This window comes from Cnephaeus nilssonii, assembly GCF_951640355.1.
Source record: "Cnephaeus nilssonii genome assembly, chromosome: 15".
Lineage (NCBI taxonomy): Eukaryota > Metazoa > Chordata > Mammalia > Chiroptera > Vespertilionidae > Cnephaeus > Cnephaeus nilssonii.
The window spans coordinates 35,473,405-35,761,762 of record NC_137086.1 but is presented as its reverse complement, the minus strand read 5'-3'; the positions used below and the strand labels follow the sequence as shown (position 1 = coordinate 35,761,762).

The 288,358-nt window shown below is 41.6% G+C and overlaps 5 protein-coding genes and 1 pseudogene across 9 annotated transcripts; 3 read left to right on the top strand and 3 right to left on the bottom strand.

Moving 5' to 3' along the window:
• Positions 1–12,283: 12,283 nt before the first annotated feature.
• B3GNT2 (UDP-GlcNAc:betaGal beta-1,3-N-acetylglucosaminyltransferase 2) lies at positions 12,284–41,367 on the bottom strand. Its single transcript, XM_079792185.1, has 2 exons — positions 41,120–41,367; positions 12,284–14,835 (listed from the first exon to the last, which is right to left on the bottom strand). The coding sequence occupies exon 2, from the start codon at positions 14,824–14,826 to the stop codon at positions 13,633–13,635; it is 1,194 nt and encodes a 397-aa protein (XP_079648311.1). The 5' UTR covers positions 14,827–14,835; positions 41,120–41,367; the 3' UTR covers positions 12,284–13,632.
• Positions 41,368–56,848: 15,481 nt separating this feature from the next.
• LOC307111634 (serine/threonine-protein kinase MARK1-like) lies at positions 56,849–58,073 on the bottom strand (the record flags this gene model as incomplete). Its single annotated transcript, XM_079791627.1, has 3 exons — positions 56,849–56,872; positions 56,917–57,511; positions 57,670–58,073. The coding sequence occupies 3 exons, from the start codon at positions 58,071–58,073 to the stop codon at positions 56,849–56,851; spliced, it is 1,023 nt and encodes a 340-aa protein (XP_079647753.1).
• COMMD1 (copper metabolism domain containing 1) lies at positions 56,859–190,726 on the bottom strand. Of its 2 annotated transcripts, XM_079792189.1 has the most exons (4): positions 190,541–190,726; positions 168,288–168,569; positions 106,760–106,893; positions 56,859–57,511 (listed from the first exon to the last, which is right to left on the bottom strand). In XM_079792189.1, the coding sequence occupies exons 1-3, from the start codon at positions 190,721–190,723 to the stop codon at positions 106,786–106,788; spliced, it is 573 nt and encodes a 190-aa protein (XP_079648315.1). In that variant the 5' UTR covers positions 190,724–190,726; the 3' UTR covers positions 56,859–57,511; positions 106,760–106,785. The 2 variants fall into 2 exon arrangements, with proteins under 2 accessions (XP_079648315.1, XP_079648314.1); XM_079792188.1 differs by lacking the exon at positions 56,859–57,511 and having other exon boundaries at positions 105,358–106,893.
• An 8,955-nt stretch (positions 190,727–199,681) lies between these two features.
• Positions 199,682–215,286, top strand: CCT4 (chaperonin containing TCP1 subunit 4). The gene is made up of 14 exons (XM_079792184.1): positions 199,682–199,952; positions 203,220–203,272; positions 205,381–205,470; positions 206,466–206,574; positions 207,546–207,688; positions 208,722–208,843; positions 209,198–209,330; positions 210,119–210,258; positions 211,193–211,289; positions 211,371–211,481; positions 211,577–211,707; positions 211,845–212,079; positions 214,732–214,845; positions 215,077–215,286. The coding sequence occupies exons 1-14, from the start codon at positions 199,826–199,828 to the stop codon at positions 215,089–215,091; spliced, it is 1,620 nt and encodes a 539-aa protein (XP_079648310.1). The 5' UTR covers positions 199,682–199,825; the 3' UTR covers positions 215,092–215,286.
• Positions 215,287–222,775: 7,489 nt separating this feature from the next.
• Positions 222,776–246,623, top strand: FAM161A (FAM161 centrosomal protein A). 3 transcript variants are annotated; one of them, XM_079791821.1, is made up of 7 exons: positions 222,776–222,996; positions 231,103–231,338; positions 233,281–234,429; positions 234,787–234,954; positions 237,087–237,186; positions 244,677–244,831; positions 245,299–246,623. In XM_079791821.1, the coding sequence occupies exons 1-7, from the start codon at positions 222,799–222,801 to the stop codon at positions 245,432–245,434; spliced, it is 2,142 nt and encodes a 713-aa protein (XP_079647947.1). In that variant the 5' UTR covers positions 222,776–222,798; the 3' UTR covers positions 245,435–246,623. The 3 variants fall into 3 exon arrangements, with proteins under 3 accessions (XP_079647947.1, XP_079647946.1, XP_079647948.1); XM_079791820.1 differs by having other exon boundaries at positions 231,100–231,338; XM_079791822.1 differs by lacking the exon at positions 234,787–234,954 and having other exon boundaries at positions 231,100–231,338.
• A 37,735-nt stretch (positions 246,624–284,358) lies between these two features.
• On the top strand, positions 284,359–285,367 carry LOC307112146 (selenide, water dikinase 1-like; annotated as a pseudogene). Its single transcript has one exon. The product of its transcript is annotated as a selenide, water dikinase 1-like (transcript).
• The last annotated feature ends 2,991 nt before the right edge of the window (positions 285,368–288,358 follow it).

Here is a 288,358-nt window from a genome sequence, read left to right as displayed (position 1 = left end):
ATGGCAGCTGCCTCGGCCCTTGCAGCCCCAGCTTCATCTGGAAGGTCATCCGGAAGGACATCTGGAAGGTCGTTCAGCTGTCCAGTCTAATTAGCCTATGACACTTTTATTATTATAGACTAGAGCCCCGGTGCACAAAATTCATGCATGGGGGCTGGGGGGTGTCCCTCAGCCCGGCCTGCACCCTCTCCAATCTGGGACCCCTCAGGGGATGTCCGACTGACAGCAGGGATCGGGCCGAAACCAGCAGTCAGACATCCCTCTTGCAATCTGGGACCACTGGCTCCTAACCACTCACCTGCCTGCCTGCCTGATCGCTCCTAACTGCCTCTGCCTGCCTGCCTGATGCCCTCAACTGCTCCCCTGCCGGACTGATCTCCCTAACTGCCTAACTGCTCTCCCCTGCTGGCCTGATCCCCCTAACTGCCTAAGTGCTCTCCCTGCCAGCCTGATCGCCCTAACTGCTCTCCCCTGCTGGCCTGATCCCCCTAACTGCTCTCTCTTGCCAGCCTGATTGCACCTAACCACCTCTGCCTCAGCACCACCACCATGGCTTTGTCCTGAAGGACGTCCAGAAGATGTCCAGTCTAATTAGCATATTATCCTTTTATTAGTATAGATTTCTGGAAATATCTGTAGAATCTATAGTAATATCACCTTCCTTTCCTGATTGGCAATTTTCTGTTTCATTGATGTCTGCTTTATTTTCATTATTTCCTTTCTTCTGCGTACTTTAATTTTATTTGGTCTCTCTCTCTCTCTCTCTCTCTCTCTCTCTCTCTCTCTCTCTCTCTCGTTTCTTAAGGTAAAAGTTAAGGTCATTTATTTGAGACCTCTCTTTTTTTCTAATACAGGAACTTAGTGCTACAAATGTCACCCTAAACACTGCTGTCACAACATCTCACAAATTCTGTGTTGTGTTTTTATTTTCATTCAGTTCAAAGACTTTCTAATGTCTCTTTTGATTTCTTCTGTTATCCATGCCATAGTTAGAAGTGTGTTGTTTCATTTATAAGTATTTGGAGATTTTTCCAGAGGTCTGTTATCAATTTCCAATTTAATTCATTATGGCCACAGAAAATACTTAGCATGACTTTAATCTTATAAAATTTACTGAGACTTGTTTTATGGACTAAAATGTGGGCTATCTTGGTAAATCTCTCATGCACTTGAAAATGTTTTGCTCTTGTGGAATAGAGTATTTGGGGTCAAGCTGGCTGATAATGTTCAAATCTTCTATATTCTTAAGGTGTTGGTGGTATATTGGTGAGCATAGCTGCCTTCCAAATCTTCTATATCCTTAATGATATTCTGCCTTCATGCCTATCAATTATTAAAGAAACTTGGGGCCTGGTGCACAGATTCATGCATTGGTGGGGTCCCTTGGCCTGGCCTGCACCCTCTTGCAATCCAGGACCCCCCAGGGGACATCGGACTGCAGGTTTCAGCCCAATCTCCACAGGCCAGGCCAAGAGACCCCACCAATGCACGAATCCATGCACCAGACCTCTAGTATGCATATAAGATCTTTGGTTAATCTCTTTCCGCCCCCCATTCCCTCTGAGATTTATCAGTCTGTTCCATGTTTCCATGCCTGTGCATTGAGCATTTGCCCCCTGGTGGCCAGTGCATGTCATAGCTACCGGTGGAACAGTCAAACGGTCACTTAGGCTTTTATATATATTGATGCTATTGAAATCTCCAGCCATAATTGTGGATTTATTTCTCCTTGATATTCTATTAGTTTTTGCTTTATATGTTCAGAAAATCTGTTAAGTACATAAACATTTAGGATTTTTATATCTTCTTAATTAATTGACCTTATTCTCACTATGAAATGACTTTCTTTATCTCTATGAAATCAACCTTGTCTATTAATATAGTCACCCTATCTTTCTTTTGACTAGTGTTGGCATGTATATCTTTTCCATCCTTTTACTTTTACTCTATATAGCTTTATATTTATGTGTGTTTCATATAGGCAGCATATTGTTCAGTCTTGTTTTTGATAAACCTATCTGACATTCTTTATGGTTTGATTGAAGGTATTTAGATCATTTTCATGTAATATAATTATTGTCATAAATTGGGTTTTAAGTATATCATATTATTTGTTTTCTAGTGGTTCTATATGTCCTTTCTTGCCTTTTTCTTCTTTTTCTGCCTACTTATAGATTAATTGACCATACTATATGATTCTATTTTATCTTTTTTATTGGCTTATTAGCTATAACTCTATTTCTTTACTTTAACAGTTGCTTTAGGTTACATAATATAGGGTGTCACCAAAAAATGTATACAAATTTTCCAGCTGATGTTTCTTTCATTTCAGATTTAACCCATTGGAATTAATAATTATTCAAAGTGTGTCTACATTTTTTGGGACACCCTGTATATATCTCTAACTTATCACAATCTACTTTCAAGTGATATAATACCATTTTACATATCATATAAGAACTTTACAATAGTATACTTCCATTTCTCCCCTCCTAGCCTTTATGCTATTATTTTCATGCATTTTACTTTTACATGTATTATAAACTCCACAATACATTATTATTTTTGTTTAAACCATCAATTATCTTTTGAGATGTTAAGGAATGCAGGCTTGTATTCTTGGCCCTGCTAGGAGAGGCTTTATCAGCCTGTGATCTGCAATCTAAGTTGAGACTGAGTCAGAAAATGACTGAGGCCCCAAGCCTTTCTCAAGAGCTTCTTATTAATATTTCTCAGCCAGCACAAGCAGCATGGCAGCCAGCATAATGATAAAGATCGGGTTCAGGAAACTGCCTTCCTCTTGAAGCCTGATGGCCTCAAGTAGCTGCCCTTATGTTAAGAAAGAGAGAACTGCTGAGCAGAGCAACTAGCAAACTGAGATTTCAGAACGTTGAGCTATGTTTAAATGAGATATCTGGCTGTCATTACTCACTCATATAGCTGACAAGAGGCAAATAGCTGGAAAGTCTCTTAAGCGCGAGCAGGACTTGTACTGCCAACAAGACCACAAGTCAGGCTTGTAAGCTGGTCTTAAACCAGGGGGATTCCATCTGGTTCCCCCAGAGTCTAGCATTTGACTTTGCTTCCTTCAGCACTATTCCCTTCTCTAGGCTGGCCTTCTGTTTTGCCTGGAGCCCATATCTGTCACACTGACCTGCTCAGTATTTCTCCATAGTTCCCCCACCAGATTCCTGTTCCAAAGCTCCAAATACCCATCTATTACTCCTAACAAGGTCTGCATACCACCGTGCATGGGCCCAGGGTATGCCTGCCGAGCTAGGCTTACACCAGGGTCTGCCTCCAGGCTCACCCTTTCCCCTAATTGTAAGTCCAATCTACAGGTACCAGCCCCTCTGGTCAGGCCTGAAATGCTACCCTCAGCATCCAAGTGTTGCAAGAGAGAGGAGACTTCAGATGCCATGTAATCTACTTGCTTGTCCAGGCAGGGTCCTTAATGGATGGTCAGCTATTAAAAAGGTTATCTTTCTCAATTAACTGAAGCATCTCTGAATATAACTTCTACCCAAGGTGCTGATTCTGTCATCTTATTAGTTTACACAAGATTTCCCTACTTCCCATTCCACCCGACCACCTTACAGACAGAGACACCTTTGGACAAGTGTGTAGAGAGCACCTTGGAAAGGCCCCTGAGCTGATTGTCATCTGAATCCAGTGGTGCCAGGCCCTGGAAACATACCTTGCCAGAGGCAGGTGTATTGTTAGCCTGGACCTTCAGCTCAGGCGCCAGGGGTTTCATTATCTAAATCCAGCCAAGCACCAGGAACAAACATGATTATCCTGGCCCACCCAGAAATGACGATTACAAAGAAGCCACAAGAATGCACATAATCTCCTTTGTCTTGGGCTTTAGTAAAACTTCCTGGTATTTTGCTGTATAAAATAAACGTGCTGATTCGGCTCTGGGTCACTGTCCCTCCATCAGAGGACAGCTGTCCCACCTGGCCCCAGCTTTTTCCTTCTATCTCTGTATCTGTCTCTTTTTTCATTTTCTCAATCCCCAGCTGCCCCTACTCAGGAACCAGACCGCTCTCTAGCTGTGCTGGATGCGGAAATGAGAGAAATATACAAGTGTTCCTTTTGTTTCCTCTCCTCAAAACCTAAGCACTTTCAGTTTAATTCAATTTTTTAAAATAATCATTATTGAGCCTGGCCGGTGTGGCTCAATGGTTGAGCATTGACCTGTGAACCAGGAGGTCATGGTTTGATTCCCAGTTAGGGCATATGCCCGGGTTGTGGGCTCGATCCCCCGTGTGGGGCGTGCAGGAGGCAGCTGATCAATGATTCTATCTCACCATTAACATTTCTATCTCTATCTCTCTCCCTTCCTCTCTGAAATCAATAAAAATATTTTTTTTAAATTATTATTATTATTATTATTATTATTATTATTATTGAGCCCTTCTAAGGCTATGTAAGATGCAGCTGGACTTTGAGGTAGAAAAGTAGAAAGAAGGAATCTCAGTCAAGGAATATTCTCTCCTGCTTGATGGAAACTGCAGTAGATCCCAGCTTTGGACCGGGAAGCTTATGCAATATAGTGGCCCTCTTTTGAGAGGGGGAAGCATCAAAAGGACTCTCCTAGTGGGCAGTAAACCACGTAGAGCCTAATGTGAAGGTCCTGTATGTTACTAGCATCAAGGGAACAGTGTGAATCGATTGATTTTGTCTGTTTTGTGCAAGACTTAGAGCCCTGCCTTACCTTTTCTTTTTTCTTAGATTTCAGTGAAATTTTATTTGTCATAGCAACTTTATTAAGATATAACTCACATATCATATAATTCACTAATTTAAAGTGTACAATTCAATGGTTTTTAGTATGTTCAGAGTTGTTCAGCCATCACCACAATGAGTTTTAGAGCATTTTTATCATCACAAAACAAAACTGTTTAACCCCTTAATAGTCCCTCCCCATTTCCCTCCACCATCATCTCCAAGCCCTAGGCCAGTGGTCGGCAAACTGCGGCTCGCGAGCCGCATCCACGGTTTACTGCTCTGTTGACTAATGAGTTTGCCGACCACTGACCTAGACTCTCGATTCCAATAATTACAGGCTGTTGTTGTTCCTTGTGATTAAGCCCCTATCCCAGTGGTCGGCAAACTCATTAGTCAACAGAGCAGCAAAACTTGGCTCGGGAGCCGAGCCACATGTGGCTCTTGAGACGCAGTTTGCCGACCACTGCCCTAGGCAATTACTAACAATGACTATTTCAAATTCAAAGGTCACATCCTCCATGAGCCTCAGTTTTCTCACCTAATAACATATCTTCTCAGTGGCCACAACCTTCATTAATAAACACTGAGACAGGCTGGAGTACACCTCCAGGCTTTGCACAGTGACAAAGCCTGAGATGACAAAGCCTGAGTAAGGCAGCTGATGGAGCCAACGTTTTCTAGACCGCTGGATCAAAGGCCGAAGGACAAGTGCAAATTCATGGCTGTGGACTTCGGCCGAGATGACCCAGCACTGGCACTTCCTTGAACCATGATGACCTTTCAAGGACCTCCTCTGGACGGCCCAAGGAGACAGTCCCTCGCCAGGGGAAAGCCTTAGGGCTTTGGAGTCAGAGGCCTCAAGAATAAATCCTGGCTCCCCACTTGCTCATTCTGTGGACTCAGTCGATGTACCTTTGGAAGCCTCACTTTCCTCCTCCGTAAACTGAAGGAGGAAACCACGACTGGCTGGGCTGGTGGATCACAGGCACACTGACCGTTCCCCCCGGGGCCAGAGTGCCTGCCACATACATGGCCAGCCCCTTGACATTCCCCCAGTGGGGGCAGGGGTCCTGTCTCCCCATGTCTACCGACACCCACCAAGCACGTTTTCAGGAATGACCACCACGCTGATTATGAAAGCAGGGCATCGTCAGCTGGCTCTTCCCCGCTCAGCAGCTGTGTGCCGCCGGGGCCTAGCTTGCTCTGGCCCAGGAGGATTCTGCGCGGCGTGGAGCACAGAACGTTCTTTTGAGCAGACACCCTCCTTCCCCCTCACAGCTGGGCCAGGCTGTTCATACACCACTGTAGCCGCCAGAGCTACACCAGGCTCTCCCTCCCCTGACCACGCACCCACACAGCGCTGAAGCTGCTCTTCGGGTGCTGATTTTAAACTATTTATTAAGACACACAAGACTCAGAAAGAACATTTGACACTCCCCCCTTTTCAGAGGAACCTGCTTCAGGGAGGAGAGTTTAAGGTGTCACCCTAGCCCCGTGGTCAGCAAACCGCGGCTCGCGAGCCACATGCGGCTCTTTGGCCCCTTGAGTGTGGCTCTTCCACAAAATACCACGGTCTGGGCGAGTCTATTTTGAAGAAGTGGCGTTAGAAGAAGTTTAAGTTTAAAAAATTTGGCTCTCAAAAGAAATTTCAATCATTGTACTGTTGATATTTGGCTGTGTTGACTAATGAGTTTGCCGACCACTGCCCTAGCCCAGTTTGAATGAAGTATGGTAAACAGGAGGGCTTCAGGTAGAGACCTGTCAGCTAGACAGCACTATGCCCCATTGTCTGCCACATATGCTCCTCTCTTCCTCAACTATCTGTAAATCGCCCTTTCTCACTTCTGCAATCGAATACCCGTTCCCCACTTTCTCCTTGGTCTGAAGTGTCACATATGCCCAACGTGGCCTCATTGTCTTTGAAACTTTCATGCCTAGGTGAATTCCCATGCGCATGTTTTAAAACTTTGACTTTCTCCTGAAAGCATCCTAAGCGGGCAAAAGTAGTAACTTAACAGTCCTCTACGTGCAGCTATTTTCAAACATGGGAAACTTCTCATCTCTGAGTAAAAATAGAGCCGAAATGCTCAACAGTAGGGCAAGAGTCTGGGAGGCTGAGAAAACTGCCAAGAACAGCCGTTCCGTAAATAAAGCTCTGTGTGCTAGAGTAGGACAAGGAATCTCCCGGAAAGCAACTCCCAGCAGGCTGCTCTTGAGCACATTGGCATCTCTGCTCTCATAGAGCGGGAACCAAGGTTGCTTTAACTTGGGCATCCTTGCCCAGCGTAGGGGCGGCTCTATCACATCAAACCTCGATGCTTCCCCCAGCCCTGACCTGACTCCTTTTCTGCTGTGACTCCTGAAGGTTGCTCAGTACAGCAAGCCCACCCCTTTGTTGGAAAGAACTCAACCTTCCACAGGAGGAGGTCCACCTCTAGCTCAGGCCTGCTTCAAGGCCTCCGCCAGGTGGCCTTTTTCCCAACCTGTCCCTCCAGGTCCAAGAGGAGAGTGACTATGGGTCCTTGGGTTCTGGTCCAGATTCTACCATGAGTTACATGAGCCAGCTGGGCCCCCATCACCTCTGAAGCAAACACATCCTGCAAAGACAGAGGTACCCTTGCTCCTGTGAGCATGGCTGTGCCCTAACCCTGGAGTTTACAGCAGGCTCTTGCCCACCCCAACCCCCACATGCTGAGAGGCATTCAGCTCTTCTGGGCCCTCCTTAAGGCCACAGATATTTCGAATGAGAGCACTAACCTCAATGTGAGAAAGTGACCCGTCAGGAGTGGGTCAGCATGGGATGCAGAGAATAATGAAGGAACAGGACAAGCAATCAACACCAGAGAAGGAAAAGCAGGGACAGAACTAAGGCGGGGCAGCAATAACAGTGATGAAAAAAGCCATGGCTACCATTCATTGAGCTCTGACTACACGCCAGGCTCTGAGCACTTTCCATGCAGTAAATCATTTAATCATGATACAGTTTAAATGTACAAATGCCCCCCACGACGTTTCTTAACTACAAAGAGAAAGACAACGCCTTACAGTGAAGCCCAGTGAACAAGGTGTCACGTGACAGGAATGGGACATAGTGACATCATGAAGCCCTGACAAGCTGCACTGAGGCCACAGCATCACGTCTGTGGCATTCTTGCCAAACATACACAACCTCGTTCTAATTGTGAGGACGACATCAGACAAGCCCACCACTCGTCCAAAGTATTAAAGTCAAGAGAGGCAAGGGAAGGTTGAAAAACTGCAACAGATTGGAGGAGACCAAGGAAAAAATAACTAAATGCTACGTGGGACCTTGTACAGGATCCTGAAACAGAAAATAGACCTTAGTGATGGTAAAGTTCAAATAGGACCTTAGTGTAGGTAATAGAACTATAGCAACGTTGATTTCCTATTGTTTGTTGGTCCAATGTTTATTTTGAACATTGTAATATGGTTCTGTAAAATGCTGGCATTAGGGAAAGTTAGGTGGAGGTATACAGGTACTCTCTGTCTTAGATTTTTTCTGCAAGTCGAAAATTTAAATTTTAAAATTTCAAATTATTTTAAAATTTATTTTCTAAGTGCAAGATTCTCCAAACAAACCAAGCCCATCTCAGAAGAGTCACTTATTGGGTTGGTCTTCCAGCAATGAGACATGTCCAGATTTTGGATAAAGCAGAAAATAGTTTCAACTGCCGGCCATATTGTCAAAGGTCTGTCACAGCTGGGGCTTCTATTGCTAACACTGCCCTTGCTTTGAGCAGGTCCTCAGTCGCAGGGAGGGTGCTAGCACTCATTTCAATAAGCAGCGCTGCCATGTCTGGAGGTGTGACTGACAAGACAGGCTCCCTCCTAGGATGTCATGTTCCTCCCCAGCCTCCGGGTTCTCTGGGATTATTCTGCATCTTCTGTTTGTTTTATTCTTCAATCCAGGAGGACCTGATGACGGAGATAGTTCTCTAATTTTCATGACAATGTGTCACCGCTCCTCCTTCTACATTCCTTCCATGGTGACTCACGTTGGGAGGCTTTTGCAACCAAATAAAGGCATTTCCCACCAACTTGAAGCCCTTCAACTTTAGCCCTCAATGTCCACCACTCATTTCTCATATCCCACAAGAGGAAAAAAATAATTGCTATTTTGCCCACATTTGATTATTTTGTTTTTTCTCTCTGTGTGCTTCTGAGTTTCTCCCATCTTACCAGCCAGGAGGGCAGCAGCAGACGAGAGGGTACAGAATCTGCAGCCCTGGCCTCCTGGTTGACGGCAGCACCCACCACCGGGAGGACGTATGTTCCTCTTCAAATGTTCCAACAAGCAAAACAGGCAGGACATGTGCCTTGTTAGTGTGCAGGGCCTTGGCACCTGTCATCTGATTCCTGGGTGTCTGCGTGGTTAGGTTTCCTGCTACCCCACAGCTGTCTCTGTCCTGTTCCAACAAAGTTCTGTTTTCATTTTCTTCTCTCCACCCCACACACTGGAAACTAAATTATCCAGTGATTAGCTAACACCTCATGACTGCACATTTTGCAATGAAGTAAGACAAGAGGGAAAAAGCCATTCTAAGCCCAGTGCTTGGGACCCTTAAACAAGAGGATGGAGAGCCCAGAAGGCCATTGATTCAAAGGTGTGAGTTGGTCTTTTCTCTGATGTGTAGGGAGATCTTGGGTAGGGCCAGACGGAGGCTGGGAGTGCCTGGCCACTCCCCTCCCACCCCCACCCAGGAATATTTTGGCAGCTGCAGGGGTGCTGCCTGGGCAGGGTTGGGTGTCTGTAAATGAGCCCCACAGCCCCAAGGACCACCTCCCTGGCTACTGAGCTCTGCACAGTGGGCAGCGTGGAGGACAGGTGATGAACAGGAAAGGAATGTTAGTTGAAGACAAGCTAGGAAAGTACTAGTCAGAGGATGGTAGGTTTCCAGGGCAATGAGTGAGCCCTTGCTAACACTTAGGATGTAAATTCATGTGGGTTACTGCTTGAGAATGAAAGCACATCCCCCTGATGCTGGGCAGTGGTCAGGAAGCTGCGAGCACCTTTGTTCGATCACCGGGCCTTGACTTATTGGTGTATTTTTGTGTCTATATACACACTAATGCTGTATCTCAGTTATTCTAAGATATAACCTTTCACATTTTAATATCTCTGCAATTGAGGCACACCATACAATTGATATAAATCATACTGAATTGGCAGTTTTTTAGTGGTATATAAAAAGTATCGCATCTTAAAATTAAATATGATAATTCACATGCAATATGACAAAATTTTTTGGGCTCCCTAGAGACAAAAGTGCCTCATTCATGGCCTCTATCTTTCAAGATATGATATCATGGCCAGAAAAAAAACCAATATTTCTAATATTTTATTTCGAGACCTGAATCAATCAGGATACTAGTTTAATTTTTCAGATTTATTGTTAATCCTAATAAAGTTCATCAAAATTATCTGGCAGATGTTCCTAGCATTTAGAGAATAAAATCAATATAGAATAAACATTAAAGAAAAACTTAACTTATCCAATAATCTTAACAGCCCAGCACATGAAGTATTTGTTTTCTCATTCTAAATAAGAATTTTTACTTCACTTGACATTTTTCATAAGAAGGTAAATCACAGAGAAGTTAACTTTTGGCCTAAGTAAAAGCTTCATTCTTTTCGGCTTTCCTGGAAATGAAAATAAGCCATCCTTTGCTTTAAAAAATGAATTCTCACTTTCTGCATGAGGGGGCCATGACCACCTAGAACATCAAAGATTCCAGACCTTTATCAATCAGGGGTATTAAAGTAGGAAATGGTCACACTTTGAGTGCCTTTAATTCTGGATTCAATTTTCAAGTCTGACTCCAAGTATTCAAACAGAGATGGGTATAAGCAGAGTCAGGGATGGAAATGAGCCATTTGGGTCTCTTTCATCTTTTTCTCTTAAGGCCTGGTTGGGTTTATGAAAAGTCCAAACCCTGTCAATGTTTATTCAGCCTTTTGACTTTCAAACTCAAAATCAAAATGATGTGGGAGTAGCCACACAAAAAAAAATCCAAATGCCAGTTTCACTGTTGAGGCCACAGTAGTGAGCAGTTCTGAGAGAATGAATTAACGGTTGAGGCCACAGTATTGAGCAGTTCTGAGAGAATGAATTAACTATGATGCTTACATTCATGAGATGGAGGCTCAGGGGAGAATCCATCTCAGGAGCACCAAGAGAAGGCTTCATTGATTTAAGAATCAATCACTACCTTGGCTGAGCCCAAGCATGCGCAGAGCTCTAAAACCTAAGTATCCCTTTGCTGAAAAGCCCATGAGACTGATGACCAGTGTTGTGGGCTCAGGTATCCACTACACGAGAACTTCTGCCAAATAAAGAAGAGCCAGAGATCAACTCACCCATCAAACATCACCAACACCAAGGACTTATGTTCAAACAATGGCACATGTCAACTGGAGGCTCACAAAAGACCCTCAGGAGCCCTCTAAACCTATTTCTAAAGCTGCCTCATCTCTTCTTTTTCTGCAGACTTGAAATATCAGCGAAGGAAAATTCCCTACAAGAAAAATTACAGAAATTCCCCTCAGAAGAAAAAGGCATTACTTGAAAATATGTGTTCAAGTTATACAGGCACATGCAAATCATGGACCAAGGACCAGTGAATGTTTTGAGAGCTTGATTCCTCTTCTCTAAACTAATGTGGCAATGCTGCACTCTAGGAGGTGTGGTAGCAACCACTGCCGTAGAAAAGTCAGATGCAGTCCCATGAAACCCTTAGAAGGACCAAGCTCACAAATAGTCTTCAAACCCACATTAAGTATCTGCGCCCTCGTAACTGCTCACATATGGCCTCAACGTTCCCAGTCGGAGAAGACAGTCTGCTAAATGTCCTCACGACACTGATCCCTTCTGTTCTCTGAGCTTCATCAAATGTCTACTTCTTCTTCTTCTTCTTTTTTTAATCCTCACCCCAGGATACTTTTCCATTGATTTTTAGAGAGAATGGAAGACAGAGGGAAATACCGATGTGAGAGAAACATCGATTGGTTGCCTCTGCACAAGCCCCAACCAGGGCCCAGGCCAGGGAGGATCCTGCAACCGAGGTACATGCCCTTGAGCAGAATCGAACCCGGTACCCTTCAGTCAGCAGGCTGACGCTCTATCCCCTGAGCCAAACCGGCTAGGGCTCTATTGTTCTTAATTGACCATTAGCAATTTCTTCTCAACCTGAGTCTAGTACGAAACCTAAGTGGTAAAAGCTGCCTCTAGATTGCATCACTGTGGATACAAACCCCAAAGTGAACACGGTTTTAGGGCAATACATTGTTTTTTTTAATGTTGCTCCATCTCCTAATTCTTTATACTTACTGAAAATAGAAGCATAAATAAATATTCATATTCCTCTTTACAGAATCAATTGGGAAAGCAGTTTTAAATGTGAAGATAGATCACCCATTGATACAGAGAAAAGGTTATCGTTCAATATCACTATAATATAGTTTCTGAAGAGAACAATGGCCTCTTTAGGGAAAATGTAACCAAATATGGAAAACAAAAAACATCATAGATTATTACACATGACAATTAAAAATACAATGACTTTATTTCTATCTTCTTACAGTTCCAAGTATCACATCTGGTAAGAAGCCTCATCTCTATAAACACAAAAAAAATTTTTTTTCAAGAAAGCATTGTTACAAGATGGTATATATAAGCAACAGTTTGGCAGAATTTTGTCAACTCTAGCATTCAGCTCTCTCAAAAAAAATGAACTTTAAAATTCAAAAATAACAGCTTTATTTTACATATGTTACACCTTACATTTAAAATATCATGCTCTAGTTAAATATTTCATCAACAACACTGTATACAAATAAAATATTACACAAAATATATTTAAGAAAATTTTTGGTCATTGATCTGAACAATAAATAAAAACACAGGCACTTCTACACTGAGACAGGGAAGCAGTCACTCACTAAGAATAATTTTGCCTAAGCAACATGTGAAAATATGGCAAGAATAGAATCCTGGAGTTTTAAACTGACAAACCAGTCGTGAAAAGGTCTGCAACTTCAATCTTTTCCCTTGAAGTTCAAAAGTTACATATGCTTTCCTGGTCCACATCAAAAAAATCATAAACATAATATTTCTGCCGGGGTCAATTCAATCTTTAGTTGGTCATTATGGAATCGTACTCATTATTTTCAAATACTAATAATAGTGAACTATTATGCTACCCAGCAAATCAAATGCAAGAACAGTTATTATGTTCCTATGTCATAATCTCCTTATGACCATAAGACCATAGCAAGATAAACTGGATCACACAAATGATCTTTGTTTTGCAAAATTAACTGATTATATCAACGCAAGAAAATACTGTTGGGATGGCAGGAAATTTCAACAGATATCAATTTTTTTTAGATAATTTTTCGAAATTCATCCAAATTCCATGAAAATAAATGTAATTTAAGTATCATCACAAAAATCATTGAATCATATATCACAAATCATTTGTAGCCAATAGGTTTTAAACACCTAAATTGCAGACAATTCACTCATTATAACAAAAAGTTGGAATATTAGGTCAAAACAAAAATAATTTAAAATATAGTCAAATTCCAAAAACATGATTTCAGACAAGAGGGGTGGTGGGGAGAAATTTAGAAAATAATGAGCACTAGCCAGTAGGAAGAATCAGAACCAATCGTCCTGCTGTAGCTTCCTTTAAAAATTATGATCTTCTGCTTTTCTTCTTCAGAAAGTACATCAAAGGGCTTAGAGGTCCTCAAATAGATACTACTTATGAAGGCAATTTTGATGGTTTAACACAGAAATTACCCCTAATGAGAGAACCCAACTGGAAACTATCCAAGATATGTCTTTCTATGCAAAACTTAAGTTTGTATACACTTTAGCAATTTAAATGAGCATTTTGCAATCGAGACCAAATATCAATCATCTCTTGAGGTTTTCTGCTATGTACTAACATCAAATCTAGATAGGAACAAATGTTGTTTCTCTTTTTCTCTTCTATATCAAATGTCTTGAAGCCTTTGTGTTTCTCTGGAACGAGGCCAAGCTTCTGAAGGCACATTCCAGTATAAACATCATCAATGGGGTACAGAAGGACCTGGTCGGTCACATTGTACAGCCTCAGAGCCAGGTGGCCGGAGTACAGGAACCCACCTCCCCCGGCGTAAGGCGGGTAGACACCAGTGTAAACAACTTCTGGGATGTAGTACTTCAGTTTCTTATCCCGATGAGGTCCAGCGTTGTGGATCACATCCCCTATAAACAAATCTTTGGCTTTGTTCTTGGATAAGCTATTCAAGTAATTCAGGATATGATGGGTATTCACAAAAACATCGTCATCGCCCTTGAACACGAACTCGGCATTCGGGCAGGAAGTGCTCACCCACCGGAGAAAGAGCACTTCTTTCAGGGACAAGTTGAAGAAAGTGTCTCTGTAGTTCCACATAAGAATGTCTTGGTGCTTCTCGCTCTCAAATTTCAGCATATCTGACAGATCGGGATGGTTGTCCTCCGGGGGCGTCTGGCCCAGTAAGAAGACTCGCACCACTGTCTGGTTCCCCGCACTGGTTTCTCGGCCCCAAGATTCCCGAATCGCTTGCCTTCTGGCGAAATGTGGAGTGAGGGACTTAATCGCCAGGAGTAAGAAGGGTTTCTTTGCACACTTATCCCGTTGATCTATAAGCAGCGAATAATTTCGACATCTCAAATACAGCAGAAAGTCTTTAAACCTGTCCGGCAAATTGTTGAAACCTGAGACTACAGATGTGACCTTCAGGTCAGGTTCGCAATAATTCAGATGGCTTATGTTGGAAAACCCGGATGCATCCCCGGTCTGGTTTGCCAGCATGCTCAAGATGGGATTGTACCTCCTGTTCAGCTTTTCTTGTTCTCGGTTCCAATATGCCACGGGAGGGGTAGATATCTTCCAGAACTTTTCTTTGGGTATTATTACTTCCCCCTTCCCATTTTTTTCTTGGTTACTGCTTTTGGAGACTTCCACAATCAAATAAATGAAGACATTTACCATCATCAGGATACCCAACAACTTTATTCTTCGACGTCCAACACTCATTTCTCATATCTGGAACAAAAGGGAGGAGCATTGTATTAATTGAATAATTATTCATCTGCGTTTGCTCACATATGTCACTTGCCTCTCGGACTTGACCTCCCCCCGGAAGAGTGGTTTAGAGCACAGACTCGAGATGTGGACGGCCTCGGGCCAAATCGTGGCCCTACTGTTCTAGCTATGTGACCCCGGGCCAGTGGCAGAACTGATGTCTCAGCTGCTCTACCTATAAAGTGGAGATAATGCTCTACCTCATAGGATGGGTGTGAGCGCTACATGACTTTATAGGTAAAGCTTTTAAAACAGTGGCTGGCCCACTGTTTTAAAACAGCAAGCAGTATATAAGTGGCTGTTAACACTATGGCTGTTTTAGACACCGGAGGGCAGAAATATGCATTTACTAACCTCACAGGTGTTTAACTTCCTTGCTTACAAGGACACATACAAATCAATGTGCTACCAATTGATTTGCCCACAATTCATAACATCAATACATGTTATATTGTGATCCAGTATACATATGTGCACACACATGTATATAATTGTATGTATTTATAGGTGTTGCAATGTGTATAGTTTCATGGAATTCACAAGATTTTATTTTCTTTTTTTTTATGGTGGTCCCAACCCTGAATTGCTTCCCAACCCACCATTTCATGGATTAGAAAACAAAGGCAGAGAGATTAAGACGCTTGCCCAGAGTTGAAGGGCTAGGAGGTGAAGGAGTCACTAACCACACTGAGTGCTCAGAGAAATCAAATGACAAGAGTCATACCAGCTTTATCCTAATTTCTAAAAACTGAAAACAACCCATATACCATCAACAGAAAAATAGATTTTCAAATTTCAGCATGTTCATACCATGGAATCACCCTCAGCAATAAAAAGGAAAATATTGCTACTAGTAACAAGAGTACCATAGGAGTGAAAGACAGACCTCAAATTCCATTTATGTTAGGTTCAAGAAGGCAAAATTAACCCAGGTCCTAGATGTCTGAAAGTGACAGGGGTAGAGGTTTTGTCTGGAGAGGGGCAGGAAGGAATGTTCTAGAGTACAGAAATGAGCCCTGGCCAGTGCTGCTCAGTGGTTGGAGCTTCGATTCGAGCACCAAAGGTTGTGGATTCGATCCCAGCCCCAGTCAGGGTGCATGCAGGAGGCAGCCAATCGATATGTCTCTCTTCTTCCTCTCTGTAAAAAAAAAAATCAATAAAATATTTTTTTTAAAAGAAAAAGAAATTTACTATGTATGTCTTGATTGGAATGAGAATTTCATGCTGTTTATAACAAAAAAGGAAAAGAGAAATGAAAATGACATCTTAATGAAATATCAAAGGCCACAGATTTCAGTCTATGGGCAACAGAAGAACAAAGAGTAATGGCGTGGTTTGCTGGGGATGTAACTCCAGAGTTCTAACACTATTGAGATGGATGACCTACTCCAGAACGACCACTTAGATAAGCTTGACATTGAAAGACAACCCACAAAAGTGGAATGGCAATACACTGTAAAAATTTTTCTTTTCAGATTAATTCTATGACTGGGACTTTATCCTTAAAAAAGAATCCCAAAGTAGTATTGCATCCCAAGCACTGTGCGTTGTCTTACTTGATACAGTGAGCCTACGAAGCCGGTATTGTTACTTTTATTTACATTTTGTACCCGAGGAAACAGATTTAAAGAGGTAACTGTGTTAAGGGCAGAGCTGGAATTCCAGCCAAAGCAATGAGGTATGTCAAATGGTAATCACTCTTCTCCAACCTCTATAACAAAGTTGTGTGGCTACTCTTTAATCAAGGGTAGTGCTTACTCTTTTAATGTAAGAGGATTTTTAAGTTCACTGGGTTCTAACAAGTGGTTCCAAGGTAGAAGTATTTGTCTTGTTGAGAACGCTGTGAAGTTATTACACGTTGTATAGCCCAGATTAATCAATCTGAATTCCCAAGCTATCTTGTGTTTCTTAAGCTACCAAGAAAGGTTGCCTTCTTAAACTTCCTTCACAGAAGGTAGTCAAGAACCGCAAGACATTTCTTACTCCTTAATTACGGTTTTAAAGGATCCAAGTCACACACAACCCGATTAATTCAAAGTGTCCACACCTACGTTGAGGGTTCACACCCTCGTTAGGTCAGTTCCTTTCAAATGAGCTTCTGGACAAACCTCACGATCAAACTGAGGTCCAAGTCCGGTCCACCTTTGGCAACTTAAACCACTTTGCTACCGGTCTCACTCGCAAGGACAAGAGAGCTCAAGCGGATGCTTAGAATGTATCTGCATGAGTATTTCTTATAGTTAAAAGCATTCGTCATTTCTTGAGAAAATGACTCATTGCTAGTTTTAAGCCTTTTTTTTATTTTTGGCTTCCAGATTTGAGACGAAACACTTTTCAAAAATAAACAATTCTCTCTAAATTGGAATACATCTCCTCAAGCTAAAGTAGCACTTAACCCAGCATCTCCAATCTCTAGGTCTTCGGCCCTTCGTGTGAACAGGCTGAAAGAATGGCCACAAGGAAAGGTATGTCTTGATCGGGATGAGAATTTCATGGGTTTATACATTTGTCAAAACCCTAAGTGTATACTTAAGGTCTCTCCTTGGGTGAGGATTAACAAAAAAAATTGCCTATAGACTGAAATCTGTTTGTGGCCTTTGATATTTCACTAAAATATCATTTTCATTTCTCTTTTCCTTTTTTCTACAAGGCACGTCCAGATCAGCAGTGACATCTCAAAGGCTGGCTCAAGACTGAAAATACCCAAGGCACAGGGTCATGGTCCATCTGATGTTACCAAGACTCTCCAGAGAAAGGGAAATGGGACGGTCTAGACTCTAGAAGCTCCCAGCTCCCCTTCTGAGAATGGGCCAGCCTTCCTTGTCCCAGTTTCCAAGCGTGCAGCTGGGGCTAACTCTTACCACTACTTGCTAAATGGCACTTTCCCCCAACCAGCTTGAGAAGGAAGGGTGGGAAAACCGAGATTCTCCGTTGTACTTATCCAACAAGCTTAAATGTCATCTTTCATTTGTGAACTGGGCACAGTCCCTTGCATGAGAGCTCTGCAACAAACCGAAGTTCATGGAAAGGAGGATACAGCAGTGACCTCCCATAAAAACATCTGTGGGAAAAAGCTCTATGAATAGCTGACTAAATATTCCCATTGCAAACATAAAACCAATTCCGTGTCCTTTTTTGAGCAGGAAGTTACATTGCTTAAGAAGAATCTGAGTAAGAAAACTTACCCCAACACTGGGGAAGACATTATACAACCCTCACTGCAAAACATGGACTTTTCACTGTAACAAATAGGAGAAAGCCCCGTGTACAAACGAAGAACAACCTTAGCTTTTCACCTTGTGCTTCGGCATAAAGTCTCCCAACAAGGACCCAACAGTTTTGAAATTTCTAAAACACATCAGTTGATTTGATTTGTTTAGTGAAAAACAACTTCCTCCTTTATTTTGTAATGAAAATATTTAGAAAGACAAAGTAGAGGCAGAAAAACATATTTGTTATAGCTTCAAGTGGATTACAAAATAGTACAGACTATGTGAAAATCCAGATAAAACACCACACAAAAACAAGACCGGTTTAATCAGGAAGCTGGGATTACAGGCTACTTTAACATTCTTTACTGCCGCCACACCACCCCTCTCCTTGAACAGCCTCCAGACTGCCTGGAATGGGTGTGGAGCACATCACACAAAATTCCCAACACGGGTTCTCATTTCTGCAGCCCACGTCACTAGCCTGTGTCATGGCCTCACAGTGCCACAGACACTCCATCACTGTATGGACCCTATACTCCTGTCCTTGGGCCTGTGCTATCTGCCTGAAACCCTCACTCAGAAAGGGTTCCTAAACGTACCGTACTTCCCAGCGTATAAGACGACTGGGCATATAAGATTTTCCTGGGTTAAAAAGTCATTTTATACGCCGGAAAATACGGTATATTGGACTATATTGATGGGATTAGATATAATGGATTAGATATATTGGACTACCGTATTTTCCGGCATATGAGACTTTTTTTTTTAATATACTTTATTGATTTTTTTACAGAGAGTATGGTAGAGGGATAGAGAGCTAGAAACATTGAGGAGAGAGAAACATCGATCAGCTGCCTCCTGCACACCCCCCACTGGGGACGTGCCCGCAACCAAGGTACATGCCCTTGACCCGAATCGAACCTGGGACCTTTCAGTCTGCAGGCCCGACGCTCTATCCACTGAGCCAAACCAGTTTTGGCCATATGAGACTTTTTAACCCAGGAAAATCTTATACGCCTAGTTGTCTTATACGCCGGAAAATACGGTAATAGTAAAATATGAACATCTGTTTTATTTTAATAAATATTCAGGTACCTGCCTGGACCTAGCAATCCTATGAGGCAGATGGTCACAGAAGGGATTTCACTTGCCCAAGGTCACACATCTGGTAAATGGCAGAGCCAGGATTCAAACCCAAGCAGCTGGGCTACAGAATCCAAGTTTTAAACCGTGATGCAAGTGAAGGCTGACTAAAGGAACTGAAGGGATGCAAGTCTTATTTTCGATGGCTGATCTTTAAGAGTATTGCATGTTTTAAAGCTTTGTACATTTTAACTGACAAAAAGTACCATGAGTCAAAATTAGATATGGGAGGCAGAGTGGTATCATAAGGAGCATTTACTGAATGATTACTCTAAGGCCAAGTTCTGGGCAAAACACCTCACATACCTCATTTTGTTTCCCAATATGCAGTTCAAACCATCCCAATGTTTTATTATGGACACTACTACACTGGGAAGCACTGAAGAGGATGACCCCAAAAGGTCCCCTCCATTTCCGAAAGCCCTATAATCACTGAAGCAACGTGCTGGTCAGAAGACGCTTTAACGTGACCATAGACAGCCACAAGGACTCATTCTCACAAAATTCTGAGTCAGTGATTGAGACCCATCCCCCAAGGGGCTCCAGTAAGTGAGGTTGGTGGCCACCAATAGCTAGTCAGGGGCAGAGCCAGCAACCACACCCAGGCCCTCAAGTACCAAGATTAAGGATAAGAGAAAGGCAGGACCAGGACCTTCTTGCAACCATGCAATAAAAGGACCACCCATCTCCCATCCAATCAGGCTGAGACAAGAAGACTTGAAATCCAAGCCAATTCGACCACAGGAGACTGAGCTAGTAGCATCCATGTCCACGGGATTCTGCTTCGGGATAACTCCCTTGCACAAACCTGACATACAAATCCTCAGAGAGAGAAACGTGTTTCCTCTTTGGAGAACGTGTCCATCATTCTGCCTGCCCCCTGCCCTCCCCACCCTCCAGGAGCCTGGCCAGAGTGGCTTTCCTAAATCCTCTCCTCCCAGGCCGCCCCCATCTGTTGCCTGGCTCTTGCCAGCCCTTTCTAGGTTCTGCCCAGATGAAGAGACAGGAACAGCTTGTAGCTGAGTGGCTCTGGGGGAGAAAACAGCTTCTAGCACACAAGGAACCTTATGATTAAGGTTCGAATGAAGCAACTCAGTTGGACCGGAGAGCTGGGCCATACCTAGAAAGCTTGTTTCTTAATAGGAACAAGAAGCCTGGCCTTGGTTCTTGCCAGGCCTGGGGCAAGGGAGCCTCAGGACTGCCTTCACACCCTCACCCAGAGACTGGCCTGAAGCAAGAACATGTGTCTGACTCTGCTTTCTGGTCAGTAAGTCTTGGAACTAGCTGAATTCAAAGAATTTGGTTCCTAGTCATTACTAGTATCCTTCATGTTCAAATTTAAGAGGGAAAAGTACATACAATCAATCTCTTCACCTACACATCCCCACAGGCAACGTTATACATCAAAGTGTCTGGCAGGACACATTCTGGTGCCCATTGATTAAATTCCCCCAAAGCCCAGCATGGCTGATTTTCCTCAAATGATATTCATCATTTAAAATAAAATTGATCACTAAGTGCATATAGGACTTTCAGAGAAGGGGAAGAAGAAAATTTAGCTAACAACAGAGAATTAACCCTACCAGAGGCCATCTTGCCCCCGCCTTTAGTAAAACTAGCAAGAGTTTTAGATCTTCGGTGTAAAAAGATTACAACCCCAGATCCATTTTTACTTTGGAAAGTCAGCCTGGCATCTGGTGTTCGACAGCCCAAAGTTAAGTTCTGGTTCTGCTACCCACGTAGCTATGTGACCTTAGGCAAATTGTTTGACCTCTCTGAGCCTCGGTTTCCTCCTTTGTAAAATGGGATGATATCAGCTACCACACCAATTTGTTGTCTGCCACGCAATGGGCATTCAATAGTTGTCCTTCAGAACTTTGACTTCTCCACCAAATACTCAATGAAAGTACATTTCTAAAGTTTTGTCGTTCACTGCCTCTTTTATAAATTTACTCTTTGTAAATGAAAGAAAAAAATCTTTTTAAATTTATTCTTCGTAGAAACCCATATATCCACTGCCTTAAATATCACCTCCGAAAGGAGGCTTATAAGTCGATCCAGCTAACTCTAGATATTAGCTTCTAAATGCTTTGGGGAGACCCTCTTCCCAGACCCCTATTTGCAATGAATCAACTTACCAAGCACCTGGGTGCACACCCCAGCATGACCTTGATCTGCTTCTTCCCCCTGCTCTCCACATCCAGCCAGGAACCAAGTTTTGCGCTCCCACCTCCATAAGGCCACTTGCACCCCCTCCTCACCTCTCCTCTATTCCATTCAGGCTCTGCTGCTGACTACTGCAGAAGCCTAATGCCTCATTTCCTACCATGCTCCCAAATATGCCCTCCTCCCCAACCACTCCGTCTTCAGTCCCCTGTATGTACAGTCCCTGCTCACACTGCTCCCCCGGTTTGGTCAGACCACCACAACACGCTATGCTCCCTCCACACGCTATTCTTATCTGGAAGTGAGTGTCGTCTTCTAGAGCTCCTCTCTTCTTTTCCACTCCTAGAGCTCGAGCTTAGAGCTTCACCCTTCTTCCCCTCTAAGAGATCTCCTGCCCAAGGATATGTCCCAGCCTGAGTACCAGCCTTATTCCTCCAATTATCTCAACTCATATGCCCATCTGGTCCCAGCCAGGACCCTGCATGAGGATCTGTGCTTCCCTTCACATCACCTCCTGCCAACGCCTCCCATCTCCACAAGACACACTTTAGACTCTAACCAGAGCAGACATGTTTCCGTTCCAGAAAATCCCAGCTTCCCTCCGCCTTCTTCTGTGCCTTCTTGGAGAGCTGCTACTCCTTCCAAATGAGCTTGTGTCACCTCCTGGCTGAAGCACCCACCTCCCAGGAGTTAGGGCATCCACTCCTGGGCTTCTTCCACAAGCAAGGTCTCCACATTGTACCACCATTACCCCAGCACACAGCCCTGAGACCCATTCAGCATTTGCTGAACCAACATTTTGGTCATCTGGTCAAGTTCACTGAATACAGTGAGGTGCTCCGTAGAAACTGGATTAATTAAATATACACACCTTTCTCCAAAGAGATGACACTGCGAAAGCACTTATATGTGTGTTGGTGAATGATACACATATATTTATAACAATCGGTCTCGCCTTCTTTGAGTACTAAAGTACAAATGGAAAAAAATTTAAAGAATTTTCTCGAGTTAAGGGAGGTAAGAGTTTCACAAGTAGGGAGTCCTTATTCAATGAAGAGGGTGGGGGCACGATGTGAAGAGGTAAACTGGGGTGGGAAGTACAGCCCAGTCCCTCATCTCCCACAGTCAGCCTCAGACCCACCAAAGGCAACACACATGCGGATAGGTTGACTGCGCAGACCCTGTGTGTGGGAATGGAGGTGCGAGGGATTCAGCGGTGCTCCATCATGCTCCAGCGGCAGATCCAAGCCAACCCCTCCTCCACCCTCTCCCCAAAATAGGGGCCTCCAGATCCCCTTTCTGGAGAAGGGAGGACCTCCAGTAATTGTTACTCCCACCAAGGCCATGACAGTTCCCGGGCAGGGTGAACCTGCCTAAAGGAAGGAAGGCCCCTAATTCAGATGTAAAACTTGGGGACATCTACTCACCTACGGTGGGAAATCATTGTAAGAAAGAAATGCTGCACTACAGGTTGTCACTTCTGGCTATGGCTTGGTAAGTGTTTCTACTACAAGCGCCAGGACGGATGTATCAACAAGTGTCGTCTGTCAGGCGCTTGATGAGCCCTCAGAGAAATCCCTACAACAGCAATTTTCAATCTTTTTCATCTCATGGCACACATCAACAGATTACTAAAATTCCATGGCACATCAGAAAATATATTAATTTTTTGCCGATTTGACAAGAAAATTAGGTATAATTTTGATTCATTCACACCAGATGGCTACTGTTGTGTTGGCTATTGTCATTTTTTTTTATTTGACAATGTAAGGGAAAAGAAGTCAGTGCCCTGACTAAATACCGTATTTTCCGGCGTGTAAGACGACTGGGCATATAAGATTTTCCTGGGTTAAAAAGTCATCTTATACGCCGGAAAATACGGTAGTCCAATATATCTAATCCCATCAATATAGTCCAATATACTGTATTTTCCGGCGTATAAAACGACTTTTTAACCCAGGAAAATCTTACACGCCCAGTCGTCTTATATGCCAGAAAGTACGGTAGTCAGCTATTGCATGTTTTTAAAATTCTTGCAGCACACGAGTTGAAAATCGCTGCCATAAAAGATTTCTGATTCATTCTTCTGTTTGCTCAGTTGGTTCCTATGGGATGTATTTCAATTTGGGTCCAACCAGGAAGCAAAAAAAAAAAACAAAAAAAAAAAAAAAACAACAGTAATTTAAGCAGGGGAAGTTTAGTATAAGGCAGTGGTCGGCAAACTGCGGCTCGCGAGCCACATGCGGCTCTTTGGCCCCTTGAGTGTGGCTCTTCCACAAAATACCACGTACCCTAATTAAGTTAATAACAATGTACCTACCTATATTGTTTAAGTTTAAAAAATTTGGCTCTCAAAAGAAATTTCAATCGTTGTACTGCTGGTATTTGGCTCTGTTGACTAATGAGTTTGCCGACCACTGCTCTAGGCCTACAGATGAAAAGTACACGAAGAAGACAAACGTGGAAGGGGCATTCAGAGCTTGCTGAAGTAGGTATGGGTGGCATAAAGTCCCTGGCACAGGCCAGAGATGGTCCACTCACTGGGAAAGCATCCCTCTGGGATGCAGGCACAAAGCCTGGAACACAGCATCCCATCGGAGGGCTACAGGAAACAAACCTTGGGGATGCCGGTGAGCCTAGACTGCTGTGTGGGGGTGCAGAGAGAAGGAGGGTGCAGAGGGGATCATGCACACCGAGATAGTCAAGGTGCTGCTGGAACTGGAACTGGAGGGGCCTCTCTCTGCAGGAGCTCAGCACACCAACGCATGGCTTGGCCAGGAGCAGCTCAGGGCCGCTGCTCAGGACCAATATTGGGTGGCCAGCTCACTAGATGGCTGGGACCATGGGGTCTACAAGGTGCACACACATGGGGCTAGGAGAGGGTGCAGAGAAGCAGTGGCCTGGGCTGGGTGCAGGCTCCCCTGCCACTGCTGCTGCCAGAGCTGGCGCAAGCACAGAGCAGCCAAATGCCAGAAAAAGCTGTGCCCGGCAGGTCCCTTGGAGTGCAGGAAAGGCAGCAGGCTCTCCGGGAGCCTAAAGACACACACTCAATACACCAGGAACCAGGAGGGGAAATCCCTTCTTCCTGCAGCTCCCTCTCCAGAGCCCTCAACTTACAGACGGCAAAGGACCTGAAGGGCTCCTATCCCTTTTCCCAGGCCAGGCCACAAGGGTGGGCTTGGAGCCGAGAGGCACAGGTCGGAAACTGGCACGAGCTGTAAATCTCTGTACCACCGACTCGAAGTCGTCTCCAACCACACACATTTTTATCTGAGTCTGAAACTAGGAGGAAAGGCCTAAAACGCGGGTCGTGTACACTGAATTGGCAGAGAGTCAATAAACACATGACAGTTTATTGTCTGACAACAGGGGACGCGGCAGGACCTGAGTGGGACTGGAAACGGTAGGTTTTATAAATGTGGGAGAAACCGGGCAGGCAAGGGATGGGGCAAGGGCACAGGGTGTGAGCAGGCAGAGACTGACACAGCTAGTGTGTGGGCAGGTGGGTTCTGATGTCACACTGGAAGAGGAGGTCAGTGCTGGCGGGCCCAGGGCCTCTCCGCCTCACCAATAAATGCTGCCCCTGGGGCACTGCAGGGATGTGTTTTCTCCCACAGCCCCTCAAGAAAGAAACAAGGGAAAAATGAAAAACTCCAAATTGGATGTCCATGTGGATTGCAAATGGCTTTTGTGCCCATTGAGATTTAATTTCTGTAAAGCAGATTCAGTTCACAGCGGGGCAGGAACAAGGTCATCTATCATCCGCTCTCTCATGCACCTCTAAGGGAATACAGGTATTTGGTCTGGTTTACCAATCACTAACCCATGAATTGTTTCCGATGTTCCCTGTAATTAAAAAACAAAACAAAACAATGAACAACCTCACGTGTGTCTTTTTCCTGCCTTATGTTTCCTTTGGAAAAAATTACAAAGAGAACACAATTTTTTAAGTCATTTAGAATATAATCAACTAACTCCCCTCCCTTCCCCTTCCATCCCCCAAGCCAAAAAGAAAGGCCAGGCTGGTTTGTCCTCACACTGAACACCCACGAGCACGGAGCTATCTACACTGACGGTGGACACTGTCCTTTATAATCTTGACGAGAAAGGCACCTCCTGCTTTAATTTACACCCTCTCTTTATATGCTTCCTTCCTGATTTTCCGAATCCCCATGCCCTTTGCCCATTTTTCTACGTTGGGACGTTTTCATCTCATTTAATCTTCACAAGCTTCAAAATGTGAAGCAACCAGTCAGGGGTCACAGAGCTAATCCTGGTGGAGCCAGCACTTCGACCTTGGGCCCTGACCCCAAGACTAAGCACTTGCTCTTTCTTCCACACAATGTCACTCAAAGAGGATTTCAAGAAGTTGCGCTTGAAAACATAATTTAGGAGCTAAAATCATTACATTTGTGGACACCCAGAAGACGTAGACAATTCTGAAGCTTAATCAGCACGCGAAGGGAATAATGTAGATAAAATTGCAGGTTGAGAACTGTTCCCTGCTTTCAGGCGCCCAGAGGTCCTGGTCTGGCAATGCAGTCCCTTCCTTACGCCGTCCCTGCAGAGGTGTTAGGTATTTATCCACACTCAAGAATGACAGATTGGCAGGGGCTCAAACTGGCTAATCACAAACAAGTCCAGGCAAACTCTTTGGCAGCGCTGTTTTCACAGAGAAAATGCTGCCTTTTCATTCCCCTCCCTTCCAGCACCACAGCCTGATGTGAAGGGCACCCAGCACAGCCCCACGGCCTGCTGCAGGTTAGCGCAGAGGTGGTCTGGAGCCCAGCTCTCCTGCCTCGGAGAGGAAAGGTTGCCACTTGTGCAAAAAACGTGATGGGCCCTAACCGGTTTGGCTCAGTGGATAGAGCGTCGGCCTGCGGACTCAAGGGTTCCAGGTTTGATTCCGGTCAAGGGCATGTACCTTGGTTGCGGGCACATCCCCAGTAGGAGGTGTGCAGGAGGCAGCTGATCGATGTTTCTCTCTCATCGGTGTTTCTAACTCTATCCCTCTCTCTTCCTCTCTGTAAAAAATCAATAATATATATATATATATATATATATTTTTTTTAAAGGTGATGGAAGAATACGTGTTGGCCACAAACTGAGCCATCTCACCCTGTTTTCTCTGTAACATGCACACAACAATCCACACTCAGAGCGTAATCCAGTTTCATTACCAGAAAGAAGCTACAAGAATATCTTTACCAGTAGATGAGCTTCTTTTACGTATAAGCTCCTCTACTCCAACCACCTCATTTACAGAAGAGGAAACCAAGGCTCGCCCATAGGGAGGATAACCGGGGTGGTGAGAATTATTAGTGACAACGTCTGTTTTGTCACTGTCTACAGATTCCATTCTAAGCCTCCTAACATAAAAAAACAAAGAGGTCAATTGCCCAGCATCACCTCTTATGGTATCTTCCTGGATCTCTCCCACCAGGTGGGTGTGTTTTTATTACATCCCCTCAGCTGTCCCACCTGACTTATCACACCTTGTTGTTAACAAGTCTGACACACCAACAGGAAGTGTGGGCCTCCAGGAGCGGGGCTGGGCCGTGTTCATTTCTATATCTCTGGTGTCTGCCTCTCAGACAATCTATCAGGCAATAAACTTGAGGACTAATAGTACATAAAAGGGGTGGAGCAGTAAAGAAAGGAATATTAACTTTTATTCTTTGATCTTTTTGATACACTGCTCTAGACAAATCATTGCTGAATAATTTCACTCACAGGCCCTACATTTCCAGCCCACCCCCCCCCCAGATCCCTGGCTGTCTAGTTGCCGATCCCTCATTCCCCCCAACCCCTCCTCGGTCCCCGCCACCCCTCATCATAAGGGTCATCAGCCTTTTCCAATTCCGTACTTTCCCCTCAATGCCTCATCCCTCACCCACTGGGACAGCAGTACCTGGGGTCACATCGCAAGAAACAGTCTCATACAATTAAATCTGTAAATAAACTTAGGCCCAAGGAGTGGGGGAGGGGAGGAAACAGGCAATTAAAAATTAATAAAAAATTAAAAAATAAAAACCCATGAGCATAAATTACAGGGCTGGACTAGAAACAAAGTTCCATTATATAAACCCACAGTTATCAAAGTGACCTTGAATAAATGCTTCTGGAAATAAGTAGGCCATCAGCCATGGTTTGCAATCTTGATGCGGGGAAGTGGGGGGAGAAGGTAATCTGGTGCCTGCTGTGTGGGCACTTGTGTCTGTAGACACGTAGAGAGAAAAGCTGGTGAAAATCGATTAAGAAAGAATATTTTCAAATAGGTATTGGAAAAGAGATTAGTATCATTTTACATAGTAAATACATGCAAATTTCAATTAAAGACTAATTGAGCCTGGTCGGTGTGACTCTGGTTCATCGTGGACCCTTGAACCAGGGAGTCACGGTTCGATTCCTCGTCAGGGCATGCAGGAGGCAGCTGATTGATGATTCTTGCTCATAATTGATGTTTCTCTCTCTCTCTTCCTTCCTCTCTCTGAAAGCAATAAAAATAAATTGATAAAGTCAACTATATAAAAATTAAAAACTTAAAAAAGACTAATTAAACTAAATTCAAAGTTGACTTCCTCAAAGTTTTAAAATTGGCTTTAAAAAATTACATCATTCCCCACCACTTAATTCCCTAGCTTGTGATGAATGACCACAAATAGAAGTCGAAACTTCAGATTTTAAACAATCACCAAATGTTCAGCCCTTGAGCAGCCAAATTCAAGCTGCCATTTCCCCTGGCACAGAGATTCATTTATGTCATTTCCACCAGGTATCCTACACACTCTCAAATCAGCCACCGAACAGCCAAAGACCAGCCAAATTCTATTAAATTACATTTGGCAATTCTTGTCCCCATCCAATGTAGAGTTGGAGAGCATCTTCATCAAATAAATAAAAGTACATATTTGTCTTCCAAAATATAACCTCCCCAAATCAAGAAAACATGCTGCAAGTGAGGACTGCATATAGCATATTAAAGTTAGCCTTCTTTTATAACTTCAACAAATACTTAAATTACTACCAATGATATTCATTGTGTTTATTTTACATCTACACTAATAAAAGAGAAAGATGCAAATTGACTGTACCTTCGTGACGCCCAACAGCCCATCAGGAGTGAGTATGCAAATTAACCCAATGAAGGTGGCAGGTTAATTTGCATATGCAGCCGCCAAGCAACTGGGGCAGCCACTCAGGGCCTCTGGGCAGCGAGGGAAGGCAGGGCCTGAGCAGAAAGAGGCGGCTCCGGGGCCAGAGCAGAAAGGCGGTGCTGGCAGCCAGGGAAAGGAAGGCGGCCCATTCTTGCACGAATCTTCATGCATCAGGCTTCTAGTAATTTAATAATTGCTTTGGGAAGTCTCAATTTCTTGACTGTTAGAATGAAGGCTTCCAGTAACGTGTTTTCTTAGAGATCATTTGCCTTTGGTTACAATGAAGGGGACACCAAGGAGCAACAGGCACCACGCACGCACCTCAGGCTCCAGGACTCCCGAGTGGAGTCCCTTAGAGAAGCAGCCCTGAGATTACTGCCTGACTCTAACACCATGCACGAAAACCACAGAACACTGTGCAGAACTTGCATGTGCAGAGATTTAAATAATGTTGTATTAAACTAAAAGGAATCAACAGGTCTAATGCCTTGGGGGAGAAAGAAAAAAGACAAGGAATGAAGAAATGGGATGGAACTATCCGGGGCACTTTCTGTAACAAGACAAATTAACAACGGCACACCAGGCCCCACCATCCACAGAGGGCTTGTCCGTGTGCCAGAAAGCACGTTGAGGATCCCGCTGGATACACAGTTCTGTGAAGTGGTTACTGAGGCATCTTCATTGTACAGATAAGTGAACTGTTCCCAAAAACTTGTCCGAGGTTCCCAAGACAGAGTGGACGGAGGGGGCAGGCACTGGGGCCCAGATGGGCCGCTCCATCCAGCAAGTCCATCCCAGCTGCTGTCAAACCTGAAGCCAGGCATGGACTGAATGACTGGCACAGCCAGGGTGGAGGGGAGGTCAGCATCTGCATCTCCACTAAGCATTCTCACAAAGACCTGATCCTAGATCCAGGTGAGCCACCTTCAAGTCCCCTTCCCGAGGCCTCAGCCCCCCCAAGAACTGCTGTCCTCCCCACCCACACCTTTGCTCATGTAGCTTCTCCCAGCCTAAAATGTCCATTTTCTTGCTTCTCAATCCCATCCCCATTCTTGAAGGTCCAGTTTAAAATCCCACTGCCTCCTCCTCAATTCCCTCAGTGCATTATATTTCATCCTCCCTCTTGGCACTCAGATTCCCCCCAAACTGAAGCCTCTCAAAAGGAATACCAAGAGCCCATTACCTAGAACTAACCCCCAACCCCATCAGTGCTTCCCAGCCCAGCTGGTTCCAGGTGAGCCAACCAAGATCCACTCTCCCCAACGCTGAGGGATGCAGGACCGAGGCGCCCCACCCTCCACGTGCTGTAACCATGAAATGAGCACCAGGCACTGCTCCCTACACACACTGAGTACCCAATTAAATTGGGCTCCCCCGCCCAGCCGGCATGGCTCAGTGATTGACCTATGAACCAGGAAGTCAAGGTTCTATTCCCGGTTAGGGCACATGCCCAGCTTGTGGGCGCCATCCCCAGTGTGGGGTGTGCAGGAGGCAGCCGATCAATGATTTTCTCGTGCCATTGACGTTTCTATCTCCCTCCCCCTCTTCGTTCCTCTCTGAAATCAATAAAAACATATTTAAAAATAACACTAATTAATTAATTAATTAATTAATTAATTAATTGGGCTCCCTTGGGAAGCCACCCCTGCTCCAGAGTCAGGGACCACCCTCCTCCCAGGAGACACCCTTTCTAGTGGCAAGCGGCCCTGGGGTGGCAGCTTCAGAATGGGGTACCAAGCAAGCAAAACGGTGTCCCCTCTTCCCAGATTCCGTTCCTGACCCTTTTCCCTTTCTCACGTGTTGTTCAATTTCAACAAGTTACTGGTAGGTGCTTGCTTTTTTAAAATATCCAAGTAAGTCATATGGATTAAAAATACATATCCTCAGAACAGTGACATTTTGGCCTCTCATCCAAATGTCCTATGGGTGGGGGGCGGGGGGGGGGGGGTCTGTTCAACCAAGACTTCCGACGACATATTTAAAGGAGAGAGGAAATAGCAACATCGCTCTCTGTGGTCACCTGCCAAGAAAAATTTACTTGCCAAAATAAAAGGACACATGTTGTTTGCTTAATATATGAACACACCACTGAGCAGCTTAGAAATGGGGCCTCTTACCAGGTTTAAGTGCAGTTTAAGTCACCTAGTTTTAAGTATGTCTGTGAATGTCACCTTCACATATCACAGGGGCAACAATCCTGGCGTTTCCACTTCTGCCCACTTCCCCCTGGGGGTCCATGCACTCCCATAGCTTCTACTGTCTCTACATTGATGACTCCCACACCTGGAGTCCAGCGTGGACCTGCTCGCCCGCTCTGGCTGGCGCTTACACAACCTCCTAGTCATGTGTGGGGGAGGGACAAAAAAGAGGCCATCATGCTGAAACCAGTGACAGCCACCTAAGGCCTCATTAGATCACTCTCTGTGTCTGTACTTGTTTGAAACTTTTCATTATTAAGATTTTTTTTAAAAAAGAGAATCCATCAGAACGCTGAAGGAAAAAAATCAGAAGAGAAACATTCAGTTAAAAATAGGAGTATTCATGAGAGGTATTTTAAGTTCATTTGAAGAAAATAATTCCTTATGCGGTGGAGGAAGAAGAACATTTAAATGGCTGCATCTCATTTACTTCAAGAACAAAAGTGACATAAATTCCTTATAAAGCATTGTCAAATTCAACCATAAAAATAAGACATAAAACACATATATCATTTGTTCCAAATGTTAAATATTTAGAAAATATGGTAGTTATAACAACCCCACTTTGACCCTTTCAATTCTAAACAAATATATTTGATTCTGAGACATCACAGGCTTCCCAATGAACAATCTGAGCCAGACTTGAAGGGCTTTGTTTTGTTTTGTTTTTTTAAAAAAAAACAAAAACACAATTGTGTTATAGCCTGATCAGAGAAGCAGGTGGATGTTAAGAGCTTTTTAAAGAAAATAAACAACAGAATTCTGAAGCACAAATTTTAAGTCACAGCAAACTCATGGTCCATAGAGGTTATATAACCTTACTGGAGCGCTAATACTTTCATATTCACGCCTGCACTGGATTCAAACAATCAGTATGTGCGGTTGGCAATGCAGGCCTGTTTTTCAGGGGTGGGGTGTAGGGCGGGAACAGAAGCTACTAAGTGGTTGCCATCGTTACAAAGCTATTGGAGGTCAGCTCTGGGACCAAAACCTACGTAAGTTCTCCACATGGACCAGTCGTCACCCTTTCAGTAAGTCACAGCCCCAACAGACGACCATCTCTTGCTGCTCCCTGGGGTCCTGCTTCAGTGGCCATCTCCACTGTCTCCAGCTCCAGCTCTGCCTCCCCAGGGGCTCAGGCACAGGCTCCTCAGGATTTCCCTCTCTGCCAACCTCCTGAAAGCGTCCCGGCCTTTGTGGTGCCATGACTTTCCCAACCCCCTTCACCCTCTAGAACCTTTACAGTCCTTGGCCTCTCCTGACTGTCCAGGATACCTAACACTTCTGGCCTCCACCTCTACTCCCGCCTCAAGTTCAAGACCACCCCAATCCTGATTCTCCTCTTCCTTATTCTCTTGCACCTTTGCCCCTGGCCTCATCACCCCAAATGGGAGCTCTCCACAGTTCTGGGAGCTCTCCACAGTTCTGGGCTCAGGCCTATCCCTACCCCCATACTCCTGTCCCTGGTATCTTAGATACCACTGCAGCCTTCAATGTCCTAAATGTTAAACAATGCCCTGTATCTGTAGCTTGCCTCTTCCACACCTCCTTGAATTTGGATTCCAAATCCCATCCCACCCACCATGAGAGTCTTTCTATGTCTCACCCCCCTTCAATTCAATCTCTCTCTCTCTCTCTCTCTCTCTCTCTCTCTCTCTCTCTCTCTCTCTCACACACACACACACACACACACACACACACACACACACACACTGGAGCTCACTTTAATTCTGTACCATCTCTGTATCCCTGACTGGGTTTGAGCCCTCCATTTTTCCCCCAGCAAGACTGATAAAGTGACTTAATTCAATGATTATCAAACACCTAACTAAATGCAGCAGTGTTTAAAACAGACAATGAAGAATAAAGTTATGTGGTCAATTTTTATGAAGTTGACAAGTGCTTAGACAAAATATAAAGCAGAGAACAGGGGATGAGGATAAGGATGGTCAGAGAAAGCCTCTCTTCCCATAGAGGTGGGGGGGGGGGGAGGAAGCAATTGCGGGGCGCTCCAAGTACAGGCTTTCCTTCTCAGCCACTGCAATCTGGAGGCCAGGGGTCCCTCTGAGGGACTGCGGCCCAGCACTCCTGACAATGGTCCGGCCACCAGTAGGAGCCAGGGCGAGGACAGACTTGAACCTTCAGGGCCTCCTGCCCTCTCTGCCAGGTCTCTCCACACAGGGCCACACAATCTGTTTTCAATTTGTGTCAAGTGGTGGCAATGTGTTTTTCCTAAGCTCATTTAAGAAGTGTACAGATGCAGCCCTAGCTGGTTTGGCTCGGTGTATACATCGTGGCCTGTGGACTGAAGGGCCCAGGATTCAATTCCGGCCAAGGGCACATGCCCGGGTAGTGGGTTCAATCCCCAGTAGGGGGCGTACAGGAGGTAGCTGATCAATGATTCTCTTTCATCATTGATGTTTCTCACTCTCTCCTTCTCTCTTCCTCTCTGAAGTTAAAATTTATATATGTTTTTTTTAAAAAGATACTAGTACACTATGATCAAGTGGGATTTATTCTGGGGATGCAAGGTTGGTACATTATCCGCAAGTCAATAGATGTGATACACCACATAAAAAAAAAAGAAGAATAAAAAACACATGATCATATCCATAGATGCGGGAAAAGCATCTGTTAAAATCTAGGACTCATTTATATTAAATATTCTCAGCAAAGTGAAAATAGAGGGAACATACCTCAATGTAATAAAATGTATGATAAACTCACAGACAACATCATACTCAATGGGCAAAAACTAGAAGCATTTCCCTTAAGATCAGGAACAAACAGGGATGTCTGCTTTCACCACTGATTCAACATGTATGGGAAGTTCTAAGCACAGCAATCAAACAGAAGAAGAAATAAAAGGCATCCAAATTGGAAAGGAAGAAGTAAAACTGTCATTATTTGCAGATGACGTGATACTGTATATAGAGAACCCTAAAGATTCCACTGATAAATGTATTCAGTAAAGTAGTAGGATACAAAATAAATATCCAGAAATCAGTTGCATTTTTATACATCAATAATGAACTACCAGAAAGGGAAACTAAGAAAACCATCCCATGTACAATTGCATTTAAACATTTAAAATACTAAAAGACCTGTACTTGAAAAATTATAAACACTGAAGAAAGAAAATGAAGAAATATAAATAAGTGAAAACGCATACCGTGTTCATGGATAGGAAAAGTCAACACTATTAAAATGTCAATGCTACCCAAAGCAATTTATAGATTGAATGCAATTCGTATCATGATGCCAATGGCATATTTCATAGAACTAGAACAAATATTCCAAAAATGTATATGGAACCACACAAAACCCCGAACCACCACCGCAATCTTGAGAAAGAAGAACAAGATTGAAGGAATCACGCTACCTGATATAAAACTATACAACAAGGACATCAAAACAGCATGGTACTGGCATAAAAACAGACATATTGATCAATGAAACAAAATAAAGAGCCCAGAAATAAATCCACGCTTTTATGGTCAATTAATGTTCAACAAAAGAGACAAGAACATGTGGGATAAAGATAGTCTATTCAATAAATGATGTTGGGACAATGGAACAGATATTTGCAAAAAAAATGACATTTGACCACCTTCTTACACCATAGAGAATAAACTCAAAGTGGATTAAAGACTTAAATGTAAGAATCAAAACTATAAAAATCCTAGAGGAAAATCAGGCAAGGAAATCTTGGACATTTCTCAGAGCAGTATTTTTTTCTGACATGTCTCCTCAGGCAAGAGAACCAAACAAAAAAATAAATAGACAAAAGGGACTACATCAAACTAAAAAGTTTTTGCACAGCAAAGGAAACCATCTACAAAATGAAAAGACAATCCACTGAATAAGAGAACATATTCGCCAATGATAAATTTGAAAGGGGTTAATATCCAAAATTTATAAAGAACTTTATACAACTGGAAAAAAAAAAAAAGGCAGCCCAATTTAAAAATGGACAAAGGACCTGAACAGACATTTCTCCAAAGAAGACATACAGATGGCCAATAGACATATGAAAAGATGCTCAATGTCAGTAATCATCAGAGAAATGCAAATTAAAACCAACCACAATAAGATAGCACTTCATATCTGTCAGAATGGTTATCGTTAATAAATCAACAAATAATAAGTGTTGGTGAGGATGTGGAGAAAAGGGAACCCTTGTGCACTGTTGGTGGGAATGCAGACTGGTGCAGCTACTATGGAAAACAGTATGGAGTTTCCCCAAACATTTAAAAATGGAACCGCCATATGACCCAGAGATTCTACTTCTGGGAATATATCCGAAGAAACCCGAAACACTGATCTAAAAGAATACTATATGCATCCCTATGTTCATTGCAGCATTATTTACAATAACCAAGATTTGGAAGCAATGCAAGTGCCTATCAGTAGATGAGTGGATAAAAAAACTGTGGTACATTTACACAACGGAATACTACTTGGCCGTAAAAAAAAAAAAAAAAAAGAAGGAAATCTTACCATTTGCAACAGCAGGGATGGACATGGAGAAGTGTTATGCTAAGTGAAATAAGCCAGTCAGAGAAAGACAAATACCATATGATTTTACTTACATGTGGAACCTAATGAACAAAATACTAAACAATAACATACTCAATATGGAAACAGAATGACAGCTGTTGGAAGAGAGGGGGATTGAGAGGCTGGGCGAAATAGGTGAAGGAATTAAGCAGAAAAAAAAAAGATACTCATAGACACAAAAAACAGTATGGTGATTACCAGAGAAAATGGGGAGGAGGAGTGGAGGTAGAAGAGGGGATAATTGATGACAGAAAGAGACTTGATTTTGGGTGGTGAACACACAATACAATATACAGATGATGTATTATAGAATTGTACACCTGAAACCTATATAATTTTATTAATCAATGTCACCCCAATAAATTCAATTAAAAATTTGTAAAATGACTCCCAAAAAAGTATCCAATAAAACCACCAAAACTCTGGGGACATGAGCCCACTGAATATACTAGTATACCCCATATAGAGTAAGATTATAAAAGTTGAAAACGTTTTTAGTGGCTTTTCTGAAGCACTCATTAACAGCTGGCCCTGTGCTTTCACTTCTGAAATAATTATTTCACAAAACATAAAGCTGTAAGTTTTTTTTTTTAAATATATTTTATTGATTTTTCACAGAGAGGAAGAGAGAGGGATAGAGAGTTAGAAACATCGATGAGAGAGGAACATCGATCAGCTGCCTCTTGCACACCCCCTACTGGGGATGTGCCCACAACCAAGGTACATGCCCTTGACCGGAATCGAACCTGGGACCCTTCAGTCCGCAGGCCGACGCTCTATCCACTGAGCCAAACCGGTTTCGGCAAGCTGTAAGTTTTGTTCTGGGCATCCTGGGCACTTACCAATGCCTCTTACTGAAACTAAACTCTTCTGTGGGCCTTTCAATAGAGTGTAAACTAGCTGTCATCTCTGCACCCTCCTGCACACCCGGTCACATCACACAGGTGACCCACCAGCTCTGAATGGGACATTTCAATGACTGTCATCTCATGACTTACAGAGGAAATGTCAATCAAAAATAATAAGGGATCAACTACTAAGAAATAATATGTCTTATTTAAGCTAATATCAAATGCTAGATCAACAAAGTGCTGAATCAAGATTTGGCCTCTAAGTTTCAATGAGAAACCTTTATAAGTTTACTAGCGGCCCGATGCATGAAATTGGTGCAAGGGGCTCAGCCCTCGCAGCCCCAACTTCGTCCGGAAGGTTGTCCGGCTGTCCGGTCTAATTAGCATATTACGCTTTTATTATTATAGATAATGAAACAGCATATCAAAACCTATATTGTATAGTTGCTTTAGTTACCACCTTCTTAAAGAAATGAAAGGGGAATGAGGAAACTGCATGTCAGGTACCGTGCTAGGTATTTTAGATGTTTCATCACGTTAATATTCTTAGCTAATTTACAACAGGGCTTTAATTCTCCATTTCACAAATGAGAAACTGAGATTCGGAGAGGTTAAGTAACTTAGTCACACCGTAACCACAGTCACACAGTAAGTTGCAAAATGGAACTCAAATCCAGGTTTGACTACAGACTACACATTGTATGATTCTGTAATTCCACTTATTTGAAGTTCAAGAACAGACAAAACCAATCTGTGATGACGTGAGTCTCAGCTAAGATGATATAAGTCAGAATATCAGTTCCCTTTGTGAATGAATACTGACCAGAAGGAGCACAAGCACATTCTGGGCTACTGAAAACATTTACTTCGTGATGGGTGGTGGACACACATCCATCAGTTGCACACTTAATATTAGTGCACTTCACACACTTTACTGTTTGCTATACCTCAAGCTAAAAAAAAATCCTCATTTGATTGACTCCAAAGTTCATGCTCTTAACCACTAAATCACCACATAGCCACACTGACAAGAACACAGCCACAATCTAAAATTGATTCTCTTAGAAAATAAGTTTTTAAAAACATTCTGGTAAGCAACATACATCCTAACCACACCAGAGTGAAGAAATTAGAATAATAAATGTATTTTTAAATGCCACAGGATGAAAAGTAGATAGTATCAATTTCCTGGCTACTGGGAATTTCCCCTGTAGCCACATCAGAATAAAAACAAACAATTTTTTATTGATTTTATTTTATTTTTAATATGTTTTTTATTGATTTCAGAGAGGAAGGGAGAGGGAGAGAAAGAGAGAAATATCGATGAGAGAGAATCATTCATTGATCAGCTGCCTCCTGTACGCCCCCTTCTGGGGATCGAGGCAGAAACCCAGGCACATGCCCTGACCTGGAATCCAATGGTGATCTGGTTCAAAGGCCTACGCTCAACCACTGAACCAACAGCAGCCAGGCTGAATAAAAACAATTGTAAACCCTGCTCCAAGGGAATGTTCATAGATGCACAGAAAATAATTTGTAACAGTATTCGTAGAGCTATCTATGTAAATACCTAAACCTAAAATTACAGCAACTATTTCAAGACACATGTTATAACTTTATCAACAATGCTAACTCTCAAAAGAAGCTTGATTTTTTTTTGTTACGAGAATTAAAACAAGACTAGAAGACAAAGCTAATGGGCAAGGAGGATAAAACTCACAGTAGGGGCAACACACAGTGAGTGCAAAATCTCAACTAAGAGTTGTAACAAATAGAAAACTCATACAAGTAACTTTCGCAGCAGTAAAGTAATTGTGACACATATGCTCTAGTAACAAATTCTTCATCAAGTAACAAGTTCTTCCCACAGAAGTTTTGTTCAGACTAGCAAAGCCTCATCACCAGCCTTTGATGATGAAATCATTACATCAATTCTCTCAAAGCTTTATCCCACACATACGCACACCTCTTAATCCAAACAGTAATTGCCTCCCCAGAGAGAGGAATTTATTCTTCCTACAATGTGGAGACACATTTGGCAAGCACCTAGTAACAGTTATCACACCTTGGGGGGTAGGGAGAAGGCAGCTGGATCCACACCTGTTGGGTTTATGTGCTGTGGTCTTTACTAGGTGCTTTCCGGAAACCCAACTTTCAAATTGTCAGAGCCCAATTTAATTCACATTTTAGCCTTCTGTGCACACTAGAAATGGCAGGCAATTGACTGAAATGATTTTTGTTGCCCTTGGGCATCTGCATATATAAGATCAAAAGGCCTTTTATGGAAAATTTTCAGTACTGGTAATTTATACCCCACCATTGATGTGTTGTAATAGATTACATAACCAAATGTTATCCCAGATGCAAGAATCTCAATGTTTATAAAAGTAACTGTCTGCATTTATTAATTTTTAGTCTTTCATAAAATGTCCAATAAAACGGTCCAAAAAAAACCTGAGAAGAGTCAAATAGTGTAGCTATTAAGCAAATTAGAAAGAATTAAAAGCACTGACCCAGTATGTTAAGAACAGAAAGTGCTTCAGGCACTTTCACAGCTCTGGGTCAGCATCCCCACATTATGTTTCTTTGTGTTGTTTTTTTAAACCAGCATTACCAAAAAACTAAAACTTAAAAGTTTCAAAGTTTCTTTGTGAAACTAAAGAGTCACCACCTTTTCTCTTATCCCTGAATCAGTTGGAAAAAGACCCACATATTTCTATCAAGAATATCTTAGCTTTGTACCAACAATGTGTCATGTAAAGAAAAATGATTAAGAATATTTGGACACATTAATTTCCTAATGTAACTCTTTTTTTTTAAAGCCATCCATTTAAACAAAATGTACAGGGGGAAAATCAACCATAAATTATCAGTTTCACTTTACTATTTTTAGCAACTTTAGTATCTTTCAGTCAGACAAATCCAAACGGTTTCCATACCCGTTACTGTTTTTCGTTCAAGGGGAAGTTGGTGCATGGAGGAACTTCTATACTGATGACACAATGTCCACCACTCATTAAGCACTTCTTAACTGCCAGGATGCAAAGTTAGGCAAACTATTTGCCCTCAGAAACTACCTGGTAGAGCAGACATTACCATCCACAAAGCCAGATATGGAAAATGAGGCAGGGATGCTAAACTTGCCCAGGGTCACTGAACAGTACGGGGTAGAATCAAGATTAGTGAACAGTGAGGGTGGAAACTTTGAACTTTCGTGGAGAATTAGACCTTTCACCATACACCTGCGCCATCTGCACAAAATCTCAATGGACAGCAGTGACCGCCTGCTGTAGGGAGATTCCTAAGGGGGAAAGCTGTATTCCAAACAGGAAAAAAAAAAAAAGTCATTTCAAAAAGATCTAAAGATAAAGACATTTGATAAGGCTGGGCAGCAGGGAAAGGTTTACTCAACCTGGTCTTAAAATCTAATCTGATTTACGAGTACAGAGACTCTGTGTAAAACTCTCCCAAATTCCACCAGGCTTAACAACCTCTATTCAAAAGAAACAGAAGTGAAAACTAGGACAGTGGGAAGTGGCCGCCCAGACCTTGGGTCAGTTGTCAGGATCTGCATGGGTGCGACCACGAAGCGGCTAAGAGAGCCCTGGGCCTGCGATCACCTCTCCCCGCCTTTCTAGTCCCAGTCCCGGCTCAGCTGGCCTCATCGTGAACCACCCCATCACCTTCCGAGGCACAATTACACCAAATTTTATTATAACAAGTAGGAGCCCGTGTCCAACAACTGGCTCCGCCATCTGAAATCTAAAGCAAACCTCCAAACAGGGAGGGGCGGGAGAATATAACTGTTGTAAACTATCGTTCTGCGAAGATGCGGGGGGTGGGTAGGGGAGGGGGGGGTCAGGAGGCCATGGGTGGTGGGGGAGCAAAGACCAGCATAGCACCCCCACGTTTCCGGCAGGAACGAGAGAGCCTCCTGGACAACCAGGGATTAAAATGGGCACGTTCTTTTCACAGATGAGCTTTCACGTGGGGCAACTTGTGGGGAGTTCATGGGGCGGGGGGGGGAGCGGGGCCCCCCAGCTCAGAGTGCCAAGTGCCGTGGCCTGGAAATGAAGGTAACTCCGTCTTCTTGCCTCCAGAAGGGGCCGCCTGCCGTCCCCGGGCCGCCGCCAGGACCGGCGCCCACGGCCCCGCGGAGGGCACCCCCGGCGCCTCCTCCCGGGAGGTGTTCTGCAGAGGCCGGCTGGCCGGCTCCCCGCACCCCCACCGCCCGCCCCAGGTCTGAGCCTGGTTACTCATTCACGCGGGCCCTGGGAGTATTTTTTTAGAGGTCAAAGCGAAAGGTTCTCCCTAAGTTTCGCAGGCACCGGTCTGCGGGGACCCGGAGGGGGCCGCGGCAGGCGGGGGAGGTGGGGAGAGGCCGTGGCGGCCCTGGGCTTACGAAACACCTGATCTCCCCCTGCGGCACGGGAGACCGGCGCGGCGCCGGTGCGGAGTGCGAGGGTGCGGAGCGGATTCACGCACGGCCCTGCTCCCCAACACGCCGGAGCAACCCCGAGGAGGACGCCCGGCGCCACACGCCCCTTCACAGTGCCCGCAGCACCCAGGCGCGGGCTCCCCCGGAAGTTGGGGTGCAGCGGGGCGGGGGAGGGGGATGTCCCGGATCCCCGGGCCCTTGGGATGGGGCCACAAGCTCCACAGACACGCTGCCGCGGGCTCTCCCGATCCCCTTCCAGTCCGAGGTGCGGAAGGCGGCGCACAGCGGGGTGGGGGTGGGGGTGCGGGGGGGGGGGACGCTAAATGCGGCAGGAGCCACCTGGGGCTGTCTCCTCCGCGGAGACGCCGGCACGGAGAGCGGGGTGAGGGCTGGAGAGGCGGGAGGCCAGTGGCGGGGGTGCGGTGGGGGGGCTCCAGGGAGCAGTTTGCGGGGAGCGGAGCTGGCCTGGGGAAGTCGGGGGGAGAGGGAAGCGGCGGGGTGCCCACCCGCTCGGCCCTACCTTGTCCCGCAGCAGCTTCTGCTCCGCGGGGCGGGGGCGGGATAGCGCGGCCACATCCACGTCCGGGCCGCTCGGCGCGGCTCAGCCCGGCGACCGCCGCCGCTCACGCTCCATGCGTTGCGCCCGCGACTGGCGGCCCGTCGGTGTCGGCGACGGGAACAGCGCCGGCTCGGCTGGGGCTCCCGCACTTGTTGCCGCCGCGGCAGCTGCGCCTCACTCGGGACCCAGCTCCCCGCCCAGTCGCCGCCCTGGGCTCCCGGGCGCGCCCCGCCCTCGCCCCCGCCCCGCCCCGCCCGCCCGGCCAATCAGGCCCGGCACCACCCCGCACGTCACCTCCCGGCCCCGCCCGCCGCCCGCCGCCCCCGGTTGGGGAAAGGCCCAGCTGCGGGCTGTCAGCGGGTCGGCGCCCCGGACCCGCCCCGGCCGGCGCCCCTCCCGGCGGCCCGGGACCGCACCTGGAAGCAAAAAGGTTGCGCTGGAGGGAAGCGACCCCAAAAGCAGACCCTCCGGGGGAAGGGGGCCCCTAGAAGTTCAGAAGAACTAGGGCCCGTTTCCTGTCCGACCCAAACCCCTGCGCGGCAGGCCGCCCTCTGGCAGTAGGTCTGATGTTGGGGGGCTAAGCACGTGGCCTCGTTTGGGCTGCAGTCACCTTTTCGGGCCACAGCCGGCTTGTGACCGGACCTGCGCCGGACCCGGCCAAACCTCCGGTGCCTGGACGGCTGCGTCCCCGCAAAACGCGAGGTTCCACCGGGGGAGGTGGGGGGAGGGGGACTCGGGGCCAAAGCGGGACCCGACCAACGCTTTCTGCCCACCATTCTTGGGTGCCCAAAGGATGCCCTAGATTCCAAGGCCTGCGGGTGGTGCCCTATTTGCCACTGCCACCCTGTCTTCAGATTGGTGAAGCTGCTTAGGGACATGGCGAGGGGGCAGTTTTAGTTCCCCTTGCGGTGTCCTTGCAGGTTTCCTCGAGGATCCACGGGTGTCTCCGGAAATGGAAACGCAAAGTTCCCAGAGGCTGGGCCTCGAACCCGTGCCGCGGCCCAAGGGGCAGGGCGTATACCTCGGTGCAACCTAAATGGCTGAACTCTAACACACACACACACACACACACACACACACACACACACACACACACACACACACACACACAACACACACCCCCACCCCCCACCCCCGGCTCCCCGGGGATGGTGGGGGCTTGGCGCCAAAGACACTCGCCGGCCAGAACTCTGGGGACCGCCAGCGCCCCTGCGGGCTCGCCAGAGCACTGCATTCTAAGCTGAGCTGTGGACACAACCTTGGGGACCCCAGGTAACCAGGGGCGGTTGCCCTGGCTTGAAAGGCCCGGAGCAGCCAGCTTGTCCAGAGTGCGCTCCGCTGGAAGGCAAGCCCGGCCCCAGGCGTATTGGAAAGCCGCCTCACCTGCTTTGGTCCTTATCTCTCCGGGAAAAGAGCAGCGTTCCCCTTCTAGATAACGAGACTGAGGAATTAAGGACACTCCGCCCTCGACTATTTGCTTTTTTTTTTTTTTTTTTTAGAAGCCTTTCAGAGGCGGAATTAGCCCAAAATGGTTTCTGTAGGAATCTCAGGCACCTGTGAGCTCAGCCCACTCCGTTTTAAACTAGCGCGGAAGAAGAGCGCGTTGCCGGATGCGCTGAGCCCTGCGGTTCCACTGGAAACAGGAATTCTCAGTCAGAGCTAGGGAAGTTTTTATTTGCAGCCTCCAGGCCTTTTTGCTTTTATGTGGATCACATGATTCTCCTAAGAGTACGGCATAATGTCCAAGGAACACGTTGGATTTTTTTGCGTATTCATAGAAAAACATCTGGAAGGGTGCACACTGACTGGTGACCCTCGTTACCCCAAGTGCGGGATAGGGGTGTTGGAGGAGGAGAAATGAATTTTATACCTTCACGGACCTTAAATTTTGTACTTTTCCAGTATATTAACTTTCATAATTTAGAAAGCTGATAAACATTTTAGAGAATTTAGAATATCTTTAAGAACTCTACAGGAAGTATTAATTAACAAACAAATGAAGTCTAGATCTTTCATTTTGTGTCAAAATAATTAATTCTGAGTCCATGTGCCTTGGTTTAAATAAACTATCTTTAAGCCGTTCTTTAATTGCTAGGATTGAACCCTAACATCTGAAGATTTTTCTGTGCCATCGGATTGGTAACATTGTTTCTATGCATATGTGTCTTCCCTTTAACTGCACTCCCACTAGCCACAGACAGACTTTCAGGAACTGCTAGCCAAGGAGTTTTTCGTTAAGGAACTGCTACACTGTCAGCTGGCAGCCAACAAGGAAATTAGCTTGTATCCTTTGCAGCTGCCAAAAGCCGTGCAGGCCCTGAAATTTAAAAAAATAAGGGCATTCTCTCCATTGAGCTATTAATTAATGCGGCTGAAAGTGTTATCTGTAACAGTTACACTGTCTCTGGGGACTAAATTCCGCACCCACTTGGCTGTAGTCTGTACTCTTGAGTTGGGGCTTAAGTCCACCATCATTAGGTAAAGATGTGTTATTTAGTTATTTAAATTAAATATTCACATATTTAACAAATATGTGTTGACCATCTACTAGGTACACAGCACAGGGCTAGGCACTGGAGTGGTGAACATGGCAGGCAAACTCTTCCTTCTTGGCATTCACAGTCCAGCTGGAGAGAGAAGGGCTTAACATTTAAGTGCACTATCAATTACATAATTACAGCTGTGATATGAGCCAAAGGGAGTTTAGGGTCCCATTTGTCTGAGAAATCCAAGAGGAGGTGACATTTGAGCTGAGTTCTGAAGGGTAGCATCAGCAGCACAGATCCCCAAATCTCATATCCTAGTATGCTATGGACTTAGGTTGCTCCAGAAGGATAGCAGTGTTGTGTTAGTCTATTAACCAGTCCCAGGTGAGGCCATGAAAACTACAGGAAAAAACAGCCACCTTTGTCAACGGTTAAAATATTAATTACTAATGGAAAGATGGAATTATTCTTAGAATTTCAGTCCAAATCCTTTGGAACTTGCAAATGAGAAAAAGAAGGCCCCCAGATTAGCTTTCTAGAGGCCAAACACCTGATACTAGAGATAATATCGTGAATGTTGAACAATTGAGTTACAGGCTAAAAATTATCTGGCTCCTAAAGCAAACCCTTCCCCCGCCCCCCCCCCCCCCCCCCCCCCGCCGCCAAGATTACTTTGACTTTACAACAACAGAGAAACATAAAACCTTACTATCAGATGAAGATACCAGAAACCAATATCATGATTCCAAGGGATTTGCTCCATATCCCATGGAGTCTTGATGCTAGAAAAATTCAGAATTCCCAGGTTAGTAAAGTCCAGCTTGTATATGACATATAAGGTCAGCAATTTGAAGGGAACAGTCATCTCTATCAGGATCATCATGTTATTTTGGTGAATGGAACTTTCATTAAGGAGAAATGCAAAATCATACTCCTAATTGTTATCAAACTGCAAAATTGCATGCTAGAGGAGAGGCCCATAATTGTAGCATCAAGCATGAGACAATGCCATTAATATGATTATCAAGGCATAAGCCTATTAGAGAACCTAATGCCTCTTTGCTAGCATCATCCTTTGTAAAGCTTTCCTGGGTCTGGAAACCATCTCAGTGGTAAACACAACTGTTAAAAAGCAGTGATTTCCAAGGGGCATAACAAAGATCTGCTGGCCTTCACCAAAGGTCAAAGTTGTCCAACTAAGGAGAGCACAGACTATTTCCGAAAAATTAAGACTTATCTGCCAACTCTAGTTGGCTCTTATTGAGAAAGAGCTCCAAGTCCTCTCTAACCCTGCAGCAATCCAGTCATGGTAATGACTGTGAGGTCTAATGGTCACTTAGAGATATGCATGAGCCACCTCAGATGACACAGGGGATTAGGTCTTGGCTGCTGCTGGTGAAAAATCATGTTATGGAAGTCTACAAACTCAGATTCAGATCCCACTCTAGGAATAAGCCCTGTGTGTCCTCATAAGTATAGTAACACCTGCTCAAAGAGTTCCCAGGAAGGGGAAATGAGGTCATATGTGACCAAGTGCCTGTAGATACTTGGTGCTTAATAAATGTTTGTTTCTTCCTTGGCCATGGCAGCAGGACCAAGTCCTCACCAGGATAAAGTACAGGTGGTATCTTGGCATAGAATTCTGGGCAATTGTCCTGGCAGTTTATAGGAGGAATTATTATTCTCTCCTCATTCCAAAGAGCTCAGACATCATCATCCTCATCGTCATCATTACCACGTAGAATGGAAGGATCAATTGGCTGTCCCTGGGAGGAGCCACTTGCTTGGTCTTTAGGACCCAGTGACTTATAGGACACTTGCTTAGCAAGTCGTCTCACAGCAAAACAATCACCAGGATGGCCAGGCTCTCCTCATCTATAATAATAAAAGCATAATATGCTAATTAGACTGGATAGCCAGACGACCTTCTGGACAAAGCCGGGGCTGTGAGGACTGAGGCAAGCCACCATGGCTGTGAGGGCCGAAGCCCTTGCACAAATTTTGTGCACCGGGCCTCTCGTTTAAACATAACAGTCAGATGACGTCAGAGAGCAATGGACCCCATGATAATCTTAAAAGGGAAGCAGGATAAATGTAATAACATGGATGAATCTCAAAACATGTTGAGTGAAATAAGTCAAACACAAAAGAATATACATGAAGTTCAAGAACAGTTTAAAACTGGTCTATGGTTATAGAAGTCAGAACACTAGTTGCTTTGAGGATAAGAACAGAATTAACTGGAAAGAGAAGCATGAAGGAACTTTCTGAGATGAGAGAAACATTCCATCTGTTGACTAGAGTGATGGTTACATAAAAGCATACCATTGTCAAAACTTATCACACTGTGTACTTTGGATTTGTACATTTTATTGTTTATAAATTAGGAAGCACAGTCTGTAGTCAGAGGGGAGTGCTGGCAAATGGAAGAAAGAAGTAGGCTCCCCACTACCACGCCAGGCAATTTCTTCTGCACCAGATTCTGGGGCAGCTATGAACTGACATTTCAAAACAAACTACAGATAGGAAAGAATGCATTTTTCTAAAAATAAATATCCTATTCTGGGCCAAACAAGAGGTTCAAGCCCTTGTTCCTCTACAGTTTGCAAGCCTCTTCATCACCATTTCTTTCTTTTCTTATCTAAAACCATCCCAGAACATGGTTTTCCAGAGTCAGCATCCTTTAGGAGTCACTCTCCCTCTAACCTCAGCTGCGGGTATTATTGCATAACATTAACTCTATAAACTTCCTGCCCATATTGCCCTAGAACAGTGGTTCTCAACCTTTCTAATGCCACGACCCTTTAATACAGTTCCTCGTGTTGTGGTGACCCCCAAGCATAAAATTATTTTCGTTGCTACTTCATAACTGTAATTTTGCTACTGTTATGAATCATAATGTAAATATGTGTGTTTTCCGATGGTTTTAGGCTCTACAACAGCAGTTCTCAACCGGTCACAACCCACAGGTTGAGAACCGCTAGCAGGGTCGCCTAAGACCATCGGAAAACACAGATATTTACATTACGATTCATAACAGTAGCAAAATTACAGTTATGAAGTAGCAATGAAAATAATTTTATGCTTGGGGGTCACCACAACATGAGGAACTGTATTAAAGGGTCGCAGCATTAGAAAGGTTGAGAACCACTGAACTGAAGCCTTGCCTTAGCTGTTAACATCTCAGGAAATTGTGCTGTGGATATTTTGTGTGTGTGTGTGTGTGTGTGTGTGTGTGTGTGTGTGTTTGCTTTTGTTGCTGGTAAAATGGATGTTTAGCACAATTTTAAAACATAAAGAGGCCATCAAGAGAGCTAATGTTGCTAAGGTTGTGAAAGAAACAATGATCACAGGCAGTTGAAGAGGTAAAAAAAACCTGTTGTGGATTTGGATAAATGAAAAGCAGCTAGTCAATGACAGCATTTCAGAGGCAATGAATGTGAAAAAGCGAAGATGCTACATGCTGGCCTCCTGAAAGACACCCGGGAACAAGTACTGAAAGTGATTGGTTTCTTGTGGGGGTGGTTCTATAAGTTTAAGAACATAAGTGTTTGTTTATAGAGTAAGCAGCACATTAGACATGTGGTGTATACAAGAAAACCATTGCCTGGAACTGATCACATGACTCTACCCAACCACAAGGACACCAAGTATAATCCTAACATGTGCCCAGAAGGGGATAAACCTGAAATGACTGTATGACAAAACCACTAAAGATTGCCACATATAAATGACCTTTTAGGGTTTCTTAGCAGTCCCAAGGTGCAAGGAGCTGGGTAATGATTCTCATTTTCCAGAAGTATAGAGGAGGCAACAGTGGCAGAAGAGCTTATTATATAGTATGTGAATTAGGTCTCAATGAAGATGTTATAAAAAATAAAGATAGGTGAAAGACAGAGGAGCAGGATATATGACTATAGGCAAAACAACCCTCTCCTTTACAAGACTCGTTAATATACAGCACCTTCAGGTTCCCACCCTGCTCATAACCCTGCACTCGAGAGAGGCAGAAGGTATAATGCAAGGGCTCTCCACATGGGGTCCACAGATAGAGGGAGATGGTTCACAAACTCACCCCAAAATTGTAAGCAAACCAAGTGTGTGTCAATGTTCATTTTAGGAGAGGAAGGATCCACAGTAGGTATCAGCTTCCCAAGGAAATCTGGGAAGAGTTAAATACTGTCTCTGTTCATAATTGCCTAAACTTGGAAGCCGCCCTCAAAGGTTAATGGAAAGAATAATGGACCAGGAGTCAAGGAACTGAGTTCCCACGCTGGCTCTAAGTCGCTGAGAAAACTTGGACAACTCGCCTCTCTTCTTCATTTACAAAGTGTCAGACAGGACTCACTGGTGTCTAAGATTCCTTCCAGCGAGGTATACACGATACAGGATACTCTGTGGCCAGGCAGACCTGAGTTTATATCTTGGCTCTACCTCTTACTAATTGCATGCCCTTGTGCAAGTTCTAGAACCTGTGCATACCTCTGTGCACGGTGACTATCCATGCAGTGTTCTTGGGAGGGTTAGTAACCGTGAGTGTCTCCACTGGAGGGCATGATTATTAAATGATGGTTCCTATGAGTCTATGCCTGGCTTAAGTTCTGCTGAGCATTAGATATCTTCAGTGAACGGGCAGGGTCTGCTGGGAACTCAAGTGTAGTTGTGCAATTCAGATGTCAGCAAGGCCTTGCCTTTGAGCAGTTCCTACTCTAGAAAGGAAGTCCAGGCGAAAACCTTGCCATATCTCATGCAGGTACACACCAGGCCTGTCTCATGCCCTGCCTGAGTGCCCCTGCGGGCCAGCTCCTGCCCCTGCTTGCTCCTCTAGGAGGCAGGAGGGCTTGCTGAGGCAGGATGGGCGGAGAGCTTCTTCAAGAGCTTGAACCGCCAGCAGCACTGGTACTGACAGAGCCACAGAACCACCCCTCAGCCTTTCCCCTTTTCTTCACTGTGCTGTTGTCACTACATGGTAACCACTGTTAAGGGGATAGCCATCCTATCCCAAATGGACTCACTGCTGCTTCCTGCGAGGGCTAGGGCAGGAATGGCTGCTTCCAGGTTAGCCTCCCACTGTCCAAAGCCCTGAAGAGTCAGGTAACCTTACAAGGAATCACAGTGAGTGGATGGCAGTACTGAGTCTCCTGGTCCCTTGTCACCTCTTTGCACGATGCTGGCTTTCTATTCTGCTATAACAAATTACCGCACATTCAGTGACTGAAAACAACACAGAAGAATTAAAACAACAAGATAAGCAATGAGATACCGCTGATAACAACAAATGTTGGTGAGGACATGGGGCACTAGAAACTTTCACTCACTGCTGGTAGGAATGCAACATGGTATAGCCATTTCGGAAAGCAGCTCAGCAGTTTCTTACAAAACCAAATGCACTCTTACCATTCGATCTAGCCATTGCGCTCCTTGGTGTTTATCCAAAGGAGCTGGAAACGTATGCCCACACGTGTTTATTCATAATTGCCTAAACTTGGAAGCAACCAAGATGTCCTTCAGTAGGTGAATGGATAAGTAAACTGTGGTACATTCAGTCCATGTATTCAGCACTAGAAAGAAGTTATTAAGCCAACACCACTTATTTTTTTTAAATATATTTTTATTGATTTCAGAGAGGAAGCAAAAGGGAGAGAGAGACAGAAACATTAATGATGAGAGAAAATTATCCATCAGCTGCCTCCTACACACCTCCCACTGGGGATCAAGCATGAAATCGGGGCATGTGCCCTTGACCGGAATCAAACCTGAGACCCCTCAGTCCGCAGGATCTATCCACTGAGCCAAACCGGCTAGGGTGCCAACACCACTTATTGAAGAGACTGTTTTTACCGCATTGCATATCCCTGCCTCCTTTGTTGTAGATTAACTGACCTATAAGTAAGGATTTATTTCTAGGCTTTATTCTATTTTATTGATCTATACATCTAGAACCAACAAAGGAAAAAGAATCCTTGAATATTGACTTTATAATGCAGAGCAGTGTAGCAACTGTTTGCTTCAACCTGGCTTCAGGGCCCCCTACCTTTGCTTAACTAAAGGGTCTGTTAAAATGTTTTCCAAAACAAAAGGTAGATTCTTTCCCTCAATGAATTCTTCTCCCACTCTTGGAATGTGGAAATGCTGAGCTATGGAAGTCTCCCGTTGGCTGAGCTGTACTGGGCAAGGAGACATTTTTTCTTCCTCCAGCTGAGGTAGTGAAGTAGTATTGCTCCCTGCCAGAGATGCAAGGTCCGGCTCTTCCTGGTGGGGTCAATAGTCTGCGTTGAGCAGTACAAGAGTTCTCTCCTCTAGCCTCCTGACTCCATTTTAAATGAGGTTTCTGTTAATTAATTTTCAAACTGGATTTTCAGTGCTCCTCAAAATCTCATACTCCTTCCCTTTAGTCAGCCTGGAATTAGAATCTGGTCCTCCCTACTCCCACTCCCAGTCGGACCAGGCTGGGCAGAGCTGGCCAGGCCTTTTCAGGGTGCAGGCGCACCGGCCCCCAGGGCAAGAGACCCCAGCACCTGCCTCTGCCTTCCAGTGGCCGCAGTGCAGCAGGAGGGTGCTGTCCTTGCCTGGGCTGGGGTGGAAGGAGCTTAGCCCAGGAAGCTGGGATGTGATACCAGAGAGACAGACCATGGGGGCCTGCAAAGAGAGGAGGGGTGAGTGGAGCTGAGCACACGGTGCTTTGGATGGAGGGGCCCTCAGGGAACGTCTGATAAAATGGACGGATGAAAGGGACCAGGCATCACATATCCAGGAAATGATGGAAAATCTGGGGGTGGAAAACGTGGAGACTGGTTTCCAGGTTTAAAGACTGCCTCTTCCTCTTTTTCTCTAAGACAATTCTGCTTCCTTGGGATTTCTGCATAGGGCAGCATTTTGGAGGCTTCTACCACTTTACACATATGGCTGTGTGTCTGTAGGGAGAGCTATTGGTGTTTCTAAACACGGACCCTTCTGGGGAATCTGGTGAAGAAGAGCATTTTAAGTCGGTGGCAGGGCTGCCCAGGTCTCTAAAGGGACCCCTAAGCTCAGAGCGAGGCTCCTGAGGGCAGAGGCCTTGATGGGGAGAACGGCCTCTGTGTTGTCTGGATCCAGCCCAGGGTTCCAGCGCTGTGCCTTCTTCCAGCACCAGCGATGGCCCTGCCCCCACGCTGGCGGCTGGGGCTTGATTATCCTTACTTTCTCCAGCCTGAGGCACCATCCACTGTAAGCTGCACCTTATTCCATGTAAGCAAGGGAAAGGGGGCCAAAGAAGGAGACTGCACACAGATGCTGGGACACCGGAGAGACATCTTCCCAAAGAAGAGACTGGCGGGAAATGTGCATGTCCCAACCTTGGCACTGTGTGGAAGGAGGAAGAACAATTCTCCCTGGGAATCTAACCACAGACCTGTCCTCACGCAGGTCTGAGGTCAGAATTCACAGGGTCCATGGGGTCTAGAGAAGTCAAACCGAAACTTAACTTAAAGTGGTCCGGTTGGTAGTGCCCCAGAAGTGACCAGCAAGCATGCGTCCTGTCCGGAGAACTCGGTGTCAACCCCACCAATTTAACACAGTCTGATTTCAGTGATGTGAAATGGGAAGAAATGTGTTCCTCAGAATGAATGAGATATGGGCATGAAATCGATATGCTTTTGGCTGTACTGGTGATCATTTCACCTGGGTTTCCTGGAACGTCGCTGGGTTTAGCCCTGAAAGGCACTCTTCTAATGAAATCTCTTAGTCCTGGACAAAGGCAATCACTCTACATAGCCCAGTCCTCTTCTGGGGTCCTTATCTCTGGCCTGAGGGGGCCTTGTTTTATACTATATACTAGAGGCCTGGGGCACAAAATTCATGCAAGGGGGGGGGGGGGTCCCTCAGCCCAGTCTGCAACCTCTCCAATCTGGGAGCCCTCTCACAATCCAGGACTGCTGGCTCCTAACCACTCACCTGCCTGCCTGCCTGATTGCCCCTAACCACTTCTGCCTGCTGGCCTGATCGCCCCCAACTGCCCTCCCCTGCCGGCCCTATGGCCCCCAACTGCCTTTCCTTGCCAGCCCGATTGCCCCCAAGTGCCCTCCCCTGCCAGCTCAATTGCCCGCAACTGCCCTCCCCTGCTGGCCTGGTCGCCCACAACTGCCCTCCCCTGCCGGCCTGATCGCCCCCAACTGCCCTTCCCTGCTGGCCTGTTTGCCCCAGCTGCCACCCCTGCCAGCCTGATTGTCCACAACTGCCCTTTCTTGCCAGCCACCTTTCATAGATATAGAATAAACTTGCTTAATTAGACCTGCTTTCTGATTTTGCTAAACCTTTTTCCAGCCCAGTGAAGCACCCCAACTTCTCTTTCAGGTAATTGTAATCAACACAGCAGTAAATATCAACACAAAGCAAATTATTATTGTAGATCACACAGGGAGAACAAAAGGTAAAATATTTAACTGTAGCAGTGTTTGACTATATTATGTGCAGTGAGAAAACCTGAAGTCATTTTCAAGTTCCAACATTTCTTACTTGTTTTTAGTCAGGTCGTTCCTAAACTTTCTAAATCTCCATTTCTGTCTAAGGAAGGGGAAATAGGATTCCACTGAGTCTCCTATCTACCTATTCCAGGATTTCTGTGAGGATCAAATGAGATGAGGCACATAAAAATGCTTCACAAACATTTGGTTAATGTGTAAAATGTTTGCACCTGGCTATAAAGCAAGTCATGTTCCTGGACTGAAGAAACTCCAAGGAGGCTAGTTGCTAGGGAGAGGGAGCAGGGCATTGCTATGTGACATCATTACCAGGCGCCCACAGCAACCGTTTCTGGGCTGGGCTGGGCTGGGCTGTGGGCTGCATTTTGCGCCATGGGGCCTTGGCAGCTTTGGCTGCGATTTGGTGGGCTGTCACTCAGAGGTGGTGGCAGGGCCTGTGTCCCACCTGGGGGCAGCTGAGTGTTGTTTTGTCTGCACCAGGTCCATGGTGCTGTTTATTTTTAAATGGCCAGTGCGTGTCATGGCAGCTCCTGTGTTGAGTGTCTGCCCCCTGGTGGTCAGTGTGCATCATAGCTACCAGTCAGATGGACACTTAGCCTTTTACATATACTCCTAAAGGCCCGGTACATGAAATTCATGCACGGGGGTGGAGGAGGGGTCCCCTCAGCCCAGCCTGCACCCTCTACAATCCAGGACATCCCTCTCACAATCCGGGACCACTGGCTCCTAACTGCTCACCTGCCTGCCTGCCTGATCACCCCTAACTGCTTTCCACTGATGGCCTGGTCACCCCAACTGCCCCCCCCCCCTGCTGTTCTGATCGTTCCCAACTACCCTCCCCTCCTCCAAGCTGGCCTGGTTGCCCCTAACTCCCCTCCCCACTGGCCTGGTCACCCCTTACTTCCGCCCCCCCTTGCTGGTCTGGTCGCCCCCAACTGCCCCCCCCCCCCCCCCCCCGCTGACCTGGTTGCCCCACGCAGTCTGCTTTTCATTTGTTTGGTCGCCCCTCGCTGCCCCCCCTGCCAGCCTGGTTGCTCAACACAGCCCACTGTTCAGTCATTTGGTTGCCCCTCACTAACCCCCCCTGCCGGCCTGGTTGCCCCCAGCAGCCTGTTGGGTCATCCGTTCACTTGTTTCAGTTCAATTAACTTTTAAGTTTAATGTAATTACAAAAGATTACAGATTATAATTCTCATATTTTATTTTGGACGCAAGTTTTAACAAAAATGAATCTAAAATTTACCTGTAATAGCAAATGGATAAAAACCACAAGAAATTTTGAAAAACAAAAAGTAAAGGAGGGGAGCATTTGTGTTGTGCAATATTATAATATTTTAATTTTACAATAACAAATGGCTTTATACCTATGTACAAATTGACAAACAGATCTCTGTAAGGAAATAAAGAGCCCAAAAAGTGTATTTTAAAAAGGTGGAAATTCAAATCAGTAGGGAAAGGAAATATTTTTTTTTTATAAAAGTGTTCTCAGAGAGTTGATTAACAATTTGAAAAAATACTACAAAATAATGAATGTAAATGATACGGAATTTTTGGACTGGAACACAGATTCTTTGTCCGCCAGAATTGAAGAATGAATCCACAGACAGAAAGTGGTATAGCAAAGGTGGAGATTTACTGAAGAACAAGTACAGACTCCCACATGGGGAGAGGGAAAGAGTCCCACAGAATGGACTCCCACTTGGGGAGGGGGAAAGGGTCCCACTGGGTTCCTTTTCCCTATGGCTTATAAAGGCTGCCCATCCTGGTGCCTTGACATCCCCTCTGATTGGTCACTATTCCCTTACACTGGTTACTATAGTAACTCCTGTGCTCAAAGGTTGAACCTCACTTGTGAGGTTCTCTCCCCCACCCCTCCTTCCCTATTGTTTTCCTATTCCCTTTGGGCTTTCTCCCTCTCCTTCTGAATGAAGGGCTTCCTTCTCTTCATTTTGTGAATATAGACCTTTTGCTGTTCTCAGTTTCCTCAGTCTGTGGAATATACTTGTTGCAGCTTTCCAGCTCCCCTATTCTATGGAAATATACCTTCTGCTGCTCTGCAGCTGTGCTTTCCTCCATGGTCCCCTTAATTTCCTTCTAATGTTTCCTAAATCTGTCCTATTTTACCCCAAAAATTCATGTTTCATGAATATGACATTACAAGACAGCTAGAGAAAGGTAAATATATGAATTTGAGATAGAAAATAATTTTTGTCTATTATATTGGAAAAGATTGATGGTATTGACTCTAAAAATTTAATAGCTTGGGTATGTAAAAAGATGGTCAAAATTACTTTTTTCAAAACTCCATGCAGGTCCGTATTAGCCTTACAAACCTGACAAACTAGCTTAGTATGTATAGCCCTTGTCCTGGGACATTTGTAGAACGTTATCAGCAGCACTTGTTTAAAACTGCAACTTCCTGGGACAGCAATAACAATTGGAAAAGATAATTTAAAAAATTAAAGCTGAAAAACTTAGCCTGGCTGGGGCGGCTCAGTGGTTGAATGACTGGTTTGATTCCAGTCAGGGCACATGCCAAGGCTGTGGACATGGGGTGTGTAGGAGGCACCCAATCAATGTTTCTTTCTCATTGAAGCTTCTATCTCTCTATCCCTCTCTCTTCCCCTCTCTCTAAAATAAAATCATATTTTTTAAAAAGCTGAATAACTTAAAAGTTATTCTTCCTGGGAATCTAGATGGTCACATGCATGTGTGCTACTCAGGAAAGACCAGAGACGGTCCTCATCTTTCACCTCTGGCTGACCTTGTAGCTCTGCAGAAGCAGTACTAGTAAGTAAAGGCTAACAAGAGTTGTTAAGTGCCTGAGGGTTGAAGATGTGCCTCAACAGGCACACAAAGCCTCTCAACAATAGCTGGTGGACTTACTACTTCCAGGCATTTGAGCAATCTTTATCCAGTCACTAGTTGACCACTTAGCTAACCAAGCTGAGGATCCAGTGACCACACACAACAAGGAATACAGGCTTTACAGAATTTGTTCATAAAATTCACTAAACAAATAGCAACAAAAAAAACCTAACAGTGACAATACACTGTGAGTGATGAAATCTGATTTTCAAAGATGCCATATCGTATTATTTAAAATGTTCAGTTAACACAAAAATTTATGAGAGCTAAATGTAAGAGCTAAAACTATTGTTAAAAAATATAGGCTTAAATATAGGATTAAGCAATGATTTCTTTTATTTTTTTTTTTGGGGGGGGGGGGTGGGGGGTAGAGAACCAAATGCTTTAATAAGAAGCCCCACAAACATGGGAGCCATGGAGCAGGGGAGGAAAGTGACCCAGGAAAAAGTCCGGTCTATGACGTTTCAGTCAGGTGGGGGCTGGGGGGTGGACCCACAGCGAGGGCAGCCCCTCCTCTTGACCTCCAGGGGGCGCCACGCAGTCTTCCCAGCTCAGCAGGCATTTTGGGCAACATGCTTCCGAAGACCACGGTGCTGCTGGATTTAATAAAGATTTATTAAATTTAAAAAAGAAGAAAACAAAGCAACTAGCAAGATAATATGAATAACATAAATCTGTTATAATAAAAATAATTTAAAAAATGATGTTTGCAGAGCATTGAAAGAAATGTTTGAACATGTGGGCAACAAACTGTTAACAGTGGTTGCTTCTAGAGAATGGAATTACCCCAGCTTTTCACTTCCTGCTTTATAGATATCTACAGCATTTACAGTTTTATAACAGTACACATTGTTTTGGTAACTAATAAAACTTGACATAAAATTAAAAACAAAACACAAACCCTCCTGATGTGAGTCCTGAGCAGAGGCCGCCTCCGCGGTGTGCACCCTCCCTCGTCGGCTGGACCCAGTCCTCTCACCTGCACACGCAGCGGGTGTTCTGGCACCGCTGTCCCCGCGGCTGGTTCGTCCAACCTCTGGCTTGTCTCCAGCACCACGCGCCCGGCCTTCCTGGAGCTCCGCACCTTCGCGTTGACTGTGGCCCTTGCCTTGACGGTTCGCGATTTTACAAATTACATTGGATGGACTTTGTTCCTTTTAGAACGCCTCTTTCTGGTGGGTAACCCACAGCACGTGAATTTTAGGAAGGCTCGGAAGGCCCTTCTAGCCAACCCCGGCCGGCCCTGGCTGTGGGCAGAGGAAGAGGCGGGGGTGCTGCCCTCAGGCTGCCCAGCTTGGCGGTGGCTTTCAGGGGCGGCTCCCTCTGGGGCTGCACCCCTGATGCTGCTGCTGCTGCTGTGGAGGCGGCGGCTGTGGGTCGGGGGGCAGCCCCCAGGGCCAAGCTGCAGGTCTGGGCTGGGGGGAGCTGTCCCGAACTCGACGGACTCCAATGGGGGAGGGGTGGTCATGGATTCCAGGCTGGGTGGGGGCCCGGTCACGTTGAAGCACAGGTAGTGTGGGAGGATGGAAGACTCTTCAGCCCCCCCATCAGATGGCTGAGACCCCTCTTCAGTCCCCCCATCAGATGGATGAGACCCCTCTTCAGTCCCCCCATCAGATGACTGAGACCCCTCTTCAGTCCCCCTATCAGATGGCTGAGACCCCTCTTCAGTCCCCCCATCAGATGGCTGAGACCCCTCTTCAGCCCCCCCATCAGATGGCTGAGACCCCTCTTCAGTCCCCCCATCAGATGGCTGAGACCCCTCTTCAGCCCCCCCATCAGATGGCTGAGACCCCTCTTCAGTCCCCCCATCAGATGGCTGAGACCCCTCTTCAGTCCCCCCATCAGAGGGCTGAGACCCCTCTTCAGTCCCCCCATCAGAGGGCTGAGCCGCCTCGTAGCTTGAGGAAATGTCACTGCTGTCAGGGGAGCGGTAGGGCCTTACCTTCACCTTTCGGCCTGGCATCTTGGTCTCCATCATCCTTAGGATCAGGTAAGTGCCCATCTCCCTGTCATATTTCCTCTCCCCTACAGACTGCTCTACCTGGTCTGGCTCGAAGCCGAGCGTCTGCATCATTTCCAGGACCTGGGGGTCCAGGTCCCCCCCGGGCGGCTCGCTGTAGGGCCTCAGCTCCTCCTGGCCCCTGTTGAGCCAGGGGTGCTGCATGACCTCGTCCAGGGTCGGCCTCTGGCTGGGGTCCACAGTCAGCAGCCACCTGAGGAGCTGCTTTCCTTCCCTGGACATGCGGGGTGGGGCCTCGAACTGCCCGGCCAGGACCTGCCTCTTAATTTTCGCTAAGCTCTGCCCCTGGAACGGCACCGTCCCCGTCACGGTCCTGTACAGGGTCACGCCCAGGCTCCAGACGTCCGCTTTCCGGCCGTCGTACGGTTCCTGCCGCAGGACCTCCGGGGCCATGTAGTAGAAGGTGCCGCAGAAGGTGCTCAGTTTGGAGTCGTCGCTCACCCTCCGCCCGAAGCCGAAGTCGGCCAGCTTGACGGTGCCGTCCTCGTCCAGCAGGATGTTGTCCGGCTTCAGGTCCCTGTGGGCGTGGAAGGACATGTGTGAACACGTGGGCACCAGACTGTCCACAGCGGCCGCTTCTAGGGAAGGGACTCACCCAGCTCCCCGCTCCCCGCCTTATGGCCATCTACAGCAGTGACAGTTTGACAACATGCACACGGTGTGGACTAATCAGACCTGTGGGCGATGCCCCGCCGGTGGCAGTACTGGAGCGCCGACACCACCTGCCGGAACGCGGCGCGGGCCTGCCGCTCGCTCAGCGGGCCGTGGCTCTCCAGGTGCTCACGCAGGTCCCCTTCCCGCACGTGCTCCATGACCAGGTAGAGCACGTCTGGGGTGGCGATCACCTCAAAGAGCTCTGTGATATTTGGGTGCTGGAGGCTTTTAAGGCAGTAGACTTCCCGAGAATATCGAGAGAAGCCCTTCGGACTAATGGCTTTCACAACCACCTCCGTCCCCGTGGGCACGTGCCAGGCCAAATACACCTTGGCACAGGCTCCGTGGCCAATCCTGTACTGGAGAACATAGTCTCCAATACAGTGCTCCTGGGTGTCAGAGGGGGCTGAAAAGTCATTAGACATCGCTACTCCAAAATAACAAACAAAAATAAATAACTAAAATAAAAAAGAAAAACAAAAAGAAAAATAAAACAAAAAATAAAACAAAATAAAAACAAAATTAAATTAAATAAAAGAAAATAACAACAAAAGAAAAAAAACAAAATAAAAAATAAAATAAAATAAAAATGAAAAAAAAAAGAAAAATTAAATAAAAGAAAAATGAAAAAAAAAAAAAAAGAAAACAAACAAAAATGAAAAAAATGGCAAAACCTATCTAAGGAGTCCAAGTCCACAGGTCACCACAATCAGCTTCCTGGGCTATAACGGACAAAATCCTCTGCCCAGTCAGGGCCTTTTTATAGGAGTGGTTTGCAATTCCATCACAATGGCACCTTATGAGGTCAGAGCAAGAAATGGACCAATCCCGGCTGGGGAGTGGTTTGCGATTCCATCACAATGGCACCTTATGAGGTCAGAGCAAGAAATGGACCAATCCTAGCTGGGGATAAACCATAGTGGTTTTCTCACTTTTTGGTCTCATGACCCTTATACTCTGGAAAACACAAAAAGACACACACTTTTGTTTATTTGGGATATTATATTGATATTTATTTTATTAGAAATAAAAATCTATAAGATGTGTGTGCGCACACACACACACACACACAGAAAAGTCTGACTTATTCTCATGCTCCAGTTCTCAGTTCAAATATCACCTGCTTAGTTCTAAGATCAGATATCCCTGATCCATCCATCCCTACCTACCTCACTCAGGCCATCACGTTTGTCATCTTCATAGCACCGACCACAGTGGGGCTGATTCTTGTTTACTGTCTGTCTTTCCCATGAAGGAAGGGGCAGGACTATAGTGTTCCCGGAGTCTAGCACAGTGAGTGGCAACAAAATAAGTGTTTAATAAATGTTTGTTCACTGGATTAACAGAAGAGTTTGTGGTAACAAAATATGACCAACTATTAATCAAAGTGATTCTAAAAAACAGTCATGTTCTGTCCTCACTCAGCTTTTGGGGCAGATAAGATAGGACCAAGGAGTGCTAAAGTCTGGGTTTCCAGGTCTGTGGTTGCTCAGTGAGACTGAGGAAAAGCCAGCTGGCAGGAGCCTCGCTGTAAAGATTCAAGAAGATGATTCGTCCTTCCACTGGCACTTGCTAAGGACGAAATAAATTTGGACCTGCAGTAAGGCTGCAAGGTATGTTTACATGTTGAATATCCATTTCCAGATTACACAAAAGACTTCTCTGGATGAAAGAATGTCTACAGAGGTACAAAGGGTGGGGTAATATGTTGGGGCAAATTCCACCCTTTATGGAGGCAGAGAGGGAGCAGGCAGCCCTGAGGACACTTTGGGGGAGCCTCTGGCATATTCTATTTCAAACTAATCTTCTAAGAAAAATTCCCACTTTCAGTACATTGAGTGTTTTAATCACATGTATGTTATTCTAGTAATCATTTTCCTTTAACACTTCCTAAAGTCTCAGCTTTGTGTAAAGTGAATCTTTAGAGGGATTAGCCTGTGAGCTTCTCCCTCTAAAACACTTTCGTTTGTTCATTTTTACCTCACTGCTGTGATACTCAGCTCCTAAACATGATAGTCTTTGCTGCTGAGCTGATTGGGACCCAAATGGGGGACATTTCATCAATTCTAGACAGATGTTTACAAGTTACAGTCAGAGATTACAAGCAATGATTTCTTAAATATGACACCAAAAGCACAAACAATAAGAGTAAAAGATAGATAATTTGTACTTCATCAAAATTAAAAACTTTTGAGCTTAAAGGACACCTCAGTTTGTTGAGCATTGTCCTGTGCATCAAAAGGTTGCAAGCTTGATTTCCAGTCAGGGCACATATCTGGATTGAGAGTTTGATTCCTGGTTGGTACATGTATGGAAGGCAACTGATCAATCTCTCTCTCTCTCTCTCTCTCTCTCTCTCTCTCTCTCTCTCTTCCTTTCTCTTGTTCTCACTCTAAGCATGTCCTCAGGTGAGGATTAAAAAATAAAACAAACATTTGCCAAAATAAAATCCCCCTTAAAAAAAAAAAAAGAAAGTGAAAAGACATTCCACAAAATGAAGAGTGATTACTAATTTGTACAAAATTTCCTTTGGGGTTGATAAATTGTTCTGAAATGAGATGATAATGATGGATGTACAACATGTGATTATATTAAAAACCACTGAATTAAAATATTTTAGGAAAAATTGTTGGAATAAATTTTATTTCATTATATAGGCATATTTTGGAGAAATTGTGAGTTCAGTTCCAGACCACTGCAATAAAACTTGTATTGCAATAGAGCAAGTTGTAATCTGTTTGCTGGTGGATGGTCTTGCCCTTAATTTGTAAAACATGCAACATCTGAGAAGTGCAATAAAGTGAAGTGCAATAAAACATTGTATCCCTATAGTCGTATCTCCCATTTTACCTAATCACCTGCTCAGTTTCTCTTTTTAATGTTTCTTCATTGTTATTATCTAAGACAATATAAAAATATTCAAAAAGAATTTTCCAGTAGTTAATACAATATAGATGGTCATCCACTTAGAATGGTTTGACTTAACGATTTTTTGACTTTACAATGGGCCCAAAATGAAATTACTCAGTAGAGACTGTCCTTAGAATTTTGATCTTTCATGCTAGTGTATGGGGTACGATATTCTCTTGTGATGCTGGGCAGGGGCTATGACCTGCAGCTCCAAGTTAGTGGTGGCCATCTTGTGATGATGTGGGGTGGCCATCTTGTGATGACGTGAGGATGTCATGCAAGGGCGCGAGGGCCACCTAGGCTTTTATTAGTATAGATTCCTGCCTAGGGATAGGCTGATTGCACCAGGCTGGGGACACCTGACCCAGGGGCTTTCTGCCCATAGGCCAGCCAGCATCTAGGACTTAAGGCCTCACTTGGGAAAATAAGAGAATTTGGAAATTTGGACTTGGGAATCTGAAGAACTGAGGACATGATCTAAGAACACTAGTCCTGGCCTGGCTTTTCAGGTTCTCTTGGGTTCATGTGCATTGAAAGAATTTAAATAAACACCCCCTTTTATTTATTTACATTTTGGGGAGGTGGAGAAGTTAACCTCAGTACTTCTTGGGCCCTTCTGGCTAAAAGGCCCCTGGCTGAGGCAGGGAGACTGTCCTGCGAGGCATTGTAGAGGCTACCAGCCCGTCCTAGGTGCTGCCGAGAGGGGATCCGTAAGGCCTGTCGGCGGTCTGTGTGCCCAGGAGCAAGAGCTCCCAGGCTCTGCCCATCCATGAAGCAGAAGTAACATGTAATTAGCAGGATGACATAAATTATTCCCTAAACTAAGACCTAGGAAATAGTTTAACTATCTCAGTTTTATTTGTGTACTCAATAAATGTACTTGGAGTTGTGTTTGTTTCTAATCTCCTTTTCACGGTTTCCTTTTTTTCCTCCTCTCCTCCCACATCGGTCAACTTCTTGAGGGAGGAATTACATCTTCTTTCTCATGTTTGGCCCTCACATAGGAGCCCATTCTCCTGCAAGCTCCTGCAAGGGACGGGGAGCAGGTCTCTGTGTGTGGCTCCCACTGAGCACGATCATGGCACCCAGGACATTCCTAATGAGCGAGTGTTAAACTGAGATGAGTGTAGACTCAACAACAAATGCCTGAGCTGTGGATGGAGTTCTTCATCTATTCAACCGGTACTTAATGAACTCCTATTATATGTCACCAGTTGGCTCAAATTAAACTCTTATAAAAATGTTGGATGTTCTCTGCGTAGACAGGGGGGTCCTGGCAGGGATCTGTGATCTCTGGAATTTGTGGAGAGCTTTCTAGAAACCATGAGGCTTGAGGCTTCTCTATGAGGCCTCTACTCCTAGACACAGAAGCCTGAGGCAGCTTTTCTGTGGGAGGTGAAAGGACTCCAAGCCAGGACAGGTTCTATCTTTAATTCACAGCTGTGCTGCCAAAGCCCAGGGGGTGGCTGGTCTAAGATCACCCAGAGTGTGGCCAGGACTCAGCCTTTGCCTGTGGGGCCCTAAAGCCTGCCTCACTATGGAGCATCCTCAGTGCATACCTGCGACACGGAAGCCAAGGCCCGCACCGGCCTTCACCCACCGAGCCAAGCAGCTGGACTGTCAGACTCGGGGATGGGCATAAAAGCAGGTATCTGGCGAATTCATGAACAATTCTGGGTACTCTGGACCCAGGGATGGACTGTTAGAGAGAAAGACCAACCCCTGCCGAAACCGGTTTGGCTCAGTGGATAGAGCGTCGGTCTGCGGACTGGAAGGTCCCAGGTTCGATTCAGGTCGAGGGCATGTACATTGGTTGCAGGCACATCCCCGGTAGGGGGCGTGCAGGAGGCAGCTGGTCGATGTTTCTCTCTCATCGATGTTTCTAGCTCTCTATCCCTCTCCCTTCCTCTCTGTGAAAAACCAATAAAATATATATATATATATATATATATATATATATATATATACATATATATATATATGTATATATATATATATATATATATATATATATATATATATATAAAAGACCAACCCCTCATGTTAACCCAGGCGTCTGTGCTTCTAAGGTGATCATACAAACTAAATCGTGTGGGTTGTGGGGTGAAGGAGCGCAGGCCTGGGGGTGGGAGAGCTGGGGCCTGAGTCCCAGCTCTACTCTTCTGAGCAGTGTGATCTGCGACGTATCACCTCTCTCCTCTGACCCTTGGTTTTTCCCAGCTGTAAAAGGAATCCTGGTCTCAGCCTGTGTGGGTAGAGTTCCATAAGACATCTGGCACACGGCAGGGCCTGATAGGAGGGGACAACGTTTTTCCTGCTGATGGACTGTGTCTGCGCAGCAGGTCTCATTGGACAGAGGAAGAAATTGGCAAATTGTCCACCTTCTTTCACCGAATGCCCACCACCCCCTTATGAGGTGGCGATTTCTCTCTCCACAAAATATCAGCTGGGGCTCTGGCTGGTTTGGCTCAGTGGATAGAGTGTCGGCCTGCGGACTGAAAGGTCCCAAGTTCGATTCCGGTCAAGGGCATGTCCCTTGGTTGCAGGCACATCCCCAGTAGGACGTGTGCAGGAGGCAGCTGATCAATGTTTCTCTCTCATCGATGTTTCTAACTCTCTATCCCTCTCCCTTCCTCTCTGTAAAAAATCAATAAAATATGTATTTTTTAAAGTCTTTATTTTAAAAAAAAATCAGCTGGGGATGAGCAGTCAGTGAGTGCCTACGTGGCAGAGCTTCAATTCAGAACCCCAACTGTGGTGGTCTGAGGCTGCTGAGTCCAAGCAAGCTCCGTGGTGTTGGGAGGGGTCTAGAGAAGTGAAAAATCTATGCGCTCTCCTTTCTAAATGGGCTGACAAGAAAAGCAACTAGGAGGCTCCCTGGAGCTTGAGAGGATTGAGGAGGGTTGGGTAGGGAGTGCAGAAGGTCCTAGCTAGAGTCCCGCCCCGTATCTCCTAAGCGGGCTATGGCAGGGTTACCCAAGGCTTCCGCTGACTTCACTGGCTGCCAGTCACAAAGACTTCCTTCCAGTCCCTTCCATCCCAGACACTCTGACCCACGTTGCCTGCCGGGTGGGAGAGGGGGTTCTGTCATGGATGCCCCACGCTTGATTCAGGGAGGGGAATGATATCCACTTAGGTTTTCCTTGGCTTCTTAACCACCATCACCATTGCTGAGTCTGCCTGAACATCCCTGCTTCCCCACCAAGGCCAGGAGTGGACCAGGGGCCAGGGGCAGGAGCTCAGATCCAAAGGCTAGCGGGAGCCTGAAAAATATGTGCAGGAATGAATTCTGAGCAAGCCTGTTTTTTTTCTCTCTCTTCTAATCTCTTTATTAAATACCTTGTCAACAACTTTTTAAATTGACATGTATTCACTGCAACCAATGAAACCGTCCAATAAACACTCCCACCTGGCCCGCAGGTCTACAGGTGGTCAGTGTTAACTGTTTGTGGGTCACCTTTCACAACTTTGTCTAGACCAGTGATCGGCAAACGCATTAGCCAACAGAGCCAAATACCAACAGTACAACGATTGAAATTTCTTTTGAGAGACAAATTTTTTAAACTTAAACTTCTTCTAACGCCACTTCTTCAGAATAGACTCGCCCAGGCCGTGGTATTTTGTGGAAGAGCCTCACTCAAGGGGCCAAAGAGCCGCATGTGGCTCGTGAGCCGCAGTTTGCTGACCACGGGTCTAGACTCATTATTAGGGACTGAATTGTGTCCTCCCCAAACTCAAATGTTGAAATCCTAACCCCCAGTGGGACTGTATTTAGAAAAAATAAAGGTTAACTGAGGTCATAAGCATGGAGCCTTATAAGAAAGAGGCCATATGAGGACCAGCGAGAAGGCCGTGGTCACAGTCGGAGCGGCCTCACCAGAAACTCCCTGACGGTATCTTCATGTTAGACTTTCAGCCTCCAGAACTGTGAGAAAATGCATTCCTGACGTTTAAGCCACCCAGTCAGTGGTATTTTGTCAAGCAGCTCTAGGTAACGCCTACACAGAGACCCATGCACAAGGAGGAGAGGGTGTTTTGTTTGTTTATTTGAACAAAAATGGGATCATGCTAAGCGCACATTACTCCCGGATTAGCTGTTCTCATTAACGTTACATAATGGCCACTTGGCTCCTTGCTCACACCCCACACTCAATTCTGCCAGGACTTCCTGCAGGCCCTCCCATCAAAACCTGTCTGGACTCTGACCACTTTCCCCACCTTGGTGTTAGCTCCATTCTCTCTCTATCTCTCTCACTGCAGCAGCCTCTTCACGCTTCTCTGCTTCCACCCTGGCCCCCAGTCTGTTCTCCTCATAGCAGCCAGAAGGATCATTTGAAAACCTAAGTCAGCTCATGCTGCTCCTCAGCTCAAAACCTTCCAACGGATTCCCATCCCATGCAAAGCAAAAACCAAAGTCCTCACCTACAGCAACAAGGCCCTATGTCCGTGGTCGGCAAACTGCGGCTCACGAGCCACATGCGACTCTTTGGCCCCTTGAGTGTGGCTCTTCCACAAGATACCACGGCCTGGGCGAGTCTATTTTGAAGAAGTGGCGTTAGAAGAAGTTTAATTTTAAAAAATTTGGCTCTCAAAAGAAATTTCAATCGTTGTACTGTTGATATTTGGCTCTGTTGATAAATGAGTTTGCCGACCACTGCCTATGTGATCTGTGTGCGTGCGCACACACATCAACACACTCACACACACCAGCTCTATGGCTCTCCTCTCTGACTTTTCATCTACCCTGTCCCCGTGCCACTCTGGTTTCTTTGATCTTTAGATCCCACTCTGTCTTCGTGCCGTGAAATTCACCTTCCTGCAGACAACGAGCATGAGCTATTTCTTCCATAACCTTTTAAAGATAGTTCATACACATAGAAGCATTTACCTGACTAGTCTTAAAAAACACACACAGCCCTAGCTGGTTTGACTCTGTGGATAGAGCATCGGCCTGTGGACTGAAGGGTCCCAGGTTCGATTTCAGTCAAGGGTACATGCCTGGTTGCAGGCTTGATCCCCAGTGGGGGGCGTGCAGAAGGCAGCCGATCAATGATTCTCTCTCATCATTGATGTTTCTATCTCTCTCTCCCTCTCCCTTCCTAATATATATATTGCTATTTTGCATAGGGTGGTTAACGAAAGCCTTGCCCGTGAAATGATATTTGAGCCCAGGCCTGAAGAAAGTGAGGGGGTGAGCCATGCATATATCTAGAGTTGCACTTTTAAAGCAGAGGGAACTTCCCCCGAGGGAGGAGTGTACTCCATATAAGGAACAACAAACAAGGCAACCTCGTAGCTGGACTGAGTAGGTGTATCTCAGAGATTCTGTGTCATGAGAACTTTCTTATTCTTTTTTACACCTGCATCCTGTTCTATTGTGTGTATGCACCATTGAGAAGGCTAACCCCTATTTTGTACAACTACTGTTTGGAATTCTCTGCTATTTTTTAGATGGCCTCTTATTCTAAAAAATAATAATAATAATAATAACTTTGCTTTCCAGCCTGCTTTAGCATGCTTGAATAATGAGGAAGATAAACTTAGCTGTCTGACCTTGTAGGCCAGAGACTAGATACGCCCATACTCTCAATGCCATTCAAGGTGCATTTTTTAATTGGATGGAACTGTGTTGTTTTCAAGGCCACCAGTGAGATAACCACTAAGCACACATAGGGCTGGCTCTTTAATAAAAAGGGAAGTTCTGCTTGTAGCTTTGCTTAGAATTTGAATTCATTTTCTCTGAACCCACCGTGGTGAATAAAGTGTGACTCCAAACTCTACGAGCATTGCTTGATTTATTCTGGTTCTCTGTAACACCATAGTTTAATTAGTCTCAACTGGTGGGAATTTAATAGACTTCTGGAATTTTAGTTCTAGCAGTTACCTTTGCAGTGTTGAGAACAAAATTCAACTTAGTACATTTGAAAATCTGTTTAGCTTTATTAAGTGATTCATGAATCGAGCAGCATCCCATCAAGCAATAGAAGGAGCCTCCTAGGGGTTGTACAACATGGAAGGTTTTTATACTCAAAAAGAGGGTGGGACTAAGGAGTTAAAGGAATGGATTATTTCTGGCAAGGACAACTTTCCTTAGGGCAGTGGTTCTCAACCTTTCTAATGCCGCGACCCTTTAATACAGTTCCTCATGTTGTGGTGACCCCCAACCATAAAATTATTTTTTTGTTGCTACTTCATAACTGTAATTTTGCTACTGTTATGAATCGTAATGTAAATATCTGTGTTTTCCGATGGTCTTAGGCTCTACAGCAGTGGTTTCCACAGGTTGAGAACCGCTAGCAGGGTCGCCTAAGACCATCGGAAAACACAGATATTTACATTACGATTCATAACAGTAACAAAATTACAGTTATGAAGTAGCAACAAAAATAATTTTATGGTTGGGGGTCACCACAACATGAGGAACTGTATTAAAGGGTCGCGGCATTAGAAAGGTTGAGAACCACTGCCCTAGAAAAAGGAAGCAGAGTTTAACCTTTTGCACTCGATATCGAGATTAAAATTACTCTTTGAATGTATCAATAATTTGAAATATAAAAAAAATCCAAATAAATAAGTTTGTATGAAAAGAAACTCCAGTTTTTTATTCTACTGCTGCGCTTTGTAAAATCTGGGATATTTAAAAAATTAAATCCCGAGTAGAATAAAGGAATCGAGAAAAAAAGCAAGGGAGTGCAAAGGGTTAATTTACAAACCAAAGTCAAATTAATGGTCATAAAATGTCAGAAAAAAAGAGAATTTGGGTCACCAGGAAATTTTCAAGAAAGAATCCTGGCAATCAAACATTTCAAAAAGTGCATACCTCCAGCTTGGCCAGTGTGGCTCAGTGGTTGAGCGGTGACCTATGAACCAGGAGGTCATAGTTCGATTCCTGGTCAGGGCACATGCCCAGATTGCAGGCTCCATCCTCAGTGTAGGGTGTGCAGGAGGCAGCCTATCAATGATTCTCCCTCATCATTAATGTTTCTATCTTTCTTTCCCTCTCCCTTCCTCTCTGAAATCAATAAAAAATATATTTAAATAATAATTTTTTGAAAAGTACAGACTTCCAAAGGGTGGGGACATGGAATGGGCAGCTGGAATGGGAACAAAAATCAGAGATTGTAGCTCTAACTCCATCATTAAGGACCCCTGTGACAAACCCCTTCTGTACTGTCAAAGGGGATTTGTCAAATATGACAAAAAGATCACAGGCAAGGTAGGTACTGCTTCCGTTTGATTCCTCTGCTATTCTCTTCGCTCCATCTTCTTCCCACCTCTGTCCTTTTTTATAGCTATTTCAGGGATCTCATCAGGGCTAACATCGACAGGAAAAGGGCTCTTTTCTCCCTTGTCTCTTTCATGATGCAGGAAACCTTTCCTACAGTTCCCTACCAGATTTCCCTTCCTAGCTCATTGGGGTCACATGACCCTTCCAAAGCCAATCACTGGCTAAATGAATGAGCCCATCTGACTAACTTCTAAGTCTTAGACCAATTATGGTTTACTCCTGGGTCATCACATGAAGGTGTGGGACCCCAAACACAGTCAGTGCAGCACCAATGGCTCACCCCCTCATTGTTGCAGGTAGGGTTTCCCCAGCCTGAGACAGAGGTTTGCATGTGGGAATCTTATGGGGAGTACTCAGCACCAGCACCTGGGAGGAGTGAAGTAAACGGGAATGGATAGAGAAGGTGAACTGCAATGCAGTCACGATAAAGGCCTTAGCTGATATTTTGGAGACCTCTGGTGCTAGGATAGCTCAGAGTTGTCCTAAATCAGTGTGGGAGAGCTGAGCCTTTTTACTCTTGCATCAACCAGACAGTACTTGTGGGTTGCTCTTTGGAAAGGAGCATAACCATAAACAAAGTGGCTGTTTTCAGCAGAGGAGAAATCTCAGAGAGGGACTCAGCTGACAGTCGCTGCTGTTAATATTCCCAGCAGATTGGGAAATGAGTGCTTCAGTTTTGGAGGGGGGTGTCTGGGGGGCAAGACATGCCATCCACTATAGGGGGAGATGATGTTGCATGCAATCCCTAGCTCAATTCAGGTCTCCTAGAAACCACACTCATGTCCCAAGAAAACATGTCAGCCTTTACCAGAACCAGCTCTGGAACCCAATTATCTCACTACTCTTCTACCTAGGAAGAAGTGACAGGAGAGCTTCCAAGTGTCAGCTACTATCCTGGTTTTTAAGAGTGAGACAGCTGGGCCCTGGCCAGGTGGCTCAGTTGGTTGAAGCTTCCTCCAATACACCAAAAAGCGGTGGGTTCCATTTGCCGTCAGGGCACATACCTAGGTTTCGAGTTTGATCCCTGGTTGGGGTGCAAATGGAGGCAACCTATCCATGTTTCTCTCTCACATCAATATTTCTCCCCCCACTCTTTTCTTCTCTCTCTCTCCCCCTTCCTCTCTCTAATTAAAAAAAAAAAAAAAAGAGTTAGACAGCTGGGAGATGGCTGTGTAGACTGAGTTTGGGTGGGACCCAAGCCCTCAGACTTAAGGGGCATGATGCCCACAAGAATGAAAATCCACAGAATTAGTCTTGAACAAGCCGGGAGCCTGCTAAGCCCTGGCATCTGCTGAACTTCCCAAATTACACACATTAAGCTGTTCAGTTCCACATTTTCATAGTGTGCTTCCTGCCAAGCTTCCTAGAACAGTCTACACAATAGGAAATCAAAATGAGCAGTTAGAGCAATTATGGATACGGCAGGTCAAACAAATAAGCCTTTATTTAGGACTTAAACAGACATCATCAACAAGGGTCTAATACAAAATGGAGACTTGGACAAAGAAAGGTTTTATAAAACCAAATATCTCTACCAAAGGAGGGGAGATATATTTGCATGAGGTTTTTCTCTGTCTCACTGAAAATACTAAAATAACTTTGCATCCAGACTCTCCTGATGCTGCCTCCTCCTCCCCCACCTCCTTTAGTGAACATTCCCTAGCTCTGTCACTAACCTGGCTGTAAGGCCAACTCCTAGGAAGTGTTATGCTAGGATATGAAAGTAGCCATCGCTGAAAAGAGCTGGGGGATTAACTTGTTCACTGTTATATATCTACTTAAACATCCAAGAATTAAAGCCATACACATGAGTGTTTGTGTGTATATTCAGGAAGTACTATGTGTTACAGAAAGCCCCAACATTTCAGCTAAGTGAGAAATGCTAGGCAGTGAGGTGCTGGAATCTGATATTGCCACTATTGTAGTGGGGAGCCAGATATGGTAGAACTTTATACATAATTTTGTAATTTTATACATAGACATACATAATTTTAACAAGAAAAACTGTTTACAAGAGATTGTATTCCTCATTCTACAAGTAGAGACCTCAAGTCTTGTGAATACTTGTTATTCTGTGGACAGGGAAATGCAGACCCCTCCCTGGGCTGACACAGGCCATCCCTCCACATACAGGTCCGTGATCCTCTCTGCAATTCCCAAGTCCAGAAAGCTCTGGAAACAATGTTTTCTGGTAAGGTGGCCCTAAACGTTTTCTCGTAAGGTGGCAGCAAAATCTGACTGGAACCTACGAAAGGGTATAGTTTACACAGAGCCTATATTTCACTACAAATATGTTAACGCAATCAAAGGTCCTGCCCCAGACATATTGGTATATCTGAAGGAAGATAGCGATTTTGGGGAATTATCAGCATTTAGATGGTAACTGAAGTGATGGGAATGGTTGAAATGGTCCAGGGAATGAAAAGAGACTGAGAGGAGAAGAGGGACTAGGATGGAGCTCCTGAGGACCAATTAGTTGGTGGACCTGAGGGAGGATGCAGCAAAAAGCCAGGAAGAAGTGAGAGAGGAAGAAACCAGGTGTGGAGATGCAGAGCCCCAAGAAGAGAACCTTGGACACGGAGGAGTGGTTATCCGAGTTGTCGACTCGGAGGTCAGCACTGAACCGGAGGTAGCTAGGATTTGCAGCCTCAGTAGTAGTGTCCCCTAGAAGACTGAGACCATGTCTAAATTCTTTTACCTTTTTAACAGCGCTGAGCTGTGCTTTGGTCATTGTAGGTGCCAAATAAAGACTTGCTAATTAATGTGTCAGTTAAAGCCATGCATCAGAGGCAAACCTGCTTTTGTGAGGCCTCATTTGGGATGAAAGACTGGGGAGATAGCAGAAAGAGCAGAGAGAAAGAACACAAAAATGACGAAGAAGCATTTTTACTGTTTGCTCACTGGCATGAACGGTGGGGAAGGAGAACATTTCACTCCTTACCACGTGGGAGAACGGTAGGGCTGGGTAATGAGAAAAGAGTAGAATTGAGGTGAAAAGGGTTAAGAAGCAAGGTGGAGAAAGTAGATTAATCAAATAAACATTTTGTTCTTAAACTATGACTCGGGGCAGTTTATAGAACCTTACAAATAATCAAATCAAATAATATTTCACAAATGATAAAATAAACAGGCAGAGAAGCTGAGAGACTCTCATACAGTAACAGCTAGTTTCTGGCAAAAGCCTGGACTCAAAACGTTTATAATGGAATAGCGTCCAATGCTAATGCCTGACTGTCCCTCTACACTTCTTATCAGTAAAATCTGGTTAAAATGAACACCTAGGCAGCTGTGGTCGCCTGAATGAAATCCAAGGCATGGGGGCCGAAGCACTCTCAATGGGCAACAGGTACCGTGATGGAATCAGGGGTCAAATGGGGGGTTTCTCTCATCCATCTCCTCTGAAAACCCCTGGGAGGGAAGAGTCAAACATGGCTTCAGAAATTCACCCTGGAAAATCATTTTTAAAATGTAGTAGAGGTGGAAAGAGTGTATTCTCTTTTCCAAATGGTATTTATTATTTTTATAATCAGAAAACATACATTTTAAGCCCTAGCTGGTTTGGTTCAGTGGATAGAGCATCGGCCTGCAGACTCGATTCTGGTCAAGGGCACATGCCTGGATTGCAGGCTTGATCCCAGGGAAGGGGGGAATGGTGCAGGAGATAGCCAATCAATGATTCTCTCTCATTGTTGATGTTTCTATCTCTCTCTCCCTTTCCCTTCCTCTCTGAAATCAATTATATATATATAATTTTTTAAAAGAAAAAATACATTTTAAAGTGCGTTTTAATAAAAGGGTGGGCAGATGAGGAGAGTTAAAGTGAACCAGGCTTTTTGCCAGTGACCAGCAACCACTTAGATTGGGGTTGGTTTAAAGGTGAACTTCCATGCAAGGCAGCAACTTGCCTAGGGAAGACAATGCATGCATTTTTCTTGACTTGAGGATTTGGGAGATCAGTTAAAGGAAGGAAAAGAGAGAGAAAATGGACCCTGGAGAATGGGTATAGCCATGTGACTTTGGGGGAACCATTTTCCCCAGAAAGGGGGAAGCTTTAACCTCTACAGCAGGCGTCCTCAAACTACGGCCCGCGGGCCACATGCGGGTGTTTTTGCCGTTTTGTTTTTTTACTTCAAAATAAGATATATGCAGTGTGCATAGAAATTTGTTCATAGTTTTTTTTTTTTTTTAACTATAGTCCAGCCCTCCAACGGTCTGAGGGACAGTGAACTGGCCCCCTGTTTAAAAAGTTTGAGGACCCCTGCTCTACAGTGTGGAACAGAACATTCCAAATCATCTGGAAAGTCCTTGATAGCTTCTCAGGTGAAATTAATGAAAACCTTCCCCTGTCCCAGAGGTCAAATCCTGCTGTTCATGAATAACCTTCAAGTTGGAGTCCACCTGAATCTCCAGATGAATGAGTCTCTGGAGGACTTGACAATTTGGTCTGAAAAGATGTACTATACCGAAAGTGCCAGTTGCCCCTGCAAGGGAAACGGTTGCTTTTTGCCTCAGTGATCCCAGGCCAGCCCTAGCTGGTTTGGCTCAGTGGATAGAGCATCGGCCTGCGGACTCAAGGGTCCCAGGTTCGATTTCGGTCAAGGGCATGTACCTTGGTTGCCGGCACATCCTCAGTAGGGGGTGGGCAGGAGGCAGCTGATCGATGTTTCTCTCTCATTGATGTTTCTAACTCTCTATCCCTCTCCCCTCCTTTCTGTAAAAAATCAATAAAAAATATTTTTTAAAAAGAGATCGTAGGCCAGAAGTAAGGAAGAGCCACAGGCAATTCTGCTGGCCACTTGGACTGTAGCTCATACCCCTAGTTTTTATTGTTTTTATTTTTTTAAAATATATTTAATTGATTTTTTACAGAGAGGAAAGGAGAGGGATAGTTAGAAACATCAATGAGAGAGAAACATCGATCAGCTGCCTCCTGCACACTCCCTACTGGGGATGTGCCCGCAACCAAGGTACATGCCCTTGACCGGAATCGAACCTGGGACCTTTGAGTCCGCAGGCCGACACTCTATCCACTGAGCCAAACCGGTTAGGGCAATACCCCTAGTTTTTAACCAAAAGAATTCTACCCCTCAGACCCACCCTGGAAGAACACATCTCTAGGATACACAGCATGGAGTCCTATGCTCAACATCAGAAAAGCCAGCTTTGCTCTGGGAAGTATCGATGGGGTCAGTCTCCCTGCAATATCAATAAGCTCGTATCACTGACACGGAATAAGAGAGTTACGATAGCAGAAAAGCTGTGCCTCCCTTGCTCTCTTGCTACTTACTGTGAGAGGTTTCTTAGTGCAGGAACTGAGCCTAGACCTGGCTTGGCCACATACAGCTGGGAAGCATTTCAAGAAAAAGGGAGCCATTGTCCCCAGCAGGATGCACACGTTGCCAGCATGTCTCTCCATCAGCCCAACACAGGTTGGCTTCTCTGCCTGTGGATCAACTAAGTCCTTCTCAACAAATGTCCAAGGTTTTTGTGTTTTAAGATGCCCAAGAATGGATGTGGTTGAGGTAGATAATAGTTACCTAAGGGTTATTTTACCCAGTCTAATTTGGTAAGTATCAACCCAGTAGGCTGACATGAAAGAAATGATAGCACGTGCTACTGCAAAGCCACGGTAAGACCCTGGACCCTGACCCCCAGAGCTTATCCTCTAACAGTCGGGGCCAGAGGCATATAGGCTATGGGCTCTGCCACACCAATTGTCTCCTATAGAGGGGAACCTGCCTAGAGCTCCCTGCTCAGAGCTGTTCCATGTCCAGGACTGGCCACTGGTTGGGCCAGGACCAAGGACTAGCCTAAGGGTCACCAAGGACTAGCCTAAGGGTCACCCCCCTCTCCCCCATAGGCTAGGGGGTGCTCCATGCTCTGGGAGGCTGACCTATAGTTACTACCTTCAGAGGTTTCCTTGTCCTCTGGCTTATAGTGGGGTTCAGCCAAGTAGGGAACCCTAGCCAGAGATCAGGAGGAAGGAGGCAAGTGATATTGAGATATTCACATCTCCACTGAAGGCTACATTCTTATAAGGTGTCCCTCTCCATATCACCCCTCCACCTCCTGATTCTCTCACTTCTTCTGGCCTAGACCTGGTAATGACTCCCAACCCAAAGCAACCTTTGTGGTTTCCCCACCAACCTTTGTAAACAATCCCTTTATTAACAGTCCTCAAAGCACCCAGTGTGAATGTACCATCTGTTCCCTGCTGAGACCCTGACGGATAGAGGTTACAGAGCTCAAGTGTGCACTCTTTGCTATCTGGTTTTCTCTCTGTACTAGTACATTCTGCTCAACTCTATCAGCGAACACTCATTGCTTCACAGAGACAAGTTGGTCAGGAGGACATTTGCTCAAACTGGCGTAAGGTGAGGCGAGGTGGGGTGGCAGAAGGGAGGCAAGGAGTGCCCTGCCTCAGTGCCACCAAATACATCGCATGAACACTGAGAAAGACAACCTGGTAACCACCGTCCCCGGGATGAAGTCTGGGTCCGACCTTCCCTTGGGCAGGAAAGTTTTCCTTTTCAGATCAAATTAGTCTCTTTGGGTAAAAATGCTTTGATTTGAGTTACATTTTATTGCACAACCACAAAACAATAATCAAAAAGGTTCTCTTGGTGAGAAGGTCATTGCTCTGCTCTAACCACGCAGTTCATTTACCCAAATTAATGCAGCTAAAGGAGGGAAAGGATGAAATCTTCTATGCCATTTTTGCCTTTTAAATATTGCTAAGCTCTCAAAAAGCAAAGGTTACTGAGCATATCAAGCTATATTCCTCATTCAGCCTTTAGTGTGAGATGAGGGAGAGTGGGTAGGCTTTAAGCAGTAGGGCTATTTTTATGACAATTTACCCTCTCTGAACTCACTAATGGGGAAAATTACATTGCAAATGTTCTAAAAAAGAGACTAAAAGGAACTCAAATGATCCAAAGCTGTCTCTCACCTCTAAGAAAAATATTCTCTCTCGACTCTTTGGTGCATATTATCTTGTCTTCTTGGGATCTGGCTTTTAAAGCAGGCTCCCCCCGGGGCAGATTCAACAGCAGTCTATGATAGAAATGCCTTATTTCCTACCTAAGACTCAAATGGAAAAACACAGGATCTGAATTTATTTGTTTTCTACCCTGCTCCATCCCTTTAAAAAAGGATATACTGGTTTCTTTAGTCTTCAGTCTTTGCCAATAGGCATGTAAAAGAAAGAATCATGCGGTAATTATTAATTTTGCATGGGACCAACGCTGGCCTCAGCTTTCATTTGAGATGCAGTTACATGAAAAACAGACTGCGTTAATTTCATCCCCTCTGGGGTTGCTTGGCAACAAGGCCTTGTTCCAGATCATCTCTTCTCCTTGGCCCAGAGTGATCTCTTTGGGGTATTGCTCATGCTAAGGCAATCATCACACTGTTGCTATAGCTTCTGAATGTGTCCCTGTGGTCCTGCTGGCACAGGAGGTTGGTGGCTTTGCTCCAGGCATACTTTCTGGGGTCTATCTAAGCCCTGAGCTTGTCATCACAGAGAATGAACTATGATTGGGGAATTTGAAACCTGAACCATGGAGGTTAGACAAGAAAGAGAGAGCATAAGCAATGTCTGAGGTGATGCCGAAGGGCAGTGGGACTGAGATGGGATAAATACTGATGTCCCTTTAAAAAAGAAAAAAAACCTAACTATGTTCTGATTTGGAAATTTTTCTAAGCTATATTGCTAAATGATAAATGCAAGGTCCAGAACAGTATAGGATGCTAGCTTTTAGGGTGGTGGAGAGGAGAGGGGGAGGTATGAAAATATTGTGTTTATGTTTGCATAAGGAAAAATACAGGTGGCCACCCATGAGTGTTTGTGAGGAGTGAGAGAGATGGAGTAGGAAGAGCAGAGGTGAGAACAAGATTTTCACCTGCGAACCTCTTTATATTATTTTGCGTTATAAGCTAAAAGAATGTGTTACCTAGTAAAAGAAAAAATAAATTTTAAAAAGAATCATTAAACAAGTTAATTTTTGGCAGTGTTGAGAAAGCTGGTGAAGAGTAAGTATATGGGAATTTACTGAACTATTTTTGTAATTTTTATAGTGAGTCTAAAATGATTTCAAAACTAAAGTTAAAAGAAATGTTTACAATATTAGCAATCCCAACAAATTTTTCAGGCTTTCCTTCCATTTTAACATCATGCTTGCTACCTTTACTGAAGGAAGTCCGTCTGCACATTTTGAACATGCTGAGTGAGTTGGTAGGAGATGGGGCGTCTTTGAGCATTTTGAGCTGCAGAGAAAAGCCCTCAGCTAGGACCACTGGCCTCAATCAGAGTGTTGTAAATGGCTTCAGCTGCAGTCCCTAGAGATCTTCATCTTCTGGATCACTTTATTTGTATTTCTCTATGGGACTAAGCTCCTTGAGAGTAAGTACAATGGTTGAGTCATAGACATACACAGCTTCCTAGCATAGCACAGACATACCTTCTTCTTAAGTTTGTTTTATTTTATTATTGATTTTTAGAGAGAGAGAGAGAGAGAGAGAGGGAAGGAGAGAGAGAGAGAGAAACATCTATGCATGCCCCCTACCAGGGATCCAGCCCACAACCCAGGCATGCGCTGGGGATTGCACTAACAACCTCTTGGTGTACAGACAACATCCAACCAACTGAGCCACACCATCCAGGGCTTAAGTTGTTATTTCAAAATAATTATAGATCACATAAAGATGCAAAAAATATATAGAGAAGCTATGAATGCTTATACTTTAAAAGAAGAAAAATCTAAAATCAATAACCTAACTTTTTACCTGAAGTAACTAGAAAAAGAAGAGCAAACTAAATCCAAAGCAAGTAGAAGAAAGGAGGAGAGGGGAAAAATTAGAAAGGAAATAAATAAAGTAGACAATAGAAAAAAACAATAGATAAAATTAATAAAACCAAAAGTTGGTTCTTTAAAAAGATCTACTAAATTGACAAGCATTCAGCTACCAGGGGTGGGGAACGGACCTAAGCCAGCAGTCGGACATCCTTAGCACTGCGCGGAGGCAGGAGAGGCTCCCACCACTGCCACTGTGCTCACCAGCTGTGAGCCCGGCTCAAGGCTTCTGGCTGAGCAGAGCTCCCCCTGTGGGAGTGCACTGACCACCAGCGGGCAGCTCCTGCATTGAGCATCTGCCCCCTGGTGGTCAGTGCATGTCATAGCGACCAGTTGTTCTGGTGTTCAGTCAATTTGCATATTAGCCTTTTATTATATACTAGAGGCCCAGTGCATGATTTAATCATGCACCTGGTGCACCAGCAGGCTGGCTGTCCGCCGGTGCACCAGGCCTTCCGAAAGCCTCCTGCGCGGCGGAAGCTTTCGAAAGGCCTTGTGCCGGAGCAGACAGCCGGCCAGCTCCCCCGCTTTGGCTTTTGATCACAGGGGAGCTGGCCGGCTGTCCGCCGGTGCGCCAGGCCTTCCGAAAGCCTCCGGCGCAGCCATGGCACAGACGCTGAGCTCGCGGCGCCACTGGCGCAAGCTCAGCGTCCTGCTGGCCCAATCAGCTACCCCGGCCACCCTGAGTCCCGCCCCCTGCGCCTCCTGCTGGCCCAATCGTGGGCGTAGCGGAGTGATGGTAATTTACATATTACCATTTTATTATGTAGGACTAGAGTCCCAATGCACAAAATTTGTGCAAGGGGCTCGGCCCTCGCAGCCCCGGCTTCATCATTAAAGTCATCTGGATGGTCGTCAGGTCTTTCAATTGTGATTTCTCTGTGTTTTCCTCATGGTTATACTGGGGTAATGCGTTTTGGGGAGGAAAATCAGAGAGGTGGAGTCCCATCCTCCTCACATCAAAGGAACATACTATCAATATGACATTATTGCTGATGTCACCTTGATCAGGGTGAAACAGTGTTGTCAGATTTCTCTACTGTAAAGTTACTCCTTTTTTATTTTTTGCTCTTTCCATACTGTGCTCACAGCCCACATTTAAGGAGTAGGAATTATGTTTCACCCTCTTAAGAGCAGAATGTCTACATCAATTATTTGCAATTCTTCTGCATGGGAGGTATATCTAAAATCCCCAATTTATTTATTTATTTATTCAATCATTTATTTATATCAGTATAGATTTATGAATATTTATTTTATACTTAGGGTAACAATACAATACTACTTTATTCATTTTATTGCTCAAATTATTCCAGCTTTGGCCATTAGGAGCTCTTCATTTGGCTCTTATATCCCTTTGACATATGACCATCATTGTGGGTGTTTTTGAATTTTTTATTTCTATTTTTGCATTTGTTCACTAACTGGCACTAGAAAATGCTCTAGGCTCAAACTGTATCTTTTCCATTCTATTCCCCGAATCAGCTTTTTCTCCATGAAGCCCTGGCTCCTTTTACTGGAGAATGGTATTAGAAACCAAGAGCTAGGCTCTAGGTGTGTTTATTGCTACTCGGGTCTCATTTCTTTTAGGCCCTCCCAGTTGACAGAGAAAATAAATATAGGTGTATATGCTAACCCACACACACACACACACACATATATATATATATTTCTATCTTGTACCTAAAGTAACCACTTGTACCTATATTAAGGTAAACATAAGTTCATAGTGATATTTCCAACTCTAACCAATTACAACATGGATAATTCTAGCATCTTCCCTTTGCTTAGCCGTAACTTCCCACTCCAACAACAACCTGGCTCCCATCACCCATTTATTTAGTTCTTCAATTCTGGTAAAGTACATGTGTAGTGGTTTCAGAATTGCTAACCCATACCCCCATGGGAAATGGTACTTATATACAATTCCATCTACTTTTAGTGTCACAGACTCCTCTCATTTCCAAAATCACATAGGTCAGTACCTTATTTCCCTACCCCTTTTAGTGAATTTGGGATCCATATATATAAAAGCCTAAGTGACTGTTTGACCGGTAGCTATGATGCACACTGACCACCAAGGGGCAAATGCTCAACACACAGGCATGGAAATATGAAACAGACTGATGAATCTCAGAAGGAAGGGGCGAGGGGGAGGGAGGGAAGAGATTAACTGAAGATCTTATATGCATACTAGAGGCCCAGTGCATGGATTCATGCACTGGTGGGGTTCCTTGGCCTGGCCTGAGGGGATCGGGCCAAAACCCGCAGTCTGACATCCCCCAAGGTGCCCCAGATTGCAAGAGGTTACAGGCCAGGCCGAGGGACCCCACCGGTAAACAAATCCGTGCACCGGGCCTCTAGTATATTTATATTTTTTGGTGATATTCTGTATTCCATCATGGGATCTCTAAATTCCTAAATGATTTTTTAAAATTTGTATACATCAAAGATTCACTCTTTTTGAAGCAAAGCATATCTATGAGTTTTGAAAAAAATACTGTCTTGGATTCACCATTACAGCATCATACAGAATAATTTCACTGCCCTAAAAAAAACACACCCATTTCACTTTTTCTTTTTTCTTTTCTTTTTTTTAAAATATATTTTATTGATTTTTTACAGAGAGAAAGGGAGAGGGCGAGAGGGTTAGAAACACTGACGAGAGAGAAACATCGATCAGCTGCCTCCTGCACACCTCCTACTGGGGATGTGCCCACAACCAAGGTACATGCCCTTGACCAGAATCGAACCTGGGACCCTTGAGTCCGCAGGCCGATGCTCTATCCACTGAGCCAAACCAGTTAGGGCCCATTTCACTTTTTTCAAGCCTCCCCCACCCTGAACCCCTGGAAACCACTGATCTGTTTACCATCTCTATAATTTTGCCTTATCCTGAATGTCTTAGTGATTGGACTCACACAGCCTGTTGGGATTTTTTTCAGTAGTATGCATTTTAGATTCATCAATGTCTTGAAGAGCTTGTTTCTTTTTTATTGCTGTATAATAGCCCACTGTATGGATGATGTACCAATTTTAGTCATTCACCTATTGAAGGACATGTCGATTGCTTCCAGTTTTGGGCAGTTATGAATCAAACTGTTATAAACATTCACATGGAGGTTTTTGTGTGGCCATAGGTTTTAAAGCAGTTGGGACACGAGGTTTTAAATCAGGAGCATGATTGATGCATCATATGGTAAGACTATGTTTAGTTTTGTAACAAACTGCTAAACTGTTTTTCCAAAGTGGCTCTACCACTTTGGATTTCCAACAGCAATGAAGAGTTCTTGTTGCTCCTCACCATCTCCAGCAGTTGGTATTCAGTTTTAAAGCCCATTCTAATAGCCATGTAGTGGTATCACATTGTTGTTGTAATTTGAAATTTCTTATTGACAAATGGTGTTAAGCATCTTTTCATATACTTATTGACCTTTTGTAGATCTTCTTTGGAGAGGTATCTGTTCAGTTCCTTGTTAATTTTTTAAAATATATTTTTATTGATGTCAGAGAGGAAGGGAGAGATAGAAACATCAACAATGAGAGAGAATCATTGATCGGCTGCCTCCTGCACGACCCCCACTGGAGATCGAGCCTGCATCCCAGGCACGTGCTCTTGATCGGAACTGAATCCGGGACCCTTCAGTCCACAGGCCTATGCTCTATCCACTGAGCCAAACCAGGTATGTCCCTTTGTTAATTTTTTAACTGCAATGTTTTCCCATTGTTGAGTTCTAGAATTTTTAAAATATATTTTATATACGAGTCCTGCATCAGGTATATGTTTTGCAAATATTTTCTCCAAGTCTTTGGCTTGTCTTTTCATTGTTTTAAGTGTCTTTTGCAAAGAAGACATTTTTAATTTTAATAAAGTCAGCCATTACTTTTTCTTTCCTGGATCTACTACTGTTGTTATATTTAAAAATTCATAGCTCGATGCAAAGTTAAACGAATTTTCTCCTGTATCTTATGGTTTTACATTTTATATTTAAGCCTATGATCCATTTTTAGTTACTTTTTATAGAAGGTGTAAGGTCTGTATCTAGGTTCATTTCTTTGTATATGGTTATCCATTACCATTTGTTCAATCACTATTTATTAAAAAGACTTGAGGCCTGGTGCACGAAATTCGTGCACGGGGGAGGGAGGTGTCCCTCAGCCCAGCCTGCACCCTCTCCAATCTGGGACAAGCTGGAGAGGGTGCAGGCTGGGCTGAGGGACACCCCCCCCCCCATTTGGATCGGGCCTAAACGGGCAGTCAGACATCCCTCTCACAATCCAGGACTGCTGGCTCCCAACTGCTTGCCTGCCTGCCTTCCTGATTGCCCCTAACTGCTTCTGCCTGCCAGCCTGATCACCCCCAAACCACACCCCTGCCAGCCTGATTGAGCCTAACTGCTCCCCTGCCAGCCTGATTGCCCCTAACTGCCCTCCCCTGAAGGCCTGGTCACCCCTAACTGGGGTCCCCCCCAACTGCCCTTCCCTTCAGGCCCAACTGCCCCCAACTGCCCTCCTCTGCCAGCCTGGTCACCCCTAACTGCCCTCCCCTGTAGGCTTGATCGCCCCCAGCTGCCTTCCCTTGCAGGCCTGGTCCCTCCCAACTGCCCTCCCCTGCTGGCCATCTTGTGGTGGCCATCTTGTGTCCACATGGGGGCAACCACCTTTGACCACATGGGGGCAGCCATCTGTGTGTTGGAGTAATGGTCAACTTGCATATTACTCTTTTATTAGATAGGAGGAGGATAGAGGCCTGGTGCACAGGTGGGGGGCGGCTGGTTTGCCCTGAAGGGTGTCCCAGATCAGGGTGGGGGTTCCCTTGAGGCGTGGGGCAGCCTGGGCGAGGGGCCTGTGGTGGTTTGCAGGCCGGCCACACACCCCAGCGACCCAAGCAGAGGCCCTGGTACCTGGGATTTATTTACCTTCTATAATTGAAACTTTGTAGCCTTGAGCAGAGGCCAGGGCAGGCCAGGACTGTGGGAAGCTTGGCTTCCTCCATTGCCAGGGGCAACTCAAGCCTCCTGCTCTCTCCAGCTCCGTGGCTGCCACCATCTTTTTTGGGATTTATTTATCTTCTATAATTGAAACTTTGTAGCCTTGAGCGGAGGCCAGGGCCGACCAGAGCAGGTGGGAAGCTTGGCTTCCTCCATTGCCGGGGAAACCCAAGCCTCCTGCTCGCTCTGTGGCCGCAGCCATCTTGGTTGGGTTAATTTGCATACTCACTCCTGATTGGCTGGTGGGTGTGGCTTGTGGGCATAGTGGAGGTATGGTCAATTTGCATGTTTCTCTTTTATTAGTGTAGATAAGACTATCCTTTCTCCATTGAATTACCTTTGCCCTTTGCCAAAGATAAGTTGGTTATATTTGTTTGGGTCTATTTATGGGTTTTCTATTCTATTTCATTGATCTATGTGTCTATTCTTTCACTAATGCCATGTTATCTTGATTATGGAAACCTTATAATAAGTCTTGAAATTAGGTAATGTGAATCTTCCAACTTTGTTCTTTTTCTTCAGTATTGTGTTGGCTATTCAAGGTCCTTTGCCTTTACATATACACTTTTTTTTCTAAACTTTAGAATCAGTTTGTTGTTATTTACAAAATAGCTTGCTGAGATTTTTATTTTGATTATATTGAATCTATAGGTAAAGTTGGAAAGAACTGACATCTTAACAATATTTAGTCTTCCAATCCATGAACATAGAATATATCCTCATTTATTTAGATCTTGTTTGATTCCTTTTCATCGGTGTTTTTTAATATGTTTTGCAAATATTTTCCCATATAGATCCTGCATGTATTTTGTTAACCTTATTTATTGGGTGCTATTGTAAATGGAATTGCTTTTTGAAATTTCAAATTCCAATAGTTCATCGCTGGTATATAGGAAAGTAATTGACTTTTACATATTAACTTTGTTATCCTATGACTTTGCTTTCCTTACTAATTAGTTTCAGGAAGGTTTTTTGTTGTTTGTTTGTGAATAAAGTTCTAGTTCTTCCTTTCTAATCTACATGTGTTTTATTTCCTTTTCTTGTCATAATTCACTAGCTAGGAATTTCAGTACAACGTTCAAATAGAAGTAGTGACAGAGACACCCTTGCCTTGTTCTTAATCATAGAGGGAAAGCATTAAGGTTCTCACTGTTAAGTATGATGTTAGCTGTAGGTCTTTTGAAGGTGCTCTTTGAGGAACTTCCCCTCTACTCCCAGTCTTCTGAGTTATTATCATGAATGTCTTTGATATTTTAATTAACTGTAGTGTATATGCAGTTGTGAGAAAGAATACAAAGAGATCCATGTCTGGTTTACCCAGTTCCCTCAATGCTAACAGCTTGAAAAACAATATTATAACCAGAATATTGACATTAATACAATCCACCAAATTTATTCAGATTTCTCTAGTTTAATTTACACTTATTTGTATGTGTTTATACAATTTAATCACACGATTAGATATATCCACCACCACAGTCAAAATACAGAACAGCCCTAGCCGGTTTGGCTCATGGCTCTCTAGGCCTGTGGACTGAAGGGTCCTGGGTTCAATTCCAGTCAAGGGCACAGGCCTGGGTTGTGGGCTCCATCCCCAGTGTGGGGCATGCAGAAGGCAGAAGGCAGCCAATCAATGATTCTCCCTCATCATTAATGTTTTATCTCTTTCTCCCTCTCCCTTCCTCTCTCAAATCAATAAAATATGTAAGAAATATATATATATTTTTAAATACAGAACAGTTACATAAGTACGAGGATCTCTCTTATGGACTTTTATAACCACATCCATCTCTCTCCTGCCCATTCTTTCTTCATCCCTAGTCCCTGGTATCCACTAATCTGTTCTCCATTTCTACAATTTTGTTATTTTATGAATATTATATAAATTGAATCATACAGTGTGTATCCTTTGGATGGACTGGAGCTTTTTGGACTCAGATAATTTGAGCTCCATCCAAGCTGTTCTGTGTATCAATAGTTCATTCCTGCCCAGATGGTGTGGCTCAGTGGTTGAGTATCGACCATCTGGTCATGGATCGATTCCCCATCAGGATACCTGCCTGGATTGTGGGCTCGATCCCCAGTGGGAGGTGGGGTGCAGGAGGCAGCCAATCAATAATTCTCTCTCATCATTGATGTTTCCATCTCTCTCCCTCTCTCCCTTCCTTTCTGAAAACAATTTTTTAAAAAGTTCATTCCTTTTTATTGTTGCATAATATTCTAGAGTACAGATGTACCAAAGTTTGTTTAACCATTCACCTGTCGAAGGACATCTGGGTTATTTCTGCTTTTTGGCTATTATGAATAAAACTGCTATAAACATTCACGTACAAGTTTTTTTAATATAGGTTTTTATTACTCTATGGTAAATATCCAAGTTGCACAATTGCTGGATCATGTGATAAGTGAGTGTTTAGGTTTGTAAGAAACTACCAAACTGTTTTCCAGAGTGGCTATACCAGTTTGCATTCTCACCAGTAATGTAAGAGTGATTCAGTTTCCTGCGTCCTTGTCAGCATTTGGTGTTATCCCTAATTTGGTTTTAGCCAATCTGATAGATGTGTGCATACTTTCTTTTGGAAAGCCATAAATACCTTGTATGCCTGGCTCCAAGTCAGGTGCTTTGAGTGCAGAGGAACCTGGCTCCTGCATGCATGAGACTGAAGAGGCAAGACCAGATCATGAGAGGAAGCCCGTTCCTCCAGAGTCATCATTGTAAACCCTATGGACTGACCAGCAATAACATGATAAACTCTCAGCCCCTATCAGGAACATGTGTCAGGGAAATCTCTGTGGCACCCAGGGGGTGAAAAACAAAACAAAAACCAACAACTCTGTGGAAGGGATAGGAAGGAAATCATGGTCTGGGTCCAGCAGAGGCTCAAAGTCAGCTGTTTGAAACTCCAGGTAATAGAAATGGCATTTACTCTCTGGGTCTCCAAAAATGGTTTCAGATTCTGCCTACGTTTTGCAAAGAAATAGGACAAAGCTAACAAAGCTTCCCCCCTCCCCCTGTGGCAAAATGGGATTGATTTTCAACCTGAGAAAGTACCCTACCCTTTTCTAGTTGGTTCTCTTAAAGTAGATTCCTAGATTATTATCCAAGTTTGGTTCTCTCACTTTTCTCAATTTCTGTTGCATCCAGCCCAGGGAATTTTTAAGTCCTATTCACTGACAGTTGTGAATATAGATAAAACCCATTCACTGACAGTTATGAATATAGGTAAAACCATGCTATTATAGAGTTCAACTGGATCTCAGTGATCTAAGGAGGAGGGGCCTCGATGTATTAAAAATATTTGGTTTTAAACAAAAAATAACTCTTTAGACAAAAGTCAGTTTTGTCTGGAGTGACAGAACATTGTGTTCCGGAACTCACAGAGGCACAATGCTCTCAGGGGACTTTCTGTCCTTCCTGGCTTACTTTCTCCACCCTGTCCTTTCTGACCTCCACCACAGGAGACACCTATTGTCTACATGCAGGTCTCATTTTTCCAAAAACAAAAAACCTATTTATTTTCACCCCACCCTACTCCAAGAAAAAGCTTTGAAGAAATTTAAAAAATAAAATATTTTCCTACATAGAATAGAACAAAAAGGAAAATAAAACCAAAACTAGTTAAAAGGAACTGAAAAATAGATGAACCCAAATTAGCACTTATCATCCACAATAATTATATTTTGCTTTCAAGAATGTTCTTCACTTCTCATACTCAAATGCAACTACTCTTTTAGAAAGCCATCATTTGAATGTCCCATGTGATGTCTTCAAAGTTTTATGTTCGATTTATACATATACAATTCAATTTTTACATATTTTCTATTTCACTATTTTGTTCAATTACTGAGCTTTTAGTGGTGTATCCACTTAAACAGGCATCTTAAGACAGATTTTCCAATAGTCTAAGACTCCAGCTGGTGGCTGTTAACCCTTCTAGAAAATCCAACAGTTGGTCCCTCTGGTGCTCCCATGGACAAACATTGATCTTGAAAACTTTCTGATGATAATGAGCAACGATATGATAAAACCAGTTTCTCAGAGAGAAACATCAAATGGTGATTAAATATATATTAAGGTGTTCCTGTTATATATGAGACCTAAGGTTAAGGACCTTTTCTCTCTTGTCCACTAATATGCCTCATACAGTGCCTGGGATACAATACAGATTCTACTATTTACTGAAATTGCTGAGTGCCCTCTCTGAGCAGGATACTTTCCTCAAACATCCTGGGATCATGCAGAAATAAAAGATTCAGGAGTTCATAATCAGCATCCTACACCCACCAAGACCCATCACGACATAGACAACAAATGGTGGGTGAAAGCTTCACCTTCCTATGCAAGGTCTTTCAGAAGAGCCAAGACCCCAGTGGTTCACCCTGCACAGCCCCAGGGTGTGAGATTGGGAAGGGCATACCCACTGAAAGCCGTGGCTAGTTGGATGCAGAGATATACTTGTGGTCCCACCCTGCTGAGCTAGGGCTCCTGGCAGAATCTTGGACAGACTAAATAGTATGGCTCTAGGACAGGGGCCATTTTCCTCACACGCCAGACTGGTGCAGAGCCCTCCCTTCACACAGCCAAATCTTGATCAATTTAGGCCTGACAAAGTCTTCCAGCCTCACCCTGACGACTCCCTGAGATCCTGCCCCACCACAAAGGTCTGCTGGCACCTGGTGGGTGGCACCTAGCCTTGGTATACCCTGGGACATTTCCTGAGTTGCCTCAGACCCAGTACTGACATTGAGTTTGAACCTGTATCAACTGGTGAACACCACTCGCTTCACCTGGTGACGCACTGAGAACCTACCTCATGCAACTCGAGTCTCACCAGAGGCTCTTTCAGGAACTGAGCCTATCAGGCAGCCAGCAAGCAGTGGCAGGCCAAGGCAGATCTCGGGGTGCCTTAGGACTTTTGCTGACCTGCCCCTGGTAGCAGTGCAGGTAAAAGCCAGTCTTGGTGCACAGTTTGGTCCTTACCACTCACACTCAGAGGCAGCCACAAACTGTGGATGGCTTTGTAGCTCCAAATAGGTTTCTCAGGGCCAGTCACAGGCAGCATCTGACATCGGCCTGCATCTGAGTCCCTCCCAAGAAGCTCCAGAACCAACACACCCCGTGGCCAGCTTCAGACAACATCAAAGCAGGATCTAATTAGCTTTACAAGTGGCATATTCAAAGGGAGATCTCGGCAGGCACCAGACCCTGCGGAGGCAAATTCTGCTTTGTGTGGTCAGCACCTGCACAGCAGCTCATAAACGGTGTTTGGGGGTCGATCCTCACAGTCACCCAGCCTGAGAGTTGACCCCACCCACAAATAGGCCAATAGCAAACACAACAGGAGGGTCTACATAATCCACACAGGGACATTCCTGGAGCACCCACTCAAGTGATCAAGGGGACAGTACCACTGGGTCCCACAGGACACCTCCTAATAAGGCCACCCTACCAAGACTGGGAGTCATAGCAGTTTTACCTAATTCATAGAAACAAACACAAAGAGACAGCCAAAAAGGGAAGACAAAGAAACATGCCCCAAATGAAAGAATATGAGAAATCTCCAAAAAACGAGCTAAATGAAAGAGGCAAGCAATTTACCAGATATAGAGTTAAAAAAAAAAATGGTTTTAAGGATGTTCAAGGAACTTAGTGAGAACTTCAACAAACAGATAGCAAGCATTAAAAATGACATGAAAACCATAAAAAAGAACTAGTCAGAAATTAAGAATCCAATATGCACCCTATGTTCATTGCAGTGTCATTTACAATGGCCACGATTTGGAAGCAGCCCAAGTGCCCACCCGTAGATGATTATTTAAAAAAGCTATGGTATATTTATACAATGGAACACTGTTTGGCCGTAAAAAAAAGAAGGAAGTCTTACCTTTTGCGACAGTATGGATGGACCTGGAGAGTATTATTCTAAGTGAAATAAGCCAGTCAAAGAAAGACAAATGCCATATGATTTCACTTATATGTGGAATCCAATGAACAAAACAGAAACAGACTCAAAAACAGACTGAAAACAGACTGACAGCTGTTAGAGGGGAGGAGGGTTGGTGGGCTGAGTGAAAAAGGTGAAGGGATTAAGCAAAAACAACAAGAAAAATTCATAGGCCCAGACAACAGTATGGTGATTACCATATGGGAAGGGGGTTGGGGGGAGGTAGAAGAGAATAAAGGAATAAATGGTGATGAAAGGAGACTTGACTTTGAATGGTGAACACATAATACAATATACAGATAATCTATTATAGAATTGTATACCTGAAACCTATATTTTACTAACCAATGTCACCCCAATAAATTAAGTAAAAATTTTTAAATAAAAATAAATAATTAGATATCCCACATGTAGTAATTCCTTCAACCGCTATGCCTCCAGGAATGGCCACAGTGCACCCAGTTCATGGGAAAAACACACCAGCAAGAAGTTACATGTGAAATGACCTATTGGAGCCTTTAAGTTCTGTGACTGTGGTCTATCCCAGTGCCATGACAGGGCTGCCTCAAACTGGGACCAGATCTCCCACAGCCACAAGCTTTAATGCCCGCCCCCAGGCTATGTTAATGCTGCCATCTGACTCCCCAGCTGCTGCCCTATCCTTGTTTCCAAATACTAAGTGCCCTTCAGTTTAGAGCACTGCTGAGATGCTCTAGCACTTTACTTCTGGCTCCTGCCCTCTTAGGCAGCAGGCAGATGTTTAGGGTGGGAGAACCAACCGGAAGACCAACTAATAAATAACCATATGAGATATACTCACTCCATGCTCCCAAACCCTAATTTAAGAGTAAAATCCCCATCCTGGCCCAGCTGGTGTGGCTCAGTGGTTGAGCACGAACCTATGAACCAGGAGGTCTCGGTTAAATGTCGGGGTTGCAGGCTTGATCCCCAACGTGGGGCCTGCAGGAGGCAGCTGATCAATAATTCTCTCATCATTGATGTTTCTATCTCTCTCTCCCTCTCCCTTCCTCTCTGAAATCAATTAAAAATATATTTTTTTAACATCCCCATCCTGTTTAACCAGACTATAATATTTCTCTGTTTTGATAAATACACTAACAGAGTATGGCAAGTTTCTCAGCATTGGCACTATTAGCATTTTGGTCCAGGTAAGTTTTGTTGGGAGTGCTGCCCTGTGCGGTGTAGAATGTGGATGCCCGTAGCAGCCACTCCCCAAAGGTCTCCAAACATTGCCAAATGTGTGGACTGAGAACTGCTGGGGCAGAGTAAGCAATACAATATGAAATCCAGACCTACAAAAAAAGCCAATGAATGCATCACACCAAAGCTGATGGAATTTAACCTTAAAAATAGGCCAGCCCTGGCTGGTTTGGCTCCGTGGATAGAGCATCGGCTCATGGACTGAAGGATCCCAGGTTCAACTCCAGTCAAGGGCACGTTCTTGGTTGCAGGTTCCCAGCCCTGGTCAGGGTGCATGCAGGACACAACCAATCAATGTGTGTCTCTCTCATCAATGTTTCTCTCTGTCTCTCCTTCTCCCTTCCACTCTCTCTAAAAAAAGAATTAATGAAGCCCTAGCTGGTTTGGTTCAGTGGATAGAGTGTCGGCCTGCAGACTGAAGAGTCGCAGATTCAATTCCAGCCAAGGGCACATGCCTGGGTTTCGGGCTCGCTCCCCCATAGGGGGTGTGCAGGAGGCAGCTGATCAATGATTCTTTCTCATCATTGATGTTTCTATCTCCCTCTCCTTTCCTCTCTAAAATCAATAAAAAAATATTTTTAAAAATATCAATGAAAAAGTATCTCGGGTGAGGATTAATCAGAAAAAAAAAATAGGCCTAATTGTCAGTAATTGGGGAACCTTACAACTTTCTGTGAACTTGATTTGAAATGTTTTCTGAATAAAGATTTTAAAAAATACAAAGGAAGAGATAGCTTGGATTCAAGCTTGACTCTCTTTTTTTAAAGTCTTTATTGAGATATAATTCATATACCAGCTACTTACCCAGATACAAGATAAAAGTCAGTGTTCTTTAGTAAATTCACAGGGTTCTGCAACCATCACCACAATTTGATTTTGGACGTTTTCATTCTCTCCCAAAGAAATCCTATACCTATTCAGTCACACAGGTTGCCCCAAGCAACTACTAAACTACTTTGTCTTGAGATTTGCCTATTCTGGACATTTCATACAAATATAATTGCAAATGTAATGTGTGGTCTTTTGTGACTGGCTTATTTAGAATGTTTTCAGGTTCATTCATTTTGTGGTATGTATTGTTATTACTTTTTATCGCTGAAAAAGTTTTTGGTGAATGTATGTTTTCATTTATCTTGGGTATATACTTAGAATAGAATTACTGGGTCCTATGGTAACTCTAATTATTATTTTGAAGAACTGCCAAACTGTTTTTGAAAGCAACTGCACCATTTTATATTCCCACCAGCAAAGTGTAAGGATTCCAATTTCTCTACATCCTCCCAACATTTGCTACTGTCTGGCTTTTGTTATAGCTTTCCTATTTCATTGTGGTTTTGATTTGCATTTCCCTAATGATTTGTGATGTTAAGCATCTTTCCATGTGTTCATTAGCTATCTGTATGTCTTATTTGGATAAATTTCTACTCCAATCCTTTCCAATTTCTTAAATCAGATCTATTTTTTAAAATATTATTTTATTGATTTGAGAGAGACAGGAAGGGAGAAGGAGGGAGGGAAGAAGAAAGAGAGAAAGAGAGAGACAGAAACAACAATGTGAGAAATATTGATTGGCTGCCTCCCACATGCACTGCCAGGGATGGACCCGCAACTAGGGCATGCGCCCAACCCAGATACCAACCAGCAACCCTTCAGTGCACGAGATGACGCTCAACCAACTGAGCCATACTGGCCAGGTCCTTTACAATTTTTTTTTAAATTAAGCTTTTAATTGTTAGGTAATTGTAGCTTTACATATAGATGTAAGAAATAATATAGAGAACATCTATGTATCCTTTACTCAGTATTCCCCATGGTAACATTTTGCAAAACTATAGTACAATATCACAACCAGGATACTGATATTGAGACAGAGAAGATACAGAAATTTCCCATCACCACAAGGATCCCTCCAGTGCCCTTTTATAGCCACACCTACTCCCCCCCTACCCCTAGTTACCCCTGCTAACCAGTAATCTGTTCTTCACTTCTGTAATTTTGTCATTTCAAGATTATATGAATGAAATAATACAGTATTTAACCTTTTAGGATTGGTTTTCCCCCACTTAGCAAAATTCTCTATATTCAGCCAGGTTGTTGGCATGATCAATAGTTTGTTTCTTTTTATTCCTGAAGAGTAGCCCATCATATGGATGTACCAGTTTGTTTAAACATTCACCTATTGAAGGACATTTGGGTTGTTTCCAGTTTTGAGCTATTACAAATAAAGCTGCTATAAACATATGTGTTCAGGTTTTGATTTAAACATATGTCTTCATTTCTCTTGGATAAATGCCCAGGATTGCAATTGCTGGATTGTATGGTAGTTGTATGTTTAGGTTTTTAAGAAACTGCCAAACTGATTTCCAAAGTGGCTGTACCGTTTTACATTCACTCCAGCAATGTAGGAATGACTCGCTTTCTATGAATGAAGGCTGCGTAGAAGAAGGGAGACCTGGTCCTCCCTGGTACAGAGCTTTTGCAACTGAACACTGGCAGCCTGCCCCTCCTGGGGTTAAGCCCTGATCCCAGACGGGGAGCTCTGGGAAGGAGCCCTATCTTCCAGTGATACAGTAGATTTTCTTGAATGAAGGACATTTGGGTTGTTTCCAGTTTGAGTGAATGTTTCTTCATTTGCAGTATGCCCTTAGGACAATTCCCGGAGACATTTAACCTTTTGCACTCGGATGTCGAGATTAAAATTACTCTTTGAATGTATCAATAATTTGAAATATAAAAAATTCCAAATAAATAAGTTTGTATGAAAAGAAACTCCAGTTTTTTATTCTACTGCCGCGATTTGTAAAATCTGGGGTATTTAAAAAATTAAATCCCGAGTAGAATAAAGAAAAAAGCAAGCGAGTGCAAACGGTTAAAAAAACAATTTTCACTAAATTGTTTGCTGAGGAAGTCTGTTGAGCTCCTTACACTGCCATTCTGGAAACAAACTGGATTTCATTAAAATTACAAGCTTCTGCTCCTTGAAAAGCACTGTTAAAAAAAATGAAAGACAAGCCACAGACTGCATGAAAATATTTTAAAAATACATTTGATAAAAGACTTGTATCCAAAATATTCAAGTAACCCACAAGACTCAATAATAAGAAAACAAATAATCTATAAAGATATATACATGGCAAATAAGCATGTGGAAAGATGCTGAACATTAAGTCATTATGGAAATGCAAATTAAAATCACAATGAGATACCACTACACATACATCAAAATTACTATAATCAGAAAAACTGATAATATCAAGTGTTAGTGAAAATGTAGAAGACTGGAACTCTCATATATTGCTGATGGGAATGGAAAATAGTACCATTACTTTGGAAAAGTGTCACAGTTTCTTATAGAATTAAATATGCCCTCCTCAATATTTACCCAAGAGAAGTGAAAATTTGTGTTCACACAAAATTCCATATACAAATGTTTAATGTAGTTTTATTCATAATTGCCTAACATTGTAAACAACCCAAATGTCCTTGCACTGATAAATGTGGTACAAATAAAATGTGGTACATCCACACAGTTGGACACCATACATCAATAAAAAGGAACAAACTACTGGTAAATGCAAAAACATGAATGAGCCCTGGCTGACAATGAAAAGATGCTCAACCTCACTGATGATTGGGAAAATGCCAGGCAAAAGGAGATACCATTTTTGACTAATTACATTAGCAAAAAGGTATACTATCAAGATACTTTCATACACTGTGAAAAGTATAAGTTGGCTGGGCTACCTTAGAGGGCTATTTGCCAATATCTATTTGCATTGTGAATTTAAAGGATTCTGGGCTCTGTGCTGGAGCCAGTTCATATCAGCTTTCAAGAGCCAGTTGTGTGTATCTTTTTTCAACTCCAAGTTTATTTTAGTAAGGTCACATTAGTAATTTGAAATCAACTATGGTGAGGCTGATTTCACAATGGAAATAGACAAATGCCACAAATCAGACCCTAACCCCTTTATTTGAAGACTGGTTATTAAACATTTATCACACCCTATAGTGTATTTGTCAGAGTCTAGAACCTAAAAAAGTACATAACTCAAGATAGAGCAATTCCTGTTTCCTAAGATATATTTGCACATGTATACAGGGAGGTGTGTGCAAGGATGTTCATTGCAGCATTGTTTGCAATGAGGAAAAATTGGAAACAACCTAAAAAATCCATTGCTAGGGAATTAAAAAAAAACAAACACCTAAATTATGTGCCTGGAATACTATGCAGCAGTTGAAAGAAATGAAAAAAAAAATTATACACACACAGTGATGGAAGGAAAAATTTCTTTACCTACTTAGGTGTGAGTAGGAAAATAACTGACAATAGACAGATTAACAGGAAAAAAAATATTGCCCATGCAGGACCAACCTATAATAAAGTGGTGGGGGAAGGGAGGGAGATTGGGAAATCATAGGACAGAAGGTTCTGGTGATTCCTGCTTCCTCAGTTTTAGTGGAATGTCCCAGTGCTTCAGGTCCGTGTTCCCTGACTGAGACATGAGGGGTGAGGGGAGAGAGTACTAGCCACCAACTAGTAAAGTTCTGTTCTTATCAGATGAGGGGCATTCAGATGAGATTTCTTTTAGTATCTTCTATAGCTCAGATATTTTCACTCTAAAGTATTCTCTATACCAGTTTGGTGGGCTGTTGGTCTCTGCAGTACTAATTTGGAAAAATCTCAAGACATGTTAAGGGGAAAAGCAATTTGCAGAACAACACAATAGGATTGTACATATGTTACAGGAGTACCTAAAACAATACAATAAATATGGGCATACAGTAGGTCCTTGGGTTACGTCGGAGATCCATTCCTACAGCGTGACGTAACGTGATTTTTGCCATAAATAGGAACCCACCTACATAAGCACCTACATCATTCACATGGAGCACATACACAGCAGTAATGAAGTGAAACGGTAAAAAAAATTTAAAAGAAAGATAACAATTTCTGACCTTTACTTGTGGTAAATAAATAATAAAAAACATAAAGCACATAGTATGTACATACATCGAAATGATGGAACTTTTTTTTTATAAATAAATGGGAGATGGCAACATAACCACAAAACAACGAATGTCAAGTCCAATGTAACTCGAGGACTGCCTGTATATGCAAGTTGGTAAAAATAATTTAAAAATCTGGAAAGAGATACACTCAAAGTAATCACAGAGGTTACTCCTGGGGAAGAAGAGGCAGAAACCAGGATGGACAGTATCCTATAAAATAAAAGCCTAATATGCTAAGTGTCCGGTCGGTTCAACCAATCAAAGCATAACATGCTAATGATTTGCTAAGACCGCTCAACTGCTAGCTATGATATGCACTGGCCACCAGGAGGCAGTTGACCAGTCGCTATGATGTGCACTGACCACCAGGGGCAGACGCTCCAACCAGTAGTTTAGCTTGCTGCTGGGATCTGTCTGATCAGGACTGAGCGAGACAGGCCCGACATGCCCTGGAGCCCTCCAACGGTCCCTCCTGGGCTGGCCAACCTCCCGCATCCCTCCCCAGCCCAAATTGAGCATTGGTGGGGTCCCTCAGCCTAGCCTGCACCCTCTCACAACCTGGGACCCCTCATGGGATATGAGAGAGCCAGTTTCAGCCCAATCCCACAGGCCAGGCCAAGGGACCCCATTAGGGCACGAATTTGTGCACCGGGCCTCTAAGTAGTGATATGGGACTTTAGCCTTAATTTTAAGGTTTAAATGCTTCTCAAGGACAATGTATCCATGTATTATTTGTGTCAAGTTAAAACCAAACCAAAACAAATTCTTGAAGACAGAAATGTCCATAAGCTTCCACCCAAAATGCTCCCGGAATGGTAGGCACCCTCTTACTCTGGGCCTCAGGGCAGCCCTGGGCCTCCGGGGCAGACCAACACGTCTCTCTCAGGACACTCTGAAACCTTTGTGGGATATCAGGCCTGATTAAAACCCTTAATGGCCCCAGAAAAGCACTGAAAAGATAAAGATTCTCCTTCTTTATCTGCATTTAAATAAATAAAAAATACTATGAAAGTAAAAAAAATCCTACAAAGTTCTGATTTTTTCCTATGACTGTGGTGATATTTTTTATATTTGAACATTTTTAAATCTCTCAAAAACGCTGGCTTAGCTAAAAGCATATGCTTAAGTTTAATTAACTGGGTATTATAGCACCTGGCAATACAAGAATGAAAAATGGAACAAGTCATCAGCAATCTTCACAGTCCTTCTCCAAAATAAGGATAAAAGAAGGAAAGGCAAGGACAAGAATTTAATCACTACTTGTCTCATCAAACCAACTCCTTAACAAGCCATGCACTCAGTTAATTGGCTAAACATCCAGGTGCAAAACTAGGTGTGGCCTTTGATCTACAAAGAATGGCTCCATGGTTACTCAGCAACCACCTCTCTCCCAGAGCTCATGCAAGACAACAGGGACTTGCTGGGTCTCGCCCCTCTGGCAATGATTTGAGGGCTGCTTGCCCATGGGGACTGCAAGTTGATTCTTCCAGGGTCAGGTCTCCAGTGAGGAGATTTCTCCAGCTCTTTAGGGGACCTTCAGAATCAAATTCCCTTAGCTTTTTAATAACTGCTCCCTATGTGAAAGAGGAGAGGGGAAGGAACTGTTTGTTAAACTGTTGCATATTCTTGCCCATTTATTAAAATTACAAGCATAAGCTTTGAAGAAGAGAAGGATCAGCTTTGAAGTGGGAGGGTCTGTCAAATCTCCCACTAGATGCTCCTGGACCCAGATTATCTGGTTATTTATTATTTACTTATTTTTTTACTTTACTTCTTACTGATAGTGAGGAAAAATATTTTTTCTCTAAATTCCCTATGTGCCATATTGAAGTGGGGCTACACTATCCATCAAATGACTACATCTATGGTTTAATGGATCATACAGTAACTTCTGAAGTGATTTCCTTTCTTCAAGCTCAGAAGGGATCTGGGAAAAGGCATCTCCTTAGTCTATGAGGTCCGAAGTCAGGTGGTCCCTCTGTACCCAAAGGATTTGGCACCTTACTTCTAGCCCCGACCCTGGCCAGCCAATCCAGGTCAGACTGGGACCCCAGAGAAGACTGAACGTTACATGGCCCACCTGCTTTCCTGTGCCATTCTTTGGCTGATATGATACTGGTTGCTAGCTCATACTATAAACCCTTTAGGCAAAGTTTAGTTGTGTGTAGAGTAATAACCCTTTAAGGCTTCTACACTGAACTCTGTTTTGAGGAAAAGTAGGAGGGAATATTTTTTTAAGAGTTCTTATTCCTTTCTGCAAACTGCTTGGAGCATGTGAACATGAATTTCATGGGCTAACAAGACAAAGTTTGCTCACTCTCCCTTCCCTTTCCAGACTGTAGCCCCTAGGGATTCTCTTCAGGAGGCAGGTAGGCAACTCTAGAAAGAACAGCAAACCTCACCTTCCTTCCCAATCAAGCCAGAACGGGCCCCCAGCTCTGCCAGGGGAGCTACAGAAACTTTCTGGCCTCAACTCCCCAGGAAAGGAGGGAGCACTGGGGTTTGTCCAGTTGCACAGTTCCACGTCCGTTAGCACTCATAGGTTCTCTTACTCCAGCTATGTTTAGCTTTGTTTGATTGTCTTCCATGGGAACACGACTTTTCCCAGCTCTCCGTTCCTAACAATTCATCACCAAGGACTTGAGCCCCAGATGATGAGCCAGATGTCATCTGGGTTTGTAAACATCCACCAAGAGAAAAGAGAGGCCCCTTCCATGAAGAAGGATGACCCCACTCATTTCTGGAAATGTGTTCCTTTTCTACCTCCAGATCCAAAGACATACCCTCTATCCTTCACAAGCTAATCTGATTTTAAAAGCTTTGGCTTAAAATACTGTAAAAATGATGTATGGTGTCAGATGGATACTAGAATTATTTGGGGGGTGGGGTCACTTCGTAAGATATATAAATGTCTAATCATTATGTTGTACACTTGAAACTAGTATAATATTTTTTGTCAATTGTAATTGGAAAATAAATTCTTTGTAAAAGCTGGAGGGGGGAAGAAAAAAGAAGCTTTGGCTTAAAACCTTTTCTGATGACTCCTGCCCCTCTGACCTTTGTCTTTGCTGAAACTCTCTCAGCAATTGTGGCTTACACCATTCCGTTTAGCAATCTATTTGGCTAGTGACTTGTATTGCTCGTAAACTGCATCATGGTTACTGGTTTCAGTTTCCTAAGGAGACAGTTCCTAACAGCAGTAATGATGATAATAACAGCAGGAGCAGCAAATACTTATAAATGGCTAGCTCCATGCAGGTATTATTTTCCACATGTTAACTCATTTTATTTCCCCAGTATCCTACTGTGGAATGCACTACTGCATTATCACTTTTTTTTTTTTTTTACAACTGAAGAAGCTGAGGCACAAAGATGTTAAATAAGTTGCCCAAGGTTGCAAACTAGTAAATAAAGGAGCTAGGACTTAACCCAAGTTGAAGAGCCCTTGGGTCTTTAAAAGATGTCTTTTAGATTATCTCCTAAATCCTATTTATTCCGTCTGTAGTACCTACCCTGTGAATTAGATTTATCATCCCTATTTTCAGATGAGAAAACTAAACTGAGGTCACACAGCCAGGGCCCTGCGGAGAAGCTGTGAGACAAATCTAGATCTGATGCTTCCTTTATCCCCCACTTACATGGAAACCATGATTTGATTAATACCCAACTCAATCATCATCTCTCTCTGATGCTCATCTCATGCACAGTGATAGAGACATTTGCAATCAGGGGGAGGAGAAAGGATTAAGATGTGTGAGCCAAGCTCCCTACCTTCAAGGAGTCCACAGTCCTGTAGAAAACAGATGGCAGAGAGGAGGTACTTAGACTAACATGTTGTACCTGCTGTGATGGCAGTTGTGAAAGTTCAGCAGGCACAAAGGGATGAGGCCGGAGAATCCCTGGATTGTCATGTAGGAAGTAAACTTAGACTTTTTGTCAAGTTTTTAACTCAAGGTTTTGTGATAGACTCTGTTGACCAGAAAATTCAACTAAGAGCACCCTGAGTATGTGGGTTCATTAGGTTTCTGCTATGAATAATAACATCCTCCAAATCCATTATAAAGTGTTGCTATTTCCTAGGTTGCCCCTGGTTCCATAAGGAGCAGGAAGAGGTGGTCACAGAATGCTGTCTGGGAATTCTAGAAACTCCTGACACAGTGAAAAATTCAGTGTGTATGTGCATGTTTGTGTCTGTGTGTTTTGGGGGGAAACAGAATTCTAGCTTTTATTGGATTCTTTAATACATAAAGTGTCATACAAAAGTTAAGAACCACTAAAATGATACTTTGAAGGTAAACTGAACATATAACTATATAACTACATAAATATATATACACACACATACACATATTTAAATACACACACTTATTTCGGTGTGCATAGAAAGTGGAAGGAAACATACCAAACTATTAACAGCAACCGTTTATTGTTTCTTAAGCAGAAGATAAGGGAGACTCATTTTTGCTCCATACTGTTCCGTACTGATTTAACAATTAAATAATTATTAATAATTTTAATGAGTATGTATCACCTTTATAATTAAAATGTAAAAAAAAAAATCTTATCGAGAAACCAAGATGGCGGCATAGGTAAACACCTATACTGCTGCCTCGCACAACAATTTCAAAACTGCAACTGGAAGACAGAGCAGACATCGTCCAGAACCACCAGAAAGCTGGCTGAGTGGAAATTCTACTACTAGAAGGAAAGATAAAAGGACACTGAGACCCAGAGGAGCTGTGGAGGACAGAGGTGTGGAGACCCGTGCGCACGGAAAGGGCGGGCAACTGAATATGCAGCTGGCTTACTCGCGGCGCGCAGAGAGGGTGGGCAGCAAGCACGCGGCTAGCTTTCTCTCGTTCGATAGGAAAACAAAACCTCCCAGCTGCACTGAAATCCAGTTTCAGGTGAGACTTTGGGTACCGAGACTCATTCGGGGAGAAACTGGACTGTTTGGCAGCAGGCGAAACTCGAGGGCAGCCTTCTCTCAGAGGTGCATGCAGCCATTGACACGGGACACTGACACACAGGGGCCTCATAGGGCAGGGCTGACGGGAAACCAAGGCTGTTTGCTCAGCCCTGAGACTCCGCCCCATCCAAGCTGAGCACAGAAGCTCTCCCAGCGGAGACACAGCTGATCCTCACAGCCAATTGGCCTGGAGATCAACTCCCCCCAGTGATACTAACAACAATCTAGGCTTAACTACAACAAGACTGCACACACAGTCCACAAAGGAGTGCACCAAGAGTGTCCACCTCAGGTGACTGGGGAGGCTGAGCCACTGGGCCCTGCTAGGACACCTAGCAAACAAAGCTACCCTACCAACTCAGGGAAGCAGCTAAAATGCGGAAACAAAGAGGCAGGTCACAAATGAAGGAAATGGAGGAAAGTAAACGACTGGATATAGAGTTCAAAACCACAGTTATAAGGTTTTTCAAGAATTTCCTAGAAAAGGCCGATAAATTTAATGAGACCCTCGAGGATATGGAAAAGGATCAACTAGAAATTAAGCATACACTGACTGAAATAAAAAATATCATACAGAGACCTAAAAGCAGACTAGAGGATTGCAAGAACCAAGTCAAAGAATTGGAATACAAAGAAGCAAAAAACACTCAACTGGAAAAGCAAAAAGAAAAAAGAATTCAAAAAGTTGAAGATAGTGTAAGAAGCCTCTGGGACAACTTCAAGCGTACCAACATCAGAATTATGGGGGTCCCAGAAGAAGAGAGAGAACAAGATAATGAAAACCTATTTGAAGAAACAATGACCAAAAACTTCCCCCACCTGGTGAAAGAAATAGACTTACAAGTCCAGGAAGCGCACAGAACCCCAAACAAAAGGAATCCAAAGAGGACCACACCAAGACACATCATAATCAAAATGCCAAGAGCAAAATACAGAGAATATTAAAAGCATCAAGAGAAAAACAGTTAGTTACCTATAAGGGAACACCCATACGATTGTCAGCTGATTTCTCAACAGAAACTATGCAGGCCAGACGGGAGTGGCAAGAAATATTCAAAGTGATGAATAGCAAGAAACTACAACCAAGATTACTCTACCCAGCAAAGTTATCATTCAGAATTGAAGGTCAGATAAAGAGCTTCACAGATGAGAAAAAGCTAAAGGAGTTCATCACCACCAAGCCAGAATTATATGAAAACTAGAGGCCCAGTGCATGATTTAATCATGCACCTGGTGCACCAGCTGGCTGGCTGTCCGCTGGTGCACCAGGCCTTCCGAAAGCCTCCGGCACGGCGGAGGCTTTCGAAAGGCCTTGTGCCGGAGCAGACAGACAGCCAGCTCCTCCGCTTTGGCTTTTGATCGCGGGGGAGCTGGCTGTCTATCCGCTGGTGCACCAGGCCTTCCGAAAGCCTCCGGCGCGGCGGAGGCTTTCGAAAGGCCTTGTGCCGGAGCAGACAGACAGCCAGCTCCCCCGCTTTGGCTTTTGATCACGGGGGAGCTGGCTGTCTATCCGCTGGTGCCCCAGGCCTTTCGAAAGCCTCCGGCGCAGCCATGGCACAGACGCTGAGCTCGCGGCGCCACTGGCACGAGCTCAGCGTCCTGCTGGCCCAATCAGCTACCCCGGCCACCCTGAGTCCCGCCCCCTGCGCCTCCTGCTGGCCCAATCGTGGGTGTAGCGGAGTGATGGTAATTTACATATTACCATTTTATTATGTAGGATGCTGAAAGGTATTCTTTAAGAAGAGAAAGAAGAAAAAGGTAAAGATAAAAATTATGAACAACAAATACATATCTATCCACAAGTGAATCTAAAAACCAAGGGAATAAAAAATCTGATGAACAGTATTAACTGGTGAATATAATAGAATCAGGGGCATAGAAAGGGAGTGGACTGACAATTCTCAGGGGGAAGGGGGTGTGGGGAGTGCGGGAAGAGACTGGACAAAAATCGTACACCTATGGATGAGGATAGTGGGGGGAGGTAAGGTCAGAGGGTTGGGCAGGAACATGGTGGAGGGAAGCTATGGGGGGAGGAAAAGAGGAACAATTGTAATAATCTGAACAATAAAGATTTATTAAATTAAAAAAAAATCTTATCTCTGTATTATAGCATTGTAGGTAGACCATGTTGAGAAAACTGTAATAGTGAGGAAGTAGCTGTTACAGACTTTACTAGAAACATTGTTAAATGAATTAATTGGTAAGAGTGATGCTACATTTAGCAAGCTTGGGTCATGGTTGTCCAGGTAGGATAATGATAAACTGCTGCCTACTTGGGTACTGTGGATGGCCAGGAAGCCCTGTATGACAGCAGATTTGTCTTGCACATGGCACCCAGAGATGGACAGTGAGGCCAAGGCCATCGGAAACAGCAGCAGGTTTCACGAAAAGCATCAGCAACCTCTGCACTGAGACAGGTTTACATGAATGCAGGTTGCAAGTAAAAATGGGCCTTCCTGCCCCCAAGGTCACATATGAACACAAAATCATCACTGTAGGAACTGTCATCATCCAAACATAATGAGAAAGGACATAGATATTTTTTACAAGTACACATTATTCTTTTGGGGGATCTGGCAGGTAGAATATGGAGCTGGAAGACAGTACCCTGACATCTCTTTCTGACCATGGCCTTGTGCAAGTCCTCTGCCCTGTCTGTCCAGATGTTTCTCCATTTTCACAAGACAATAAAATAGCTTCTACCAAAAGCCTGAAAATCAGTCATTTTGAGATCAGTGCCAAATCTTTATCATGGTTCTAAAAATATCCAGAATATGAATCATATGAAGTCCCCAAATTTATTATTTTTAATATAAAGAGTATAATAACAGCATTAAAGATTTTAACTACTTTCACCTTTCAGTCTGAATTTCTTTTAAACTAACAGTTTAATCTCTTATTCTACTTATGCTATCAAATCCTTATTATCCCCCTTTTCATCTCTCCCAGCCTGCATCCTGTGAATCAACAAAACTTGAAACCCAACACCAGCAGCAAACATAAAACTAGCTGAGAAACAGGTGAAAGAAAGAAAGAAAGAAAGAAAGAAAGAAAGAAAGAAAGAAAGAAAGAAAGAAAGAAAGAAAGAAAGAAAGAAAGAAAGAAAGAAAGAAAGAAAGAAAGAAAGAAAGAAAAGAAAGAAAGGAAAGGAAGGAGGGAGGGGAGGGAGGGAGGGAGGGGAGGGAGGGAGGGAGGGAGGAAGGAAGGAAGGAGAAAGGAAGGAAGGAAGGAAGGAAGGAAGGAAGGAAGGAAGGAAGGAAGGAAGGAAGGAAGGAAGGAAGGAAGGAAGGGAGGGAGGGAGGAAGGAAGGAAGAAAAGAAAGAAAGGAAGGAAGGAAGGAAGGAAGGAAGGAAGGAAGGAAGGAAGGAAGGAAGGAAGGAAGGAAGGAAGAAAGAAAGAAAGAAAGAAAGAAAGAAAGAAAGAAAGAAAGAAAGAAAGAAAGAAAGAAAGAAAGAAAGAAAGAAAAGGCCTAATTATAGTCCTTGGTGAGTAAATGATATAAATACCCATATTTTGCTACCTGCTCATAGGTTTAGTATTTTATTCTGATAGGATATATAGTGAACTTGTAACTTATGTCCCTTAGTACCATTATCTGACAAGAAGCAGGCACAGGCAGGTTCCTTTGTGACAAAGGCTAGCTCTGTCCAGCATACAGTTGTGATGCTATAAGAGACAATTATGGCCAATCCCCAACAAGGGAGAATTCACTGCACTTAGATAAAAATTGCTATTTCTCAAATTTTGAGGTAAAAACTATATACTTTGCAACTCGAATTAAGCTAATTATGTTCTATTTGGGTTTTCTCTTCTGCTGAATAATTCACCATCTAAAATATTTAAAAACCTTGATTAGAAAGTTGGTCAGCTAAGAATCATTAAGGTGGCAATTGTCTCACAAGGGCCCATCCTTCTAACATCCTGTTCATTTCTGAGCTGATTTTAGAAGGCTTCCTTCTATATCCTTGTCCCTTTACTGGTCTAGATATTTATTGTGCACTTCCAAAAAAAAAATACTTTCTAACATTCTGTTTAACATTTATTTTCATTTAATTTCTATTTATATTCTGTATTCCAAAGTTTCACTCAGTTCTAAAAAAAGAACTTCAGTAACTAATAGCTAGTGACAGGTATTTAAGATTCCAGGTACTCAACGTCATCCTTGGCTTTTCACTGCCTTCTTGCATTTAGGGGAGAATAACTTAAACTAAATTTTAAAATGCTGTCATTCTTTTTTTAGAATATATTTTACTAGAGGCCCAGTGCATGATTAAATCATGCACGTGTAGGGTCCCCTACACTCTTTCGCTTTCGATCACGGGGGAGCTGGGTGCCTGTCTGCTGGTGCACCAGGCCTTTCAGAAGCCTCCGGCGCAGCGAAGGCTTCTGAAAGGCCTGGTGCCTGAGCAGACAGGCACCCAGCTCCCACGCTTTCACTTTCGATCATGGGAGAGCTTGGGTGCCTGTCTGCTGGAGGCTTCTGAAAGGCCTGGTGCCGAAGCAGACAGGCACCCAGCTCCCACGCTTTTGATGGTCCACGGTGGGACGTGGGCTCGCTGCCCCAGAGGCCCCTTCTGTGCTGCAGCACAGCCATGGCACAGACGCTGAGCTCGCCACCCCGGCCACCCCAAGTCCCGCCCTCCCGCACCTCCTGGCCAATCATGGGCATAGCGAAGGTATGGTCAATTTGCATATTTGTCTATTATTGGGTAGGATTGATTTTTTTTTTATAGAGAGGAAGGGAGAGGGATAGAAAGTTAGAAACATCGATCAACTGCCTCCTGCACACCTCCTACTGGGGATGTGCCCACAACCAAGGTACATGCCCTTGACCGGAATCGAAGCTGGGACCCTTCAGTCCGCAGGCCGATGCTCTATCCACTGAGCCAAACTGGTTAGGGCGCTGTCATTCTTTTTGAATCATCATTGAAATAAGACTGGGGGAAGAGAGAGTTATATAAAGGAAAGGGGAGGCTAAAATGGTGGAATTTAAGCCTTCACTGATGAGTTGATAAGAATCAGAGCTCCCAAGAAAAGCCAGCACTGAGGATCAGGCCAATCCTTTGTTTCTTATCAACGTGAAACTACTGAAGTCTGGAGTTTCTGTCTGACTTTATTCTGAGAGCAACTTTTGGCTTTTGCCTAGACTTTTTCTGAACAGGTAAGTTAGAGTGCTTATTGCTCAAGCAAGGACAATTTCTACAAGGCCTAATTCAGGCTGAGGATTATTTTTACTTTGCCCCATATTTCCTGAACTTAAAATAAAGTGGTTTTAACATAGGATTACAGAGGTAGGAAACCTGGTGGGATCTGCTGGGACCCTTATGCCAGTTTTCTCCTTCCTTGGTCCTTTCCCCAGAGAGATGTCCTGGTTTAAGTATGTGTCCCTTGCAAAAATTTATAAAAACTAGTCCCAGAAAATACAAAAACAGGTAATACCCAATTAGGCAAGAAGAGGAGTGTTTTATTCTCATACTTTCTTAGAGGTAATATAAACTGATATAACCTTTCTGCAAAGAATCTGCCAGCATTTTTATTAAAGTCTTAAAAACAGTCTGCTCCACTTCCAGGAATTCATTCAGGGAACGTCAACTCTTCTTCCAGTTCTAGCTTTCTTTCTATTATCTCTCTAGATTAGGATGATGAGTCATTTAACTGTTCTTAGAATGTTCTATATTTTCCCAATCTATAATAATAAAAGGGTAATATGCTAATTAGACCGGACGTCCTCTTCCAGACGAAGCTGGACGAAGCTGGGGCTGTGAGGGTCGAGCCCCTTACATGAATTTTGTGCATCAGGCCTCTAGTAGACTAATAAACATATACTCCTTCAGTAATCAGAACTAAAACAATCACTGGTAAATATAAAACACAGGCAAACACACCCTGTCCAAAGCCACTTGCATTAAAAAATGCTTAGTGTTAGCCCTAGCCCATTTGGCTCAGTGGATCAAGCATCGGCCTGTGGACTGAAAGATCCCGGGTTCAATTCCGGTCAAGGGCACATGCCCAGGTTTCGGCCTCAATTCCCAGTGGGGGGGCGTGCAGGAGGCAGCCGATCAATGATTCTCTCATCATTGATGTTTCTATCTCTTTCTCCCTCTCCCTTCCTCTCTAATTAAAAATATAATTAAAAAAAAAAACACACACACACAACGCTTAGTGTTAACCTTCAACAACCAGTTTCTTTTATGATAAGGATGATGAAAAACTCAGTGTACGTGAACAGTTTCCCAATGACCTAGTTGGGGGATATAATAAAAAAGCCTATGCCCATCACTGTGGCTACTGCTTTGGTAGGATGACCTACACCGAGCTTGCCCTGTGGGCCCTTGGACTGGTCCTTTAGGCTTCCACAAACTTTCATTGGAATGTAAGTTAATACTAATGTGGTAGCTACAGTTCTTCCTCCCAAAGACTTCTGGAATCTCATTATCTAATGAAATATTGTTGACTTCCATTTTATAGCAGGAGACATTATCTAATTCTTCTGGATCACATGGCGGTAGCCCTGGGAACAGAGAGCAAGTTTTAATAGTTCGTTGGCCAAACCACATTACCCTACTATTTCAAGATGTTTTCTGAAGGGTCCACAGGGGCTACATTTAAAACCTCCTGGTTATTGTTTGCTAACTGCTGGGATGGTTTTAATCAGGGAGGAAGCCAGTATTTTCAGCTTGGGGGTTGGGAAGAACTCCTAAAAAACGTCTCCAAATTGATTTAGGAGAACATGCTTGACAGAAGAGGACTTATTCCTGCCCTGGAATAAACTCATTAGAACTGATATATGATGTAACCACAGACCAAGAGAACTACATTTCTTTTTTAACACATTATATCCCAAAGGCAATTGAGGTTTCTAAAGTTTATCAATATCAGGTTACAAAACCTGTTCAACAGGGACCATCACTTTCATATACTGGTTGACAGCTTCCTCCTCTTAGAATAACCTTGGTGTTTCGTACAATTTCTCTTACTAGGATCTAGTTTTTACACTAGTTTTTTTAAAAAGACATTTTATTTCTTTTTTCAAAATATGTTTTTATTGATTTTAGAGAGAGAAGGGAGAGGGAAAGAGAGATAGAAGCATCATCACTGAGAGAGGAACATTGATTGGCTGCCTCCTGCATGCCTCCTACTGGGCAACGAGCCAGGCATGTGTCCTGACTGGGAATCAAACCAGTGACCTCTTGGTACATGGGCCGATGCTCAACCACTGAGCCACATCGGCTAGGCTGAAGATATTTTCTTGACAAGGTTTTATTTGATGACTCAAGTAAAATTTCCTGAGGTAAAGAACCTCACATCACCTCCAGTGACATTTTTCTCTTCCCACAGTCCTGACTTGAGGTCAGGGAGTCCCTTTGTGATGAGATCAGTTTATTTCTAGGTTCTAAAAAAGCCCATGTTTTTCAGTAGCTCAGATCAAACCAGATCCCCCAGATTTGGGTAGAACTAATTCAAATACCTGAATCAGTTCCAGAAGCATCTCTGGTTTTACTGTCAAGGGTCAGCAAATCTCTAGGCCTCGGCTCAAAATACACAGTATTTGGGCAGCCTTGTATTTCTTTGTATAAAATGTTTTCTAATTCTTGTATAATTTATCATGTATATATTCCTAAAATCCTACTCAGGAACAAACCACCATAATATGGGTTTCTAAAGTTGACCCCAGCCAATCTGAATCCAAGTCTCTGGGAATAGGGTTCTGGACACCTCCTTTAAAAAAAAAAAATTTTTTTTAATGCTGTTACAAGTGCCTCTACATGCTGAAGTATAAGAGCCTTTGCAGTAGAACAACTATAAGAGTAAATGGAAAAAATAAGTTCCAGCAAGCAGAGGCAGGCAAATTTGATTTTGAGGATTTCATATTAATGGGTGAATAATATTTAAAAAAGAAAAAGAAAAAAACAGATCATGAACACCTTTGCTTCAACAAGTCCATTTTCAGCTAGGCTGGCTGCATCAGTGTGCTGATACTTTCTTCTACCTCTGAGAGCTTCTTCAGAACTTGGTTGACCTTGGCCTCATCAAATTCCAAACACAGAAATTCAGATTCCTGGAAAACATAAAAGGGTGTTTTAGCTACAAGAGACTCTCAAGATAGCCAAGGCTCTGGATCTGGTGTGACCCAATTCCAAAGGCCTGGGGCCCTTACCCAGCAAGCCTGGCTCAACTCTCTATATCCCTAAATGATATTTTACCCAGCACAGCAAATCCAGCACAATGCCCTAAATCAAACTACTTTTCTGAGGTGTTTCATAAGTGGTAAAGAGGTATTCAAATGTCAGGTGTTCTCATTATGAGGCATGTGAAAAGCTCTTATCATCTATCATCATACTTGATCCCTTAATAATTTTTAAGGTAAGTACTAAATATTGCTGTTTTATAGACGACCCTGGGGCACAGAGAGGTTAACCAGCTTCACAAAACCAGAAAAAGGCAGAATCAAATTGTAAACTCCGCAGTCCATGCTGTCTCCACAGCGCCTGTAGTATAAAATGAAAGGAGGATTTGGATTGGCTCTGTGTTACCCTGGGAATAGGGCTAATTTGGATCTAGTGGTTGTACTAGAAATTGTGACAGGTGGTGAAAAACTCAGTGTATGTGAACAGTTTTCCCAACAACCTAGGTAAACTTGATTAGAAAGTTGGACAGCTAAGAATCATTACTAGACCAAGTTGGGAAACATAAATCAGATCATTGAAAGATAACCAGATCTTGAAACAGCTATAAATATTTCTAGGACTTTTCTACTTGCTGCAAACTGGCTCTCCCCAGATTTCCCTCAAAAACATTTCCTTTAATCACTGGTAGGATCAGTCAATCAACCCTAGATTAGGTAGACATCAAAGACAAAAGCCTCTGAAGTATGGTGACAGAAATTTCATGAGCACTAAACAAATTCTAGGTTCGCACTGTCTTGAGAGACAAGGGCAAATTATATATCCAAGAGTAACTATGTTCAAGGCTCTTAGGAACAATAGTCATGTAATTTTAAAGCTGTATGAATTATTAGAAATCATATAATCCAACTGTCTTGTTTTTTAGATAATGAAATCGGGGCCCCAGGCATGTTAAATGACATGCCTATTGTCTATCTCTTGGTTAATGGCAGAACCACAGATCAGTGATCTTCTCTACATTTTCCTCTGTAAATACTATGGTCTTTCCCAAAGTGGCAGGTAAAAGAAGACCACAGCCTCTTCAGAGGGAGGGAGTCATTCTGTCATCAGCTAGAAGAATCTTCAGCAATTGATTTTGAAAAAGTACCTTTGCTGCTGCTAAGCTGCTGTGCTGAATCTAAACTGATGGCATTGAACATCCCCCAGGAAAAATGAATTAGAAGAAAATAAGAGGCCTCTCAGATGAAAGTCTCCCAAAGGAAGGGAAGGTAGCTTTCCCTGACAACAGGAAACTTTCTCCTCAAACATGTATTTGAATAGGAGAGGGGTATAGTCTCATATGTGAACTTAGAAACTACCAGGTTTTCATTTAGTTTAAAGCAAAAACCAATTTTTTTTTTAAAAAAAGGAAGCCAGCTATGTTTGAGCTTCAGGAGGAGTAAATTTATAGCAAATTAGGCAGGTCAGCTGGCTACATTAAGAACAGGCCTCAGATTTGAAAACCTCTTATTCTTCATTCAGTTTTACTGAGATCTTTAGCTTGACTTTAAAATATTTTTTAACATCTGGCTTTTGAACCAATGGTCTAGAAACTAATAACTAGCAGAGTCTAACATACATATTTAGGAAACTGGCAGAAAAGATGATGTTTCACCTTGGAGAAAGTTTGTTACAATGATAAATCACCTGGTTTTCCATTTATGTGGGAAGAGATTATCAAGGACACTGATCAGTAATATGCAAGCAGAGTTTATTAACAGCCAGGATCTTTTCTGATCAGGGTCATTAATTTGTTGTAGGTTTTAGTATTCACATTATTTTTTATTAACCCTCTTAAGTATTACTGAAACTCAGTTTATTTTATTTATTTTAACGTATTTTTATTGATTTCAGAGAGGAAGGGAGAGGGAGAGAGAGATAGAAACATCAGTGGTGAGATAGAAACAATGATCAACTGCCTCCTGCACACCCCACACTGGGGATCGAATCTGCAACCAGGGCATGTGCCCTGACGGGGAATCGAACTGTGACCTCCTGGTTCATAGGTCGACGCTCAACCAATGAGCCACGCTCAGTTTATTTTTAAATGAAATCAAATACTGAAGAGAAATAGCAGGCTAGATAAAGAAAAGTCCACAGTCAGCGTGGCTCGGTGGTTGAGTGTCAACCTATGAACCAAAAGGTCACAGTTCGATTCCCCGTCAGGGCACATGCCCGGGTTGCAGGCTCGATCCCCAGTGTGGGGTGTGCAGGAGGCAGCCAATCAATGATTCCCTCTCATCCCTGTTTCTATCTCTCTCTCCCTCTCCATTCCTCTCTGAAATCAATAAAAATATTTTTTAAATTATAAAACAAATATTTTCTATCCTCTTCCAACCTCACCTCTCACCCTTTGAAACAATGAACACTAAAGTCTTAGAAAGACATATAACCATACATGACTCAAAGAAACAGCTAACCTGAAATTGTATTATCAATGCCTACCTTCATCAAGTTATGCTATCAATATCTTATCAGGAATTCAAGAGCCTTTAAACTGGGGCTTAACACATGGGTCTTTTTTCAAATTTCACATTTGACTGAAGTACCCTACCAAAAGTACATCAAATGCACTTGAAAAGTATCTTTAGAAATGCAGGCAGTGTTTACTAAGCCAGAGGCAGAAAGTACAAAGCAATATGAAACACGCCCCTTTCTTTTTCAAAGTCCTCCACTCTGATCTGGACCTAACTGATCATAATAATGAGAGATAACAAAACTAAATTCTGGTATTTGAATATCTGATTCAAGAGTTAGAATCGTTTCTTTTCAGTAGAGTTTAGATACAGCATGGGGTAAAGTCAGAAAGTGGTTAGCAGATGAGTAAGCAAGCACATCATTACTAAGACTATGTATTTTGTGATCATGGGGGATATGGCATTGTATTAAACACAAGGCTTTAAATAATTATTTTAAATTAGAAAAGAAAGCAAAGGCAAAATATTCAAATAGTCTCTCCAAGTGCAAAAACTATAAAATTCTAAGAGGAGATCCTTGAGAGGCCAACCTACCCAAACCAACAACAACAAAAATCAAGCTAGCTTTAATGACTTCCAGACAAGAACATTTCACAGGTTCCTAAGGAACTCCTTTCCCAAGTAACCACTTTAACATTCTAACAAGGAAACTCTTACTTGTCAAACCTAAGTCTTTAATGTTTTATATGAAACTCATTTCCTATCAGGGTCAAAGAATATATTTATCTATACTAATAAAAGGCCTGCGGCTGTGACACTGTATCGCGGAATGACCAAAGACTGGTCACCAGGAGGCTGCATGCGCAGCGAGGTGCTCGCAGGTGGGTGGGGACTTGACTCTGGGTCCCTCCTTCCCCGCCCCCCCCCCCCCCCGCCCCGGCGCCGTGGGAGTCAGTCTGGGTCCCGCTGCTGGCACAGCGGGTCTGGGTCTCGCTTAGCCTCTAGTATAATAATAATTAAGCAAGTGTTTGGTTTTCCCCATATACACACTAAGTAACCTCTTTGTGTAGGATGTCTTTAGATGACTTCCTTATCTGGGCTCATAAGCATTCTTTGGTAAAACAATACTACCGTGATAAAATGCTAAAAAATAGAAAATAAAAAAGAACTATAACTTATTGAATAGAATTACTGAGTAGAATTATTCAGAATAAATTCAACATAAAACAAACTAGAAATCCTATAACCTATGCTCTATATTCTTATTATTTTCCATGCAAATTTTCACAAGTTTTATTCCCAGTTTATTGGCCATATTTAGCATTATAATACAACTTTGGCAATTTCTAACATGCTGTGGTTTCCTTAAAATTCTAAAGCTGGGGGATGGAGGGCGAGAGTGGCAAAGGGTGCCTCAGGATCCTGCTAAACTGACACTGACTCAAGTAGGCCAGATTTCATAAGGCTTAGTCCTAGTTTTTCTTTTGCTTTTGTTACTGGGAATGTGGCTCTTGGTTCTTGGGTTCAACAAAGAAAGAATTCAGAGCCAAGAACTCTAGTGTATGGAGTTTATTTAGCAAGCAAAGCAAAAGCACACTTGAAGAGAAGAAAAGAGTGGGCTGCTCAGAGCTGCCTTGGCCTTTTAGAAAGAAAGTCAGAGGCAGAAAAAGTGATCCAGATGGTCCATGTGACTCAGGGAACAAATTACAGTGGCAAAAGAAGGGCCCTTGGAGCTTAGGAGAAAGAAAGCAAAGACACACACCTGAAAGAAGGGGCGGGAGGGGGCGGGGAGGGAGGTTTAGGCACAGGTGTTCAAGAGACAAGAAAGAGAGGGGGCGGGGTGGAAGGCAGGAATTTTAGAAAGATCTCAGGGGAGGATCTCAATAGAATATTCATCAGCTTATCAGGTATGTTTTTTAATATGCTGATACATCAAAATGAACATATAGGATCAAGGGTAGGGGTCATTAGTCATTGCATCCAATCCTGATGTCAGCCATAGGCATCACTCCATCTGGTTTTGCTTCTTTTCTGGGCCTGGAGCTGAGACACAACCGAGGACTAGATGTTATCTTTAGTTTGACCAAAACTCTGTTTCTGTGGTTACAGACCCAAAGCTTTGTTCCTAAGATTATCTGATGCTGATCAGAACCTCATGGTCCTGAGGGCTTACTGCTTAAGGGAGTGGTTGTGCAAGGGAGAAGGAGGTAAGTGAGTCAGGGTGTAAGGATGGGGCCAGTCTGAATCAGCTATCTGTCTCAGTTTCCCCATTCCACTTCCCAAGGAATTTTCCTAGCTTCTTACTATCCTGCCTGTTTTATTTATTGATGCAAAGAGACCCTTGGCTGAGAAAAACTTTGGCCATAATGCCTATCCCCCTGTTTGGGCTATCACTTCATAAACCTAAATTAACCCTCTGCCACTGCAGCTCTGGCACTCTGTCTTCTGTGTTTAACAATTGGAGAGAGAACAAGAACATGCAGCAAAGGTCAAACAAAACTGGCAATGGCTTCTCAAACATCAATTATATAACAAGTAAGCTGCCTGATAGCTTTGAACATTGCCCACCAGAGAAGTTCCAAACATCTTCATAAGTAGACCTGTGTTCACCACTCATATTTCCTGTGGCTTTCTCAGAATTGTCATTAATACTGTTCCCTGAATCCTTCAGGCAACCTCAAAACAGCTTCTCCATGGCAGAGGATCTTCCAAGTTCCTTCCTAAGGAATGATTTGCCCAAAATTAAAATTTTATAGTTCCCCGAAAACTGTGCTGATAACTCTCCACTTGTCCTTTCATATCTATTCTCCACCCTTCTCTTCTTTGTTCTAGTCCCTGTGAAGCTGTTCTCTAAGATTGTGTCACCCCCTTGTTTTCTGGCTTATAGTTGGGTTCAGGCAAGAAGAGAGAGAGGTCAGGATATTTATTCCCCAACCCCAACTCCTTCTCTTCTACCATTTCCAATATTTGCTATATGGGGGCAGTGTTTCTTCATTTCTCACTTTACTTTCTGGCAATAATCACTACTTCAGTATAAATATAAAGATGAGTTTCTTTACACTACCAAAGTACATTTTCACCCAATATAAACTCCAAAGATGAGCAAAGCAAGACTTTTCATCATGCCTAAGTTGGTAGAAAGGCTGCCCTCCAAGTGTAAACAATAGGATAAACCAGAAACAATATTTTTTTCTTATCATTTGAAATCAAAATCTTGTATAGTCACACTTTGATTAATTAAAGAACAACAACAACAATTGCAATAACAACTGTGGAAGATGAGATTTCATTGAAACATTTGCATCAAAGATCTTAATACCAAAAACATGGTCTCATATCTATCAATAACCTGTTCTTATATCCTATATCTAGAACAATGGATAGCTTAGCTGTAGTTTAAAACAATACTTCGCCTGGCTGGTGTGACTCAGTGGTTGAGCATCAACTTATGAATCAGGAGGTCACAGTTCGATTCCAGTCAGGGCTTGATCCCCAGTGTGGGACATGCAGGAGGCAGCCGATCAATTATTCCTATCATTGATGTTTCTATCTCTCTCTCCCTCCTTCTTCCTCTCTGAAATCAATTAAAAATTTTTTTAATTTAAAACAATACTTCAAGAAAGAAAACTTGTGATTTATAATCTTTTTGTAAACCTTTCAACAAAAAAGTTTAACAATACATATTACAACCAATGGTCCTTACTCAGGCCATTTTTATCCTAAGGAAATCCTCATTTCAAATATAGTAGCTGACAAATCATACATCTACTGTGTAAAGAGTAGGGTAATCCAATATTTTAACAGGGGAAAAAAGGTACTATAAGTCACAAAGCAAATCATCCCACTGATGACTGAGCAAGTAAATTAAAATGACTCACCCCAAAACTCAGTAGGTGTCCATATGTTCTAAGAACAATTGGGACTAAGAGAATTCACTCTAATAAATGAAAAAGCAATGCCCAGGCATTGCTCAGTGGTTAGAGTGCCATCACTCAGACCGAAGGGTCTTGGATTTGATTCCCAGTCAAGAGCACATATCTCAGGTGCAGGCTTGATCCCCAGTCCTGGTGGGGGGTGTGCAGGAGGCAGCCAATAGATATGTCTCTCTCACATCAATGTCTCTCTCTCTCTCTCTCTCTCTCTCTCTCTCTCTCTCTCTCTCCCCCTCCTCCCTCCCTTCCACTCTCTCTAAACATCAAAGGAAAAATATCTTCAGGTGAGGATTAAAAAAAAAAAAAAAGGACTTCTTATTCCAAATAGTTCTTTTCCTTTAGTAACAAGGACTACTGTTCTCAATCTAGATGTCTTTAAAACATAAATACTCTCAGAAGAAGTATTATAAAAAGTTATTAACACCTTTCTATTACTTAAATCAGGAGGCTTATTTTCTTCCAGGAAGAATGAACCCAAGTAACCTGCCTTAAAATACATGGTACCTACCATTAAGAGGTATAAGTAGGGCACAAAATATAAAAGAACTAGGAAAGTACCAAAGGCAAATACTTCCCCTTACCCCATAACCCATATCAGATGCACAGACCCATAGGTGAAGGATATTAAGTAACTCAGATTCCTGATCCATACTCTCCATGCCTTTCAAATCACCTGATCACAGAAGTTGCCGGGCACCAAGAAAACCTAGGGAATCTTACAAAGGGAGCATTAGCAAGATAATTTCAATGAAAACCAAAGGCTGAATTTACACACACACAAACATATTCTTCTGCTGCTGTGCTTTCATTTTTATCTGCAGACTCAGAGCCTGTGAGCCAACAAGGCAATAACACTGAAGAACACGGTCCACTCAAAGCTGTTTGAATTTCTAAGACAGAAAGTGGGAGTATGCCAAGAACAGGACCCTGAGATTCTTTTGGTTTAGGTTTCTTAGCTGGAAAAAAAGCTAGAGCCATGACTTAGAAGAAAACTATACATGCCTGTACTGCCAATGTGTGGTTAAAAGGAATATGAATTTTGGCCCAAGCAACCCTGATTTGTTTCTGAAAGGGAGAAAATAGTTTTGATTTTGCAAGAATGAGTGGTTCTTTTGTGGGCTGAATGATGTACTGCTAAACCAAGACCATGACTATTCTTCTCCCCCGCCTCACGCCCCCGCCCCAAGATTTCAAAACAACCTGCTATATACTCTGATCCCCATTACAGGCCAGTGGATAGTGAAAGGTAGAGGACCATCAATCTTCATTTTAACACTAGAAAAGAAAAAAAAGAGAGAGACCCACAGATTAATCCCAATTATGCAAAGACCAGAATTCCCAGCTCTTTGATTTAACCTACCGCCTGCTAATTATTCACATCTGCCTCTGAATTTGGATAGTTTCAAACATGATTAGTGTAGTACATGTAACAGAGTAGAATGGCAAATAATTAAAAATGCCTGATTTTATGCTGATTTACATAAACACCAGGACTTAAGCATTTACAAAGGTATTTAGAAACACCCAACGAAAGCAAAGAAAGTGGAGCCAAGTTATATAAACACAAAAAACTCAACAATTAGATCATTGGCTGTTTCCTATGTTTTTCAAAACATTGTGCTCCAATCCATTTTCCAACTTTTTCGATTTTCAGCAGGATTTAATGTTTAGCTATTAAGATTTCTGTATTTTGAAAAACTGTGGCTAAAAAAATATTTGGATAGAAAACTATTTTAGGTGCTCTGGTTGGATCCGCAGGAAATCATACTAAGCTTTTGGCTGAGTAGATCTAGTTTCCATGTGAAAATGGACAAAGAACCAGAGGAACAACTGCTAAACAGCTGAAAAGGCAAATCGCACTGAAGAAGGGATAAATTTCACTTAAATATTAGAGAAACCAAATAACAAAACTCTAGCACTTTAAAAAAAAAGTGTGTTGCTAATTTTCAAACTGGGGCCCCTCCTCATTCCTGATGAGGTATATTCCAGAGCAAACACATTTGCAAACAACTTTGACAAACAAACTAAAATATATTTGCATGACAGAAATAGAGAAAATGAAAAACAAAGCAAAACTCATCCAGAGTTCCTTGTTTAGGCAATACCATTGGTCAGGCAGGAACAAAGTATACAATGGCACCTCCTTTCTAAGAGGTTCTTGATAATCTATAGATTACGAGGGAGGAAACATCTTAGCATATCCAATAAAAAGACAGGAGTGCAGCAATGAATGGTAAACTCCTTGGCAGAGGAGGAAGACAGAAGCGGTACTAATGAAACCAATTTTGGGATTGCAGATTTTCTCCAACAAGAGATCACCAACTTGCTCTGCCAACAGCACCATCTCTCAATTCTCGGCTTTCTCGATGTGGTTTCTTTCAAGTCAATAATGACAGCATAATTAAGCAGAAACAGGCGTAGTGAGAAAACAGCTTTCCCTTGGCCCTTCTCTGGAGGAAACAAATAGGTAAATAGGGCAATGATGGAAAGACCAAGGGTAGGACTTTCAAATTCAAAAAACACTAATTGGGGGGGAGGGTGATTTTTAATAATTTTTTTTCTGCGGTTATGGGGAAAGTGGACTAATTTTGTTGTGTTTCCAACAAATTTCAAATATAAGTTACATTCTGAGGTAATACTAGGGGTTGGGACTTTAATATATGAATTTGCAAAGGACACAATTCAGTCCATACAATCCTCAATGCTTAGAGGATAGTCTGTCAAACATTTGGTAAGTATTTGCAGATGGTGATGATGATGATGACGATCTCACACATGATCCCAGGCTTGCTGTTCATATCATACAGAAAAGAATTTCTAGTAGTCCAAAAACAAGAAAACAGATATATACAAAAACTATCTGAGGATTGCTCAGGTATGCCAGTCCAATTTGGCAGAAGACATATCACTGAACTTGATTTTGAAATGTCATTTAATCTATGGGGGCTACCAAAATAAAAGCTGCCAAGAAAAGGACTAGAAAATGGTTTAAAAAGAAATCTCTCATAACCCTCACTTTCAGAGCCTCTTATGCACCTTGCTGCCAACGTCCAGCCCTGAAGACTGACTCAGGGTCTGGCACACCATTTTGTGATAGAATATGGTAATGAGGGAAGGAGAAAGGATTTGTAGTCATTGCATGAAGTTAGTCACTAGCCTCTCTAGCTCAAATAACTTACAATAAACTTCTGGAGGAGAAGAGAGTAGATTGCATCTTTATTATATAGGGTTGAATTCTAATATCACTTAAATTGCTGAGCCTTTGTTCACATGCAATAATCATCCCTCAGATTAACCCCATGCTACATAGTTTTAAAGCACTCACATGCATGACCTCACTTGATCCTTAGAACAGCCCTGTGAACTAGAAAGAGTCCAAGTCAGGGATAAGTTCCTTTAAACAACTGTAGAAATGACAGACCTTTTCAATTTGACCCAAAGCAGATCTTTTTAGCTATATTCGGCAAAAAGACTTGGTCAGATAATGCAATGGATTTTTATATACTTCTGATCCAATTTATATAGGAAAAGAGCCCACAAATCTAGAAACTAGAGATTAAAGGTTCAGTCATTTGCAAAAGACAGAGCAGGTAGTCGGGTCCTAACTGAAGAAAAAATAGACTTTCTTATTTGGCCACCATTTATTCAATAGAGTTTTGAAGCAGTGGAGGGAATAGAAAAGTTTGAAGGGGATGCAAAGATTATCTCTAGACCCTGGGGAAAATGACATGCCACAATTTTTAAAAAGTCAGTTTGGAAGACAGGAGTAGGAGAGATTGTGGGGAAAGTGTGACAAATCTGAAGGCATAAGCAAATTCAGAAGGATACAGAAATTACAATAATGGTAATATTAGTAGCAATGATAAGTAACAATGACTAAGGTTTACTGAACACATTAAAAATGCTAAGCATTACTCTAAGTACTTTACATGCATCACTTCATGTTGGTGAGGACAATTTTATCCCACTTTACAGATAACGGAAGTGAAGAAGGATGATCAACTTGTGTAAGGCCACACAGGTGGTAAGTGGCAGAGCCAGTTTTAAACCCAGGCTTGTCTCACTCGAGTTTGGGCCCTTAACCATTTCACGATCCTGATTCACATTCATATATAACATAAACATCATCACAGTCACTGAGTAGCCACATGTGAAAGTTATTCTAGGATTCAGTTAACTTTAACAAAGACTCAAAGAAAAGCTGAGTGCTGATAGTATGATTACCCAAGTCAACCTAAAGTATCCTATATAAACATTTGGATAGGCGATAATTATACCCTGGTTGCATAGAAAGATTTTCAGCTTTAAGTGTAATGAGATGACAGCACAACTAAGTTAATGTGTACATGTGATCTAGGCAGAGAAGCATATCATAAAGAGACTAAGTTCTTATTCTGAGGCGAGATAGACCCTTTATTCCTTCTCTCTTTCTGTGTGTTGGGAGTGGGGGGAGAGAGAGAGAGAGAGAGTGAGAATTCAGTTACATATATAGCTCATTTCTCCATCACCAGGAAAGGTGGCGGCGAAGTTTACCTCTGTAGTTCTACAGACTAATGTGTGGAGCTCCTTGAACGAGACTCTTCTCCCATTAACCCAAATCATAGTCAGCAGAACCAAAATACTTTGCTTAAACTGGGGATTCTTTCCATTAATAATCAGAAGGAATTCCTAATTCTACCTTGTTATCTAACCCAAGAGCACCAAATTATTCAACTTGAAAAAAATCCCATCAGCATTTATAGGAACTTTTGGGATACAAAAAAAATAAATAAATACATTCAATTGTGAGTTTAAATCTTTAATATCCTTCATATTTAGCCCACATCTATTCTCTGGTCAAGCCAAGTGTAAACAGGAATAGGTGGAGTGAAGGGAAAGAAAGCTCTTGATAATGCCCAAAATAGCATAGTTCAGTCATACATAATTGCTTGACTAAAAACAAAGACAGTGCAGGAAGCATGTACACTGTTATAAGCAAACAAATAATTAGTAAAAATAAATAATGCTAACTCTACTTTGTAGTCCATCCTTTTGTGAAAAAGAACACATTTATCACTCTATCCAGGATTTTGTCAATAAACTAGAAATAGGAACTATCTAAGAGGCATCAAAATAAATGAGACAAAAACAGTAAAAACAGCTATTTTGAAGAAAAGCGATGTACGTCCCCTAATGGGAGTATATGAAAAACATCAAGACACTATGACATATATTTCCTCTATGAAACTGCAGTCTATGTTTATCTCCTCAACATGGTTTGATAAATTCTTTGCCAAAGGAGGAAGCATGAGCGTAGTCCTTAACTTCTGGCTGAGTTGGGTTTTAACCATGCCTCAGTGGGTTTTTCTGGTTCCTGAATAATTTTAAACTAATGTGTAAAATGTAAGGCACTTAAAAATTTTTTTCATCATTTCAAGTGTACAAAAAAAATATGACTCTCCCATACCCTTTCTCCAGATTCACCATTTGTTTAATTGTTCAAATTTTGCCACATTTGCTTTGAGATTCTCTTTCTCTATTACACAGCCACTTTACGGTAAGTATGGGGATGTCATGACCTTTTATCCCTAAAATCTTTAGTGTACACTTCCTAAAGACAAGGATATTCTCTTATATACTCATGTCATCTAATCCAGTCTCTAATTCTACCAAATACCCCACTAATGTCCTTTATAAAGTTTTTTCCTGCTCCCAAATCAAATCCGTAATCACACATTGATTATATTTAGATGTGTCTGTAGTCTCCTTTAATCTGGAAAAGTTTCTCAGTTGGCCTTTCTTGTGTTCTTTGATATTGAAATTTTTTAACAATACAAGCTAGTTACTTTATAGAATGCCAATTTGGGTTTGTCTGATGTTTCCTCATGATTAGATTCTATGTGTGTGCACATGCTTAATCTATTTCCTAGTTCCTGTCCCGTGATTAGTGAACATGGGCTTTGAAATCATACAAACTTAAATTCAAATCTAAATAAAAACTCTACCACTTTTGAGCTGTGAGACTATCTAGGTTTTAGTTTCCTAATTTGTCAAATAGGGATTTAACAGATTTAACTGGTAAGGTTGCTGAGAAGATTTAATGAATGAGATAATGTATCTAAAGCAACTTAACACAGTTTTTTGGGAGTGGGTAAAAATGTATTTTACACCTTCCTGGTTTAACCACAGTATCTCACACCCAGCAACATTAAAATAATATTAGTTGGTTAAGCAGCACCTCTATTTACTTTCTCAAAGGGAAAAATAAATATTTCATTCTGCCTATAGCAATCCAATCTGGCCAAAGTCCTTCAATGCCAGTCAGAAACTGCCTCCAGGTTTCCTGCAGCTGCATGGACTAGCCCAAGAAGAACAGCCACTGGCTAGTGAAAGAATACCAGAGGTGCTACAGTGAGCATGTTCCTTCCTGCAGAGTTCTCACATAGACACTGGCCAGTGCAGTGGGGTGGAAGGGTATGACAAAGGTACCAAACACAAAGAAGACTCCAGGCTACAGCCACCAAGAATGTGAACGTGCCCAGGCAGCATGGCTGAGTGGTTGAGCATTGGCATATGAACCAGAAGGTCATGGTTCAATTCCCGGTCAGGGTACATGCCCAGGTTGCGGGCTTGATTCCCAGTGTGGGGCCTGCAGGAGGCAGCCGATGGATGATTGTTCTCTCTCATCATTGATGTTTCTCTCTCTCTCTCCCTCTCCCTTCCTCTCTGGAATCAATTTAATTTTTTATTTTTTTTTAAGAATGTGAATGTGTTTCAGGGACTGGTAATGAGTACTCTGACTAAAAGCAGGGGCAGAGTCTCAAGTGCAAACTGTCTTTCCTGTCAGGCCATCACTGTCAATCCTAAAAATGAAGCATTTCCAATCTATTGTTTCAATATGATAATATCCTCCTGTTGAACTAAAAAAACATAGGCCCAAAATCGTGTCACTCCTGTAAATGCCTATGACTTAACACCTGATTTATTTGCAGCTTCAACCTCTCCCAGAAATATAATCTTAATCAACCAGCATAGAATTTTTGGATCAAAAACCAGTAAAGTTCTATATCCCATAAAAATAAGAGGCAAACTGCATAATAAAAGCCCTCAGAAATCTCTATCCCCAAACAAAAGATGTCTGCCAGAAAATAATCCTTTCTTTTCTTTTGTCAATAGCTCCCTACCCACATCCTTCTTCCCATAAAAATCTTCTATTTTGTACAACCCTCAGAGAGCCCTTCTAGTTGCCTGATGGGATAATGCAGGATTCATGAATCACTTAATTAAAGTCAATTAACTTCAACTTTACTCAGCTGAATTTCATTTTTAAACATTCTTTTAGAATACATCAATAAAATTATTCTATTTATGTTAAACCAATCCTCTATGTCAGAGATTAAAACAAAACCAAAAAAAATAAAAAGCCCTGGCCAGTTTTGCTCAGTGGATAGAGCGTCAGCCTGTGAATGGAAGGATCCCAGGTTCGATTCTGGTCAGGGGCATGTACCTTGGTTGCAGGCTCCTCAGGCCCTGGCCCTGGTCAGAGGCAACCAATTGATGTTTCTCTCGCATTGATGTTTCTCTCTGTCTTTCCCTCTCTCTTCTACTCTCCCTAAAAATCAATGGAAAAATATCCTCTGGTGAGGATTAACAAAACTAACAAATAATTTTTAAAAAGGATTATATTAGCTGTACCAATTCTTCTAAATACCGAAGTACAAACTCACTTTTGAGATTTTGAGTCTAATTTCATCTGAGTTTTTCTATGTTATTATTTCAAATATTCTATCACTTTTTCTGTTTTCCCCCCTCTATCAATTAGAACTTCAAATGAAAGTTAAATGATCCCTTGGGGGTAATTAATTAATTAATTAAGTTAATTAAACAGAAAATTCCTGTGTCCCAAATTTCAAACTGTGAGGAGAGGTCTCTAGCAAAGCAAATGGGAAATTATCTATATATATATAAAAGCCAGTCAAACAACCGGTCACTATGACATGCACTGACCATCAGGGGGCAGGCACTAAACACAGGAGCTGCCCCCTGGTGGTCAGTGTGCTCCCACAGTGGGAGCGCTGCTCAGCTAACCAACCTGTCCGGTGGCCCACCAGCCCGGTGGCAGCCATTCACTCCCTCAGTAGTCCTGCAGGTCCAATCTCTAGAGAACAGGCCAGGCACTGACAGACCGGTGCTGCCGGCACGATCCCTACAGTGCTACTGGCCTCCTGGACGTCAGCCTCAGGCACTGCAGTCACTTCCCCTCCCTAGACGCTCCACAAGGAAGATATGATATAAAAGTGGCCACCAGGTGGCTCCTGACAACCAGTGCAAACATCAGCTGGAGGGATCCAGATTCCTGGGCCAGCAAAGGAGTCCCACCACCCACCTGGAGGGCAGATCGAGTCCTGCCCTCCCCCACCCATCACCCTCTGGACGGGCACCAGATGCAGGGCTCACAGCTGGCCAGTGCAGCTACAGTTGCGCGAGCCTCTCCTGATCAGGACTGGGCACAAGCCTGTGGCAGGCATAGTGGGGCCGGGATGAGCGGGAGCAGCAGGCAGGAGTGGCAGGCGGCATTGGACTGCTGGTTTCAGCCCAATCCCTGCAGGCCATGTGGAGGGACCCCACCCATGCACGAATTTGTGCACTGGGCCTCTAGTGTTCTCATAACTGTGCTGCAATTAAGGGGGAAAAAATTCTAATGCATAGTCTTTGTTACTGTCGTAACTAGCTAGCTAATATTAATAATAAGAAAGGAGCAAAGGAGAGCCCAGATGTTGTAAGCATGGTCATCTAGGCAACTTCACTAGGAAGCTGCAATTTCACACTCCCTAGGGAACCATCGGTCCAATCCCTGCAGATCACTGGGGGTAGGGGTCCAATTAAGGGGAAAATGTACACATGCACAGTGAAGCCAGGGTGACATAGGGAAGGTGCTTGCCTGTCAGTCTAATCTGGGGAAAAGATAATTGGCTAGAGGGGGTGGAGCCACTGCAAGCACATGAAATCCTGAAAAATTCACTGGATAAGTTCCTAGTTAAAAATCCCCAGAGACAACGAATTCCTTCTCTCTCTCTCTCTCTCTCTCTCTCTCTCTCTCTCTCTCTCTCTCTCTCTCTCTCTCTCTCTCTCTCTCCCTCCTCTGTTTCTCGCTTGCTCTGTGACCCACACTCCCTGTGCACTTCCATAGTCTTATGGCCCTAGAAACCAAATGCAATGGGCTGCAGCTACCCAGCCCGATGCTGGACTGGACTGGACCTTAATATGGAGCAGAAACTCTGGGCAGTGGCTTTAATCTTAGCTCTGCTGAAGACAAAATGGGACTTTTTCTATGATGGGACAGAGGGAGATGGGATCTTGGAAGGCAAATTCCTTAATGTCACCTCATCAATAAAGTTTTCCACAATACCTCATTCTTCCATGGGGGCCTCAGGAAATTTTTATTTCTGGGGCATCCCAAGAAGCCCACTTCCACCAGTAACAGGTGGGGATGCAGAGGACACCCCACTGGTAACATTTATTTCATCTTCCTCAATGAAGAGTAAAAATACTATAATGTGCACATTAAGACTGAACATCCATTAATTCTGTCATTTATAGGGTAGAGGCCCTAAGTTGTGAATCTTCCTCCAAGAAATACATAGGTTGAAATGAACTGTTTTAGAAATGGGACTTAACAAGTGGAGGTTAAATCTAAATTGGTGAAAATGAAAATGTAGTATCCTGAACATCACTATTAGCCTCTATTCCTGAGGACATAATAGCTCTATTGGAAATTTCCAGAAAGTCATACAGTAATCCTTCTTATCCCTGGGAGATACATTCAAGAACGCCCCCAGGGAATGCCAGAAACCACAGATAGTACCAAACCTATATATGTTTTTTTATACATATAAACCTATGGTAAAGTTTAATTTATAAATTAGTCACAGCTAAGAGATTAACAACAATACCTAATAATAAAATGGAACAATATACTGTTGTGGGAAGAAGAAACTTTTCTCTACCCTCCTAGGTTTTTCAACTACTCTCATAATTAAATCTACATGAGACAGATTAGATTTACAAGAGAATAACCAAATTTAATTACATAGGTAAATATGAAAATCCCATATATAAGAGTTAAAGATGCCGCATACAGGATAGATTCAGAGACACAAAGAGAAAATGAGGTATGTATGGCATTCTGAGCTGAGGATGAGGTAAGGCACCTGAGGGATTCACAGGATAGGAAGGTCATTCAGAGAATGATCTGAAGATCAGATGTTCAGTAATTAGAAGTTTGCCCTGCCCAACTGGTGTGGCTCAGTGGTTGAGCATCGACCCATGAACCAAGAGGATCCTGACTCAATTCTTCATCAGGGCACATACTCAGGCTGTGGGCTTGATCCTCAGTATGGGGTGTGCAGGAGGCAGCCAATCAATGTTTCTCTCTCATCGATGTTTCTGTATTTCCATCCCTCTCCCTTCCTCTTTCTCTAAAATCAATAAAAACATAGTATTTTTTAAAAAGTTATTTCTGATAATAACTCTTATTATGGGCAAGGCTCCCAATTTAAATATTTTACGGAGAGGTACAAGTTTCTTTTGGGCCTGCAAAGCCTCCATTGCCTTCAGCTCAAAATGATCCACAGGCCAAAGTAGCACATCTTCGGGAGGTCTGTTCTGAACACCTTTATTGTAATGCAAGTTATCTGAATGTGGTCTCTATCTCGTTCAAAATATCTTACTATACTGTACCCACCCTTATTGTTCCTTTGATGATATGAGATAATAAAATACCTATGTGATGAGATGAAATGAGGTGAATGACATAGGCATTGTGACCTAGCGTTAGGCTACTACTGACTTTCTGGCAATATGTCATGATGTTGTCAGTGGGTGAATATCAGAAGCAGATGATGTGGATGGTTGGGGGAATTTAATATTTTAAGACTGAAGTTGACCTCAAGTAACTGAAATTTCAGAAAGCAACACTGAGGATAAGAGAGGACTATTACATATACTTTTGTAAACATCTTTAATTTGGAAAGAAAAACACTCTCTGCTCACTCCACTACAACACTCACAAAATCTCAGTATTATGTTTCAAAGTTCAATATACTTAAAACATTCTGAAGGTTAGGGTTAGAAAGGAGTATGTAAATTCTGCCATTTTATACTCAGTTTCTCCCTTTATAGGAAGATCAGAAAGTGAGCCCAATCCGTTATTACCCATGGAACCCAAAGCAGTATTATGAGGGTAAAAATGCATTGGTTTCAGAGTTAGACAATTTGCATATAAATCTGGCTCTATTATTATTAGCTGCGTGACCTTTGGAAAGTTGTTTAATAAGTCTTGGTTTCCAAATCTAGAAAATAGAAAAATAATACCTATCTAATAGGACTGATATGAAGACTAAATAAGACAGCACATGTGGCAAGCCCCTAGAATCATGTCTAGTGTGAAATAGACTCAATAAATGTTAGCCTCTCTTTCTACTTCTACACACATCCTATCCCCTGACACTTCATGAGTTTTACTAAATACTTAACTACCAGTTCTGTTTTCTTCAAAACAGGCACTTGGCTCTTAAAAGTGACAAATAGTCATGTAGAAGACTCCTGGGGCCTGACATTGTCCATGAGAAACAAAAAAGTTCTCATATTGGGGAATATTGCCAACTGCTTCAAGCTATGACAAGCCCCAAACAGTAAATCAATTCCTGAATGTTTTTATAGTATTACATCTTGAGAGCTTCGTGCTTTTTCAATAGTCTTTTTCTCCTTGCAAGGATCAGGCATGCTATTTGCCCTCTTTCCCCTTCTTAATAGAAATTTTTATGCAACAAGATGGATTCAAATATTAGGAATCAGAAAAGGCCAGGTTCAACCATGAAGAAACTGGCAGTCTCAGGACTAGGCAATAAGCCTTTATTAACCTTTTAGCATCTACATTTTTGTGCTTTCTGTCCTTGGAAATAGACTTGCTGATGTACTGGTTCAAACATGTCTATGTAATTCCCTCACCTACCATTATCATGAAACTCTTAGCATACAGAAGAGTTCTCACTGAAGTCCAGAATCTCAAGACTCTAACTAGAATCTCATAGAGCAACGCTTCACAACCTTACCCACTTCATGGTACAGACAGACCTTGAAACTGGCACTTCTGAACTAAAGGCACTTGAAAGTATTATTGATTTTGAGAGAGAGAAAAACATTGATTTATTGTTCCACTTATTTATACATTCATTGATTAATTCTTGTATGTGCCCTGACCCAGGATCGAATCTAAAACCTTGGCATGTCGGGATGATGCTCTAACTGAGCTACCCAACCAGGGCCTGGGACTTGAAAGTATTGATGGCTACAAAGGATTACAGTATAAGAAGCATTGAGAGGTAAGGTATACAGAGATAAACTTATTTGACACCTGTCTTAGATTTTTATCACACAAACATAACTGTCTCTACTCTAAGAAGCTCTGGGTCAATGTCTACACACTCCTTTACAGGACTGACCATCCCTGTCAGATCTAAAAGAGAAAGTGGATATTAGAAAAGCAATCAACATTTGATTTGTGGCAGCATGTTCTCAAAGTGAGGATCATAAAACACTAAGTCAGTGAATTAGGCACCAAATACTTATTGAATGTCTTATACTTGACAGTATAGTTCTAGATACTGAGGATTAAGCTGTAAACAAGATAGAGTATCTGCCCTTGAGGAGCTCACATTCTAATGGGGGGTGGAGGGGAGAGACAATAAATTAAAACACTTTAATTTAGGCAATTTCAGTAGATCAATATTTTTTACCTATGTAGACATGTAGACCAAAACTTTTGACATAATGAGAAAACTACTACCACCTCCCAGGTAGTTTACTCAAGGAGGTAAAGAAGACTGAATAAATTATAGATAGAGGGTGACCCAGTTCCAAAATTCAATTCTCACATTGTTGTCTCTTTGATATGGACTTAGCATCAATGCTTCTGTCCTTTGGTAACACATACAAAAGCAAGATGAGATCATTCATAGGAAGGTGATGAAGACGTAAACAGTATAAAGTTACAGAGCCCAGACTAGAAATCTGAATACCTAGGTCACAGTGGTTCTCAACCTTTCTAATGTCATGACCCTTTAATACAGTTCCTTATGTGGTGACCCCCAACCATAAAATTATTTTCATTGCTACTTCATAACTGTAATTTTGCTACTATTAATGAATCGTAATGTAAATATCTGTGTTTTCTGATGGTCTTAGGCGACCCTGCTCACGGTTCTCAACTTGTGGGGCCCACAGGTTAAGACCCGCTGCTGTAGAGCCTAAGACCATCGGAAAACACAGATATTTACATTACGATTCATTAACAGTAGCAAAATTACAGTTATGAAGTAGCAACGAAAATAATTTTATGAGGAACTGTATTAAAGGGTCACGGGATTAGAAAGGTTGAGAACCACTGACCTAGGATCTACTCCCAATTCTTTCATTTAATATTCACGTGAACTTGGGTAATTCACTTATACTCCTAGAGCCGGTCTTTCTTTTTTCTTTTCTTTTTCTTAATATGCATTTATTGATTTTTAGAGAGAGAGAAAGGGAAAGGAATAGTGGGATAGCAACACTGATGACAAACATCAATCAGCTACCTCCTGCACACTCTCTGCTGGGGATCGAGCCTGCAACCCAGGCATGTGCCCTGACTGGGAACTGAACCAGTGCAGTGACCTGTTGGTTTATGGTCAAAACAACCACTGAGCTACACCAGCCAGGTGAGCCTGACTTTCTTCATTTGTTCTATCCCACTTTGTAGGGTTTTTTAGGAAAACCTGAAATGAGGCAATAAGACAACTTTAAAAAATTAAAACATTGGAAAAAGACCAACCATATTGCCTAATCAAAATGTAGGAAGATAGAGTAATAACTGTATTTAAGATCCAAATGAATTCCTTCTCTTGTATATTAGCTGTTTTGAAGCCTTTGTTTCCATTCTGTTGTCCAAATGGCCCAACCTTTAGAGAAAATGGATCCTAAAAAGTGATGTAAGGAATCACATAGACCTTCTTAGTGATTACTCCCTACTGAGCCAAGATCAGAAAATTACTTTCTGAAAGGTATTACATTTCTTGGTATCCTACCCCATGATTAAATGTCCTTATGAGTTATTCTTGATGATTACTATCAATTAGGAGGTAGGAAATAAATATTAAGTTCCTTCTCTTAAATGTTAAGAGACAGATTATCAAGGACCACGATGTAATCTCTTTTCTCCTTCAAAGACTACCTTTCATTTTCCTTTGGTATCTCTATAGCCATCACCCTAAATTCAATTGCCCATGGAGGAGGGGGGCCAACTAGAGAGCCAAAGCAGCCGAAACCGGTTTGGCTCAGTGGATAGAGCGTCGGTCTGCGGACTGAAAGGTCCCAGGTTCGATTCCGGTCAAGGGCATGTACATTGGTTGCGGGCACATCCCCCAGTAGGGGGTGTGCAGGAGGCAGCTGGGCGATGTTTCTCTCTCATCGATGTTTCTAGCTCTCTATCCCTCTCCCTTCCACTCTGTAAAAAAAATCAATAAAATATATATATATATATATTAGAGAGCCAAAGCAGTCTGGGGCATATAGTAAGAGAGTGAGGAGTGGTGAGTATAAGAATCATCCAAAGGAATCATCACTTCTCAGCTCTAACCTATTATTTACAGAAAAGTGGGCTCTGTGTTGATAGATCTTTGCTATTTCAGGAACCACATATTTCTATGATACTTCTGAAGTTTTATTTTATTTACAAAATGCCCATAGTCACCCAGGACAATTATAAATTCATAGTGCAGATTTCTTCTGTCAGTGAAAAGGTGAGTCATTTATTTTAAAAGTATTTATTGATGCTGATATATAATTTATCATTATTCTGATTTGAGGAAGTAAATATTAAGAGGGGCCTTGCAAGCCAGACATAGGAGAGAGGACATTTCAGGTTAGGCAGACATGTGCAAAGACATTGAGGTAGAAGAGAAAAGAATGACTAGATCAGTTTGGCTGAAAAAAAAGAATTTAGAGAAGGAATGGGACACAGATGAGGGAAAAGTGTGAAAAACACTGAATTCTAGAGTAAATAGTTAATGTTTTCATAATAACCTTTAAAAGATAGTCTACAGATCATGGAGAGCCATTATGAATAGGAAGATCATTATATTTCATATTCTGCTAAAAGTTATATGTTGCTGTTCTTCCCTTCCGCGCACACCCCCCCACCCCCACCCCCCAAAAAAAGAGAGGATAAGGCTGAATGTGGACTCATGAAACTTGAAGTTCTTAAAAATTCCCAAATGAATGCCAGTTTAACCAACCACACTGTAAGTCAACTTTGTTGGCGCTGATGGTCAAGGCTTTCAAAGCAAAAATTAAATGATCTCCAAAGGGCTATTTCTTTCTGATCAATAAAGACATCTAGAATTTTAAACCCAGAAAAGGTTACTGGACAGTTTGGCACATTGTCAGGTTCATCATCAGACAGAGCTCTCATCCAACTGCCTGTCAGCTAGCAAGAAGCAGGATGGTGGAAGGCTGGCCTCATAAAAGTCTTCCATCAAGGGCACAAGCCCCAGAATACACCACTATCCACATTCACCAGGTAGAGACAAGCCACAGAACCATTTCTGTTTTATTCTTCAACAAATGATTCCAGTCCAGTTGATATTCTCAGGAAAAGTCCTGGAAACAGATAGCCAAGGGAATAGAGCTTGTGACTTTCCTCATAACCTGTGATATTAAAATACCAAATTAGATGGACTTTGTTCTTTTAGAGAAAATACCCCAGAAGCAGTGTTGGGAAAAGCCAAGCACACAGTTCTAAGGAACTTAGACTTTATGATGGAGGCAATGAGGGAATCATTAAAGATTTTTGGCTAGATAACTGACATGATCAGAGCCTATTTTTATAAACACTAACTTGGTGGTAGTATTCAGAATGGTTTGAAGAGGGGAGAAAGATTAAAAGTAGGGAGACCAATTTAAGCAAATGCACGGAGTTGAAATGAGCATGGTAAGTCTGCACTTGTGGACCTCTCAGGGCCTAGGAAACCGTCAGGAACTGTGTTATTCTTTCAGGCATGTATCTTTCTCTTACATATGCACCAACTGTCTCATGCATGTTTACATCCCATACATGGTGCCTCTACTTCTACTTACTGGTTCTATTCTCTTCTTTCCAGAAAACTTCTGCACTAAACAGATAGCCAATAATTATTTGCCTACCACAAGTTCCATGTAACCTCTCAGCTACAGTGCTCATCATCATTTGGCAGCTTCCCTACATTAAAAAGTTGAAAGTCCTAAGAAGAGTCTCTTACCCCAAAATTATTATCTCTGTCTTAGCTAAGACTGTCACACCAAACCATATTACAAATATCTGTTTAGCCTATTGATGCGATACTCTTGTTCAGGATTCCCTCTGATCTAATTAGCTGGGACCAGCAGGGAAAATAGCTTCTCTTAGATCGATTGGCAGGACAGGGCAGACAATGACAGACTTTTGAAACATTTTATTTTTCATTTACAGTTGACATACAATATTATATTAGTTTCAGGTGTACAACATAGTGACTAGATATTTATGTACCTTATGAAATGATCACTCTGCTAAGTCTAGTACCCATCTGAAACCACACATAGTTATTACAATACTAGAGGCCTATTGCACAAAGAGATTTGTGCAATAGGCCTTCCTTCCCTTGGCTTCCAGCACCAGTCTTCCTCCGGCATCCGGGACCCAGGCCTTCGCTCCAGCCAGAGTCTGCCTTCTTTGTCTTTGCTGCAGTCTTTGCTGTAGACTCCGGCCGGAATCTGTCATCTTCGTCTTTGCTGCAGACTCCAGAGTCTGCAGTCTTCGTCTTCGCTGTGGCCAGAGTGCCACTCCTGTAGATCCCTTCGCCCCCACCCTCCCTCTCAAGCAGGCGTCCTGCCCCGACCGGCCATTCCACGCCTAGAGCAGCGGGGGGCCGCCATATTTGTCCTTCTAATTTTCATATTCCCTCCTGACTGGCTGGTGGGCGTAGCGGAGTGATGGTTAATTTGCATGCTTCTCTTTTATTAGTGTAGATTATTAACTATATTCTCTATGCTGTAGTACTTTACATCCTTGTGACTATTTTTATAATTGGCAATTCATACTTCTCCCCACAATCTCCCCTTCTATCTGGCAACTATCAATTTGTTTTCTGTATCTATGAATTTGTTTCTGTTTTGTTTGTTCATTTGTGTGTGTTTTTTTGTTTTTTTAAAATATATTTTATTGATTTTTTTACAGAGAGGAAGGGAGAGAGATAGAGAGCCAGAAACATCGATGAGAGAGAAACATCGATCAGCTGCCTCCTGCACACCTCCTACCGGGGATGTGCCCGCAACCAAGGTACATGCCCTTGACCAGAATCGAACCCGGGACCCTTCAGTCCGCAGGCTGATGCTCTATCCACTGAGCCAAACCAGTTTTGGCTGTTCATTTGTTTTTTAGATTCCACATATTAAAGAAATCATATGGTATCTGTCTTTCTCTGTCTGACTTATTTCATTTAGCATAATGCCCTTCTATGAGTATCCATGCTGTTGCAAATGATAAGATTTATTTTTTTAATGGCTGAGTAATATTCCATTGTGTGTGTGTGTGTCTTCTTTATCCATATATCTTCTTTATCCATTCATTTATTGATGGATATTTAAGTTGCTTCCATATCTTGGCTATTGTACATAATGCTGCAAATGAATATAGGGGTGCATATATCTTTTCAAATTATTGTTTTTGGATTTTTGCAGATAAATACCCAGAAATGGAATTGCTAGGTCATATGATAGTTCTATTTTTAATTTTTTTAAAGAATCTCCATACTTTTTTCCATAGTGGCCACACTAATTTACAATCCCAGCAACAATGCATGAGGGTTCCCTGTTCTCTACATTCTCTCCAACACTTGCTATTTGTTAATTTATTGATGATCGCTATTCTGACAGGTGTAAGTAAGATGATATCTCATTGTGGTTTTAATTTGTATTTCTCTGATAGTGATGTTGAGCATCTTTTCATGTGTCTATAGGCCATCTGTAAGTCAGGAAGAGCAGAAAATAAGCTATCCTAGGTAGAGCACAGATCACTTTTAAAGCCAAGTAGACATGATGGCTATTTAAGATAAGCAAATATCCCAGCCAGTGTGGCTCAGTGGTTGAGCATCGACCTATGAATTAGGAAGTCACGGTTCGATTCCTGGTCAAGGCACATGCCTGGGTTGCAGGCTCCATCCCTAGTAGGGGGCATGGAGGAGGCAGCTAATCAATGATTTTTCTCATCATTTATTTTTCTATCTCTCCCTCTCCCTTCCTCTCTTTTTTTAAAAAGATAAGCAAATACGTAAGATTAATTGGTACCCAACAGAAACAAACTGTTCATTCGACTAAAAATGGTGTATATGTGCACATGAGCACACCTTAATTCAAGCAAACCACCATATACAAAGACTTAGTTTCACACGTGTTCATTTTCTAAAGTCTTTCATTCTTTTAAATATAATCCCCTAATGCTGAAAATGTATTAAAATTTAAAGTATTTGATGTTCATATGATTTTTCTAAGAACTTATATATTATTTAGCATGAATAACACATTTACTCCAAAAAATTGTATTTAAGTTTAATAAATGCTATTTAGGTTTAATATTTATAAATCACTGTGTAATTTAAAACCCAAAATACAAACCCCTAAACCAAATTACCATAGGCAAGGAAGATGACAGACAAAAATTTAAATAGAAATTTAAACTCAAAGCAAGTAATTTAGCCCAGATTCTAACAATCATATAGAAAGATTTTTTGTGTGTTTTCTTCGCATTTTGTACAACTCTCATTCTACTACTATATTGTATATATTTGCCTTCTTTATATGACTGTTTCCTGAACCTAGAAGATAGACTATGTTTGTTTATAGTTGTATCTCTAGCACCTAAAATTGTACCTGGAACATAGCAGGTACTTCTAAATGATGAATGAGCGGCTGGTAGGAAGGACGTAGAATGGAACAAACTGAGGGATATTTTGAATCCTGTAAGCCTGTATTAATGTCCTACAATAACTTCAGTAAAAAAGAATACAGGTAGAATATATACAACTTTAAGATTTGTATTACTTAAGAATGGTTTATTGTGGACAATAAATATTCCATTTCTACCTACATTGTTGATCTCAGAAAACATAAGCATAGCAACTTTTTCCTGAGCTGTTACCATCTATGAAACAAAATTATTCTTTCTAGTCATTATTTATGGGTAGTATGAAGATGAATCAATTCTTAAAATTGCTCAATTGATCTGCTCAATGAATTATAGAATTCAAGTAAAAGTTGAAAGCAAAGTTAATGCAAAGTTATTAAGATATGACTGTGTTCTATATACAGTCTCAACCCACAACAAGCTCATGGTAGTACAGAACAGATGTATATACACAATAAACCACAATTCAAAAGAAAATGTCAAAGAAGAATTGAAACAGTTTAATTCTGGTATTGTGAATGTATATACAAGGGAGATATTAAGTCTGATGGGAGGAATTAAAGAGATTCATGAAGAAAATTGTATCTGTTCAAAAATTTTTACAGGAAGCAATAGAGGAAGGGCTATTTCTGAGTAGAGAGAACAGCAAAAGTACAAAAGCAGTACAGAGACTGTATAAAGTTTAAAAGTCTAGTCTAATGGAAGGAGAGTTAGGATGAAATACAGTCAAGGTGTTATTTTATAAGAAGGCATTAGGACTTTAGGTAATGGAAGTCATTTGAGAGGAGATCAATGGTCAAGTGTGTACTTCACGAAGCAGTATGAAAAACTAGAAAGGCAAAGTTTAGAGCCCAGGAGAAGAGGACCTGATTTAGGTCAATGGCCATGGAATGAATGAATGGGCACATAAAATACTGTAGACATACAGGCGTAGGCAACCAAATGGATTAGAGGAAAGGGAGAGAAAAGTAATGACGATCACTGATATTTCCAGCCTGGGTTAACTGAAACAGGAAATGAGAGGAAGAAATATGTTTGAAGTAAGAAAAGCACACATTCATGTATAGTTATGTCTCTATTCAAAAGTTAACAAAATTAATAATCTGAAGCTAAATTATCTTTGAATGCTAGATATACTGTGTAGTCCTGGTGAACACTTTTTTTTTTTTTTTTTTTTTTGTTAATCATCATCCGAGGATATTTTTCCATTGATTTTTAGAGAGAGTGGTAGGGAGCGAAAGAGAGAGAGAGAGAGATGTGAGAGAGACACATCGATTGTTTGCCTTCCATATTCCCTGATCAGGACCAGGGATCAACGTTCGTGCCCTTGACCGGAATGGAACCCAGGACCCTTCAGACGCGGGCCAACGCTCTATCCACTGAGCCAAACCAGCTAGGGCCTAGTGAACCTTTAATAACAAAATGTGTTATTCACACGAAGGACATTGAGGTGATAAATAATAAAAATAGTGTACACTGTTCTCTGTAAACTCGTAAATATTTTTTTATAAGAGGGACCATTATCATTAATTATTAAGCACCCATCAGAAATTTTTAGTTCAGTATAAAATGCAATAATCAGAACAGACTGAAATTACCATTTCATGTTTTTATCTTTGAACTAGAAAAAATTTCAAACTACATTATAATAATCCTTATAGTTCTAAAAAGAGCAATTATGGACTTACAGTGATCTAGAAAGATTAAAAACCAGTTTTTAAAATTCATCTCTACTTTTGCTTTTAATTTATGTGAAACAGCTCTCTAACCTTTTAAAGACCACAAACTACATTTATAAATTAGGATAATCGTACTTGCCTGCTCACTTCAGAGTCATTTGAGAATTATGAGATAATGTTCTTGTAGCTCTCTGAACCATACAGACAAAAGCCCTTAATTATCAATGATAAATGGAATTATTCTGATGTAATTTTTCCTACCTCAGGTTTACCTAAAATTTGTGCTTGGAAGAAACTACAAAATCCTATATAATAAAAGCCTAATATGCTAAGTATCCCATTGACCAGTCGGCTGTTCAACCAATCAAAGCATAATATGCTAATGATATGCTAAGGCCACTCAACTGCTTGCTATGATGTGCACTGACCACCAGGGGGCAGTCAACCAGTTGCTATGACATGCACTGACCACAAGGGGGAAGATGCTCTGACGGGTAGGTTAGCTTGCTGCTGGGGTCCGCTGATCGGAACTGAGCAAGATGGGCCAGAGACACCCTGGAGCCCTCCCGTGGTCCCTCCCTGGCTGGCCAACCTCCTGTGTCTCTTCCCGGCCCCGATAGTGCCCTGGTGAGATCTCTCGGCCTGGCTTGCACCCTCTCAGAATCTGGGACCCCTCAGGGGATGTCAGAGAGCTGGTTTTGGCCCAATCCCACAGGCCAGGCCGAGGGGCCCCACTGGTGCACGAATTCGTGCACCGGGCCTCTAGTTTAAAATAAAATACTTTAGATATAAATCTTGGCTTGTCTAATCTAGATGTAGGCCAGTTACAACTGAAGAGCCTATATAGACTATTTAAAAGAATACGAATAAGATAAAATGTGTATGAAAATAGTGGTTACCACCTAAAGAATAGAAAACCATTTAGAAAACAACTAATGGTGGTATATGTCCACCTAACTACAAAAAAGATCAAATAAGCCTTTTTGAGATGTCATAAAACTGAATATTTTTTAAAAAATTTTAACAGAGCAGGTATTTAATTAGGTTCTTTGTAAGAAATTTAGAACACCAGTTTATAAATGCCATTTGTAAGAGCAACACAGAACAGAGGTAACCCTGGAACTGAGGAACAGCTTTGATTTTTGGCAGAATGTTCAAGTCCGCAGCTTTCTGATCAACCTTGTACTGCACTGTATTTTACTTTCTGTATTGGAGATCTCAGCCTCGTGGTGTCTGGGCTTGTACATGCACAGCTTCTTCTTTTTAATTTTTTATTTATTGACTTTAGAAAGAGAGAGGAAGGGAAGAGAGTGAAACATCGATTTGTTGTTCCAATTATTAATGCATTTGTTGGTCAGTTCTTTTTTTTTTTAATATATTTTATTGATGTTTTACAGAGAGGAAGAGAGAGGGATAGAGAGTTAGAAACATCGATGAGAGAGAAACATCGATCAGCTGCCTCCTGCACACCCCCTACTGGGGATGTGCCCGCAACCAAGGTACATGCCCTTGACCGGAATCGAACCTGGGACCCTTGAGTCCGCAGGCCGACGCTCTATCCACTGAGCCAAACCGGTTTCGGCAAGGTCAGTTCTTTTTTTAAAATATTTTTTATTTGTTCCTACAGGCCCAATGCACAAAATTCATGCACTGGGGGAGGGCAGAGATGGTGTCCCTCAGCCTGGCCTGCTCCCTCTGTGGGAGGCAACCGGGAGGATCAGGGGAAAGCACAGCCAACGTTGCCTTGCCATACTAGCAGTTAGCAGCTGTGCGTCACTGCAGGTTGCCCAGGACTAAACCAGAGGGAATCGGACCTGCATTACCACCATTTGTCCACCATCCAGAACTGAAATGTCATTGCTGACATGTACACATAAGGAACTGTTTGACATTGAAATTGGGTCTCAAAAGAACTGTTGGCCCAGAAAGAAACTCACTACAGACTGATTCATTTGCCTGTCAGCATAACCATTATTGCTTTTCTCATTTTCGGTTCTTATAAGTGTATTTCTAATAGCACATGATCTCACTCATCTAGGGGAAATAATGAACAACATAGACTGATGAACAAGAACAGACCCAGAAACAAGGAGGCATGGATCAGACTGTAGGGCCTCAGAGGGAGGGTAGGAGAGGGTGGGGGTAAAGGGGAGAGATCAACCAAAGGACTTGTGTGCATGCATATGAGCCTAACCAGTGGTTAAGGACAACAGGGGGGTGGGGGCATGCGTGGGGAGGGGTGTGGTATGGGAATGGGGGATGAGGACAAATATGTGATACCTTAATCAATAAAGAAATTTTTTAAAAAATGAGTAACCTATCTGCCACGATCCTCCAGTGCAAGCCCATGGCACGAAAACTGGACACTTAGTTTTAAAGATGACTATTCAACACCTGAAATCTTTAAAAAGTATGACAAATTCTTATGCAGGAGATATTTATTGACCTTCATTTATTCAGGATAATGAGCTCAGACACTTAATCCTTAAGAGTGCAAAAGGCTTTCTATTGGTGGCTGAATGTGAAATAGGAAAAATTCTCTTCATTTCTAAGTCAGTCTCCAAAATAATTATGATCAAGTATCCAAAACAGGATATTTTCCTCATTATGTTTAGTTTTAGTTTTGTTAGGGTTTTGGTTTTTTTTTGATATTTTTATTGCCTGCAGAGAGAAAAGGAGAGGGAGAGGAAGAGATAGAAACATCAATGATGAGAATCATTGATCACTGGCTGCCTCCTGCACACTCCACTCTAGGAGCCCACAACCGGGGCATGTGCCCTGACTGGGAATTGAACTATGACCTTGTGGTTCATAGGTCAATGCTCAACCACTGAGGCACACTGACTGGGCTTGTATTTGTGTGTGCATTTTGTGAATATTTTTATTGATTTTTAGAGAGAAAGGAAGGGAGAAGGAAAAAGAGAAACGTCAATGTGAGAGTGGAACATTGATCAGCTGCCTCCTACATGCCCCCTTATCGGGGATTGAGCCAGCAACCTGGGCACGTGCCCTTTCCGGGAATCAAACCAGCAACCTTTTGGTGTATGGGACCATGCCCAACCAACTGGCTAGAGCTAAGTTTAGGTTTTTTTTGTGTGTGTTTTTTAAATATATTTTATTGATTTTTTACAGAGAGGAAGAAAGAGGGATAGAGAGTTAGAAACATCGATGAGAGAGAAACATCGATCAGCTGCCTCCTGCACACCCGCTACTGGGGATGTGCCCGCAACCAAGGTACATGCCCTTGACCGGAATCGAACCTGGGACCTTTCAGTCCGCAGGCTGACGCTCTATCCACTGAGCCAAACCGGTTTCGGCTAAGTTTAGTTTTTTAAAACATATTTCAAAGACCTCTTTCTGAACACTTTTCTTCCATTGGGATGTGGGATTAGTTTCTGCTAAATTAGAACTCCAAGAGATATGGAACGAATATATGGAAAGAGTATGGATTTTTATTACTGACAAGAGTGTTCACTTCTTGACCTTTAGTAGCTTATTTTATTTTCCTGAATCTCAGCTTCATCCTATGTAAAAAGTGGAAATAATTATATCTGTCCTTCAGGAGGTAAAGACTAAATAAACTCATATTTGAGAGTGTCTTAAAAATAAAATATCTGCCCTAGCTGGTTTGGCTCAGTGGACAGAGCGTCAGCCTGCAGACTGAAGGGTCCTGGGATTGATTCCAGTCAAGGGTAAGGGTACATGCCTGGGATGCAGGCTTGACTCCCAGTAGGAGACATGTAGGAGGCAGCCAATCAATGATTCTCTCTCATCATTGATGTTTCTATCTCTCTCTCTCTCCCTCTCCCTTCCTCTCTGAAATCAATAAAAAAAAATTTTAAGAACTATAGCTGCCCTTTGTTATACAAAGCCATATTTACCTACATCCCAAATATTACAGCTCTCGACAAAAACTATTTAATAAGGTTGGTCTGATTGGTTTTGAGTGGTACTCCCATTTTTCTAAATGTCTTTAGTATCTTTTCCAAGTTAATTTTTATTTGTCTTTTTTAATGAATTTAGTCTTATATTTAACAATATATGCAACATACAGTCGGGCTTAAAAAATAATAAAAATAGCCTAGTTAGCATGGTTCAGTGGTTGAGCGTCAACCTATGAACCAGGAGCTCACAGTTCAATTCCCAGTCAGGGCACATGCCCGAATTGTGAGCTCGAGCCCCAGTGGGGGACGTGCAGAAGGCAGCTGATCAATGATCCCTTCTTATCATTGATGTTTCTATCTCTCTCTTCCTCTCCCTCCCTCTCTGAAATTAATAAAAATATTTTTTAAATAAAAATATTCAGTGCCCAATCACCCAGCTGAAGAATTAAACACTATATTTGAAGCCTCTGCATCCCCCTTTCCAACTGCATTCTCTAATCTTCCTCCTTAGAGGTAACTGTTATCTTTGCAATAACTTCTAGGAGTCACTTTTAATTACAAATGTTTCTTTGCTCCCATTTCTTGAAAAGACTACCCTTCCTCCATTGAATCACCTTTGCATCTTTGTTGAAATCAATTGACCATGTATATGTGACTCTATTTCTGGACTCTGTATTCTATTGCACTGACCTGTGTGTTTATCCTTTCTCATTTAATTGGGACAATAAATCAAATTACTTTGATTTGGTGGCTACATTGTGATCAGTATATTACTTTAATAATTGGGAACTGAGACAGTAATCAGCATCTTATATAGAAAATGGGATAAGAATCAATGGAAATTAATTCTAATACAAGTATTATCATCAATGCACTGAAGTTATATACCTCCATGGGTCTTGGGGATAAAAGATACCTACCACGTGGGAGTATTGAAGGTCAAGTGAGAAAACATGTAAAACCGCCTGGACTGAGTTACACAAATAATGTATTTTTTTCTAATTTTTCATTTAGGAGTCTAATTTTAATTACTCATGAACACCAGTTTCCATCCTTTTCTCCACATCTGAATATTAAAACTTTAACCTAGGACTTTAGCAATAACAAACAGCCCATCAAATTTGTATAAATTTGGTCGTGATTTAGATCCTTGATCAGCCATTACAGGAATGAAGCAGCTGTAGTCAAAACTTCCCCTCAGTGTCCCCTGGGATTTTAGGCATTTTAATAATCACTTTCATGCACATGTTTTGCTCTCTTCTCCTCCCTTAATCTATAGTAATCTTATAGTATAAGTACTGAAATGCTAAACAAATATTGTAAGAGTTAAGGCACACTAGTAAAGAAAAGAAAAGAAAAAAAAGATGAGGTGAGGAGTTTCTTTTCTGTTGGTCATTTCAGGAAATAATCGTGAAATTAATTCTAGTTCTCCCCTCTCCAACTTTATCTTTAAAAAAAAAAAATGGGGACAAGAATCCTTAACCAATTCTAATTAAGTCCAAGTAGTGTCAATTTTACTGCCTATAACCAGCCAAACTGACAGGGAAACAGCACTTGAAATGAAATTCAGATGCACTTCTAGAGTGGTAAATGGAAATACACAACCACTGCACCAACCCAATGGGTTTGTCACATTCTCCTTCTTTTTTTTTTTTTTTTAATATATATATTTTATTGATTTTTTACAGAGAGGAAGAGAGAGGGATAGAGAGCTAGAAACATCGATGAGAGAGAAACATCGATCAGCTGCCTCTTGCACACCCCCTACTGGGGATATGCCCGCAACCAAGGTACATGCCCTTGACCGGAATCGAACCTGGGACCCTTAAGTCCGCAGGCCGACGCTCTATCCACGGAGCCAAACCGGTTTCGGCACATTCTCCTTCTTGGTGACTACTTCCCATTCTTATTTCTCTCTTTTAGTCTCATTTTCTTTCACAGCTTTCCTTATTCTAATTTAATAATCAAATTGCATAACAGAATTCAAATAATCACAGAGTTTTCCAATTAAATGGTTCCTCCTCTTCTGAATTATACAGAAACATCTAGGTCAGTGATGGGCAACCTTTTGAGCTTGGTGTGTCAAATTTCGCCAAAAAACTGAGCATAACTCGGGTAGTGTGTCACTTTGAGGAAAAAACTAACTCCAAGACTCTAGTCTCAAATGTTTCATCCTCAGGAGCAGCAAATGTTTCATCCTCGGCATGCAGCCGCATGTCATCAGAAATGGCTACGCGAGTCAGTGTTGACACGCGTGTCATAGGTTCGCCATCACTGATCTAGGTTAATTTTTGCCTTGAGCTATAATCTATCAAAAATTTTACTCAAAGGACTTCTATTAAACACAAATTAACAAGTATAATAAGCATCATGTCACATCATCTAAAATGATATAATTCTTAAAAGAGCATTTGAAATGAAAACAATTAAATTCTAGGTTCCCTTTAAAGTTAGTGCATACAAAATATCACTATTGTAATTTCTGTGTCATGGTGGTCTGTAGTTGTAATTAGTTTGATTCATATATTTTGAATCTCTGTATCCTACTGATAGTATTTCAAGCGTCATCACCCATTTACCATATAAAAATAGCACATATTTTTACAATGAAAAATATTGATATAAGGCTGATTGTTTTCCTTTTGAATTATATATTTATATCCATCCAGTACAGAATAACTTTAATAATACTGTATGAGTTAAAGTAACTGAAAACTTGAGTTTCTGAGAAAATAGTGGCCTTAAGAGACATAAAATCTCCCTTAAAAGATATTTAGAAATGTTGGATAAATATAAAACATAACCTTCTAAATAAATAGCTAAGTTCACACAAAAAACAAGGGGGTTAATATCAAAGGGAGCTGAAAATCAGTGGGTTTTAATTGTTGGGGAACATACGAGACTTTGTTGGAAAGTTTGTAAGGAGGGCATTCCGAAAAAAGGGAAGTGTGTGGAAGACCGCCCACCCGTTTATCAGAATTCCGACTTAGGGGAGTGCTGAAGATGGCACCCCTAATTATTCCTTGACCTTTCCAAACAAGTCTGTGCATGTGCAGACCCCCGGGTGTTTACTGGAATCCTTATGCTTAATCTTTGAGTGTCCTTGCTTAAAGGACACTACAAACACGTGTCCTCCCAATATTACTTACCCTACTGATTGTATCTAAAAGATAAATTTTATCTCAAACTTCTACTACAATAAAAGCCTAACAAGACAGGCAATCGAGGTTGTCTGGTTCCTTTAGCCAGGCAGTCCCTTGGCCCTCACTTTCACAGCAAACATTGTGTCGGAGTAATACATTCATCTGTCACTCAGGGTCTGCTGGTCAACCGCGGCAAGGTGGTGCCCCATGTGAGGACCAAGGAACACACAAGACACGGCAGAAACCTCAAAAACGAAGAGGAAGAAAACGAAGAGTAACTGTGCACTAAGTCATTGGAGCTCACTTGGGATTTCCAAATTCAAGGGTATGTTTTTCAGCTAAGGTTTCACAATAGGACAGCAGCTGTCCAACAAGTAACAGATTTCTTTGTCACTTAAAAAGTTATTAAAAGCAAATGGTGCCTCAGTTATAGAAGAATAATTAAAGAACCTGTTGCACTGTTATAATTTATAATCCTTGGTTCCCTTGGGATTTCCAAGTTCGAGGGAATTGTTTTTCAGCTAAGGTTTCATAATGGGACAGAAGTTGTCCATAAAACAACAACAATATATAACAGTGCTTAAACAATTGTTAAAAGCGAATGGTGCCTCGGTTATAAAGAAACAATTAAAGGGCCTTTTGCAGACCATTATAACTTGTAACCCTTGGTTCCCTGTGCTGGAACATTAGGCCTTGATCTCTGGGAACAAGTAGGTAGAAATTTAAAGAGAAATCAGGATTTGTCATCTTTAACTATGAGGGCTTTTGTTCGAGCTACACTATGCCCACTACATATTGAGGATCAAAAGCCTACAGAACGCCAGGAGGATTTATCACCACCCCCTCCTCCTGAAGTAGAGCCTGTAAAGCCTGTAATACCTAAGGCCCCCAATCCTCCGCCTCCAGTGTGGGAAGGCTCATCAACTAGATTCTCAGTTATGGGATCATGTGTCAGGCAAGCTATGGAAGGAGAGCTTTTGGCTTGCCCAGGTTTGCAAGATCAGCAAGGTAAGCAGATATATGAACCGCTTTCCTTTAATACCTTTAAAGAAATAGGAAAAAGTATTAAGAGAAAATGGGGCTAACAGTCCATTTACAAAAGGACTCCTTAATGCTTTGTCTGAAAATTACCATATGACGTCTTGGGACTGGCAGATTTTAGCTAAAACGACTTTAGACGCCAGTCAATATTTATTATGGAGAGCAGAATATGATGAGATCTGTGAACAACAGGCTAATCAAAACAATCTAGCGGGTGCTGGTCACATTACAGGACCCAATGCTGCAGGGGCGGGGACCATATGTTAATGTACAACAGCAACTGAATCTGCACCCACAAGTATTTACTCAAGACTCTCTTTGTGCACAATAGGCCTGGGAGCGTATTCAGGAAGGCGGAATTCAGCAAGGCTCGTTTGTTAATGTACACCAGGGACCCCAGGAATCTTACGTTGACTTTGTAAATCGCCTTACCCAATCCATTCGCTGGCAGATCAGTCATAGTCAGGCTGCAGATATTCTCTTGTTGCAACTGGCATATGACAATGCCAACGTTGATTGTCAAAAGGCTATGCAGCCCATCGGGGGAAAGGCCACCACGGTGGGGGAATTTACCAGGGCTTGTCAGCTAGTAGGAATGGAAACCCACTGGAATCAAATGTTGGCCATGGCTCTCCAGGCAGGAAATAAGGGCAAAACAGATTCCAAATGCTATCAATGGGGGGAAATGGGACATTTTTAAAAGGAATGCAAGGCTAAAATAGCAACCTCCCATTCTGAGAATTCTCAGCCCCTATCTACTTGTCCCTGTTGCCATAAGGGGTTTCATTGGGTCAACCAATGTAAATCAAAACTTGACAAACATGGCAATTCTTTACCAACACTGCAGGGAAATGCCCAGTGGGGCCAGTCCCAGGCCCCGCAACAAACCGGGATACGGATCACCTTCCTAGGGCAGATGGGAAATCTACTGTCTACTCTCCCTCCGTGCAGCTACCGCTGGGAACACAGGATTGGGCTTACTCCAACAGAACTGATTCTAAAAGAAGGGGACGACCCTAAAAGGGTCCCTACAGAGACTTGGGGACCACTGCTACCGGGCATGGTAGGCATTATTTTGGGGCGCTCCAGCCTTAACTCAAAAGGAGTCACTGTAATACCATGAGTCTTTGATAGTGATTACCAGGGAGAAATCCAGGTGCTCATGACATGCAAGGGGCTGCATATTTTCCTCGTGCAAACTAAGATCGTGCAACTGTTGTTACTACTATATTGGGTCCCAAACGCTCAGGAGAGAAATCTGGCAGTACTGGAGAGCGAGGAGTTTATTGGAGTCAGTCAGTTACCAGGGAACGGCCCTTCCTCACTATAGAAATCCAAGGGAAAAGATTCACAGGATTAACAGATACTGAGGACTATTGCACTATACTTACTCATCTTGATTGGCCCTCATCATGGCCCACGGTAAAGCAAGATCAGAGGACAGTGGGAATAGACGTTTCCCAGACATTACAAAGTTCTCGGCACGTACACTGTAAAGGGCCAGATGGGCAAATTGGCTACATACAGCCCCTAATCTTACAGATTCTATCAATTTATGGGGACGTGATCTCCTTTCGCAGTGGGGGTTAATGTTACAGACACCTTTTTAGGAGTGGCCACTGTTGTTATACCTCCCCTATCCTTGACTTAGTTAAGCCAAACCCCGATATGGATAGAACAGTGGCCCCTAAAGGGAGAAAAATTACAACCAGCCCATCTATTAGTAAAAGAACAATTGGATTTAGGACACACAGAACCTTTCAATAGCCCCTAGAATTCTCTATTTTCATAATCCCCCAAAAATCTAACAAATGGCGGCTCTTACACGATTTAAGGGCCATTAATGCTAATATTCAACCCATGGGTACTCTCCAACCTGGACTTCCATCTCCGGCCATGATCCCACAAGACTGGCCCATTAGTATCACAGATTTAAAGAATTGCTTTTATACCATTCCTTTAGCTACCCAAGGTTGGAAGAAATTTGCATTTACTCTCCCTTTGATGAACAATGAAGAGCCCTCCCAGAGATATCACTGGAAAGTCCTCCCACAGGGAATGCTGAACAGCCCAACTATGTGCTGGTACCATGTACATCAGGCACTCATGCCAACCAGGCAACAGTTTCCTACTGAAAAATTATTCATTACATGGAAAAATTATTCCTTACAGCCCCTGATAAGGTCCTGTTATATCATATGTACTCTTCAGTGCAAAAGGAAACTGGCCTGGAGAGGCCTTTTAATAGCCCCTGAGAAGGTACAGATGACAAAACCATGGAAATATCTAGGATATATCTTAACTGAAAGAACCATCAGACCCCAAAAGGTTACCTTTGACAACAGGGAACTAAAAACACTAAATGACTTTCAAAAATTACTAAGAGATATAAATTGGATATGACCAGCGCTAGGTATTCCCACAGTGAACTTACAAAAACTGTTTAACATCTTAAAAGGGGATCCAGCCTTAAATTCCCCAAGACAGCTGTCCGCAGAAGGGATAAAAGAACTCCTCTTGGTTGAAGATGCACTCAGTACTCGATATTTGAACAGAATCTCCCCCAGCATTCTCTTCAACTAATTTTATTTCCCACCAGGCACTCACCTATGGGACTTATAGGACAACTGGTACCTGAATTGAGGTTTATTAAATGGTTGTTTTGCTCTCATACTCCCTTCAAAACCATATCACCTTATTTAGCATTGATTTGCTCTTTGATTCTCGACGGGAGGCAGCGCTGTAGAAAACTCACAGGACATGATCCAGATATCATTCCCCTTCCATTAACTAAAACTCAATTTGAGAACATTATCGACCTCCATTGATTTGCAAATTGCTCTAGCTGATTTCCGTAGGAAAGGTAGAGCATTCTCTCCCTGCAGATAAGACATTACATTTTTTTTGTCCCACACTAAGTTAATATACCCCTCTAAGATTGTACATATCCCTATCTCAGGAATACTTACTGTGTTCACAGATGGCTCAGGAAAAACCAATAAAACAGCCATTCATTGGCCACTTAATGGTGCCATTCAACAAGGGGGTTTTATCTCAACTCAGCTAGCGGAAATTGGAGCGCTGATCCTAGCACTAGAAACATTTCCCTCACAACCCCTGTTAGTGACTCTGCTTATTCCATTTATATCTTATAAAACCTAGAAACTTCACTCATCAAGCCTACTTAGATCCATCCCTCCTAGCACAGTTCCTTGCCTCCAGGCCCTACGAGATGGTCGGTTACATCCTCTCTTTATATCTCCTATCAGGTCCCACAGTTCCCTTCCTGGACCGCTGGTACAAGCCAATGATCAAGTAGACCGCTTAGTCATGACTGCTGCTTTATTAGAAGCCCATCAATCTCATGAACTATTCCACCAAAATTGGAGCCAACTACATAAAGAATTTCAACTGACCCAGAGAGTAGCTAAACAAGTTATTTTACAAAGTCCTGACTGTCAAATGGCAGGTACCTCACCACCCTCCATGGGAGTTAATCCCAGAAGGCTGCAGGTCACATTGCCTCTTTTAGGAAACTCCAGTATGTACCAGGTGTACCGGTTAATAATGTGAATTTTGTAATCAAAGAAAACACAATAATTTCAAGAGAAACATCAAAAGTGCTGTATTCTAAGTAATGTCCATCGCTAGCTACACATTTCCCCCATCTTTTAGGTAATTTGTGGATACCGTCCCAATAGAACTTTTCTTGTTTTGAGGCAAACCATTCAGAGACCCAATTTTCCACTTCTTCATACATTTTGAAGTGCTGCTCAGCAAGTGCGTGTGCCATCAATCAGAACAAGTGGTAATCTGAAGGAGCAAGGTCTGGTGAATATGGTGGGTGAGTTAATACTTCCCAGGCAAGATATTTTCACATGTTTTTAACTGGTTCTGAAGTGTGTGATGGTGCGTTATCATGAAGCAAAATTACTTTGCTGTGTCTTCTGGCACATTCTGGTCGTTTTACGATCAAAGCGTGGTTCAGGTTGATTATTTGTTGTCAGAAGCGATCAGTATTAACGGTTTCACCTGGTTTTAGAAGCTCATAATACACCATACCTTCCTGATCCCACCAAACGCAGAGCATTGTCTTCTTTCCAAAGCGATTTGGCCCTGCAGTCAATGTTGGTGGTTGACCTGGATCAACCCATGATTTTGTGCATTTGGGATTCTCAAAATAAATCCACTTTTCATCGCCAGTCACAATTCGATGCAAAAAAGACTCTTTCGTGCCGTTGAAGCAACCTTTTACTAATGACTTTTCGGTTTTCCATTTGTCTTTCATTCAGTTGATGTGGCACCCATTTTCTTTCCTTTAAAATCTTTCCCATTGCTTGTAAATGATCGGAAATTTTTTGCTGAGAAACGTTTAATCTTTCTGCAAGTTGTTTTTGAGTTTGACACACATCTTCATCCAATAATGCTTGTAATTGTTGGTCTTCAAACTTTTTCAGTTGACCTGGACCTTCTTTGTCTTTCACATCGAAATCATCACTTTTAAAGCGTTTAAACCAGCGTTCACAAGTATCTTGAGATGGAGCATGTTCACCATAAGCTTCCCGAAGTATACAATAACTTTCAGCAGCACTTATCTTCAAAATAAAGTAATGAATTAAAACTTCCCGCAAATGCTTTTTTTTGGCACGAAATTCAACATTTTTAAGCGTAAAAATATCTATGATGTTAACACCTTCAAAAAATTTGACATATGAAGTTTTGAAGCTTGCTGTCAATACAACAAAATAGCATACATATCAAATCACATATGTGTAACTCCATCTATTGAAAAAAATCTGCATTATTAACTGGTACACCTGGTACATGTAACTACAGACACTTTTTCTGGTATGATCAGTGCCCATGCTCTTCCTGGCAAATCCACGCACTATGTGATTAAACATCTACTACTTACATTTGCCTTTTTAGGAATTCCAACCAAGACAAAAACTGATAATGGGCCTGCTTATAGCAGCCATGGCTTTGCCACATTTTGCAGAACTTGGTCCATCCAGCATTCTACGGAAATCCCTTACAATCACAAGGGCAGGCCATCATTGAACATGCCCATGCTACCCTGAAGGGTATGCTAGTTAAACAAAAAAGGGGGAATATGGAACTCAAGGACCCTGCTACAATACTATCTAAAGCACTCTTTACCTTTAATTTTTTGAATCTGAATGATCATTTACAATCCTCTGTAGAACGGTACTTCACCTCAATAACCCCATCTCAGAAACCACAAGTCTTGTGGTGAGATGTAGACACTAATAACTAGATGGGACCCAATGAATTATTAACATGGGGGAGAGGATATACATGTGTTTCTACCCCCATAGGGCCACTGTGGATTCCAGCTTGCCAGATTAAATCCTATCATGGAATGGCACAGGATCAATCTTCTTCCAGAAATGAAGAATCTGAACCTGGGGACTCCGCAGCACAGAACATTGCGCCTTCCCCAGACGCAGACGGCCCCCAGAATAACCTGGGGAATGATGATGAAGCTGATGGCAGAGGCTGAGCAATTATTGGAGCGTATTCACACTCCACGCACTCTAGATAACTAACCATTGCTTTTTTTGTTTTTCTTATAGTCTGTAAAATCGGAACTGGAGCAGTAAACATGCTTCGCAGACCCTGACATTCCAAAGCAGAAAGTTCACCACCGCCCTCTGTCTTCTACATTAAGCAAAACAAAAAAGAGGGAGATATTGGGGACCACACGAGACTTGGTTGGAAAGTTTCCAAGAAAAGGGAAGTGTGTGGAAGATTGCCCACCATGTTTATCAGAATTTCAACTTAGGGAGTGTCAAAGATGGCGCCCCTAATTATTCCTTGACCTTTCCAAACAAGTCTGTGCATGTGCAGACTCCCAGGTGTTTACTGGAATCCTTATGCTTAATCTTTGAGTGTCCTTACTTAAAGGACACTACAAACACATGTGTCCTCCCAATATTACTTACCCTACTGATTGCATCTAAAAGATAAACTTAATCTCAAATTGTTGCTACAATAAAAGCCTAACGAGGCAGGCAATTGAGGCTGTCTGGTTCCTTTAGCCAGGCAGTCCCTTAGCCCTCTCTTTCACAGCAAACGTGTTGGAGCAATCCATTCATCTGTCACTCTGGGTCTGCTGGTCAGCCTGGGCATTTAACGACCACACAATACAGAAGAAAAGCCTTAGCTCCATACAAGGCAGGGAGGGAACTGAGATTCCTGGATAAAGCTGCAAACTTCAGAGCTCTTTCTCCTCAGCAAAAGGGTGAACAGCCAAAAATCTACTTTCCATGAGAGAAGATAACAAAGATCATGTGAAATCTCAATTAAAATTTATAAAGCACAGGAAGAAAAGAGCCACTGCAATGATTAATTTTGTGTGTCAATTTGACTGGGCTAAGGAATGCCCAGATAGATGGTAAAATATTATTTTGAGGTGTGTCTGTGAGGGTGTTTTTGGAAAGATTAGCATTTGCATTAGCTAAGTAAAGAAGATGTGCTTTCAACAATGTGGGCTGGCATCATCGCCAAAACCAGTTTGGCTCAGTGGATAGAGCGTCGGCCTGCGGACTGAAGGGTCCCAGGTTCGATTCCGGTCAAGGGCATGTACCTTGGTTGCAGGTACATCCCCAGTAGGGGGTGTGCAGGAGGCGGCTGATCGATGTTTCTCTCTCATCGATGTTTCTAGCTCTCTATCCCTCTCTCTTCCTCTCTGTAAAAAAATCAATAAAATATTTTAAAAAAACAAACAAAAAACAATGTGGGCAGGCATCATCAAATCCATTGAGGGCCCAAATAGTACAAAAAGGAGGGGGAAAAGTGAATTTTCTCTCTCTCTCTCTCTCCTTGAGCTGGGTGGGACATCCATCTTGAATGCTCAGACATGGGAGCACTTGGTTCTCAAGTCTTTGGCTTCAGATTGAGAGTTATACAATTGGCTCCCCTGGTTCTCAGGTCTTCTAACTAGCACTGAATTCTTACACTGGCTTTCCTTGTTCTCCAGCTTATAGATAGCAGAAAATGGGATTTCTAGGCCTCCATAACTATATGAACCAATTCCTACAATAATTCTCATCTTGTTTCCCCTAATCTTAGTCTACTCTCATCAAAGTTCTTATCAATAATATCCCAAAGACATAATGTTATCCTATTGGTTCTGTTTCTCTGGAGAACCCTGACTAAACCCTGGGTGACATATAAATGACTATATATATATATATATATATATATATATAGACATATATATATATATATAGACATATATATATATGTGTGTGTGTGTGTCATACATGTATATATACACATACATACACACACACTCTCTATGTACATAAAAAATACGTCAACCGTGATACCTCGTTCACAAAAAGCTTTCTCTGGGGTAAAAGGCATGACATCAATGTGATATCCATGGACATGCCCATTGTTTCTTGGAATTGGGTCAAATGTTTCCAGATGTCCTGTTGGACTGCATTATGGTCAAGCCAACCAGTTCAGTCATCCCTGAAATTCAAGTGCTGAAGTCAGTCAATCCCACAGGAACTCACTGAGCTCAGACAACTGAAAAGAAGGAACTGGTCCTCTCTGTTCTTTTTCTTCCTTTCTTTCTTTTTTTTTCTTTTCAAAATTCCAACCTTAGATTCAATTCATTAGCCTAAAAACACAGTTGGATCATAAAGAGTTGAGAATATTATTTCTCCATCCCCTGGAAAAGCAAGGTGGAAGTATCACTCCATTTTTTTTCATTATACAAAACCCTATTAATCCCATAGCCAGTCTTAGTGTTCATTTCTTTTCCTGGGATCCCAACTTCTCATGGTTTCATGTTCTGTTTCTATGGGTAGTATCCTGTTCTAAATGCCCTACATTACTAGGAAAACTTTTCTATTTAACAAAGTTTGCATCGCTTTTTTCCTGTAACTGCTCCCATACTCATCTTCCTCTCATTATTTTGTGACTCATATTTCAATACTCTGATGCATTAAGGAGCACACGCCTTTCTAAAGTGGTGAGTTAGGCATCAGACTTATAAAAGGTAATAAAAATTACACTTTTGCATCAGTCTAGGTTTCTGATACCCAGGACTTTTTTTGAAGCCTGGAAGGATCTTCCATAAACATGACCTCCAGTCATCTATTCCTTTGACCCAAATGATAAAAGAAACTATAGTAACTAGTGAGAGAATAAACTCCGAAATGATACATGGAAATTCAAAAAAGAGGAGAGCTATGTGAATATGCTGACACACAGATCATGTCAGTTCTCTTTGTTTCCCCTAATCTTAGTCTACTCTCATCAAAGTTCTTATCAATAATATCCCAAAGACACAATGCTAAAATTGGAATAAAACTGTTGAAATTTATTCCACTCAATAACTGTAAGAAACAGAAATAATGGTATGACAGATTCTCATCTGTTCCTCTTATACATTGTTCCTTCTTCCATAGTAGATTATAGCTACCCAGAATAAAAACATGTTCCTCCCTCCTTTAGTAGCTAAGTATGGCCATGTGTCTAAGTTCTAATCAGTGGAGAATAAGTGAGAAAATTGTTGTGGCAGCTTCAAAGAATCTTCCGTAAAGGACAAGAGATATGTATCTTTTGCCCCCTTTCTTCTTTGACCCTTTCCTGCATCCTGTTGCCTGACATATAGATATAATGGCCTCTTGGGTCATGAGGACAAGGATCACATCCAAGAAACAATGGGATGGTCTGATTGAAAAGTCTGGGATTCTGACAGCTGTGTGGAACAGAGCCTATCTCTCGAGTTTCACATAAAAGAGAAATAAACTTCTATCTTTATAAAGCTTGGCAGCTGAACTTAATCCAAACTAATAAAATAAGTAAATAAAAATAGGATGGTAAAAAGATTCCTTCTGAATGAGCTGCAGTCATCCCAGTAAAGCAGACTGAGAGAGGATGATACATCCTCTGAGAAAGGAAATATAATGAGGTCTAAGAGTTGTTTCTATAGCATAGTAAGAGTCTTTTAAAAAGTAAACTCAGCCCAGCTGATGTTGCTCAGTGGTTGAGCATCGACCCAGCAGATCACTGGTTCAATTACTGGCCAGAGAACATGGCCCGATTGTGGGCACGATCCCCAATGGTTGTGTGCAGGAGGCAGCCAATCAATGTTTCTCTCTCATCAATGTTTCTATCTCTCTCTCCCCCTTCCCTTCCTCTCTCTCTAAAATCAATAAAAACATATTTTTTTAAAAAAGAGTGAACTCAGCTGAGTGAATGAACTAAGTATTAGTCATATTCACAGAATGCTGATTGATAGCTGCTATGAAGCCTAATCACATTGATGCCTTGACAAAGTACAAGAGCTTACTAACCATTAATATGCTTTACTGAACATGTGGCTTTAAAAACCTTTGGACTATCCAGTCAGTGTGGCTCAGTGGTTGAGAATCAACCTTTGAACCAGGAGATCACAGTTCGATTCCCGGTCAGGGCACATGCCTGGGTTGCGGGCTTGATTCCTAGTGGGGGGCGTGCGGGAGGCAGCCAATCAATGATTCTCTCTCATCTTGATGTTTCTATCTTTCTCTCCCTCTCCCTTCCTCTCTGAAAACAATAAACACACACACACACACACACACACACACACACACACAAAGAAACCTTTGGACTTTTTGCAGTGTGGCTCTCAATCAATTCCAATTCTGATAAACCATAGGAGACTTAAAAATCTATTTCTTAATCACACCTAAGAAAATCTGCAAAACAATCACTCAGAACAGCATAACAAGACTAAATAACCAATGGGATACATTGTATCACTCTCAGAAATTTGTTAATTTAAAGAAAATATCAAGAGGCTTGAATGATATCAATGTTATAGAAGACAAAGACCAAAGATGAGAAGAAAGTTTGTTATAAATCACTGACTAAGACTGTCAATTAAGGAGACACAATATGAGGGGGGATAAGCAGGGGAGAGAGGAAATGGAAAATATCTGTAATACTATCAACAATAAAAATGTATATATTTAAAAAATAAAAAATAGACATAATATGAAATGTTACACTTTTCAGCACAGCAATAAAATTTCTTAAAACTCTATAAAATGACTCAACCATTAAAAAAATTTGATGCTTCCTACACACTATTAGTTAAGATTAAAGAAGTATATATGATTCACTGAAACTTCAGAGACCTCTGGAGGTTTAAGTTAAATGGACTTTTGAAATAATAAAAAACTCCAGAGTATAAACTAATTGCTTGTTGATCTAAAAGCATATTAGGAAATATACTTAGCCTATCTAAAGTGAGTAGGTAATAAAATAAATAAGCTGCATCAAAAGCATAGAGCAAAGGGTAATTTTTTCTAACAACCTGTAAATTTCTTTACAATCTCATTAGAGGGCATTTCTGAACCAATAACATAAGCAAATGGAAAATGAGTCACTGTCACAAAGATTCAACTCACCCACAAATTTTCAGTAATTGAATAATCAAGGTGTATTTGTACTTTAATCCCACATTTAATCCCACTTTAATCCCATATTTTCTTAAGAAAAATTAAAGTTCAATTTCAAATAGCAATGAAATTCCTTGATGAGGTCAAGTTCCAGAATATCCATTACACATCTCCAAGGAAAAAGAAAATCTAATTTGATTTTTCTCAGCTTCATTTTTCTCAATTATGAGAAATATATTTTTAACTGCCACATGACAATAAGTCAGCTTACAAAACTAAGTCTCTACAACAAAGCACGTGATCCTTTATCCCTCTCAGCAAGACTCTTCCTAAGTGATATATTCTTCCCCAAAACTGAACTATTCAAAGCTGAACAACAAAATGCAGTAGAGAGGAGAATAAAAGTGAGAGAAAAAATAAAGGGATATGTTGTATTCCTATTTTTCAACAAAAGCAGATACAAAATTGTGTAATGCATACATTGTGTTTAAGGATTTATTTTTAAAGGCCCATAGATAACTGAAAGGAAATATACCAAGTATTGGCAACTTCACTGGGGTGGTAGAGATTAGTACTAGAGAGTTCCCTTTTTTCTGCTTTTCAAATTTTCTCCAACATTAGTTTTATCACTTTTATATCTGAAAAGTGAAATTTAAAAAGTAAAAATCAGGAAAGCCTTTTTAAAATTAACCTCCTCTTTGGTGAGAGAATTAATAGTCTCTCATAACAGCTGACCATTCATTTGCTCATTAATGTAATAAGTTTATATTTGGCATCACTATACCTGATACTATCATAAGGACCTGTGATTCTACAATGAGTAAGAATAGCATAATTCCTAGTTTCGTGACCCTTAAAGTATGGTGAAACAGACCGTAGACAATAGACAAGCACCGACAAATAGGGTGGCTTTATAAAAAGGGAAAGGGAGAAGCATACATGGAAGGTAGTATAAGAGGGGAAGTATAAAAGGGAAGTCAAGGGGAAAATCTCCATAATTAAGGGACATTTGAGACAAAGGATGAAAAGAAATCATTAGGTTAAGTTTCCCAGGGTAAGTACTTAAGTTTCTTCCTTGCTATTCATATGAAGAATCACATAGTACCCCACCTTCTCTCTCACACCAGTTTGCCATCATTATTTCAGGTTCCTTGTATTTCAGACCGTAGGATAATCTGAATAACTTGTATATAAACAGGGCAGAGAACACTACAGAAAAGTCTATTCTAACCAGTATTTCCAATCATGTGGTAGGTAGACTTAGTTGGACCTAACTTCAAGAAGTAAAATTCAAGTTAACTCAAATTTAGAGGTCAGGAACAAACAGGGACATACTATCTACATATTGGATACTACTAAACAACAACAAAAATCTAAAAAACCTTTCCTTCTGAGATTAAAAAATTATTCCAAAGAGATTTGGTTTAAAAATAAATAAATAGAGAGCAGCTAAGAAAGAAATATGAAATAAGGCAGTTAACTCGAGACTGAGCATTTAAATAGAACCCCAGCCACTGTCCCTTCTTCCATAGTAAATTGTAGCTACCCAGAATAAAAACATGTTCCTCCCTCCCTATTAAGCAGAGGCATCTTTAGTGAACAGAAACTGCTACTCTTTTTTAATCTCCAACTGGCCAAGATACAAGCTATTCCCTTTGCTTAAAACTATACCCAGTATCACCGGCTTAGCTGGTATTTCCAAAGGCAGATCTTAAGATGATGATAGGGCTTAGATTCTTTGAATAAAACAGTATGTGTTTAGTGGGTGAAAGACTGTACACTCAGTGTTCCTTAATCCAAAGTTCCTTAGAGGATAGTTAAACAATCTTCTCAAGTGTCTAAATACTCACAGAAAAAATATGTTTGGAGCATTGTTTGGCCTTAATAATAAAACGAGGTATTTCAATTTCTCATAAATAACCTGAGAGGTAAAAATATTAACTGGTTTGATATGTCATTCATTTTAAAGGGTTGTTTTTACCCAGTGGCACCATTACCTCAGCACCAGCATATAAAATACATAAAAACAGTTATTATTCAACTTCTTTTATTAATAAAACAGGCAGAAGAAAACACAAACCAACTTTACAAATGTAATTTATCAAAGAAAACTAGAATTATTTTTAATTAAAAAACATCAGGGATCCAAAATTTTTTATCTATAAAGTAAAAATTAATTCATTTAAAATAAAAGCCATGAGTAAAAAAAGTTTCAGGCTGAAGCACATCATATGTTAGATGATGGCACCTACTAACTAAATGTAATATTGCCTCCTAATATTTGTCATGGATATCTGGAGAAAGAACAATGTTTCTGGTGGTGTGGACCAAAAAGATCCTCATAATCTCTTAGGTTTATGTACAGCAGTGTGAAGAGGAAAATGGTGATCAATGGTCAAGGAAAAAATCCTGTACTAAAGAATATGACACAAATAAAAAGCAAGTTGACAAGGGTGTACGAAAACCCTCAGCAAAGAAATCAATGCTGGTGATATATAATTCCAAAGATTCCAACCTTAACTTTCTTCCTGAAATATCCTAACTTAGTCTTTTGAATTTTAATTTTTAGGTATATTATGTCTAATTTCACCACAAAAAATAAAAGCAAAGTAGGATCCACTTGACATAATTGTAAAAGGAAACTATTCTGAAAAGTAAAAGATATGTTTCATTCATGAATCTTGACTGAGAGCAATGGTTAGGAAAAAGAAAATGAGTTTTACAACCAGGGAGAATTGTGCTCGACTCTCTAACCCTCCATACTTGAGTTGTGTGACCTTGAGTTCATTGTTTAACATCTCTGAACCTTTCTCCTCATTTATGTACCTTACAACATTTAAGAACTGACACATAAGAGGTACTCAATAAATAGCTATTGTTATACCTATTATGGAGTTCTTTTTTAAATATATTTTTATTGATTTTAGGGAGGTAGGAAGAGGGAGAGAGATAGAAACATCAATGATGAGAGAGAATCATTGATTGGCTGCCTCCTGCACGCCCCCTAGTGGGGAACGAGCCTGCAACCCGGTCATGTGCCCTTGACCAGAATTGAATCTGAAACCCTTCAGTCCACAGGTTGACGCTCTATCCACTGAGCCAAACCAGCTAGTGCTTATTATGGAATTTGAAATTTTTTCCCAAGAGGACTATTTGGTCAATAAAATATATTACTGTGCTATAAAATACCTAAACAGTTAAGTTCCTAATTCCTATGGAATTCTTAGTTCTTAGAATTTTTGTTCAGTAGAAAGAGTTTTAACAAAGGAAAAAAGAATATTTCTTTTTAGGTATTTAATTCTGTTAACTTCCAGAAGATAAGAAATACTACCCTTCTGGCGTATCTTACATTTAATACTTCATAGGCAGGTATATTATTTGTCAGAGGCCCAGTGCACGAAATTCGTGGACATGTAGGGTCCCTAGGTCTGGCCAGCAATCAGGGCCGATCAGGTTCCCTGCCTCTCCACCCTCCCTGCCCATGCACCATCACCACACAGTTCCCCACCCCCTCCCCGCCTCCTCCTTCCCTCGCTCCCTCAGCGCCCGCTGCTGCCACTGGTCACCCACCATGTTCCGCGCCACCCCCTGGTGGTCAGCACACATCATAGTGAGCAATCAAACTCCCGGTCTCATGGTTGAACTCCTGAGGGGACAATTTCCATATTAGCCTTTTAAATATATAAATAGGACTATGCTTTTCTATATGTCCATAACTACCTACCAGAAACTGGCCAGCTATTCTCAAAACTGTAACTTGGGCTGTCCAACTCTGGTGGTGTGATGCAAGGAGTACCTTAACTCTTCTAATATTTAAAATGCATATGCAGTGCAAGAGGTGGATAATTAGCAAGCACCACCTACCCCTATAATGCTATTCTCACTTCCTCTCTTTGCATCAAATTGGCCAATCAACTTCTTAAAGAGAAGCCATTCTAATACTCCATCAAGTAAAAGAGAAAAGCTCAGGCGATCTATTCTTTGTTTCTTCCTGTGATTTCACAGGCTATGAAATTTAAATAAATACATAGGATAGGGATGGTTTCCTAAAGAAAACATGGAGCTTGTATTCCCTGCTTGAAGGAAAAAAGAAAGAAATGGCATCAACACAACTAAGCAGAGTAACTTAACATCAGATTCAGAAATGTGCTAACACAAATTTCAGGCACAACTTTTTGGCCCTTCAAAGACTAAAAATAAATTCAAGCATTGTGGACTTTTCCTCTTGGGAATGCAGGGATAGTTAAAAGTTTTTCTAAGCTAAGCTTCATTTATCTACTTATATTCTTAGAAACTGTGAAAAAAATCAATATACATTTTTTAAGATATATATACATACATTTGTTTATATATGTACTAGCGTTCCCGTTGCAGGAAAAATCCTGCAATAGGGTTTCCTGCTGCACTCTACCCCGCCCCGCCTGCTCTCCTCCCTTGTCCCCCGTCCCGCCTTCTCCGCCAGCCCCCCTGCTTTTCTCCCTTCTCCGCCAACCCGCCCGCTCTCCTTCCTTCTCCCTCGGCCCCACCTCCGCTCCTCCCTTCTCCCCCGGCCCCGCCTGCGCTCCTCCCTTCTCCCCCACCCCGCCTTCTCCGCCAGCCCGCCCGCTCTCCTTCCTTCTCCCCCGGCCCCGCCTCCGCTCCTCCCTTCTCCTCCCCCCTGGCTTGCTTGCTTCTCCGCAGTTTTGCTCCCTTCTGCAGCTCTTGGCTTCTTTCTACGCTGTCTTGATATGCAAATTAGCCGCCATCTTTGTTGGGGTAATTTGCATACTCATCCTGATTGGTTGGTGGGCGTGGTTTGGCTGGTGGGTGTGGCTTGGGTGTAGCGAAGGTGCGGTCAATTTGCATATTTGTCTATTATTAGGTAGGCTGTGTATGTATATGTTTATAAACTCATTGTTTCCCACTAGAAATCAATTTTAAGGAAGTTTGCCAACAAAACTTTTTTTTTTTAAAGAAGAGATAAAAATACCCTAGATGACAGAAAATTGGAAAAGGAAAGTCTGCAGTTTTTTGGTTTTTTACACATTTTATTGATTTTTTTACAGAGAGGAAGGGAGAGGGAGAGAGAGTTAGAAACATCGATGAGAGAGAAACATCAATCAGCTGCCTCCTGCACACCCCCTACTAGGGATGTGCCCGCAACCAAGGTACATGCCCTTGACCAGAATCGAACCCAGGACCCCTGAGACCGCAGGCCAATGCTCTATCCACTGAACCAAACCAGTTAGGGCCATAGTTATTATTTAAAAAGTCTACAGCGAAATTCAAAACTATTTTGAATTCCTATTACTGGGAATTGCTGCTATTGTTAATAGTAACTTTATTATACTTTTAAAAATTAAAAATGTTTTTATTGATTTTGGAGAGAGAAAGGAAGGGAGAGGGAGAGACAGAAACATAAATTGGCTGCCTACTGCACGCCCCCTCCTGCGGATTGAGCCTGCAACTTGGGCATGTGCCCTGACTGGGAAACAAACCAGGGACCTTTTGGTGCATGGAACAATGCACAACCAACTGAGTCACACCAGCCAGGTCTTTAGTATACTTTTTGATTCATCAGTTTTTAAACCACTATCTGAAAACACTTCTATGAGGGAGAGATCAACCAAAGGTCTTGTGTGCATGCATATGAGCCTAACCAATGGTTGAGTTCAACGGGGGGTTGGGGCATCCGTGGGGAGGGGTGTGGGATGGGAATGGGGGGATGAGGACAAATATGTGACACCTTAATCAATAAAGAAATTTAAAAAATAATAATAAAATAAAATAAAATATAAACTATATTGTCAAATGAAAAAAAAAAAAGAATGTTAGCTCCCCAAGGGGAAAAAAAAAAGAAATTAATAACGACCACTAATAATACAATAGAGCAATTATAATATACTCTAATAAAAGTTTATGTGAAAAAAAAAATGAAAACACTTCTATGAGGTAGACAGGATTAGTTCTATTTTACATATGAAAAACTGAGATAAGTTAAAATTACTTGCTTAATGCTACAAAACTAGTATAAATGGGATAGGCAGAACTGCATCCTAAGTTTCCTAACTCCTAGATTTTTAAACTAACCTGATGGTTTCAAATTTTAGCCCAGAATCCTCTTTCAAACTAAATCTTTTGTGGAAACCCACAAATTAATAAAGTTGCAGCTCCACTGACTGAAATAATGTTGAAGCCAGAGCCCTCTATACCTAAGCTCCACCTCTACCTCCCTTACCCCACCCCTGTGATAAACTTGGAGGCATTTCTAGGGATCATCATGACTCCAAGGAACACAGTGTGAAACACCACCACCAAAGGTCATCTCTCTAAATCAGTGCCTATGGGAAACCCATAAAGTTAAATTCTTACCTAAATACAGGGTGTCCCCCAAAAATGTATACACACTTTAATAGCTGATAGCTCAATTGATGTTGCTTTCTTTTCAGATTTAACCCATTGGAATTAATAATGGAAGCCAAAGTGTGTACACATTTTGGGGGGCACCCTGTATGAATAAGAGTAATAACTAATAACATCTCTCATAGCAACCATATGAGATTGTTATAGTGTGGGAAGAAGACACTTTCCTTTAGGTTCTTTCAGCTGGTCTAATAAACTACACAGGCAGATGATATTAATGAGATTATAACTAAATGTAATTACATATATACATATAGGAACTCCTCAAAAAGACACAGAGACCCCCACATATGAGAGGTTCAGAGACAGAAAGGGAAAATGAGGTATTGAGGTATATATGACATTCTGAACTAAGGATGAAATAAGGCACCTTGGGACATCAGAGGGTAGAAAGGTAATCCTCAAGACAATAAGATCATACGTTCATTAACTAGAAACTTTCCATGCCTTATAAAGAGGTCATAAAAACTTATTTCTGGTGATAACTCTTATTATGGGCAAGTCCCCAATTTATATATATATATATACACTGCACGAAATTCATGAACAGGTAGGGTCCCTAGGTCTAGCCTAGCCGGCGATCAGAGCCGATCGGGGCCTTCCTTCCCCCGGCTGCCAGCTGCCAGCCTAGGCCTTCCTTTGTTCCACGCCACCCCCTGGTGGTCAGCGCATGTCATAGCGAGCAAACTCCCAGTCGGTCGAACTCCCAAGAGGACAATTTGCATATTAGCCTTTTATTATATAGGTTACATTTTTCATTAATTTCAGAGAGGAAGGGAGAGGGAGAGACAGAAACATCAATCATTGAGCAGCTGCCTCCTGCACGCCCTCTACTGGGGATTGAGCCTGCAACCCGGGCATGTACCCTGACTAGGAATTGAACCATGACTTCCTGGCTCACAGGTCAACACTCAACCACTGACGCACACTGGCTAGGCAAGTGCCCCAATTTAAATTCTTTAAGGGAGAAGCAAAAGTTTCTTGTGAGCTCACAAAGTCTCAATTACCTTCAGCTCAAAATAATTCACATACCAAAGTGGCATATCTTAAGGAGGCCTGTTCTAAGCCCCTTCAATAGTCACAAATATACACTGAAGAAAGTAAAAATTATATCCCAATGTACCATTCCAAAGATCTTGACCACAAAAGATTTATACTAATTAAAGATCTACTCCCATGCACTGTGTACTATGATAGGAAGGGGAAAATATTTCATTTCTTTGGTAATACCACCCCTCATTTACATTTCTGACATAAAAACATTAGCTAAGCCATTTATTTCAAATAAAATCTTACATGGATGACATCTTATGAGCTATTCTAGTTAAATAGAGTAGGGTGGGGGGCAGTGCCAAGAGAAGAGCCAGGCAAATCTCTCCAAAGCAGTCACAGGCTCTCAGAACACTAACATGGAGAAACAGCTGGCAAAAATAAAAGATCATGTCAAGGTTTCTGAGCAATTTCTGAAATGTAAATAGTGAACAGCATACGCTGTTGATGGACTGACATCTAAAACAGAAGCAGAGGCAACAGAACTTGATTTAAAAACATAAATAAGTGTACTGAGTAAAGCATAAACTTCCTGTCCACACCCACCAGAGTAAACCATTATAATATCACTACACTGTGTGCTTCTGTCAAAGGACTATTGCCATAGGCCACGGGTGGGGAACATCCTGCTCGAAGGCCGCATTAAGGCCCCAGAAATCATTTGGTCTGGCCCTGCCAAGGCATTAGGGGTAAATTAATGAAATGTTTGACCAAATATAGCAGGCTAATTTTTAAGTTGATAATTTTGTATGGTCCAAGAATGATGTTATAAATATACAAATAGCCCTTGGCAGAAAAATGTTCCCCACCCCTGCCATAGGCATACACACAAGGCTCATAAAACAAAGAAGTCTTTTGGGTTTATTAATATGTGTTTTGTTGTTGGTTTTTTTTATTTCAGAAAGTATGGAGAGAGCGAGAAACATCAGTGATAAGAATCATTGATTGGCTGCCTCCTGCATGCCCCCAACTGGGGATCGAGCCCACAACCTGGGCATGTGCCCGACCAGGAATCGAACCATGACCTCCTGGTTCATAGGTCCACACTCAAGCCCTGAGCTATACCGGCCGGCTTTTTTTTATTTTTATTTTTTTTAATACCAGCACAAATTTTCCAGGGTTTGAGCAGTAATTAACCAGCAGGTCAAGTTTATTATTCCCAAGTGCCAAATAGAAACAAACTTCAAACTTAATTTACCTTTGAAAATAAACTTTAAATTTGGAGGAGAACCAGGGTGGAGATGTTTAAGAGTATATAGGGAAACTACCAAACAATGAGAGACTGCATCTATAAAAAGCATCAGGCCCTGGGGGGTAGCTCAGTTGATTATAGAGAGTCCTTCTGATACACCAAGGTTGATGGTTCTTTCTCCTGTCAGGGTGCATACAAAAAGCAGCTAATGAAAGCAAAAATAAGTGGAACAACAAATCAGTGTTCCTCTTTCTCTCACTCTCTCTCTCTAAAATCAATCAATAAATAAAATTTTAAAGAGTATATAGGTTTCAAATGTACAATTCTATGATACATTATCTGTATATTGCACTGTGTGCCCACCACCCAGTCAAATCTTCCATCACCACATATTTGACACCCTTTATCCTTTAATAAGCCCCTCTCAACAACCACTTTTTTGTGAAGTATGCATGACTTGAAGCATATAGCATTCTTTTCTAAGGAATTTATTTCTGCACTTAACACTATGGCCATAGAGGGAAAACTATATAGATATTAGATATATCCTTCAACTTTGCTTCTATGGTGATGTTTTTCATCCCTCACCTTAATCAAAGGCTAATGTGATAAACTTTATGATATAAAAGGTATTAATGTGCTGGACTCAAAGAGTTTATAATGAAGAGGAAACTGAAAAACTTTCCACCACACCCAGTATGTAAAGTGAGGCATTGCCACTGTCAATTCTTCTCTGTTCCTGTACTCTTCATTTCTCTAATCCACCGCTGACCCCCTCCCTCACAGAGTTTTTATTCACTTGCCCATTAAAGGCCCACATTTCTCAAAGTTCCATTCTCAGCCTTCCTTCTGCTCCTCAATATCTTAAATCAATGACCACTAAACAAATGCTCACAACTCTTTTACCACTCTTTTTGCCAAGTCTATACCACTGAAATCCAGACCCAAATTTCCAAATACCTAATAAACATCTCAAGAACAATTCATTAAAAAGGAGCCAGAGTGTTTGGTTTTCAAAGAGTCTCTGTTTCTACAGATGCAAACAATATTAAAGCAAGAAATGAATTCTAAGGAAAGGTCAAAACCTTAGAATTTTCCAAGGCATTAGCCTTGGAAATGAGGTCTAAAAGATGAGGTTGAGAGCATAGCTATAAAATTTTCTGTTAGAACCTCAGAAAGCTGATGAACAAAATAAACTGATGAATAAAATAGAAGGTGGAAACATGGACCAGACTAATGAATCTCAAGAGGAAGGGAAGGAAGGAGGAGGGTAGGGAAGAGATTAACCAAAGATCTTATATGCATACTAGAGGCCTGGTCAGCCCGACCCGATGGGGGCCCAACGGGCGGGGCCAGTGGGGGGGAGGGGCCACAGATAGTTGGCCGGCAGGTCCCGCCCCTGATCAGGGTGTTGGGGGCTGATCAGGGGCCGGGCTGGCCGGGGGTGGGGAGCAATTGGGGCCCAGATCAGACTGGTTGGCTGTCGCAGTGCGCATCATAGCCACCAGTCATTCTGGTCGTTCCACCATTCTGGTCGCTGGGCTTTTATATATATAGATATGCATTACCTATGGACACAAACAATAGGGTGGTGAAGGCCTGGGGTGGGGCAGGAACCAGGTGGAGGGGAAAAAGGGGGGCATCTGTAATACTCTCAACAATAAAGATATTTAAAAAATAAAAATAAAAAATGTTAAAGGCCAATAAACACATGAAAAGATGCTCAACATCACTAATCATAAGGGAATGTAACTCAAAACCACAATGAGATATCACTTCATACCCATTAGGAATGCAATTTATAAACACACAGAGAGAAAATAACAAATGTTGATGAAATGTGCAAAAATTAGAACCCTCGTGCATTGTCAGAAACAATGTAAAAGGGCAAAGCCACTGTGGAAAATAGTTTGGCAGTTTTTCAAAAAATTAAACATAGAATTACCATATCATCCAACAATTCCACTCCTAGGTATACACGCAAAAGAATGAAAAGCATATACTCAAACAGATTTGTGTACATTCGTGTGGATAGTAACACTATTCACAATTGTCAAAAGGTGGAAACAACTCAAATGCCCATCAACATATTAATGGATAAATAAAATGTGAGATATATATATATATATATATATATATATATATATATATATGTAAATATATATTCCTATATAATAAAGAGCTAATATGCTAATTAGATCGGTCGGTCGGACGACCTTCCAGATGACCTTCTGGATGAAACCAGGGCTGTAAGGACCGAGGCAGCCAGGGCTGCAAGGGCCGAGCCTCTTGCATGAATTATGTGTATCGGGCATCTAGTATAAATATAACAGAATGTGATTCAGCCTTTCAAAGGAATGAAATTCTGACACATGCTACAACATGGATAAATTTTAAGACATTATGCTATGCAAAATAAGCCAGACACAATCGAGCAAATATTGTATGATTCCATTTATATGAGGTACCTATATTAGGCAAATTCACAGACACACAAAATAGACAGAAGTTACCAGAGGCCAGAAAAAGGTGGGGATGGGGAGTTACTGGTTAATGGGTACAGAGTTCCTGTTTGGGATGATTAAAAAGTTCTGGAAATTGAGAGCAATGATGTTTACACAACACTGTGAATGTACTTAATTCAGCTGTACACTTAAAATGATTAAATGGTAAATTTTATGTTATATATATTTTATACACAATAAAGAACAAATGCTAAAAATAGGCTCGAGCCCTGGCCAGTTTGGCTCAGTGGATAGAGCGTCGGCCTGGGGACTGAAAGGTCCCAGGTTCGATTCCGGTCAAGGGCATGTACCTTGGTTGTGGGCACATCCCCAGTGGGGGAGTGCAGGAGGCAACTGATCGATGATTCTGACTCTCTATCCCTCTCCCTTCTTCTCTGTAGAAAATCAATAAAATATATTAAAAAAAAAAAATAGGCTCGAGGCAGAGGCCTTCTACGTGCACCTTGGTAGTAGAGCAGTGGCATGGAATGCAGCCCACAGCCAACCAACTAGTACACAAATACTAGACAAACACAAGCAGTTTCAACATTGCTGAGCAAGATACACTGTCACCCTGAGTTTAGCAAAAAGCACTGACATCCAAAAATCGTTTCCAAATTCTCTAAAGGCTTGGTTTCCTGGCTTCCTCTCAATCACCCCCATCTGTCCACAAGAATAGAACCAGAGAGCCGGAACAGCAAAAATCTGAAAGAAGTCCAAAACCAGGGGCTGCCTGTTGGCAGGTTACTAGTCAGAAGCTAATAAGGATTTCAGCAGTGCCAAAGCCCTGTTCTCAAAGAGTCAACAAGTTTGCAAAGACACATATCTTTCTCTCCCTCTTTAAATCTTTTTATTGAAGTACTAGAGGCCCGGTGCACGAAGTTGTGCACGGGTGGGGTCCCTCGGCCTGGCCAGTGATCGGGATCAATCATGGATATCTCCCGCCCCGATTGGGGCCTGGGGCCGACTGGGGCAGGCCGGCCAGGGGGAGGGACTGTGGAAGGTTGGCCGGCTGACCCGCCCCAATTGGCCCCGATTGGGGTGGCCAGCCGGGGCAAGCAGCTGCCCCATCAGGGCCTATAGGGGTGGGCAGGCCCAGGGAAGGGGCCATGGGAGGTTGGCCAGCCAGCCCACTCCAGTCAGGGCCGATGGGGGCAGGCCTGGGGGGGAGGGGCCACGCTAGGTTGGCGGGTCAGCCAGGGGGAGGGGCCGCAGGCTAGCCAGCGGGAGGGGCTGCAGGAGGGTGGCCAGCCACAGGAGGTTGGCTGTGAGAGCACACTGACCACCAGGGGGTAGTTCCTGCATTGAGCGTCTGCCCCCTGGTGGTCAGTGCATGTCATAGCTACTGGCCAGTCATCTGGTCATAACAGTCACTTAGGCTTTTATATATATAGATGATGTAGAACAATGTCCACAGCCCTTCACATCCAAAGAGTCCCAACCACAGATGCAAAACCCAGGGATATGGAAGGCTGACTGTAAATTTACTGGGGGGAAAAAAAATCCATGTGTAAGTGGACCCACGCAGTTCAAATCTGCTGTTCAAGGGCCAAATATATATAGCAAGCTAGGTAGTAATAAGTGACATACAGAAAAAATAAAGCAGAAAAAAATGAATCTATGATAACAAAAGGTAGATTAGTGGTTGCAAAGGAATTGGAGTGAAGAGAGGACATAAGGAAACTTTCAGGGGGTGACAGACACTGTCTCTTAACTGTCGCGGTGATTTCACATTGGACAATTCAAAGGGATACAGTTTACTGTATGAAAAGTATAGCTCAATAACGTGTTTTTTTAAATAAAGCAGTAAGTGGAGAACTAAACCTTTAGAGAGGTGGTCAGTGAAAACCTTATTGATGTGAATTTTTTTTTTTAAAACGATCTCAGGAAAGTGGAAAATCTATGCCGATATCTGGGGGAAGACCAATTAGGAGAAAGGAATAGCAAATGGACAGATCCTAAAGAGGAAGCATGCTTGGCATGTTCCAAGAATAAGCAAGGAGAATATGTGCCTAGCTAAAGTAGACTGAGTAAGGAAGAGCACTGTTAACCTGATTGAGACAGAAAGCCACTAGAGTGAGATGAGAACCATGAATACATTTTCTGATTTATGCTTTAACAGAATTACTCTACTGATACACTTCTATGTGTTGAGAGTAAGCTAAAAAGCGATGCAGAGCGATCAGTTAGGAGGATGTTATTATAACTTAGAAGTGATAGTAATCTAAACATAATGAGCGGTGGTAAGAGGTAGTCAAATTTTAGATATATTTTAAAATTAAACCCAGCAATATTTAATGATGAATTGGATGTGGATGTGATAAAAAGAGAGGCTATAAACTGGAAGAATGGAGGTGCCACTAACTGAGATGAGAAAAAACGCAGGACGAATAGGTTTGAAAGGCATATGAGGAACTTAGTTTGGAGCACATTCCATTTTTTTATTCCTTTTCACACTTAAGTAGTTTTCCAGATATATATTTATGTCATAAATATATAAATGAAATTTAGAAGAGAAATCCAGTTTGGAAATATAAATTTGTTAGGAGCTAGCCAACACATCATTTGTAGTGGTTTAGATGTACTAATTTGATGAAAATCATTCTGATGAAAAAGAAACATTTTGCCACTTTGGCTAACAAGGTCAAAGAAAAACCATAGAGATTTAAAATTAGATTTAAAAATCTCTGTGACAGTATACCCAACATTCAGATGGTGTGTAAATTACTTAACTCAAAAGGCACATATTATTTATAAACCCCAGTTCAAGAAATATTAGGAATTACTATAAAAGCTTTCTAGAAAGGTCTTAGATATGTGTATTTTCATAATCCTATCCAAATGATAAATACTTAAGACAAAATAAAATAATCACTACTGCTATAATAAAAAATGAATAGTCTGGTCCTGGCTGGTGTGACTCAGCTGATTGGGCATCATCCTGTGAACCAAAACTTCACCAGTTCAATTCCCAGTCAGGGCACAAGTTGTTGTGGGTTCGATCCCCAGTTGGGGTAGACAGAAGGCGACCAATCGTTTTTCTCTCACATTGATGTTTCTCTCTCTCTCTCCCTGTCCCTTCCTCTCTCTCTAAAATCAATAAAAACATATTTTTTAAATGAATAGCCTGTACAAATTACTGGTGAAATATCTAAGTGTACTTATCATACCTTGCTAATCTATCAGATTTTTGATCTAGGAACAAAAGGAGGAAGCCCATTAACACAATGGTTAAGAGAATGGACTTTAAGGTCAGACACACCAAAATCAACAAAGGCAATCGCATTATTTTATAATAACTGAATAAAAGATCCCCCAAATATATGTATTTTAAAGAAGAATTACATTTTTTAAAAGGAATTATATTTTAAATTAAAAACAAAGTCATATGGAACTACAGACAATGAAAAATCCTAAGAAATTCAAGAAGGGAATATAAGAGGAAACCTGACAGCTAAAAATATTCTCATTATTAGAAGAAAATAATACATTTCTATTATAGAATGTAACAGAGCACATATTTCATTATTTATCTGAAAAAAAAATCTGGTTAGCTAATTCAGGGATCTGGTTTTTCTCTTCCTAATTACAAGTTGCTGCTTTTTTTCCCCCCAAAAGATATACACACCAAGTCATTAAAAGTCTGATCTGGCAGTTAAATGGAGCACAAACCAAATAAGTTCAAGGAAAACCATGCAGATGCTAAAATTATCTGCTATAGTGGCTGTAGAAAAAAGCAGCAGTGTTTTGTAAATGATCAAGATCAAATAAAAAACTTACTGGTGGGCTCAATGACAGTGATAACATATTAGGATCTTTAGGAATAATAAATTCATTACAGTACTTAAGATACATTGTCTTCTATACCTGACTGCCTATAAAGACAACTAGGTGAGATAGTTTTGTTCTTTGTTGCTTAATCTCAATTCCTGGTCCTTATTTAGCATCTCTATCATCGCCTTGTAGATTCTGACCAAATGCCAAGAATTCTGAGAGCTAACTAAAATGGAGTAGTGGGCAACTTTGGTACAATCAACTTATTGCCCCATTTCAAAAAAATTTTTTTGGTTAATACTCAATGGAGGATATTTTTTCCTTTGATTTTAGAAAGAGTTGGAAGGGAGGAGGAGGGGGAAAGAGGGGAGAGAGAGAGGGGGGGGGGAGAGGGGGGGGGAGAGAGAGAGAGAGAGAGAGAGAAACATAGATGTGAAAGAGCCACATCAATTGGTTATCTCCTGCATACGCCCCAATCGGGGCAGGGAACCTACAACCCAGTAACATACCCTTGACCAGAAACAAACCCAAGACCCTCTGGTTCACAGCCGACGAGGCGGGCCAACACTCCAACCACTGAGCTACGCCGACCAGGGCTTATTGCCCCATTTTGTTCTTCTGCCATAGCTGCCAGAACGCTGAGGCTGGTTTCCAGACTCTATACACAATTGGAAGTATCCAAATTTTTAGATGATTCCCTCTGAAGTGGGATTCTATGAAACAGGTTCTTTTATTATTTTCTCACTATTTCTGCAAACAAAACTATTATATAAAATAAATTTGAATGTATTGCTAATATGTAAGAGAAAACATAGTTTAAAATGGGAAATTAATTGAAGTTGAACTCACCTGTCCACTTTTCCCTATTTCCAGCTCCATTATAGCAACAGGGGTGTGTATCTGAGCTGAGTGCCTCGACTGTGATTTGCCATCAACTCTCCAGCTTAGGCCCCGAAGCCCACTGTCCCAGCGGCTCTGGTTCATCAGGCTCTCTCGGATCTTTGTCTTATGACTCTTCCAGAATTTTGAAATGACAGCAGCTTGATCAGATGTGATCCCTCCTTGCTTTTTGGTTTGAGCAGTCAAGAATGCTTCCAGCTGATTGAAATCCATGTCTGCAGATGCAACAGACTATAATGACAGAAAAAGTAATAATTTTGAATTTGGTAGATAACTAGAAAATGGTAGCTTCTTAACTATGGATCATATTTTGAGTGATTCATAATCAATGAATAAGATTCACAAAAGGGTCATCAAGTGACAGTAATGAGAATAAACTCTTCAGAAGTATAAAAATATTCCCTTTGCAAATATCAAATATCAGAAAAGCTACTGTTAAAAATTTCATGCCATTCAAATCCTAGGTCAATAACTATAACCTAATTTTAAAAATCCAGTACTATAATGGTGAAATAATAAAATAAAAATCCTATATAATAAAAGCCTAATATGCTAAGTGTCTGACCGTTCGTTTGACTGTTCGACCAGTCACTATGACGCACACTGACCACCAGGGGGCAGATGCTCTGACTGGTAGGTTAGCTTGCTGCTGGGGGACTGGGCGAGATGGGCCAGATACACCCTGGAGCCCTCCCATGTCCTTCCCTGGCACCGATCGTGCACTGGTGGGGTCCCTTGGCCTGGCCTGTGGGGATCGGGCCAAAACCAGCTCTCTGACATTCCCCAAGGAGTCCCGGGTTGCGAGAGGACGCAGGCAGGCCGAGGGACCCCACCAGTGCATGAACCCGTGCACCGGGCCTCTAGTTTTAAAATAAGAGAGTAAAATTAATTAGTTCTCTGATGAAATATGACATAATTTCAGTGCCTAGATAACCAGGCTTGGTTTAACATATTAAAACTGTACATTGAGTTGTCCATAATAAGCACTAAGTAAATTTCATTAAATGAATCATTATTTTAGCTTTGTAGTCTATCTTCAGCCAAATAGCTCATTCATAATAACATTACTCTGAAACTGTATACTACTTTATGCTTTTCCATAAATTTCAAAACTTAGTGCCATTGCTGTTCTGAGAGCAGTAAGCAGCTAAACTGCAATGGAAAGTCATTAGAGGGCTGGGACAATAAAGCTTTGAAGAGGACAGTGATGATTAATGATTTGGTCTCAGGACAAGCTCTCCCCTGCATCTTCTTGGGTATGTCCTTATCCTCTCCTGGCCATTGGGATAGGCGTGAGTTCCAAACCAGACAAATCATAGTACCCTTCTTTCTTTGGGAATAATGATTGATTCAAATAAGTCTCCCAATTTAGAGCAGAAAGAGAAATGGTCTTGCCTCTAGGTGTCATTGTACCAGAAGGATATAAGGTTAGGTTACAGACAGCCATCATTGATCTTTTGGCAAAGGTCTGATTGCAAAATATAAAGAATGAAGCCAAGCAGAGATGAAAGTAGGTTCCAATGGAGTGATATCCCTGTTCTATAATCCCCTGGTTCCTGCAGACTTCCTTCAATTCTATGTGTTATTTCAGCATCCTTTCTATAGCACCAAAAATCTCTTTTTACTGTTCAGGATAGTTTAAACTGTACTCCTATTATTTGGAACCAAAAGTATTGACTAAACTTGAGCAGTAGCAGTAAGAACAGAGGAATTGTAAAAGCAGACAGTGTACAGGTAGACTTATAGGTACAGGAAGTGGGACTGTGGCTGAAAAACAAACATGCTGCCTTTTATTCATTAATATAGAGAAATTTTATAATCAATATCTTTCTGATTAAAGATATTTCATATTGAAATTCAATAAACATTTATTGGATATCTGCCTATATAGCAGGTATGAGGACCCAAAATCTCTAGCTATGCTATTCAACAGAAATATTAATTTATATAATATACAATAAATTAAGTCAAATTATTTCCTCTGGCACTTTGCTTCACAATATTACAATTCAGGTGATTTGTATCATTCTTTTCCTCAAATCGTATCAAAATATCCATTCTGATATAACTTCACTTGTGGCAGATGCTATTTTGGTTGGGTTCCAGTCAGTAATTATCTTGAACTGGGGTCAATTCATCCAAATTTTTTTTTAAATCAAAAATCAAATGAGGAACTGATTTTGGTTTGAGTTCAAAGTCATCAATTTTCATCTAATTCAAGGAATGCTTGAATAGCCCTAACCGGTTTGGCTCAGTGGATAGAGCATCGGCCTGCGGACTGCAAGGTCCCAGGTTCGATTCCGGTCAAGGGCATGTACCCGGGTCGCGGGCACATCCCCAGTAGAAGGTATGCAGGAGGCAGCTTATCAATGTTTCTCTCTCATCGATGTTTCTAACTCTCTATCTCTCTCCCTTCCTCTCTGTAAAAAATCAATAAAATATATATTTTTTTTTAAAAGAAAGAAATGCTTGAATAGCTACCATGGAACAGAAACTGTTCAAGGCATCCACCTCCATATACTGGTAGCCAAAGCTTGCAACCTGATGCTTACTTATCCTTGATTCTTCCCTCTCCTCCAAACTTGAATTAGTGGTTCTCAATACTGGCTGCATATTAGAAGCATTAGGTACATTTAAAAATATATTAATGCCCAGACTCCATTTCAGAAATTCTAAAGTGAGGCCCAGATATTGGTATTGTTTAAAAGCTTTCCAAATGATTGTAATGGGCAACCAAGGTCAGGAATTGATGTTTATAACCTTTCAATCACCAAGTTCTGTTATTTATATCTGAAATAATTATCTAATAATATGTCCCCTCTGCTCTGTCCCTACTACCTAATAGAGGACCTCAGTAACATGAACCTGAACCAGGCTTGTAGCTCCTCAAGTCTATCTTCTATACCCCATCAGTGATCTATCTAAAATAATAATAGGATCCTGTCACTTCTTGATTTAAAGCTTTCTAACAGCTGGCTATTACCTGCTGCAGTGATTTATCAGCATGTTATGAAACATTCTAAGAGGTATAAATTGTAAGTAATGTTATTTGTAATAGTAAAAATATTGGAGTTTGTAAAGATTTATTTTTATAAGCATACTAGAGGCCCGGTGCACGAAATTCGTGCACGGAGGGGGGTTGTCCCTCAGCCCAGCCTGTACCCTCTCCAATATGGGACCCCTGGTCGGACATCCCTCTCACAATCCAGGACTGCTGGCTCCCAACTGCTTGCCTGCCTGCCTTCCTGATTGCCCCTAACCGCTTCTGCCTGCCAGCCTGATCACCCCCTAACCACCCTGCTGCCAGCCTGTTTGCCCCCAACTTCCCTCCTCTGCCGGCCTGGTCACCCCTAACTGCCCTCTCCTGCAGGGTTGATCACCTCCAACTGCCCTCCCTTGCAGGCTTGGTCCCTCTCAACTGCCCTCCCTTGCAGGCAGGGTGCTTCCCAACTGCCCTCTCCTGCTGGCCATCTTGTGGTTGCCATCTTGTGTCCACATGGGGGCAGGATCTTTGACCACATGGGGGCAGCTATATTGTGTGTTGCAGTGATGATCAATCTGCATATTACTCTTGTATTAGATAGGATATTGAAGGTTTTTCAAGGTTATCCTTATATTAACAACTTCCTCCCTTGTTTTAATTCTGTTCCCTCGAATGGGAGGGGGGAAAATACAAACACAAGATCATGCATGTCTCTGTTAAGTGTGTCAGAGAGGAATAAAATATTGAAAACTGATCATCTAGGCTTTGAGTTCTCAACAAGGTAGCAACCCCCCCCCCATCCTCCACCCACCCTCCCTATCAAGGCACTTGAGAAATGTTTGAGAGCTATGTTTGGTTTCATAGTGATTAGAGTGCTTCGGGCATCTAGTAAGCAGGAACTAGGGATGCTAGGCATCATCCTACAATGCTCAAGAAAACAGAGGCTGGCAAATTTTCTGTAAAGGTACTACCATTGCTGTTACATATTTAAAAGTGTAAAAACTGCCCTGGCTGGTTTTGCTCAGTGGATAGAACATCGGCCTGCGAACTGAAAGGTCCCAGATTCGATTCCAGTCAAGGGCACATGCCCAGGTTGTGGGCTCGATCCCCAGTGGGAGACTTGCAGGAGGCAGCCGATGCATGATTCTCTCTCATCATGGATGTTTCTATCTCTCTCCCTCTTCCTTCCTCTCTGAAATCAATAAAAATATATTTTTAAAAATAAATAAATAATTTTAAAACTAGTCTTAGCTCATGGGTTATACAAAAATAGGCAGTGTGGCCTGCTGGATGTAGTTTGCCAACCCCTGCTCAAGAACAACCTGAATTATGACAGTTCAGCATGACTCAGTGGTTGAGTGTTGACCAATGAACCAGGAGGTCATGGTTCAATTCTCGGTCAGGGCACATGCCCAGGTTGCAAGCTCAATCCCCAGTGTGGGGTATGCAGGAGGCAGCCCATCAATGATTCTCATCATTGATGTTTCTATCTCTCTCTCCCTTCCTCTCTGAAATCAATAAATAAATACATACATATATACTAGAGGCCCAGTGCATGATTAAATCATGCACATGTAGGGTCCCCTACACGCTTTCGATCACGAGGGAGCTGGGTGCCTGTCCGCTGGTGCACCAGGCCTTTCAGAAGCCTCCGGCGCGGGGGAGGCTTCTGAAAGGCCTGGTGTCGGAGCAGACAGGCACCCAGCTCCCCCACTTTTGATGGTCCCCAGCGGGATGTGAGCTCGCTGCCCCAGAGGCCCCTTCTGTGCTGCAGCACAGCCATGGTGCAGATGCTGAGCTCGCGCCGCCGCTGGCGACGCAAGCTCAGTGTCCCGCCGGCCCAATTGGCCACCCTGGCCACCCCGAGTCCCGCCCCCCCCCCCCCCGCGCCTCCTGGCCAATCGTGGCCATAGCGAAGGTACGGTCAATTTGTATATTTGTCTATTATTAGGTAGGGTGTGTGTGTGTGTGTGTGTGTGTGTGTGTGTGTGTATTTATTTTTATTTTAAAAACCTGAATTATAGACCAATGGGTATGGAAACTTAGGCAACTTTAATGTCTTAAAAATTCAAAGTCATTAAAATCCATGGTAAGCTACATTCCGTTTCTTCTCAAATTGTCATATTTCTGGAATATAATCAAACACAGAGTAAAAAAATGACTAAGTTTAAGAAAAGATTTTATAAATGTGTATCTAACAAAAACAAATGTCACAAAGACTTCACAAATGGTCTGGATTATAAGTAAAATCAACTCAAATATTAAATATTTAAAACACATCCTGGCAGACCAAGCTGGTTGCAGCTACCACTGCCGCCATTGTGCCAGGCCTCTGGTCTCAACAAGGCTGGGTGATGCTTTGCAGGAAGCTAATTCCAGCATGTCATAAATGCAAGAAGTTTCGGAGAAACCAAGATGGCGGGCATAGGTAAACACCTGAACTGCTGCCACGCACAACAATTTCAAAACTGCAACTAAAAGACAAAACGGACATCATCCAGAACCACAGGAAGGCTGGCTGAGTGGAAATTCTACAACTAGAAGGAAAGAGAAAAGCACACTGAGACTCACAGGAGCTGCAGAAGGGCAGAGGTACAGAGGCGCGCGCACTCGGAGAGGGCTGGCAACTGAGTACGTGGCTGGCTTTCTCAATCAGGAGGGAGACAAAAGCTCCCAACTGCTCTGAACTCCAGTTCCGGGCAAGACTCTGGGGACCCAGACTCATACGGGGAGAAACTGGACTGTCTGGCAGCGAGCAAAACTCAAGGGCGGCTTTCTCTCAGAGGTGATTGCAGCGATTACCGCAGGACACTGAGACCCAGGGGCCTCTTAGGGCAGGGCTGACGGGAAGCCATTGCTGTTTGCTCCACCCTGAGACCCCGCCCCATGAAGCCATTGCTGTTGGTTCCACCCTGAGACTCCACCCCATCCAAGCTGAGCACAGAGGCTTTTGCATATGAATGGCCTGGTCCTTTGAATTCTAAACTTACCTAACAAACTGCAGCTGAGTCAGTGAAACCCAGAACATCCAAAAGAAGGCCCAAGGCCCCACAGCAGCTTGCACTGCTTCACAGCTGGGCCTCATCTGGGCACCTCCAAAACCCAAACAAACTAGAGGAATCTGCAGATCTCTCCGTAGCTCCTCCTGGGTGGCCTCAGGCAGAGGCTAAATTAGCACCTCCTTGGAGATTCAAGAGCCAGTGTACCCAGGGGTCAGAGTAGGACCATCCAGATTACAACTCCTCAGATCCATAAGGGACACACTCAGGGGCAGACTCAGTGAGCACCAAAGCCCCACTGAAGCAAGTCTTGTCTCATAAGGGTGTCTCCAGCACAGAAGTTCTCCAATCGTATACACAGCTGATCCTCACAGCCAATTGGCCTGGAGGTCAATTCCTCCCAGTGATACCAACAACAATCAAGGCTTAACTACAACAAGTCTGTGCACACAGCCCACAAAGAGGTGCACCAAGAGTGTCCACCTCAGGTAACTGGGGAGGCTGAGCCACTGGGCCCTATAGGACACCTAGCACACAAAGCCACTCTATCAACTCAGGGAAGCAGCCAAAATATGGAGACAAAGAAACAGGTCACAAATGAAAGAAATGGAGAAAAGCAAACGACTGGATATAGAGTTCAAAACCATGGTTATAAGGTTTTTCAAGAATTTTCTAGAAAAGGCCGATAAATTTAGTGAGACCCTTGAGGATATGAAAAAGGACCAACTAGAAATTAAGCATACACTGACTGAAATAAAAAATAATATACAGAGATCCAACAGCAGACTAGAGGATCACAAGAGTCAAGTCAAAGATTTGAAATACAAAGAAGCAAAACACACCCAACCGGAAAAGAAAAAGAAAAAAGAATCCAAAAAGTTGAAGATAGTGTAAGGAGCCTTTGGGACAACTTCAGGCGTACCAACATCCAAATTATAGGGGTGCCAGAAGAAGAGAGAGAGAGCAAGATACTGAAAACCTATTTGAAGAAATAATGACAGAAAACTTCCCCAACCTGGTGAAAGAAATAGACTTACAAGTCCAGGAAGCGCACAGAACCCCAAACAAAAGGAATCCAAAGAGAACCACACCAAGACACATCATAATTAAAATGCTAAGAGCAAAAGACAAAGAGAGAATATTAAAAGCAGCAAGAGAAAAACAGTTAGTTACCTAAAAGGGAGTACCTATACGACTGTCAGCTGATTTCTCAACAGAAACTATGCAGGCCAGATGGGAGTGGCAAGAAATATTCAGAGTGATGAATAGCAAGAACCTACAACCAAGATTACTCTACCCAGCAAAGCTATCATTCAGAATTGAAGATCAGATAAAGAGCTTCACAGATAAGAAAAAGCTAAAGGAGTTAATCACCGCCAAGCCAGTATTATATGAAATGCTGGAAGGTATTCTTTAAGAAGAGGAAGAATAAAAAAGGTAAAGATAAAAATTATGAACAACAAATACATATCTATCAACAAGTGAATCTAAAAATCAAGTGAATAAAAAATCTGATGAACAGAATAAACTGGTGAATATAAAGGGAGTGGACTGACAATTCTTGGGGGGAAAGGGGTGTAGGGGTGCGGGAAGAGACTGGACAAAAATCGTACACCTATGGATGAGGACAGTGGGGGAGGGGGTAAGGGCAGAGGGTGGGGTGGGAACTGGGTGGAGGGGAGCTATGGGCGGGGGGGGGGGGGGAAAGAGGAACAATTGTAATAATCTGAACAATAAAGATTTATTTTTTTAAAAAATGCAAGAAGTTTCATCAGGCAATCCTCAAGGTTGATGGAACCTTGAGGATTGCCTGCTGGAAATGTCTAAGGGCATTTCCCCACACCTAAAGATTTGCATAGATGATCGCTTGCTGCCAGACAGCTGAGGGCATTTCAATCTGCATGTTATTGCCTCCTACTGGCCAAACACCTGAACAGCCGTAGGCAGTTCCCCCAATCTGACAATGGATTCTGTATACTAAACCTTGACTTTGATGTATATCTACTTTGCTTTAGGACAATTTGTATTAATAAAAAGCAAGGGGCCCAGAAAGACAGAAGAACTTGGTTCCTTTAGCTAAGTCTCCTCTGGCCCCCCAAAATGCCTTCCAAAATTATGTTTCATCTCTAGACTCTTTAAGAATTTACAGCAGCCCCTTCTCCAGATTCCTGAACCCTTCTAGATGCTGGAACATGACTCCTGGCAACGCTCCAGAATAGGAGACAAGCCAATATGGGACCAGACTGGATCCAGCTTCATTCAACATGACTACCAGTTATTTGATAGTGAAAGAACCCAACTAGGCACAATTTACATTGATGTGTCATGCCTTACATGGGAAGGACAGCAATTCCAGGGTAAAGCTGCCTTGCAGAGAAGTTGTCTAGCCATCCATTCCAGAAAATCCAGCACAGCATCACAGTGCAGGACCATCAGCCCATGCCAGGTAGCTGCATCATCAGCATGGTTGTGGGCCAACTTAAGGCCAAAGATGACCATCATGGGGTCCCAACAGATGTTTCTAAAAGAACACCAAGGATGCTTGGGTTTGCACCAATGACTTGTTTCAGGCTTGCACAACTTCAGCTGACCTCCTCCCAGTCAGGCACTCATGCTGTTTCATCCTCCCTTCTTTTCTGGGTACTATTCACGCTCCTCCAGACACTCCAAATATCATACACAACAGAGCAGGGTAATGGTAGGAATGGGTGCAGTGTACAGTGTGCATGATGCTTGGATGCTAGACTAGTTACATTTGACAGAAGTTTGTATTGTACCAGTGCATGCCTTGGAAAGATTTAAGTAATGCAAAAAGTTGTTTGGTTTTTTTAACCTACTGACAAGTTGCTCTAATAACCCAACAAAGTGAAGGAGAAAGCAGCTGCCTCTCAGCCCAGATATTAATTTATTCAGGTGTTTCAATGCCTCATCTATAATAATAAAAGCATAATATGCTAATTAGACTGGACATCCTTCTGGACAAAGCTGGGGCTGTAGCTGCAGGATCGAGGAAGCCGCCACTGCTGCGAGGGAGGAATCCAGGCAGCCACTGCGGCTGCAAAGGCCTACCCTTGCATGAATTTCATGCATCGGGCCTCTAGTGATACAATAAAACCACAAAAATTTTAACAGTTTAAATAAATAAATAATAAAACACATCCTAAAAAGTAAACTATTCAAACTTAACACAAACATTGTAACTCTATTAAAAAAAAAAAAAAAAAAAAGCCGAAACCGGTTTGGCTCAGTGGATAGAGCCTCGGCCTGCGGACTCAAAGGGTCTCAGGTTCGATTCCGGTCAAGGGCATGTACCTTGGTTGCGGGCACATCCCCAGTAGGGGGTGTGCAAGAGGCAGCTGATCGATGTTTCTCTCTCATCGATGTTTCTAACTCTCTATCCCTCTCTCTTCCTCTCTGTTAAAAAATCAATAAAATATATTAAAAAAAAAAAAAAGGTAGGTCAACATATCGCTTTTTAAAATTTCCTTCTAGCTCTTGTATATATGCATATGTGATTTGTGATCATGGTTTTAATATTCATATAGGTATATTTTAAAGAAATATAAACTTTTGCCCAGCCAGTGTGGTTCAGTGGTTGAGTGTCATTCCATGAACCAAGAAGTCACCAGTTCAATTCCTGGTCAGGACACATGCCCAGGTTTCAGGCTCAATCCCCAGTAGGGGATGTGCAGGAGGCAGCCCATCAATGTTTCTCTCTCATCGATGTTTCTATCCCTCTCCCTTTCTTTCTCTCTAAAATCAATAAGAACAGCCCTAACTGGTTTTGCATTGGCCCTCAGACTGAAAGGTTTCAGGTTTGATTCTGGTCAAGGGCATGTACCTTTGTTGCAGGCTCAATCCCCAATAGGGATTGTGCAGGAGGCAGCTGATTGATGTTCCTCTCTCATCAATGTTTCTAACTCTCTATCCTTCTCCCTTCCTCTCCATAAAATCAATAAAATATATTTTAAAAAATAAAATCAATAAGAACATATTTTTAATAAAAAGAAATATAAAAATTTAGACACAACTCAAGACTGGCAATTGCAATTAGATTCTATCCTGGGTAAATATAGTGTCTATGTCCTAAAAGGTAGTAACACTTTTATACAACCAAGCAGTCCCTAAGACTTTCAGAAATAAATAATCAAATCTAAAAGTAACAGCAATGCATCTACCTATTAAAATGGACAAAACTCAGAACACCAACACATCAAGTGCTGACAAGAATGTGGAGCAACAAGAGCTCCCATTCACTGCTGGTGGAAATGCAAAATACCACCACTTTGGAAGAGAGTTTAATGGTTTCTCACAACTAAACATACTCTTACCATACAATCCAGCAACTGCATTCCTTGATATTTATCCAAATGAGATGAAACTTATGTCCACACAAAAACCTGCACATGGATGTTTTATAGTAGTTTCATTCATACCAAAACTTGGAATCAAACAAGAAGTCCATCAGTTGGTGAATGGATAAATGAACTGTGGTAGAGCCATTCAATATTATTCAGTACTAAAAAGAAATAAGCTATCAAACCATGAAAAGACATGGAGGAATCTTAAAGTATATTACTAAGTGAAAGAAGCTCATCTGAAAAGGCTACATACTCTATGATTCCAATTATATAACATTTTGGAAAAGGCAAACCATAAAGACAATAAAAAGATCAGTGATTGCCAAGAGAGAAGAGGGATGGAGAGATGAATAGATGAAACACAGTATTTTTAAGACAGTGAAATCAATCTGTATTATACTACAACTAGAGGCCCATTGCATGATATTTGTGCAAGAATAGGCCCCTGGCTTCACTCCCAGCCCCCCAGGAGCTGGCAAGTCCCCGTTCCCACCGGGAGCCAGCACGTCCCTGCTCCCCGGCCGCCTGGGGCCTGGAAGCCGGCACGTCCTCGCTTCTGTCTGGAGCACCACTTCAGTAGCTCCCTCCGCTGTCCCCCTTCCCCTCATAGCAGGCTTCACACCGCTCAGCGAAAATATGCAAATTAACCTCCATCTTTGTTGGGTTAATTTGCATACTCATTCTGATTGGCTGTGGGCGTAGCAGAGTGATGGTTAATTTGCGTGTTTCTCTTTTATTAGGTAAGATGTTAGAAACATATCATTGCACATTTTTCAAAACCCACAGTATGTACAACACAGAGTGAGCCCTAATGCAAACTAAGGTCTCTGGGTGAAAATGATGTGTCAATATAGGTTCACCTATTATAATAAACTATAGGCCCAGTGCACAAAATTCGTGCACTCGGGGGTGGGGGGGTGACAACTCTCAGCCCAGCCTGTGCCCTCTCACAGTCGGACATCCTTAGCGCTGCCGCAGAGGCAGGAGAGGCTCCCGCCACCACCACTGCGCTCCCCAGCTGTGAACCCGACTTCTGGCTGAGCATTGCTCCCTCTGTGGGAGCACACTGACCACCAGGGAGCAGCTCCTGCATTGAGCATCTGCTCCCTGGTGGTCAGTGCACATCATACCAACCGGTCATTCCTGGTTGTTCCACCATTAGGGTCAATTTGAATATTACCCTTTTATTATATAGGATTATTATATGATATATAGATGGAAGCTTAGTTGTGTAGATATACATACAGGGGGCCTAGAAGGACATGTCAAATTGTAAACTGCTTGTGATTACAGATGACTTTTGTGATTATAAATGATGCTTTCTGTGTTTCAGTTTCCTATTATATGCACATGTTAACTTTTTAAAAATGTTAAATGTTATTTTTAAAACCTAAAAAAAAAAAAAGGAAAGTGTTCTTTCTATAGAACTAGTTGAAATGCCAGAAAGGATATATAGACTTACTGATATTATGAACAGATAATCTACATATCATCCTATCTAATAAAAGAGAAACATGCAAATTGACTGTACCTCTGCTACACCCACAAGCCACGCCCACCAGCCAATCAGGAGCGAGTATGCAAATTAACCCAACCAACATGGCAGCAGCCACGGAGCTGGAGCAAGCAGGAGGTTTGGGTTGCCCCCAGCGATGGAGGAAGCCAAGCTTTCCGCACCCTGGCCTCTGCTCAAGGCTACAAAGTTTCAATTATAGAAGATAAATAAATCCCAGATACCTGCTTCCAGCCTATGCTTGGGTCACCGGGGGGCATGGCCGGCCTGCAAACCACCACAGGCCCCTCGCTGAAGCCACCCCACGCCCCAAGGGAATCCACACCCTGATCCGGGACACCCTTCAGGGCAAACCATCCAGCCCCCAACATTACACCAAGCCTCTATCCTATCTAATAAGAGTAATATGCAAATTGACCATCACTCCAACACACAAGATGGCTGCCCCATGTGGACACAAGATGGCCACCACAAGATGGCCAGCAGGGGAGGGCCGTTGGGAGGGGCCAGGCCTGCAAGGAAGGGCAGTTGTGAGTGATCAGGCTAGCAGGGGAGGGCCGTTGGGAGGAACCAGGCCTGCAAGGAAGGGCAGTTGGGGGCGATCAAGCCTGCAGGGGAGGTCAGTTGGGGGGGACCCAGGCCTGCAAGGAAGGGCAGTTGGGGGCGATCAAGCCTGCAGGGGAGGTCAGTTGGGGGGGACCCAGGCCTACAGGGGAGAGCAGTTGGGGGGGACCAGTGAGTTAGGGGTGACCAGGCCTACAGGGGAGGACAATTGGGAGGGACCAGGCCTGCAGGGGAGGGCAGTTTGGGGGGACTCAGGCCTGCAGGGGAGGGCAGTTGTAGGGGGACGCGGACCAGACCAGCAGGGGAAAGCAGTTAGGGGCAATGAGGCTGGCAGGGGAGAACAGTTAGGGGTGACCAGGCTGGCAAGCAGAAGCGGTTAGGGGCAATCAGGAAGGCAGCCAGATGAGCAGTTGGGAGCCAGCAGTCCTGGATTGTCAGAGGGATGTCCAACTGCCCGTTTAGACCCTCGAGGGGTCCCAGATTGGAGAGGGTGCAGGCTGGGCTGAGGGACACACACGAATTTCGTGCACTGAGCCTCTAGTGAACGACTGGTCACTATGACGCCCACTGCAGCCAGCGAACTGGCCCAATTGGGGGGTGTGGCTGGCCGGCCAACCTCCCGCAGCCCCTCCCCCCAGCCAGCCCTGCCCCTGATCACCCCCCTACCCCAATAGAGGGCAGGGCTGGCAGCCAACGTCTTGCAGCCCCTCCCCCAGCCAGCCCCGCTCCCAATGGGCCCCCACCACCACAATCAGCCCACAGCCCCACCCCCTAGCCGGCGCCACCCCTGATCACCCCCCCAGTGCATGGGCTGAGGCAGTAGTTACAGCCTTGGCCCATACACTGAAGGGTCACAGATTCAATTCCTAGGGGGCGTGTGGGGAAGACAGCCAATCAATGTGTTTCTCTCACATTGATACCTCTCTCTCTCTCTCTCTCTCCCCCCCTCCGCCCCCCACTCCCTCCCTTCTTTCCACTCTATCTAAAAAAAGGCAATGGAAAAATGTCCTTGGATGAGGATTAACAAAAAAGAAAAAAAATGTGGACTAGAGTTGTACCACGATCAGATGTCATGACAGAGAATAATCCCATACTGGTACAAAAAGACATTAAAAGTTAATCATATTTAAGCACACATAACACAACCCATTCCAAAATTTTTACAATTTAGCATAATATGGCTTTTTTAAAAAGGAATTCATTAAAATAAAACTTTATTAAAGATGCCGAAACTGGTTTGGCTCAATGGATAGAGCGTCGGCCTGCGGACTCAAGGGTCCCAGGTTCGATTCCGGTCAAGGGCATGTACCTTGGTTGCGGGCACATCCCCAGTAGGAGGTGTGCAAGAGGCAGCTGATTGATGTTTCTCTCTCATCGATGTTTCTAACTCTCTATCCCTCTCTCTTCCTCTCTGTAAAAAATCAATAAAATATATTAAAAAAAAAAAACTTTATTTAAGATAAACCATAATAGTCAAAATTTATAAAAACTATAATCTAAGTTAAAACAAAGCCAAAAAATGTGGGTGTTTTATTTTTTAGGTATTAAAGCTTTATTAATTTTTTAAAGGAAAGTAAAAAACATAAATTTGATATTTAGCTTTAAATGAATATTGTACTATTATTAAAATAGACTATTTACCACTGAGACACATATTAATAAAAGTAATACTATCCAATATATAGCTTCCCATAAATTAAAACCTGTAACATTTTTATCATATTTTAATATAACATTACACTACTGATACTCTGATAGTGGGGGGTGGGTGTTTTATTAGGAAAAACAACAACTTGATTTTTCATGTCTATACTTTAAAATAAGGATCCATTCAGACACATCATTTATACTTTTCTTATAGTATTTACCATATGATATAGGATTCTTTAAGACGGGACTGTGACATTCACCTTTGTGTACAAAGCAGATACAGCACATTACAGGCTCAGAAATATTTGATGGCTAAATCAAAGAAGAAATTTTCTTTAAAATGTCCCTACTCAGGAACTCCTTCAATCCAAGTCAAGTTTCTAGACCGAGAATAGTTGCTTTGAGAAAAGGAGAACCAAAAATAAATTTTCAATTAATAGGGGTTCTGCCCTAAACTAAGAGAAAAAAAAAAAAACTTAAAGAATACCTCATTACAGGCCATTTGACCTTATTAAAATACTCTGCAAACTCCAGCTGGTAATCTGTAATTGCTGCTTTATCATGTGATGTCCAGTGACATTAAAAAGTAACATCATCCAGCCCTAGCTGGTTTGGCTCAGTGGATAGAGCATCAGCCTGCTGATTGAAGAGTCCCGGGTTCAATTCCGGTCAAGGGCACATGCCCAGGTTGCAGGGCTTGATCCCCAGTAGGGGGTGTGCAGGAGGCAGTCGATCAATGATTCTCTCTCATCATTGATGTTTCTAGCTCTCTCTCCCTCTCCCTTCCTATATGAAATCAATAAAAATATTTTTTAAAGTAACATCATTCTTCAGAGAAGTAGAAGTGCATCTCATGAGTTATCATCTAAATACTCAAAAATGCTCAATGAAATTAGGAAAATTTAGTTACACAAAAACTAAAGAACTATAGGAAAGGAATCTGTTTTAAGAGCCAGAAATGGCATTTCTAAATTCAAATTAACAAACCAAATATTTAGACTTCTTTTGGGTAAGAAATTCTTATTGTTGAATAGCCAACTTTGTTTTCTGAACTAGAACATTAAACAGAAATAACATTTTTAACATTATGTTGCTTCTAGCATATTTTATCAGTGTATTGCAAGCCAATATTCTACTGCCACCTAAAGTAGAAAAAAAGAATTACTGCTTATAGTTAAGATAATGCTAGACAGAAGACAAATGACAGAATAAGCCAAATGTTTTCAGTATCTTCTATTCATATCTCCTAATCTAAACATTTTAAGATCAGATATTTTGCACCCATTTTTTATAATCAAGTTAATTTTTTATTACTTAAGATTTGCTGTCCAAAATGTATAAGGGTGAAATTCATTCTTAAATTAACTCAAATATCAAAAAGAATCTGAACAGGTCATTCTTCATTTGTAAAGAGAGACCAATAAAAGATTTAGAAGTATCTTACATAATACAATCTTTCTACATTATATAATAAATACAAAAACGCTACTACGAAGACAAGAAAGTTCAACATTAAAAAGCATTCTGGCCCTAGCTGGTTTGGCTCTGTGGACAGAGTGTTGGCCTGGGGAATGAAGGGCCCTGGGTTTGATTCCAGTCCCGGGCACATGCCAGGGTTGCAGGCTCCATCCCCAGTAGGGGGAATGCAGGGGGCAGCCGATCAATGATTCTCATCATTGATGTTTCTGTCTCTCCCTCTCCTTTCCTCTCTGAAATCAATGAAAATATATATATATTTTTAAATCTGGCTTTTTCACAACTGGCCTTTTCACAAGAATAAGATACTGGATACATTCCATAAGACAAATCCCAAAACACAAGCTGAAAATACCATTCTTTGATGATACCATTCATTAACAATTTTTTAAAAGTCATCACTAATGGACAGTCAATACAAGTCATTTTTTAAATGATACAAAATGCACTTTTAAGCCTCTATTTTTACTGTAAATACTTTTCACAAAATTGTCCAGGTTATTTGGAAACTAGGATTAAATTCTGCTTTTAAATAATCAATACATATGGATAATAAAATATACACCGAAGTATGCAAAACATTAAACTATTGGAATATTAAAAAGATTAAGTGGGATATCCCTCAATAGAATCTAACCTGTTTCATATTTACATCATACCCAAAAGCACCTTAGCAATATGTTCATCAAAAGCCTCTTAAGGGGGTGGGGGAACTGGAGGAGGTCAATGGGAGAAAAACAGGAACATATGTAATACTTTCAATAATAAAGAATTATTTTAAAATAAATAATAAATAAATAAATAGCCTCTTAAAAAAAGGTTTCACCAATGCTCAGTACAAATGTACTAAATTCCTAATACTGAAGAATAGCATAAAAAATCAGGGTCAAGGTGCAGAATATTGTGTATTCTATGCTCCCCACTGTGTTTTACAAAAGAGAGGAGAGACTGTTGGTGATGGTGTTCAGGACATGCCATCCCAAAATACAGCACTTTGGCATATTGATCACTTTAAGCTAAAGGAGTTTTAAAAAGTCAGAGCAGGAAGGTCACTCTACCCTCTCCCACAACCCTTTTTTCCTGAAACAGGTCATAAAACCTTCATGAGATGTGCCCTCCCTAAACCCAGAAGAAAGGAGCATCCTTATGGACAAAGAGTCACCAAGAAGCCCACAAACAGGCAGGCCTTGCTAAGTTTCCCTTAGTTTACTACAATTACTTCATACTCTTTACCTATCCTATTCCTCGTTAACTGTCCACTCTTCATCAAACAGTATAAATTACTCAGGTCTTCATTTTCTTAAGAAGGATCATTATCACATTAAACTTAAATAATAAATTTGTATGTTTTCTCCTGTTAATCTTTGTCAGTTTAATTTTCAGACCTGGCCAAAGACCCTAAAAGTGTCAAGAAAACACCTTTTCTTCCCCTACATTAGCTAAAATAAATATAGTATATTGTCTGTGTCAAAAGAAAACTCTTGGAAATTTTCAATTAAAAGGCTAGAAGAGAATGTTGAGGAAATCTATCAAAAAGTAAAAGAAAAAACAAAGACATAAAAAATAGAAAAAATAAAATTTGAGGATACAGTCTAGAAAGTTTAACATTTGAAAAATCAGAGTGGTAGAAACAGAATAGAGGAAAAAGGAGATAAGAAAATAATCTAAGTAGTAATAAATTGCCCAGAACTGAAAGTCATGTGTCTGCAGATTGAAGGCCCACAGTGACCTGAAGTGAAACAAAAGAAAACCACACATCAAGAATATTCAAGAAAATAAAGGATAAAGAGAAAATCCTATAAGCTTCCAAAGAGAGAAAAAGATCACATTAAATGAAACAATGTCTTTAAAATTGTGAGTCAATTATTTTACAATCTAGAAATATATTTTCAGCCAAATTAGCAATTAAATGTGAGACTCAAAGACACTAAGACTTAAAAAGAAAGAAAAAAATACCTTTTTTACAGAGCTACATGAGAACATGCTTTCAACATCTGACAAGAGACAAAATAAGCTGAGTCTCAATGAGATAATGGAGCTACTACAATGCACATCTGGGCCTGTTCAGGTGATACTTTAACAGCTGATTTGGCCTCAAAGATCAAGAAACTTGCCCTAGCCGGTTTGGCCCAGTGGATCCTACGAACTGAAGGGTCTTGGGTTTGATTCTGATCAAGGACATGTACCTTGGCTGTAGGCTCGACCCCAGCCCTGGTCAGGTGCATGCAGAAGGCAATCAATCGATGTGTCTCTCTCACATTGATGTTTCTAACTGTGTGTCTCTCCCTCTCACTTCCCCTCTCTCTAAAAATCAATGGAAAAATAACCTTGGGTGAGGCTTAACAACAACAACAAAACTTAATATGAGGTCCCAGTGCAGCCAAATCCTCATCCAAGAAAGACATTATCATGACTTTAGTCAACCATAGTGATGAAAGCCCCTACCTTGGATTAGGGGTATACAACTAGGAAAAGAAAAATTAGCTCTACACTATTTCTGTTTTCCTTTTAGTGCCTTATACCCAACTAGAGGTCCAGTGCACGAAATTCGTGCACGGAGGGAGCTGTTCCTCAGCCCAACCTGCACCCTCTCCAATCTGGGACCCCTCGAGGAATGTCCGACTGCCCAGTAGGATCGGGCCTAAATGGGCAGTCGGACATCCCTCTCACAATCCAGGACTGCTGGCTCCCAACTGCTCGCTTGCCTGCCTTCCTGATTGCCCCTAACCGCTTCTGCCTGCCAGCCTGATCACCCCCTAACCACTCCCCTGCCAGCCTGATTGATGCCTAACTGCTCCCCTGCCACCTGTTTGCCCCTAACTGCCCTCCCCTGCAGGCCTGGTCCCGCCCCCAACTACTCTCCCCTGCAGGCCTGGGTCCCCCCGCAACTGCCCTTCCCTGCAGGTCCGGTCACCTCCAACTTCCCTTCTCTGCCGACCTGGTCACCCCTAACTGCTCTCCCCTGCAGGCTTGATCGCCCACAACTGCCCTCCCTTGCAGGCCTGGTCCCTCCCAACTGCCCTCCCCTGCTGGCCATCTTGTGGTGGCCATCTTGTGTCCACATGGAGGCAGCCATCTTGTGTGTTGGAGTGATGGTCAATTTGCATATTACTCTTTTATTAGATAGGATAAGCAGGGTTTCCTCCCCCTTTTTATTTTCTTTATTCATGTTGTAGAGAGGGAACTACTCTAAACTGCCTGTAATTTCCTTAAGTAGGCAAAAAGCACTCTATGGCTACCTTTTCAAAATACCTGTTACTACTGGCTTAATATCTATATTCTCTAGTAACTGTATGATCCACAAGGGTAGGGAATCTAGTTGTGATGGTATTTATCAAGAAAATTTGTAGGAGCCCTAGCCGGTTTGGCTCAGTGGATAGAGCGTCGGCCTGCAGACTAAAGGGTCCCAGGTTCAATTCCAGTCAAGGGTATGTACCTTGGTTGTGGGCACATCCCCAGTAGAGGGTCTGCAGGAGGCAGCTGATCAATGTTTCTCTCTCATCGATGTTTCTGACTCTCTACCCCTCTCCCTTCCTCTCTGTAAAAAAATCAATAAAATATATTTTAAAAAATAAAAAATCAATAAAAACATATTTTTTAAATGAGCAGCAGGCAAGATTCATTCCATGGGCCCTAGTTTGCTGACCCCTGGTTTAGAGTATTACCTTCCAGCTCTGCTCATATAAAAGTAGTATAGGTTTTCTCTCTTGCTTATTATTTTAACTAGAGGCCCGGTACATGAAATTTGTGCCCTGGCGGGGGGTTGGGGTGTCCCTCAGCCCAGCCTGCATCCTCTCCTATCTGGGACCCCTCGGGGGATGTCCAATTGCCCATTTAGGCCCAATCCCTGTCGGACATCCCTCTCACAATCCAGGACTGCTGGCTCCCAACCTGCCTGCCTGCCGGATTGCCCCTAACCGCTTCTGCCTGCCAGCCTGATCGACACCTAACTGCTCCCCTGCCAGCCCGATTGCCCCCACCTGCCCTCCCTTGTTTGCCCGGTCGCCCCCAACTGCCCTCCCCTGCAGGCCTGGTCACCCCCAACTGCCCTCCCCTGCCGGCCCGGTCACACCTAACTGCCCTCCCCTGCCAGCCTGATCTCGCCCCAACTGCCCTCCCCTGCAGGCCTGGTCCCCCCCAACTGCCCTTCCCTGCTAGCCTGGTCGTCCCCAACTGCCCTCCCCTGCAGGCCTGGTCAAACCCAACTGCCCTCCCCTGCCAGCCCAGTCACACCTAACTGCCCTCCCCTGCAGGCCTGGTCAACCCCAACTGCCCTCCCCTGCAGGCCTGGTCCCCCCACAACTGCCCTCCCTCCCCTGCAGGCCCAGTCGCCCCCAACTGCCCTCCCCTACAAGCCTGGTCGCCCCTAACTGCCCTCCCCTGCTGGCCTGATTGCCCACAACTGCCCTCCACTGCAGGCCATCTTGTGACCACATTGGGGGGCCATCTTGTGTGAGGGCGTGATGGTCAATTTGCACATTACCTCTTTTATTATATAGGATGGCAATTTCCACATTTAAGCACTATCCATTCATTCACTTATTCTATACATTTTTACCAAGTTCCCACTACATGCCAGAAACAGTAATAGGTGTTAGACATAAAGAAAAATAATAAAATAAAATCCCACCCTCTTAATACTTACATTCCAATAGGGAAGTCAATAAATAAACAAGCTAATAAGTACATAATATAATTTCAAGTAGTGCTAAGTATGAAGAAAACTAAAGCAAAGTAAAAAGAATGGGGAAGGAAAGGTGAGACTCTTTGGATAGATCAGGGAGACCTAACAGAAAATCACTTTTAGGTAGAGAATGAATGAAGCAAGTGAACAATGCATATAATATCTGGGGGAAGAGCATTACAGGCATATGGAAGAGCATCTGCAAGGGCCCTAAAGAGATTCAGAAAGCTAAGATGTTTGAATAAAGACAAGATAAACCTGGGGGATAAAAGGATCACTGGTAGCTGTGCTGAGAATAGACTGCAGGGGGCAGAAGTGAAACAGGAAAACCAATCAGTAAGCTGTTGCATGCATTTCTAAACTTCTAAAATGGGATATATATATATATATATATATATATATATATATATATATTTTTTTTTTTTTTTTTAATATGTTTTAGAGAGGAAGGGAAAGGGGAGGGGGGGAAGGGAGGCTAGGAAAGAGGGAGCGGGAGAGGGAGAGGGAAACATCCATGAGAAAGAAACATCCATCAGTTGCCTCCCCTACACGCCCCAACAGGGGATGAAACCCCCAACCTAGGTTAGTGCCCTGACCAGGAATCGAACTTGCAACCTTTTGGTGTAGGAAGAACGCTCCAACCAAATGAGCACCCTGCCAAAGCTAAGCAGTTTTGAAACACAACTAACAAATGTAAAAGCATAGCAGATGAAATTTTAACATTGACTTTCATCAAAGTAAGTGTGACTTTAGGCTAACTGCTTAAGACTCCATGAGCCTGTTTCCTAATCTTTAAAAATGGATGCCCACCATAAAGGTTTTTGCAAGGAACAAATTAAATAAAATGTAAAACGTCTAGTACAGTTCCTAACACACAGGAGGCCCACAAAAATCAAAAATCATTTTTACAGTCTTATTTCTACACTAGATTCATTCCTATGACTAGAACTCAGTCTAAACCAGTGTTGTCCAATACCGCGGACCATTACCACATGTGATTACTGAGCACTTGAAGTGTGGCTAGTCCACATTGGTATGTATTTTAAATGTAAAATACAGACAGTGAAAAATTAATATAAAATATGTTATTTTTAAAATATTTTTATTGATTTTTTGAGAGAGAGGAAGGGAGATGAAGAGAGAAACATCAATGATGAGAGAGAATCACTGACCGGGTGCCTCCTGCACGCCCCCTACTGGGGATGTGCCCTTGACCAGAATGGAACCCGGGACCCTTCAGTCTGCAGACCGACGCTCTCTCCACTGAGCCAAACCAGCTAGGGCTAAAATACCTTATTAATATTGTACATTGACTACATGTAAGGAGATAATACTTTGAATATACTGGGTTAAATTTTTCAATTAACTTCACCTTTTTTTTTTTTTACTTGATTTATGTGGCTACTAGAACATTTTTAAGTATGTACTTAGCTCTCATTACATTTCTATCGGACAGGCTTCTTGTCCTTTGCCTTCCAGCTGGTAGATACGCTCTCTTAACCATACGGTGGACTACTTGACAGGGGTTCAATCCGGCCAAGGCACCCCTTATCCCGGCTCACTTTAACGCTCCCCACTCCCACGACACGGGGAAGCCTGACAATTGAATCGCTCTTAATTTTTAAGTGTGAAGCCCACAGATCCGCCGAGACAACTCGAAATTGTTACCTACAAAAGAGATGTATCTACAGAGAAAAACCCAGCGTCCACTCCCGTGGGCGCCGGTCAGCACCGCTCGAGGGGCTGGGAGCTTGAGCAGAAAGGGGTCACCCTTAAGAAAGTGAGGAGACGACGGAGCCCGCGCCCCGATTCTGAAGGAGCCATGTGTCGCCCAAGGAGAAGTCTGAAAAGGAAAGCCTTCTCAGCTTCGGGAGGGTGGGAGGCAGGATGGGGGGGGGGGGGGGGGGAGACGAATCTGAAAGGAGGGAGAGGGGCTGGGCTCTAAGGCGGAGGCTGCAGGGAGGAGCGGTACCTTCAGAATCCCCCTCATCTTCGCCAGAAAAGGCCGGAACTCCTCGGGGGGCACCTCCGGGTAGAGCTGGCTCCGCAGCAGCTCCTCAGTAATGCCCGGGTGCCCGTGAAAATCTTTCTGAGCCAGGCCGCTCAGCAGCCCGCTCAGGGACTTAGAACTCTCCAGCTCGCCCGCCATTGTCATGTAGGCCCCGCCCCCCAACAGCTGAGCGCAGCCCCGCGCGGACGGCGGCCTGGACGGGCCAAAATAGCTCCCGCGGAGGCGGAGGCGGAGGCGGGGGTGCAGGCGCAGGCGCAGGCGCGCGGTGGGTGTAGGAGCCAAATTCCAGTAGGAGCCGGTGAGGGCAGCAGCCAGCTCTGCTCCGCAAAACCCATCCCCTTAGAGTTTTGCAATCCATTCAGTTCCAAAAGGATCACTTTGCTTCCGCTGATTTCCTTCATCACTCCAGGGCCCACGCAAAGGAAAGAACACTTGACGATCACTTGAGATAGGGTTGCATCGTATAAAAGTGTCAGTTTAACTTTTGGGTGGCTGCATCTCATTCCAGACCGTATCAGTCTACTAACTGAATGGAATCTATCACTCAGATCTAATCTCTGCCTAATCCTTACCTGTCCAAGAAAATTTAACTATCCCCTGATAACAATGCCTTTGCTTGGGTTGTTTCTTGCCTTTTTATGTAATTAATCTTTCCAGCTAGATCAGTGTCTCTGATCCAATGCTCCTTTCCATAACAAATATTTTGTCAACATCTTTACTGTCCTGAAATGACATGCATGATAATATAGTTATCTACCCATATAATTTCAAAAATTCAATATATTATTCACTCATAAAAAGGAATGCGATACTGATAGGTGCGACAACATGGATGCACCTTTCAAACATGCTAAGTAGCCCTAGCCGGTTTGGCTCAGTGGACAGAGCCTCGGCCTGCGGACCAAAGAGTCCCTGTTCCATTGGGGTAAAGGTACTTTGGTTGCAGGCTTCTCCCTGCCCTGGCTCTGGTTGGGGCTCCTGCTGGAAGTAACCAATCCATGTGTTTCTCTCATAGCTATGTTTCTCTTTGTCTTTTCCTCTCTCTTCCACTCTCTCTAAAAAAAATCAATGGGAAAATATCCTCAGGTTTGGATTAACAAAAATAAATAAATAAAATAAAAATAAAACATGCTAAGTAAAAGAAGATAGGCACAAAATGACAGCAATTATACGATCCCATTATATGAAATGTCCGGAATAGGCAAATCCATACAGAAAGTAGTTCAATGGTTGCCAGAGGCTAGAGAAAGGGGGAATGACATTAATGGGTACTGCTTTTCTTTTAGGGAGGTGATGAAAATGTTCTAGATTAGAATTACAGGTAGTGGTTATGATTGTGCAACATTGTGAATATAATAAAATTCACTGAATTGTACACTTTAAGGGATGACTTTCACAGTATGTGAATTATATCTCAATTGAAAAATCAATATAATAACCTAATTGTAATTTAAAATAAAAATAAAAGGAAATTATAATATATGTTTTTCAATGTGTATTTGGGCACAACTACACTGGGTGACTAAGAAACATGAAGTAGCCCGATGCCTGCATCTTTATGTAGAACCACCTGTGACTTCCAAAAATATATATACAGGTCTGTGTTAGGTTGCACGTTCCTCCTTCAGAGATCTAACAGTGTGCTGTGTTGGTGACTACAGAGAGAGAAAGAAAAAGAGAGAGAGAGAGAGAGATGTTGCCAATGTTAACTTGTTCTGAAATGTGAACAATGGTTCATAAAATTCAGAACAAAAAACATTCTTCCCTTACTTTACCTAGTAATTGCAAACCAAGAATGTTCCATGTACTTTGAAGTCATACTAACAATGCACTGTATTTATATTTATGATGGAGTTAGATTTGAGGCTCAGACAATAACAAACAGGTAGATTTTCACCTACATGAATATCCCCTATACAGCCTGAGCCATTCCTCCTCCTCTGTTATTGTGAAAATTTAAATACCCCTGTTGGTGTGGTTGAGCATCGAACTATGAACTAGGAGATTCCTGGTCAGGGGACATGCCCAGGTTGCAGGCTCAATCCCCAGAAGGAGGTGTGCAGGTAGCAGCCGATTGATGTTTCTCTCTCATAGATGTTTCTATCTCTCACTCCCTCTCCCTTCCTCTCTAAAAATCCATAAAAACATTATTTTTAAAAGAATCACTACTCTAGCCCAGCTGGTGTGGCTCAGGGGTTGAGCATCAACCTATGAACTAGGAGGTCAAGGTTTGATTCCTGGTCTGGGCATATGTCCGGGTTGCAGGCTCAATCCCTAAGTGTGCAGGTGCAGGAGGTAGCTCTCTCTCCCTCTCCCTTCATCTCTGAAATCAGTAATAAAAAAAATTTTTTTTAAAGCATCACTACTCTAGACTGCTGTAATTAATGTTTATCCAGTGTTTGCCTGAAGTCAAGAGGCATTCTTTATAATAGAAAAGATATAAGATATTTCTTTCCCTAAAGCAGGGTGTGGGGCTTCCAGGAGGCAGCTGATCAGTGACACTCTCATCACTGATGTTTCTCTCTTTCTCCCTCTTCATTCCTCTCTGAAATTAATAAAAAGAATACATATATTTTTAAAATGAGCCCTAACCGGTTTGGCTCAGTGGATAGAGCGTCGGCTTGTGAACTCAGTGGATAGAGCGAAGGCTTGTCCCAGGTTCGATTCCAGTCAAGGGCATGTACCTTGGTTGCAGGCACATAACCAGTAGGGGGTGTGCAGGAGGCAGCTGATTAATGTTTCTCTCTCTCATCGATGTTTCTAACTCTCTATCCCTCTCCCTTCCTCTCTGTAAAAAAAACCCAATAAAATATATATTTTTTTAAAAAATGAGCCAGCTATATTTGGTTAAACATTTTTTAAAAATATGTTTGTATTGATTTCAGAGAAAGAAGGGCATATTTTCTTCTGTCTGGTTATCTGATTTTTCTAAGCATCTACAGTGTACATGTAATACTATTGTAATAAAAAGTTATATAATGAGCCCAGCCTTTGTCACTCAGTGGTTAAGCATCAGCCCATGAACCAGGAGGTCACGGTTCAATTCCTGGTCAGGGCACATGTCCAGGTTGCAGGTTCCATCCCCAGTAGGGGGTGTGCAGGAGGCAGCTGATCGGTGACATTTCTCTCATCAATGTTTTTATCTGTCTACCACTCTCCCATCCTCTCTCTATAAAATTAATAAATATACATATATTTTAAAAATTTAAGTTATGTAATAAAACATAAAATAGTTATCTTAAAATTAAACTTATTTTAATGAAAAGCTTTAAAAGAACGCGTTCTACATGACTGAGAAAAGCTATGCACTTTACATAGTGTTTCTTAAATGTTTTGATAATATTAGATGCTTTCAGAATCTGATAGAAGCCTAAGATACTTTCCTCTCAAAATGCAAATCTACACCAAATGTAGCTTACAACAGCTAGAGGTTAATTTAACCCTCTGAAGTAGTTTATAGACCTCCTGGTTTTACACTTGCCCTAAGAACTCCCTCTCAGTACTCCCAGTTCTAATTAAGCCTCATAGGAAATAGATTACTCTTTTACAAGCAGGAGGGGGGGGGGGGAGGGAGGCAATCCTGTATGTCACTATCATCGTTTAGCTACTATTCTAATGTATGTAATACATGAACATATCACTGCCTGCCTGAGCCTACAGCAAGTTCCAAAATACCAGTGATCACTAAAATAAAATCATCCTGTGCCACCAGGGGCTGCTATTGCCAATGTAACTGGTCGAAGTTGGTCACAGCCACATTTTTAGAATGCATTTATAACAAGAGGATCAGAGCACAAAGTTTTATTAAATCTCAAAACCTGTTTCACAGACAACAAACCTGGGCACAGGCCTATTGAAAGGATTGTTTACAGTGAGGCAACAGCAAAGAAAAAAACCTGAAGCCTTGGGGCAAAGAGAAATGATGAGCACCTAATAGCTGCTCACCTGGTAAACAGGTTTCCCTTTCATTGTTGCCAAATAGGTTTCCATTTAACGTTCCATTAAACAACTGGTAGCTTCTATTCAGTTACTTTTTCATGGTTCACAGGCTGTTTGGTCCCAGGCCAGAAATGCATGTTTTGTTTTGTGTTTTAAATATATCTTTTTATAGATTTCAAGAGGAAGGGAAAGGGAGAGAGAGATAGAAACATCAATGATGAGAACCTCCTGCAACCCCCGCCCCCTCAAGCACTGGGGACTGAGCCCACAACCTGGGCATGTGCCCTTGACCAGAGTCGAACCCGGGACCCTTCAGTCCTCAGGCCAACCCACTATCCACTGAGCCAAACCGGCCAGGGCAGAAATACGTGTTTTTTTAATAAGGTTTTCCATATCTGAAAACATTAAAATTTAAAATGTGGACCAAAATAATGTGCAAACACAGGACCTCCAAAGTTTTGCAATAAACTCTCCCTAGCCGAAACCGGTTTGGCTCAGTGGATAGAGCGTCGGCCTGTGGACTGAAAGGTCCCAGGTTCGATTCCGGTCAAGGGCATGTACCTTGGTTGCAGGCACATCCCCAGTAGGGGGTGTGCAAGAGGCAGCTGATTGATGTTTCTCTGTCATTGATGTTTCTGACTCTATCCCTCTCTCTTCCTCTCTGTAAAAAATCAATAAAATATATTTTAAATAAATAAATAAATAAATAAAATAAACTCTCCCTGTTCCCTGTCTCTACTCCTCCTTTTCCATTTCTATTTTAATTACCATTCACTCCCCACTCAACCAGCTACTCAACATATATTAGTTGAGAGCTTTGGGCCAATCATTCTTTTAGGTTCCAGAGCATACAGAATCAAATAAGACAATCTGCCTTAAAATCGTACATTCTGGTAAGGAAAAATAATAAGTAAATAAAGGTTAGCAGAATATGCCACCCTAAGATGCCACTCTGATATAGGATTATTTTTTAGCTGAAGGCAACTGAGAAGAAGCAGATACAAGAAAAGCTCTATGCCCTCCTATTTGCCTAAAAGCAGGACATAAATTTTTTTCTTTTTTTTATTGATTAAGCTATTACATATGTGTCCTTATCCCCCCTCCCCCCCAATCTACCTTCCCCCTGCCAGGACATAAATTTTCAAAGGTGTCCCACCTGCTCTGCCTACCAAGAACAAAAGGCAATCCCAGGAGACAACTTTAAACCCTTATCAAAAGAAAAGGCATTAATTTAAATCTGCATAACAAACCTTACTCATGTATATCTTGCAGTTCCTGGTCATTTCCCCATCACTTGTCTTCCATACACCTTTCTTTCCTCTGGCTGAAGATGGTACAAAAATTGGATTTCTAAGCCACCACTTTGAGTTACTTATATTCTATAGGCATCTCAAATGTAAATATAAACAAATGATTGAAATGCAATGAACTAAGGGTTGTTATTACTTAGAACCTACAAATAACTATCAGATTTGGTGGTGGAAGAAAGAAAAAATTAACTCAGCTTCAGTAGGTCAAAGAGAGGCTTAATGGTGAATAGTGTTGGAGGAGGTGATTGAGAAGACATGACCACTGGTTGACTGGTTGAGCAGGGCCAGGACAATCACTCCTTTCCCTATCCTTGGAATGTACGTTCTGTTTACAATTTCCACAATAGCAGCCGCTCCAAGGGCATAGCCTTGAAAGTAAGGTGTTGAGATCATCTGGACAATATCCATGACTGAGCCCAGATAAGGCCTTTATATACACTAAGATGCCGGTGGGCAGGTGTAGAGATGTACTTGTCTTGTGACTCCCCCTCCCCCCAAGACAAGCCTCATTAAGTTCCTTTGCTTATTAAAACTACCACCTACCTATCTGGAGTGGCTGCTTCCTTCTTCGGTCTCTCCCTACTCTCCTTGTGGGAAGGGGAAGGGGGAAAGAGGGTGCTGGTTTCAGATTTCACCCAGAAAACTCCTGAGGTTGCAAGCCAACAAGTAGCTCAACATGTTGCAGGGGAAATAGCGTGTCCCTGAGTTTGGAGGCATTAAAATTAGTAGTGTGCTAAGGCACAGTATGAATCTCATAGTGTAATGATGGGGTTCAGAACACACTACCCCAAAATATGGCACTATGGTATATTGAATATTTGAAGGAACACAAGAAACAAAATTTGGGAAATGACAGGTGGGAGAACTCTCTGACCTCTCCCTTCTCCCCTAAAGCAGGTCATAAGACCCTCACGTGAAAGGTGCCCTTTCTATACCCAGAGCATTCTTATCACCAAAGATGAGGAATGCCAAGAGGAATTTGAATGAACAGGCCTTGCTAAGTTTTTCCAGATTACGATCTTTAACTCATATCCTTGTCCTATTGTTGGCAGTGAAATACGGTACCAGATGTTAAGTGAAGTCAGACTGGACCTCAGTTCAGCAACCTCAGTACTTGAGTTCTGACTACAAAAATAATTCAGAGCCAACACTCAAACTATTAGCAAAAGTTTATGTAGAAAGCCACAGAGGTAGAAGTGATCTGTGGAAGAAATGGGTTCAGAAAACAAATTATAGAGCCAAAAGAAGGGATCCTTAGAGTTTAGGAGAGAGAAGGGTGACTGGGAAAGGTGCTGGCTTGCCGGAAAGGGGGAGAGCCCTGGGTCCTCCATCTTAAAGGCTTTTAAAAAATATATGCATATTTTTTTATTGATTTCAGAGAGGAAGGGAGAGAGATAGAAACATCAATGATGAGAATCATTGGTCGTCTCTTTTGCATGTCCCCTACTGGGAGTTGAGCCCGAAACCCCGGGCATGTGCCCTGACCAGAAATCAGGCTGTCACATCCAGGTTCATAGGTCGATGTTCAACTACTGAGCCACACCAGCCAGGCCATTCTAAGGGCTTTTAAGGGTGAGGATTTTCAGGAGGTCCCAGGGGAGGGTCTCAAGAGATTATTCATCAGTTTTCCAGGTGTGTCCTTTCTGGGTTGTCTCCACTGATTGGCTGGCATCAGTGCAGGGGGTCATTAGTCAATGCAGCTGGTTCTGATGTCAGTCATGGCAACACTTATCTGATTTTGCTGTTTTTTGGGGGGCCTGGAGCTGAAACACATCTGAGGCCTAGATGTTATCTCCAGGAGTTAATGCTTAAGAGAGTGGTTGTGCAAGGGCCCAGGTGGGATTTGCATGAGGCCACTCTTCGGCCCCTTGTTCCTCCTCCAAGGGGGTCTAGTACATGACTACCAACATACCAGGGGAAAAGGTCAGGGCAGGGTCTGAGCTGCGTGACCAGGATGTGAAAGTCCAGGGGCTCTAAAGCGAATGACCAGCCACTTGCTGGGGGAGGAAGGATTACCCTAGGATCGAGGTCCTCGTTTTCCCAGTTTTGCCCATTACTAGGCACCTGGGGCTTTCCGCCCTGGTGACCTTCTGTCACCCATGGTCCTTGCTCTGCTCACATCTGTCTAACTGCCTACCACACTGTCACATTTTCCCACAACTTTCCACTCATCAAATCTAGCATAAAACGCTCAGGTTTAACCACTTTTCAGGTGTTCATTTCCTCACCAAGATTCCCATGTCACATAAAACTTACATTAAATAAATGTGTGCTTTTCTCGTTACTATCTTTTGTGACAGAGCACCAGTCAAGAACCTGAGAAAGAAGAAAAAAGATCTTTTCCTGCCCTAGCCAGTTTGCCTCAGCGGATAGAAGACCAAAGGGTCCCGGGTTCATTCCGGTCAAGGGCACATACCTTGGTTGGAGGCTCCTCCTCTGGCCCAGGGCCTGGTCGGAGCTCGTGCAGGAGGCAACCAATCGATGCGTTTCTCTCACATCAATGTTTCTCTGTCTTTCCCTCTCTCTTCCACTCTCCCTAAAAATAGATGGAAAATATATCCTCTGGTGAGGATATATTAAAAAAAAAAAAAAGATCTTTTCCTGCCCTACAGTAGCAAAAGTGGACTGGGAGCCTAAAGTTATAAACCTGAAAAGGTAAACAGGACCTGGGTCAGAGAAATGGATATTTTACACATAAAGTGGATATTTATACTTGGTCGTTGAGGAGTTACTGAAGGTTTTAAGTAGGGGAGTAATAACATCACATTTGAGTTTGTGGAAAACAAACTGGAGGAGCAGGAAAAGCCAAAAGCTAGACTACCACAGTAATGAAATAGATGATGATGTGGGCCTAAGGCAGTGGCACTTAGGTTGGAGAATATGAGATTCTTCATATTAAGAAAGTAAAATGATGCCCAGTCTGTGTGGCTCAGGGGTTGAGCATGACCTATGAACCAGAAGGTCACATGCCTGGGTTACCACAGGATCCCCAGAAGGGGGCATGTAGGTGACAAGCCGATGAATGATTCCCTCTCATTGATATTTCCATCTCTCCCTCTCCTTTCCTCTCTGAAATCAATAAAAAAAAAATTTTTTTAAAGGCAAAATTCGCAGGCTTTAGATGAGGGAAGGGAGAGCAGAATAAAAGGAAGAGTTATTTCATAGGATTGTTGTGAGGATTAAAAGCGCTAGAGGGTGTAACGGGTTTAGCACTGGGCAGGACTGAACGATCGTTATTAAAATGACTCCTTGAGAACCAGTGTCTATGTTATGTGGTAAAAACTAGTGTAAAACGAGGGCGTTGTATTGACTAGTGAAGCAGTCCTGATCTGGCAGGCGATCACAGCTCCCAAACTTTCAAGATTCTCTAGCATTTAACGAGGGTGGATTTAAATCTGTAACTACCACTCAGTATCCATCAGCAGGAGACAACCAACCCTAACCCTTCAAGCAAAGGGAACCAGACGCACATCCCAAATCCCCCTCCTCCGATTCCCTTTCAAAATGAATACAATACAAAAACACGCGGCCTGACAAAAACCAGCTCAGCCCACAGCGGTAGGGAGCAATCCCGGAGCGAACTACCCCTCGAGTTAAGGGACCTCACAGCCGAGGACCCGGAAGTGGGAGGGAGGGGTGTCCCAACGCCCGCCTTTAAAACAGAGGGCTGTCCTTTCTCCCACACAAGAGTTCGCCCCGCCGCGGCCCCAACCCGACTTCCGACCCCCGGCGTCGGAGGCCGACATCCCCTGCAAGCCCAGAAGTCCCCGGTGCAGTGCCGTCATCGGGCGGGCGGCGGGCAGCCTGCTACGTCACGCCGGCGCCGCGCCGCCAGGCAGGCCCCCTGCTCCGTCTCCGCCCCCTCCTCCTCCCGGAGCAGGCGCTGCATTCTGGAAGGTTCGTGGAGGCGTTGGGCGCGCTCTCTTGCTTCGCAGCCGCCCAGAATCCGCGTCCATCCGTCCTTCCTGAGCCCCACGCAGACCCAGCCCAGCTCGCCATGCCCGAGAACGTGGCACCCCGCAGCGGGGCGCCCGCCGGGGCTGCCGGCGGCCGCTACAAAAGCGCCTATCAGGACCGGGATAAGCCGGCCCAGATCCGCTTCAGCAACATCTCCGCGGCCAAAGGTATCGCTCCCGGGGCCTAGCCCGCGCGGCCCTACGGGGCCGAGCTCTGCGTTCTCACCATGCTTTTGGGTGGTCCTGGTGGTCGTTGATGGTCATTGATCCCCTTTTGTCCTTAAGTAGAAGCAGCCCTTTGAGAGGATCCTATTATTTTCTGCCGATAATTCTCGACCCGGAGTATGGAGGCTTTTGGATTTTCCCCGTTCTGGGACCTGGACGCCCCTAGTCTTGCAGCCTGTTCACTCAGGCTTGTAGCGGTCCCTTGGGTTCTGACAGTTAAGCCCTGTCGCTTACCTGCCTATTGGTTCCGTTAGTAAAATGTTTGCACGATACTTACAAGTTCTCTAGTTATTATAAAAATAACATTTACATAAGCATGCCTCGCTCAGCTGTTGAATCGAATTGGGTAAACTCTTCATGCTTAAGTTGGGGTGTGGCCCTTCATATTGGGCTGCGGGGAACAGATTTACCCGTTTTGTTTGAGAATAATTGTGGAAAGCTACATTGTGCTTTTATGTTCTCTGTGCATGTGCAACCAAACACAAGCAAATCAAGAAACATGAACAGTTTGCTAGAGTTGGATTTTTTTTGGTAGAACACTGGCAATCAAGACCCGAGTTTCGTGCTCTGTTGCCATTACTTCGTGGCTTTGTTACCTTTAATCTCTAGGCGAGGCTTTCTTACCTATAAAATTGAGGGGGGAAATGTTTCTTATTAGAGTTGTGAGGATTAAGAGAAATCTAATTCAGATAGGTTCTGGAAGGAAAGGTGAGAACAAGGCTTAAAAAATTGTGTGTGATGTGTATTGAGTATAATGAATATTTCATTCGGGTTAGAAAATGAGCATGAGAAAAGAGAGGGGGGAGGGGGGGACAAAAAGAAAATGATCATGAAAGTGAGATTGGAAGGATAAGGTTGGGCCAAATCTTGAAGGTCCTGGTATCCTGGAGAGGATTTGGCACAACTGCCCTGGCTAGAAATCATTTTTCAGTAAAATGAGTTAATAGCTAACTTGTAGGGTTGCTGTGGGCATTAAGTAAGAAAGCATATGAAGAGCCCCATATATAAAATACAGCCTTATAAATACGTGTTTGAGGTCCTCATCTGAAGTGACTGAGGGTGTGATGATGCTAAAGAAACAGATATAGCAGGTCAATGTGGTTTTTTATATTGTTGATAAGATGCCCTAGTAACTGTTGCATTTATCAGTTAGCCTATGGTAAAATTGGTTTCCTTATATGTCATTTGGCTGTAATTCCAAGAACCTATCAATGACATTAAGTGAGGACTTACTGTACACTGGAAGAAGGATGGTGGAATAAGAATAGGTTCAAATATGGGCCTAATGAGTTGGAGAGGTCAGAATGACCAGATGAGTAGACTTAGGGAGTCATTTGGAAATTCAGGAGAGAATATACCTGGAAATAAAGATGGGGTAGGTAGTTATCTAGGGGGCATAGTGGAAGCTTAGATTTATTATGTTTGAAACAAGAAGTTAAATTTTTGGGCCATGTGGAGGGTCAAAAGAGCTATATAATATGATAGATTTTAAACAAGGAAGATACAGCATGGAAGGTTTACTTAGGTGACCTTTGAAACAGCAGTGAACAGAGAATTGAAACTGGACAAGAGAAAAATAAGCATGTGGGAAAGAGAGACCACCTAGAATCTAGGTCCTAGATTATGTAAGGAGAGCTCAGAGCAAAATGGCACAACTAGTCTTTCCAAGTCAGACAAAACTTACAAACTAATTGAGAAAAGCTGCTGCAATGTGCATCTTTAGTTTAATTCAGGGAGCCAGTTGTTTTTTTTTTGGATGTTATGTCTAGTACTATTCTGTATGAGTCATTTAACAGACAATACAGTGTGCCACATGGTATATGTTAAACTTCAGACAATTTGGGAGATGTTAAGCACTCTAAAATATATCCTATGTAATCCTATGTAATAATCCTATGTAATAAAGAGCTAATATGCTAATTAGACCAGACAGCGGAACAACCTTCTGGAAAGACCAGTGGGCGGGGCTGTGCTGCTGCGAGGGCCAAGCCCCTTGCATGAATTTCGTGCATCAAGCCGTGTGTGTGTGTGTGTGTGTGTGTGTGTGTGTGTGTGTGTGTGTTTTGGATAATGTGTGTTTTTCTAGTGTCTTCAAGTAGATGAATTAAGGGCATTTTTAAAAATTGATTTTAAAGATAGTAGGGGAGAGAGAAAAACAGATGTGCGAGAGAAACATTGATCAATTGCCTCCCATGCACACCCAGACTGGGGATCCAGCCCACCACCTTTTGATGTATGGGATGACTCCAACCAACTGTGCCACCCCAGCCAGTGAATTGGTTGGTCTGCTTGTAGAATTATGGCCATGAGAGGCCACTAAAATTGCTTGGAAGGGTAATAATAATGGCTGGGCAATTAGGAACAGCAGCCTCAAACTATGAGATAATTAGGTAGAAAACAATTTTTAAATTACACCAAATATTTTCTCTTAAGCTCTTTAAGGTTATCTATTATTGTTCACAAGAGGTGGGGGGTGAGGGGGGGAGCCTTAATGCTAGTTGTGGAGTACACAGAAACTATTAATGCACAATTTCAACCCTATGTATAAGGAGTGAGATGGTATGTGAGAAAGGGAAATATTTAATCAGTTGTCCAGACCTTGTCAAAGAAAAGGGGTCAAGTATTATTCATCAATTCCAATTTCTCTTAGAAGATGGTAAGAGGACTAATGAAATAGAAACAAGTCTCATGAACAGATAATAGTAAGTAACTTTGGCATGGTAAACTGTATATCTAGAGATGTTTCATAACATTGATAATTACTGAAAGCTGTGATTTTAGTTTTGTGTTTGTTTCTCATTTTTTGGAGGGAGAGGTCAAACAAATAAGTTAATTACATACTATGGTAGGAGGTCTAGCCTGTCTTATTGCAGCTTGTCTTATTTTGAAAGAGAAAAGAATACAGTCCACGTTCAGAGATAATATTTTGACATTTAAAGTAAGATTAGAGAAATCCTCAAAATTTATTCTGCCATAGGCAGAGCATAAGGACTATGTATAGTGATTTTAACAACAAAGCATGAAGTGCGTGTCCTACAATTAAAGGAGTAAGTTATCCTGTTTCCAGTAGATTGTTATTAAACAATGAGTTTTCTTTAGTGAACATGGTAAAATGTTCTGCACAATATCCTTATAAGGACAAAAAGATCATTTGAGAAGAAAAGTAATTTGCTCTTTAAAGAGTCTTCTTGATTTTGTCTTCCTTTGCAGCTGTTGCTGATGCTATTAGAACAAGCCTTGGACCAAAAGGAATGGATAAAATGGTAAAAATGAAATCATTCATTACTTATTGAATGCTGCTGTCTACTCTGAAAGATTTTATTTTTGGGGAGAAAGAAACACATTGATTTGTTGTTCCACTTATTTATGCATTCATTGGTTGCTTCTTGTACTAGTATGTGCCCTAACCAGAGTTCAAACCCAACACCTTGGCATAGCGGGATAATGCTCTTAACAACTGAGCTATTTGGCCAGGGCCTCACACTGCAAGATCTTGATAGAGGGTTAAGATACGTTGCTTAAAAAGTAACAAGTGTTAGAAAAGCACTTTGAGAGTTCAGAAGAGTGAAAATTCATATTTTGTTCAATGCTTTTTAAACAATGGAAATAGACATACAAAAGTAGTTACCTACTCTTTTTGTGTTGTCAGGAAATATAGTAAAGCTAGGTGTAAGGGCTTGAGTTCAATGTTACGTATTGATGTAGCTCTGTGACCTGACAGGTCTGAGGTTTCAACTCTTCTGGCTTTGTTGACTGGCAGCATAAAACAGATGGCTTCCAATGACTTTTAGGTAATATGCCCCCATCTTTACTTCCTTTAGTGCTAGCTAATTTTCAAAATAAAAGATGAGGAAACAACATAGAGGATTGTCTGGATCAGCAGTCGCCAACCTTTCAGACCTCATGGACCACCAGTGGTCCGCAGACCACCAGTTGGCAACCGCTGCTCCAAAGGTTTCCTTAAACCAGCGGTCACCAACCTTTTGGACATCACGAACAATCAGTGGTCCGTGGATGACCAGTTGGCGACAGTTGGTCTGGATGATACACGGGTCATTATTCCTTCTGAATATTTTAATATCAATATTTTTGCTCTTTGCTGAGGATACTAAAAAATAAGTTATGTGTTGACTATAAGAATTGTGTATGTCAATTGTAATTGAAAATTTTAAGAAGTTATACTAGAGGCCCGATGCATGAAATTTGTGCAAGGGGCTCGGCTGGAAGGTCGTCCAGAAGGTCGTTCGGCTCTCTGGTCTAATTAGCGTATTACGCTTTTATTATTATCTACACTAATAAAAGAGAAAGATGCAAATTGACCGCAGGCGTTCCGCACCGCCCCAGCAGCTCCAGGCCTCTGGGCAGCATGGGAAGGCAGAAAGGCAGCTCTGGTGGAGCTAAGGCGGTGCCGGCAGCCAGGGGAAGGAAGGCCCATTCTTGCACGAATCTTCGTGCATCGGGCCTCTAGTCTAGTAGATAATAAAAGGCTAATATGCAAATTGACTGAACAGCAGAATGACCAGTTGCTATGATGCGCACTGACCACCAGTGGGCAGATGCTCAATGCAGGAGCTGCCCCCTGGTGGTCAGTGCGCTCCCACAGGGGGAGCGCCGGGCTCACTGCTGGCGAGCGCAGCGGTGGTGGCGGGAGCCTCTCCTGCCTCCGCGGCAGGGCTAAGGATATCCTACTGCCAGCTTAGTGTCCAGGCCGGCAGTCATTCATCCCCCGAGGGCTCCTGGGCTGAGGTACTCCATCCCTGACTGCACAAATTTTGTGCACCAGGTGTCTAGTTTTAAAAATAATAGCTAATTAATGGAAATAGGGAATTGTGTTCACATTCATGGTGCTGTATTTTGGGGCATCCATGGCATCAGTTCTCTTTTTCACAAATAAAGTAATTGGAACAAAGCCAGCTGTTTTACTTGTAAAGTTAGACTATTATGCATACTTTTAGTACAATGATTTATATTAGTATACAGTTTGAAATTAAGCACAGTTGTAAGCTATGTAAACATAAATTAATTTCTCTACCAAATTAATAGAGCTTTTAGGTTGTCATATTAACCCTTTGCACTCGCTTGCTTTTTTCTCGATTCCTTTATTCTACTCGGGATTTAATTTTTTAAATACCCCAGATTTTACAAAGCGCGGCAGTAGAATAAAAAACTGGAGTTTCTTTTCATACAAACTTGTTTATTTGGATTTTTTATATTTCAAATTATTGATACATTCAAAGAGTATAAAAAGAGCTGCTATTGATGCTAACCTTGTCGAGTCACACTCAACATCCGAGTGCAAAAGGTTAATACTGGATAAATAAAATAACTTTTGAAATCACAGCTTTAAAAAATAATAATAATAACTTTTCAGATTCAAGATGGAAAAGGCGATGTGACCATTACAAATGATGGTGCCACCATTCTGAAACAAATGCAAGTGTTACATCCAGCAGCCAGAATGGTAAGTATAATTTTAGATGAGGTGTTTTTTTAAGTGTATGGTTTGATATTTGGTAAACAGTTAAATTTGTTTTATTTGATCACATGATATAATTTAAGCATTGTGAATTTTTAAAAATTTATTACCGTATTTTCCGGCGTATAAGACGACTTTTTAACCCAGGAAAATCTTCTATACGCCCAGTCGTCTTATACGCTGGAAAATACGGTATTTTTTCTTGTGTTTGAATCCTCACCCAAGGATATTTTTCCCATTGATTTTTTAGAGAGAGTGGAAGGGAGGGTGAGAGACGGAGAGAGAGACACACATTGATTGGTTGCCTCCCACATGCGCCCCACCAGGGCTGGGGATTGACTCTGCAACCAAGGTATGTGTCCTTGACTGGAATTGAACCCAGGACCCTTCAGTCTGCAGGCCAGCACTGTGTCCATTGAGTCAAAAGGCTAGGGCAAGCATTGTGAATTTTTAAATTATGTAACGATGACTTTTTAAGTGAATCAAATTATGCTCATACAGGGGTCAGTTCAGATACACTTGGCAAAGGACTCCAAAATGACACTGTAACCTCATCTGAAATTCCCCATTTCATAGCTTCCAAGGCTACAAGGTACCTATGGTATAACACTATGCTCTCTGACTGGAACTTTTAAGTAGCTGGGAATTTAAATATTTACAATCCACAGTCTGAACCAGAAATCATAATGTGTTTTTTATATATATATATATATATATATATATATATAATTTTGTATGCTATAAATATGTGGGTTATCATTTTCTTTTCTTTTTTGGGGGGGAGGGATTATCATTTTAAAATGAAACCCAAGATAGACAACAAATCCAAAGTCATATGTGTTATATTGAATCTTATAGTGTTGATAATAATCAAATTGTGACACTGATGTGAAAACCATTTATATTTTTTTATATTTGAATTGGATGTTATTAGGTTCTCACATTTCTTATTGAACAACTTAAATGTTCTGTTCACTTAGCTGGTAGAGTTGTCTAAGGCACAAGATATAGAAGCAGGAGATGGCACTACATCGGTGGTCATCATTGCTGGCTCTCTCTTAGATTCCTGTACCAAGCTTCTTCAGAAAGGTAGGTAGAACATAGGACATACTTTTATTCAAGTTAAGTAATGTCTGATTTAAGATTTAATTTGGAATAATCTTTACTAGGATTTTTAAGATTAAATTTTGCTACGTTTATTATATGAATTAGAAATGTTTTTCTTTTTGCTTTTCTTTTTTGCCAAACTTTTTAATTATTATTGAATTTATTGGGGTGATATTGGTTAATAAAAGTATATGGGTTTCAAAAAAAAAAGTATGTGGCTTTCAGGTGTGCAATTCTATAATACATCATCTGTACATTGTATTGTGTATTCAACACCCCAAGTCAAGTCTGCTTCCATCACCATTTATTCCCTCTATAGCCTCTTTAGCCAAGCTTCTTTTTTTAAGTGATTTTTGGAGAGAGAAACCTCAATCGGTTGCTTCCCGCAAGCACAAAAACTGGGAATTGAACCTGCCGCCCTTATGTGTAAGGGCAATGCTCCAACCATTTGAGGCACACCGAACAGGTCTAGCCAAACTTCTTTGTGATGGAACTTGATAGGATTTTGCTTTTCAAAAATAAGTGGTAGTGCTGTTACTAACCTTAGGCTCTAGATTGAATGGTGATTTGGGAGAGAAAGTAGGGGTTCTTGTTCTAGTAAATAGTGCTTAATCATAGTGGTGACTCTCCAGTCACTTATCCTATTTATGTAGTTTTATGCTGTTTTTAAAAGGATTAACTTTGGTTTTCCTTTTAAATATCGTGTGTGTGTGTGTGTGTGTGTGTGTGTGTGTGTAATTGAACTATTCCAAATTAAGTGGAAATAAATTATTAGCCATAGTTAACAGTTAAGGTTATGTAAACCATTATAACTGAAGTATAAGCTAATCTATAGTTAATAATTTAAAATTTATGGTTGTTTTGAAATTTTAACGAATAGAAAAATTTTAAGTGTGTCAAATATATAGCTTATTTGTTACATAATTAACTAACTGGATTTTCACAAATGACAGGGATTCATCCAACTATTATTTCGGAGTCATTCCAGAAGGCTTTGGAAAAGGGTGTTGAAGTATTGGTTGACATGTCTCGACCTGTGGAACTGAGTGACAGAGAAACTTTGTTAAATAGTGCAGCCACTTCATTGAACTCAAAGGTGAGATGAACACTAAGGGATCGTTGTAAAATTACAGCGTAAGGTTTGTTAAGAACCACAACTCCTATGCTGTGATTTTTGTTTGATGCTATACAGTTCACACATTGATTGGTTGCTTCCCACATACCTCAACAGTAGGTAACTAAAGTAATTTGTATAACTGAATTCAAGTAAAGTTTACTCCAAGATTGTCAGATAAATTGTATCCCCATTTTACCGATGGAAAATAGGTCTAGTGAAGTTAAATAACTCATCCAAGACCCACAGTAAGGGATAGAACTGAAATTTGAACCAGGACAAGATTGCCTATCCATAGGCCATCTCTTAACTAATGTCTGTGCTGCTTTTCTTAGTTATCAAATTTAAAGCAATGATGTTTTTTAAATTTCTTGGGAAATTATGTCACCTTCTCTTTTCTATCATGTCCAGTGTCACACATACGTTCTTTTTTCTTTTCATCAGCATTATATTGATATGTTCATTTTCTTCTAATGTTAAATTGAGAATTAGATAATAATATTGTTGAATGTCCCCAGAAATTAATGACAGTATAGCATAATGGTTACAAGCATTGGTCTTAGAGTCTAGACTGCTTGGGTTCAGCACTGGCTCTATCACTTGACCAAGCTGTTTGACTATTTCAGTTTCTTCATTTGAAGATTGAATGATTATAGAAATGTAAAGTACTAAGACCACTGCCTGGCATAAAGTGCTCAGTAAATGTTAGCCACTAGCTATTTTTACCAGCACCCTCAGTATTAGGGGTACACATATATAGCATCTGATCACAAATTCATTTTAGATAAGAAACTTCCACATAAAATTAACTTTGTTTTGGATTTCCTATAGAGTTGTGAGTACATATTTTTATTTCATGCCCTTGGTGACTGACAATCTGAATTGAAAAGACAGTTTGTATGGAATGTTTTCTCATATATTCTCTCCCTCTCCCACCATCCAAAAAAAAGTGATATGTCAGTAAAGAACTGGGACTTTTTCTGTTGTGAAACTGACTTTTTTTTTTAAATTCTAGGTTGTCTCTCAGTATTCAAGTCTTCTTTCTCCAATGAGTGTAAATGCAGTTATGAAAGTGATTGACCCAGCCACAGCTACTGGTGTAGATCTTAGAGATATTAAAATAGTTAAGAAACTTGGGTAAGCAGACCTATTTATAACTTTAATGAATAAAAATTGATTTTGAAAGTAAGCTTAAGTTATTTCCAAAAATAAATAACTTTTAAATGAAAAATAGGTGAAAGTCAGAAAGCTTTTTTTATATTTTCATGAGAATTTGTACTAGTATTAATCTGAGAATCTCAAGAATTTGTTTGCATTCCCTTATGATGGCAGGGCAGTAGTGTGATCAAAGAGGTTCAGGAATGGGACACTAATAAATGTGAGTGAGGCTAAAGCACATTTTATTGAACTGGTGATTTTTAATCTGTTAGAAATCTAAACTTACAGATTTCTGCTCCTTGTTAACTATTCCCTTGTTTCTTTTTTTCTTAGTGGGACAATCGATGACTGTGAGTTGGTGGAAGGGCTGGTTCTCATTCAGAAGGTGGCAAATTCTGGTATAACCAGAGTCGAAAAGGCTAAAATTGGGCTTATTCAGTTTTGCTTATCTGCTCCCAAAACAGATGTAAGTAGAACCAAATAAAATTGATTTTTTAATATATATGTTTAACTTTCTAATAACTCGACTTTTATTCATTATCATGAAAATAGAAAAGACTGATACTAGTGATAAGAAGTATTTGTCTCAAAAGAATTAATAAAATTGAAATAAAGGCAGAAATTGTTGGATGCCAGAACATGACAAAGTAACAAGGATGCAAGTGAAATTATTTCAGTAAAATATTTGTATAAAGCAAATTGGCATATTCAGGAAATAATCATTTTACATTTTATCAAAATGTACTTGCATGTATATAGACACATATGACAGCATAAAAGATCTGCAATAAGGTTGGTGTATATTCATCTTTCCAGACTTTTTTTTTAATATATATATATACACACACACACACACACCACACACCACACATACACAACACACACCAATATATTTTTTTATTGATTTCAGAGAGGAAGCGAGAGGGAGAGATAGATAGAAACATCAATGATGAGAGAGAGAGAGAATCATTCATCAGCTGCCTCCTGCACGCCCCCTACTGTGGATCAAGCCCGCATCCTGGGCATGTGCCCTGACCATGGGGAGTGGAACTGTGACCTCCTGATTCATAGGTCAAAGCTCAACGACTGAGCCATGCCACCTGGACTTTCCCAGACTTTTTCTGTGCATGTTTATATATAATATTTGGTATGATTTTGCTTGAATTTATACTATAATATTTTTATTAAAAATATTTTTTTCACTTTAAAACTCCTATATGCAAATTATTAATATGTTGTTTCTTTTCTAAACAGATGGATAATCAGATAGTAGTTTCTGACTATGTCCAGATGGATCGAGTGCTTCGAGAGGAGAGAGCCTATATTCTAAACTTAGTGAAGCAAATTAAAAAAACAGGATGTAATGTTCTTCTCATACAAAAGTCTATTCTAAGGTATGCAGCTATTATGTTTTCTTCTTAATAATAATTGATTTTGGATACCCTCTAGCAATTTTTACAGAACCATTTGAGGTAGATAAACCACTAGACAGCTAATGAATCTGCATTTTGGGACATTCTGATGAATACTCTAAAATAGGTTCTTTACTCTAAAAATAGGTTCTTAAGGATATTGAAAGAAGATATTGAATTCATTTGTAAGGTAAAATATTCTAACATTCTGACATTCTGATGAATACTCTAAAATAGGTTCTTTTCAGAATAGGACATTCTGATGAATACTCTAGAGGGTATCCAAAATCAATCATTTAAATGTGGGGTGTATAATCTTTCTAGCCAATATCCTAGATGTTAAGTAAATGGAATGCTTCGTTTTTCAGTGTTTTCTTCTAATATGTAGACACATTCCCATGTATTCTATTAATACATTATGCCAGAATGTATTGTGGATGCTCATTGATGAAGAATTGGAATACCTGGTTCTCATCCCAAGTCATATAATAGCTAGTAATCTTGTTTTTTAATATGATTATAGTCTTGGGATTAAAGATTTTGATTTTTTTTTAACATTGATTTTAGAAGGAGAAACATCGATTTATTGTTCCACTTATTTATGCATTCATTGGTTGCTTCTTGTATGTGCTGGCAACCTTAGTGTATCAGGACAATGCGCTAATTATTCTAAATCAGGAAGTATCAAAGTTTTAATTATCAGAGATACACTTACTTAGTATTTTAAAAAACAATGACATGGTTATCTTGTGTGTTTTACAAATAGTGTTATTGGGGTACATTTTAATATTATCCATTGGAAATCACCACACATTGTTTATTTAAACAACAGTAAAATAATGAAAACCTTAAAAAATGGTTGAACAGCAAATATCTTTGACCTAGCATTGACATAATGACTGATTTTTTATTGTAGAGATGCTCTAAGTGATCTTGCATTACATTTTCTAAACAAAATGAAGATTATGGTGGTTAAGGATATTGAAAGAGAAGATATTGAATTCATTTGTAAGGTAAAATATTCTAACATTTGTATGTGTGAAAATGTCCAATAATCAAATGTCTTAATTTGAGGATTTGATTATTTTTCCCAGACGATTGGAACCAAGCCGGTTGCTCATATTGACCAGTTCACTGCTGACATGCTGGGATCAGCTGAGTTAGCTGAGGAGGTCAATTTAAATGGTTCTGGCAAGCTGATCAAGGTAACAGTGTTATAATTAAGCTTTATTTGCCTGGATTTTTTTTGTTTATTTTAATCTTTATCCCAAATACCTAATTTGGAATATGTTTACTAAAGATTACAGGCTGTACAAGCCCTGGAAAAACAGTTACAATTGTTGTCCGTGGATCTAACAAATTGGTTATTGAAGAAGCTGAGCGCTCCATTCATGATGCCCTATGTGTCATCCGCTGTTTAGTGAAGAATAGGTAATATGAATTGCTAAGTAACATTTAGAACATTAAAACTTCAGTATTTTGACTATTTTAAAGGTGTAAATGGTAAATTATTTAAAATAGCTTTCTCTTAGATAAAATAAGCTAAAAAATATGTTTGTGAATTTCAGAGCTCTTATTGCAGGAGGTGGTGCTCCAGAAATAGAGTTGGCTCTACGGTTAACTGAATATTCGCGAACATTGAGTGGTATGGAATCCTACTGCGTTCGTGCTTTTGCAGATGCTATGGAAGTAATTCCATCTACACTAGCTGAAAATGCTGGCCTGAATCCCATTTCTACAGTAACAGAACTAAGAAACCGGCATGCCCAAGGAGAAAAAACTACCGGCATTAACGTCCGAAAGGTAATAATTTAATCTTTAATTATTGCAGGAAATATTAATTAATATAACATTTTTAAAACTTTGTAATTATCTGTTTAATGAAAAGCTTTGTAATTAAAAGTAAAATAGGATTTAAATATTAGGCCTGCCAGATAATTTATGCTATTGAGTGAGAATGAAGATGGATTATGCCTTAAGTGAAAAGTATTATCTGTTCATTACCTCTGCCAATTTATTGGCTGATTTTTGGCATGCTCCATAGTCTGTGCTTCAGTTTTCTCAATTGTAAAAAGAGACTAATTAATAGGTCCCTTGTAGGCTAATTGTGAGAATTAAATATATTACTAACAAGAATGCTCTTATAAAGATGCCTGGCATAGAGGAAACACTTAAGTATTTACCATTGCTGCTGTTGTGACCACCAGCCTAATGAAGTCAGTCACTAGGGTAAACACATAGAACAGTAATAATTTCCCCTTTTGTATATGTCCCTTTTTATTGAAGAGACAAATAATACTTAATGCGGGGCGGGGGGGGGGGGCTAACAATCCAAGGTTGCATTTTTTTAATAGAATAGAATTCCTAAGGAGGGCACATTATGAAGATGTAGCTTTCATTGGTAGGGTATGAGGAAATTTCAGAAGGGGGAGCAAATGGTTTACAGGTGAGAGAGCCTGAGAAGTTTCTAATTTTGTCTAGAGTGGAAGTTATATATTGGTAATACACTGGACTTTAAGGTTGGAAAGATCAGATAAAAGCTAACGAGGTATGGGTTTTTTTTTTTGTTTTTTTTTAAATATATTTTATTGATTTTTTTACAGAGAGGCAGGGAGAGGGATAGAGAGTTAGAAACATCAATCAGCTGCCTCCTGCACACCCCCTACTGGGGATGTGCCCACAACCAAGGTACATGCCCTTGACCGGAATCGAACCTGGGACCTTTCAGTCCGCAGGCCGACGCTCTATCCACTGAGCCAAACCGGTTTCGGCGTGGGGTGTTTTTTTATTCCAGTAGTTGGAAGCTACTAACGTTTTGTTAACCAAGAGGCTAAAATGATGAAATGAGTATTTTAAGGTGGGAACACAGGAGATGGGGTTGCTTGTGACGGCCATCAGCAGTAATCCTTAGGAGAATGAAACTATGATAGTGGCAATAAGAATTTATAAGTGAGATTTGAGAGAGATGTAAAGGCAGAGTAGGATACATAGGAGGAAGGTTTTTTTATATGTATACTAGGGGCCCAGTGCACGAATTCATGCACCTTGAAAGGAACTATGGGCCAGAAGGCTGCTGTAGGCACAGACAGGGATGGGTCTCGGCCCATCCTCCGTGTCCCTGCCCAGCCCCACCTGCCGTGGCCCCCGATTCCCTGTCTGCCTGCGGCCCCACTCCTGCCACTGATCTCATGTGCTGATGGCGCTAGCTCCACTCACACCTGCTGTCAGCACGGAGTGATTGGGGCCGGTGCCAGCAGTGGGTGTGAGTGGTGGCTGCTGCCCTGATCACCCCTCAGGAGCAGGGTGGGTGGAGAAGCCCTCAAGGGCAATCAGGGCCAGCAGCCGCTGCTCGCATCCACTGATAGTGCTGAGTGATTGGGACCGGCGCCAGGCACCGGCAGCAGGCACAAGCAGCAGCTCCAGCACTGGCAGTGGGTGCGAGAGGGGCCAGCGCCAGCAGCAGGCGCAGTGCCAGGCAGGACTGCAGCACACAGGAGCAAAGAATTTTGAGTAACCACCAGAATCTTGCCTTGATGACAGTGACCGGCGCCCTGTCTTGGTCTGGCACCCCCACTCACCTGCTCCACCATCCTGCCATGGCCAATGCCTGTCATGTTCCACACATGCCCCCTGGTGGTCAGCGCACATCATAGCGACTGGTTGTTGGGTTGTTTTGGTGTATTTGCATATTAGCCTTTTATTATATAGGATATCTTATTGATTTCAGAGAGAAATGAAGGGAGAGAGAGAGATAGAAACATCAATGATGAGAGATCATTGATTGGCTGCCTCCTGCACGCCCACTACTGGGGATCGAGCCTGCAACCCAGGCATGTGCCCTTTACTGGAATCGAACCTAGGACCCTTCAGTCCGTAAGCCAACACTCTATACATTGAGCCAAACCAGCTAGGGCCATAGGAGGAGTTTTGAGTTAGGATTTGGGGGATGCAGCATTAATTTTTTCCAAATTTTAGTAGAAATACAACCTATCCTACCTAATAAAATAGTAATATGCAAATTGACTGTACCTTCGCTATGCCCAAGCCACGCCCACTAGCCAAAGCCACGCCTACCAGCCAATCAGGGCGAGTATGCAAATTACCCAACAAAGATGGCTGTTGTTTTGCATACGCTGAGGGAGGGAGGAGTGAAGACTGAAGACAACTTAGAAGGAAGAGGGAGGAAAAGCGGAAAGCAAGGTGGCTGCCAGAGGGAAAGCCCGGGCGGGGCGGCGGGTGCAGGTGCGGTGGCCGCAGTGCACATGGCCGCAGCAGCCGCTTGCAGGATTCTTCCTGCAAATGGGCTACTAGTAGTGTATAAAAGAGCTTACTTAGAGAGTATCTTATTCTTAAGTAGAGTAAGGGAAAACTACATTTGAAAAGGTCTTGATTCATAACTGTAGCTGGTGATGTGTATACTTACAAACACTAAAAGCAATTTGTGCTAATTTGCAGGGTGGTATTTCCAACATTTTGGAGGAACTGGTTGTCCAGCCTTTGTTGGTTTCAGTTAGTGCACTGACTCTAGCAACTGAAACTGTCCGGAGCATCCTGAAAATTGATGATGTGGTATGTATAGGTTGGGAATTTTCCTACAAGGTCAAAAGGTATATCTTTTAAGAGATTTTTGGGGGTGTTTGTAACTAATAGTTTGCTAGTCATCAAGGTGATAACAGTTCATACTCTTGCAGTCTTTTCTCACTTGTAATAATAGGGGTGATTTGGACAACTGCTTAAATGTCTGCCATCCTTAAAATTCTATTATTACAGGTTTTGAAACTCAAGTTTTTCTTTTGTCAGGTAAACACTCGGTAATCTGGATAACACTGGCTGACTGGCACCATCATGGCCACTAATAGTGCGGCTGGAGTGGAAGATCACTGATGTTTCTTGTTGTTTGGAATATTGTTTCCCCTGTGAATTCCTGGGCCTGGTCTTCCAGTTTGCATTTACTTGAAATTGTATTGACACCGTTTAATGAAAATATTAAAGATTTGGTTTCAAAAGGCAGATTAATTTATTGTTGCTGCCCCTCCCCCCCCCCAAATGTTATTTCAGACACTTGAAAAACCTATAGAACAAAAGGGGCAATGGATTCACAAAGTAATGTATATACTGTTTGAAAAGTTAACATTCAGAAAGACACAAAGTGAAAAATGAAAGGCTTCCTCTACCCTATAATCCTGAGCCCTTTATTCAAGAATGTTGTGTTCATTGAGATTCCTTGTACACATTAAGTAGCAAATATCATTTATACAAAAACTAGAGGTTTGGTGCATGACATTTGTGCACTGGGCAGGGTTCCTCAGCCCGGCCTGTGCCCTTTGGCAGTCCGGGACCCCTCGGGGGATGTCCGCCTGCCTTGGAGGCAGGAGAAGCTCTCACCACCACCACTGCGCTCGCCAGCCGTAACCCTGGCTTCTGGCTGAGCACACTGACCACCAGGGGACAGCTCCTGCGTTGAGCGTCTGCCCATGGTGGTTAGCCCATGTCATAGAGACCGGTCATTCTGCTGGTCGTTTTGCATATTAGGGTTTTATTATCCTATCTAATAAAATAGTAACATGCAAGTTGACTGTCACTCCAACACACAAGATGGCTGCCACAAGATGGCCAGCAGGGGAGGGCAGTTGGGAGGGACCAGGCCTGCAAGGTAGGGCAGTTGGGGGTGATCAAGCCTGCAGAGGAGGGCAGTTAGGGGTGACCCGACCAGCAGAGGAGGGAAGTTGGGGGTGACCGGCCTGCAGGGAAGGGCAGTTAGGGGGGAACAGGCATGCAGGAGAGGGAAGTTGGAGGTGACCAGGCCTGCAGGGGAGAGCAGTTAGGGGCGATGAGGCTGGCAGGGGAGGGTAGTTAGGGGTGACTGGGTCAGCAGGGGAGGGCAGTGAGGGGCAATCGGGCTGGCAGGGGAGCAGTTAGGCATCAATCAAGCTGGCAGGGGAGTGGTTAGGGCAGTGATGGCGAACCTATGACACTGACGCGTAGCCATTTCTGATGACACGCGGCCACATGCCAAGGATGAAACATTTGCTGCTCCTGAGGATGAAACGTTTGCGAAATAATGTTTTTTTCCTCAAAGTGACACACTACCTGAGTTATGCTCAGTTTTTGGGCAAAGTTTGACACACCAAGCTCAAAAGGTTGCCCATCACTGGGTTAGGGGGTGATCAGGCTGTCAGGCAGAAGCGGTTAGGGGCAATCAGGAAGGCAGGCAGGCGAGCAGTTGGGAGCCAGCAGTCCTGGATTGTGAGAGGGATGTCCAACTGCCTGTTTAGGCCTGATCCCAGTAGAATCGGGCCTAAACAGGCAGTTGGACATTCCTCTTGGGGTCCCAGATTGGAGAGGGTGCAGGCTGGGCTGAGGGACAAACCCCCCCCCTCCCCCAGCACAAATTTCGTGTACCGGGCCTCTAGTAAAGGATATTTCATTTTTAACATGTTGAGCACCAAGCCTGTTTTGTCTTCCTTTCCATTTAGCCCGCGATATCCAATTTCACCAATATGCTGGCGGCACCAGTGACTGACCAGTCCAAACGGAAAGTATAGTGTCAGTCACCGGTGACTGACATGGCACTTAACATGTTAATTAAATTTATTGGGGTGACTAAGAGTATCTCATTCTTAACTAGACTAACGGAAAACTACATTTGAAAAGGTTGATAGGATCATACAGGTTTCAAGTGTACAGTTCTATGATACATGATCTATATATTGCATTGTATACCCACCACTCAAAGTCATAATCTCCCATCACATGTATTTGACCCTTTTTCTCCTTTACTGCCCTCCCACTCCTTCCCTCTGGTAACAACCAATACTATTGTCTGTTTCTTTGAGTTTGTTTTATATCCCCTATATGATTGAAATCATACGGTTGTTAGCTTTTTCTGACTGACTGACTTCACTTAGCATAATCTCAAGATTCATCCATGTCACAATGGCAGTAATCCCTCTTATTTATTTTAATATATTTTTTATTGATTTCAGAGAGATAGGGAGAGAGAAAGAAACATCAATGATGAGAGAGAGTCATTGATCAGCTGCCTCCTGCACGTCCCACACGGGATCAGCCCACAACCTGGGCATGTGCCCCCACTGGGGATTGAACCGTGACCTGGTTCATAGATCATCATTCAATCACTGACCTATGCCAGCTGTGCCAAAAGGAATTTTTTTAAAATGATCTTTATTTGGGAAAATTGGTGATATAAGGACAAACTGTTCAATGGCTGAAGGGTAATAGAATATGTCACCCTACAATATACAATTTAGGATTATTTTGAGCTGAAAGTGATCAAGAATCACAGAGGAAGAGCTCTGTGCCCTCTCCTTAAAAGCCCTTGGGCAAGGTCATAAGTTTCCCTCCCCTATACCAGGTAAAGAGCCCATACTGAGAATTTACATAAATAAAAGGGACTCTTAATTGATGTCTTGTTTTAGTGGCTTTAAACATCTTAATTGCACCTTGCTCAAGCATCATCTCTCACCATGAATAGTGTAAAATCAAAATAATCTCTGCCCTCACTTTAGCCTCTTTCTGCACACACTATAGTTGGTAATTTTTAAAAAAAACTTGTCAGGCACTACCCATTATGAAAGCTTTCATGGCTTCTATTGCCTTTGGATAATGGCCAGGCCTTGGAAGTAGACCACAAATTGGGCCTACACAATTTCTTTTGTATTTCACAAGGAGTGTTATAAAAGCAACTAGGACTCCTTCGCATTTGTGGAGAATTACAGTCAATCAGCCTGAAGCTTCTTTTGTATCTGGTAACTAAAATAGTTAACTAAAATAATTTGTTAAATGATGTCTTTATATATTTAGAAATCTATTTCAGGGTTGTCTAAAATTTAGTGATTCAGTTTTAATGGCTAATAGTTCATAGTAAAACAAGCTTTTTCTTGCTGCCATGAAACTGTTGAATGAGGTATGTCCTGAAATCTTTCAAGTCAAAATACTTCTCTACTTGCCCAGCCAGTGTATTTCAGTTGTTGAGCATCAACCTATGAACCAAGAGGTCCCGGTTCCATTCCCAGTCAGGGCACATGCCTTAGTTATGGGCTTGAACCCCAGAGGGGCATGTAGGAGGCAGCCAATGAATGATTCTCATCATTGATGTTTCTCTCTTTGTCCCTCTCTGAGATAAAAAAATATATTAAAAACATTTCTTTAAAATGTCAACACTATCAGACCTAAAGCTCACTTTACTGGAATAAAAGCCAAGCTCTCATCAGTGCACACATCCTAGATCTGTCCCATCCTCTCATCTCTGCCTCTGCTCTCCTTGCACTCTACCCCTCACACCTGCCTCCTTATATTCCAGCACACTCCTTTTGCAGGGATTTCGCTCATGCTGTGCCCTTCACCTGAAACTTTCCCAGATAGGAGCTCAGCTCATCGTTTACCTTCCCATAAACTCCCTGCTCAGTTCCCTTCTCAGCCAGATCTTTCCTGAACGCCCTATTTTAAACTGCAATCCTACCCCAACCCCCAGGCACTTTTTAAAAACATTTTTATTGATTTTAGAGGAAGAGAGAGAAACATTGGTTGCCTTCCATACGCACCATGACCAGAGATCAAACCCACAACCTGGGTAAGTGCCCTGACTGGAACTTGAACTGGCAATCTTTCAGTGCACGAGACATTGCTCAACCCACAGCCACACCAGCCCGGGCCCCAGGCACTTCTTGTATGCCTCTCTGCTTTTATTTTTCTTCATGGCGCTTTACCAGTGTTTATTTCTTGTCTGTCTCCCTCCAATAGAACATAGGCTATATATTGAAGTCAAAAGTATTAGCTTCTTTGCTCCACTAATGACCTAGGACAGTGGTCGGCAAACTCATTAGTCAACAGAGCCAAATATCAACAGTACAACAATTGAAATTTCTGAGAGCCAAATTTTTTAAACTTAAACTTCTTCTAACGCCACTTCTTCAAAATAGACTCGCCCAGGCCGTGGTATTTTGTGGAAGAGCCACACTCAAGGGGCCAAAGAGCCGCATGTGGCTTGCGAGCTGCAGTTCGCCGACCACAGACCTAGGACAAAGAATAATGTCTGGTATTTAATAGATGTTTAAAATACACTTGCTGAATGTAAAAGATTTTTTGAATAATGGATTTTTTTGCACACCTGGAATTGATTCACACTGTAGCTTTCACTATGGGAGACCCTGTCTAACAAAGTTAAAAGCATAGACCAGAAAAACAAAAGTGTGAGATTAAAAGCAAAGAAAAACTAAAAGGAAGTAAGGTGTTCTCTACCAGCTCTAGTTGTATGTATTAAAAAAGGGTTCAATTGTTAGATGTTCAAATGAGCTTTGCCAGAGGAGGGAAAGAGCAGATGAAGAGGAAACTATCCAAAGCATCTACAGATTGAATGCAATTCCTATCAAAATCCCAATAACATTTTTTACAGAAATAGAAAACCCATCCTAAAAATTGTGGAATCTCAAGGAAACTGACTATCCAAAACAACCTTGAAAAAGCAACTGGAGGATTCACACTTCCTTTTTTCAAAACTCACTACAAAGCTACAGTAATCAAAACGTACAAGCATAAAGACATTTAGATCAATAGAATAGAAAAAGCAGGGGCCAGGAACTTATTTTCTGCATAGTGTCATTTGGATAGTCATAACATCATTTCCAGGCCACACAAAATTATCAACTTAAAAATTAGCTTGCTATATTTGGTCAAGCAATTAATTCACCTCTAATCCCCTGCCAGGGCCAGACCAAATGATTTTGTGTGCCTTATATGACTTGGGGGCCAGACATTCCCCACTCCTGGAATAGAGAGTCCAGAAATAAACTCTCCTATATAAGGTCAAATAATGTGGTTGTTTTTGAAAGTATGTCTGTGTGTGTGTGTGTGTTTTGGTGTTAATCATCATGAGGATATTTTTCCCACTGCTTTTCAGTGAGAGTGGAAGGGAGGGATGAGAGAGACATCCACTGGTTGCCTCCTGCACTCATCTTTGAGGGGGTAGGAAAGGGAGGTGGGAGCAAACTGCAACCCAGATACATGCCCTTCACCAGGAATCCTGAAATCCTTCAGTGCCTCGGGCTGATGGTCTAACCAGTGAGTCACACTGGCCAGGCCTATTCAAATAATTTTTGGCAGCTGAACCAGGACCATTCAATAGGGAAAGGTCAGTCTTCAACAAATGATGCTGGAAAAACTGGATATCCACATGCAAAAGAAGGGTGGATCCTTAGCTTAACACTGTATGACAAAATAAAAGTAGATAAAGACCTAAATGTAAGACCTAAAACAAAACTCTTAGAACACAACAGAATGAAAGCTTCATGACATTGGATTTAGCAGTGATTTCTTGGATATGTCACTAAAGGGATAGGTAACAAGAGGGAAAAGACAAATTTAATTTCATGAAAATTTGTGCATCAAAAGACAGTACCTCAGAAAGACAGAAAATATTTTCAAATCCCATAGGTGATAAGGGATTAAAATCCAGAATATATAAAGAACTCCCAAAACTTTAAAAAACAAACAAAACCCTACTCAATTTGCCGCAACCTGCACGGTGGGTTTCAGGATGACCTGTAGGAGGGCCGACGCACAATAAAGATACTAAACAAGAAATAAATTTTAAGGCATGGGAGGCCAGGTGGAGCCTCTGGCAAGAAGAGGAATCCACAAGTCCAGGTCCTGCCTGCTTTTATTCAGTTTGGTTACACATTTGCCCTTTAGCAATGCATGCAGGCAGAGCAGATAGAATCAAAGCTCAGTAAAGTTTAGTAAACAATGTAAAGATTATCAGGTCAGGAAATCTGAGATCAAGGTCCATCGGCCTTCCAATGTCTCCCTTGCACTTTCATGCTAATGCTGCTATGCTGTGGTCTCTGGCACCAATTAAAAAATGGGCATAACGTTTGAATAGACATTTCTCCAAAGATATACAAATGGCTAATAAGCACATGAAGAGATGCTTGACATCACTAAACATTAGGAAAATACAAATGAGAGCACCTCACACCCATGAGGATGGCTACTATAAAACAGTGTTGGCCAGAATGTAAAGAAGCTGAAATCCTGTGTACTGTCAGGAATGTAAAATGTACAGCTGCTGTTGAACAATTCCTTAAAAAATTAAGAATAGAATTACCAAATGACCCAATAATTCCACGTTTGGATATATAGCAAAAAAGAATTGAAAACGGTCTCAGAGATATTGTACACCCATATTCATGGTGGCATAAGTCACAATAGCTAAAATATGGAAGCAACCGAAGTGTTCACTGATGGATGAATGGATAAGCAAAATGTGATAAATATAATAGAATATTATCCAGCCTTAAAAAGGAAGGAATTTCTGATGTGCTACAACATGATGAACCTTGAGAGTACTATGCTGAGCAAAATAAGTCAATTACATAAAAGACAAATATTGTATGATTACACTTATATGAGATACTTAGAGTAGTCAAAATCATGACAGAAAGTTGAACAGTGTTTGCAAGGCCTGGGAGGAGGGGAAAATGGGAAATTATCGTTTAATGGATATGGAGTTTCAGTTTTACAAAATGAGAAACTCTGGGGATGGATAGTGGTGATGGTTGCATAGCCATGAGAATGTATTTAATACCACTGAACTGTATATTTAAAAATGGTTAAAATGGTAAATGCTACTTGTATTTTACCACTAATAAGAACAAATTGATCATGCAAAGAAGTAGGAAATTATGACCCATAATGGAGAAAAATCAACCAGGAGGAAAAAAAAAACCCCAAATAACAAATGATGGCATTATCAGATAGAGACTTAAATGCAGCTTTTATAAATCTTCCATATATGTTCAAGGATGTAAAAGAAAATTTGAACATGATAACAGAAATGGGAGATAAAAGAGACTCAAATGTCTAGAAATGAAAAATTCATTATCTTTTAGAAAATTACTCTGAATAGGATTAATATCAGATTATCATTGTCCAAGAAAAGAACACCAAATTGGAAGACATGACCTCAGAAACTAAAATAAAGCACAGAGCCCTGCCGGCGTGGCTCAACGATGGAGCCTCAACCTGTGAACTAGCAGGTCACGGTGGGGTTCCCGGTGAGGGCATATACCCCGGGTTGCCGGCTCAGTCCCCAGGGTGGGACGTGCATTCTCATCATTGATGTTTCTCTCTCGCCCTCTTCCTTCTCTGAAATCAACAAAAATATCTATTAAAAAGGTAATAAATGCCCTCTTGTTTTTTTTTCTCTCCACAAAAAGAGTAGTTTCATTAGTATAATGTGAGATGTCTGAGATTAGGTGGTGAGGCGTGAAGCTGGGGAAGAGATACCTTTTCCCCCCAGACTCAGTACTGACTGCCAGAATACAAGAAGCGCCCACCTTGGGTATCCCGCAGCGTTCAAGGATTTGAGTGACTTTTGGCCCCTTACGGCCCCTGTAGCGTCCCTAGTTACCGTGCCCCTAGTAACCGCCCGCCACAAGCAGGGAGCCCCGCCTGCTTCGCCACCCGGGCCAGCGGGGGCGCTCAGGCCTCCGCGGCGCGGTGATGGCCGCCTCGCCGCGCGCGGAGCTGGCGGCCTCCAGTGTCCAAGCCCGGGTAAACCCCAACACCCCAGCGCGGGCCGCCCAGGACGTGGACCCCTTAGAGGATCTGGCGGCCGCGGTGGCGGCCTTGGAGGAAGAGGAGGACGAAGAGGAGGAGGAACAGGAAGATGATAAGGCAGTGCACCGGGCGCGGGCGTTGGTAATGTGGGGGCGGGACGTGGGCTAGGACTGGGCTCTGGCTGGGTGCGGGCTGATGGCTGGCCCGCGTCCCCGCTGGGCTGAGCGACAAGCTGGCAAACGCCGCTCCCTGTCCAGATCGTCGGTAATACTGACCCACCACCTTCTCTATGTTCCCATAGAAAACAATCAAACCGAGGCGTTAAAAAGTGGTAATTTTCACGAAAGCGATTGTTGTAAGAATTTCTTGGAGAGCATTTTACTTTATTTAGTCTAGAGAGTGCAGGTACAGAACCTTACTCTTTATGCTCCAGTATTTGTCAGAAGTTGATATTCCATTTTCTTTTTAACTTGGGGAAGATTGATTTACCTACCCCACAGAGGATAACCCCTAAGATTCAAGTGAATCAACTGTGCTGTCAGAGGTGTGTTTTATTGTCATCTTAAGGTCTTGGTAATTAGTGCATCTTAACACGATACAGGAGAAGCGATGTTTAAAACCATCAAGTTCAGTGGCTAGATCAGACAGTTATAATTAAGCATCCAGAGAAGCAAATTACTGAGGACCCATTATTTCCTAAAGGGCACTTTTCAGTGTTACCTGTGTCGTGAACACCTGTCCACCAGTTAGAGGGCTGAGTCTGCCATCTGCTCTATTCCTTTAAAAGTTAGAAACTTTGACTCCGCAGATATAAACCTCCTTACCTTCCGTTGAATATTCTTAATACCATTTTCCCAAGCCTCTCAGATACAAAAAGAAAAAACATTGTGGTCTAGGGCTAATAGAAATCACTGAATATTTTGGAATTGTAATCTCTTTAATCTACACTAAAACTGTTAATGAGAAAATCTGTAGCAACACCTTTTATGGTCATAGCAACCACTAAGCCATATTTAAGTTAGTTCACATTTAAGCTGATGCCTGATAGATGAAAGAGTAACCATTTGAAGAGTGGGTGTGGGAAAACATTCCAGGCAGAGGGGACAAGCATATAAATGAAGAGCTTTGGGTGATTAAGGATCTGAAAGAAAGCCAGCAAGACTGGAAAAGAGAGGGGAAGAATGAGTGAGGGGAGGAGAGGTAAGCAGGGCCTAAACATTCAGGGCCTTGAGGACCTAGGTAAGGAGTTGAGTGTTTATTGTAGGTGCATTGGGAGGTCCTTGAAGACATTTACAAGACCTGACATGTTCCTATTTACATTTTTAAAAAATGACTCTGATGACTCGGTGGAGAACTTCTGACAAAGCAGAAGTAAGGGACTAGTTAGTGATGGCTGGACCTAGAGTCCAGGGGAAATGGCAAGAAGTAGACAGATTTCTCTAGAATGGATAGGAATTACTGTTAAAGAATGAAAGTGAAGGCCAAGGAAGAGGGAGAAATAAAGAATGCTTACTCTCAGGTTTCTGGTTTGAGCAGCTACACGGAAGGTAGTGCCATTTACTGAACTGGGGGCAACTTGGGAAGGAATGGATGTAGAGGCTGGGTGGTTTTCAGTGTGTGTGTGTGTGTGTGTGTGTGTGTGTGTGTGTGTGTGTGTTATTGTTGATACTATTACAGATCCTCCTCCCCCATTTCTCCCTCTTTGCCCTTCTCCAAGGTTTTAGTGTTGAGCTTGAAGTAGTAGTTACCACTACTACTTTAGTGGTAACTTGAGATATCTGTGAAACTACCAAGTAGAAATATGTAGGAAGCAGTTGAGCCTATGAAACTGTTGTTCTGTAGGGTCTGAGCTGGAGATATCTATCTGGGAGTTTTCAGCATTTTTGAAATGATGGGAATGGATAAAGTCACTTAGGGAGAGTGCAGAAAAAGAAGGGGCCTTGTATAGAACTCTTTTTAAAAAAAATTATTTCATAGAGAAAGGGAGAGAGGCACAGAAACATCAATGATGAGAGAGAATCACTTATCGGCTGCCTCCTGCTTGCCCCCTACCTGGGACTGAGCCCACAACCTGAGTGTGTGCCCTGACCGGGAATCAAACCATGACCTCCTGGTTCACAGGGTGACACTCAACCACTGAGCCACATCAGCCAGGTTAGAACTCTTTAAAAACCTCATTTAACAGTTAGGTAGATAAAAAGGAGACAAAAGAGATTAAGGACCAGCTCAGTGGTAGGATCACCACAAGAGTGTGAAGTCCCCGTTTATTGGTTTTAGTGATGAGGGAAAGTGTCAAATATTGCTAAAGAGAAGGGACATTTCATCCTGGAGAAGGAGGGAAAGAGAAAAGTGGCACAAAAGCGGGCAGTTTTATAGATGGGAAGATGAGGGAACTTTCCTCTGATAGTTTCTGGTTTCTTAAAGAAATAAAAGCGTTTGGGAGTGGGGGTGGGAGCAGGTAGAAGAGCAAGGGAAAGGTAAGCAGTATTACTAGGGGAGTGTGAGAGGCAGGTGCCAGACAGATCAAGTGGTCACTAGAGATTGCTCAGTTTTTAATTTAGTGTTATTACAAAGCATTTTTTAAAATTATATTTTAATTAGATAAGTAACACATGAGCACATTCTCCTTTTAAAATGTCAAATGTTGCCGAAACCGGTTTGGCTCAGTGGATAGAGTGTCGGCCTGCGGACTCAAGGGTCCCAGGTTCGATTCCGGTCAAGGGCATGTACCTTGGTTGCGGGCACATCCCCAGTAGGGGGTGTGCAGGAGGCAGCTGATCGATGTTTCTCTCTCATCGATGTTTCTAACTCTCTATCCCTCTCTCTTCCTCTCTGTAAAACATCAATAAAATATATTTTAAAAAAAAATAAAATAAAATGTCAAATGTTACAAATAAGGCTTAGGCCCTTTTACTCTCTCCTCCCCAAAAAAGTCTGGGTCCCTCCTCCCTCCCCATTGGTAGCCACTGTTTCGAAACTGATATATATGTATTCTTCTGGGCTTTTTCCTGTCTCCTGTGTACATCCTTGAAGCATTTGGTGGCATTTTATGTATACAAATTGTTCTGAAACTTGCTTTTTACTCTTATCATTTATTTCGGGTTTTACCCAGGTTACTACATGTAGATCTGCCTCATTCCTTACAAATCCTTTCAATGAAAAAAAAAAAAAAAAAAAGGTTTAGTGAAAATTCCAGAATTGCAGATGATACTAGATAGACTATACTACAAATAATTATGAGTGCTGGTCACTAATGAAGCACATGTGCAATGTGCTGGGAGGAGCATCGTCTAAACGGGTCAAGCCAATCTGGGGAAGATTATCCTCTAATCTAGTGGCTGCATGCACAACGTTCACAAAAAGCCAAACAATTAAAGGAGAAGGGTGCTATTTTAGGCTCTTGGAAAATAAGGTCTTTGGTCTAGGTCCGTGGTTGGCAAACTGCGGCTCGTGAGCCACATGCGGCTCTTTGGCCCCTTGAGTGTGGCTCTTCCACAAAATACCACGGCCTGGGTGAGTCTATTTTGAAGAAGTGGCGTTAGAAGAAGTTTAAATTTTAAAAATTTGGCTCTCAAAAGAAATTTCAATCGTTGTACTGTTGATATTTGGCTCTGTTGGCTAATGAGTTTGCCGACCACTGGTCTAGGTTATTTGACCTACTAACATGTTTTCTTCTTTGTGAAGACAAAGATGAAATTAAAGTTAGAATTCGCTTATTAACCATTCATCTGTTTTAGGTAAAACACCATGGGAGCAATTTATCTGAAAATTTAAGTGTTAAGAGTATTAAACAGAAATGGGACCGATACTATTAAAAGTCAGTGTATAAGTATCAGACCTGCCACCACTCTTCAGAAGCTACTCATCCTTCAGTATCTTTGCAGTTTTTCCAGGACCAAATAAATTTTACTCTTTAATGGGAAATGACTGTTATAAGGCCTTCTTTTAAGGGATGTTCTAAAAGAACAAATGGAGAGTACCTGTATGCTTTTTTCTAAAAACAGTTCTTTGGAATATCTTCCCTCTTTTAGTTAGTTTTTAAAAAAATAAGCCCATTCCTTAATACTTAGTAGAATATAACTCTTTAGAGCAGCCAGTATTTCTTAGGATGATTCAGCCCCCCCCTTTTTTTTTTTCAGAGAGGAAGCGAGAGTGAGAGATAGAAACATTAATGATGATTGAGAGCCATTGTTTGGCTGCCTCCTGCACACCCACTACTGGGGATTGAACCTGCAACCTAGGCATGTGCCTTTGACTGGAATCGAACCCAGGACCCTTCAGTCTGCAGGCCGACTCTCTATCCACTGAGCCAAACCAGCTAGGGCTGATCCAGTTCTTTCTGAGGAAATACCTCTCCTCTTAATGGAAAAAATATTTTTTTAGCTGGATATTCATTCTTCCAATTAATATTTATTGAGCCTCTGCCATTAGCCAGGTGCTTTTCTAGGCACTGAGGACACCGCCATGAACAAAGCAGACAAATCCTTGTCTTTGTCATACTGACTTTGTGGGAGAGTTAGGCATACCATACACAAATAGACAAAGATATGTAGAATGACTGTTGGTGGTGAGTACTTATGAGAAAAGATGAAACAGGGCATCCGACAATGAGTGGGTGGAGAGGTTGTGATTTCAAATAGGGTAGCCTTGGTGAGGCGATGACATTTGATTAAAGGCCACGAGGTGATTTTGCTGATTCTGTGAGCACTGGAAAAACTGCAGACCGAAATCAGCCCCTGCTGTTGCTCAGGGGAAGAACCACTTGCAGGGGTGACTCAAGTAGACGAGTGGACAGAGAACTGACAGGAAGGAATAGGTCTTCCTCCTCCTCCAGCCCTGCTGTCTCCCTCTAGCCCCACTTTAGGCAGAGTCTACCTGGGAGCAGCTGGCAAAGCAGCAACATGGTTTACAGACTCCCATCTCTAGCATCCCCCAGCAGGGTGTAGAAGGGTGGCATTGGAGCGGACAGGCAATAGTTTAACACTGGGCACACTGACTTCAAGTACGGTGAAGTTGATGTTCAGACGGTTAGTGCCCATGTCACATGGCTAAGAAGTGCAGAGCCTAGGCTTGAACACAAGAATTTGACACCATATGTCTGATCTTTCTCCCAAGCCATAAAAATGCTCCAAATTGAAAAGGTACTAACTTCTAGCCAAGAAGTAGACAAGAAATGAAAACCACTTCCTGCTTGCCCTAACCTTCCTTTCTAAGCTTGCTTCCCAAAATCGCTTTATACATTTTACTCTCCTCTGATCCTGCAGCTGTGTGCACCTTACTCTCCACCATGCCCCTCGCCCCCATGGCTTTTGTTAATGTCATTTTCTTGGTCTGCGGTACCTTTTCCCTCTATCCCCCTATACTCTGTCTGATCCTCCAGATTCTTCCATTCTTTGACTCAGCTTAAATATCACTTCCTCTAGGAAGCCTTCTGGAGTTACTTTACAAACTCAAACCAAACAAAAGCTCTCTTCATTTGAATACCCTTATCACTTGATATTTGTATTTCTAATGACCACTTTCTACTTCATATTAGTTCTCCTCTCACTGCTTATTTAAATGTTGGTGTTGCCAACATTTGCATCCTCGGGTTTTTGTCTTACTGCTCACACTCTCCTCAGGCAGCCTCATTCATATGCAAGGCTGCACCTGCCACTTCTGTGATATTGGTGGCTCCCATATCTTCATCTCCAGCCCAGCCTCCTTACCAAGTCTCCAAATAAATTTACCCACCTGTTTCCTGGACATTCACCTGCCCTACTATCCCTTAAACTCAGTGTGTCTAAGAGAGAGATTAGTTTTCTTTTCTAAAACACTCTCCTCCTCAGTATTTCCTATATTGACTGTTTGCCCACATTACAGGCCATTACTGAGTTGATGATTCAGCCTCCTAAATCTACCAAGGCAGCCGCCGTGGTGCTGCTTCCTTAATTCTGCCCTTAATACCTCTAACCTGGACCTGTGCATTAGCTCATTAACTGCTGCTAATCTTTCTTCCTTCATTTTCACTCTTGGCTACCAGAAGAATCCTTCTGAGCACTACTGATCAGGGCACTCCACTGCTCACATCCTTCAAGGCTCCTGCTGCCTGGTTGAAGCTCTTGACTTGCCTTTTTCACCTTGTTCCCCATCCTCCCCCGTGCTCCATCCCGTTCTCACTAGCCCCCAGACTGTTTACCTCTCTCTGAGCATACCATGCCTGTTCCTTCCTCATGTGGCTAAAAATCCCTTCCTATGGTGTGTCTTTGCAGCCTAACACTTGGGGATTTGGATTAAATCCCAGCTCTACTACTTACTGGTGTGTGATTGCAGGCAGGTCACCTAAATCCTCTGAGCCTCAGTTTCCTTATCAAGAACAGAGTAGCTGCCAGTTGCATCATCATGCAGTAACATATGATTAATGTTCTGGCACTGTGCCTCAGACTTCTTTGTTTTTCACTGCTTCCCTAATCTGACAAGCTTTGTCCTCATCTAACATTGTCTCTGTCTGGTGCACCCTTTAAATTCTGCCTCTTTCCTCCGTGGTCAGAATTAGGTATTACTTCTCTGAGCTCTTATGGTAACTGATATTGTGACATAGATGGGAGCAGCTCACAGGCAGGAATCAGGAGTTCTGTCTCCTTCAAAATCTGCTGCCCATTATTTATGTACACATCCTCCCCTAAACTCACTGAAGCTTCTCGAAGGTGAAGCGTTTGATTTATATCTTTAAGCAGCTAGAGAATGCTGGGGTGTCCTTTAGAATTTAATGAATGAGGAAGTTAACAAAGTACTCATTTCCACAGGTAAGAAGGTAATGATGAGGAGCTCATATAGAAACAGGAGAAGATATCAGAAAATTCTCTTGAGTTGTATGACAATAAAACAATTCTTTGAGTCATAGATTTATTGGTAAATTTCTGCACACCAGCTCTACTGATAAACATTTGTTTTCCTTCATTCATTTTTCTCTAAGTTAGCCCAAGTAGTTCAATACTGGTCTCCTGTACACTGTTTAAAAACTCATATTTATAACTTTTATATACAAGTGACTCTTCTGCATTTTCCCATTGGGAGAAGCTACTCAGATTTATTTCCTAGTGTCTTATCAGATTGGGTCTATAATTTTCTAAGGCAAATATTCTTTTTTCATTCTGAGTATATTTCAGGCAATAGGCTAAATTTAAGACCATGGTCAGCAGCCTTTTATGCATAGTATCATAAATAACTAACTATTTTTGAACTGAGAAAATATTAAATTTCTATATTTATGGAGAAAGTGGAGTTTTACCTCTATAGTTGCTTCAATTAAAAGAACTATGAGATGTATATGAAAAGAGTTAGGGGAGCCCTAGCTGGTTTGGCTCAGTGGATAGAGCGTTGGTCTGCGGACTGAAGGGTCCTGGGTTCGATTCCGGTCAAAGTTACGTGCCTAAGTTGTGGGCTTGATCCCAATAGGGGGCGTGCAGGAGGCAGCCGATCAGTGATTCTTTCTCATTATTGATGTTTCTATCTCTCTCTCCCTCTCCCTTCCTCTCTGAAATCAATAAAAAAATATTAAAAAAAAAAAAGAGTTAGGGGAAAGATCTCAGACTCTTCCAGGCATGACCTATATATAGAATAACTACAGTCTGTGTAGTTACAATGCTATACTGTTCCATTCTTGTTCTCTTTCACTCCCAAAGCCCCTGTCACTCAGGATAGCTACTGCTCTTTGTTGCCCCCAGGAGTGGCTGTTCTGAAACTACCTCCCACCCGCACTTCCTATGAGGTCTCCCCTGCACATCCAGGAGGGCTTCTTCCTGGGTTCTTGATGAGCCAATGAGAACTCTGTTCCCTCCACTCTCCTGCCCTCCTCTGCCCGTTCCCCTCTCTTCTCCACTGGCGCACCCTTGTGGCCCATACTGAGGAGCCAGGCTCTGGGTGTTGGGCTGTAGTTGCTTGGTTTGCAGTAAGAGGAACTTGGTTCTTCTTCATCTCACTTATCACTTACAACTCCAAAGGAGGGTCTTTATTAAGGATAGTTTGGTTCTATCCTATTATAGTGTATGGGTTAGTACATGATCCGGGAATCTAACCATCCTTTATAAAAAGGATCAAATAGTATTTATTTTCTGGCAACTTGGTCTCGCTCTCTTGTTCTTAATAAAATGTTGTGAGAGGGAAATGTACATAGCGCACAAGTAAGGAGCAGCATTGGGAATTAGTGTCAAATTTATTTGTTTTTCAATTCCAAATACCATATAACAGGCTTTTTCCTCCCAGCAGACTGACTTTAACATCATTTCCGGGGTGAATAACCTAACATATATGAACTATGAGGCCCCTGTGGACTTTTCTGATATTTACCACTCTAATGAAGAATATTTCAGGAAACTAGAAGAGCTGAAGACTGCCCACATGGAAACTATGGCAAAGTTAGAGAAAATGTACCAGAATAAATTAAATTTAAAGAAAGTGCAGCCAGTGATCATCAGGGATGAAGCTTCTAGTGTCTCCTCCATGTAAGTTTGTACATAATGTTATTTGTGGACTGTAAAATAAAAAGTATACTTAAAAGTGCAGAACAAGCCCTGGCTGGTGTGGCTCAGTTGGTTGGGCATCGTCCCACGTACTGAAGAGTTGCTGGTTTGATTCCCAGTCAGGGCACATACCCAGGTTTCAAGCTTAATCCCCTGAAGGGGGCGTGTAAGAGACAGCTGATGGATGTTGCACTCTCACATTAATATTTCTCTCTCTCTCCAAAAATCCATTTAAAAATCTTAAAAGAAGAAAGTACAGAACAAAATTATTTCAGAATATTTTCTCTCAAATATCCCTTTGTACTTTTAATTATATATGGAGGTGAAATTTTATTCAAAATGTTGAATGGCTTATCAGCCTACCAGGTGGCTTCTTGCTTTGAAGGTCACTTGGTGGCCATTTGGTCTTCTCTTTCTGACCTATCACTCATACAACTGTAGACATGTATCAGAATATTTAGTCTGGACCATTTTTAAATGATGAATATTAAAAATTTAAAAGACTTTTATGTGGATTAACATTAGCTTATTAAAGATATAGTACAAATTGTTTAGAACTAAAACATAAATCTGATTAAGTTTTCAAAATAGTCTTTAATTTCAAGACTTATTTCTGTGATAAACTGGCTTATTTTGAAACTTGAGGCAAGTCCCTTAACTCATCCAATGGGTCAGCACTGATTGCGTATCTCCTGGGTGCCAGACCTTGCTTGGACACTAGGAAGTCAAAATTGAGATGCCCTCAAGGATCTCAAAGACTAGCTGAGAATGAAAAATTGCAATATAACATTATAGAGACAGGAAAAAGCAGTTGATTGTGTCAGAGTGTCAGTGGAGGGACACAGGTAAGAATTTTCTACTGAAGTCATATCTGGGTTCAGTCTTAAGGGGTGTGTGCAGCTGCAGCAAATGTAGGAAGCAAGGAGTGGCCTTCTAGGCAGCCGAAACCATGTGTGCAAAGGCATGGCGGCATGAGGAATGGTGTGTGTGAGGAACTTCATGTGATTGGATGTGACTTAGAATGGTGATGGGGGTAGGGAGAAGTGAGAGGTGAAACTGGGAAGCTAGGCAGGGGCTAATATTAAAGGACTCTGTAATCTGTATTTGACTTCATAACAATGACAAATTATGGAAAAGTTTCAAGAAGGAGAGTGACATGATCAGATGTATATTTTAAAATGGTGTCTATGGAGCCCTAGCTGGTTTGGCTCAGTGGATGGAGCGTTGACCTGTGGACTAAAGGGTCCTGGGTTTAATTCTGGTCAAGGGCACATGCCCAGGTTTTGGGCTCGATCCCCAGTGGGGGGCGTGTGGGAGGCAGCCGATCAATGATTCTCTCTCATCATGGGTGTTTCTATCTCTCTCTTCCTCTCCCTTCCTTTCTGAAATAAATAAAAATATATTAAAAAATAGTAATAATAAATAAAATGGTGTCTATGAAAAACATGTGGAGAATTCAGTTCAGAGGTTTGACACAAGAAGACTCAACTGTCTCATATTCCTCCCTTATAAAATAAGGGAGTCAGGTTACATAATTTATAGGCATTTTCCTGCTCTGTTCTAAATAAAAGTGTTAATTTTAACAAGCCGTATCCAGCTCCTATCTTCTAATTGATTATACCTTTGTAAAAATATATATGTATATATTTTATTGATTTCAGAGAGGGAGGGAGGAGAGATAGAAACATCAATGATGAGAAAGAATCATGGATCGGCTGCCGCCTGCATGCCCCCTGTTGGGGATCAAGCCCACAACCTGGGAATCAAACCATGATGTCCTGGTTCATAGGTCCGATGCTCAACCACTGAGCCACACCAGTCAGGTTAATTGATTATACCTTGATCTAAGAAAATATATAATTCTTAATTTTTATATTTGGTCACATACAACTGAAAGTGTAACCTAATTATTCTTCTCATTTAGGTGTGTATCAGAAAAGAACTATCACCCTATCTCGTTAATCACATCACTTTCAGAACCTGATTTAGGTCATTCTTCCTCCTTGATTGTGTCTTCCTCTGAAGATGAGCTGCCCAACTTAGAAAAAGACCATCCTGAGAAAAGCAGAGTGATGACCTATGCTAAGGAGCTCATCAACAACATGTGGACCAACTTTTCTGTTAAAGATTACATTCATTGTGAAGATGCTGACTTCCCAGCAATTAAAAAAACAAGGAAGAAATCAAAAGAATGGGTGCCAAAGATTACAGTACCTGAGCCTTTTCAAATGATGATTAGAGAAGAGAAAAAAAGAGAAGAGAACATGAAATATAAATCAGATATTGAAATGTTACACAAACTGCTCAAAAAGCAAGAAGATTCGGAGTGTAAGAAAAAATTCCGAGCCAACCCAGTTCCAGAATTTGTCTTTTTCCCCCTTTATCATGATACAGTCAAGCAAAATGAAGAACGGAGGAGGACTATGAAGGAGAAAAACAAAGAAGCGCTTTTGGCCTCACTAAAGCCCTTTAAGTTTATTGCAAGGGAGGAACAAAAGCGAGCAATTCGGGAAAAGCAGCTGAGAGACTTTATTAAGTCTAAAAAGAAAACAAATCGATTTAAAGCCAGACCTATACCTCGATCTACTTATGGTTCAACTACCAATAACAGGTTAAAAGAAGAAGAGCTCTTTAGAAACATTAAGACACAGCTGAGAGCCCAAGACCTTTCACCGAATTCATCCCCTCCACCTTATAGTCCACCTCACAGAAGTTTTGCTGCAAGGAAGCCCAAGAATCCCGAACACGCTGAAAAGTTGAAGTATAAATGCAAGTCTAGGAGCCAGATTGCTGATTCTGGAGAACCTCCTGAGAGATATCAGAAGCAACTCTCAGAACAGAAAAGTCCAAAAATCCTATCTGATCTTCACGCAGCCTCACATGCATCCACTAACAGAGAGAAAAATTCGGCAGATAATAAAGCAGATGAAGAAAATTTGAAAGAAACACATTGGGCTTATCAGTCTCGAAGGCACAAGTCACCAGTAAAAAGTCCAAATGCAAAGCGTGTGCCTTATAACTACAACCCTCCAATGCCCACAGTATCTTCCAGAGGAAGAGAACAAGCCACCAGGTAAATAACTAGGATACTGCATTGACTGACCTATGATTGCTAACATAGTGTACATGGCACTATTAATTTTATGTTGGTGAATTTGAAAGTATGAAGAAAGTACTATATCTGGTAATATATTTTACTTTATAATATAGAACATTTTGCAAAAGTGTGTGCTAAGAAATACAATTTCCATTTTATGAATCCTTGGGAATAGAAAAGGTTAGAGTTGGCCTATTGATTTCCAAGTTCACAAGTCAGATCCTTCTCAAAAGGTTGCCTTTTTTCAGCCTTTGAATTATCCTGTGTTAAATCTTTGCTAAGCAACATTCTCATTGGCTTAAAGTGAATTAAGCCTTAGTTTGTTGCCCTCAGGAGATCACTTGAGGAAAAGAAAATGTTGGAAGAAGAGAGAACTCGGATCCTAACTAAGCAGAAACAAAGAATGAAAGAATTGCAGAAACTCCTGACAACCCGGACTAAGGCTTATGACTCGCATCAAAGTTTAGCTCAAATGTCTAAATCCAGAATAAAATCTCTCAGGTATCGTGAAAGAATCCTGAACCTCTAGACCATTGGTTTTCAAACTTTTAAAAAAATCAATAGTTACCAATATATGAACAAATTAAGAATATTAGTGTTTTAGTTTCTGGATTCAAGTTATTATCAGTTACTTATACTCAATGCACACACACACACACACACACACACTCACACTCACATTCTCTCACTCACCTCATGGTGAGAACCAACATATAAATGTATACACACCTGATGGTGAGGACCATGAAGCTATGTTATTGAACAGAAATGTTTTATATTGTGGCTATAGTTAATATCTTATATTGGCATTTTAAATCTTTTTCTTTATATTATTTTTGATTGCACAATATAATATTGAGAAAAATCTTGAGGCACACATATAAAGCTTTTTCAACAGCTTGTCATGTAATCTCAGAATATTCTTCGATAAACATATGTAAAAGATCTTTGTTCTAAGATTTACATGAAATCTGATAGCACAGATTAACACTGGTGTTAAGTAACATCAATTATGTGAAAGTGTCGATTAACAGGTGTGTTAATGTTTAGTGATATGGGTTGCATTTTGTCACAGTTTTAATATAAATAAAAAAAAATATTCACAGAACCCTTTTACAGAACACTGGAATTCTGCAGAATAAAGTTTGAAAACCAATGTTCCAGAGTAACATTTTTATGTTACACATAAACATTAAAATGTTCATATTTAAGTAGGAAAATAACTCCCCCAAAGCCGGGTAAGTAATATGATTTATTAATTTTTTTATTATTTTTATTTTTTAAAAATATATTTTATTGATTTTTTACAGAGAGGAAGGGAGAAGGATAGAGAGTTAGAAACATGGATGAGAGAGAAACATCTATCAGCTGCCTCCTGCACACCTCCTACTGGGGATGTGCCCGCAACCAAGGTACATGCCCTTGACCGGAATTGAACCTGGGACCTTTCAGTCCGAAGGCCGACACTCTATCCACTGAGCCAAACCGGTTAGGGCTGATTTATTAATTTTTAATCTGATCTATAATACTCCCCAAAATCTATATTTCCTTTTAATTAGAGGCCCGGTGCAATCCGGGACCCCACCCAGGCCGGGGAAGGACCTCTGGAGGGCTCCAGGGCGTGTCCAGCCCATCTCCCCCAGTCCTGATCTGCAGGACCCCAGCAGCAAGCTACCCTACGGGTCGAAGCGTCTTCCCCCTGGTGGTCAGTGCATGTCATAGCGACTGGTTGAAGGGTCAAACTAACGGTCAGACATTTAGCATATCAGGTTTCTATTATAGGATTCCTTATAATGTCTGTCAGTGTCAGACATTATAAGGAATATAGCTCCTTATATCAATTCATTGGTAGAAGGAGCTTAATTTGATGAACTTGAGCAAAATAATTCCTTAGAAATATTCATTTATCCTTAGAAAGTAAACTGGATTTTTAATAATACCAACTTGTATATAATTAAACATAGTTATCATTTTACAGTATAATTATTTTCTCTAATCCATGAAATTTTATTATCTTGATAGAGTTAGTATATTTTACATAGAGAAATAGCATAGTTTAATTCATTATTGGATCTTGCCCAAATAATAAGTACACTTACTGTGAATTTATGTATTTTGGTTCCTATTCTTCTATATATTATAGTCCCATATGCCCCATTTCTCCTTGTCTCATTTAATTAACTTTGTCACCAACCTATAGCAGATCTCATTTAAGGGAATAAAGAACAACAAGTTCTTATTTTCAGAAAAAAAAATTCTTAAAAAGAACATACCTATTTTGGACCAAATTTTTTTTGTTTTTGTTTTATACACTTACATATGAGATAAGAGGACATTCATTCATTCATCTTTTCAGGCCAGTTTGAAGCCCCGTAAAACATGTCTTGAAGATTTCAGAACCTTCAGAGTACAAGACTGCTCCCAGGATGTAAAAATGTGTGCTATCAGAACCTAGAATTTTTATTCTGTGTTCCAGTTCTGTTCTTTGCAAAATTTACCAGTCTAGAAAAGGAATGGTGGTCAACTGTAAATTGTGCTCATAATTTAATTTCTAATTTGCCATCTAAGCTAAAATGTTATATATACAAGTTCTTATTTCTTTTTAAAATTCTACTCCTTTTATTTGATTTTAGAAAGAGTGAAAAGGAAAGGATGAGAGAATACCGACGAGAACTAGAAGAAAGAGAAGAAAAATTAAAACACAGGCCACTACTATTTCAAAGAGTTGCTCAGGTTGTGTTTGTTGGAATTTAAGAGCTACTGTCAGTTGTTGTGTGTGTTTTTTTTAACATATACAGCTCTTAACTAACAGTCCATTTTTCTTACGTGCTATATAAGACATATGTTTCTGTGACAGCTTCATCAAGCCAGTGAAGTAAGTAATTTTGCCAAAATCTAAGATTGAATCTTGTTGATGAGGCACATAAGCTTAATAAAGAACATACTACTAATTTAACAATTTCCAAAAGAATAGTTCCACAACACGTTTTTAATGGTTGGTCTTTTTTTCATACCAGCTTGGCCACATATTAAGTTAAGGCTTCATGATATGATTTGGAGGTCTTTGAAGAATTAAAAAATGAAACAAAATGGCTAATTGAATCAGATTTATTTCTGCCAATGGGCTTGTTTGCTTGTTTTTATTTCTTTTTGAGATATAATTGACATACAGCACTGGATAAGGTTAAGGTGTACGACATAATGACTTGACATGCATAAATTAAAAAATGATTCCACAGTAAGTTTAATTAAAATCCATCACCTCCTATACTTACCCCCAATTGTTTTTCCTTGTGATGAGAACGTTCAGGATTTATTCTCAGCTACTTTCAAATATCTCATACATAGTTACCATGTTATATATTACATTCCCGGTACTTACGTATCTTATAACTGGAAATTTGTACCTTTTGACCATCTTCATCCAGTTCCTCCTGGTAACCACAAATCTGACCTCTTTGTTTTTTTAAATTTTAGATTCCACATATAAATGAGATCATACAATATTTGTCTTTCTGTCTGACTTAACTTAGTATAACGCCTTCAAAATCCACTGCAAATGGCAGGATTTCCTTCTTTTTATGGATGGATTGTATTCTATTGTGTATATGTACCACATTTTCTTTATCCAGTCATCTTTCAGTGGACTCTTAGGTTGTTTCCTTTCTTGGCTATTATAAATAATGCTGCAATGAATGTGGGGAGCAGACATCTCTTTGAGGTAGTGGTTTTGTTTTCTTTAGATATATACCCAGAAGTCAGATTGCTGGATCATACAGTTCTATTTTTAATTTTTTGAGAAACATCTATACTATTTACCTAGTAACTGTACTTATGTACATTCCTACCAATAGTGCACAGGGTTTCCCTTTTCTTCACATCCTCATCAGCATTTATCTCTTATCTTTTTAAAAAATATATATTTTATTGATTTTTACAGAGAGGAAGGGAGAGGGATAGAGAGCTAGAAACATCAATGAGAGAGAAACATCGATCAGCTGCCTCCTGCACACCCCCAACTGGGGATGTGCCCGAAACCAAGGTACATGTCCTTAACCGGAATAGAACATGGGACCCTTGAGTCTGCAGGCCGATGCTTTATCCACTGAGCCAAACCCATTAGGGCTCTTATCTTTTCAATAGCCATTTTAACCAGGGTGAGGTATCTCATTGTGAAATATCACCTAATGATTTGCATTTCCCTATGATTAGTCATGTTGAGCACCTTTTCATGTACCTGTTGGCCATTTGAATATCTTCTTTGGAAAAATGTCTACTCAGTCCTTTCCCAACATTTAAATTGGATTAGTTGGGTGTTTTGTTTTATGTTTGCTGTTGATTTTTTTTTTTTTTTTGGTGCCGAAACCCGGGAATGAATGTTTGCTATTGATTTGTATGAGTACTTTATATATATTTGAATATTAATTCCTTATCAGATATATGATTTGCAAATATTTTTCCCCATTCATAGGTTGCCTTTTCATTTTGTTGATTTGTGTTTTTTTAAATGAGTCTATAATTTTCAATCTTATCTATAATTACTGAAAGGATCTTCTTTTTATCAGAAAAACTAAATTTACACTCAGTTTAACAGTCTTTCCATTTAGAGAAATTTGTCAATTTCAGATAATCTTTGCCTTAGTACTGATAAGGGAGAGGTTCCTAGGGGTGACATAGCTTAACAATAGACAATCACTGGAGGCTACAGGTCATTGAGGACTAGGGGCATGTATTATGGGTTAATCTACATATTATAATTTCTTAAAGTTATTGGGACCTTTTACTTACTGATTTGGATATAATTTTATGTAGTGCTTGTCATTTTAAGGGGTGGGTTTCTTTTAACATCTCAGTTTCAACTTTAGGGGGAAAAATCATAAGCTGTTTTATATTACTTAGTGTAAAGTGATTGACTTTGGCTCAAAGCAGCTAACTGCAGGTTTTTATGTCCTTTTATCTGGTGGATATTGACCCAGATTTCCCGCTGGCATCTTATATTCATCTTGCCCCAAAACTAGATCCTCCTCTTTGATTTTCTGTTTTGCTTGGACCACTATTTAGGATGACTGGGAACCACTGTTCCCCCCATTCAATTGTCACTGAAAGAACTGACAAATTTTATCCCTATATCATTTTTGGATCTGTCTTTCTCCACTTCTTATGGTGAAATGCCAGGTGAAACCTCTATTATTTCCTATCTGAGTTAATATAATGGTTTGACTTGTTTGCCTGTCCTGTTCTTTGCAAAGCCACCCATTATATCTTTATTTTGCCATTCTCATTCCCTTGCAAAAATGTTAACCCTGGGGTAGGTAGTTAATAATCCTTGATAATGGTGGCAGTCATGCATTCACCGAACCATTCGTTCTCATTGTCAGTGAATGGTATCAAGAGGTCTTGTCATTGACTTCTGAATAAAATGCTACAAGCTTGTTAGTCCTATATTGCAGAGGAAGAAACTGAAGTTAAAAGAAGGCAAGTAATTCATAAAATTTACAGTGATTAAATAATGGAACTGGGATTGGAACCCAAATCAATCTGCTTCCAAACACTTAACACAGAGCTGTCCTGCTTTTCTCTCAGAAGATAAACCGCTGTAACATGGTATAAAGAATCCTCTATGACCTGACCCCTGTTAACCTCTTTAGTTAATCTACCACTGTGCTCCCCCTCATGTTGAACTTTATACACCCTTTGACTCTCAGGCCATACCAGACCACTAGTTTCAAACTTGAAATCTTTATTCATGCTGTTTCTGAACACCCTTAGAGCCTCTTCCTATCTTTCCTCCTACTCTTTCAAGTCTTAGTGTAAAATCACTTCTTGCATTGTTTCTCCTGCTTGGTTGGTGCCCTTTCCTCCGTGTTCTTTTATTACCCTTTGCATACCTTTCTCTTTGCTCCTACCATATTGTGTGGAAATTATTTTAATGATCTCTCTTCCCTTCCAGCTAGTTACTTTAAAATATATATATTTTTTATTTCAGAGAGGAAGGGAGAGGGAGAGAAAGACAGAAATATCAATGATAAGAGAGAATCATTGATCTGCTGCCTCCTGCACCCCCCACACTGGAGATCAAGCCCACAACCCGGGCCTGGGTCCGACTGGGAATGAATCTGGACCTTCTGGTTCATAGCCCTTCGCTCAAACACTGAGCTGGTCTGTTTTTTTATTTTTTTTTAATATGTTTTTATTGATTTCAGAAAGAGAAAGGAGAGGGAGAGAGAGATAGAAGCATCAATGATGAGAGAGAATCATCGATCTGCTGCCTCCTGCATGCCCCACACTGGGGATCAAACCTGCCCCTACCAGGAATCGAATCCAACTGTGATCTCCTGGTTCATAGGTTCTATGTTCACCCACTGAGCCACGCCGGCTGGACAACTAGTTAATTTTAAAGGGAGTGATCAAACCTTTATAATCCCGACACCTAGGACAACATCATAAACAGAGGAGATGTTAATAAACACTTGTTGAACCAAAACTGAACTGTTATGATCAAATTAGCCAGATTGACCTGTCATTTTCTTTCTGGGATTAGCCCAGGCTGAGAGCATTACCCTGGTGAATTAGTGATGAGTCTCAACATTAACAAGCAGTTTTGCCCTGTTGTGAATTCCTACTGTTTCTAAGCACCAGAGAAAATGTGGCAAAACAAGTGGTGAGTATGAAATTAAACCCATAAATAAATTTTAAATGTTGAAAACATAGGTTAGTTTCATAGCTGATATTTCTTCTATCACTTTTGGCCCTCACATATGCTGTTCCCTTTGCCCAAAATAACTTTCGTATATACCCCCTACCTTCCATGAGGGCTTGTCACAAAATGAGTACTTAGTAATTATTAAATAAATGAAAGAATTACTATAAACTTACAGTTATAAAAATTATAAAAAATAAGCATTTTCTCATTCAATCTAGGTGCAGATAGACAAACTTTCATCACTTGTTATTTTGGTTTCACGAAACAAAGTTTTTTACAGGATGTTTAATAGTAAAATAAACAATTATGAAGCTATTTTAACTGTCCCTTTTATCTCTTTATTATAATTCTTTTGCATGGTGAAATGCAAGGGGGAAATGTTTTAATTAACAATTACACACTATTCACCTTGATGTAAAATATTAAAAGGTATTTCCTTATACAGAATGACTGGCAGTGCTCACCATTGCTTTGGTTTTGTTCACAGAAATTAGTACTTTTTTCTTGCAGTCTATTTTGCTGTGACTGTTGGTGCTAATTAACAGCTGTTATGTAATAAATTCACTCACAACTTTAAGCATTACCCATTTGTAAGTGTTAATTGTGGTCTTGCTGCTATTGAATTATCCTAACAGTAGGCCTATGATCCAGTACAGAACAAACCATGTTATCCTGTTTCTTGGAAATCACAGGTTGCTAACTGAGTAGATGTTAAATTGAATTCTAAAGCAGATTCATGTGAAGGTTTATGAGCACTAACTTTGATTAGTATTTAATCTATTTTGCTTAAATCAGAATATGCCATTCTTTTTACAAATATATATTTTATTTATTTGTGAGAGGAAAAGAGAGATAGAAACATCATTGATGAGAGAGAATCATTGGTTGGCTGCCTCCTGCACACCCCACACTGGGGATTGAGCTTGCAACCCGGAATTGAACCCGGGACCCTTCAGTCCACAGGCTGATGCTCTATCCACTGAGCCAAACCGGCTAGGGCAGAACATGCCATTCTTAATGCATTCAGTTAGGTTTGGGATTTCTTTACAGTCGCTGGAGCACAGCTCTCATCTTCGTGCTTTGCCGTGCCTTTCAGTTCCCCCAAGGCTGGTCTGTCGGCATTCAGAGCCTCTGGATGCTTGTTCACTTCCTTTTCTAGAGTGTTACTCACACTAGGTGCATTTTAGCAGCAGTTGAAGTGTTTCTTTTTCAGTTTTCCAGCGTGTCAGAAAATGCACTGCTGATAGTTTTATCCATTGTAATCATTTTTTACTATTTTGATTTCTCCCATGAAACATTAGACTCCATGATCCCTCATTAACTGGATGGGGCAAATATCTGGCAATAGCATTGCTGAAGCCAGGCTTTAGGCTACCTTCAAAGTCCAGGAGGACCCCTACCATTTAGATAAAAGCAGCATGGTGGAGTGGAAAAGACCCGGGAAAGGGTCGAGACTTGGTTCTGCTCTTACCATTCTTGTGAACCTTAAGCAAACTGCTTAAACTCAGTGAGGGTGACGGGAACATGCTGGTTTCTTTATTTGTTAAATTGGGGGGTGAGACTGGGTGCCACTAGAATTGGGCCATTCCTAGTAACTTTGCTTTTGTTGGAGGTCCAGATGGCAATTCTTGGCCCTAGCTCATATCCACTCATAGGAACTAAAAGCAGACTAACGCCAAAGCCCTAGTGTAAACCCCAGTTATCTTGTGGCTCCGTAAAGCCAGCGGTCTCAGGAACTGTGAGAGGGTCATCATAATTCCCACAGATCCCAAAGCCAGGAAGTACCTTTCTGGAGATTTGAACCCAGTCCTAAATTCATGTGTGTGTTTTTTCTGTATCTATTGCTTCCTCTACAGAGTAAAGATAATAGCACTGATGATTGTATTATCTGTGATGGAGTAGAGATATGGCTTATAAAAAGCAGAAATTACAGTAGGCACATAAAAAACCCTCTGAAAACTATCACATGAACTTATTTTTTTTGTTTTGTTTTGTTTGTTAATCCTCACCCGAGGACATCCCTCCATTTATCTTTAGAGAGAGTGGAAGGGATGGGGAGAGACAGAGAGAGAGAGAGAGAAACATTGATGTGAGAGAGAAATATCGACCGGTTGCCTCCTATACCCGCCCCAAACAGGGCTGGGGATCAAGCATGCAACTGAGGTATGTGCCTCTGACTGGAATCGGACCCGGAACCTTTCAGTCCACAGGCTGATGCTCCATCCACTGAGCCAAAATGGCTAGGTCTCATATGAACTTATTTTCTTTTTTTTATATTTTATTGATGTTTTACAGAGAGGAAGAGAGAGGGATAGAGAGTTAGAAACATCGATGAGAGAGAAACATCGATCAGCTGCCTCCTGCACAGCCCCCTACTGGGGATGTGCCCGCAACCAAGGTACATGCCCCTGACCGGAATCGAACCTGGGACCCTTGAGTCCGCAGGCCGACGCTCCATCCACTGAGCCAAACCGGTTTCGGCTGAACTTATTTTCTTATTGATTTTTCCAGATATCCTTAAGCAGTCATAAAGTAGGCACAGTGTAAAGAATAATTATATATCAGAATTCAAGTGGCCACCACCCAGGTTAACAAACAGAGCACTGCCAGCACCTCAGCCTCTCCCGGGTCAAACCCTCTCCCTCTCCCCTAGAGGTAACCACCATTCTAAATTTTGAGATAGGCATTTCCTTGTTTTTCTTTGCAGTTTACCAACTATGATTTATCCCTATATATAGTTTAGTTTTGCCTGGGGGCTTTTTGTAAATGAATCATATATATTATATATATATATATATATATATATATATATTAGAGGCCCGATGCACGAAGATTTGTGCAAGAATGGGCTTTCCTTCCCCTGGCTGCCAGCACCGCCTTCGCTCCAGCTGGAGCCACCTTTTTGCTCTGGCCTGGAGCCGCCTTTCCGCCTTCCCATGCCACCCCCGGCCACTCAGTGCCTGCATATGCAAATTAACCCACCAGCTTTGTTGGGTTAATTTGCATGCTCACTCCTGATTGGCTGGTGGGTGTCACAAAGGTATGGTCAATTTGCATCTTACTCTTTTATTAGTGTGTATGTGTGTGTGTGTGTGTGTACACACACACACACACACACACACACACTCTTGTATTTTTTTTCTTTTGCTCAGTATTATGTTTGTGAGATCCATCCATGTTGTGGTGTATAACTAGAGTTCATTCATTTTCATTGCTTTATTCTTTTGTATGAATAGACTACAATTTATTTATCCATCCTACTGTTGATATTTGGGTTGTTTCCAGCTTGGGGTTGTTACAAACAGTACTATTCTGAACATTTTTATACATGTCTCGTGGGGCACATGTAGAGTTTCTCTGGGTATATACCTAGGAATGGAATTGCTGGTCAGAAGGGATGCATATTTTCAGCCAACTGTGATTACTGAGTTTAATTTTCACTGGAGCTTTTAACACATACATTTTTAATGGAAAGTTAAAATCTTTTGTTCTCATCTAAAAAGGTTTGTCTTTCCTATAGAAAAATGCAAGAATGGCAGCAGAAAAGCATTATTCTAACACCCTAAAAGCACTAGGAATATCTGATGAGTTTGTTTCAAAGAAAGGCCAAAGTGGAAAAATATTTGAGTCCTTCAGCAATCAAGGGATGAAAAGTTTCACTGAAGATAAAGAAAGGTAACATATATAAAATGTCTGAATGGTATACCTCTGAAAAAATTCTTACCTGCAGGAAAGTAAAAATTCTGTTCTATAATATTTTAAAAGGAACTTTACCTAATGAAATACATGTGAACTGTTGTAAAACATATTGATATTTTGATATTTTTGACACATTCAAATATTACATGGTGATGAAATATCTTGTTTTTAAGCAGAATAATTTAAGTTCTGACTGGCATAAATAATGAATATAATAACATGCTTTCAAGTGAAGTTTAAAGAGTAAACCAAGTTTTGAAATAAATTAGTTCTCAGAGGAATATTTACTTTCCCAATTGGCACTTTTATAGAGTTTTCTTGATAAATTGGAGCTCATACACATGAGGAAGACTGACTTCATGATGACATACATTGCAAAGGGTGTGTTTATCTTTAAACCAAATCATTTTTCCTTTGAAAGTTTGATACATTTTTTCCTCTAGCTTTAATGAAGAAGAAAATATAGAAGAAAGAGAGAATGGGGAAGAAAATTATTTTACTGAAACCAACAGCCAGGATTCTTGCAAGGAAAATGAAGCTGAAGAAGAAAGTGGAGAAGAGAAATCTGTTGAAGAATAAAACAGAATCCGCAGGGCCTCCTTTCTGTGCCTGTGCTGTTATTTGCAGCATCCGGTGTTAGCAGCTTTGCTTATTTTGTTAGGAACATGGATGGGAAGGAACCCTTCTGATGTGTGCAGGGCTCTTTAGCAAAGTTATCTGTAGCCAAAAAGGCAAATCCAGCTGATTAGTCATTTAGTCAGAGTAAGGCTTTGCCTATTCAGTTTTTTAAATTGCTACATGTGCTCTGTTTGCAACTTTGCTCTTACTTGTACTTTTTAAAAGCAGTTGAGAATCACAGCTGTCACAGACTGATTAGTTATTATGTTATTATTTTTGGTAGAAAAAAATGGCTTAGCATTGAGAGCAAAGTATTGTCCTTTGGTGATTTGTTTGGAAAATTTTTTTCTGGAAAGCGTGAATCAATACATATTTTAAAATTGTGCTGTTTGCCCATTCTTTTTCTCTGCAGTACATCTCACAAAATGAACCCTCACAGTTGTTTTACTAGTTAAGTTTCTTATCTGAACCATTTTTAATTTTTAAAATCTGGACCATTTTTTTTAAAGTAATAAAATATAGGAAAAAAAACAGGTACTTGCAAATTTACGTTTATTTCTGCACTGAAAGTTTATTATTAAATTATCCACCCTATTGTCAGTTTTCTTTTTATCTCTAGTTTTATTCTAAATTATTTTTGACATAGAAATTATTAGAAGTTTTTATACTTATTTTTTAACCTTGTGTATTATGACAGATAGAAATAATTATAGCATTCTGAATTATAATCTTAATAAATATCAAGCTGGTTTTAAATGAGATGAAATTGAGCATAATAACTTGTCCAAGGCAAGTCTCCAAAGTAATTCAGGCTTACCTCTTTAATACTAGAACCAGAGTGTTCAATTTTTTACATATTATTGCAGACACCCTTTGTCTTTCTGAGAATGATGTTAATTTGATTTTATGACTATCATTTTCCCTCTGTAAGCAAATTTTTTGTTATAAAAATTTAAACCAGTCATAAAGATGTGATAGAGTGAGACATTTTCTTTTATAAAAATAATCAACTTATAAAGAGGATTAACTAACTATTAATTTACCTACTGGAAATTTATGCTTTAAATGAAGAAATAACGTGATTTTTCCTAATTAAGGGCAAATGTTTATTTGCTATTCCTTTTTTATAGTTTGTGTTAAACTATTTGTTACTAGCATTAGATTGTAAACTCTTTGAGAGTTGGCATAATTTTAAAATCCATCTTTGTATTCCTTTAATATTTTGCACAGGATTGTGCATATCATAGGTACTTAATAAAGGTTTGGATGAGTAAGTAGATGAGTATGTTTTTATTTTGTTTTTTTATTAAATTTATTGGGGTGATATTGGTCGACATATAGGTTTCAGGTATGAATATGTTTTTTAATTATACTTATAGTTACTTTAAAATAAGTACACATGGGATTAAAAACATTTCCCTTCCAACTTACTGAGAACCTGTGAAACACAATCCACAAATTGTAATTTTTTTTTTGGTAAAAGAACATTTATTTGGTAAACCACAGAGGTAGAAAAAGTAATTCCTAGAAGAAACAGGCTTAGGAAATTAGTTATAGAGGTAAATGAAGGGCTCTTGGAGCTTGGAAGCAAGGAAGCTAATGGTAATGTGCCTGGAGCCAGAGGGAGAGGATGGGGAGAAAGGGAAAGGCACAGATGGGCATGCTCCCAGAAAGGAGAGCACCCACAAGTTGTAATATTTTAAATGTGGCTTACTTTCAAGGATTTGCTCCTCATTCCATCCCTTCTCAGTTTCATGGGGGAAAGTATAGGACTGGGTTTCAGGAGCAATGTTCAGTTTTCTTTTAAAATGGGAATAGTACCTATCCTGAGTGGCTATAGGAAGGATTAGATGTGTGGAAAAGCTCTTTGCAAACTAGGCTATTCAAATGACAGTGTCAGAGGACAGAATATTCCTAAAGAAACATTTAACTTCCTGCACCTTTAGAAAAATGAGCTACAAAGTGATTTAAATATTGTTAGAAATAATATGTGATCTACTTTTTGAAGAGAGTGATCTGGTAATCACAGAGCCAAACTTAGAAGATACTGGTAATTTCAAGTCATTCTATGCAAAATAATTTTTTTTAGAAAGCCATTAAATTGACAACTGAAAGATTTTTTTAAAAAATATATCTTTATTGATTTCAAAGAGGAAGGGAAAGGGAGAGAGAGATAGAAACATCAATGATGAGAGAATCATTGATCAGCCACATCCTGCACGTCCCCCACTGGGGATCGAACTTCCAACCCGGGCATATGCCCTTGACCAGAATCAAACCTGGGACCCTTCAGTCTGCAGGCCCGCGCTCTCTTTTTACAGAGAAGAAGGGAGAGGGATAGAGAGTTAGAAACATCGATGAGAGAGAAACATCGATCAGCTGCCTCCTGCACACCACCTACTGGGGATGTGTCCACAACCAAGGTACATGCCCTTGACCAGAATCGAACCTGGGCCCCTTCAGTCCGCAGGCCGACACTCTATCCACTGAGCCAAACCAGTCAGGGCAAGATTTCTTTAGTGTGTGGCATTTTACAATAAGAGGAGAAGAAAAATAAAATCTGGTGTATATAACTGTCAAAAGTCAAGGAATAATATGCATGCTTATATCCAAGTCTGAAAAGATGGTAATGTAAAAAAATGGTAATGGAATTTGCCTCTGGGACAGGTAGTGGAAGACTTAGTTTTTATTTTCCCCCCCTTTTAATGAGTATATTAAAGAAAAATATAAATGAGGCTTTGGTCTTGTTGGAAGCTACTTCCTAGTCATTGATTTGTAGTATCCTGATAGCAAGAAAAATACTTATATCTTTTCTTTATTCTAAAAAAATACTTATATATTTTATACAGTTTATTTGAATCAGAATACAAACATTGCAGTTGGTTACTAAGTCTCTTAAAGTCTTTTTTTTTGTTTTTTTGTTATTTTTTCTTTCTTTCTTTCTTGATTAAGGTATTACTAGTACATATGTGTCCTTATCCCCCTATTGCCACCCACCCCTTCCCCCGCTCATACCCTCACCCCCCCTGGTATCTGTGTCCATTGGTTATGTCTTAAGTCTCTTTTTAATACATCTTTTATTCCTTGCAATATTGTCTTTGAAGGGACCAGTCTTTTGTACTGTAGAGTATCCTGCTCTGGATTTTGTCATTTAATGTGTTTCTCTGTTCTCTGTGTTTCCTATAAATTAGTAGAGCTAAGCTTGATCAGATTCAAGTATGATGTTTTTGGCAAGAATACTTCATAGGTCATGGTGTGCATTTCCATTGGGAAGTACACAATGTCTAATGATCTGTTGTGCTATTATCCACCATTGATCATTGCTACAATTACTGTGCCAATGTCTCTCCACTCATTTTCAGACTTGCCAAAGACCATGAAGTCTTAGTTGTTACAAAAAGAAAAAAATGGGGGGTGGGGTAATTGAATGAAGGTGGTCAAAGGTACAAACTTTCAGCTATAAGATGAACAAGTACTAGGGATGTACAACATATGACTACAGCTGTATGATATATTTGAAAGTTGATAAGAGAGTAGATCCTAAAAGTTCTCATCACAAGGAAAAAAACCCATTTTTTAATGAAATGATGGGTGGTAACTAAAGTTATTGTAATAATTTCACAATATATGTAAGTCAAGTCAGTATGTGATATATCTCTTAAATTTATATGGTGCTATATGTCAGTTTTATCTCACAACTGAAAAAAAATCTAAAAGATATAAGGAAAAATAACTAGCATAAATAGATATTCTAAACATTAGCATATCTGCTTTTATAACAAGGAAATCTTACAACCCCAAAAGTTATTCTTTAACTTCTCTGCTTCCTTTCACATTCTTCCTGACACCATGAGGGTCTTATTTTTCCTTTTTGAAATCTGCAGCTCTATCTTATCACCTACTTTTATTGTAGCTGTTAACTGATTATTTTTTATTTTGTCATTGTCCTTTTATATGGGGGCATACAGGAAGATTCAAACACTAGACTACTATCACTACCAACTTCCCAGAAAACTCTCAAGACTTCGTTTTCCTGCCTCCTTTTTGAAAAAATTATTAAAGTATTAGATTAGGAGTAAAAGTTTTAGGTCCCTTCTATCACTTAAATGAAGTAAAATAAAATGAAAAGATGTTGGTGATAAATGCAAGTGCTACAGAAAAAAAAAAGCATAAAAAGGAGATGATGGGCAGGATCGTGACCTTCAACAAAGCCCTCACAGGGTGGGCCCTGTGGATATCAGAGAGGAAAGTACCTCTCTCTACAAAGAGAACAGTCAGTGCTTGGGAGAGGTGCGGGGGGAGGAGGAAGAAGAGCTTGGGATTCTGAGGAACAGCAAGGAGTCATTATGACTGGAGCAGAGGGAAGAGGAGGAAAACACACAGAAGATGAGGCCAGAAAGGAAGGAGGTTGGCGGTGGGGCGCAGAGGAAGGGATCTTGGAGGCCATTGTAAAGATTTTGGCTTCTTTATGTGGCCAGCTACTGGGGGTTGTGACTAGGATGACAAGCGGATAACATTTAGGCTCTTTCTGCAGCTGGGTGAGAATGGTCTGTAAGCAGCAAGGGCAAAAGAAAGGTGGTCACTTAAGAGGCTTTTACAACAGCCTATATTGCAAATCCAAGTGCTTCTAACTTCAAAGCCAGTTCTCCTTCTACTAACCCTTCTGTACTAAAGTGGTCATAAGAGTGAATATACTTCTAAAGTATGGGTAGTTATTTCCCCAAATAAACCCCTACTATCCTATATGATAAAAGCCTAATATGCTAAGTGTCCGACCATTCGTTTGACCGATCGACCAGTTGCTATGAAACGCACTGACCACCCGGGGGCAGAAGCTCTGACTGGTAGGTTAGCTTGCTACTGGGGTCCGGCAGATCGGGACTGGGCCAGATGGGCCGGACACGCCCTAGACGGATCTGTGCACTGGGCCGGTTTCAGCCAGATCCCTGCAGGCCAGGCCGAGGGACCCCACATGCACCGGGCCTCTAGTATTACAAATAAGCCATGAAAATATCCTTTAAAAAAATTTTTTTTTATTTCAGAAAGGAAGGGAGAGGGAGATAGAAACATCAATGATGAGAGAAAATCATTGATTGGCTGTCTCTTGCATGCCCTACACTGGAGACTGAGTCCGCAACCCAGGCATGTGTCCTGACTGGGAATGGAACTGTGACCTCCTGGTTCATAGGGCGATGCTCAACCACTGAGCCACACCGGCCAGGCAAAAATATTCTTTTAAAATAAAAATTCTCTTAAGACCTGCTCATTACAGTTTTAAGTTTATATTTGAAATTCTTTTATTTTCCATTAGAAGCCACTCCCACCAAAGAAGAGAAACTGACTTGCTTTAGTAATAGCATGGAAAAATTTAAACCAGCCCTTATAATTCAGCACACTAGACTGAAAACAACAGTGCTGTAATTTTGTGAAGGTTCTTCCTTGTTGTTCTTATAATTAGAAAATAACCAATGGGTTACAGATATGATCTTGAAAAAAAGTAATATTTTTTCAAGAAAAGGATGTGGTAGAGACTGCCAGTTGTTTGGCCAGTAAGTATTTTCCCCTTCTTCCTTACTATTAGTCCTCTACTTTTGCTGAAAGTGGCAATATACCTAACTGGAAGAAAAAACTATTTTTCAAATTATATTGACCATCCTGGCCAGAGAGAAGTAAGTAGGGTTTTCAAGGAAAGGCATTTAGAAGGGGTTTTCAAGGAAAGGCGTTTAGAAGGGAAACACTTGTCTGGCTTGGCCTTTTGATCTTTGCCTTTTCTCTTTCCCTTCTTCCTTTCTGAAACTTGAATTCGTGATGCTTAGAGCGAGAGTAGCCATCTTATAATCATGAGGAAAAGGCCAAGGGAAATCTGAAAAACTTTGGCTCCCACACCTTTAATATTAGCAACTGCCACAGAATCAATACTAGTAACTGCCAACCTCCAGACTAGGTGTTATCTTGTTGTTTTCTTAATCTTTTTAAAAAATTGATTTCAGAGAGGAAGAGGGGGAGAGAGATGGAAACATCAATGATGAGAGAGAATTACTGATCAGCTGCCTCCTGCACACCCCACACTGGGGATCGAGGCTGTAACCTGGGCATGTGCTCTGACGGGGAATTGAACTGTGAACACCTGGCTGATAGGTTGACACTAAACCACTGAGCCACGCCAGCTGGGCAGGTGTTATCTTGTTTAAATCTCAGTTGTTGGTGTTTTTTTAATATATAACATAGCAAACACAGTATCTAATTCAAGACATATACCAAACCCATCATTAAACATACTTTGGAAAGAAGTGACATTTCTGAATTTCCACCAGCTACATGTGCCTGTGATGTTAAACATGTACACTGAGGTCAATCTCTTTGAAGAATGCTCACTTTTTCCAAGAAGAAAAATATTCCCTGCATTTATATATAAGGAAAGAAATGCAAAACAAGAAATTAACATTGGAGCCCTTCTGAAACAAATAACAATATTTCTGTTAAATCTTGCATTATTAATAAAAAGCGTTGTATGTTTTATTATGAAAATGTGCTCTTTAGTGGCACCATAATAATGCTCAAATGCATTGAGAAAGTTACAGTATTTTTTTTCTCCATCCTTAAAAGTTATGTTCCTGAAAACCATGCCAAGAGAATGTGTGGCTGAGGAATGGAAACATTTCATGAGAAACTTGGAGACAGAGGAACCAAAATAGGGGCAGGAGAAAGCCAAAGTACATTTTATTAAAGATGTTCACTAATATAAAACAGCCCACTAAATACAGGTATATCATTGGCATTATGGACAAATATATACATCTTTAACAATGAGTATTATACAATTCATTTTCTTTGTTATTCCTTGCTCATCAAGAAATTTTTAGAACTTCTCTTTCTCCCATAGTTATAATGAGATTTTGTAAATCTGTTTTATTCTCACGGGAGTAGAGAGAAATTGTATTCTGCCTCAGCTTCTCTTTCTCTTGTAAGGAGACTCTGAACCAATATTTCATGTTGCTGTGCTGTTAGTTCCACTGCTCTCCAACTTCCCCAATTTCTGATCTCAGAACAACTGGGTGAGCTGGACTAGCTCAGAAGGCTCCCTGGGGCCTACCATCACTTCTGTGACCATTAGGAAAGTACAAGTTTTTTAAAAAGTGGAAAGGAGGAGAGTTTAAAAGCAGCAAATATAAATAAGAATACTTTGTTCATGAAACTCTTAGTTTTTCACATTGTATCATTTCAGTGCCACATCCAACCTGTGAGGCAGGTAGAGTATCCCTTCCATTTTGCAGAGGGGATACCAGCAATATGCAAGTAGTTAATGATAAAACCTGGACCGCAGTCCTCTGCTGGGTCAACTGCCTTACTTTACACTCTGAGGAATGTTACCTTCAAAACGGAAGACAGGATCAGTTCTAGCTCTAAGTTGACTCAGAAACAAACAAAACAATAGTTTTGTTCAAGGAAACCACAGATTTTGGTCCTAGAATAGATCCCACTACAGGTGCACAGGAACTTTCATGTTCAAAAGCTTAAGAATCTAGAAACTTAATACCCCAAACGTAATGTAAGTTGTGACTAAGAAAGATGTTTCAGTCCTGATACGAAAACTATCAGGAGGAACTAATGAAAAACCTTTTTCTTACTTTAAAAGCATCTTTTATATTTGTGGTAAACACTCAATAATATAGATGGGTTTAAGATTTTTTTTGTTTGTTTAAGATTTTAAAAACTGCTTTGCGTGTGTTCTTCCAGAAATTTTATGTGTATATATAAATTTTCTACAATACACATATCATATATATTCTATGATATATAAGTTCTAGACTATATATGATCTATATGTCTATAGCCCATGAATGGCATCATAGATTTCAGACATACGTGCTCAGAGATGTCACCTCTTTGCAGACAACCTGTCCTTTGCCAGATCTCTTGGACGTTAGACCTTTGGTTTTCTCATCCCTATCAATTTCTTCTCTTCTACCTCATCCAGACACTCCAAAATTATTCCTTCAAAATCCATACTTGACTACAACTGCTACAAAATCCATGCTTGCCTACAACTGACTTCTACCTTAGTTGCTACTTCCTTTTATTTTATTTTTATTGATTGATTTGAGAGAGAGAAACATGGATTTGTTGTTCCATTTATTTATGTATTCATTGGTTGATTCTTATATGTGCCCTGACCAGGGACCAAACCCAAAATCTTGGCATATCAAAACATTTGCTCTAACCAACTGAGCTACAGGGGGTTGAGCCTGCAACCAAGGTACATGCTCTTGATGGGGAATCGAACCCAGGACCCTTTGGTCCGCAGGCTGATGCTCTATCCACTAAGCCAAACTGGCTAGGGCTTTGTATTTTATTTTAAACTAGAGGCCCAGTGCATGAATTCGTGCACTGGGGGGGGGGCCCTCAGCCCAGCCAGCGCTCTCTTGCAGTATAGGACCCCTTGGGGATTGTCCGGCGGCTGGCTTAGGCCAATCCCCTGGACATCCCTCTTGCAATCCGGGATCCCTCGCTCCTTACTGGCCTCCTGCTCGCTTCTTACTGCTCAGCTCACTGCTCCTTAGCAGCAGGCTCCTTACTGCTTGGCTTGCTGCTCCTTAGCGCTGTCGCGGAGGCGGGAGAGGTTCCCGCCACCTCCACTGCGCTTGCCAGCTATGAGCCTGGCTTCTAGCTGAGCGGCGTTTCCCCTGTGGGAGCGTACTGACCACCAGGGGGCAGCTCCTGCGTTGAGCATCTGCCCTCTGGTGGTCAGTGTGCATCATAGCGACCAGTCGTTCTGGTCGTTCCGCCTTAACAGTCGCTTAGGCTTTTTTTTTTTTTTTTAATATATTTTATTGATTTTTTTTACAGAGAGGAAGGGAGAGGGACAGAGAGCCAGAAACATCGATAAGAGAGAAACATTGACCAGCTGCCTCCCGCACACCCCCCCCCCCCCCACTGGGGATGTGCCCACAACCAAAGTACATGCCCCTGACCGGAATCGAACCTGGGTCCCCTCAGTCCACAGGCCGACACTCTATCCACTGAGCCAAACCCGTTTCGGCATAGGCTTTTATTATATAGATGTAATGGGAAGCTCTGGGAGGGTTGAGAACTGAAGAGGGACTTGTGATTTAAATGGTCACTCTTGTTACATAGGGTGCCATAGGTGTTTGCAATGATCCAAATGAAAGATGATGGTGGCCTGGACTAGAGTTGTAGTGGAGGAGATAGTGAGAAATATCCAGATTCCGGATATATTTTTAACATAACAATAAAAGGATTTTAGTGTGGAGTGTGAAAGAAATTGATGAGTCCACGGATGAAGTTTCTAGGTTGAGCAACAGGAGGATGGGGTTGCCACTTACAAAATTGGGTGAGATTTGGGTATGGGGAGTTAGCAGAGGCTATTGACGCCCTGTCCCACTGTACCTTGGCCTACTTCTGAGTTTACTTGTAGCTTGGTGGCAGTTCTGCCCTCATCCCTGTATTTCTCTGTCTTGAGGATTTCTCCATCAACAGTGAGGAATGGGAAGGGAGTTACTGGATAAATAACCCAGCTTCTCCTGGGTGGGACAATTCTGAGATGCCTTCTACAAGATTCCTTAGAGAGTATCCAGCAGGATTGAGCTTCAAATGCCCACAATATTGACCTGCTCCTTAAACCATCCTTTATTAACATTTCTCTATTCTCTTTTTTACTTCCCCTAAATCTATACTTCCTGGGGGTAACCTCCTATATAAGTTAGATTTTGTTGCATAACAAACTGCCCCAAAATTTAATGGCTTAAAACAACTATTTTTGCTCATGATTCTGTGGGTCAGCAATGTGGCCTGGATTCAGCTGTGTGACTCTTCTGCTGGCCTTGCCTGGGGTCACTTAGTGCTGCATTCATTTGGTCAAAGCAAGTCACAATGCCAGACCAGATTAAAAGGGTGAAGAGAAAAATCTCACTTCTTGATGGGGAGTGATATCAAAGTTACTTTGCAGAGGGGCAGACATATAAGAAGGGAAGAAAGTTTAGGCCATCTTTGCAAGCAATTCACCCATTTCCCTCACTCCCTAAATTAACTCCTACTCTGGGTTCTGGTCTCACAGTCTGCTCTTGGGGGAATCCAAACTAAAATGGGGCGGGTGGGAATCAAAGCTCTGGTTTGGACATGCAAAGTTTTAGATGATTATTGGAGAAATCCAAGGAGAGATTTTGAATTAGCAGTTGAATATATGAGCCTGGACTTCAGAACAGAGGTCTGGGCTAGAGATGGTCAAGCTGGGAGTCTTTGCTATGTACATAAGTATATAAACTGATGTGCCTGGATAAGATCATATGGAGAACGTGCAGAGAGAAAGAAGAGGTCAGAGGACTGAGTCCTGGGCCACTCCAGTGTTAAGAGTCAGGGATAGGTAGAGGGGCCTGCAGAGGACACTGAGAAGGAGCAGCCAGTGAGGTCCTAGAGTGACAGTGGTGTCCTGGAGGCCAAAGAAAGAACGTTTCCAAGAGCGATAAACAGTGACAGGGAAGAGCATTCCATATGCTCTCTGTGTAAAGTGATTTGGGGTCATTGCTCCACATGTGTCAGCATTTTATATCCATCTTCATATTTTCTCATTTGCTTACTTATAAGGCTTATAACTCAAAGGCAGAGGTAAGTAAGACATCTACCTTTGGGACAGGTCTGTAAACATGGAGTTGAGAAGGAAGCCACAGAAAGGCAACAGCCTGCAGATTCATCACAGTAACAAGTTTAACTGTAGCCCTGGGAAGCTTTTCATGATTTTAACACAGTTTAGTGCAGAATACAGGAGTTACCATGGACCTTACAAAAGAACTAGACGATCAAGCTATTTTAAAATTCATATTTCAAAAGAATTCAACATTACATTGCTTGTTTACAATTAGCTCAAGATTAGGTTTTATCTACCTCCCCCCAATCTGTTCTGATGTGCTTTGTGCACCTCATTTGAATGGTTTGGTTTCCTTCCTTCCCCACGGAGTAACTATTTACTTTCCCCACTCCAAATTTTCCTGAACTGATTTTTTTTCTCCTTATTCCCGCCCCCCCCAACACCATTTATCCCTTCTATGCCCTATTCCACCTCCACCCACTCCGCTTCCCCCTGACCTGATTCTTGTCATGCATTCCACATATGTTATAATTTCCACACAGTCTATGCCTAAAAGGAAGAAAAAGAGCCTACTTTATTTATTTATTTTTAAAGTATATTTCTTTATTGATTTCAGAGAGGAAGGAAGAGGAGAGAGAGAAACATCAATGAGAGAGAATCACTGATTGGCTGCCTCCTGCACGCCCCCTACTGGGGATCGAACCCGCAACCCAGGCGTGTGCCCTAGGCCGGAATCGAACCTGGGATCCTTCAGTCCTCAGGCTAATTCTCTATCCACTGAGCCAAGTCGGCCAGGGCTAAAAAAAAGATCCTACTTTAAATCTGGCTTCAGAGCATAATTAGAAAAAAATTTCCGTTGTCTGTAAACAATTACTAAGAAGCTTAAATATGTTTATGGTTAATAACTGAAACTTCAAAATACTTATTTTGAAAAGATAAGCCAACCTCTTTCCTTCCTTTCATTGGCTGCCAAATGGCAACAGCCGCATCGCTGCCCCACTTCCTCATCGAGTTCCCTGCAATCCTTCCCAAATAGACATTTGCACCCAAATCTTTGTCTCAGTGCCTGCTCTTGGGAGAGCCCAAACCAACACAGTGTTCTGAACATGTGGAATGCCCTGCACTTCACTTGGCAACAAACAGTGGAGTCCAAAGGCCGCTGAACCTTTCATGGCCGCTGGGACTGGCCAAGCGGCATCTGAGTTTGTGATCCTGCACACGTGTAAGCGACAAGCAAGGGGAGTTGTTTCTTTTTTATATTTCCAAGCACCGAGAGAACAGACACAACAAACACATGTTTTACAATTTCAAAACCATAGTACAAGCTACATAATGCATGTAATTAAAAAAGCTAAATATGTAAACAAAAATACTTTCATAAATACCTCATATGCTGTCATATGTCTTTTCTGATTTCTTTCCTGCTTCTTTATTTTTCTTAAATTGGGGTTTCAGGAACTATTTGCTTTGCTTAACTTTTGTCTTCTGGGCCTTTGTTACCTCATTAGCTTGAGTGTTTTCAAGAGGACGGTTAATGCTTCAACTTGAATTAGCAAGCTCTCCTGGAAGAAAAAACACACCATGTCATTTCTAAATTAATTCTATAACCGTACAGAATTTGATTTTCACAAAAGAATGTGAAAATCATCTTAGATAATTTAGGCAGCAATTTCATCTTTTAAAAATTTTATTGAATTTATTGGGTGACATTGATTAAAAAAATTATATAGGTTTCAGGTGTAACCTATATAATTTTATAATACATCATCTGTATATTGTATTGTGTGTTCATCACCCATAGTCAAGTCTCTCTCTGTCACCATTTACCCTACCTTTATCCTCTTCTACTTCCCCCAACCCTGCTTTCCCTCTGGTAATCACCTTACTGTTGTCTGTGTCTATGAGGTGTTTTTTTCCCCTTAATCCTTCTATCTTTTTCATAGACCCCCTCCCCTCTAACAGCTGTCAGTCTGTTCTCTGTGTCTATGAGTCAGTTTCTATTTTGTTTGTAAGCTTATTTTATTAATTAGATTCCACATATAAGTGAAATCATATGGTACTTGTCCTTTTCTTTTTTTTTAAAGTATATTTTTATTGATTTTTTTTTTTTTTTACAGAGAGGAAGGGGGAGGGATAAAGAGTTAGAAACATCGAAGAGAGGGAGACATTGATCAGCTGCCTCCTGCACACCCCCCACTGGGGATGTGTCTGCAACCCAGGTACATGCCCTTGACCAGAATCGAACCTGGGACCCTTCAGTCTGCAGGCCAACGCTCTATCCACTGAGCCAAACCAATTAGGGCAGTCCTTTTATGACTAGCTTATTTCGCTTAGCATAATACTCCTCAGATCCATCCATGCTGTGGCAAAAGGTAATATTTCCTTCTCTCTCTCTCTCTCTCTCTCTCTCTCTCTCTCTCTCTCTTTTTTACAGCCAAATAGTATTCCATTGTGTAAAAGTACCACAGGTTTTTTATCCACTCATGTACTGATGGGCACTTGGGCTGCTTCCAAATCTTGGCTACCGTTAACGCTGCAATGAACCTAGGGATGCATATATTCTTTTGAATCAGTGTTTCAGGTTTCTTTGCATATGTTCCCAGAAGGGGAACTGCTGGGTCATAAGGCAGTTCCATTTTTAATTTTTTGAGATAACCCCATACTGCTTTCCGCAGTGGCTGCACCAATCTGCATTCCCACTAGCAGTGCACGAGTGTTCCCTTTTCTCCACATCCTTGCCAATACTTGTTGTTTGTTGATTTATTGATGATAGCCATTCTGACAGGTGAGAGGTGATATCTCATTGTGGTTTTAATTTGCATCTCTCTAATGATTAGTGACATTGAACATCTTTTCATGTATCTATTGGCCATCTGCATGCCTTGCTCAGAAACTGCTTCAGAAATGAGTCTGTAGTATCCAATTTTTGGGGGGGCACTGCAGCTCCATGGGCAGGGTCTGTGACCGTTTTGCCAATTACTGTACCTCCAGCACCTACTATTGTGACTGTGGTATAGTGGGTGCTCAATAAACATTGGTTGAATGAATGAGTAAATGCATAAATTTACACAATATTAATTCAGAATACCTGACACTCATTGAATTTATATATCTGCAATAGTTGTTTTTAAAATAGTTTCTATAATTTGCAAATAAAGCAATAATCTGATAGTTTATAGAAAATGCCCCACAGTACTCAATTTTATTTCTTTTGACATAATACCATCTCCTGGATATAGTCCATTTTGCAAAATAAAATAGCACTTTTACAGTGATTATATTGGATTTCTCAGGGAAGACAATATCACCCCCATTTACTGGACAACAATTTATCCAATATTAATGTTACTAGGTTGTTTTGCATCACTAATAATGGAAATCCTAAGTATACTGACTAGTACCCATTCCCGATCAAACTACTGGGAAAGGAGAGGGGATTGATTACTCATGGCACTAGGGACCGAGTGGGCTGCTCCTAAAACATTAGGGCTGTATGGGACAGGGCAGATGCCTGAGAACGATTGGTGTGCTACTCAGGAGAAGGTGGGAGCGTATCCTGGGTAGGTACTGTGTCTCCCACAGTCACCAGCTAAAAACTGGAAGAACTGGCACTCAAACCTAGCTGTCCTGAAATCAAATGTAGTGCTTTTGTTTTAAGGTAATGTGCTGTAACAAACTTCATTTTACAGAAAGTAACATATTCAAGTTTTTGTTTGTTGTTTTGTTTCTTAATTTAAAGGTAATACATTCCTAGAGTTCTTCTTGTAGCATTATTCTAAGTCCCTTATTAACATTAGTTAAGGGAGTCTGCAGAATGTATTCCATTAATTTTGAAGCAGTGTTCTTTAATAGTTCTTCAATACTTCCCCATAGAGGATAACTAATGTTTCCTGTGGGCTTCTACATTAAGTCCTCCTAATGCCAGAGTTCAAAGTATCAATACTAATAAAAGGGTAACATGCTAATTAGACCGGATGTCTTCCGGATGTCCACCCGGACAAAGCCACATCGGCTGCGAGGCAGCCAATCAATGTGTCTATCTCACATTGATGTTTCTTTCTCTCTGTTTCTCCCCTTCCCTTCCACTCTCTCTAAAAATCAATGGGAAAAAAATATCCTCAGGTGGGAATTAACAACAAAAAAATCCACTAAAATAAACATTGTGCCTCATAAACTCATTATAATGGATGTTAATGAAACCCTAATCATATTAGTTTCCTGTGGCTCTGTAACAAATTACCACAAACTGGGCGGATTAAAACAATAAAAATTTAGTATTTTGCAGCCTGGAGGCTAGAAGTACAAAATCAGTATCACTTGCCACCAGTTTGGCTCAGACTGAAGGGTCCCAGGTTTGATTCTGGTCAAGGGCATTTACCTTGGTTTCAGGCACATCCCCAGTAGGGGGTGTGCAGGAGGCAGCTGATCGATGTTTCTCTCTCATCGATGTTTCTAACTCTCTATCCCTCTCCTTTCCTCTCTTTAAAAAATCAATAAAAAATATATTTTTAAAAAATCAGTATCATTGGGTCAAAAACAGTATCAGCAGGTCCTCCCTTTGGAAGATCTAGGGGAGAATCCATTCCTGGCCTCTTCAAACTTTGGGGGGCTGCTAGCATTCCATTCCTTGCTTGTGGCAACATCACATCGATTGCTACCTTCATCTTCACATCACCTTCTCCTCTATGTCTATGTCAAATCTCTGTCTGCCTCTCTCTTACAAGGATGGATGTGATAGAATTTAGGGCCCACTAGGTAATCCAGCATAATCTCTTTCTTTCTACATGCATTTATAGGTTCCAGGGATTAGACCTAATATCTTTGGGGACCATCATTCAGTCTACTACACTATGATTTTCCCCCCTTTGTTCTTTTCTGTTAATCCTCACCTGAGGATATTTTTCCATTAATTTTTAAGGAGAATGGAAGAGAGAGGGAAAGACAAAGAGAAACATCAATGTGAGAGAAACACATTGATTGGTTGCCTCCTGCATGAGCCCCAACCAGGGCCAGGGCCAGGAGGAGCCTGCAACCAAGTTACTTGCCCTTGACCGGAATCGAATCCAGGACCCTTTGGTCAGCAGATTGACACTATCCACTGAGCCAAACAAGTTAGGGCAAATATTCTTATAGTTGGAGGAAAGTTCCTATCAGGGGAGTACCAAGAGGTGTTTTTGTGTGTGTGTGTGTGTTTTTTTCCTATTGATTTGTTCTTTCCCCTCCTTTGAATATATGTTTATTTCTGGAAAACTAAGAAAGACAATGACTTGATTTTCATATATAACAATAGAATTATATTTTCCAAAGCATCAGTGTAATAATATTTGTGACTCATTCATAAATGTGCTTGAATGTCTTCCATCAAGAAACTCCCGCAAAATTAAGTTAATAATCAGTGGCAGTGTCAAGGCAACATGTGAGAACAAATCGTTTTTATCTTTTACCAAGAGATCCCATCATGATTTGCAGACGGAATATAAAATCCTTACCATTCATCACTTAGAGTCACTGTCTCCACATCACAAAACGAGGCTGTGACCTCAGGGGCCTTGCCAATGCCGATGAGCAGAGCAGTGTCCAGCTTCACAGCTAGAGCAGACGCCCCACAGCCTTCGGTGTGTTTGGGAACCCTCAAACAGGCATCGTTTATAATAAGGTCATTTTAATACTATTAAGCCTTTCTGAAATTTAGCTTAGAGTCCCAGAATTTAAACTTGTCCTGCTTTTTGCCCTCTTAAAAAGAAAAAAAAATTATCCTATGACTTAATTAAAATAAAATATGCTCACAGCTTTTTTAGTGCAAGAGATTATTCTAAATTATTTAGTAGGATTTTTAAAAAATATGGTCAAATTTAATCAGTGCAAAGTCACACCTATTTTTCATAATAGTATTTTACTTTTGTAAAAATATCTCATTATTAAGCAATATATTCTATTGAGAAAGGTCTGAGAAAATTTTGAATGATTCTTATGAGTCTTATTTCACTTATAATGATTCAGGAGAACATTTTAATTTTATTTCTTGCATTATTAGTATTTTAAAAAATAAAATTGTGAAAGTAAATTGTGAATTTCTCTTGTATCAGAAAACCTAGTTTTAAAGAGAGACTTTTATTCTATTCTTAAATTTTTTTTGTTTATTGATTTGAGAGAGAGAGAAAGACTGATTTGTTGTTCGACTTATTTATGCATCCATTGGTTGATTCTTTTTGTTGTTGTTGTTAATCCTCACCCAAGAATGTGTGTGTGTGTGTGTGTGTGTGTGTGTGTGTGTGTGTGTGTTTCAGAGAGGAAGGGACAGGGAGAGAGAGATAGAAACATCAATGATGAGAGAGAATCATTGATCAGCTGCCTCCTGCATGCCCCCCACTGGAGATTGAGCCCGCAACCTGGGCATGTGCCCTTGACTGGAATCAAACCCCAGACCCTTTAGTCCTCAGGCTGATGCTCTATCCACTGAGCCAAATCAGTGAGGGCCTCACCCGAGGATATTTTAGAGAGAGTGAAAGAGAGAGGGAAAGACAGAGAGAAACATCAATGTGAGAGAAACACTTTGATTGGTTGCCTCCTGCATGAGCCCGGGCCGGGAGGAACCTGCAGCCAAGGTACATGGCCTTGACCAGAATCAAACACGGGAGGCTTCAGTCTGCAGGCCGACGCTCTATCCACTAAGCAAAACTGGCTAGGGCCATTGGTAGATTCTTGGATGTGCCTGACTAGGGATCAAACCCACAACCTTGAGGTATTGGGATGACGCTCTAACCAACTTAGCTACCTGGCCAGGGAGAGACTTTTAGGTTTCAAATATGCAACATTTATTGAACATCTATTATACCCCAGGCACAGTATAGGCACAGGGAGATACAAAAGTAAACAAGGCCCAGTCCCTGCCCTCAGGAAGCCTGCAGTGTAAAGGGGATGGTGACAAGGACATGGTTTTTCACAGATAGTGTGATGGTGCTCTGCTGGAGCTGGCAAAAGGCATTAAGGTAGAGCAGAGACCCACCAGCCTTCAGGGCTCCAGGTATCCCTTGTGAAAGGAAGCTGAGGCCTAAAGAATGGGTAAAAGTTGCCGGGCCGGCGTGGCTCAGTGGATAGAGCGTTGGCCTGTGGACTGAAAGGTCCCAGGTTCGATTCCGGTCAAGGGCATGTACCTTGGTTGTGGGCACATCCCCAGTAGGGGGTGTGCAGGAGGCAGCAGATTGATGTTTCTCTCTCATCGATGTTTCTAACTCTCTATCCCTCTCCCTTTCTCTGTGTAAAAAATCAATAAAAATATATTTAAAAAAAAAGAATGAGTAAAAGTCAGTCAATTACTCAAACAAAGGGACTACTGTGTGTGTGTGTGTGTGTGTGTGTGTGAGAGAGAGAGATATCTCAGAAATGAGAATAGTGCTTTGGAAATGGAGGTAGTTTAACATGGCAAGAACAGAGTAATAGGGAAGGTTTAAAGGTAGTGGCATGGCCCTAGCTGGTTTGGTTCAGTGGGTAGAGCATCAGCCTATGGACTGAAGGGTCCCCGCTTTGATTCCAGTCACGGGCAAATACCCAGGTTCCAGGCTCTATCCCCAGTAGGGGGCATGCAGGAGGCAGCTGACCAATGACTCTCTCTCATCATTGATGTTTCTATCTTTCTCCCTCTCCCTTCTTCTCTGAAATCAATACAAATATACTTTTAAAAATTATATTAAAAAAATAGTGGCATGGCCTGCCCCTGAGTGGCTCCTAGACTTATTAAAGAGTCTAGACTTCAGAAAACATTAAAATATTTCAAATAAGGGCAATGGTATGCTCAGATCTGCATTTTATAATGATCATTCTAGTTGCAGTGAGAGAATGGATTGGAGGTTGGCAAGACTGCAGGCAGAGACCTGTCAGGATGATGGGATAAGAAAGGCCCAGGGGACAGTGTAGTTTCCTGAACTGGAGCTCACTGAGGAAGTTGGCAAATTTGAAAAGTAATTTCTCCAAGTAACATTAAAACAAACAATAAATTTAAATACCTTCATGAAGCCATGAAATATTTTAGTGGTCTATAGTGAATGAGTTTTCAAATTTCTTGCTTATAAAACTAATGTTATATCTACAAGAACAGACTTGAAAATAATTTTCTGTAACTTTTAATCCTCAGGTTCTATAACATTAGCCTAAGTAAGTAAACCTAACATGTCCACAGAATATAGAAACATATCCAAGCTGCTCTGTGCCCAATAAGGGTAGATATTGAAGCAGCCAATATTATCACCACAGGCACTTCTCCTGGCTCTCAGAACTACTGTTATCCCAGCCCAGAATCAGTAGGTGGACTACTCTGTTATCCCAGCTCACTGTGTTGCCCACTCCCACACTTCCCATCCCCTGGGGTGAAGAGACTGATGCAGGTCTCAGGACACAAGTCAGGATTAGAAAGGTAAGAGAACCTACTACTGCCCAAGTCCAATGCACACATTCCTCTGCCTTCACCTAGGGCAATAAGGAACCACCTCCTTAGAGGAGATATGATTTCCATGGCTTAGGAGAAGAAACAGGTCTTGTTACCTGAATGAAAAGTGTTCAACTGCACTTCTTCTCTTCTCCAGCAGGTGGCAATGAGTAACGCCAAAGAGAACTATTCTAGCCAAAGTCAGGACACTGAATATTTAAAATTCTTAATAAAATGCCAACTCTTAAAATATTTAAATTTTGTTTAAATGACATAAAATGGAAGGCCTACAAAAGGTACTAAGAATTGCAAACAATTATAGCAGAAGCAGGCACCTTAAAATTTCAACAAAAAAACAGAACCCTAAACTTTATTTTATTTTAAATATATTTTTATTGATTTCAGAGAAGAAGGGAGAGATAAAGATAGAAACATCAATAATGAGAGAGAATCATTGATAGGCTGCCTCCTGCATGCCCCCTACTGGGGATCGAGCCTGCAACCTGGGCATGTGCCCCTGGCAGGAATAGAACCTGGGACCCTTCAGTCCACAGACCAACACTATCCACTGAGCAAAACCGGTTAGGGCCAGAACTCTAAATTTTATATAAAAATTTTATATAAAAAAGATGATGCCACTGACTATTGCCAGTGGTAAAACAGACAGGACAGTCTGTAGATGACCCCAGCAGGTTACTCTGGGTTGCCTAAACAATGAACTAACTGTGATCAACGGCCTCCCTATTTCTTCCAAATTCGGCTACCCATGGCACTGGTGGCTTTCTCCCTCTCAGCAGGAGGGGCTGCAACTTCCCATGGGCACCCAAGGAGTCCAGATACAGGCATCTGGTTCTCTCAGATAACTCCTAACAGTTGACATCTAAACCCAGACAGCCTGATACCAACTAGTCTGTGTGGACCCCCTTGATAAGGGTGTTCACCACTTTGGTCTTGAAGAAGAGAAAGCAAAAGAGGAGAGGATGTCCCCTCAGTGGAATGCTCACTTATGACATGTGCAACAGAGTACCCTGGGCCCACTGTATCCCCTGTGCCTTCTCTTGCAGACTTTTGGCTTTCAAGTTCCTAGGAAAGCCTGTTCTTTTATCTATGACACTGTGAATTTCCTGAGCTCTCTTGCATGACAACATATGTTTTAAGTTGCTTTCCAGATGATGAGCATTCTTTGTGCTTTCTGTAGTTTCACCATTGCAATCTCTCAGGGAATAAAAAATATACAGTGTGAGACAGCAATCTTTCTAATTAGAAGACAGAATAAAACCAGGATGTATTCTAATAGGATGTCTTTAAAGTGCTTAAAATGCACTGTTAGGATTTGGTATGAGACTTAAGAAATCTTTAATTTTCATTTCTCTGTTCTTATTTATGGTACTATTGGTTTAATTGATTTGTAAAATTTACCCTGGTATTTTCTACCTCACATATCTATAGAAACATGCAGTTTGCTGAACATCCCATTTCTCTGTGGATTTGTTGGCATGACCATTGTGACATCCACTTTTAATCTTCCATGCTTCAAAATAAAAGTGTAAAAGAGCCTAGCTGGTGTCGCTCAGTGGTTGAACATGGACCCATGACCAAGAGGTCATTAGTTCGATCCCTGTGGGCTTGATCCCTAGTAGGGGACATGCAGGAGGCAGTCAATTGATGTTTCTATCTCTCTCTCCCTTCCTCTCTCTAAAAATCAATAAAGAAAAAACAAATTTTAAAAGTAAAAGTGTAAAATATCTTGTCAATCATACAACACTCACTGTAATGATTTCATGGCTCCTTGTGACATGTTTGCCATAAACAAAATCTTTTATCTTTGGCCTACTCAACTGATGACTGAAAAATGAGAGAATAGCTCTCTAAGGTTAAATTACGAAAATTCCTATTGCACTAACATACAAAAATAGTTATTCTCTTGAATGTTATTGTGTTCGTGAGTGTTTGAGGGCCCAAACTTTTTTGTCACACCATGTGAATAAATTCCATAAGTCTAAATCATTGCTGATTACCTTCTTAATGTAAAATTATACAAAATCTTTACAATTTTAAAATATATTTTATTGATTTTTTACAGAGAGGAAGGGAGAGGGATAGAGAGTTAGAAACATCAATGAGAGAGAAACATCGATCAGCTGCCTCCTGCACACCCACTACTGGGGATGTGCCTGCAACCAAGGTACATGCCCTTGACCGGAATCGAACCTGGGACCCTACAGTCCGCAGGCCGACGCTCTATCCACTGAGTCAAACCAGTTAGGGCTTTACAAGTTTTTTTACCTTCTAAACCCCATCATACACTAAGTTTAACTTATTACTTTTTCAGAGAGAACAATTATGAAAAACACCGAAGTTGAATAATCTATGTAAATAAAAAAGATCATGCCATCCAATATATAACTAAAACAATTAAACCTATGAATTTTAGTAATAATTTTAAGAAGTAACAGTCATCTATTTGCATACATCAAAGGCAATGGTTTTCTTTTTAATATATTTTTATTGATTTCAGAGAGGAAGGGAGAGGGAGAGAGAGATAGAAACATCAATGATGAGAATCACTGATCGGCTGCCTCCTGCATGCCCCACACTGGGGATCAAGCCCACAACTCGGGCATGTGCCCTGACCTGGAATCGAACCATGATGATTTCCTGATTCATAGGTCGAAGCTCAACCACTCAGCCACGCCGGCCAGGCCAATGGTTTTCTTTCATTTTTTGACTTATTTGACTTACAAATGGAATCATACTGTTTTATAACTTGCTTTTTCCACTTAGCAATATACTTCGACATCTTTCCATCTCCTTCCTTTAAGAACCCCAATTCATGAATATCATTATGCTAACAATGTTTGGTTTGTTTTCAATCTTCTGCTATTATGAATAATGCTGCAATAAGTGTCCTGTACATATACCTTTGTGGCCTTGAATGATTACTTGTATTAAGAGTAATTGTTAGAGGTAAAGTTGCTGAGTCAAACAATACAAATGTTTAGGCTTTTAAGTTACTGCCAAATAGTCCCTTTAAAAGGCTGAACCACTATATATAAACACTGTATCAGGGTAAGTCAGTGATTTTCAGACTTTTGTTACATGGGAACTCTTTCTTTGAAAGAAACCCTTTTTTAAAAAAAAGGCTTTTCAGAATCCAGAAATGGAAAGCGGATAAGGAACTTTGTTTTGGTGAAAGCTGATATGGGGTGGGAGGCCTGCAGCTCTGGCCATTGGCCCTGATCTTAGCCTCTGTGGCACCTCCATGTGGTCTCCTGGAGCACAATACAATATAGGCAGTTTCTCTTTTTCTAATATAACATGTTTTCAAATATGTTTGACTGACTGAAAGTAGAACCAACATGATATAAGACTTAAGAATTATTATAAAATCCCTAATCACACCTCAATTTAAGACACAATTTTCAATAATTTAGCACTAGCACTTTATATGTATTCTTTCCCTTTACAATGAGCATCTGATTATGGCTAAGTTCTGTTCCTTTTAGATGGCCGAATGATTTTCATCTTTGTCTTAATTGCTCTAAGTGTATGAAACCTAAACTTGTTATCACTGGGATTAGCACTTTCATTTTTCTTTCTCTTCAGTTTAATGAGAAGGGCAAAATGTAATAAAAATTCAAGTAATTATAGAAACAAAGGTAGTGACTGTCAAAACTGAACTGAAAACTCTTGGCTGTATCACCATATAATATTAATTTATTAACTCATATATAAAAATCTGAACAGAAGGAAAGGTAGGTTGGGGTGTGACTGTGAAGTACATAAAATGGCAGGTGGTAAAAATTTGAAGAACCACTTATATATCATTGTGATCAGTGTGACCTTCTTCAGTGGTTTAGAAGCCTATTTTCAATTTTTTCTTTATAGTTTTATCAAAATTGAACAAGCCTGTCACTGCCAGGAAAACAATGAAAGAAGAGTGTGCTAGGTAAAGAATACATAAATGTCCACTTAGGCTATGGGGCCATTTGTACTGGTAATCTTGGAAAACCAGACGCTCCTCTCAGACCTCTCACTCCAGGTGTCAGCTTCAGTGAGATTCCTCTAAACCAAGGCCTCTGCTCCCCCCAATTTTCCAGGAGAATGCTAGTCTCTTTTTTCCCTCTAAACTTATTTACTTTTATTATGATTTTTGTCAGATTGAAGAGAAATCATCCAATGTTTATTTCAAGGTTGTTTCACATAGGCATAATTAGAGTTATTATTTTTAGCCAACCAGGTATTGTCCTTTTTAAAAATAATTATATAATGTTTCTTAAAAGCATCCAGAAATCCTGTCTCTTTAGAGACAAGGATGGAAAACACTTAACTATCTAAAACGAGCACATCTTTAGCCTCAATCAGATGCTTATTGTGAAAGAAGAAAAAAACTCAGTAGGAAACACAAAGAAAGCTGGAATGATTTTATCCATTGATTCAACAAATATGAGTTCCTATGAAGCAATGCACTAATTGCTAAGAGAGTACAAAATGTATAAACCAGGGTCACTACCTACCTTTAGTTTATGATCCGATGAGGACAACTAGGCATACTCCCCAAAAAGTTACATGATGATCTAAAGTATTTTAGAATAAAATGTGAAATGTGTGGTACTGATTATAGTTGCCATAGAAGATCCACCCTTTTATATTCTCAGTTCATTAACCCTTTATAGTTTCACTAGAGGCCCAATACACGAAATTCGTGCAAGAGTAGGCCTTCCTTCCCCCAGGTGCTGGCACTGGCTTCCCTCTGGCACCTGAGACCCGGGCTTCCCTTGCCGCTCCGGCTTCATCCAGAAGGTCGTCTGGTCTAATTAGCATATTATGCTTTTATTATTATAGACGTGCCCTTGTACCCAGTCTAGCCTTCATGCCCAGCCACTGTAATTACACCAGCATCTCAGAATCGTTTGCCCACTTGGTCTTTCATGTCTGCCTTATCAATCCCCAATCCTGAGTAAACTTCACTGTCTGCTTTCTCAGCTTATTCTCCAGGGTGCTAAGCATAGCTGGAGAGAACTATGTCCTCTGCTTTACCTGACTCTCTATGTGATATCTCACAATTCTTCCAAATTTTACTTACTTGCCTGGAGCTCTGATCCCAGAGACTCCTTCATCTCAGCCAGTGACATGACCTCCTTTGCTGCAGGAAGCACAGGCATCCAGCTTGATTTCACCTTTTATCTTTCCAATCTGAAATTATTTTCTGATCCTCACTCTTCCTTTCCAAAAATAACTTCTCTACCCTTTTCTGACGATCCTCTCCCCTACAATCTTCCTCCAGAATTTGACCTAACCATGATTTCCCCTCTTTGGGATCGACACTCTCTGTCTCCCTTGGCTCCTCCTTCTCAACCCCCAAACATGTTTGTAACTATCCTATTCCCATACCTCCTGCATTAGTTATTCCCGAATAGCAAATTACCTCAAAATTTAGCAGATTAAAACAACAAAAACGTATCTCACAGTGTCTGTAGAATATAGGATCAGCTTAGTTGATGGTCGTTCTGGCTCTGGGTCTCCCATAAGGCTGCAATCAAGATGTCATTCAGCTCAGCCGGTGTGGCTCACTGGTTGAGCATCGACCTATGAACATGGAGGTCACGGTTCAATTCCTGGTCAGGGCACATACCCAAGTTGCCAGTTTGATACCCAGTAGGGGATGTGCAGGAGGCAGCCAATCAACGATTCTCTCTCATTGAAGTTTCTCTCACCCTCTCCCTTCCTCTTTGAAATCAATAAAAATATATTTTAAAAAAAGATGTCATGGAGAGCTTGACTTGTAGCTGCAGAATCCACTTCCAAGTTTGAGTTTCCTCACAACATCGCAGCTGGGTTCCCCCAGAGCAAATGATTTAGGAAAGCAAGGAAGAAGGAAGCCCCAATGCCTTTTATTAGCTCCTAGCGGCCGAAAGCACGAAATTCGTGCACGTGTAGGCCTTCCTTCCCCCGCTGCCAGCACCGGCTTCCCTCTGGCACCCAGGACCCGGGCTTCCCTTGCAGCCCCAGCTTCGTCCGGAAGTACAGAAGGACGTCCGAAAGAACATCCGGTCTAATTAGCATATTATGCTTTTATTATTATAGATTCTTAGAAGTGGTGTACCATCACTTCTGCCTTCCTCTATTTGCTAGAAGCAAGTCACTAAATCTAGCCTACACTTAAAGGAGCAGAATCAGTCTCCATCTCTTAAAGAAAAGAACTTCAAAAATTTGTGGACATATTTTAAACCCACCACATCTCTCAAATATATCACTTTTCTTTTCTTTTTTAAAATATATAGTTTTATTATTTTCAGAGAGGAAGGGAAAGGGAGAGAGAGATAGCAACCTCAATGATGAGAGAGAATCATTGATTGGCTGCCTCCTGCACGGACCAAGCCTGCAACCCAGGCATGTGCCCTGACCAGGAATTGAACTGTGACATCCTGGTTCATAGCTTGATGTTCAACCACTGAGCAACACTGGCCAGGCAAATATAACATTTTTCAAGCCTGCTAGTTCTCCAAGCTACTTTGCTGCTTTCTTACTCCTTTCAGTTATTCCCTTCCCTTACTTTCTCATTACCCAATATTCAACTGTTGGCAGTCCAGATAATTATCACCTAACACTATTGCTGTTGACCATAACATTCAAATTAGCATGGCATTCAAGGCCCTAGAAAACCTAGTCACACCCTACCTTATCATTTTCCATTACATCTCATCCAGATAGACTTCTCATTATTCCCCAAACACACCCTCTGCTTTCCCAAGTTAGTTCTTTAATGAATGATTTCCCTCACCAGGAAGAGCCTCTCCTTACTTTTTCATTGTTTAAGACCCAGTGCAGCCCAGCCAGCATCACTCAGTGGTTGAGCATCAACCTATAAACCAAAGGTCACAGTTCGATTCTCAGTTCAGGGACATGCCCAGGTTTTGGGCTCAATCCCCAGTGTGGGGAGTGCAGGAGGCAGCCAATCAATGATTCTCTCTCATCATTGATGTTTCTTTCTCTCTCTCCTTCTCCCCTTCTCTTTGAAATCAATAAAAATATTTAGGAGGGGGGGAGATCCAGTACAATTGCCATTTCACCCAAGAAAATTTCCTGATCTTCAAACCATAAATATCCCTTCGCTCCTCTGCATTCCCAGAGCACATTGTCAACTTTACTGGAATAATCTCATTTTACACCATTATTGTGTTGGTGTACACCTTTGTATTCCTTTCAGCTCTCCAACAATACCTTGCTCATTCATATTAAGTTCTTAATTTTTTGAATGAATATATTTACCTAAATCATTAAGATTTAATTTTAATCTCATCAAAAGGCAAATTAAAATCCGTATAATCTCCAACTGTATTAGACTAATATACTGAGCTAAGGGAAATTGCAGAATGGCCTTTGCTAAAGAAGAATAGAGTCTTCTTTTCTATTATTTAAAAAAATTTAATGGGTTGACTCAAATTAAATTGTGATTATTCTCCAAAAAGGTTTGCTTCTGAGATATGTTTGCATATAGTATTTTTACAGTTCCCAGTCAACATGAAATTTCCATGGAAACAGATCACACACACTGGAGAAGAAAGGAATTGACTTGTGTTTGAACTGCATTTTGTCATCTCCATGGAGCTATTTGTGCTAAATATTTGAGTGCGCAGGGAAACTATAATTTAAAATAAACTAAGTAAAGGCATACTATTTAATGCTTTTTAAAAATGATAATAACTGCTATTAGTTTTAAAGATTTTTATTAATATGTAGAGAAAATAGAAAAAGACATTTAAAAAATTCCTTGACTCATACGTTAATATTAGCAAATCAAATACCCATTTGCTTCTTTACTAATGCAGAAAAGGGAAAGAAATTAAATACTCATCATGAAAAGAGTGGTGTTGCTGTTTTTTGGTCTACAGATAAAATAATTTCTTCTGAATATATCATTCTAGTCTAAATTTGTTGTCTAGCAACAACATAGCAGCTTGGTTCCCCCAGAGCAAGTGCATCAAGAGAGCAAGGAAAAAGGAAGCCCTAATGCTTTTTATTAGCCTGTCTTGGAAGTGGTGTACCATCACTTCTGCTTATTCTATTTGCTAGAAGTGAGTCACTAAACCAGCCTACACTCAAAGGAGCAGAATCAGTCTCCACCTCTTAAAGAACTCCAAAAATTTGTGGACATATTTTAAACCCACCACATCTCTCAAATATACCATTTTTTCAAGCCTGCTAGTTCTAAATTTGTTGTCTAGCAATGAGTTGTTAAACACTTTTGATTCCAAATATGACTATTCAAATAGGGACAGTTTGTTTAGAATACATGTATAGAAACTGAAAGATAAAAATACTTTTACTCACTAAATAGTACTGTAAACCCTTATGATTTGAGAAATGCATTATTCTCCTAAGAACTGTGAAACCTACCCAGTAACTTAAAATCACTAGAAATACTGTATTCATGAAAAGCATCTTTTTTTGTTATTTTAATCCTCACCTGAGGATATTTTTTCCAGTGATTTTTAGAGAGAGTGAAAAGGAGGAGCAGAGAGAGAGAGAGAGACGTGGATTGGCTGCCTCCCACATAGGGATCACACCTGCAGCCCAGGTATGTGCTCTTGACCAGAAATCGAACCCAAAACCCTCCGGGGAGCCGGCCAATGCTCTAGTCACTGGGAAATGCCAGCCAGGGCAAAAACTATTTTTTCTAATCTGTGTTTGGAATATAAATCTACCTTCATACATCAAAATTCTTAAAAATGTATTCCAACAACTCAACACATTCAAGAGGTATCAGATACAGCTCAGGATTTTCTTAAAATTCTCATCCAACATCAACTGTTGACTGCTATATTTATATTTTAATAAATATAACAAAACAAACATAACACAGACAAAAATTACAGACGCTCTACATCTTGTTGGTTGAAAATGTGCACATAGGCTATAAAGAAATCACACTTACATCACTTGTTCCACAATCATTACAACTGTTGGGTTTTAATGTTAATGAAAGACTGCACTTGTAGGAGGCAATTTAAATGTATTAGTAACAGCCCTAGCTGGTTTGGCTCAGTGGATAGAGTGTTGGCCTGCAGACAGAAGGGTCTTAGGTTCTATTCTGGTCAAGGGCATCTACCTTGGTTACAGGCTCCTACCCGGCCTGGGGCCCATGCAGGAGGCAACTAATCAATGTGTTTCTCTCACATCGTTGTTTTTCTCGGTCTTTCCCTCTCTCTTCCACTCTCTCTAAAAACCAATGGAAAAATATCCTCAGGTGAGGATTAAAAAATAAATTAATTAAAATGTGGTGTGTGTGAGAATGTATACCCAATCAGATCAAGGTGGTGTTAAGCAAAATTTGAAAAAAAAAAAAGTATTAGTAACACACTTCGCTTGTTTTTTATAGACCAACACTCTATACCAAAATTTACCTTGCAAAAAAAGGACCACATCTCTTACTCTGCCAGGGGCAGACCTGAAAAATGCAAGAAGGTAAATGTCAAAAAAGCAGTAGAGCCTAGGTGGGTAGTTCAGTTGGTTACTGTCATCTGCATATGCCAAGGTTGTGGGTTCCATCCCTGATCAGAGCACATACAACAATCAACAAATGAATGCATAAATAAGTGGAACAACAATTTGATGTTTCTCTCTCTTTAAAATCAATCATTAAAAAAAAAAAAAAAGCAGCAGAAAGCTGCCAATGGAGTATCCCTTCCATTTGGCCAGTTTTAATTATTCTCTGATAGTTATGCTCCAGTGGAAATTTGAATGAAGGCTCTACCTGGTTGGGCAGAATAGGTTGAATGACAGTCAACCTTCAGATGGGTTTGCTACGTGCTCACTTTCTCCAGTTGGGGAAGGGCTGCCTCCGGAGCTAATCCTGTTCCCTCACAGGCTTTATAGGACTGCCTATACCTTCATTAAATTACTGGTAATCATGCTTAAGGAGGTAGGAAGAGCTCCTATAGGCTTTGTCCCACTTATAGGAACCAGATTTCTTTTTTGGGGGAAGCTGTGGCTTTGATTGAACCAAGTGGATAGCTCAGAGGCTCAGATGTGATTACATTATTGACTCTTTCAACGGGGCTATGAGTTTAGTGGATAGAGGGCCATATGCCCCAAAGAAAGGTAAGCCTAAAATCCAAGATGTTGATGACACAGGCAAAAAAGAATGAAAAATCCAAGATACTCAGGCCTGGAAAGTGAGACTTTGATTAGATTTAATGAGAACCTACACACCACAGATAATCTATTTTTCCTTCAAATTCATTCTCTAGCCCACTCTGTGCCCTGACAGGCTGACCTATATGGACTGTGTCACTTTACACTCTAACTTCTAGTTGTGTTCAGAGACTCTGGAGGGGGGCTGATACTGGTAGGAAATTGGTAAAAGAGTGAGGAAAGGATGTTTATTTCCCTGGCTCCCTCCCTGCCACATAGCCATATGTTGGCGGTTCCTCTCTGCTAAAATCACTACTCCTATCAGCGGGCTGTCATAACATAGGTCTTCTTCAAGGGGGTTCAGCCACCATTCCTTCCCTTTCTAGCTTAGGGATGGAATCAGCTCCCTGCTGTTACTAGCCATGGGGTACTACAACATCCTTAGTATTTTCTAAACCTTGCCTTTATAAATACCCTTTTGTTGTTGTTATTATTAATCCTCACCAAGGATATTTTTCCATTGATTTTTAGAGGAAGTAGAAAGGAGGGAGGGAGAGGGAGAGAAACATTGATGTAAGAGAGACACATCGATTGGTTGCCTCTGCCACATGCCCCGACCAGGGCAGGGAACCTGGAATCTAGTGCAAGGGCCAACGCTTTAACCACTGTTCAGTGGCCAGCCAGAGCATAAATAACCTCTTCATTAAACTACTAGAGGCCTGATGCATGAAATTTGTGCAAGGGGCTTGGCCCTCGCAGCCCTGGCTTTGTCCAGAAGGTCATCTGGAAGGACATCCAGAAGGTTGTTCAGCAGTCTAGTCTAATTAGCATATTACACTTTTATTATTATAGATCCTTAATTACCCAGTTTGATGGTACCACCTGTTTCCTGAATCCTGACTGATCAGATGATATTGATTTTCAACAAGAAATCTCGGAAACAGTTTATACAATTTTACTATAAATAACATTCATGTTATGGAGGCATTTCCTTGTGCACAGCATATTTTATGATTAAAACATTTCCATGTCCCTGAACTGATCCTTGAGGTGAGCTGCTTTCTGTCCCTACACAAGTGAGAGGGACTGAGAACAGTCCTTTCTTCTAATTAATTGCCTATCCTGGCAATTAACTCTGGGCATATTTATAAATGAGTAGCTTTCCCTCAAGATGTGGCCAGTCTGTCAGACTAAACTTCAGTCCTGACAACTGGTTTTCAAATTCAGCTCCCTGCTGGGACTGGAGCCTGACCTCTAGCCCTAGCCTTGTAAATCTTGCCAATATTTCCCAATGGATTTGCTTTTTCCCCATTGTCTTTCAGTAGCTGGCTGCTTCCTATGTCACCAAAAATGGATCTCCTTGTCACTGTTTTTGACCTGATCCTGAACCTAAAAAACTTTCTGTCTCAAAATCCCTTCTGTTATACTACCCCTGTCTCTCAGATGGGAATCATATTCACTGATTCTCTTGAAATTTTCTGTTTGGACTGCGAGCCCTTCCTTGGAGCCTACGTAGACTTCTGCCAGTAGGATTCTGGAATACTTCATGGCCAAAGTTATATCACTCTGGATCAATGCAAACTGAAGAGGAATGCACAATACAGTGTTCAAAATAAAGAGACAAAAAGACACACACAAAAAAGCAAAATAGAGACAGAAAGGAAGAAATAGGAAGTGTGCTTTTAGTAAAATACTAAAAACAATGCATTCTAAGCAACCAATAGAGGTATTTGTCAGTTTATTAATGAATTGGCATTTTTAAATCAGCCACTGTAAGTCAATTCCCTAAGGCTTAATCACTGTAAATGAACATTAAAAAAATTTTTTAAGTCCCGAGGACCAAGATTCTAAAATCAGGACCCTAACAATTCTTGGACTCCAGCATAAAGACTCTGACAAGAAACAATATTAAATGTCCAGAAAAGAGGAGAAAGGTTAAAATTATGGTATTACTAACAGGTTAAAATTATGGTAATACATAAATTATGGTATTGGGAACCTGATTACTTGGCATTTTATTGATGACCAAGGCTCATCAATAACTACCTATAGTCACACTCCTAGTTTTGGGGAAACTAGAATTTAAATTGAGGCTTTAAATTGAGAATTTAAATTGAGGCTTTAAAACCTATTTTTAAGAAAGTCATGTTATGGTTTGTTGTTGTTGTTTTTTTTTAAAATGTATTTTATTGACTTTTTACAGAGAGGAAGGGAGAGGGATAGAGAGTAAGAAACATCAATGAGAGAGAAATATACATCAGCTGCCTCCTGCACACTCCCTACTGGGGATGTGCCCGCAACCAAGGTACATGCCCTTGACCGGAATCGAACCTGGGACCCTTCAGTCCGCAGGCTGATGCTCTTATCCACTGAGCCAAACAAATATATTTTTATTGATTTCAGAGAGGAAGGGAGAGGGAGAGAGAGATAGAAACATCAGTGATGAGAGAGGCTCATTGATTGGCTGCTCCCTACTGGGGATGGAGCCCGAAACCCGGCAGGTGCCCTTAACCAGAATGAAACCTTGGACCCTTCCGTCTGCAGGCTGACACTCTAGCCACTGAGCCAAACCAGCTAGGGCTAAATTGAGGCTTGTTTAAAAAACTCATAATCTCTATTACCCTAATATATAAGTATGATAGAATATCGGGCAGCCCTTAAAATAATAAATATGACTCTAGCCTCTGAACATCATTCTCCATGTGATCTGGCAATCTTTAATCTGAAAGTTTTACCCCGTTTCCAGGCCTCTGTGGAGGTTTTACTCTTCCACAACTTTGTGATTCTACACTCTCTGGGACTCGAAATGGTAGACTTTCACAGCAAAGCTATAAATTAATCATCAGTTATATGATTACCCAAAGAGAAGATAACTAATTTTATAACACTTTACCAATTGTTTTGAATATCCTAAAGCCGTGGTCGGCAAACTGCGGCTCAAGAGCCACATGCAACTCTTTTGCCCCTTGAGTGTGGCTCTTTCACAAAACACCACGGCCTGGGCGAGTCTATTTTCAAGAAGTGGCGTTAGAAGAAGTTTAAGTTTAAAAAATTTGGTTCTCAAAAGAAATTTCAATCGTTGTACTGTTGATATTTGGCTCTGTTGACTAATGAGTTTGCCGACCACTGTCCTAAAGTAACAAATCAGGGACCCATTTTTTACAGGTAAGTCACAAAGATTGCCTTAGAAGACTTCATGTAAACATTTCCAGACATGTCCTATTGATACCTCAAACCCAAAGCCCATATATATAGTCCTTCAAAAGTTGGTTACCAACCTCTACTCCAAACACAAGCTTAAGCTTAGTCAGGTCTATCTTAGTTAAGTGACCCTCCACCTCCTCAACAATTATCTTAGTGGTTTCACTGTTCACTGAAGTCTCCAGTAGGGGTTTCTCAACAGTTTGTGGGGGCAGGCGGTCCCTCCTCTCGCCCTCACCCCCACCCCCTCCGCACAGGCCTGCCCAGACCTTCACTACGCAGGCAATCGCCAGCCCCTGACCCGACCTTTCCGCCTGGGCCTCGCCTCTCCCTTAGTCTCCCGCCAGCAGTGGGCCAAGCCTCGGGGAAGAGCCTGCTAGTTATGGGTGCGAGGACATTGAACCTGCTTCCTTTCTCCAGGGCAGGCATTAAGCCCCTCGCTCCGTCCATCAGGGGATGAACTGCCCGGCGCGCAGAGACGACTCTGCGCACGCGCGCGGCTCCGTCCCGCCCTGGCACTGGAGCGCGGAGGCTGGAGCCCAGTGGGCCAATCAGGGCCCGCCTCGCCTGTACGCCCCCAGCCGCGCCGCGCGCGTGCGTCCTCCTTTCGGGGCGGCATTCGAACACAATGGTGGGTTTGCCGACGCTCTTTTCACCGCGTTCCCGCGAATCGTCACCCTTGGAAACGGCCTTCCCAAAGGGGAATTCGAAGCCCCTTCAGACTGAGGGGGTGTGGGGGGCGGGGAAGAGCGAGGAAGGCTTTTTCACTTTAAAGAAAAAAACCTTCACTCTCCTCAACCCCCCCCCCCCCCACTCCCCTTCTAGCTTCTCAGGATAGAAACGGCTCTCTGCGCTCAGATTAATAGATGTGTTAAAGGCAAGAGGTATTTTTCTTTTAAATGGTAAGTTTCTTCTTCATGAGGTAACGTGGTATCCGTACGTTACCCAGAATTCCCACGAGGCGTGTTTCCGGTCGCTGAGCCCTTGCTGAGTCCCTAATCCTACCTCAGCCCCGGCGAGTGGGTGGAATCCTCACCCGATTCTCTAGTTTACTTGTATTTTCTGATCGTCAGAAGGAAGCTGCTTTTTAAAAATGCCTGCTCCCTGCAAAAGTGTACAAAAGTACGTAAAACGTATGTAAAAGAAAGTTAAACTCAGCCACAACCTGGCCATCCAGAAATAATTTAACATGTATACACGTGAAATTTTCTTTTAATAGAAAAATGTGATCATATTACTAGTATGTTCTCCCAGTAATGTCTCATATATTTCCAGGTAAATTAAAAGGTTACACAATCCTTTTTTAATGAGTATAATGGCACTTAGTAGATAGAATATGTTCAACCAATCCCAAAATGGTTGGACAGTTTTTCACTTGTATAAACAATACCAGGTGACTATTCATATACATAAATATACATATACCTGATTACTTCCAATAAATTCATAGAAATATAATTACTGGGTCAAGGGAAGTGCACATTTGTAAGATTCTCAATAGGTTACCAGACTCTTCCCCTTGAAATGTATTTACAGTAGTCCCCTCTTATCCATAGTTTTGTTTTCCGCAGTTTCAGTTACCTGAGTCAACTGTAGTCCAAAAACATTAAAAGGGAAATTTCAGAAATAAACTAAGTTTTAAATTGGGTGCTGACTGAGTAGTGTGATGAATCTTTTGGTCTGGCTCTGTCCCACCCCTGATAGGAATCACCCCCTTGTGCAGTGTATCCATGCTGTATGCATAGTACAATAAAATATTTTGAGGGGGAGAGATAGCACATTCACATAACTTACAGTGTATGGTTGTAATTGTTCTATTAGTTATTGTTAATCTCTTATTGGGGGTCTTGGATCTATATCCCACAGATAAGAGGGGACTATTGTACTACTTTCCCCCCAACAGATTATGTGAATGACACCTGTTTTATTGCTAATCTTGAGTATTGTCAATCTTTGTGATCTTTATCACCGTTTAAAAATCTTTTATCATTTTTATCCTCATTTTAATTTGCATTTTGTTGATTAAGTGTAAATCTGAACATCTTTCTTTACGTATACACACACACACACACACACACACATAAACATATATATTATTTTTTATTTTAGAGAGGAAGGTAGAGGGAGAGATAGAAATATCAACGATAACAGAGAATCATTTATCGGCTGCCTCCTGCATGCCCCACACTGGGAATCAAGCCCACAACCCAGGCATGTGCCTTGATTGGGAATCAAACGGGGACCTGGTTCATAGGTTGATGCTCAAACACTGAGCTATGCTGGCTGGGTTGAACATATTTCATATATTGGCTCAACTTTTGTGAATTGCCAGTTCATGCTATCTGACTATTTTAAACTTGAAATTACAAGTGCTTTTTGTATATTATTATTATTAACCTTTGTATGAAATACAATTAGAAAATTTTTTGCCATTTTTAATTTCATCGTTTACCATGGCCTATGGTGTTGAGGGAAGTTTTTCTTTGCTTTTCTTTTTTATGGCTTTCATTCAATAAAACTTTTATTGAGGGACAAAAAGGAAAGTCTAGCAAAAAAGAACATAAAATGTGAGGTGGACTAAATTAGTAAAGAAAACAGTTCATTTCTAAGTTATTTGTATATTATCAGTTTCAATTAAAATGTAAAAAATGATACTTTATAGATCCAAAAAAAAGGATACTAAAATTCACTTGAGAAAAAAGTCAATGGTCATAACTTTCAAAGAAAGTTATTTAAAAAAGGGAGAGGGTAGCAGAGTGGAGGAGAATGGACTATCTTCTGGCTCAGTCCCCAGTAGGGGATATGCAGGCAGGTAATGGATGTTTTTTTTCTCTTTCTATGTCTCTCTTCTCTTCCACCCTCTCACTCCCCCTCAAAAAATCAACAGTAGTTAGACTCAGGCATTTAAGCCCCAGGGCCTCTGCTCTTAAACTCTGTGTTATATTGTTATATTGTCTTTCCAAAGTATGGAATCTGTTCATCTGATCATCTATAATGGACATGTCATTCAATTTGCCTGTACTACTCCCCCAACTCTCAATCTGCATCCTTGTCCTTTGTTAATGAGCAGATACCCATTTGACTCTCCCCTCCCCTGCCATAGCTGATTGCTAGGATTAAGGTGGAAACTGATTCAGGTTGGTCCAATTGGATTCTCCTAGAAGTTTGCAAATGATCTTATCCTGGTCTCTTGACCTAGAAAGTGATGACACAAAGATAAAGCAGGGAGAGACATTGACCCAGGGAGAAAGCAGGCCTGCAGAGAGAGGCAGATATACAGAGAGAAGCAGAGCTAAGAAGCCCTAGGTCCCCAGAAGAGGGTGGTGGGGTAGCTGCCTGGGCTTCTAAGGTTTTCCAGGTTCTGCTTTGCTTTTACTAAGGCCCTATTGCCTTTTCTGTTCTTAGGGATCTACACAAGGCACCTCTCTTCCTTCAGATAACTCTTTCAGTTTAAGCTCATGTGAAACCAAATATACCATCTACAAACATGTGGCCCTTTATTTTCCCAGGTTTTCTTTTAAAGTTTCCCAGTAGCATTTTCTTCACATAGATTCTGTACATTTCTTGTTCAGTTCATTCCTAAACATATTTTAGGTGTTTTTTGCTCTTTACAATTGTAATACCTGTTTATTGTTTTGTTCCCTTTACATCTTAGTTTACAAAAATTCTACTTTCATCAGTTGGAACTGCTAACTGTTGGTTTGTAAATGTGACATTAGTCTTTCACATGTGTTTCAAAATAAGATGTTTTCCACCAGATATATTTTTTAGTTCTATGCTTTACTTGTTCTGGTGACAATTCATGTAAGGATGACGGTAATTCATTTGATGGAAATGAGCCACAAGGATCCCAAAGAAGTATAGAATTTCCTATAACCTGATTTAAAAAGAAAGTCTCAGTGTGTGGGGGCTGGGAGGAGAGGGTAAAGAGGGGCAAAATAGGAGATATCTCTAATACTATCAACAATAAAAATTTATTTAAAGAAAAGTAAAAAATAAAAAGTCTCACATATAAATAGAAACATTGCCTTTCCAAAAATAGTTGGCTAATATTAAAACATAAAATGAGGAAAATTATTTTCAATAAGACCAGTTCTTCAGATACAAAACAATAGAGGGCATTATTTGGATAAATATTTTCAATACAGTAGACAAACAAAATATAGAGATTAAAGGAATTTGATATCTCTTAATATAGGCACATAATCCTTTTTTACAAACCCTTTGGGCTAGATGTGTTTCAGAATTCAGAGTTGTTGGAATTTAGGCAAGAATATATGCATCTACCTACCATATTTTCTGTAGACCTGTGCAGGGTTTGGAGCAGCAGCTTGTAATATTAATACCCATGCAACAAAAATGCATTAGTATTAACCCTGACTAGGATAAATAAAGATTATATAACCTATATAATAAGCACATATCTGTTCAGGTCAGATTTTGCTTCGTAATGAGTTTGCCTTAAAGTTATGAAAAACTTGTTTATAGAACTTTTTTTTGATTTTGTAATTTTATATAAGGGTTTATAGAGCCGTGAAAGCAAATTATGTTCAGATATTGAAATTATCTGGCTAGCTCTGGCAACAATTAAAGCGTTTTTGAAGGCCCGACTATATTAGATAGTCTTGTGGTTTAGCGTGTTTAGTCTAAAGGGAAAAGAGTGCACTTTTAGAAGAACAAAATACAGACTTTGAAGTAATTATTGGAAGAGTAATAGGTAAAGTATCTTAACTTGCATTCTTGACCTTTGTTGTTAGTCATTATTTCAATGTGTAGTGCTTTGGTTGAAAACAATTGGAATAAACACACTTCCTAGAAAACGTTAACATTTAAAAATTGCTATATTTGCCATAACCGGTTTAGCTCAGTGGATAGAGCATCGGCCTTCAGACTGAAGGGTCCCAGGTTCAATTCCGGTCCAGGGCATGTACTGTGGTTGCAGGCACATCCCCAGTAGGGGGTGTGCAGGAGGCAGCTAATTGATGTTTCTCTCTCATCGATGTTTCTAACTCTCTCTCCCTCTCCCTTCCTCTCTGTAAAAAATCAATAAAATACATTTAAAAAATTGCCATATTTTTCCTTCATCCTATCAATAAAGGGATCCTTGATGTTTTCATCTTTTATTTCTAGCACATAGAAGCTTCTAAATATCCTATGATTGTAAAGATATTGTTTCAGTTGAGTCTTCTAAAATGTCAAAATTAAGGAACCTATTCAATCATCATGCACTGTTCGGTGCTGAGGATAATAGTCTGGTAGGAGAGAAGCACACATAAATAGGACATTACAATATCATGTGATAAGTTATGTGATAGGGTTAAGTACACTGTGCCATGGAGCACTATGTTCTATGGTGAGGGAAGGACTGAAGATTAAATGAGAAATTAGATAGGTGAAGTAGGGAGGGAAATAAAAAAAAATGTTCTAACAGTTATTTTCAAAGTGTGGTTCATGGACCAGCAACATTAACATCACCTGAAAACTTGTCAGAAATTCAGATTCTCAGGCCCCATCCCAGGCCTACTGAATAAAAAACTCTAGGTGGGACCCTAGCAATCTGTATTTTTTTTTGTTTTTGGTTTTTAATCCTCACCCGAGGATATGGTTGGGTTTTTTATTATTATTATTATTACTGATTTGAGGGAGAGAGAGAGAGAGGAACATCAATATGAGAGAGAAACATTGATCAGTTGCCTCTTGTACATGCCCCAACCAGAGATTGAATTCAAAAACCTAGGTATGTGCCCTGACTGGCAATTGAACCTTTGGCCCTTCGGTGCACGGAATGATACTCAACCAAGTGAGCCACACCAGCCAGGGCCAGAATAGTTTTTGCATGTTATCAATGTAAATTTATTGTCATATGTCCCATGTGGGATGCTTAAATTCATATATCAATAATTTCTTTTAAATCTCACCTGATTATATTTCTTTTTTAAAAAAATATATTTTATTGATTTTTTACAGAGAGGAAGAGGGAGGGATAGAGAGTTAGAAACATCGATGAGAGAGAAACATCAATCAGCTGCCTCTTGCACACCCCCTACTGGGGATGTGCCCGCAACCAAGGTACATGCCCTTGACCAGAATCGAACCTGGGACCCTTACAGTCCGCAGGCCGACGCTCTATCCACTGAGCCAAACCGGTTTCGGCCGTTTTTCTTAATCCAAGGAACCGTAAATCATGCCAAAGCCAGTTGTCTTGCCACCAACAAAGTGGGTTCTGAATCCAAATACAAAGATGACATCAGGTGTGGTCTTATACATTTTGGCTAGTTTTTCCCAAGTTTCTGTCTTGGGTACTGTTGTCTTACCAGGGTGAAGGACGTCAATGACCATTTGTTTCAGCTGAAGTAGTCTGTTGGTCGTGAACTTCCTGGTTTGGATAGTTACTGTGTCATGATGAAGATTGATCTTCAAGCAGCCAGGGAGAAAAAAGCAAATATTAAAAAAAAAAAAGAGGGTCCCCTAGCATGGCGCTGACTGAACCTGTGCGCCCCGGCCTGGTTCCAAGAAGAACAGCTTCTGGAAGCAGTTATGCCAATGCTTGGCATTGGAATGGATACTTGTGTCATTCCTTTGAGGCATGGTGGTCTTTCCTTGGTGCAAACATCAGATTACATTTATCATATCGTTGACCCTTATATGATGGGCAGGATAGTATGTGCCAATGTACTCAGTGACCTCTATGCAATGGGGGTCACAGAATGTGACAATATGCTGATGCTCCTTGGAATCAATAATAAAATGACCAATAGGGAAAGGGATAAAGTGATGCCCCTAATAATACAGGGTTTTAAAGATGCAGCAGAGGAGGCAGGAATGTCTGAAATGGGCAGACAAACAGTGTTAAACCCCTGGATTGTTTTGGGAAGAGTGGCTACAACTGTCTGCCAGCCCAATGAATTCATCATGCCAGATAACGCAGTGCCTGGGGACGTGCTGGTTCTGACCAAGCCCTGGGGACACAAGTGTCCGTGGCTGTGCACCAGTTGTTGGATATTCCTAAAAAGTGGAATAAAATTAAACTAGTGGTCACTCAAGAAGATGTGGAGTTGGCATACCAGGAGGCGATGATGAATATGGCAAGGCTCAACAGAACAGCTACTGGACTCATGCCACGTTCAATGCCCACACTACCACTGATATCACTGGCTTTGGAATTCTAGGCCATGCACAGAACCTGGCTAAGCAGCAGAGGAACGAGGTGTCCTTTGTGATTCACAACCCCCCTGTCCTGGCCAAAATGGCTGCTGTGAGCAAGGCCTGCGGAAACATGTTTGGCCTTCTGCAGGGGACCTGCCTGGAGACATCAGGAGGCCTTCTAATCTGTTTAACAAGTGAGCAAGCAGCTTGGTTCTGTGTAGAGATAAAGTCTCCCAAATATGGTGGAGGTCACCAAGCATGGATTATTAGGATCGTAGAGAAGAGCAATCATACAGCCAGAATCATAGGCAAACTCTGGATCATTGAAGTTGCACCACAGGTGGCCACTCAAAATGTGAATCCCACACCTGGTGCCACCTCTTAATCTAGACCGAAATAGCTATTTGGTTTTGTTTTTAAATAGATTTATTTTCTTTATCATCATTTCAATTAAAGACTATAAACAACAACGAAAATCTCATTGTGTCTACACATCTGGTGACCTGAGGTCTATTTGTGAATGGATGCAATTAATAAGATAAAATCCATTGCCTTTTTTTCCCTGTTGCATTAACTGAAGATGCACCTAATCTTGAGGCAGCTTCTGAGTTGAGAATTATATTGTTATCCAATACTGTTGCTTCATCTTGAATTTTAGACACACCTCTTGCCACATAGGCTCTTTTTAAAGGTGCTTTCACATATCACAGACATTACCAGTTGTAGTGTCAAATTGCAGTTTGTGTCTTTCACTTCATGTATATTTATCATCAGTTTGTTCTTTTTTAAGTGTCTTGAAAGGTATTCTAGAAAGATGGAATTGGTGACACAGTGGTATCCCAGTAGGAAGAAGGTTGCATGATTCCTTTGAGTTTTTTATTTGTAAAGCCTAATTCAAGAGCATCTCTTTGACCCAGGATGTTTCCCAATATGCATTCAGTTAAGGCAGGTACTTAACTCTGCATGGAAAGCACTTAGAAGATAAAAAGGAAATTTTCTTCCTTTTTTCTTTTTTGTAGCCTTCCTAATATTTACAGTAATATAATTAACTGCTTTCTTTATCAATAGCAAAAACAGGATACTTTTTGCAATGTAATTAGATGTTCTATAGTGCAACAAGAAATTGCCTTCTAAAAGGGGGGAGGGTTCATGTATAATATTCATTTACAATTCAATATATAATTACACAATTTTTAAATAGAATCAATAATAAAGACTGTTCTGTGGATGGTAGTGCTTAATATATTTTATATTTTGTATAGTGATTTCAGGCCTTTTGTTTTCTTAAAATCAGCAGCTATTTAACCTAATTCTGAGCATTACTTTGTCCTTTGTGCCAGAACTATTTTGTGCAGGCTTTTTGTGATGTGTTAAAAATCTGCATTGCCAACATTGCTGCTCGAACTTAAACTTGTTATTCAAGTAAATATTTAATTTTTTATTGCTCTTGTATAATAAGATTCCCCTTGTAGTGTTATTTTAGAAACATTGGGAGGGTTTTGGCTAAAGTACAATTTATTGGGGAAAACTAGATTTTAGTTTTATAAAACTTTTAAGTCTTTCACGGGATCTATATTTTCTTGAATTAAATTTTGTAGTTCTGGAAAAAATAGGCGATCTAAAAAGGTGTTTATCTGTGTTACGTAGAAGCAGAGGCTTCCTTATGTTGTAACCTACTAAGCGACGTGGAGGTATTCCTGTCATTAAGCACAAGTGCACTGACCCCTCAAGTGTCTCCATAAGAGAACAAGCACCACATCGCTGCAAGTTTCCAAATGCTTCCTACATACAGGCCTCAAAACCATGTGAACCGATCAACTTCTTGTCAAAGGAAACCTCCACTGAGGAGAGAAAGCCCGGGAAGAGGCTTTACCATGGACACTCCCCCTTTCGGGAGCCCAAGAGCAGCCTGTCCGGCATGTGTCACTGGAGCTCAAGCCATAGAATGTGTACAGTACCTGGGAGGCTGCTACAGAACTGAAGTTAATTGGACATTTTATAGGGATTTATACAGATGTTGGTCCTCAAAAACTACAAACCAGTAGTCTGCAAAATAAAATGTGTTGGAAACCTCTGAAAAAAGAAAAGAAATATAAAGATGAATAAAGCTCAGTTCCTGTCCTCTGCAAGCTTAGAAGCCAGTTAGTCAGTTAGAAATGTGAACAATTGAAATAAGTTCTAAACTTCTTTGTATACTAGAGTAGCTTAAGCTGTAGCTTAAGATAGACATCACATTCCAGGTCTCTTTCTACATTTAGCATTATATTTATTTTACTTTTCAAGTACTTTTATAGTACTTACTATTCTTTAGTTTCTTTATAAATATTAACTTATATAATTCTCATTTAACAACACTATGAGGTAGTTACTATTACATCTCCATTTTACAGATGAGAAAGTAAGGTCCATGTAGGTTAAATAACTTACTACAAGTCACACAGCTAGTAAATAATAATGCTGGGATTCATATCCAAATAGTCTGGTTTAAGAGTCTATATTTCTGCCACTAGATTATGTTGCCTCTAAACCTTTCTAGACTAGACTGTCACAATTTTTGGAGTACTAAAACATGATAGTATTTTTTATGTATTAATCCTGTAAACCAAAAGCATAAATAAATGTGATGGGCTGTTTTAACCCAGGGATGTTTTTTAAGCATGAACCTTTTTGATAGGACCAAATATCAAGGAACATTTGATATGGACCAAATGTCTCTGTGGACAGAACCAAATGTACTAAAAAGTACCCAATAACTAATAAGTGACAGAGAAAAAATTTAATCCAGATCTTTCTGGCTGCAATAGCCTTATTCTGGCTACTGTGTTTGTTGGAGGCAAGGTAGGCTAGACAAAAAAAAAAAAAAAGATACTGAGAAAAATTTAATTGTATCTGTCCACAATGCCAAGTCCATGTCTTATACATAAGTACTCAAAAATTAATAATGACACATATATAAGATACAATTTCCAATTGGACTAGAACATTTATCTTGGCTAACTAAAGTAATAGGAAATTCTACTTCTTTTTCTTTTAAACACAAAAAATAATTTGCCTATTTTCCATCCTCCCCATATCTAAAAGTAATTCACAAGGATGGATGGTAGGCCTGGCCAGTGTGGCTCAGTGGGTGAACATTGACCTATAAACCAGCAGGTCACAGTTCGATGCCCGGTCAGGGCACATGCCCGGGTTGTGGGCTCGATATCCTAGCGTGGGGATGCAGGAAGTAGCTGATCAATGATTCTCCTTCATCATTGATGTTTCTATCTTTTCCTCTCCCTCTCTGAAATCAATAAAAATATATTTGAAAAAACAAAGTTCCTAGGTAATTCTAATGTGTTACCACGGCTGAGAAAAATTGACAAGCATATATGTG

What these genes read in the sequence shown, in the direction of transcription:
- B3GNT2 (XM_079792185.1), bottom strand. Translation starts at nt 14,826, where the DNA reads ATGAGTGTTGGACGTCGAAGAATAAAGTTGTTGGGTATCCTGATGATG.
- COMMD1 (XM_079792189.1), bottom strand. Translation starts at nt 190,723, where the DNA reads ATGACAATGGCGGGCGAGCTGGAGAGTTCTAAGTCCCTGAGCGGGCTG. An exon ending in AGATGAGGGGGATTCTGAAG is followed by an intron (nt 168,570 to 190,540) that starts GTACCGCTCCTC and finishes CTGTCATTATAG; the next exon opens with TCTGTTGCATCTGCAGACAT. An exon ending in AAATAGGGAAAAGTGGACAG is followed by an intron (nt 106,894 to 168,287) that starts GTGAGTTCAACT and finishes TATGTTTTCCAG; the next exon opens with GAATCTGAATTTCTGTGTTT.
- CCT4 (XM_079792184.1), top strand. Translation starts at nt 199,826, where the DNA reads ATGCCCGAGAACGTGGCACCCCGCAGCGGGGCGCCCGCCGGGGCTGCC. An exon ending in TATCTGCTCCCAAAACAGAT is followed by an intron (nt 209,331 to 210,118) that starts GTAAGTAGAACC and finishes TTTTCTAAACAG; the next exon opens with ATGGATAATCAGATAGTAGT. An exon ending in CCGGCATTAACGTCCGAAAG is followed by an intron (nt 212,080 to 214,731) that starts GTAATAATTTAA and finishes GCTAATTTGCAG; the next exon opens with GGTGGTATTTCCAACATTTT.
- FAM161A (XM_079791820.1), top strand. Translation starts at nt 222,799, where the DNA reads ATGGCCGCCTCGCCGCGCGCGGAGCTGGCGGCCTCCAGTGTCCAAGCC. An exon ending in GCTTCTAGTGTCTCCTCCAT is followed by an intron (nt 231,339 to 233,280) that starts GTAAGTTTGTAC and finishes CTTCTCATTTAG; the next exon opens with GTGTGTATCAGAAAAGAACT. An exon ending in TCCAGAATAAAATCTCTCAG is followed by an intron (nt 234,955 to 237,086) that starts GTATCGTGAAAG and finishes ATTTGATTTTAG; the next exon opens with AAAGAGTGAAAAGGAAAGGA.